The following is a 288,358-nucleotide window of genomic DNA, read 5'->3' on the forward strand; positions in this document are numbered from 1 at the left end:
TCTTGTGAGGTTCCGTGGTTTACGGGACCGGACTCCATTTTGATTTTACGCTGTTTGAGGCGCCATTTTGTGTTGCCCTCACGTAGGCCGTGGTAGCAAACGAACGAACGAAGTTGCATGGGCCTCGTTGTCCATGTAAAGTTTAACGTGGGCCTTTTCGACTTGCGAGTGAACTGCAAGATGCTGACCCCTTCACCTGGAATTGACCTGTCCACGAAGTTGGTTTCGTTAGCTGATAATAATCTGGAAATCCAATCATTGTTCAGGATATCGTTAGTTTCGAGTTCCTTGCACATATCTTATCCTACTCTACATCTGAATTGCTCTTTTCTTTATGTCTTTTCATTACATGGGTAGTGCTTTCAATTATGGGTTTGTCCGGCTTTTGGTAATTGAATTTGGGACAGTCCTAATAATTAACTTGTGGGTTGGTACAATGTAAAGTGAGCTTTTTGGAATGTGATAATGTATAGAAATGTGTTTCTATTGGTCAGAATTTGCCGCAATGGGTGTGCATTTGTAATGGGTTAAAACTGTGTATAAAGGCAAATGCCTTGCTCTACACAAATTGAGCAGGTTCCTGAGTTGTACAGCGTGTTGTATTGCTTGGTTCACTGTTACTAGCTGCAGCTAATAAATTTGATCTCTGACGCCACCTAGAAGTATTCCGTGTCTCTGTAGTCTAAGGCAGGAGAACTCGAAGACATCGGGTGTGTCCCTGGCACCGCCGGTACTGAATACGACCCGGTTCTTCACTTGTCTGGACCCATGTTTCACCCTGGTGGCTAGCTCCATTGTTATGATTCTCTCCGCTGAGGTTTTTCCCTTTTTTCTTGAATCTCAAGTTATGCTGAGGTCCGCCAGTTGGCCAAGTTCGTTTTCGGCTGCCTTTTGCAATGCCAGTATGGAATCTTTATGCCAGCTAGAAGCACCCGCCTGATGTGCTAAAGTACTAATAACTGCTTTTGGCTTCGTTCCAGATGTTATTATGAATCCCATTTTAACTAAAACTTGTAAAATTGCATACTGTTCCAATGATCTTTCCATGATTTGCTTTCAAAGTGTGGGCTTGATTTAGAGTTTGGCGGGTGAATTACTCCATGACATACATGACGATATCCCGCCTGTCTTATTACAAGTTCATTATAACCTATGGCTCTTGCAATAGGATATCCATCTTATTTGTGATGCGGTGCCCATCTGCCAAACTCTACATTAGGTACAGCATATTTCATCAGTGCAGCCGATCTACAAACTAGTCATGCACTGATCTTGATATTAATAAGCCGTAGCACCTCTGAGAATTTTTAACAGAACCAGGCACTACTTTCCTGCGTACTCTGTAGTCTGGGTTAGTCCAAAGTCTACTTAATGTACGGTTTATGTTGGGTTTTTTTTCTAACCCTGGGCGGAGTTCGCGAAGTTGCACTATGCTGGGCTATGGGAAGTGTAAAAAACACTCTGTTGCGCTACGCGGAGCTCCGCAAGCGTCGGAGTACGGTAGAAAAATGCGGGTCGCAGTGATTGCACAGTGCCGGATCCTTGTGCGCACTGGGCAATCATTGTGAACAACACCATGCACAGCGCAAGCTTTCCTTTTCTGCCGCTCGAGTAGATTTTTAGTCGAGCGGCAGCTTTCTCAAGGCGAACGGGCAGTTTCTCAACGGGAGTGGTCACGAGCATATGCGACCACTCGCAATGAGAAACCTTACCCCCCGCGTTGAGTAATCTCGCCGGGAGGTTTATTTTCCTCGCTCGTGCTCGTCAACTTGAGGAAAAATCTCGCCAACTTGACGTTGGCGAACGCGAGCGAAGAATAAAACTCCGCGTAACGCAGAGTGCAGGAAAATTCCACAAACTCCACAAGCAGAGCGGAGTTCACCGCCCAGGGTTATTTTTTTTAATTCAGCTCTTTGGTGCTGTGCAAGCACCCCTTCACTGTGGCTTTGCAGATGGTGTTTGTTGTCCGTGCCTATGTGATGTCAACAACAAGTACCATGCTATTTCCATTTGTTCTACTACTAACAGTACAACAGAAGTACTGATGCCCTTCCATGTCCACCAGTCCCATGAGTGAATGATGGTCAAAGTCCTAGGCACCCGAATAAGTCTTCTCTGTAGTTTGAAGGTGCCAGGAATTCTTCATTCTACAAATTCTCCTATGGCTTTTTCACTGTGGTTCTAATATTTCATATGGGTAAGTACACAGCCTCTGTCCTCAAAGTCCAAATCATATTATTGTGTCCACTCTTAGGCCAAAGCCTTTCTAGAATTGAACAGGCCGTCATTGTTTCGAAAATGATCTGTTTCTCAATTTTCCTTTGCTACCAAAGTGCACTTCCGAGTATTTCTTTTGCTGTCGTAAAATGTTGAACTCATTGTTCCATTTTTAAACTATCACTAGTTTTCTGTGGTCGATGGGATAACATGTTTCTGTTGTCTTGCCCACTTTTAGTCTACTTGTTACCAGATGGATCACTTGACATACATTATGCCTTTTCCTGCCTTCTTACAGATGAGCAGCATTAAAGATAAGTGGATATATAAATTTCTGATTTTCATCTTCTTCCACCAGTCCTCTTTTTCATTTTGTTTCATCCCTTGCCATACAATCTGCATGCCAGCTGCAGGAAAACAGTTTTGAAGGGTTGGCGGGATATGGGAGCAGTAGGTTTGAAACAGATATGATGACGATAAGATACTATCGAGGGATGAAAGGAATTTGCAGGTAGAAAGTGTGAGAGAACTAGACTCTTGGTGACTGAAGACAGGGAAGGAAGGAAAGAAGGAAGGGAGAGATGGATGAGGGTGGATGGAAGTACGAATGGATGGATGGATGAATGGATGGAAGGAAGGAAGGCTCAATCAGGGAGATTGATGAGTCAATAGATGAATGACGCATCTAAGTGCTTTCTGGAGCCTGAACCTCTCTTACCACCTACAAGAGCAGGGATTTCTTCCTGCTATGCTTCCTCTTGACTACGGTTAGTTCATGGTGATCTGTATGCATGGCGACCTGTATGCAGAATAATTTAGATTATGATGAGACCTATGAAGATTATACATTTTCCAGGGAACTCATCAAGGAACATGGTTTTATATACAATGCATTAAATTAACATTGACACCATAAGATGGTCGCACAGTGAACTTTTTTTCCCATTTCATGACAATAAGAAATGAGCCATTTTATGCTTGGAAATTGACTATTGGTGAAATGTAGTTTAGAGGAATACAGTTTCAAAGCCAACTATTTAAATCTGCCTTCTTACAAATCATATCACAGTTAAAACCCGGCGGTTCAATATCTAGGGCATTAACAAATACATTTAAAAGAAAAGAGTCAAGGGTACAACTTTCATGAACTGTTCTTGTATTTTCATATCTTTTGTTGGTTTCTCATCATTGTCAAAGTCAATGCAAGTGTCGAAATGGAGTAGTCAAACCAATTCTTGGAACTTAGTGCATCCAAAAGTGATGTTAACGTCAAGCAAACCTAGAAAATATCATTCTTTTTTCATGTGGAAATACTTCAAAACTATAGCCTGAAAGCTAAAAATCCTTATCAATGGTCCCATGTCAATCTAAGCCTGACATTTACCAAAATACCCCCCTCCTGTAGCTTTTGAAAGATCAATCCCCCCTCCAAAATCTTCCCACACAATTTAAAAGGTAATTCCATGGATCATAATGGGCATACATTTTATAGATAGAGATACTTTCCACCTTTTTCCAAGAGCAGGTACATTTCCTGTTTAAAGTCTCATTTTGGTTACATTGTATATAAATACCGACCAGCTCTATATTTTGCTAATGAAGAGATCCCCAACTGCCTGATCAAGACCTAGGGCCTTCTCTTTCTTAATTCAACAGTTTTTTGTATATACTTTGCCCCCTTTCATTTTAACCTGGGAAATAACTCGTTGTGCCAAGAATGAACAAAAGTAGAATACACAATTATAACTAAATAACTGAAGAATAGTTTTTTTTTTACTTTGGGGTTCTGAATAGCATCAAGTAGACAACAAGAGTGAAGGTTGAGTTGTGTATGATGTCACTCAGAACCCCAAACAGGAGCAGCGCAACCAGAAATCTCGGATCCGTGGAGACATGAGAGAAGCAGGAGCGATTGCTGCAGCTACTCATTCGCTCTATGTTTTTAATCCTACACTGTTTGAATTTGACTTGACTTGTTTTAACTGGGAATCAATATTGTTTTAAAGTTAATCTTGCACAAGCCCGTGTTAGTGTCCGATGCTAGCCACATCTCATTGGCTAAGCTCAGAAATGGGAACCAATAACGGCTTGCAGGGCGGAGCTTAGAGCAGTACACAGCAATTTAATGCCAACTGCAGCACAGGAGCAATTGATATAGTTATCGCTGCTGCCACTGGCTCGCGCTACATGTTTTAGAATCCTATACGGTTTGAATTTGACTTGACTTGTTTTAACTGGGAATCTATATTCTTTTAAATTGCATCTTGCACAAGCCAGTGTTAGTGACCGATGCTAGCCACATCTCATTGGCTAAGCCTGGAAGGGGGAACCAATCACGGCTTGCAGGCGCAGAGGTTAGAGCAGTACACAGCCATATAATGCCGGCTGTAGCATGGGAGCGCAGGGGACACGCCAAAGGCAAGCCCATCTGCACCCTTCTGCGCCAGTCCGCGGCTGTCTGGGGCTAGGAGCTAGTCACTATGCCCAAACTCTCACCTACTCCTTGTTTGAATTGTGACATTAGTACTGCACCGATTATTCACTTAATCCTACTACTGTAAACCGATTAGCTAATTTAGGGATCATAAACATCAGGGATTCTCTTGCCGAACTAAAGTCACCCCGTTCTGCTGAAGCCAACATCCCCAAGCAGGCTAACCTGAGGTTGACTCAACTAACAATCGTCTACCTGAATACAAGGTCATTGGTAAAATACCAATTAGAAATAGTCCACTTACTTAGAGTCTGCAAAACCGGATGTACTCTTATTAACAGAAACCTGGCTTTCTCCTGAGTCCCATCCCTACCTCCTTGCAGCACTCCCAAGTAACTATTATATTCTTCAGACTAATTGGGCTACGGGAAAGATAGGCAGAGTGGTTGCTGCCATAATCCACCATGATTTTAAGTTCTCCACCTTCACCGCCCAAGACATTACCTCAGTTAAAAGCTTATTCATCAAACTTGACTCTTCCCTTACCCCCCTGATCTGTGTCCTGATTTATAGGTCATCCCACCATATGCCTCATTTCCCCCACTTATTGGAGGAACAAATATCCCCTTTAGTAATCAACCATGATAAAATCCTACTGATTGGCAACTTTACCCACTGGGCCAGTGATGAGGAGGTAGCCCAAGCTCATTAGAACCTTTTGACCTATTAAAGGCGTTGAACTGTGATCAGCATGCAACATCCTCACACATATAAAAAGACATATCGTTAATCAAGTTTGGACCGCTAACTTCCCGGTGTCTACCCTGACAGTTTCTCCTGGTGCTTGGTCCGATCATTTCTTAATAAAGTTTATCCTTAGCAACTTGACCATCTCCAAACCCCCAGCTAGGCCATGTCAAATGGCTTGGAACCGGACTCACATTAATATTAATGCCTTTTGCAACTCTCTAGCGACCGCCCTGCCCATGGAACACTCTAATATCAATCTAAATGAAGAAAATATCAGATCATAGTTGGCAGATGCCAGCAACATCCATCAACCCCTTAGGAAAGTCAAAATTGCCAGGTGCCACGACTCTCACAGATGTTTCTCGGAAGATTTAAAACTTAAAAAACTAGCCCAGCGCTGCACTGAACACAATTGGAGAAGAAATTACTGTCCAGACAAAAAAGATATCTATCAGGCTCAACTTAAGCAATATAAAAATTCTATTCTACAAACTAAGGCCACTTATTTTCCAGCAATCTTCTGAATTCAACAAACAACTCTAAGACATATTTGCGATTGTTTCTGAGTTATCCAACCCTGACAGAGGGACAGAAAAACTTTCCCCAAATCAAGCTCTATGTAACATGCTTAATGTCTTTTTCAATGATAAAATCATTGCCATTAAAGCCAATAGACCCCCTCGTCTCCTTCCCAGCAATCAACAGGTTGCTCTCAGGAATTTCCACTCCCTGACTCAGCTTCCCATAATCAATTGTTGACTAAAATCAAATCCGGGTCCTCTTCTGATAGTTGTCCCCATCATGTTCTGTTGGAAGTATTTCATGCATTCCCTGATCCTGCACTTTCTCTTCTGAATGATTCATTAACACAGGGCTCAGTTACCAGAGCCTTTAATTAAGAAAACCGATGGAGATCCAATTGTTCTTACTAACTATCATCCTATTTCATTGCTTCCCTTCTTGGCTAAGGTGTTTGAAGCCCATGTGGCCAACTACCTTTGTTCTTTTGTCGAGCAATATCAATTCCTCAACTCTCATCAAGCTCACTTCCGTCCTTCTTATACCACTGAGGCAGTAGTTCTGACTCTGCTGGATGAAATGAGGGAAAAGGCAGAGAGGGTAGAGGATGTGGTCTCACGGCTAGACTGCCAACCTTGGAGCTGGGAAACCAAGGATTGAGCCTCGGGTCGACTCCACATCCTGTGATTCTGGGCAAATCACTTAATCTCCCCGTGCCTACCAAAAAAATGTATGTGTTCTTGTGTAACGTAACGGGTGCTCATGTAAAGTGCTCCAATACCTTCGGGTCATGTTCGCGCTATATAAATCTGCACAAAAAAAGGCAGAAAAGGGCACTACACAGGCATTGGTGCTCCTTGACTTATCCACGGCGTTTGACACGGTCGAACATGAACTCCTGGTGGATCACGTCAGGGCTGCTGGAGTCCAGGCATCCGCTCTTGAATGGCTCGTATCCTTCTTGGATGGACGCTTCCATTCAGTTCGACTCTCCCAATACAGTGCTCCCAAAGTTAAACTGGCCTGCTGCGGGCCGCAGGGTTCATCTCTGTCCCCGCACCTATTCAATTTGTACATTTTTCCTCTGGTACAGTCCTTCAGGAAAATAAACATGTGCACTTTCAACTATGCTGATGACATGTAATTAATTTTGCTACAATCAAAGGAGAGAGTAAGGGAGTTTGTTCACTCAGAAGTGAACTAGAGATCACTCCTATTCCCCTGGGAGGAAATGTATCAAAAACAATGAGAGTAGTATCCCCTATGAAGTTGAAGAACAGACGTATCTGGAGGGCAGGTTTTTTTGGCAAGAAGGAGGATATTCATCCTTTTGTTTAAAACTCCTCACTCACCAACCTAGTGGTGACATGCTTCATCATCGGGGTCCACCTTGGCGTCCTAGCGACACCAAGGTGTGCTACGACACCTGTACTACAGTGGAGCGGGTTGTGACTGTAGGTGTGAAAAAAATGTTAAAAATTGTCCTGGTTGTACTCAGAAATATAGTTTTAATTATAGAGCAACTGAACAATGTTTAAAAAATACGAGGGCGAGATCCTGGTAGGGAAGTTACGACCAGAGGATCTCTAAATGTGTTGAGTGGTCAACATGTTTCTACCTTAAGGGCAATTGCCCGGTATTCATCAGGACCAGAAAAACAGGTGGACAGGGGGTGTGTGCTCCCTAAAAAGCACACCCGGGCCTTGATCCCCTGTGTACCTACTGGCAAAACAGCCAGTGGTATATACTGCTCAGTAAAATAAGTGAGCAGATGAAAGAGTGAAAAAGAGACTCGATTATGAGCTCTCTGGGCTTCAACGGGCAGGGCGTAGGTTCAATGCCTTAAGCGTAACGTATTAGTTACTGGCAGGGAAGATCAAATCAGACCTACAGGCTAGCCGAGCAGAGGACGTTAGGAGTAGGTCTGATTTGATCTTCCCTGCCAGTAACTAATACGTTACGCTTAAGGCATTGAACCTACGCCCTGCCCGTTGAAGCCCAGAGAGCTCATAATCGAGTCTCTTTTTCACTCTTTCATCTGCTCACTTATTTTACTGAGCAGTATATACCACTGGCCGTTTTGCCAGTAGGTACACAGGGGATCAAGGCACGGGTGTGCTTTTTAGGGAGCACACACCCCCTGTCCACCTGTTTTTCTGGTCCTGATGAATACCGGGCAATTGCCCTTAAGGTAGAAACATGTTGACCACTCAACACATTTAGAGATCCTCTGGTCGTAACTTCCCTACCAGGATCTCGCCCTCGTATTTTTTAAACATTGTTCAGTTGCTCTATAATTAAAACTATATTTCTGAGTACAACCAGGACAATTTTTAACATTTTTTTCACACCTACAGTCACAACCCGCTCCACTGTAGTACAGGTGTCGTAGCACACCTTGGTGTCGCTAGGACGCCAAGGTGGACCCCGATGATGAAGCATGTCACCACTAGGTTGGTGAGTGAGGGGTTTTAAACAAAAGGATGAATATCCTCCTTCTTGCCAAAAAAACCTGCCCTCCAGATACGTCTGTTCTTCAACTTCATAGGGGATACTCCTCTCATTGTTTTTGATGTCATTAATTTTCACAATCGATAATACTCCTGACTCAATTTTGAACCTCCAAACAACTTTGATATTTTACACAATTGGATGAATAGTAATCATTTAAAACTAAATCCAGACAACACTGAACTTGTCTTAGTTGGTTGGTCTCAAAACCCATGGAACTCTAATTTTTGGCCCGCAGTGTTGGGCACGCCCCCCCCCGACCCTCTACCCCAGCGAAGAGCCTCGGAGTTATTATCGACAATGATCTCCTAATGAAGACCCAGATCGGGTCTGTAGTACCACCTGTTTTTTTCCAACTCCGGAAGATCAGGAACATTTGCAGATTCCTTATCTTTGAAGCTCTTGTTCGGGTTGTTCGCTCTCTAGTCATCTCCCATATGGACATTGCAAATTCTATATACTTCGGGCTCCCAAAATATCTAACAAGACGATTGCAACTGGTGCTAAACTGATTTGCCAACAGCCTAGATGGGGCCACATCACTCCCTTAATGAGAAACCTGCACTGGCTACCAGTAAACAACATAATGCATTCAAGATTTGGTGCCTCATCTTCAAATCCCTGCACAGCACTGGCCTGGAATTTATCTTTACTCTCGCCCCGAGGTATATCCCTGCTCGGCACCTGAGATCATCCCACCTTAACTTCCTGGTTATTCCCACTTTTAAAAAGAAGAGGTTAGGCGGAGCCAGATTCTCCTTTCTGGCCACTTGTCCTTGGAACTCACTTCCTCTGAATATTAGATCCTCACCATGCTATTTTCAATTGAGGAGACTTTTATAAACATGGCTGTTCTACCAAGCATATGAATGAACCAACAAACTGCATACTATTTCCTCTATTTGGCGCCAAGAAACCGTATGGTGTGTGTGCACTTCGCAAATAATCAGAACATAACATAACAAGGCAGGTGAGCCCACCAATGGCCATTCCACCTCTGCGTTTCGATGCCTGGAGATCCAGGAGAAGCAGCAGAAAATGGGGATGTGAGCGCTTCCCATAGCTATGTCACAACAGTGATTAACCAGAGTGGTTAACCTGTTTTGTGACATCATACACAGTGAATAACAGAGTTTCGATACAGTTGCTCGTGATGAGGACTTCCTATGGAAGCCATACAACAAGATAATTAACTCCAACTGTACAATATCTTCCCGAAGGTACCAAACAGTATGTAATAAATGTAATCACTAAATAAGCAATGATTAATCTGATGATTAGTGAGAAATATGAAATACCAATTTTGACATTCATTGCCTAGTTTATCTTTTTGTATCAAAATCCTTTAGTGAAGGATACCAATTATTTTTTCATTTCCTGAAGTTTGAACAATGATATTCTGTTATGATCTATTTATGACAGTGTTTATAAATCAAGGTTGCAATGTGAAAGAAAGAAAAACAGGCAAATAGGTTGGAAGACCATAAACGAAAGGTACATAGATAAAAAGAGGACAAAAGAAAGGAAGACAGTTTAGCATTGGAAAAAGGGCAAAAGAAAGAAAAGCAGGCAGTGAGATTGAAAAAGTACAATAGAAAGAAAGATATTAGAAAGGCAGAAATAGAATAAAGTAAAGAAACATGCACAAGAGGTAGAAAGAGGGCATTATAGAGCCAACATCCTGGCCTATGAGGAAAATGCTCACCGCTCACACATTCCTCACTCTGGAGGTCATAACTTTGAATCCTCGAAAAGCAAGGTCAGTCTTCAAGTTTGGTAACTTCAGTACATTAAATTGTGTATTAGCAACATGTGTTAATTACAGATCTACTTTTTACCAATTAGAAAGACCACACTTGCGGTATACAGGACTGTGTCCAAAACAAATTATTATTATTACAATAAATAGAAATAATCCTTACTACTAACACTTTAATAATAATAATTAGGAATAATAATCAGTGAAACAAGAACGACATGATATAGAGAGAGCTAAAGAAAGATGAAGGCAGGCAAAAGTAAAATAGATGCTTAAATGTGTTAAGTTGGCATTCTCTTTCTAGAACCTTTCCACCTTTCTAGAACCTTCCCAGCTTTCCCTCCCAGGACCCCGTATCCTCCTCGCACAGTTATCCATAGTGATGTCAGATGGCGTTCTAGAACGCCAGCTGAACGTTGGTCAGTTGAAGGAATGTCGTTGGGGAGTTTGCTGCGGTCTCCTCCCATTCTGGTGGGCTGCTGATTCTACAAATTAACCTTAATTCAAGGATACTGTGTCCTCGTCTTTATAAAATGAATTAAAGAGGAATTAAAAGAATCAACATCCAGATGGAGAGGAATAAAGATAACTTGTGATATATAGAAAGACAAAAGAAAGATGTGATTCCGCCATAAGCCATTGAATGGAAGTAAAGTCGTACAAAGAGAGATAAAAGGACTCAAGAAAGATGAATGAGATAGAAAAGCCAGTTTAGTAACATGCAGCACTTTTTCGGGAGTCCAAGGGCAAACAGGTGTTACATGGCTCAGATTATTAAACGGAGAGTACAGAGGCTTTACCCTACTATTGAGCCAAAAACCGAGCACAAAGTAAGCCCTTTTAGCAATAGAAACTGAGGTAGTGAATCTGAGGGGTGAAAGGCTTACTCAATGAGTTGGTTCGCTGTAGACTCTCAGAAGTGAAAGACACACATGAGGTCCAGAGTCATGAAACGATTGTCCAGCAAATGCTTGTATTTAAAAGGGAAAGTACTTTACTGTCAACACAAAATCCAGAGCCTGATGCACAAAGGTAATCTTACAGTTTTGTGTAAGATAAGTCTTAATCGGTATTCACAAACTACGAAGTAATATTAACTATACGACTGTGGAGATTCCGCAATCGGGTGAAGAACTCCACACATAAAAATTAGGCCTGTCCAAAGTTTGTCTTGGGCACTCCCATTTGTGTTTTAATGCAATATCGCCTACTTTTTTCCTTAAGTCCCTCTATGACTCTCACATCGAGCTGTCCGAAGCCCAGAACGCTCACCTGTCTGCCTGATGGTTTTCCTTATTTGTGGCCCTGCTGGGTTGGGACTCGTCCCCCAGTGTTGACTCTGACAGCGGAAGAGGGGCCAGGCGCTGATGCTACAAAAGCGTCAAGGGACTCCCGCAGTGTAGGGCTCTCACACACTAGTTCGTCTGAGGCACTCAATGCTCACCTGCCTGACTGATGCTTTTCCTTGTTTGCGGCCCTGCTGGGGTGGACTAACAACTAAAGTCTAAAATTGTATATATACCCCCAGTGGTCTTTACTGTATTTACCTTATTCTAGGGTCAGTGCAAAATAAGTCCCAGACTAGCCCAAAGATCAGTTTCGTGTCATATGCATACATATAAAACTTTGTAACATCCGAGTTTAGGGTTTTGCAAGGGTGTGTGTATGAATATTTTATAAAGGAGGCGAGAATATCGAGTCCTGGGGGACAACACAACTGAGAGCTTTGGGGTTTGATGTATTTGGAGGAAGTTGTACAACGTGGTACCTGCCATTTACATAGGAGGTCAACAAATTCAGAGTTGGGTCCAAATGATGATAGCCTTAAACCTAGAAATTATTATGGAGGGTTGATGGTGTCCAATGTGGTCCGTAGATCTAAAAGGACCAGGACCATGACCTCTTCTCTGTTGACTAGTCTTTGCAATTCATCAACCTAAAAAAAAACCATTTTGGTGCTTCACCCAACAAAAAACCCCACCTGCATAGATTTCAAAATGCCATTTGATTCTGTGTAGCTTTGGCTGCTTTAGGACTATTTTTTCTAATAGTTTGGCCCAATAAGGGAAAGAGATGTAGACCTGAAATTATTCAACTCAGAGGAGTCTCAGTTCATTTTTTAATAGAGGCTTTACTGTACGGTTTTGCAATCATTTGGGACAGAGGTTGGGATTAGCGAAATAGTAAATAGACTTGTTAGTTCATCAATTAAGAGAAAATTATGAACTTGAAACCAATTTTCAGGACTTAAATTGGTAGGGGAAGGCTGACTTTGACTAATTGAAATAGTCAGGGCTCCCTTGGTAACAGGGTCAAAAGCAGTTAAAGTGGGACTAATGGCAGTGTCTGTAATAACCAGAATATCGGATTCAGGTTCTGGAATACAATAAAATGAGATGGTGTGCCTGATATTGGAGGATTTATTTGTGGCAAATGTTTGTTATGAAGTGTGGCAGAAAGATAATTTCTTTAGACATAACTGGGAAATTGAAGCTCCTTGATTATATGGGAGAGGCCTTTAGCCAGGCTAGGGGCTTGGTCTATGCGGGAATCATACTGTAATGATTTCTTCCATTTAGATTTCTTCTCCTGTTTAAACTCCTTGGCTATTGATAGTTAGCTATCTCTAAGTTTATTCTAATAGGTTTTCTTCCAGTTTCCATACCCGTGCCAAGTTTCAAGCTTCAATTTGGTTAATTCATGGGAGAAGAATGGATTTTTTCCAGGTTTATGTGAAGTGCTCATTAAACTAACAGGGAAACAAAGTCATGTCTTGTTTCCTTATTGAGATTGACATGTTTGGAGTGCTGACTAGCGTGAGGTAAGACAGCTGCTGTAGAAGTAGTGTTTCCAGTTTCTTTTGAACTCTGGGACATTAGTGGACGTCATACAATTCTCATGGGAGAAAATTAAGCTGAATGTTATCAAAAAGTTATCCGTCCCTGCACGTGGTATCACCGCACCAAGGTGAAGATTATCATAACTGGTAAAAATAAGATCTAAGAGATGACCATTTATGTGAGTAGGTTTTTTGGAGAACAACTTTAGGTTTAAATGTATTAAAGTCTCTTTGAATGGAAAAGCTATTCTATTGGGGAGGTCTAACCACACATTTAAATAACTGACTACAACAAGCGGTTATTTCTGCTTAAGCAATGGTAATCGATTGCTTTGTCTAAAGCATCAAATTGGTCAGTAGGTAAACTAGGAGGGAATATATAAGAAGGAAATTGCACACTGTGTTTTGCATTTTACATTAAAATGCTAGATGGTAAGACAAAATGTTAGAATCAAAGCAATCTTTTTTAAGGTCAAGATCTTCCTAGAAGACGACTGCAACGTGCCTCCCGGGTTAGAGGTACGACTATCACATACCACATTAAACACGAATTGAACATTACCAAATTATAGTTCCTTGGCAAGTGGCAAAAGGATTTACTTCATGTCACAATGTCAACTCGCCTACAAAAAATGTAGTTGCGATGTAGCAAATGAACTGTGTAATATGTTGACTGATTCTGATTTGAACTGCAAAGCCAGGCCTGGCATGTGGGCAGCGGTGGTGCTAGCGAGAGATATTGGTGGTGGAAGAGAGCAATGGGAGTGGTGGCAGACTAAGGACCCTGCAGGAAGAGAACGATGCACTGCTGGTGAAGAGCAGTGGGTTAGATCCATGGCAGTTGTGATACGGTAAGTGACAGTGGTGGTGAGAAAGTAATCACAGGGGTAGAAGAGCGAGGCGAGGGAAGATAGGGTGGAGCATGATAGGGTGGAACGGATGAAGTGAAGTGTGATGGAGTGAAGCATGATGGTGTGGAGCATGATGGAGTGGAGTGTGATGGAGAGGAGTGTGATGGAGTGGAGCGTGATGGAGAGGAGCGTGATGGAGTGAAACACGATGGCGTGGAGCATGATGGAGTGGAGCGTGATGGAGAGGAGCGTGATGGAGAGGAGCATGATGAAGTGGAGCGTGATGGAGTGAAGCATGATGGTGTGGAGCATGATGGAGTGGAGCGTGATGGAGAGGAGCGTGATGGAGAGGTTGTGATGGAGAGGAGCGTGACAGAATGGTGCGTGATGAAGTGAAGCATGATGGCGTGGAGCATGATGGAGTGGAGCGTGATGGAGAGGAGCGTGATGGAGAGGAGGGTGATGGAGAGGAGCGTGATGGGGAGGAGCGTGATGGAGTGAAGCATGATGGCATGGAGCGTGATGGAGTGGAGAGTGATAGAGAGGAGCATGATGGAGTGAAGCATGATGGCGTGGAGCATGATTGAGTGGAGTGGAATGGAGAGGAGCGTGACAGAGTGGAGTGTGATGGAGAGGAGTTTGATAGAGTGAAGCATGATGGCATGGAGCATGATGGAGTGGAGCGAAATGGAGAGGAGCGGAATGGAGAGGAGCGTGATGGAGAGGAGCGTGATGGAGTGAAACACGATGGCGTGGAGCATGATGGAGTGGAGCGTGATGGAGAGGAGCGTGATGGAGAGGAGCATGATGAAGTGGAGTGTGATGGAGTGAAGCATGATGGTGTGGAGCATGATGGAGTGGAGCGTGATGGAGAGGAGCGTGATGGAGAGGAGCGTGATGGAGAGGAGCGTGACGGAATGGAGCGTGATGAAGTGAAGCATGATGGCGTGGAGCATGATGGAGTGGAGCGTGATGGAGAGGAGCGTGATGGAGAGGAGCGTGATGGAGAGGAGCGTGATGGAGAGGAGCGTGATGGGGAGGAGCGTGATGGAGTGAAGCGTGATGGCATGGAGCGTGATGGAGTGGAGAGTGATGAAGAGGAGCATGATGGAGTGAAGCATGATGGCGTGGAGCATGATTGAGTGGAGCGGAATGGAGAGGAGCGTGACAGAGTGGAGCATGATGGAGAGGAGCGTGATGGAGTGAAGCATGATGGCGTGGAGCATGATGGAGTGGAGCGGAATGGAGAGGAGCGGAATGGAGAGGAGCGTGATGGAGAGGAGCGTGATGGAGTGAAGCATGATGACGTGGAGCATGATGGGGTGGAGCGTGATGGAGATGAGCGTGATGGAGAGGAGAGATGGGGAGGATCGTGATGGAGTGAAGGAGGGTGGCTTGGAGCGTGATGGAGAGGAGCGTGATGGAGTGGGGCGTGATGGAGAGGAGCGTGATGGTAGTTGAAGAGAACAGTGGTGCCACAAATTGCTGGCGTAGGTTTTAGCGGGTCACTGTGGTGTTGGTGGAGTGTCGTGGCAGTAGAAAGCAATGTCAGTGGTGGTAAAAAAGTACTCGAAGATGTGGTTCAGTGCAATGGTAGTGACAGTGGCAGCGTTGGCAATGGCGGTAGAGAGAGTGTTTAAGGGGGTGGCAGGAAGTGACAGCGGTGGCGGTAGAGAGTGTTTGAAGCTGTAGTCGAAAGAGATAGCGGTAGTGATAGAGAGTGGTGGAGATGTTGATCATAAGTGACATTGGTAATGGTAGAGAACAAAGGAGGTGGGGGTATGAGGCGACAGCTGTGGTGATAGAGAGCGAGGAGGTGGTGGTAGAAAGTGACAGCACTGAGAAAATGGAAAATACTAGAGGGAAAAAACCATGGAAGGACACTTGAACAAATGCATGAGTGAATGAACCAATGGCCGCATGGGTGGGAACTCTTACATAACTTTTTGTACAGACGAAACCGCCTGTAGTCGAGGAAGATATAAGAAAAATGAGCCATTATAAAAAATAGCAAAGATGTTTCCCAAAAGTTTCATATTTTTGCAAACTGTCCCAAAATGCACGTGCATACACACACACTCATTCAATAAACGTCTTTTCAGAAGTGAACAGTCGTACAAAACGTTCACGCACAGACGTGCACGCGCACTTACACGCAACACGTGCGCGCGCACACGCGCTTTCTACCCCGAGATTCTTGTTTTCTAATAATTCGCCGGGCGCAGTCGTGCTTTCCTCAGCAGAGCCCTAGCAGTGCAAGACGCGGCAGCAGATTCATCTGTTCTCAGTTCTCCCCCCCAATTCCTGCCCTTGATACACCCCTTCTTAGCTGCAATATGCTAATCATATGGTGCCCATTTTCCAGAGCGTCACATTTGTGGCTTGAAACATATTTTAAATTCCCCTCACAGCATGCTAGATCCCAACACTGTCGATGACACTGATGAAATGGAAGGAACAGAACGCGGAGACTGCAAATGTTTAGTGAGAGCCTCGTTTGGAGCTCAAAGCTGTTTGTGTTTCAATGAGGCACGTGGCGATGAACGACATCAGTGCTTCTGAGGGGCAAACGAGGAAAAGAATGTGGATTGTAAAAGGAGGATTACACTGGCGGAGGGAACTTAAGGACAGAGTGGGCGTGGTCTCCTTGGAACTTTATCAGGTCGTTATGGGTGAGGCGAGTTCAGGCAGCGAGTTTGTAACGAATAGGCTTAAGACATGCGGTCTCCATTTTGACATAACACAACATATTTGTAAGCAACTTCACTATGACGCCACATAGAACAAACGAATTAAAGCGGGAGCTCAGTGACGCACATAAAATCATGATCTCACGGAGGTAAGCTTCGGCAGGGCTTTAAGTGGGCAGGGCCCTGCCGGTGCTGGGCACCAGCAGTTCTTAAAAGTAGGTGCTGAGAGGGGTCCCTATTGGGATCTCCATTTTTGTCCTCACCATCAGGGTGAAAAACAAATCTTAATTCTGCAGCAGTACCACCCTTCACTGCCTTTGACCCGTTTAGCGTGGTGCAAAATCCGCCGCGCTGTGGGCGTTCTATTGTGCGGGCGGGGCCGCGTCCGCGTCCGCCAAAGGACGTGCGCAGCACTACCAAGGTAGTGCTCGTAACGGCCGCTCGCCGACGGCAGCAGCTAATGGGTTAATGTAACCTCAAAAAGGCTTGTCATAGTACATGCACAGTCTCATAATTCCAGAACTTAAGCATTTTCAATGTTAAATACAAAAAAGCCAAAGTTGTTGCTTATTTATCTTACTCTACTAACAACCATTGACAAAGCCAACAGTCCTGGCTTGTTGTAGGTGTATTGCAGGTAGGCAACTAGAGCCAAATTTTGGGGGGGGGCTGAAAAATATTTCCGGGGGGGATAGTTCTTCCAACCAAAGACAGAGTGGCTGTAAGAAGGGGTGAACACACAGCAAAAGCCTCTTTTACAAGTAAATGGTCTTTTAAAGACCTGTTAAGTACTCGGGTGCGGCTGCAATTAGATGCTTGCCAGCCCGCAAAGCTGTCTCCGCCCGGGCTGACACACAGGACGGGAGGGCTGAAGCCCCGTGAGCCCAATGGGTGTTGCGTGCCTAATGTATTGTATTGTATTGTAATTGCATTTGTATAGAGATTACAATCCTTGACGAGGCGTAAAAGTGCTTTTTTCGGCGAGTAGCACGCTACTCCGGGACCCATGGAGGATTAGTGTTGAATTAGTATAGTGAAACATGCAAGTAAATTTGAAATGATTGATAGGTTAGTCAGTTATTAGGATTCGGAAGGATAGCAGAAGGATAGAAGAGGAAAAAAGGTTTGTATTTATATAGCGCTTGTTACCCCTGATGGGGTGTTGAAGCACGCTACTCCGAAACCCGTAAAGGATTAGTAGTGACTTAGTATGGTGAAATATGAAAGTAATTTGAGTGGTGGATATTAGTAAGATTTTTGGAGTGAGAAGGATAGCGGAGGGATAGAAGGGGAAGAAAGGTTTGCGTTCATATGGCACCTGTAACACATGATGGGTGTTGAAGCGCTTTTCTGGCAAGTAGCATGCTACTCCAGAACCCATAAAGGATTAGTGTTGAAAATTAGTATAGTGAAATATGAGGTAATTTGAGTGGGGGATATTTTATTCAGTTATTTGGATAGAGAAAGGTAGGTGGCGAGATAGCAGGGGGAAAGAGGTTTGTAATGTTACTTGTTGTATTATATATCTGGATGCATGGACAGAAGCAGTATAATACCAGTCGGGCGATACACTATGCTAGGCACAGATTTTTAGCATATGTGTTTTTAAGCTATGCCCTTCATTACATCGGCCACGCCCCTTGGGAAGACCCCCGGTATTTTCATCCCACTTTAAGCCCTGAGCTTTAGGACTAAAGGCCTTTGGTTCCTTCTTAATGGTTCCTCTTATACAGCAGTCTGGATTGGGTAGAGTTGGATGAGCCACTGAGGCTTGAGCCTGAAGGCTGTCTCTGGCTCAGTCCTGCAGAAACCTTGAGCCGACAACGAGCCGAGCTTTCATGTGGATTCTACTTGCTTCTCTCCATTGCTTTACTCAGGATGAAGCGTTAGGGACAAAGGTGTCGACTGTGGAATGGAGAACCAGGTTTGAGTCTCGGCATCAGCTCAATATCCAGTGATTCTGGGCAAATCACTTAATTTCCCCATGCCTATAAACAATGAATGTGACCTTGTGTAATGTAACTGGTGTTCGTGTAAAGCACCCCAATACCTTCAGGCTGAATTGGCGCTATATTTTAAAAACTGCAGAAAAATGCACTAAGAGGTAACAACAAATCCTTCACATAAGGAAAGGCAAATAGATACCCATTTACTGACTGTATTGTACGAAGTGAAGACAGAAAACCTGGATAATTCTCCACTACTCTGCTTAAATGGTGTGATCTTAGGCAAAAGTTTTATTTTATCAAAATGGCTTCTTCATTATCGTGAATTAAAACACTTTTAAATATGTGAGCACAGACTACCAGCTGTACAAATCTATCACTTTCAATAAGTACATCTCAGTGCAGTGCTGTAATGTGCAATATTAATGTCAAAGGCTCCACATGCTAAAGAAATGTATATATTTTTTACTTTAAAGGGACTTTATCATATTTTACGAGATGTTTATTGTATGATTTACATACCAAATATTTTCAGGGCTCAGCTCATGCAAGTGCTCTAAGATCCGAGCCAGACCCTTGGCTCAGCTCTGACTCAGCTCTCCCTGTAAATGTGCTGGTTCAGTCAACTTTAGCAGGGGGGTTGTGGGAGGGGTACAGTGGTGCAACGTAAAATGATGCCCCCGTCTGCAATGTGAATAGGGGCACCTGAGTCTCCTATAACTCACAGATATTCCTTGGATTTAAGGTGCAACGGTGCCCCCCATGAAGATTGGGGGGCCTGTGAATGTTTGGGGTGCACCTCCTCAATTGGAGCTTGAGTTACACCTCCTGTAGGACAGTACAAGCCTTCTCGCTTTGCTGATAAGATATTAAATCGGAAACATTAGACACACTAACAGGGGTTTTGCTCCACATATTGCAAATGTCATGGCCGAACTGGCTCACCATATAAAATAAGTCATTTAGAGTTTTGAGGAAGCAAGGCATATGCCAGAAAATGGTAGCTTCCCCATAGCTTGCTTCTGGGCCAACACAAATGCACGGCAAGGCAGTTGTGACCCATCTTTGGCCAATACACACCTTGAGACAGTTGCAATCCACCCTTTGTCGGTTAATACAGTCAGGCAGTTGCAGCCAACCCTGGGCTGATGCACAGGGCAACGCAAATACAGCACACATTGGGCCACTGCATATGGCAGGCAGATTGAGCTCCTAACCGGACCAATACACATGGGAAGGCAGAATCAGCATGACCTAGGCCAATACACACAGTAAGATAGATGCAGCCCACCCTGGGCTAATGCACACAGCAAGTAGCTTTATCCCTGACCCGGGCCCATACTAATGGCAAGGTAAATGCAGCCCACCTTGGGTCAATGTATAGCTGTACATAGTTTTGTACAATTCTCTTCAGGTGCTCCGGAGAAAGACCAGAAGTCCAGATGCAGCACAGATCACTCCGGGCTTTGCTCTCAGGAAATCTGGTTTCTCTGAGTGATACTCAGGCCACTAACATGCTGGACTCCTCCGTCTCAATAGTCAACTTTTGTAGGTCCAAGCAGACTCCGTCTGTCTCTCAGGAGTCAGGGAAACTTTGAAGCATTAGGCAGATCTCAGGCGATGCCCCTCACCTCTGGGAGGCTAGCTGATGGGCGGACTCCAGCCCTAATCACAAAACAGTAGTTTGAGTACTATGTGGAGCACTCACTTCCTAGGTCATGAAAGAACTTGAAATGGGAAAAAGTAGGGTTGTTTGTTTGGGTCTCACTTCTATACACATTTTTTAAAGAGGGCATATGGATTCATTGCCTCAAACCTCAGAACCAGTTTGGCTGGTTCTCTTTCAAGTGCCATTCTCAGGCTGCTTTCTGGATACAGCCTTTGTGTAAAGTGTTGCTTCTCACAGAAATGAAGACTGGTGTTGTCTTTCAGGCAGAGAATCCACGCTAGTCTTCAGGCCAAGGAGTTGCTATGCCCTGTTAGAACACCCAGAAATGGTAGAAGGATTGTTCTCCCTCTGGCTGATTCCTACATTTCAGTCAGCAATTCTGTCTTGCTGATAACGTTCCCCCTCTGAACTTTGTCAGCCTCGACTGGAAGCTGACCATAACCATCTTCACCATCATCGTTATCACGGTAAGGCAAAAAAGCAAAGAAGAAGGACAATAACTAGTCAACAAAGAGAGACCTCCCTTACCCAGAGAGAGATGAAGGGATTTGGAGACTCGGTGCACGGATTTGGACTTCTGAAAGGACAAGAGCCCCTGCATTGCACATCCATTTAGCCCTCATATCCCTGTCATGCAGTGCTTTGTTCTTTTCTATTTTGTGTAACACATAATTTATAAAGCAATCCTTTCATTTATTTACATTATCTTGTTACCCTGATGGATATCTAGAACAAGGCTGTCAATTCGCGGAAAGGAGACAGTGGCAGTGTCCCTGACCCGCTTTGCGACCCGACCTGAGTGTAAGCCATCGCGCTGCTTTAAAAAAACGTTTCTCTTTTAAATTGTTCTGAATGTATTGTACTCTTTGACTAGTGCTTTTTTAAAATTCACTTACCCCTGCACCACACGCCACTTTACTGATTGTAGGATCCGTCTCCCTGCATCGGTTCGTTGGGACACTTCCGGTCGGACAGCATGCAGAGCGGTTAGCGCTCTAGTGTACAACTTCCTGTGGCTATCTAGGCAGAACAGGGGCTGCAGCGCTTCGCGGAAAGGAGACAGTGGCAGTGTCCCTGACCCGCTTTGCGACCTGACCTGAGTGTAAGCCATCGCGCTGCTTTAAAAAAACGTTTCTCTTTTAAATTGTTCTGAATGTATTGTACTCTTTGACTAGTGCTTTTTTAAAATTCACTTACCCCTGCACCACACGCCACTTTACTGATTGTAGGATCCGTCTCCCTGCATCGGTTCGTTGGGACACTTCCGGTCGGACAGCATGCAGAGCGGTTAGCGCTCTAGTGTACAACTTCCTGTGGCTATCTAGGCAGAACAGGGGCTGCAGCGCTTCGCGGAAAGGAGACAGTGGCAGTGTCCCTGACCCGCTTTGCGACCTGACCTGAGTGTAAGCCATCGCGCTGCTTTAAAAAAACGTTTCTCTTTTAAATTGTTCTGAATGTATTGTACTCTTTGACTAGTGCTTTTTTAAAATTCACTTACCCCTGCACCACACGCCACTTTACTGATTGTAGGATCCGTCTCCCTGCATCGGTTCGTTGGGACACTTCCGGTCGGACAGCATGCAGAGCGGTTAGCGCTCTAGTGTACAACTTCCTGTGGCTATTTAGCCCTCACAACATCTTGAGCGCGCAGCGGTCGCGCGCAGCCCCGCCGAAGACCCGCCAAAGAGCTGCCCGTCTGCGCCCGTCCGCGCTAAGGTAGCGCCAGGTGCCAGGCACTCTGCTCCTCACCTGGCATTAAGGCGATAAGATGTGTTACTCCAAATCCGAGCTGCTGAGTTTTCAGCATTCCTCCTGCTCCTGCGTCAGACGCAACCCTGCTCATATACGCCATCCTCTTGTTACTCCCTCCCAATTGTGCTCTACTTCCAAATGTAAATCCAATACCCTCCCTGCCCATACCTTCAGGCTAGGACACCTTAACGTAAGATCCATGTATAAACATCATTCAGAAATTCATGATCTTCTAATTGACCATTCTCTAGATGCCCTGTTCATGACTGAGACATGGCTCCTTGACGAGATGGACTCGGTCTGCAACCTGGCAACACCTACAGGCTATTCTATCTATACTGTGAACAGGGGCACGAGAGGGGGCGGGCTAGCGCTCATAATCAAATCCCACTTTAAGTGCCAACTCGATAAAGTTGACATCAGAGGTAGCGAAAGCGCTCGCTTCTCGATTAAAGTTAACCCCCAGTTCTGTGTTACAGGCCTTCTGGTCTACAGACCTCCTGGTGCTGACGTTCCCTTCACTAACTCCCTTCTACAATACCTGAACACCAATGTTATTAACTCTGCCAACTTCACGATTATTGGCGACCTTAATTTGCATCTCGACAAGAATACTGAGTCTAAAGCGGCAACTTTTTTAGCGGATCTTGCAGCTTTCGAACTCAATCAACTTGTCTGTGGCTCTACCCATAGAGCAGGACACCTCCTTGACCCCATTTTTTCCAACATCATCGGCGGGTCCTCTGGCACACCTATTCCCATGACCTGGACTGACCACTACTTAGTGTTGTTAACCATCCCCTGCAACTCAAGTCCTGTAGTAGTATCCACTCCCTCAGTTCAGAAACGGCCATGGAGAAAACTCCGCCTTGAAGACCTACATGAGATCCTGGCATTTAATCCCCTTCTCCCGAGTAAAGACCTGGATGCAGAATACGATCAGTTCTGCCTCTGGATTACCCAGGCTCTCGACACTCTTATCCCTGCCAGATGGACCAAGGCTCGCATCCACACGGCGAGTCCATGGTACAACTTAGAACTTGCTACCTTGAAAAAGGAATGTAAGAAGGCAGAGAGACGCTGGAGAAAAAATTATGAGGCCAGCCTTAAACAAGAGTATGTCCTGCTCCAAAAAACTTACCACCGTAAGGTCTGCAGAATAAGAGCGGCATATTATGCCAGTGAAATCAACAGCAGCTCTAACACCTCAAAATCGGTTTTTAAAATTCTGAAAGACCTCACGGCAAAAAAATCTGTCAACGCCATCATTACCTCGCCCGACCTCTGCAATAACATGGCTAATTTTTTCACAGATAAAATCAAGAAGATATACGACACCTTCCCCAAAGGCCCACAGTCACCGGTCACCTTTGATCCTACCAGGCCTTCCCTCACTTCCCTTCCTACACTTGACCGTGAGACTTTCTCTAAAATCTGTAGAAAGATTAAATCCGGATCTCCGGCAGATCCCTTAAAGCCTGACCTTTTCTGTGACGCTCATGTACTCATCACAGATCACGTCCGTGACATCATCAATCGGTCACTCTCCACCGCCAGTGTTCCTACCAAATGGAAGCAGGCATGGGTGTCCCCTATTCTAAAAAAACCCACTTTGGATCCCACACTTCCGGAGAACTTTAGGCCGATCTCCCTGCTCCCTTGGCCTGCTAAAGTGGCCGAGGCACACGTCAATAACATCTTGTCCAACTTCCTCCTCACCAATAACATCCTGGATGACTCCCAACACGGGTTTAGAGCTGGTCACAGCACCGAGACAGCCTTGCTCAGTGTTTCTGAAGACCTCCGTTCCATTCTTGACGCCGGCGGTACTGCAGCACTGGTCCTATTGGACCTCAGTGCTGCCTTTGATACGGTGTCACATGAGGTCCTCCTGATGAGATTGGAGGAAATTGGAGTCACAGGGGCAGCCTTGGGGTGGTTCAGAGACTTCCTGTCTAACAGGTCTTTCAAAGTCTCCACCCCCCCTTACATCTCGAAGGAGCATAGCATTGGACAGGGAGTGCCGCAGGGCTCGTCCCTTAGCCCTACCCTGTTCAATGTCTATGTCCGTCCTTTAGCGGAGGTGACCAGAAGGAATGGAATGGCTCTGGTATCATATGCAGATGATACCCAGTTGGTGGTGGCCTTGAATAACAACAGTGGTCTGGAAGCCCATCACTTTAAACAGACACTCATTGACATCACCAACTGGATGACGGCGAATTTTCTCCAATTAAATGCCGGTAAAACCGAGATTCTCCTCTTGGGAAAAAACACCGCATCTTGGGGAGATAATTGGTGGCCTGACATTCTGGGCCCACCCCCCAAGCCAAAAGACTGTGTTAAAAACCTAGGTGTCTGGGTGGACTCGGCTCTAAAATATACCATCCACACCAAGAAAGTGGCTGCCACGTGCTTCGGCATCTTACGCAACATCAGGCCCATCCTGAAGTTCTTCGACTGCCGCACCCGCCAGCTCATCGTCCAGGCGACGATCCTTTCTAGACTGGACTATGCCAGTTCTCTCCTTTTGGGAGCGAACGTGGCCGAAACCACCAGACTGCAGAGAGTCCAGAATGCGGCTGCCAGGGCTCTGGTCGGCCTTCCTCGCCATTCTTCAGTCTCAGGAACCTTAAGAAAACTGCATTGGCTCCCGGTGGGAAAAAGGATCCAGTTCAAGGCTCTATGTTTAGCCTTCAAGATCCTCAAAACCGCCTCTCCCCCACTGCTGAGTCCCCTCTTGTCTGAGTACACACCTAGCAGATCTCTCCGCTCAGAGGGACAACATCTAGTGATCATTCCCCGCACTAGACTTGCCAGAGTTGGTGGCCGATCTTTCAGCCTCCTTGCTGCCAAGCTATGGAACAGCTTGCCTGTAACCATACGGGGGATGCATGATCTTTTAGCCTTTAGAAAGGCCATCAAAACCCATCTTTTCCAATAATCTGTTTTCTTTGTGCACCTTCATTCTGCATTCTGGTCAGTTCGTAGCGCCGGGACGCCCCTTGGCTGGGGCAGCCGTGCGCTATACAAATTCCCATAACATTAACATTCACAAAGACATGTAAGCACAAGTAAAATATTACTTTTGTAGTACTAATTCTTACTCCAATAAATACTTATTTTTTTCAATCAGCCCAATGTCTTCCTGTGATGGTAGGAGAGAGTGATCAACTGACATGCACAGGTATGATTCTTAATTCAGCTACAGTATGCTAAGATGTAAGGTGAATATGTTTTTTTGCTGTTCTGAGCCTTGTTTTGATGGATATGCTGGTAAGGGAGAGGCAAAGCAACTGCTGAAAAAGGATAGCTGTGAGTGGACTAATTATAGGAAAAGAATAGGAACCATGGGACCCATGTGGAAGACACTAGGATGTCTTGTAAGAATAATGATCCTGGTCAAGTAAGTGCCTTGGCAAAACCATTTATGTTTTCATTACCTAAAGGCCAACTACTGAGACTGGGAGTGGTGTAGTCTCTGTACATACATAGGATTTTCCGAAATAGTCCTGTCTCTTTCCTCTGATATTACACATTAAATGAAAGCTGTGACATCCTCAATAAGAATGACAGACACTGTGTAAAGTTTAAACTTAACTTAAAGAATATAGCGCAGAAATACATGATCTGGCCCATCAATCGGGATAGCATATGGACATATAAACTATAAGTTCGAAGGGGCGATTTACAAGAAACTGATGCATCTGTATAAATGCGTCAGTTTCCCTGCGCCTCCTTGCGAGACCCTAGCGCCACCATGGATGCGCCGTTTGTACACTACAGTAAATAAATTGGGAAACCCAATAAACCCATGGAGGCTTGGGCAATACAATAATAGGTAATAGGTGCCAACAAGGGAATGTATTTGCAATGGAGTTAAATAAATGTAGAATTACTTCAAGGATTAGTCCATCTGGAGCAAACCCTAATGTGTCATTAGACAACTTCAACCAATGAAACTGATAAGCAGCGTGCGTCCGACGATCAGGCCTGCATGCTGCCCTGATTGCCGGACGCACTCTGGTTATCACGCTACGCCATCTACTTTCTCCAAAGAAATTAAAGATATACTATGCATGGAAGATTGTTCTCCTGCTCAATATGAATGGTTCAGCTGACTTTAATTATATGCACGCATCATAGACGTCAGTGTTAATATTGACGTTTACGATCATTGATCCGTCTCATGGTTTCTGGCCGCATTCCAATTATTCATACAAGAGTCTTGTTCTAGCAAACACTATTGTCCTGAAGATGGTCTAAAGGACTGAAGCCACAAGACCGAAACATCGACTCAACCTTCTATTCCGGAGAAACTGTGTTAATCTCTTGCAACATACATTTTCATTAGGAGATTTGTCGTGTTATACATTGTTTTGGAATAGTTGTTGGTCATGAACTGTTAGGATAATTTGATTTTACTTCTTTTCATGATCTTTTGCTGATTTAATTCATGTGTTTGTACTCAGGATGTGCACTGATAGGGAACAAGCAAGAAGAAACATTTTACTACAGAATACATTCAAAGATTCTCTCATAATACAATCACATTAGCTTCAGTGGTTCTCAGAGTCTATTCAAGTAACATGAGTGGATACATAGTGGGCCAGATGTATAACCATTTTTGCATTCGCAAACGAATTTGTGAACCCATTTGTGCTTGCAAAAACCACATGGGGAATGTACAAACCCTATTTTGCAACTCGCAATGTTTTTGCGACTTGCAAAATAGGGTTTTGCTACTCGCTATTAGGAAGGGACGTTCCCTTCCTAATAGCAAGCGCAACCCTATGTACGAATGTTTTGTGTCCGCAATTGCGGGCGCAAAACATTTGCAAATTACCACCCTCTTCAAGAGGGTGGTAATGGGCTCGCAAAAGAGAAGGGGTCTCCAGGGGACCCCTTCCCCTTTGCAAACTCAGGGGAAAATATTTTTAAGGGCAGGCTGTGATCCCTGGAACCACTGTCTGCCCTTAAAAAATGAAACAAAAACGTTTCTTTTTTTTCTTTTTTAAGTGCATCCCATTTTCCTGGGCTGCATTAAAAAAACTGCTTTATTTAAAAGCAGTCCCGGTCCTGGTGGTCTGCTGAGCCCAGCAGGCCACCATACCTGGGAGGGCCTGCCATTCCCACTGGTGTCGCGAATTGTGAGAGGCTCAATAATATTCATGAGCCTCTCTATTTGCAACCCTATTGGGAATCGCTAACAGTGTGTTACACACGGTTGTACATCCTAAATAGCGCCTTGCAAATTGCGAGTCACAAAAGACTCGCAATTTGCGAGGCGCTATTTTGGCCGTCTTACGTCTGCCCCAGTATGAAATACAGCCCTGGTGACAGCCAGGTTGTGCTTGGTTAGGTGTACAGAGGTCGGTGTGGCTGGGAAAGCCTCGCTCTTTCAATGTAAACTCGCAATTTACAGTGAAGATAACAGTGACAATAGTAATCACGTGGTGCAGGAAGAGATCATTTCAAGATGGAAGAAAACACAATCTTGGCCTATGTTAGGGAAAGTTTGATTTCTAGTGCATTAAACACTACATTTCAATAAAAGAAATTCCACAACAGTGTGCCCAGCTAATCTGTAAAATTATTAGTTATCCTTACTATTCTTTAGCCTAACTGGACAAATCAGTGGGCAACAAAGAGGATTAACAAAAAAAAGAACGTATTTCTTTAAGAAGCCTTCCAGTGATGCTTCTATCCTATATTTTATGTCGATAAACACTGCACCTCCAACCCGTCGCACTCTTACCTCGTGTAACGGCAATGTTCTGATGTTATGACATGAGCAAAGCTTCAGACCGGAAACTTAACTTAAGAGTGTCAGAGGCAATCAGAACGCCTCACTGTCACCTCTCCTTCCTTGTAATTCCAACCAAGAGAGAAATGGTGGTCTGGAGAAAATGGCACACACAATTCCTAGGTGCACTGGCCATGTTTGTGAAGAGGGGCCATATTATGAAGCATGGGGTGAACGACTTAGATGGCAGCGGTTCATAGTATGACCCCTAAGAAAAGATTCCACGCAATGAACCGGATAGTCTGTAGAGGTTTGAAAACAATTCGGCCCTGATTAACAAAACTTTCACCCAACCCAGTGCAGCATCAAAGTTGCTTTGCTGCACTGCGTTATGTTAGAAGAAGAAGGCTGGAAAGCACTATATCTAAAAAGATTTGACACTGTCCTGCTCTTCTCCTTGCACAGGTGGGTAATCAGTTTGCTGTGCGCCACACACACACCTTTGTACCATAGTGCAAAGGTGTTTGTGTGAGTCTAGCATAAGTTTTGCACTGGAAGGGTGTCTTTCCAGAACAAAATACTATGCCTAGACTAACGTTGCCCACTTTTCCCATGTTGGTTGTGTTGTATACAGTTCAGTCACCTACATATGGGACTGAGACCAATATGCAATCTTTGTTTTGGGATTCAAGGCGTATTCTTTATATATATTTCTTTATTTCTTTTTGAATAGATACAATCAATACTGTTTGATACAGAGGACTAAGAGACACATGTATGACACAGTTGTATCCTTTGATTGATTTAGTTGCGTTTTTTCACTTTTTTATGCAGTAGCAAACGTTAAGGACTGTGGCCCTGAAGAAAGCCGCGGGATTTGTTTCCCCTGAGGCTGAAACGTGTTGGCCGTATATATGCAGTGATAGGGTCAGACTGCATCTTTGCACTGTTCCTGTTTTTAGCAAGGGAGTGATCAAGTTATATTAAAGCTTTGTATTGATCTTCTACCCTTTTTTAACTTCACCACACTATGGGGCTCATTAGGATGGCGGTTTTTCCGCATCCTCTGGGACGGCGGAATCCACCGCCGGCCCGGAGGATGCGAAAAAACCGCAGCGGACCCACCAAAGACCCACCGCCACATTAGGATGGCTGGTGGGTCCTGGTTTCCGTCCACAGCTTTTCCACCGCGGTTGGCTTACAACCGCGGCGGAAAAGCTGTAATATGGTGACGGTGTCTCTCAGACACCGTCCACCATATTAGGATGCACAGAAAGAAATGCGTTTACACGGCGGATATTCCGCCGTGTAAAAGCATACGGAGCTTCACTGCGGCGGCCCGTTGCGGGCCCCCTGGGTGAAGGGGGGGTGGGGGGTGCACATGGGGGGTACCTATGGTACCCCCCTGCATATGTATGCAGCAAGCGGCAGGCACCGCGCGGTGCCTGCTGCTTGCTGCATACATATGCAATGTATGCTTTTTTAACATTGCGGCGGGTGCAGCTTGAAGCTGCACCCGCCGCAATGTTAAATATCCAGGATGTGACCGCCAGGGTGGCGGTCACATCCTAATTTGCACGGAGGGACCGCCGCAGCCCATGCGGACGGTCCCTCCTACTCTAGGGTGGCGGACGGACGCAAGTCCGTCCGCCATCCTAATGAGCCCCTATATCTGTTTTTTGCACTGCACCGGACTCCATCACGATCTTAGTTCACATGGTCTTCACTACATCTGGAGATGTGACCCAGATAAATAATAAGGTATGGATTAGTCTCAATGATCATGGGACAACACCATCCCTGCATGGATGACCAAATGAGAATACATGATCTACATCTGACGTTGATGGACATCCAGTTCTTCTCTGTATTGGTCTATTCGACATTTGAAGTGAATTCCGATACATGGGCTGCCTAATTTGGTACTTCATGAGCTAGCTAAATGGTACATAGCTTTAGTAATATCCACTGACATGGTTAGCAGTGTGTTCTGATTCTTTGGAGCAACTTTAGGCCCAGATATAGACCCCCATTGTGTGTTTTTTGTTACTGAATTGACTATATAGGGGATTCCACCCTCGGTAGGTCTTTAAATATTATTCCCTTCGACCCTTCCTCCTCCGTTTTGTTTAGTACTAAAGAGCAGCTGATGGCTGCGGGTCGTGTGTTACACTTCACTTCACAAGGTAGATGCTAATTAGGTATCCTTTGGGACCAATTCTTCTAAATCAGCTTTCATTCTGAGAGAGTTCCCCTGGTCCTATCCCCGGTAGTTAGAGTTCCATTTTTCAGTTTCTGCATTATAATGGCAGAAATCAGTGGTATAGCGTATGATGACGCATTATATCAATCCATACTAGACAATATGCCCAGCATTTTAGACACTCTACCAGCACCTAACGTTGTCACAACTGATGACTGGACTAAGGTGATGACCTTAAAGAAATCACATTCCCGCACAACGGTACATGGCTTAATCATGGCAGAATACATGCGAGCTAGCTGTGCCCCACCCGGGTTAATAGTGACAAATGCCAGATAAAAGGTTCTTAAAAGATTGGTCACTAATTGCGTGGAGATGCACCCGTGATTGGCTAATTTTAATAATCAGTACGGCCAAACGGGTGGCCGACCAAATCTTGGTGGAGATACAGGTTCTGGAAGCAGCTATTAGAACCACGGTCATACCGACCGTTTTCAAGAAACAGCAAGATGAATAGAATAAGACCAACACCGAATTTAGAGGCCCGATCTTACAAGCTAAGATTGATAAATTAAAAAAAGATCTTGCTAAATTCAAACATGATGTAGTATATCCATACACGAGTGACTCGTATAAGGCACCCGATTTTAGACATAGTGGTAAAAGATACGGCTCAAATTACTCTGGTTCTAGTTCTGGATCTGACAGTGACCCTGACTCCACTAACCATCCACCATCTATCATGAGAGGTAGGGGTCGGTCACAAAGATTTCATAACTACAGAAGCCAACCAGCGGGTCAATTCCAACCGTGGTGGCCCTCTTCCAATTGGGGTCCTCGTGTCCAGCCACAGTACCCTTTTCAGCCACATATGGGACCATTCCCAGGCTATGACCCCAACTTTGGCAACCAGTCTTTTTTAGCTTCTGGCCAGAGACGCCCACGAGGCAAAAGAAGAAACGCTCAACCCCAAGTACACTGGGATGTATCGGAGGGGCACCACGCAGGGACCCGGAGCCAAACCAGGAGAACTCCAGCTCAAACAGGGAACGAGTAACAAGTTTGGTTGTCAATTTAAGCAGCAAAACTTTGACTGACCAGGAAGAACTCGTCCTCAATAAAGGTTTGGGTTTCGTGATTACCAACACCGGAGATCCATTTCGAACACAAGTGGAATTGGCACAATTTTTTCGTACGCTCCGGTTACGATACTTTTTCCAGGATAGGGATACCATCTTAGACTCTGCCTCTATAACCAACACTGGTCTCAAAAAGAAATCTACCTTTTGCCCTTTGACCCACCAGGTACCACCACAAGTGGCTACCTTTGAGCAGGCTGTAAGAGATGACGTAAATAAGATATGGAGTTCAACCAAAAACGAGTTCATCAACTTATCGAAGGCGGAACAACAAGCCTTACGAGCTCTAACACAAGATGTCTCTATCACGATCAAGCCCGCTGACCAAGGGGGTGCGATCGTGATACAAAACACCACTGATTACAGAGCCGAGTGGTTAAGACAATTGAGTGTCTCTACATCTTATGAACCCCTGTCATTAGATCCAACCACCAGGTTGTCCATTGAAATCAAAACCCTGGTAGAGGAAGCCCTATGTGAAGGCTGGATTACTAGTCAAGAAGCAGACTTTTTAGTGACTCCCAATCCAACCATGCCATACTTTTACACTTTACCTAAAGTGCACAAATCCCAGAGACCACCACCAGGGAGACCAATTATATCAGGTCTAGGCTCACTTTTGGAGCCGTTGCCTGCCTTTGTAGATCATTTTCTGAAGCCCCTGGTCCAAACCATGCCCACATACTTAAAAGATACTGCAGACGTGTTACGAGCCATACCAGAGATTGAATATAACATCGAAACAGACTATCTCGTTTCCTTTGACGTAGAGTCTCTGTATACATCAATACCTCAGGATGAGACTCTGGACACCATTCGTAGTATCTTGAGCCAAACTGAGTTGAATTCCATCACACCGGTTCCTTTCATCATGTCTTTGGCCAAGATGGCCATGAAAGATAACTTTTTCAAATACGAGGATACAATCTACCTCCAAACGTCTGGGACTAGTATGGGCAGCATTTTTGCCCCGAGCCTGGCAAATCTGTATGTCCATACTTTCGAGCAACAACATGTCCTGACACATACCAACCCCTTCCATCCTTACATCAAGTGGTGGAAGAGGTATATAGATGATATCTTGGTAATCTGGAGAGGAGATCGTGATTCAATCCTCTTGTTCCATCAGTGGTTGAACATGCAAAATCAGTTCTTATGGTTTACCGTAGAGATCCCCATTAACAACAAAAGAGAGCCTACAAATTGTGGATTGTTAAACGACAGTTTGTCTCAGATGAGGAAACAACAACACAGTGAAAAAATTAATTAATTTAATTTAAATGGTCAAAAAACAAGGGCCTAAGTGAGAAGAAAAAGATTATTCTCTAAAAGAACCCTCACTCACCCTAGTGGTGACATGCTTCATCATAGGATTCAGTCACAGATGGGGCCGACTAACCCCACCTGTGTGCTTCAACGCCTGCAAGTGCAGCGGAGCAGGTATGTGAAAAAGAAGTGGTGTAAGTGATCAGTGATGGAAAAATGTGTTAAAAGATCACAGCTGTGCCTCAACAAACTTTATTAAAGGCCAGTTGTTCACAATAAAAACAGTGAAGTTACTGGGATATATATTAAAATTCCAGTGACTTAATGTGGGTGGTCAACATGTTTCTGCTGGTTAACGTCATTTTGACTCAGCTTTCATCAGGACCGAAACAACAAAAACGTCCTACGGGGGTCCACACACACTAAGGCCGTAGAGATCGACAAGGACAGGATTTCCTTTTTAGATCTTTCTATCTATGCCGCCGAACAGGGCTACAAAGCGAGCTTTTCAGAAAACCCATGGCCAGGAACTCTCTCTTGTTATACCAGAGCCAACATCCAAAAGCCCTCAGAGATAACTTACCCTACGGGCAGTTTCTCTGAGTCAAACGCAATTGCTCGGAGAGAGACACTTTTTCCAAACATGCCTCGGAACTTTGTCAGCAATTATCAGACAGACAATATCCAAAGAGTTTAATCAAACGCTCGCTCAAACGTGCTTCCAATAACAATCGCTTGAGTTTACTAGATCCTCCGGTGTCTAAACCACCATTGGAACATATTACATTCGTTAGTACTTTTAACACTAAGTCCAACGCTATTCAGCGAATAGTCAGGCGACACTGGAAGCTCTTAAATGCTGGTAACAACAGTATGGAGGCCCCTTTTTTCGCCTTCAAGAGGTCAACTAGACTACGTGACAGGCTGGTCCATATGCGACCAAAAAATGCACCCATTAGACCTATTGTCACATTATGGGATCTCCCAGCAGTTACAGGGCACCATCCGTGTGGTGCGTGCTCCTTATGCTCCCAGACTACGCGTTCTCAAGAGGTAGACATAGGCACCAGTCGTCCATGGGTGCAAAAACACTTTACAAACTGCAACAGTTCAAACTTAATTTATCTTCTGACATGCCCTTGCAAAAAGCAGTATGTTGGGATGACCACGAGGAAGGTGCGTACCAGAATACTTGAGCACAAAAGTGTGTTCAGGTGTAAAAAAACTGTATCCAAACTGTCAAAACATTTCTTGGAGTGTAATCACCACGAGACAGATTTTACCTGGACAGTCTTGGAGAAACCGTATGTTGCACCACATGTTGTTGACATCTCTAGGTTTCTCTTTTTAAAAGAACAAAAATGGATATACAAATTGACCACTGACACTTGTGGGCTAAACGATGAAATTCCATGGACAGCCCTTAATTGATGCCATAGGACGCTAAAGGGGTCTATACTGCACTTATAGGTATATTAGAGGTTAATCCTTAGCAGGATTGATTCTATGATACCATTCGATCCCCAGGATCGATAGCACCCTTGGGAGACATACTGAGTGGTGCATAACGGCAGAGCCCTTGCGTCTATAGTGCGTACACACATCCTAATGACCATTCAATTGTCCAAACGGTGCACACACTCCAGTGGTTATTAATACAACCTCATAAAATTCACGAGTGGACAGCACAATAAAATCCCTTGTTGCCCTGACTGCGTGGATAGGATTTCTCTACCAGCAGTTGATTGCACCATTGCCCTCTGATTCTGTTCATGATCGGACAATGGATAGACAGGGTACGATGGGCTATATATTGTAATGGCTCTTTGTAATTAACTCGTTCCATCACCGGCTATGCGTTTCACCTACTTTTTCTGATTCAAACAACACTAAGTATGGCCAGCAGGAAGAACCGATCCTTTCTGCGTCCGTGTGGAGTTGTTATGTGGGTGCATGCTTGCTAAATCATCTTAGAACTACATTCTTTGACGCAATGACGCCTTTCTGTAGTCCACCGCCCTGCTCTTGCTAGGGAACAATTCAAGTACTACAATTGTTGACGTGATGACGCGTTTTTGAAGTCCGACGCCCTGATCCCGTGTGAGAGTATGGCGCCACTGAGCAAGAAATGGGAGAGATCAGATCGGATCCTGGGTTGCATGACAAAAAAGGTGATTTACGCATCGGAAGGGGATTTAAATAGTGCAGAACAGCGTGGCTCCTACATAAGGGGGAGGCAGTCTAATTACACTTTGATCTGCTAATCTGCAGTGAAGGCAATTGTAAGAGGCAGGCTCCGCCCCCCTTACACGTTCATAAGCAGCAATTACACTGCCCTCGTTGCCTCCCTCTGAGCTCAGTCGAAGGCTCCGAGGCAACGACGGACAGGTAAGGACCCTGCGTAGCTAGAGCAAGAGTGAGTAGGTTGGTTAGAACATACCCATGTGCTGATTTGACTGTGCCATGTGTATAATGGTTTCTTTTCCTCCTACCCTTAGGCCTTTCAAAACTTTAACTAATGTAAAACAGCACACTTTGGCTTCTGATTCATGGATGCAGAATCTTAGATGGTCCTTTGGACTGATCCGGGGAGGGGGCCTGGTTTCGCTTTTAGTTTGTAATCTGGTTGAATGCTCGAAAAGGTATTTAGAATTTTAAGGGCATCAGTAAAGAAAGTAAGGAGAGAGACCAGGTTACTTTAGCCTACAGCTTCTCTTTTCATCCCTTTCCTTACCTTTTCTAGAGCGGGGCCTCATTTTATCCTGAGCACAGGACCAGGAGAGGTGAGGTTTGCTCCCTGTACAAAGCAGGTTAGTACACATTAAGATTAAAAAGTTCAGTCACCTACATATGGGACTGAGACTAATATGCAATCTTTGTTTTGGGATTCAAGGCGTATTCTTTATATATATTTCTTTATTTCTTTGTGAATAGATACAATCGATACTGCTTGATACAGAGGACTAAGAGACACATGTATGACACAGTTGTATCCTTTGATTGATTTAGTTACGTTTTTTCACTTTTTTATGCAGTAGCAAACGTTAAGGACTGTGGCCCTGAAGAAAGCCGCGGGATTTGTTTCCCCTGAGGCTGAAACATGTTGGCCGTATATATGCAGTGATATGGTCAGACTGCATCTTTGCACTGTTCCTGTTTTTAGCAAGGGAGTGATCAAGTTATATTAAAGCTTTGTATTGATCTTCTACCCTTTTTTAACTGCACCACACTATATATGTTTTTTGCACTGCACCGGACTCCATCACGATCTTAGTTCACATGGTCTTCACTACATCTGGAGATGTGACCCAGATAAATAATAAGGTATGGATTAGTCTCAATGATCATGGGACAACACCATCCCTGCATGGATGACCAAATGAGAATACATGATCTACATCTGACGTTGATGGACATCCAGTTCTTCTCTGTATGGGTCCATTCGACATTTGAAGTGAATTCCGATACATGGGCTGCCTAATTTGGTACTTCATGAGCTAGCTAAATGGTACATAGCTTTAGTAATATCCACTGACATGGTTAGCAGTGTGTTCTGATTCTTTGGAGCAAGTTTAGGCACAGATATAGACCCCCATTGTGTGTTTTTTGTTACTGTGTTGTATACAGTGCAGCACACGTGCAAAGTGGAAAAAGTTATTACAAATAAAAGCATTTCTCCTTTTGGACACCTGCTTACAAGTGGTGTTATTTTTTAGTGGAAAAATCTCTGTCTACTATTGTTAGTAGATAGGGTTTAGTATAAAAAACCATGTGTGATTGCATGTGAACACCAATGTGCCAACCATGGAATGCTCCCTGATGAAGAGTAACGCAATGCAGCATTTTGCACTGCTTTGCGTTACTTTCAGGCAACTTTCCAGTGCAAAACAAGTTTTGGGATGGAAATTAAATCCAAAAAGAAAAACATTTTGCTCAGCTTTGTGCCACTTTTGTGATGCAAACCTATTGCAAAATGTTTGTTAATCTGGGCCTTAGTATCTTCAAAAAAGCACAATAGATGTTAGGAAAGCTCCCTGTATCTGGGAGGTTCAAACCACTCACTGATGGAAGTGCAAACATGTACTGGGGTCTTGCAATACTTTTGGTAACAGTAAAAGAGTCTTGTATTTTGACTGTTTCCTTGAAAACCTTCAACGTCTTCTAATGCTTTATGGACACCGATCGTGAATTTCTAATAATGTGCCAACATTTTCATTTTGATTCCATGCTCACTGGGTCCTTGAGGGAGTTTGCATATGTGCTCCCCTATCTTCTACTACTCCTGCCCACCCAAGACGTCCATATAGGTCATATAGGGGCAGATGTATCAACGCAATTTTTGTCGCAAACGCTGCGATTCGCAAAAAAGCAGCGTTTACCACTACAAATGTGCTAAACGGTATGTATGACGGAAATTGCATAGCAAAATTAAGGAATCGCAACATTTCCTTAAATGCTATGCATCAAGCATTCAATTATTGCGATTTCTCCTTAAGAAATCGCAAATTACCACCAACTTCAAGTTGGTGGTAATTTGCGATTTCTTTCACAAATGCAATTTTTGGCATTTGTGAAGGTGCCATATGGTGCACATACATCCCCTTAGAGCATGTATGTGCGCCATATGCGCACACATGTAAATTTCAGGGGTGCATCAGGGTGTCCTTATGACACCCTTGCACCCTTGAAATTATTCTCAATTTGCGATTCTCTAATTACGAATCGCAAATTGAGAATAACTTCACATTCATTCCTATGGGCCTCCTGGCCCATAGAAATGAATGGGAAATTATTCCTTGATTGCGATTAGCAATTTGCTAATCGCAATTAAGGAATTTTAAGAAATCGCAAAAAAAATTCGATTTTTTATATACATACCATTTTGCAATTCTCAAATAGCGATTCTCAAAAAATCGCTATTTGAGAATCGCAAATAAGTATTTTGATACATCTGCCCCATAGTGGCAAGATGATCGTTTATTAGTAGTTGGGGGATGACTAACAACTGTTCGGTGCATGTTTCTATCCAAGAATCAAAGTCCTCATGCCACTGACCTCAGGTAACTCAAATGAGAGTGCAAGCTATTAGCGACCTGGTATCCCAAATGTACATCTCGCACTCCTTTGGGCAGTATGTCTTTGTTTTGTACCGGGGCTGTACAAGTAAGTTCTCATGTTCTGGTCCAAGAGTTGTAATCATTCTCAAAAACTGTCATGTATATTTACTTTGTGTTTCCATCTGACTATTGGGAAACAGTAGCCACTTATACCATATCAAACACAATCAATCTTGTTCAGCTGCCAGGGTGCCATACCATTAGTTTATGCAAAGTTCATCATGCCACTCACCCAGCACACTGTGTCTCTGTAACCAAGCTATGCCTGTCTGATGAGCCCTCATCAGGGCAAAACTGTTCCTAGGTTGCTTGTGTTCCGGCTCAGGGAGGACCTAGCCTGGCATTCTGGGCTGGACTGTTCCCAGTTGGAGCTGGGCCAAAACTGATTTGCATATGGCAGGGCCCAGACTGAGGTGGCATGGTGTGCAAAATAACTATAGACTGGGATGCGACCCAAGTAATTACCAGTGGCTGAGTTTAATTCAAGCATATCCATCACTTTTTGTATACTTCAGGAAAGTGTAAAGCGAGCATAATCAGAAGCATAGTTAGGGGCATAAAGGTAAGAGAGAAAGCATAAGGTGGTGCAGCTTAAGCTCATGTTTTGGAGGTGTTGGCTGAAGAACAGCCATGTTTTATTTTCTGAATGTAGGTGGAGAGTTAGTCAAGAGGAGCTCAAGGAGTAGGAGTGCTAAATTCTTGGAGAAAAACCTGAGAAGGTCTGATTTAGGATGCACTGCTTTTCAAGATGTATTATCTCTGGGCACACTATGGCTAACATTGCAAGTGGCCTGATATGTGGGTGTGAGAAATACCTACCCAAAGGTGTACATTCTTCAAGTGTGATTTTGCCTCCCTATTCTGAGGCTAACAGGTCAAAATACATGTGTTCCTCCTTCAGATGCCGCAAAAATAAGCAGGTTTCCCCCAACAAATTTAGCCTGGTATTACCTGGCAAGATCTATGCAGCAAAAAACAGCAGAGTCTGTGTAAACCTGTAATCTAAAAGTGGACTCAAACACAGTTTTGTACCCAATTCAAAATTATTGGGCCGCTCTGAATTAAGGCAATAGTGTGAATAAGGGAGGGATCCCTGAACCCCACACATGGTTGGTTTATCAGCTAGGTAATAAGGGCAGTCACCATAAAGATTACAAATCAAACAGATAGGTCTGTAGATATACCCAACGTCAATGCTGAGATAATGTTGAAGACAGAGTACCGTGGCGATGTGGTCAAATGACCGAGTGGCTGAGACGAGGCACACTGCAGCTTAACATCACCCCCTTTCAAACTCCTAGCAGTAAGACATATGAATTCAATCTTAACCTTTCACCCCAAAGTAGTCCAGGTACGCACAATAACCCTACTCTTCCGAATGCCACCAGCATTGCTAATGGTTCTAACTCAATTTCATGCTTTCTAATCAATGCCAGATCTAAGGTAAAAAACAAGTTTGAACTATTCAAGTATATTGAAACTCATAAACCAAGGATGGTATTTGTCACTTAAGCGTGGTTGTAAAATTCACCTGGGCCCAATATTTGGTGCTATTCCTCCCAGCTTTTCCATCATGCATCAGGCTTGAATACACAAACCTGAGGGATGTGCTGTGATTATATTTCTAAAACGAAATAAAATTCTATTTCTAAACTGGACTCTCCTCATTGTCAAGCTCTTACTTTAACTCTTGCCATCAATACTAATACCTAATTTATGTTTGCATTATATATAGTCCTCTGTGCCCTAAAAATATTTTAATTGCTGCCTATCATCGCTTCTAGAACCCTTTATTCTCAAAGCTTCTAGTTTTACGATCCTTGGCGATTTGAATTGCCACCTGGATGATAGGACAAATTCCGACCCGATTACTCTAATTGATGCAAAGAATACCATGAGCTTCATACAACTCATTAACTTCCCTACACATAGTGTGTGGCAAATCCTTGGCCCTATCTTTGGTAATCAAAATCTTCTGGAGATATCACCACCGTTACCCTTAACCTCGTCCGATTGTCTAGCAGTCCCCCTCAACCTAACTGTCTTCGTTCTAACAAGAGGCCTAAAGAATCTTACAGTTTGCATAAAGCTCTCACTTTGACCAAAGTTCAGTGTGATAATTTCAGTGAGACCCTTCAAACAATTTTGACTTCTTTGTACCCAATTTTATTAGTTGGATTCCCAACCTTTTTTGATTCCATTGCTTTTATAAACTCAGTAAAACACAAAAGAATGACCCAACTTCACCCTTGTTTACTAATGAACTTAAAATCGCTAGACAAAATTGCAGAAATCCAGAACAAAAACGGAGGAAGTTGTTCAATAATGTAGCCACAACTAAGTATTAAAGTGCAATTCAAGACTACATACATCTCGTTTTAGCTGCTAAGGCTGCCTCCTTCACCTCCAAAATTGAAAGGTCTAATAATCAGGCACAAGGCTTCTTCATTGTAGTTAAAATGTTTCTTCCCCTATGGTGGCCAACACCATCAGTGCTCCCTCACAGTCTCTGTATGATCATCTGGGAGATGGGTCACGTTGTAAAGCCCTGCACCAGAAGTAGGTGTTCCTGCGCGGGGGGTGGAGGGGGTGTGGGGGGGGCGGAGCGTTCCGGCACAGGAACGCCTCCTAAACATGCCTGAGTGAAATCTACAAGATTTGACTCAGTCACTTTTGAGCCCATGCTGCATCAAAACCCTGCGCCTGCTTGAAGCAGGCATAAGGATTGACGCAGCATTTTAAAGATAGGGCACCCCAGAGCCTTGTTGGAGCAATACGCAGCCTTGACGGCACAGATGCGGTACGCATCTGTCCGTTTTTGCCCCATGGTGCGCCGCGTTGTAAATGCGGCGCATCCATGGTGGCGAAGTAGTGATGCACAATAACTGGCGCATCCGTGCTGATATGCAGGGATGTGCCTGTTATTGTATATATTTTTTAGAACAGAACAATCTTCTGGACGTCCCTCAGTCGGGGTTCAGAACCAGCCATAGTACTCAATATGTCCTGGCAACCATCAATAATGAAATTAGACTTACTTTAGAGAAAGATGGTCCAGGTTTTATTTGACCATTTTGTGGCCTTCAACACTGTATCTCATGCAGTACATGTAGCCTGCTAGTGTACTTAGGCGTTGGTCAGAATTCCCTGAGGCTGGTATATTACATTGTATCTGACAGAAACCAAACTGTATTTTACTAGTTTTACATATTGGAGTCTTTTAAATCTAAATTTGTAGTACCACGGTGTTCCTCGCTTTGCCCCACCTTCTTTAATATAAACATGTGTCATTTAGGTGCAATATTAAGATTGTTTGTGTTCAATATTGTATCTTACGCAGATGACACCAGGATAATGGTTACTATTATTGAAGACTTGCACACTGCCTCTGCAAATTTTAGACACTCTATGGGGAGAGTCGCTCATTGGATGAACTCAAACTGCCTTAAGCTAAATGGAGAAAAAGCTGAGGTGCTTCTGTTTGCTAAGCAAAACTCTGATTGGTCAGCATTTTGGTGGACTGAGGGGTTGGGAGCCTTCCATCATCAGTGAGCTCTGCTAAAAGTCGAGGAGTTAGTTTGATAATAATCTTTCATTCTTCACACAGATGGGCCGGGTTGCTTCAAACTGTTTTCTTATTCTGCATATGCTTAGAAAAATATGCCCACTTATTCCAGTGGCATCTCGTACAATTGTTGTCCATGTTTTAATTTCTTCTCAGTTGCATTACTGCAATTCCTTGTACCTAGGTCCTACTCAAATACTTTGCCAAAGATTGCAGGTGGCTCAGGGTGCTGCAGCTTGCATCATTCTGGACATCCCTAAACATAAATTGTTTTCTGACTCGTTGAAGACATTACTGGGGCTAACTACATACAAACGATAGATGTTCAAAGCGCTGTGTCTTGCCCACAAAGCTCTTTATGTGACAAGACATAGTTTTATCACAGATACATTTGCTTTGTATATCCCCATACGGAATTTTAGATCTGCGCACACCAATGATGCTTGCATTCCTAAGATCAGGCTTAGTAGAAAAGGAGGCAGATCACTGTCCATTCTTGCAGCCGAGCTTTGGAACTCCCTTCTCTAGACATTAAAAATATTGATAATCACCTCATAGTTAGGAAACACATTAAAACTTGGCTGTTCCAGCTCAAATACTAATTCTGTTTAGGACACACTGTTCCTTTCCCTAGGTCAGGCTACTTAGTGTTGAGACAACTTAGGGTATTAGTGCTCTTTAGAAGCTCATTTCCATTTAGTTTGTTTATTCAATTTGATACCATGGTCTACTACAAGGTGACAAGGCCAGGATTACATTGTGGATGAGGAAAAGTGTGCAGGGAAACAACATTAATGTTAGAACCCACCCAGGACTACACCAGCTTACACATGACACCCTAGAGTTTGTGTGGACACTTCCCTGGATTTATTATCCCATCTCATCACACACACACTCATGCTGGGCTTGCTTTGTCCTGTAAATGCCTTACTAAAATTGAGGAATGTCCCTTACCTTGTTGTATGACAGCTACGACCCTCCAACTGTTTGGCCAGCCAAGCAGTTGTGTGCACTTAGGGAGTGCAAACCACTCCCCCCTCCCCCCCCCCCCATGGTCTGGCCTGCCCTACCCCAAGAGCGACTGCAGTAGGAAAACTAAAATGATAATAATGATGTTATTAGCATTTCATTTTTCCTTTTGAGCAGTGGGGTGACGCTCCTCCGCCTTAGCAGAGGAGCCACCACTGACCATAACCTTTTAAACTAAAAATAAAACACCGAAATTTGGCAGTTATACTGAATTGAATTAACTATAACTAGAGCCCTGAAGAAACCATAACTTGTGCCCCTATCAAGCACAGTGTCATAAATGCTGTAATTTCAGATGTCAACTGTGAAGTTATCAATGCTGTTATTGAGTGTGTCATGAGTGATGTATTATATGAGGGTTTAAGCAGTGAATGGCAGGGGCACGAGTTATAGTATTAGCCCATGAAGGGCCTTATGGAGCACACCTTTCAGGAGCAGTAAGAATAAGTACGAAGCAGAGCCCACTAATTTATTCTTTTTTCTCGTTTTTGTACATTTGTTTGTTGTGGGTATCCCTGTCCCACCTGGGACATCCACAGCTTTCTTTCTTATTATGGGCTACCTCAGCAGCCCCACGGGCCCCATGGCCCCACCATCACCTTGCAAGCAGCCTAATTCAGTTGGCTTATGCAGGAGCCTGGAAACTTTTTTTAAAAATTGGGTACCTTGGTCCCACCCAGCCTGCCCACCCAACAAAATGTTTCATATTGGGAGTCATGGGGGAGGCCCTTGATCCCTGAAGTCCTTCTTGCACCCCTGCCAACACCCATCCTGTCGCTGCAGGAGCAGGCTCTGCATCCACCATGGAAGAGCAATCTTTGCTCCTTCCGTGTGAGCGCACGGGCAGGGAGAATCTTTTCAGCTCCCACCCAGCGGCAGCTTTTTTGCTTGCTCCTGGTGGGTGGAAGCGCTGAAGTCTTTCCTGACCCTGCTCTCATGGGCAGGGAACAGTGCCCCAGGGGGTGGGGTCCCAGGAACAATGAGATCTAGCTTTCCGCCAAATTTGGTGTAATTCTGTTCAGCTGTTTTGGCTGTAGCTGTGTCTAATTTTCTTATGGGAAATTGTATGGGGAAAATCCTCTTGGGGACCCCCCTGTTTTTCTTGCCCCCCCCACCCTCCCTCAACCCCCCTATTTACATATCACAACCAACTTTCCAGGGAGGAGATGAGGTGGATAATCCCTTTTTTCTGGAAGGTTTTGTGAAGATTCGTCAAGCGGTGCAATGTTATAAGCAAACCAAATAGTCTGTTTCCTATGGAAATGTGGCCCTAACTATAACTACCCAGTTGCTATTGGATAATCTATTTCTATATATATATATATATCTGTTGGGTGTGTGTGTCTATCTATCTGTCTATCTATCTATCTATCTATCTATCTATCTATCTATCTATCTATCTATCTATCTGTCTATCTATCTATCTGTCTATCTGTCTATCTATCTATCTATCTATCTATATATAAATAAATAAATATATATATATATATATATATATATATATATATATATATAGCTATATAGATATAGTTAATATGTGAATATGGATATACATATATATATATATACATATATATATATTCACTGAAAAAACCATAGGTTTCAGGCCTTATATAGTTAGGAATTAGCATTTTAAAAAACCTTTGAAATTCACTGAAAAAACCATAGGTTTCAGGAGTTATATAGTTAGGAATTAGCTTTTACAAAACCTTTGAAATTCACTCAAAAAACTATAAGTTTTAGTGGTGTTATAGTTAGCTGGACATTTTACTCATACAAAACCATTGAAATTGCTCATATATAGTTAGTTGTACTAAGTATATATCGCGCACCCGCAATCCACTGCTGATGATGTCACATATTAGATCATTCATGACATGGTCAGTGACATCACTGATGACATCTCAAATGACATCACTGATGACATCACTGATGACATCATCCAGTGAATGTGGTTTGCTTCGTTATTTAAATATGCATTATATATATAGCAATTTGCATTGAAGAATGATTGAATATATATAAATAAATATTTGGATGGAGGATTTAGTAGCAGTGTAATTGACTGTTTACTTGACCAATTTGTAATGTCTCACTAAATATAGTGGATAGTGACTAAACTGTGTGAATATCTGTATCACTTTGTCAGTTGTTGTGTAAACTGATTCTACAGTTGGTTACTAGCTATGTGAAAGTCTATATTAGTTATTGATTAGTTAACCGAGTATTTGTATGGGAGTGTGAAAGTGTGTGTGGTTCGGTGGAGGGTGTGTGACTGTCCAAAGATGTGTGAATAGTTTATTCAGTAGATATATGAAGTTAAAACTACATGTTCGAACAGTTTGGGTGAGGGAATCTCTTTATGGGTGTGGTGATGAGCAAATATATTTCTCAAAGGTACAGGTCCAACAAACTAGAAAAATAAAAGGCAGTGTATGTGTCAGTTGTTGTATATAAATAAGTATACATAAGACACAATGATTGTGTGAGTGACTGTGTGGATAACTGTATACTTGTAATAATGATTTTATAATTCACTAAGTATGACTTACTATCTAAATGAATAGAAGAAGTGGTGTTTGTATAAGTGTTTTGCTGAGTAAATATGTAAGTATGATCCATTGTTTGCATAAGTGAGTAGGATGACTTCATATGTGAATAGGATGCGTGCTGTTGTTTAATGTCGATATAGATGTATAAGTATTTTTGATACTGTTCTATTGTTCATTGACAGCATGTATGAGTGAATCCATAGGTAAGTGATTAGATGTGTGTATACATGTATGAATCACTGAGTGGATTTTTAGATACTTGTATTGCTGTGACAGTGGATTTAAATATGATACTCTGTATTTTACAAAGAGTGATGAAAAATTGTAATAGTGTATGAAAAGGTGTATGTGATTGTCACGTGGATGATGTCATCAGTGATGTCATCAGTGATGTCATTTGAGATGTCATCAGTGATGTCACTGACCATGTCATGAATGATCTAATATGTGACATCATCAGCAGTGGATTGCGGGTGCGCGATATATACTTAGTACAACTAACTATATAGGAGCAATTTCAATGGTTTTGTATGAGTAAAATGTCCAGCTAACTATAACACCACTAAAATTTATAGTTTTTGAGTGAATTTCAAAGGTTTTGTAAAAGCTAATTCCTAACTATATAACTCCTGAAACCTATGGTTTTTTCAGTGAATTTCAAAGTTTTTTTTAAAATGCTAATTCCTAACTATATAAGGCCTGAAACCTATGTTTTTTCAGTGAATTTCAAAGGTTTTTTTAAATGCTAATTCCTAACTATATAAGGCCTGAAACCTATGGTTTTTTCTGTGAATTTCAAAGGTTTGTTTAAATGCTAATTCCTAACTATATAAGGCCTGAAACCTATGGTTTTTTCAGTGAATTTCAAAGGTTTTTTAAATGCTAATTCTTAACTATATAAGGCCTGAAACCTATGTTTTTTTCAGTGAATTTCAAAGGTTTTTAAATGCTAATTCTATTAGCGGATAACGTTTAAATATATTAATATCCTAGTGGGACCACCTGAGCAGCCCTAGGGGGTCAGGGTGTTTCTACCCTGCCCCCTTTTTGTGTTCTACACATTTGTTTTTCTGCTTTCTTGTGCCTAATTCCTAACTATATAAGGCCTGAAACCTATGTTTTTTTCAGCGAATTTGCAAGGTTTTTTAAATGCTAATTCCTAACTATATAAGGCCTGAAACCTATGGTTTTTTCATTGAATTTGCAAGGTTTTTTGGATGCTAATTCCTAACTATATAAGGCCTGAAACCTATGGTGTTTTCAGTTAATTTGCAAGGTTTTTTTTAAATGCTAATTCCTAACTATATAAGGCCTGAAACCTATGGTTTTTTCAGTGAATTTCAAAGGTTTTTTAAATGCTAATTCCTAACTATATAAGGCCTGAAACCTATGTTTTTTTCAGTGAATTTCAAAGTTTTTTTAATGCTAATTCCTAACTATATAAGACCTGAAAGCCCACCAGGAATCTCCAGTATGCACCAGGGGACTGCATTGCAGAGAGGTGTAATTAAGCCACGGCCCTTTTTACACCTCTCTGCAACGCAGCCCCCGTGCATGTTTGAAGAGGGGGAACTCATTCCCCCTGCATACTGGGGGCCCCTGGGGGCCAACTAGCCCACCTGGAACCTCCAGTATGCGCCAGGGGGCTGCATTGCAGAGGTGTAATGAGGCTATGCCCCTTGTTACACCTCTCTGCAACGCAGCCGCCTGGTGCGTTTGCAGAGGGGGAACTAATTCCCCTTGCATAATGGAGGTCCCTGGGGGCCAACTGGCCCACCAGGAGCCTCCAGTATGCGCCAGATGGCTGCATTGCATAGAGGTGTAATGAGGCCACACCCTTTTTAACACCTCTCTGCAACGCAGCCCCCGTGCATGTTTGAAGAGGGGGAACTAATTCCCCTTGCATACTGGGTGTCCCTGGCAGCCATATTGTGCCTTGTTAGAACCAAGGCACAAGAAAGCAGTGAAACAAAGGTGTGAAACTCGCAAAGGGGCCAGAGTAGAAACACCCTAACCCCCTAGGCCTGCTCAGGGGGTCCCACAAGGACCCCCAAGGCAAAATAAATAAAAAAAATTTTTTTAAAGTCGCGGGGTACAAAAAAACAATAAAAAAAATATAAAACAACAATAAGAATAAAAAAACAGTTCTTTTCAGAACTACCTCCAATTTATATAAAAATGCTACATTTTTAAAAAACTCTGTCTTTCTTTTTTTCTCCAGGGTACGCGTACCGGTACGTGTACCGATACGTTTACCGGGGCGCGCACCCCCTCAAAAAAAAAAATAATAATGAGTGTGTGTGTGTGTGTGTGGTGTGTGTGTGGGGCGGGGTGGGTGTGGGGTGTGTGTGTGGGGGGGTATGTGTGTGGGGGTGTGTGTGGGTGTGTGTGGGGGTGAGGAATGTGTGTGTGTGTGTGTGTGTGTGAGGTGTGTGTGTGGGGTGTGTGTGTGTGTGGGGGGGTGTGTCAGAGGTGTGTGTGTGTGGGGGGGTGAGGTGTGTGTGGGGGATGTGTGGGGTGTGTCTGTGAGGTGTGTGTGTGTGTGTGGGGGGGGAGTGAGGTGTGTGTGGGTGGGGGTGTATGGGGTGTGTGGGTGTAGGTGGGGGTGTGGGGGTGTATGGTGTGTGTGTGGGTGTGGGTGTGAGGGGTGTTTGGTGTGGGTGGAGGTGTGGGTGTATGAGGTATGGTGGGGGTGTGTGTGGGGGGGTGGGTGTGGGGTGTGTGTGTGGGGGGTATGTGTGTGGGGCACCCCCTCAAAAAAAGAAAACAAATAATGAGTGTGTGTGTGTGTGTGTGTGGTGTGTGTGTGTGGGGGGGTGGGTGTGGGGTGTGGGTGTGGGGGGGGTATGTGTGTGGGGTGTGTGTGTGTAGGATGTGTGGGTGTGTGTGTGGGGTGTCTGTGTGGGTGTGTGTGTGGGGGGTATGTGGGTGTGTGTGTGTGAGAGGAGTGTGTGTGTGTGTGTGTGTGAGGTGTGTGTGTGGTGTGTGTGTGTGTGTGTGTGAGGTGTGTGTCAGAGGTGTGTGTGTGTGGGGAAGGGGTGAGGTGTGTGGGGGGATGTGTGGGGTGGCGGTGGGGGTGTGGGGGTGTAAGGTGTGTGTGTGGGTGTGGGTGTGTGGGGTGTTTGGGTGTGGGTGGAGGTGTGGGTGTATGAGGTATGTGTGGGGGATGTGTGTGGGGGGTGGGTGTGTGTGTGTGGGGGTATGTGTGTGGGGCACCCCCTCAAAAAAAGAAAAAAAATAAGTGTGTGTGTGTGTGTGTGGTGTGTGTGTGGGGGGGATGGGTGTGTGTGTGTGGGGGTGTATGTGTGTGGGGTGTGTGTGTAGGATGTGTGGGTGTGTGTGTGGGGTGTGTATGTGGGTGTGTGTGTAGGGGTGTGTGTGGGTGTGTGTTTGAGGAGTGTGTGTGTGTGTGTGAGAGAGGTGTGTGTGTGGTGTGTGTGTGTTTGTGTGTGTGGGGTGTGTGTCAGAGGTGTCTGTGTGTGGGTGAGGGGTGAGGTGTGTGTGGGGGATGTGTGGGGTGTGTCTGTGAGGTGTGTGTGTGTGGGGGGGATTGAGGTGTGTGTGGGTAGGGGTGTGTGGGTGTAGTGGGGGTGTGGGTGTATAAGGTGTGTGTGTGGGTGTGTGGGGTGTTTGGGTGTGGGTGGAGGTGTGGGTGTGTGAGGTATGTGTGGGGGGGGGTGTGGGAGGGGTGGGTGTGGGGTGTGTGTATGTGGGGATATGTGTGTGGGGTGTGTGTGTGTATGAGTAAAATGTTCAGCTAACTATAACTTGTGTCAAACCTATGGTTTTCTCAGTGAATTTAATAGGTTTTTTAAATGCTAATTCCTAACTATAACTGGTGTGAAACCTATGGTTTTTTCAGTGAATTTCAAAGGTTTTTTAAATGCTAATTCCTAACTATATAAGGCCTGAAACCTTTGTTTTTTTCAGTGAACATGCAAGGTTTTTTAAATGCTAATTTTATTAGCGGATAACATTTATATATGTTAATATCCGTATGGGACCACCTGAACAGCCCTAGGGGGGTCAGAGTGTTTCTACAAGGCCCCCAAATCTTTTTTTTTTCTTGTAAAAAAATGAGGTACGCGCACCGTGCGCGTACCGGTAAGCTCACCGTGCGCGTACCGGTAAGCGTACCCCGAGATTTTACGAATTTTCTTTTTTTTTTTTGTTGGGCCTTGGGGGTCCTTGTGCGACCCCCTGAGCAGGCCTAGGGGGTCAGGATGCTTCTACCCTGCCCCCTTTTTGAGTTCTACACGTTTGTTTTTCTGCTTTCCTGTGCCTTAGTCTACCGAGGCACAAGATGGCTGCCAACAGTTTCTGTTTTGGAGTGTTGACAGACATTGGCAGCCAATCAGAATACAGCTCGCGCACTAGAGGTACGCGTACCGTACGCGCACGTATGCATACCGTAAGCGTACCGGTAAGCTCACGGGTAAGCTGCTATAGATATATAAATTGTTTTGAACCTAAATTACTCAAAATCCACTGGAGCACATATCTTGAGACATAGCAAAGGCACATCGGGCTACCAGTCCCTACAATGTTGCCAAGTTTGGTGGAAATCCATTCAGCCGTTCGGGCTAAAAGTGAATTTGACCGCCCTATGGAAATTAACATGGGGAAAACACGTTTTGGGACCCCCCTTTTATCTCGGCCCCTGCTTGACGAATCCCCCCCCAACTTTCAGGGAAGGACCGGAGCGTCGCGAGGCAAAGTTAAGGAAAAATTCATTAAGATTCCTCAACCGGCGCCAAAGTTATTCCCAATAGAATGTTGCGATTTCCCTATGGAAAACAATCCTAACTATATATACCTACTGGCGACCGCCAGTAGGTTATATATATATACACACACTGACGAAGGCCAAGTGCTGAAACGCGTCTGTGGCGAGCTTGTAGTTAATAAACTACTGTGTGATTGAAGGTACCCCCGAGTGCTGTCATCTCTTTCCTGGGATTTTGGGATTGTGACGAGCGCAATATATATATATATATATATATATATATATATATATATATTTTTTTTTTTTTTTCTGTTGAAGAGCTAGGTACCTCCAAACAGGACTGCTCGAAATTTGTAAGTGAAGTCCATAGGATAGTGCAGAATGCAGGACAAAACGTCAGAAGGCTTGGGTAAGGGGAATTGATCCTTGAAGTTTGGGGTTTCTGTGATCAGTAAATCCGTACTAAGCAGGGATTTCAAAACTCCAGAGATGATTGATGTCTCAGTTGGTATGGACAACAACCAGTGTGAAGAAATGTATGTACTCTTCAAGCCCGATTTGTGGCTACATTTAGCATCAGTGGGGAGCCAGTGGGGAGAGATCAGGACAGTTCGGATGCTTTCTAAACACAAGGGGCCTGGGATCGGGCACATTGCAACTTAATGGCAACAGGGTCTTTTAGAAACGCTCATGGCACAAAAAAAGCTTTTGGTGTGGTCGATGCTTTTTACCTCTTCGTAATGATATGCTTTGGAGTAAACATTCCCAGTGCATTCAATGAGAAAAAATAAGTGCAGGTACTCATCAAATTGAGCGAGGGGGCGTGGCAAGGGGCGGAGCTGAGGGCGGGGCATGATTATATCAAGACACTACTACCATATGTCAAGTAATCATTTTGCCCTTCAATAACACTTATCAATAGTCTCAAATTTCCTGCAGGTGCAAATTACCTCTGTACATCTAGGCATGGCATATGTAGACAATTAATAACCTGTCTTCTACTATGCCCCTCTCAACTGTGCAAGCTGCTCATTGCATTTTAAGGGACATGTTAATTACAGCAGGTTGAGGCACACACCAAAACACATAATAAATGTAATTGTAATTCGCATTTGTAGAGCGCGTTATCACCTTCAGGTCTCTAAGCGCTATGAGAGAGAGCCCTACCCTAGCACTTGAGGAGATGAAATTGATTAGATTGTGCCCCAGGCTTCTGAAAATGTATGAACATAAAGTGGTTAACTCCTTACAAAAAATTTAATGAAGGCCAACCAATGTGCTATACTTTAGTTTCTGCATTTTTTTTATAATTGCAGCTTCAGTTCTTATTTGCTTTATTAGGTACATAATTCATACATTCTCTTGCCCATGAGCACGTGCTCACACATAGGCACAAGACAAAGTAGATACGTACACACAAAACATTCCTCACATTTTCTTTAAATACCTTCACATAATGTCCCGATGCTCTCTCTGTCGCACCACTCTCACATACAAAAGCGGACTTTCACTGGCAAAAAAGGTTCAAAACAGAATTAAAAACGCTGTTTGCAATTCCTACCTCCCACAGCTTTCTTCTTTCAGACTCCCAGACAGTTGCCTGGACTTTCAGTGCCTGCACAATTTCACACCTGTGATTTACAGTGCAGGGTCTGATCCGACCCTGTCACTCATACTGAACTTGCTACACCTGCCACACTAACAACAAGCATTGGAAATGCAATAGGTCTCGGATTTATTTGAGTTTGAGCTAATGGCATTGTAAATGCCAATGTCTTTTAGCCATGTGTTATGGTGTGTATGCATGTGGTGTGTAGTGGAATTATGCGGGTTGGATTGGAATTGTAGCAATAGTGGCATGCTGCGCTTTAGATGAATATGTTTAAAAGTAAAGTGCACCATACTGCGATTGCTACAATAGTTAATTGTGGATGCGTTAACAATTGATGTGTGCACTGATCGCTGGTGGTGTGTGTGCCTGGTGGAAGCATGCACTGCCGGCTGGAGGTGTGTGTGCCTGGTGGAAGCGTGCACTGATGGCTGGTGGTGTGTGTACCTGGTAAAAGCGTGCACTGACGGCTGGTGGTGTGTGTGCCTGGTTAAAGTGTGCACTGACGGCTGGTGGTGTGTGTGCTTGGTGAAAGTGTGCACTGACAGCTGGTGGTGTGTGTGCCTGGCGAAAGCGTGCACTGACGTCTGGTGGTGTGTGCCTGGTGGAAGCCTGCACAGACGACTTATGGTGTCTGTGTCTGGTGAAAGTTTGCACTGACGGTGTGGTTGTGTGTGTGTGTGCTTGCGTGTGTGGTTGTGTGTGTGGTTGTGTGTGGTGGTGAGTGTGTGGTGGTGAGTGTGTGTAAGTTTGCACTGAGTGTGTGGTGGTGAGTGTGTGGTGGTGAGTGTGTGGGGTCTTATGTGTGGGGTCTTATGTGTGGGGTCTTATGTGTGGGGTCTTATGTGTGTGGTCTTATGTGTGTGGTGTTATGTGTGTGTGTGTGGTGGACTTAGTTCGAGTTTTCGTACCCTGCACACTCACACACTGTCCACCCTACACACTCACCCAATGTTTACCCTGCACACTCACACACTGTTCACCCTACACACTCACACTGTTCACCGCACACTCTCACACTGCTCACCCTGCACACACTACTCACCCTGCACACTCACACACTGCTCACCCTGCACACTCACACACTGCTCACTCTACACACTCACACACTGCTCACCCTACACACTCACAATGCTCACCCTACACACTCACAATGCTCACCCTACACCCTCACACACTGTTAACCCTGCAAGCTCACACACTGCTCACCCTGCATACTCACACACTGTTCACCCTGCATGCTCACATACTGCTCAGCCTCCACGCTCACACACTGTTCACCCTGCATGCTCACACACTGCTCACCCTACGTAATGCGAAAAGACCTTGCTCTGCCCTTTGGCCTGTGCTGTAATCGTACAGTAGGTTGTGAGTAGTTGCGCTTGATTGGTTGGGGCGTCCCCTCCTTGCTGCTCCCCTCACAGAGGGCCGGCTGCCTCCATGAAGCTCCCCAGACATGTGCTCAGCTGTTCTTTGTTTTATCTCCTGTGTGTCAGTGCACCGTGTAAGCGCACAAACATACCCTGCTCTCTCTGCACTCACTCTCACTCTGCACTCACTCTGCACTGACAGTCACTCTCTGCACTCACTCTGCACTCACAGTCACTCTCGCACTCACTCTGCACTCACAGTCACTCTCGCACTCACTCTGCACTCACTCTCCACTCACTCTGCACTCACAGTCACTCTGGCACTCACTCTGCACTCACAGTCACTCTGCACTCACAGTCACTCTGGCACTCACTCTGCACTCACAGTCACTCTCGCACTCACTCTGCACTCACTGTCACTCTGCACTCACTCTGCACTCACTGTCACTCTGCACTCACTGTCACTCTGCACTCACTGTCACTCTGGCACTCACTCTGCACTCACTCTGCACTTACAGTCACTCTCGCACTCACTCTGTACTCACTGTCACTCTCGCACTCACTCTGCACTCACAGCCACTCTCGCACTCACTCTGCACTCACAGTCACTCTCGCACTCACTCTGCAATCACTCTGCACTCACAGTCACTCTCGCACTCACTCTGCACCCACTCTGCACTCACACTCACTCTCGCACTCACTCTGCACTCACTCTGCACTCACTGTCACTCTGCGCTCACTCTGCACTCACTGTCACTCTGCACTCACTGTCACTCTGGCACTCACTCTGCACTCACTGTCACTCTGGCACTCACTCTGCACTCAGTCACTCTGGCACTCACTCTGCACTCACTGTCACTCTCACACTCACTGCAGGAAGGCAAAGGCTGCTTTGCGCACCCAGCACTACCAGGACACACGCACCTATTCCTGCCGAGGCGCGCGAGCAGCCGGCCTCCGGGCGTTAGAACATACAAACGGCAATTAATAAACGATGTCATTAAAAGGGTCCCAACAACGGCTTTAGTTAGGTTCGTAATAAATAACATAACGTTATTTATTTATTTTTGCAGTGCTTATTACAGAGGGTCGACTTGTTTTTCTGAATTATCGTTAAAGCACCCCCTCGTTCTTCGGCTCAGTCTACCGGGCTATAATCATAAAACCGAACAAAGTGTGTTAAATGTATGCATTTACATTCTCACAGATGGAACCCACAGTCTGTCATAACGCGGTCCCGAGCGTCCCTCTCTCTTACGCGATGGGGAAAGCGTACACACAGAGAAGAGGCGCTGACAGGGAGAGCTCCGTGATATGGATTAAAAAAAAAAGAAACGTGCGCCCAGCATCTGTCTTCAATTACCGCGGGCCCTGACAGCCGCAATAATTAAAGAAATATGGCCTTCTGGTGCGCGTGACCGCACGCAATAAGCCATAGGCGGAGCTACTCTACCGCCTATGGCCTATTGCGTGCTCTCTTACAAAAACACACGCACGAGAAGGCCAATTGAAATGCAGCTCGCAAAAAAAAGACGAAAAATCACGAGCAGCCAGGAATTTGTTAGGTAGGTTTTCGGAGCCCCTAAGAAAAGGACTTTTTACTGTGCATAACTTGTTTGTATAATGTATTTAATTTGATTACACCAGGATTCTTAAACTGTGGTGTGACTCTGCATTAGATACCGTAATTTGGATTTGTTAGACAGTGGTTAAAATTGTAACAGAGCACACTTTTTACAAATATAGGTGTATCCATAAGGTGTACCGATGTAATATCTTCTTCATTTTATAAAAACCTTTTACAAAAAATATAAAAATAAAACTTTGAGAGTTACAAAGAATGACATTCATGTGTGGCGTACTATTGGTAATCAAAAAATGGTAATTATAACGTGACAATAATTGAAGTGTGTAGGCCGCATGGTCACCAACTGAAAGATTAATACACAGAAAGGAAATATTTTTGATATAAACCAAATGTTTACCTTCCAAGTTTAAAGATTATGTAATGAATAGGCAATGAACTAGTTCTGACCATTATTGGATTCTTTAGTTATTGAAATTATAATAGATGACTAGGATTTGCATTCAATGTTATGTCATTATTGACTGGATTATATTCTTTAAGGTACTTCTATTTAATTTGCACTTATCATTTCATGTGTACCGCACTCATAATATTTACCTCCACGATATTGTTTTTGTATTATGTTCCTAAGTATTCTTTTATTAATTTGTAGGGAGGGTGATGTGTTGGCTTTATCTATATCATTGGGAGTGGAATGCTGAGAATGGAATTTTGGGACAATGAGAATTATGGTAGTAAGGTTACAGGTTGACAGATGCTGCCTGGATCCTTATGTCACTAGTATGGTAATAAACTGTTTCCAAAACTTACCTGTTGTCCTCCTCTTCAGTATGCTTGAAAAGCTCTGAGGAAGCACATCCAGGTCTAGGGGTTGTGATCAACAACATCCACACACATGCCCAAGCGAAAGCCCTCTCAGCTAATGAAGCCATAAAACATGGCAAGAAGTGAGGCTGGAGGAAACAAAGGGCCATGGACTCCAATTCACTGCTGAAAGTCAAATGCCATTTAAGCGTATGAAAACAAAATGTGTACTGTGACATAAGCAGTGGAAGGTTAAATGTAACCAATGAAAATAAGGTAAGACACAAACTGCTCCAGGAGTCGGGCAAAGAAAAGAATAGGGAGTAAAACCAGCAAATCGGTAGCTGGGGAATGAAATAGACATGGCAGCCAGCCAATCATGTGTATATAGAAGGCCCAAAAGCCCACTCTTAATGCAAGGTAAGCATTGCTTACAATGCTGTCTGTGACAGACTCCTAATGCTATTTGTAAAGAGTTTAAGGTTCTCCACACAGATGCCACGTGGAACCAAAGCATATAAGAAATCTTCAGTTATCCCTGGTATTTTAGTCAATAGAATTCTGCATTCTAAAATTTATAGCTTCACCTGTGTAAAAAGATTGGGCCTAAATGCGTTTTTAATGTTCTTTTCTAGTTCTTCCACATTTGTATACGCTTGTCTGTTTACCTTGTGTTTTCTTGATGTACAGCGCTGTGATAACCGAAAGTGTCATGTCCACACTGCATAAAAATCTATAAATAAATAAAAATAAAATAAATAAGTGTCCCAGGACAGAAAGAGCGAGTACCTAAAAACCACCAGTAGTAGTTTAAGAAGTCTCTCATAATAAGGGACTACTTTGCAGGCATGAAGACTATAGAAGTCATGTCAAAGCCGGTTGATGGAGCGACTGGTAGACCTTGTTTTGCATCTATCAGGCAGCACGAGCATTTCTCATGCAAAGAGGAGAAAGATTTTCCAGCTTTGAGGAATTACATGGATCTATGAGCATTCCTTTTAGGTGTCCATTTGGGTCTATTAATGTGTCTCAAGAAAGCACACAGCCATGATGCACTGATGTGTTAAATTGATTTCCCGGAATGGCGCAGTGGTATATCTGGGACATGGGGTCAAATGATCATGCAATCCCTTTTTCATTTCTCAGTGGAAGTTCAGTTCCTCAAAGACAGCCATGCAGATGGCCAGATGGTCTGTTTTTGTTTTCATAGCGTGATTTTAAAGCACGTGAAAGGTGGTGGTAACTAGTTGTGTAATTCAAGGCAAAATAACTTCATGTTATTTTGTCTTGTGACTCACAAAAACAAATACTGGCTGGTGTCCGATGCTGCACGTGTGGGACCGTAAACAACCCCGGGCCCAAAAGAAAGCAGTCTAATTCTTTGCTCGCATGACGCATGTGTTTACATTCCTAGCATTCCACAGCAGCTTGTCTTATCTGGTTCTAGCATTCGTGCCCTATGCTGAGAATGTCTGTGGCATAGCTGGAAAGTAGACCATCTCTGCCTTTTTGCACGCACCCTTTGTATGAGGGAATGTTCAGTGCTTTAAATGGGCCGGTACTCACCCGTACTGAGTACCGGCACTTTTTATTTTTAACCTCCTGAGTACCGGCACTTTTTCCTTGCCAAGGAGCGTACCGGTACTCAGGCTCTATTGTACTTGTGCTGCTAAGTATGAGGGTATCTGAACAACACTCTCAGCCAAAGCGCCACTGTAGCCCTGTGCCGAGCTGCTGCTGAATCATTCAGCAGCAGCTCATTTAATTTTTAGGGCTCGGGCCTATGTCACACTGCGTAGCACACTACTCACACATCGGCGGTGTCGCCCCTAAGGACTCTGGTCAATGTAGTAAAGTGTTCGCGATGCATCATCTTTCGATCTTCTGCTATCTTCGCTGTCTTCGCCATCCCTGGACACGTGTTTCGGGGTATTACCCCTCATCAGCAGGGATAGGCCGTGTACTGGGGTTGCCGATGGCTGCCAATATCTGCCAGGTATAGTACCACTCAGGCGGGTAGGTGCGGGATCCCAGGCTCGTCAGCCCACTGCTCACGGGAGCTTTAAAGTTACAAATGGGGGTGGGGTCGCACACTACTCACACATCGGCGGTGTCGCCCCTAAGGACTCTGGTCAATGTAGTAAAGTGTTCGCGATGCATCATCTTTCGATCTTCTGCTATCTTCGCTGTCTTCGCCATCCCTGGACACGTGTTTCGGGGTATTACCCCTCATCAGCAGGGATAGGCCGTGTACTGGGGTTGCCGATGGCTGCCAATATCTGCCAGGTATAGTACCACTCAGGCGCGTAGGTGCGGGATCCCAGTCTCGTCAGCCCACTGCTCACGGGAGCTTTAAAGTTACAAATGGGGGTGGGGTCGCACACTACTCACACATCGGCGGTGTCGCCCCTAAGGACTCTGGTCAATGTAGTAAAGTGTTCGCGATGCATCATCTTTCGATCTTCTGCTATCTTCGCTGTCTTCGCCATCCCTGGACACGTGTTTCGGGGTATTACCCCTCATCAGCAGGGATACTGTACTGGGGTTGCCGATGGCTGCCAATATCTGCCAGGTATAGTACCACTCAGGCGCGTAGGTGCGGGATCCCAGGCTCGTCAGCCCACTGCTCACGGGAGCTTTAAAGTTACAAATGGGGGTGGGGTCGCACACTACTCACCCTATCCCTCATCAGCCTATCCCTGCTGATGAGGGGTAATACCCCGAAACACGTGTCCAGGGATGGCGAAGACAGCGAAGATAGCAGAAGATCGAAAGATGATGCATCGCGAACACTTTACTACATTGACCAGAGTCCTTAGGGGCGACACCGCCGGTGTGTGAGTAGTGTGCGACCCCACCCCCATTTGTAACATTTTGTGGAATTGATCTTCCAAGGGCAACCTGGATAAACAGTCAGTGGCAAAAGTTTGTATCCCAGGAGCATATTGCAGCATATATTGAGTCTCTTGTAATCGGTTTTGCCACTTGGCAATTCATGGAGTAGCCCAACCACCATACTGAATTTTGAATAAATCTACTAGTGGCTTACAATCAGTTCCCAAAAGAAATTCGTTGCCCCAGATAACATTCTTAAAGTACTGGACATTCCACCACATTGCCAAGGCCTCTATCTCTGTGGCAGAGTAAGTAAACTTAGCAACTCGTAATGCCCTTGAGGCAAATGCAATGGTTTCTTCTGCTCCATTATTTTTTTTGCAGAAGGACAGCCCCTTAGCCATAATTGTTGCTTCCGTTTTTAATAATGCACATATCAACAAATCAATCAATCAGTATTTCTAAAGTGTGACTTATCACCCTTGAGGGACTGGGGTATGGTGAGCCTCAGTCAAAGAGCCAGGTCTTGAGTCACCTCCTGAATTTGTTGATTGAGAGGGAGGTTTGAAGGTGGAGTGGGAGATTGTTCCAGGACCTGGAGGCGAGGAAGGAGAAGGAACGACCTCAGCAGTGGCTTTGTCAGATGTGGGGGACGTACGTGCGGGCAAGGGTTTCAGATTAGAATTATCTGGTCAGTTTATGGAAGGTCTGGTGGTGGTTGATATAAGAGGGTCCAGCATTGTGGAGGATTCTGTGGGCTAGGGTCAGCAGTTTGAACCGGCCCATGGGACTGAAACTGCCCTCATCACCGCCATGGATGAACTTCAGAGGCGCGCAGACAGAAATCAGGCTTCCTTTTTGATCTTGCTTGATATGTCTGCCGCCTTTGACACAGTTAATCACAAGATCTTGCTAAGGCGGTTGTTTGAAGCAGGGGTGAGAGACTCAGCTTTGAGCTGGTTCCAGTCTTTTCTGCAGGGCAGGCAGCAGGCGGTTTCAATGCCTCCTTTTCAGTCACCTTTCTCCCCGGTCTTGCATGGTGTGCCTCAGGGCTCTGCCATCAGTCCTATCCTTTTTAACATTTACCTTAGGCCACTAATTTCGCTTATTAAAGGTTTTGGCATTGGAATTGTTAATTATGCCGATGACACGCAGATGATCCTCTCCTTGGAAGGAGAGGAGTCCATCTCTGTGGAGGTCTTACACAACTGCCTCAGGAATACGGCCAGCTGGCTAAAGGCGAATTCGCTTCAGTTTAATGCCGGGAAAACTGAAGTGCTTTTTAGCGCTGGAACAAGGATCCCCCGTCCGTTTCCCAACAATTTCTGGCCCCCGGAATCCGGCTCTATTGTCCGGCCATCGGACTCTGTACGTAACCTGGGAGTTTTGTTGAATCGTGGGCTCAGTATGGATACCCATGTTCAGAAAACATCGGCCTGCTGTTTTGCCATTCTCCGCTCACTTAGGAAGGTTCTGCCCCTGTTACCATCCCACGCTCGTACCCAGGTGGTTAGATGTACCATCCTGAGCAGGTTGGACTATTGTAATGCCCTCCTGCTCGGGTCCCCTCAGTACCTACTGGACAGACTCCAAAGGGTTCAATCTGCGGCGGCGAGATTGACTGCCTAGGAGATCTCATGGTCCATCTGCCCTTGCAAAACTACATTGGCTTTCTCTTAGACAGAGGATCCAATTCAAAGCCCTTTGCATTGTGTTTAGGGCTCTTCACGGATGTGGCCCAGCTCCCCTTAGGTCCAAGTTCGTCTGGTACACTCCTTCCAGACACCTTCGTTCTTCGGATGCTAAACTGGTAGCTGTTCCCAGATTTAGGAAGGTCAGAGCTGGTGGCAGATCCTTTCAGGTGACTGCATCCAGACTCTGGAACACTCTCCCCATCGAGATTAGGGCCACTAATGAACTTTTGCAGTTTAGGAAAAAGGTAAAAACTTGGCTTTTCCCTGGCTAGCTTCGCTGGTCAGGCATACTCTGCTGTCTCTTTTCTACCTTGGTTTGGATTTTGTCAGCGGCTGGATGCCTGCAATGGTGACAGTCGCGCTCTATAAATTCTTAAAATAAATAAAATAATTGGGACGGGGAGCCAGTGGAGGCTTCTGAGGTGGTGATGCTGGTCTATATGAGGAAGTCGAGGATGAGTCTTGCTGTGGTGTTCTGTATTGTTTGTAGTTGTTTGAGGAGGTGGGTGGTGGTTCCACTATAATGTGCATTCCCATAGTCCAGTTGGCTTATGACGAGGGCTTGAGTCACTTCTTTCCTGGTGCTGACAGGGATCCACCTGAAAATCTTTTGAAGCATGTGGAGGGTGTAAAAGCAAGAGGAGGCTACTGCATTGACCAGATGCTTCAATGATAGATCGCTGTCCAGGATGATGCTGAGGTTGCAGGTGTGGTTGGTGGGAGTAGGTGTAGGCCCAAGTGCCATCAGCCACTACGTGTCACCATGTGTGGGGAGGTGTTACTTCTGAAGATGAGGTCTTCTGTCTTCTCTGTGTTACGTTTCAGGCAGCTAGATCTCATCCAGTGGGCGACATTGGTCATGGCGTTCTGGACATTGCATTGAGGGAGAGGATGAGTTGGATGTCGCCGGCGTATGAAATGATGTTGAGTCAGTGGGTGAAGACAATGTCGACCAGAAGAGTTATGTAGACATTGAAGAGGGTGCAGCTGAGGGTGATCCCTGGGGACTCCACAGATGAAACTTTAAGTTCAGAGGTAAATGGCGGAAGGCACATTTTTTGTGTTCGTCCTGAGAGAAAAGAGGTGATCCATTTAAGGGCATTTCCTCTGATGACGATGTGGTGGAGTCTGACAATGATGGTGTGGTGGGATAGGGTGTTGAAGTCCGCTGAGAGGTCAAGGAGGGTCAAGGCTGCTGTCTTGCCACAGTCAAGGATGATTCTGTTTTCATTGATTGCACCTATCAAGCCATTATCGGTGCTGCGGTAGGAGCGGAAGCTGGCTTGGGAAGCGTTGAGTAGGTTGTTTCCTTCCAGGTGGTCGGTGAGCTGGCAGTTGATGGCTTTCTACAGGACCTTGGCCAGGAAGGGGAGCAGCGAGAGGGGTCGGTAGATCTTGAGCTCAATGGGGTCAGCGGGGGGCTTCTCCAGGAGGGGTTTCACCAATGAGTATTTCCAGGCACTGGGAAGGTGGTGGTAGAGATGGATGAGTCGAGGATAGAGGTGAGAGCGCTGTTGATTTCCTTCTGTCCCAGGCTGAAGGTGTGGTGGGGCAGGGGTCTGCCAGTGCTCCAGAGTGGATGGAGGTCATGATTGCAGTGGTGATTGTTCTGGTGAGGAGAGTCCAATTGGTGAAATTGCTGTGGGAGATGTTGGTGTGTGCCAGCAGGTGGCTGAAGTTGGTTGACTGCAGATCAAGTTGCTGTAGATGTCTGCTATCTTATTGTGGGAGTGGTCTGCCATGGAATTGCAGAGGGTTTTGGAAGAGCGGATCATGGTCATGACGGCAGATGGGTGAGAGAATTCTCTGGCGATGTTGAAGAGTTCTTTTGTCTGATTGGTACTTGCCTCAATGTGGGTAGTTATGCTGTCCATTTTGGCTTCCTTGAGGCTGTGGTGGTATCTGCTGGGGGCGGCTTTGAAGGTTGTAAAGTCTGTTGGGTTTCTGCTGGAGTGCCACTGTCTCTCCAGTAATTTGCACTTGAATTTGCAGGCCCGGAGTTCAAGGTTGAACCAGCTGGCATGTTTGCTGGATCTGTTGGTGCTGCCCATATTTATGAGATGATGATGTCTGCGCAGTTGGATATCCAATTGGAGAAGTTGTGGACTTCTCACTCAAGGTTGTTGTAATGTGTGGGGTCTGTTGGCGTGGAGGGCGATGGTCCACTGGATCTCAATTATGTTGTACCATGTGTGGTGAGCGGGTGGGGGCATGGGGGTGGGTCGTGGGGCCCTCTCATCTCCCTAGTATGGGGCCATGTACCTAACAAATACTGCCCAATTTCTTGCATCACTTCATCATCCAAACATGCGTTCTTCCATTCACCAGTGTTGATAGGTTTTAGGGGACCAGCTGCAATAATTTCCTTCTTTATAGATCTAAAGGTATTATCACACTCCACATCCCACACAAATCTGGCATTTTTCAAAAGTAAACGTAGGCATGCATTTTTTTCAGCAACATTTTCAACAAACTTGAATAATATTCAATGAGCCCCAAAAATTATCTTACCTTATCTTTGTCTTTAGTTGTGAGTGCATCCTCAATGGCTTTCCAGATCGCAATCTTAGGCTCAACTCCTTTAGCAGATATGTTGTATCCTAAATAGTCTACAACAGACTGAGTAAACTTACATTTATCCCTCCTTAATGTAAGACCACATTTCCTGATTATTTGCAATACATAGTTTAGCCTCAAATCATGTTCATTTCTGATTTTTTCCATACACCAATATGTCATCGTGGGAATATGCTACACCAAGCATGGCATTAAATAAGTTCTTCGTGAATCCCTGAAATACAGATGAGGCAGAAGCTGAAGCGAATGGCATGCGCACATAATGGTAAGCTACTTCAGGTGTTACAAAAAAATGTCAAACATCTCAATTCCTTGCACAACTCTATCTGTTGGTAGGCTGCTGACATATCCAAGGATGTGAAAAATGTAACCTCTTGAAGAGTGGTTAGCATTTCATTTATATTTGGGAGAGGTTGCCAATCCATCCAAATGCTTTCATTCAAATAATGCAATTCCATGCATGGCCTCAAAGACATGTCAACTTTGCATGCTAGAACTACAAAGGAAAGCCATTCAGATTTGTGAATCTGCTCATTTATACCAAACATACATAGGGGCATAATTATGAGAGTCATGTGGCACGTTTGCACAATGCAAAGTGGTACATGTAAGCCTCTTAGTCAGATTTATGAAGCCACACAAAGCCACTATGCATGTCTTTGAATGGTTTCAAAGCCATTAATTTGTAGTAAGGCAATGCAGTGCAAATTTCTGTGTTCCAGATTTACAAGGAATTGTACACCTGGGAATGTTCCTAGATCTGATGCCTCCGCCAGGTGAGTCGTACCGAGGAGAATCATCTTTATTTCTCCCTGTTAGTTCCTCTTTCTACTTGTGCTGAACTAGAAAGAGGAAACACCTCTCAGGATTGCTTTTGTGCAAGAAGGTGCCCCTTCCTGCACAAAACAATCCTGCATGCAACAGAGATACCCTTTCACCATGGTGCAAGTGTGCCTACATTGGCTCTAGGCTGGCAAAACGGTAACAGCACATGGGTAAAGGACAGAAATGCACGTATTGGATAAGTATGGTGAATTTCTGCCCTTTCCCAGTAATGCAGGGCAGAGCAGCAAGGTGACCTGCTGCACAGCACTGCACCACTAATCTCATAAATATGTCCCATAATCTATCCAGCTCTTCTTTCAACTCTTTCCTCAAAGCCAGGGGCACCTTTCACACTTTATGAACCATGGGCAAGCATTTTTCAGCAGCACAATTCGATGTTGAAACCTTCTCAATTTTCTGAATTCATAAGTGAACACACTGGGATACTTATCAACCCATTCGCAATCATCAACCAACAACACACATTGGCACTTATTCAACTCACTGTCTTTGAATAGTCTTTTTCACAAAATCATTTGTTTAGGATGATTGGGATCAAGTACAATGTTGAGTTGCCCTTGCTCATACCATCCTAAAAGATTCACTCCAAGTTTTGTCACATATACTGTGCATTGTGTAGAGTTGTGCTCAAATGCAATATTAGCACTGAATTTACCCAAACCTTCAATTGTCTTTCCCCATAGACAATTTTATTTACTCCAGGTTACCGCCAGTTTAATATATGCAAATCTTTTAAATTCATAAATACAGACGTATAGAGAGAACCTGAATCTGCCATTACTTTGATTTTCTTGGCATTCAACAATATACCAAAATAAGGTATTTTTCTGTTCCTTGTTGACCCTCTTGAAGCAATTTCCACAAGTGTACCTTCCTCATTTTCAGGTGTTGATAATTTGAATATGAAATTGTGATCAGACTTAGTCTCCACATCATCCACTACATTTGCCGTATGACTCTTCTGATTCAAACCCGACTTACACACCAGAGCATAATGCCCTTTCTTACCATACTTAAAACAAGATCCCCCCTACAGCTGGACAATTCTTCCGTTTGCTTAAATGATTCTTGCTCCCACATCAAAAACAAGTTTGATGACTCCTTCCCCGACCAATTTTCCCACACACACCAACACTTGGGAGTAACCGATTGTTAACATTTTCTTTCTGTCATGGCTTTTATTACTTCCGTAGCATTTCAGGTTGTTTCACCAATAACGTTACTTCATGCATACTAGCATTTATATTCATCTCTTCAACACAATATTCAGAATGTTCAATACTTCTGGCAATTGTTAGCGCTTTTTCTGAATCTGGAATTTTCCTGTAGTCATTTTTGTCAATAAATTGATCGCATATAATTTCGTTTTTAAATCCCTATATTACAGATTGCTGCATGTTTTCACAATGCTGCCACAAATTCATTTGATGGCTTCACCTGGAAGTTGCGATAATTGTAATAACTTGTGCTGTTCTAAAACTGTGTTTTTCTTTGGGTTAAATCTTTTGTCCATATTTTTCATCACAGAAAGGTATTAATTGATAAGCTCATTAGAAGCCTCATCTCCATTCCCAGCCTCTGTATGATCACTTACAGTCTCTAATGGAAGAGTTTTAAATATATTTCTGCCTTCAGTCCCTAGGTTATAAATTAATAAAACCTTTTTTTTTAAGGGACATTGTCACCATCAATGGCCTCTAAATATGCCCCAAACGCCTCCTTCCATTGTTCCCAACACAATGGAGGAGTACGGGCACTGCTAAAATCAGTAGGGGTGCCGTAATTATGTTCATTGTTAACCCAAAATAACCGTAACATGGGTGAGTTGTAGCCTCCAAACATTTTGGTGTGCCGCTCACCGTTGATGCAGGCACAATGTAGGTAAGATTAAGCATTTATTTTTTCCAATGGATGTGTTCTTAGAGAACATTTATGGTGTGCTTATCACCATTGATGCAGGCACAACTGTAAATATTAATCATTCTTTCTTATTATAAGATACCACTTCTTAATCTTACTTGGAGTGCTCAATGAAAAATGTAGGACACAGGTACGTTTTGGAGCCAATTTATTATTATTCCACCAACACAAGGCTCCAGGCGGAAACTGCCAACCTAGAACCTTATCACCAACGTTCTCATTGCCCCAAAGTTCCATCCTCAAGATTCCATCCCCCAGGAAGTAGGTAAACCCAACACATATGTTTCATTCTGGTTCATAGTGGCCCAGCTACTACCTTTGGTGACTGAGGCAAATACCCAATGTATATGACTCTTTCAAAGTTATAAAGTGTTTGGCCTTGTCTATCTTTACTTGTATACTCTCCACATCTGCGAGAATGCTCATGGCTAGACTTTCCAATTCGGTAAAGCAAGCTTTGCTTCACTTTTTTAGAGATGGTGTTCATTTAATTGTGTGTCCTCAAGAGAACTCCCTAAGACTGAAGATTTGGTTCATCCTCCACCTTCCTCCTCCTTGACTTACTGTCCTTACCTAGAATCATTCTGAGAGGCATGGCCTACATCCATGCAAGTTATGTGCTGAACTATTTCAAGTTTTTTCCTTTGGATTCTGGGACTTTAATCTGGTTTTATAATGGAATAAACAAGACCACAAGTACCAGAATAAAAGAAAACCTGGAATGGAGCAGCTCTTTACGCGTGGAGCTGGGAAACCTGGCAGGGCTGTTACACCAGCCTTTCTTTTCAACTTTCACCATCATTGAAACTTTAATTCTCATAAAGAATTGGCTTGTGATGTTAGTGGCTGGATGATGGTTAAAGGTGAAAGGATGGATGATGGTTTTTAGAAGAGCAATGCATAAAGCGAGGTGGCTTTTATGTTTGTAGGGACAATAAACCAGAAATTGAATTTTCCTACATCGGTAAAACAAATGTGTTTTTCCTTTTAATATGCTACTATATCAGGGTTTCATGGCACTGGAAATTCACTTATTTTATTCCTGTTATGCTACCGTTATCTACACTGCTATCAGTAATGTGCCCAACCCTTAAGAAACTTAAGGTTTGTCACTACTAACTTCAAGAAGAAATGCAGTGAAAGTTATTGTGTATGCAAGTTAAGTTGCTTGACAAATGCAGATCTATATCATTGGATCTGATACATAAAGGTAAACTTACACTTTTGTGTAAGTTTAATATTTTGTTGGTATTCACAAACTGTGAGTTTAATTTTACTAATAGCAATTATACAACTGCATAATCACCACCCTTGTAGTGGAGAGACGACATAGATAAAGATAGTTCTGTCCTTTCTTTATATGTGCGGAGTGTTCCGCCCCGACTGCGGAGTCTCTGCAGTCTCAAAATTACTATAAGTAAAATTATACTTGTGTGAAACCAACAAAATAGTACATTACACAAAAGTTTAAGTGTGTTTTGGGGAAACAGGCTTACAGTGTCTTACCATATATGAACATTTTGAGTTTAAATCCACAGCAGTTGAAGTTTAGGGCCACATGTGTTTCAAGACTCTGCTGGGCAATGGAAGTTTCATTCATAGCAGATGGAGAGTTAGAGGCTTGTGAACTGCATACACAGCAGATGGAGTGTGAGGACCATACTAGCTTTGTCCACAGCGTATGAGGTGTGAGGGTCTTGCAAGATTCGTCCACAGTAGGTGGAGTGTGAGAGCAATGAGAGGTTCATTCATAGGAGATGGAGTGTAAGAGGCCTGCAAGCATCATCCTCAGGGCATGGAATGTCAGGGTCATTTGAGCGCCATCCATAACAGGTGGATCGCGAGGGCCTTGCGATTCTCATCCTCTACTGGTGGTGTGCTAGGACTGTGCGAGATTCATTCATAGAAGGTGGAGTGTGGCACCTGTGTTATTGTCATATAGTATCTGTTTTATTTTATTTAATGTGTTTTTATATAGCACGGACTTTACCCAAAGGTGTCAGAGCGCTTCACAATAGGTATTTTATCTGCATATCAGATCCCAAGTGTTGAAAGGCAAACCAAGCGATGCAGAAGATAGACATTGGTAAAAGTCACATGCAATATAATATCAAAATGATTGACTACTGGACGTGAATTTGAAAATGTGTTTATCAATATGGGAATCAAACTGCACCTTTAGTAAAAGGCAAAGGGACCTACAGGGACAGCATGACTCTTCACCATTGTCACGGTAACAACTACAATTTGTTGGAAATGTAATTAGCAGGGGCATACATGCACATACTTGTAGCTCGCTGTGCCACACTTCCAGGGGTGCAGCAAAGATGCCCTGCAATTAGGGCTTCTGTCGCTGCTATGGGGCTCATGTGAAAGCATCTCAAGAGATATATCAATAATTTTTATAGCATTATTACTTTTGCCTGGAGTCAGAACATGAAAGGTAAAACAGAAAATATGTGTGCCATTTTAGCTTTTGAGAGCATTTTCATCTCTGTTGTCTGGAGTATACCATTTGCCCAACCTGCTTTCTAAGGCCTAGGATTGTGAAACTTTGTGGCGTTTTATAATGTTTTTGTGCAGACCATGACAAAGCAATTTCAAGTCATTTTTCAGGCTGGCAATCCACTTGCGGAGAAAAGGACGGAAAATGAAAGGAAATCGTATGCAGAAGTGAAGTCACATGATAAATACATTTTGATGGTACCAGGAGACATAAGCCTGCACATTCAATTACTTTGAAGTGGCTGACTCTTAACCCAATTTTTAACGGAAACTGTTATTCAAAATACACAGTTTAGCCTAATGCTTTCGTACATGCTAAATCAAACACATCTCTGGTGAGTTTCAATCTTGCTTAGCATTCCATCGAAATATTTAAATATTTCATGGGTTTTGCTTCTGAGCTGCAAGTAAAACTCGTAACTATGTAGCTGACACAGTTGAAAATCGTGAAGTCAAAATCACAGTCTGGTTACATTTGTTTCAACATTTTCTTTAGGGGAAAAACTCACCCTGAATCTCCCACAATGGGGCTGTCTTCTCTCTTAGGAAGTTCATCAGACACCATTCCCTGCCTTTATGGCGAGCAGTTTTTTTTTTGCTGTAGTGGTTGAAGAGAGCTGTTCAGGTGAGCATGCATATACATTCCTATGAGTCCATCGACCTCAGGACATCAGTTGCATTGCACCCCTCTAGACTTGGAAATACTGTCAATGAAGAATCTGTAGAAATGTTCACGTCCAATAAAGCTTTGCTCACCCTTGACTGGAGAGAGTATATGCCAGGTTGGAGAAGTGTCTACAGTTTTTGTGTCAATCAGAAGAGTTCAAGCTGTCAAGGTTGTTGGAATGAAAATGTTTTGTTACCTTTGCTTGCGCATTATTCTATGTAAGTTAGCATTCGCAGCACCATTTTGTGTTTGGTCACCATTTTGAACTATGAACGAAACTGATGCCTGTCTCTGAAAACAGTTTATGCTGATGTTCAATTTTCCCAAGGACTTGCTCTGCTAATGAATACACTGTTCTTATTATTGCATACCTTTCCCACTACATAGAGGCCTTCTCTCACCAGTCTAGAGACGGGCATGGACAGAGTGACCTTGGGTGGGAGATAGTGTGTGCTCAGCCTCAGAGTCGAAACCTATCCTACTGTACTTCTTTGTTCAGCCACATCTGCCTAGAAAATTCCATTATGGGCTTGCCTTCATTGGTTCTAAAATGTACAAAATGAATTCCTATGCTTGCTGATGGCAATCCCTCTGCAGCACTCCTAATAGACTGGGCAGACCGGGCTCCACTCAATTGTATCTGAATAAACATAAACTGGTTTGTATTCTCTACTGTCTTACTGACTCTTCATTTGGTTTTGAAGGCTGAGAGGTGGTCGTGCGTGACCGTGGTGACAATAAATGGGCCGCTTCCTTCAAGGTGAGGCCTGAAATCTCCAGTCTTCTGCCCTGAAAAACACGTCCCTACATTTTTATTTTTGGTCCATAATTGTGACTTTTTAGCAAAATAGCTTTCATGTCATTCAGATGTCCCTGTTCGGTGTTAGAGAAACATATTGTTATTGTTTATGTAGACTATGCAACTCAGAACATATATGTCTATGAGATCTTAATCAAAAACAGGACAACCTGCAGAATGGTGCAAAGTTTCAACAGTCTGACCTGGGACTCATCAAGGGTCAGGTTCATAAACCTATTTTTCCCTCGACATGTTCTAGGTCATCCGCTCACCCCTGAAACTGCAGGCCTACTGAACAACAGCACAATTAACAGGCAAGTCACTAGGAAAACACAGTCTTGAGAGCTACTGCTTGATTAACAAGTTACTGGAATATGAGCTGACGGGTGTGGGCTTGCTTGAAAGAGCAAGCAAGCAGCACCAAAGATGACTTAAGTTGCCAAATGGATCTCAAGATATCAAGGAAACCCTGTAAGATCGCAACTCCTGCGAGAAGAAAAAGATCAACCATAAACACCAGTGCTCAATGAGCAAATTGTCTCTAATCTCTATATTGTTTAAGAACGGGGCACAGAATGGATGTATAGGTTGAGGCTGATAGTTGTAGCTGATTGACAGGAAGGATTCCCGGACACGAAGTAATCATCGAGGGCACCGTTAGCAAAATGATAGGCTGTCGCTGGGGCCGCTGAGGAATAGGTAACTTTTTACCCTAGGAGTAATCATATGCTTACTGAATCTGGACCCATGGCCTGACACATCTGCTTGTTAGAAGGGCTTCATGGATCGTCACCAGTTTTGTCCTTATTCTGAGGTAATTGTGAAAGCAGCCATTTTATAAGCTTGTTTGTGGCTGACAGCTGATTTCTTTTAAAATCAGAAGATGGAGAGAACTGAAAAAGATTAAACAATTCAGACTAGAGATATTTGTCTGCTGGTCTACTTGTCCAGCGTTAAAGGGCCAAGGCAGCCAGCTCACATTGAAGCAAAAGCCAATTGTTCTATAGTTTATCTGAAAGAGGGAAGAAACTAGACACCCTAAATGTGGATTTTGGGTGAGATTCTGGCTGCATTTAAAATGTTCAGAGATCATAAAAGTAATTCACGTGACTAAGAGTATATACTGCTCAAAGACAGGTATGGTCGTAACGCGCCTTCAGGAGAGAGTGTCATGGAGTAGGGGATGGGCAATTATGGAGGTTTTCCTATGTTCTTGGAGGGAAACAATTATTTGGAGCTGCTTGATTTCTTGTATATTATATAAACACTAAATAAAACAAAGGAACTCATAGTTTTATAAAGGCCTTAGAAACCCTTTAACACCCTAGTGTAAATTACAAATTACTTTACACAAAATGCAATGAATGAGCTGATCAGAGGAGTAACTCAAAATGATGGGGCTCCCATGTAGTATGTAATGAGGGGCCCGCGTCTCATAAAGCACACAGATATTCATTGATCTTGGACTCAAGGGGGGCCTCCTGAAATATTAGGGCCCACCTACGCCGTAGGGGCCTGCTTGTGAAAGGAGAGTGGCTTTCCAGAACATTTAACTATTTCTTATTCTATGCCTTTGCACGCATTTTGCAAGGCATGCAATGACATGGCTTAAGGGATAACAGAGCTTTAGCCAAAATAAAGAAGCCTGGATGCCCCTCCGCATTGATAGGGCTGCTGGTCCTACGTTAGACCTCTGCAGCCGGTACTTTAAGTGTATTATCTATTGAAGTAAGTCACCAAAACAGACAGGCTAAGCTCTTATAGTGAGGTAAGCAGGTAGTTTAAACACAATAAAATGAATCATCAGAGTGGACAATGACAGCCTAATGAGGTAACCTTAAAAATACTTACAAGTGTTGTATTTAGAGGTATAGTAGAATGCTGTAGTATGTTGGAATGTTGCCAGCATTCTAGCATCTCAGGTCCTCCGTATTCTATCTCCAACGATGCTTGGTCAATTGGTGCCTGAACTTTCGTATGTGGGGATGCTGGCCCGTGGGCTTGTAACATTTATACTGCATATGGAATAAATGCATCTGAAACTGATGTCATGGAGTTCTGCATGCAATGCTTATATGGTTATTTCAAACATTTGGTGATGATCTGGTGAAGGAGCTACGTCGTATTGAGGCCACGGCCAGGAAGGAAACCCCAGTGTCTTACTTGGTCCAGAGTTCGCAGGTGTACTTTGGCTCGGCTGAAGTGGAGATGTGGAGTGAGTTTGTGCTAAAATGTGCGTCATTGAGGCGACGATCAACAGAGCAGCGGTGATGGCAGCTGTGTAGACACCAGAGTCAGGCAAGTCTTAAGATGTAAGCTTCAACGTCAGTTCTTGGTGTGATTGCATCAGCGTCAAGCAAGCTTGTGACTGTGACTGTGCTTTTCTATAAAACGTCCTTATGTTTAGACGACCACCACATGACTAGACCGGCTATCTTGGATTGGGCACTTTACTTCATGCAACAAACGTCATGCTGTGTTTTTTCTCCGCATGAATTTGCATGAAATAGAAGTTAATTATAGTTTGTAGTAAGATTTGGTTAATTTGTACATTTTTATATATGCTTTTACTGTATCAGCTGATTTGGTGGTTTTCAGTTGATGGATTACATTCTTATATTCAAGTTTTAAAATATTTGGCAATAAAATATGTTTAGAAGTGGAAATTTTCATCAACCTCCATATTTTTTACCAAATCTAATATGGAAGGAAGCGTTAGTTTCGCACATTTGAAAATTAATTCATGGTAATTGATCATGGTAACTATGCTCCACAAAGGAAATTTGCATTATTATTCAATTGCCTGGGCAGTAAAGGTCAGAAGTTTTTGGATCATTTACCAGCTGTGCAAGGTCCAGGGGGTGATGAGGGTGGCACTGCAAGTTGAAATGTGTCTATAGAATCCCAAAGAAAACTGGCTTTACATTTCTGAGCGGAATGAAGTTTTGTTTTGGAACGTTTAATTCTTTTCCCAGAAAACAATTGGTAGGAGGAAACATAGACCAGTATGTGGCAGCACTCAGAATTTTGGCCAGCACATGCCAATTTAATAATGCTCTTGATGAGTACATTGGAGACCAAATTGTAATCTTAAAAAAGTACAAGATCATTTGTTATGTTGTACAAACCCTACACTAGAAGAAACTGTTAAAAATGCTGAATATGGAGAAAGATCAGTGAAATCAGTAAAGTTGCTTACGGGAACTACTAGACACTTCATGAAGGTCTGTAAAGGTATAAATAATGTGAGGGTTAGTTGTCTTTCCAAGGGTGAGGGACAATATGTTAATATTGTATCCTCAAAATTACAGGAGGCTACAATTCTAACACTAAATATGAATGAAAAGGCGAATGAGTCGGAGATGAATACTGATGGGTTGACTGCAGTCACTGAGGAATCCAGTATAATTGCATGCAAAAACAGTCCTTTTTGCAATTTAAGTATAGGAGAGGTCGATTTACATATCATGGCAAATTATGGTTCACCTGCAACTATGTTGTCAGAAACCACTTTTAAATCTCTCTGGAAATATAGCAATTTAAAGCAGTCCGATATCAGAGCTACTGCTTATGGAGATAAGAACATTTTTGAGTTATATCAGAGTACGTTATGTTTTTCAGGATATTTACTAAAATGTATGTTGCAGTGAACTGATGCAATATTGTGGGTTGGATTAACCAAGGTAGATTGGGAACTGTCCTGAAACCTGGTACTACAACTTCCATCATGTTAGGAAGTCAGTGTGTTGGTATGGAAGATAAGTTGTGCAAATACCCGCAAGTATTAACAGACAAGGCGGGAACAGTTAAGGGATATGAACATGAGATTATTTTAAGGAACAATGTGGTGCCAGTTGCACATATTGCGCGCGAGATACCTCTTTGTATAAGAGATGATCTCTGGAAACATTTAGATCAATTATGCAATGATAAGATCATTGAACCTGTGAATGCAGCTGAATGGGTGAGTGATGTAGTTATTGCCAAGAAGAAAAATAGACAAATCAGATTGTGTGCTCATTTAAGGTCTCTGAATAAGACTACAATGGCAGATTGTCACCCTTTGTCTAAGGTTCAAGAATTACTGAACACATTAGGCAGGGTAAAGTTTATTAGGAATATCGATCTTAGGGTAGCATACCACTGGGTTCCTTTAGTTAAGGATTCGCAAATTCTCATCACATTTATTACTCCATTCAGTGCATTTAAGAACCTGAGATTACCATTTGTGCTTGCATCGTCTGCAAGTGATTTTCAAAAATCTATGTATTGTCTTTTTAAGAACGTTCCTAGTGTACAAGCATTTCAGGACAACACATTAATTTTTGCAAGTGGAGGAACATAATTGCATTTTGAAGAAAGATTGAACATTTTGAATTAACATGATATGACTGTTGCGAAGAACAAATGTAAATGTTTTAGTGATTCTGTGGAATATCTTGCTCATACAATAACGTCTGAAGGGCTAAAATCTAAAAATGATCTTATTAAGGCCTTGAGGGAAGTACGTTGTCCGAAAAACAAGGATGAGCTGAGATCTTTCATAGGCTTAAGTGATTATTATTCGCGATTTGTAGGAAAGTATGCAATTGTCATGCAACCTTTTAAAAAGTTTTTGAGGAAAAATGAAAAATTTGTCTGGGAGACAAAAACAACTAGAGGTGTTTCTTGAGATTAAGAAAATCCTCAAGCAAGTACCAGCTTTAAAAACATATGTTTCGGCAGCAATTTTTTATCACAGCAGAAGCTAGTGCTGTAGAATTAGGTGAGGTTTTGTGCCAAATATTGATTGAGTTGAGAATACTCGCCTTTGCCTCCAGAGTTTTGTCTGAAGTGGACAGGAAGTATAGTATAGTACTATAGAGGGAGAATCCCTTGCTTGTGCATGGTCTATAGATACATTTAAAACCTATCTTTGGGGTACACATTTTATTCTTTGTATAAATCATAAGCCGCTGTTGTACTTATTGCGGTTTAAAGGGACCTAAGCTTCATCTTCTAGGTAAGGTCGATATGAATATTATGTAAATTGCAGGAATACAATTTTGGTGTAAGGTATATTCCAGAAAAATCCAACATAAGAGCGGATTGTTTTTCTAGACTTTCTATGTCTGAAGAGGCAAAATCGGTGGATGAGGAGATTTATGGTTCTGAATATGTGGTGGCAGGAATCGATATTGTTGAGACTTGTTTAGGTATCATTACAGTAAAGGAAGGGAAATTTGCAATAGATAAAGATACTTGTATGTTCAAAGCGATGGAGGATATGAGCAAAGACTGGCCACTACAAAAGTATATGAATGGAGAGATACTTTGTTTCTATCATGTTTGTTCTTAATTGTCTGTGGAGTCACGAATTTCTTTAACAGCTGGTAAGTTTGCTGCTCCTGTAGAACTTAGAGCCAAATTACGAGCCTGGCGGTCTTTGACCGCCAGACGCGTGGTGTTGCAGTGGTGGCAGTCCTACAGGTGGCGTATTCTGATGTGGACATTCGGACCACCACAGTTACACCAGCTGCACCAGGGAAATGATGTTCCCTGGTGGTGGCGCAGGAGACTGGTATACAATATGCAAGGTGGAACCGCTGCGGTACACCAAGCATATTTTGAGTTTCCCCACCGTCAGCCTTTTCTTGGCGGTAAGCCCGCCATAAAAAAGGTGTGGGGATGTATTCAGGAGGGCAGAACTTGTGCTCCCCTCTTTGCATGCACACCAAGTTCCTATATCTCTAGGAATTCTTAAACACATGAATCCAACCCACCAGCCGGGGGATAATCATTCAATGATAAAGTAACCATTTTCAAAAAGTCTCCAGATTAACTCAAATAATTATACGTAAGCCAATCAAACAATTCATATGTATGAAAGGCATAGTATGTACACACGCACATAAACACAAATGTATTTACACAATCAGTACAAAAAACAATACAAATACAGTGTATAAATGATTACATATATAAATCACACCACATTGAAATACACAAAAAAAATAATCACATATAAAAAATATTAGTTCATATAACGTCATGTTCCTTTAAGGCAGTCATGTGTCAAATATAACAGTTGAATTCCACAATCTCCTATTCAACACTGACTACGACGTTTCGTTTCTCATATACGTCGACGTTTCGACCCCTTCTTGTCTCGCAAAATATTGATTCGTCAATATGGGGTCTTCATGAGGACTATATAAAGTGTGTGTAACCTATACAAAAAGACCCAAATATATCTATATCAAAATGTGGGATTACAGTAATACAGGAGAACACTATTTACAAAAATTGAGGAATCAGTGGCTCACCATAGTGTAGCGTCTTGGACAGCTGATGAATCAATGGGCGGGGTCTCATGAATAAACTCTACCTCCAGTAAACTTTGGTATCGAAATAACATAAAAAAGCACCCTTGTTAGTAATTTAATCCTAGTTTTCCTACATTTGAATTGTTGGCAACACTATAACAAACGTAAGACTCACCTCCTACATCAATACATCAGATTTCCAATTATTCATAAACGGGCGCACTATGGGAACAAATTTCCGTTGTGTAAAAAATCACTCTCAAAGTCTGGGAAGGAACCTACAAGGATTAATTTTATACAAGGCCATTACTCCTAGTTGTGTTAAGCTTATATATATAAAGTCAGTTACTGTACTCTAAAGGACGTACCTCATTCTAGGCCTCTAATTCGAAAACACATACGTGGATCCAGTTGTCAAGTCAATTCTGGACCCACACTTCATCAAATATTCTTTGCAGATTGTGCCACCTTAACCGCTACAAAAAGTAAACTCTCATTAGCCAATTGAAAGTTTACACAAATTGCTTTCTAATGATGTCTCGGTGAAAAAGTCTCTTACCTACAGCATATGTAGGGTCTCCTCACAGCACAGGAAATTTGGGTTGATCGAATTAGTGACAGGCGCAAATATGCTGCCTCGAACGCTGTGTGAGCAAAAAGGTTATATAACCCATTATTGGAAATGTACCCGGGGTCGAGGCTATTCTCGATATTAAATAAAAAATATAAATGGTTCTTACCTCCCACCGGTGAACCACTGTCCACCAAGCCAAGGAATTATTAAGAACCGGAGTCCACATTTCCGACCCCATTAGTAGTCCCAGCACAACGTTGTTAATGACGTCAACGGCGTGTACATACGTGCACGTTGTCATAGAAACCCATACTCCACCAAAATGGCTGGGCCAAGACCATTAGTACTTCCTGGTTCCACCGTGGTTGACGTCCACGGCGTGTATGTGAAAGTTTAACTGCAACTGCAAGGGCTCAGCCGATACCTAAGCTACCTCCTAATTTGAGTTGGTTGACGTATTGTACGCCACCAACACAGCATGAATGATAGATGTTATCAACTTTACCGCGGTATCTGAAAAACATAAGGTGCATTGTAATGACTAAGCATCTGAGCTCAGTATTATTTATAGTTATAACGTATTTCACAGTAACTGTGAAATAATCGTTTTAATATTTTGGATGGCTCAGCCGAGACCATTGATATTTCCTTATTTGACTTCAGTGACGTATTAAACGCCACCACCAAAGCGTGAATGAAGGGCATTCTACCCTTTATCACGTGGTCAGGGGAACATACGTTGTAATGTAATGACTCAGCCGAGAACATTACCAAAACGCCAAACTCCGTATATAAAAAACAATTTGCACCAAATTTCTGTCATCTTTTTAAGTTAGTGCGTCTAAATTATAGCCCATCGTATTTGTACATAGTCATAGTGTAGTTCAAACAAAATATCCAGTGATTAGTTCAATACTAGGAAAGATGGAAAGCAGCAGACCATATCTGGCTACCTGAATGGCAATTACATCATGTTACATCTTATAAATGACGTTCAAACCCGGATTCAGAAAACAAAGACATATCACTGAATTCTTATAGAAAATGAGCTAATTGTAAACCTTATAAAAAGCAATAACTGCAATATACCATATATTGCTCGCATAAACCGAGCCACGATTCAGTTTTCAAGCAATATTTGAGGGATACCCCATTATAGGACACTTTCCAAAACCTTGCACAAGTTGGTAATCATGCCCCCAAATTACATCATTTGGAAGTTCACCCACAACCAGTATCACAATTAATATTGTACACATCACACAAGTCATAAAATGCATTCATCAAAATATGTCGACACTAGATATTTAACATTTTACACAACACATACAGTGTAATACTTGTAGTATTTATATTGGTCGCTGTACATCAAACTGGGTACCACAATGCAACTGTCAAGACATTTTTCTGCCAGATGATGTTTAAGGACTCAAAAATACACCAATTCTGATCTTGCAATTTACCAGAATTCACTAATGATATCTGCCTAGAGATTTCCTACTGTTCGTTAAGACCCAGGAGTGCTGAGTCCAGAAGTTGTATCCATTTACATTCCCGAAGACTCATTGTGGCTGATATAGAGCCACCTCTTGCATTGGGCACATTTTGTTCTAAAACCCACCGTCATAAGCTGTCATAAGGATGGTTCTTTTCCCCAAAGTGGTCTACTAGTGGAGCCCCTTGTGTTCTACATTGAATCCTCAAACAGTGTTGGAGTATTCTGACCTCTACTTTTTGCCTCGCCTGGCCTACATATACCATCTCGCAGGGGCACTTGATGATATATGTAACATCCGTTGAATTACAATTTGTGTGATGTTTCAGATGGTAACATTTCTGTCGGTAAGTGAATTATTTTTATTCAATAGCCAATTCACAAGCTTTACAAGTACTACACTTGTGGTGCCCCTGTAGAGGTGGCAACATCAGTTGTGTACGTGGTCAGGTGATGTGGACATCTTTAAAAATTAACTTATAACCTGATCCTTTATGTAATGACCCCTTTTGAAAGCACAGAGAGGCGGATCTTTGGTTCCTATGTCATCTGTTATCGAAGGCCAGTTCTTAGTAATGATCTTCTTTATGTCATTACTCCTGTCACTGAAAGTTGAGACACACACAATCCTTTCGTTCATTTTACTTTTATTAGGATTGGTCTCCAGAAGTGTCTCCATGTGGCAATTCTACGCTCTTTTCCTAAGTCTCCTTAAGAGACCTCGTGGATACCCTCGTTCTATAAGGCTCATAATGAGTGAATCAGATTCAAGAAAAATATCAGATCTACTGGAACAATTCCTACGCAGAAACTGCCCATAGGGAAGATTATCTCTCAAATTGCGTGGATGATGACATGCATATCCCAAAAGTGTGTTCCGTTCAAAAGGTTTTCTGTATAATGTTGTGTACAGTTTTCCTTTATCATGTTTAATAGTTAGATCTAAAAAAATCAATTTCCTCAGAGCTCTATTTCATTGTGCATTTGATATCTCTAGATCTTTCATTAAGCCAAGTACAGAATTCCTCAACTGTTTCAGAGTCTCCGGTCCAGACCATGAGAACATCATCAATATACCGCTTCCACGGCATGATGTTAGCTGTGAAAGGGTTATCGGTACTGTAAATGAATCTAGCTTCATATCCATCCATAAAAAGATTAGCTATATTTGGGGCAAACCCGTCCCCCATAGCTACTCCCTTGGTCTGATAATAAAATTGTTTTTGGATCACAAAGACATTTTTCATCATAGCTATTTACAGTAGCTCTATAATGAAGTGAGTTGGCACATAGTGTGGTCTATCTCTATATTCCAAGACTTCTCTAGCTACATCTAGTGCTTCACTCTGAGGAATGCTCGTATATAGAGAAGATACATCCATAGTTACTAAGAATTGTGTACTTTTGTCAAACGAAAAATCCTCCACCCAATTATTCACTCCCAAGGTGTCCCTTATGAATGGCCTAGTCATCAAAACCCAAGACTGTACGAAAATGTCTATATATCGACATAATGGTTTGAGAATCAAACCACAGCCGGGCACGATGGGCCTGCCGGATGGTTTGTCTCGATTCTTGTGCACTTTAGGTAAAGTCTATATGGTGGTGATACGTGGTTCCCTTTGGTTCAAGTATCCAAATTTATGGTCATTCAAATAACCTTCTTCTAGACCTTTCTTAATCAATTGATATATGAGTGTAGATATTTGTTTAGTGGGGTCATCTGAAATCTTTTGATAATTCTTAACAACATCAAGTTGGGACATAATCTCAGACACATATTTAATCCTTATTCTGAATCACAATAGAACCGCCTTCATCCGCTGGCTTGATCACCACCTCATCCATCTGTTTCAAAGCCAAAAGGCTGGCCCTTTCCTCTTTTGATATATTGTGCTTTATGTATTTAGAGGTTTCAAACAACTGTAACACATCATTTATAAGATGTAACATGATGCAATTACCATTCAGGTAGCCAGCTATGGTCTCCTGTCTTCTATCTTTCCTAGTATTGAACTAATCACTACATATCTTTTGTGAGGATTACAAATATCTGCTCACTGCATCTGAGAGTGCGTTGCTTATTTGCAGATCTCTACAATATATATATATATATATATATATATATATATATATATATATATATATATATATATATATATTTATATATATATATATATATATATATCGATATATAAATATATATATTTGATCCAATGTGCCCTGAAGCATGAAAAGCGCACTCAACACAGCCTGTAATCTGACTTAAACATGCAGCCTGCATTCCTGTTTCACTTTATTTATCTTTTGCCAACGCGTTTCAAGGTTCACTGACCTCTTCATCTTGGGCTGAACAAACGGCATCAGAAACCCCACCTTGTTAATTTCCGGCTTTTAATAATTTGCATATTGGCTTCTGCTCTCAGTGGACGTAAATTAATTTGTTATCAGTTCAAGTGCCTGATGGGAGATGGAGTTACTACCAAGGTAAGTGTTGCTTTAGTAAGTCCTTATAGGGAGCTGCACCATCGAGCAGGTGGTGGAAATACTGTCCAGCTGAGCGAGGCTGCCGGTTTGAACTTTCGAATCTGGATCAGCACACTTCCTATGCAGATCGAGCCTGCATCCTGGGACACAGCCTAATAAGGCAATAATTGAGTAAAATAAAAACGGACTATCAGGATCAGAAAGGCAAAATCTTTAAAAGACACACTCAGTACATGTTTGATAAAAGAACCTAAGAAGAGCAGTGGGATAACAGGCTTTTTTACTTGCACTAAGTGCAAAGCGTGTAAAAACAGTGAAAACTGCAACAGTATGCAATTATCATCAGATCAAGCACCATACAAAATAACAAAACACTTAAACTGCAATACGGAATACGCGATCTATGCCCTGAAGTGCCCATGCAATAAATGTTACATTGGCAGCACACTACATAATGCCAAAAAGAGTGCTTGAACATTGAAGGGCTATTAAGAATTTAGATCACCAATATCCAATTGCACGCCACTTTGCAGCTGTACATAATCAAAATCCAGACTTAGTGACATTTTATGTCCTGGACTGTATACCAGTAAAAGAGAGGGGAGGGAACAGATTGAGGGAGTTAAGAAAACTTGAGTCCAGAATTATTATTAAGTACAATACGGTGCACCCTGACGGTCTTAACCTTAATGAGGAACTTTCAATTCACTTATAAATAAGAAAGTAGGGAAACTATGTAGAAGCTGGCCTGCCAAAATGAATTCTTGATTTTAACTGTTTTTAATCACTGTAGCACTGTTTATGTTTTTCCTAAAAGTTGCACTCTTTATGTTTTACTCCAGATATGAAGAATGAATAGCATGTGTATTCTGGACTACTTATGCCCACTGGGGCAGAATTGGTTGGAAGGTTGACAATATAATAATGTCCGATATGGAGTTTTGAATTTACTTGAAAGAATGGCCGGCCCACTGGGGCTGGTGCTGGTGCTGGTGACGCTTTACACGAGACAGTGTGTTCAGTATGAACATTAGAGAGAGAGCATTTCGCTCGCGTCTTGTTGATAATTGGCCATTCAATATTTAAATATGATTTTGACATTTTACTTTAATGTTCAAGTCTTCACAGCGCAGTATCAGAATACACAGCAATCTTTATTGAATTTGATTTAACGGACAAGAGTGCAAACAAAGTATTTCATTTCTGTTTATGATCACATGCACGTTTGTAATGATACAATGTTTCTTTAAAACAAGAATGGCTACAATGTGACCTCACCCGTGAGGAAACTTTGAAATGCGTTAGGTGTTTCTCGTGCCAAATAAACACGCTGAAAACTAAATTGCGGCCACAGCTCTGGTTTTTGTTTCCCGGATCTGGAGAAGTGTGTACCAGGAGTGGTTTGGATATGTTTGGGGGCTAGCGACCCCCCTGTGTGCCCGCTGTGCCAAAAGGCTCAGACACACTAGAAATTGGAGATTGATTACATATATATATGTATATAAGATATAGATATACTGGTCGCCAGTAGGTAGTTATAGTTAGGATTGGCTACCATAGGAAATCCGCAACATTCTATTGGGAATAACTCTGGCGCCGGTTGAGGAATTTGTCTGTAATTTTCCAAAAGTTTGGCCAGCTCCGCTCCGCTCCTTCCCTAGAAGTTTCGGGGGGATTCGTGATGTGGGGGCTGAGAAAAAAGGGGGGTCCCAAAACGTGTTTTCCCCATGTTCATTTCCATAGGACGGTCTGACAAGTCTACAGCCCGAACCGCTGAACGGAATTACGCCAAACTTGGCAAAATTGTAGGGACTGGTACGCAGATGTGCCTTTGCTATATTTGGTGACCTTCTCCTTTACTTTCCTTCCTCTCTCTTCCCTTCCTTCACTCCTTCACTCTTTTCACTTCCCTTACTCCCCTTACTCCACTTCAGTAACTCCTTCTCTCACTCCCTCTGTCCTCTTACTTCTACACTCCACTTACCTCATTCTCTCTCTGTTAGCCTCATTCTCTCCGTCCCTTTAGTCTCTCACTCCTCTTCTATTACACTCACTCCCTATAACGGAGCCATACTCCCACACTCACCTTCTTTCAGACCTTCTCCTTTACTTTCCTTCCTCTCTCTTTCCTTCCTTCACTGTTTTCCCTTCCCCTACTCTCCTTGCTCCACTTCACTAATTCTTTCTGTTACTTCCTCTGTCCTCTTACTTCTACACTCCCTTTACCTCATTCTCTCTCTGTTAGCCTCATTCTCTCCGTCCCTTTAGTTTCTCACTCCTCTTCTGTTACACTCACTCCCTATAACCCAGCCATACTCCCACATTCACCTTCTTTCAGACCTTAACCTTTACTTCCCTTCCTCTCTCTTCCCATCCTTCGCTCTTTCACTCTTTTCCCTTTCCTTACTCCCCTTACTCCACTTCAGTAACTCCTTCTGTCAATCCCTCTGTCCTCTAACTTACTCACTCCCCTTCTCTCACTCTCTCTCTGTTACCCTCATTCTCTCCGTCCTCTTAGTCTCTCACTCCTCTTCTATCACGCTCACTCCCTATAACTGAGCCATACTCCCACACTCACCTTCTTTCAGACCTTCTCCTTTACTTTCCTTCCTCTCACTTCCCTTTCTTTACTCCTTCACTGTTTTCCCTTCCCTTACTCTCCTTACTCCACTTCACTAATTCCTTCTCTTACTCCCTCTGTCCTCTTAATTCTACACTCCCCTTCCCTCATTCTCTCTCTGTTAGCCTCATTCTCTACATCCCTTTAGTCTCTCACTCCTCTTTTGTCACGCTCACTCCCTATAACTCAGCCATACTCCCACACTCACCTTCTTTGAAACCTTCTCCTTTACTTCCCTTCCTCTCTCTTCCCATCCTTTGCTCCTTCGCTCTTTTCCCTTCCCTTACTCCCCTTACTCCACTTCAGTGACTCCTTCTCTCAATCCCTCTGTCCTCTAACTTACTCACTCCACTTTTCTCACTCTCTCTCTGTTACCCACATTCTCTCCGTCCTCTTAGTCTCTCACTCCTTTTCTATCACGCTCACTCCCTATAACTGAGCCATACTCCCAAACTCACCTTCTTTCAGACCTTCTCCTTTACTTTCCTTCCTCTCTCTTCCCATCCTTCGCTCCTTCACTGTTTTCCCTTCCCTTACTCTCCTTACTCCACTTCACTAATTCCTTCTCTTACTCCCTCTGTCCTCTTACTTCTACACTCACCTTCCCTCATTCTCTCTCGGTTAGCCTCATTCTCTCTGACCCCTTAGTCTGTCACTCCTCTTCTATCATGCTCACTCCCTATAACACAGTCACACTCCCTCACTTATGTTTCTTTCCTCTCTCACTCAGGGCCTCATTTATGAGAAATGACGCATCGCTGCGTGAAAGCAGATATACATCACTTCTCAGTGCGCTCTCCTTGCAACATTCCTGATGAGTCATATTTAATGTATGACGCATTATGTCGCAAGGAGTTACAGATACGTCAGTATTTCTGACGTATCTGTAAGCGCAAAAGTGATGCATTGCTGGCGTGGGTCACAAAAGTGACGCAACTCCAGCAATGCATCCTTTCACATTTGAGATGTCATCAGTGATGTCATCAGTGATGTCACTGACCATGTCATGAATGATGTAATATGTGACATCATCAGCAGTGGATTGTGGGCGCGCGAGTTATAGTGAGTCCAACTAACTATAACGTGGGAATATCAATGGTTTTGTATGAGTAAAATGTTCAGCTAACTATAACTGGTGTGAAACCTATGGTTTTTTCAGTGAATGTATATATACATATATATATCTTAGAAAAACATATTTTATCTGTTTTTGCACAATATTACTGTCCATAATGTTTTTGGGGGATATTTTTGACATTTACATTATAAGTATAGGAACACAATAGTGTGGTAACAATATTTTTGGTACAATATGTTTGTCAACTGTATCTTTTACCATGATATTTTTCATTGAACCAAGTATATATGTAAATGGAACTTACAGAAGCAGCAGAAAACAACATTAGACAACAATAGCTAAACCATTTCTCCTTCTCAACAGTAAATAAAAGGAAGCAAAGAATAATGAAGAAATGAAAAACGAAATTCCCTCCAAAGAACACTTAACCAACCTATCTGAAAAACATAATACCAAAAATGTAAGCACATAATGTGAAGCATATTTAGAAATGCAACAATGCTTTTGAAATAACTTATAATAAATGTAACAATGTCATATCTTTTAAAAATTCTGTAATCCACATGTTACAGAATTACATAACTACAACATACATCAAATATCAAAACAGTAAACAACTAATACTAAACTGAAATTCAAGTTGACAACGTCCTCCTACAGGACTGAAGAGCAGCAAGCACAAGTTCGCAAGAATCCACAGGAACAATGCAAAAAAATTAATTCTCCAAGTTCCCGAACAAGCAACTGGAAACTCCCTACCAGAGAATACTTAAAAAGTCTAATAACTAGAGCAAAGAGAATTACTAGAAAAAGACCAAGCACACCCATAACATGTGACAAATCCCCATTATTTTAGAAATAACACATACTAATCAAGATTTCTTACTGCATGACAATGAAAACACAACAGAATAGTTGTTTTTGCAACTAACAGCACTTTAGTAATCCTAACACAGTGCAACACGTGGATTATGGACAGCACATTTAAATCACGCCCACCACCACAAACAAATACACACTATACATGGGCAATACCATAACACAGTCATCTCTATAATATATACACTGCAGCCAAACATGCAAGGTGCAACCTTTAATAATCTCCTAACACTAATCATACAAAAAACCGAATAATTATAATTTCCAAAAGTCATTATGGATTTTGGACAAGGTATGATTTGTACTATCGTGAATGTTTACCCACATAGCAATACAAGGGTGCTACTACAACTCAACCAAAGTATGTGGAGGCACTAAATATAAAGTAGCCCACAAATAAAGAGCTGACATTCAAAATCAAAAAATTAATAACATTAGCCTACGTCCCTGTCACAGGTATAACCAAACACTACGGCATGCTAACAGAATCGCCATACTAACAAACAATTGTAAATAAATTCTCTCTGCTAAATGACTATAATGAATTCACTTGACTAGCTCGCCTGCACTAATCAGAACAAAGGCATCAATCCACCTTTTACACCTCCGAGTGGAATGTCCATGACAGCACCATCTCTCAAGAGGCAAAAAACCCCATCTATTTTTCCTTGTGCAAAAAAAATAAAAATGCATCCATCCACCATCCAAAATAAGAATCTTGAATTCCAACACAAATTTTGGGAAAGAAAAAACATAAAAGCCTAACAAACATACTTTAAGTAAACACTCAGGCCCTGATTACGACCTTGGTGGTCGGACCACCAGGCCTCAGCATCGGCAGTTGGGAGAACGCCATTAAGCTGGTGGCATACCGACCGTTGCATTTGGAGTTTTCCACCGGGCTGTCGGTGTACCGGCGGCAGTCTTGGGGCAGAGCAATGCCTCAGCTCACAGAGAGTGTCTGAAAGCAATGCCGAATGCACTGTCATGCACGCTTTTGCCATGCACTATGTCGTGTACGGCACACAGTGCGCACACAAAAGTGCAGGCATAGGGGGGCACAACATGTGCCCCAAACCACAGTGCCCAATGTGCTAAAATGTCCATGGGCCCTATTTTGGCCCCTTCCCTGCCTTTCCACAAATCTTAACATGGCGGAGTCCCCGCCATGAAAAGGTTGTTGTAAAGGCAGGTCATAATCAGCACGGCTGTGCCGGCATCAGCATGGCCTCAGTGGCCCGCCACTTTCCCCACCGTCCCGCTGCATTTACTATTCTCACTCCAAATGTAACCACATTAGGGAAAGTATTGAACTTAGGGGAGGTCAGATTTACTGTTGACTTTGGTGGGGGAGCAGTAATATTTACATAAACCTAACCATGGGGGTCATTCCGATTGCGGTGAGACCGCCACTGACAGGCTGTCGGTGGCAGTCTCACCGCCATTGGGACCACCTTCACCGCCCGCCACATTAGGATGGTGGGCGGTGTCTGCCACGCATCCGACGGGCTCTTTGACCCTGCTGGTGAGGCTGAGGGCCTCACAATCCCTGCATTGGTGGCGGTGCCTACCAGGCACTGCCATAGGAATTACGATGTCCCTTCCCCTCCAGCCTTTCCATGGCGGTTCATCCACCATGGGAAAGCTGGTGGAAAGGGACATTGGGGGTCCGTAGTGGGCCCCCCTTTACCCTGGCCCTATGCTGGGGGCACTGGGTCATGTCCCTACACCATGTTGCAGACACCACATGGTGACTGCCACGTAGTGAAGGGATATGTGTGGTGACCCCTTTTTGTCTTGTGGCATGTGCTGCAGCCAGCAGCACACATCGCCATACAAAAACTTGGCAATCAGTGGCAGTCGCATAATAATTCCTATACTGAGACTGCCGCCTTGTAGGCGGGCGGCCCTAAATAGGAAATGATGGTGGGCAGACTGAAGTTTGTTCGCCATTGTAATCAGGCACCATGTTAGGGAAGGTGTTGCCTTTGACCAGTTATCTTTGCTCCAAATGTAACAATATTGAGGAAAATATTAGACTGTGTGGGGATCAGATTTACTAATTTCCCTACAAATGTAATAGTATTGGGGAAAGTGTTGGACTTTGTGAAAGGGGGGTCAAATGTACTTTTCCCACTCCAAACGTAGCTACATTGGTGACAGAGTTGGAGTTAAGGAGGGTCAGATTTACTATTCTCTCTCCATTCTTAACCACATTGGGAACAGTGTTGGACTTTGTGGGGAATCAACTTTACTATTCCCATCTTAAATTATGCACATTGTTGCAAATGTTGGACTTTGGTTAAGTGTCAAATATACTGTTCTCACTCAAACCTTAACCACATTGGAGAGAGTGTTGGACTTTAGGGTGTCATGAAGGGTCAGATTTGCTATTTCCACTCCAAATTACCCACATTACGGGAAGTGTTGGACTTTGCGAGTGGGGGGCAGGGGGGTTCAAAGTTACTATTTCCGTTTCATTCTTAACCACACTGGAGAAAGTATTTGAGTTGGGGAAGGGCAGATTTTTTATGCCCACTTCAAACTTAACCACATTGAGGAAAGTGTTGAACTTTGTGGGGATCAACATTACTGTTCCATCCAAACTGAAGCCCATTGTTGCAAATGTTGGACTTTGGTGGGGGGGTCAGTTTTACTGGTCCCACCCCAAGCTTAACCACAATGGGAAAAGCGGTGGACTTTGGGGAAAGGAGGGTGCACATTTATTATTTCCACTCCAAACTTTACCATTTTAGGGAAAGTGTTGGACTCTGGGGTTTTCAGATTTACTATTCCTACTCCACACTTATCCACATTATGGAAAGTGTAGGAATTTCAGATGGAGGGGTTCAAATTTACCATTGCCACTCCAAAGTAAACCACATTGGGGAAAGTTTTGCCCATTGATGAGTCACATTTACTATTCCCACTCTAAACTAAACCACATTATGGAAAATATTGGACCCTGAGTGTATCATATTTACTATTTTCACATCCAAGTTAACCACACTGGGGAAAGTGTTGGAGTTAGGGGAGTCAGATTACCTAAACCCTCTCCAAAAGTACCTACATTGGGAAAAGTGTTGGACTTTTGGATTTACTATTCTCACTCCAAACTTAATCACATTGAGAAAAATGTTGGACATTGTGGAGGTCAGATTTACTATTCTCACTCTAATCTGAATCACATTGGGGAAAGCGTTGGACTTTGGGGGAGGGCGGTCAGATTTGCTACCCCCACTCTAGACTTGTCTCCGACTGACACCGTCACGGTCTCGGGACCGACACACCTCCGGTCGGCGGGTCCCGACACTGCAATCACAATGCAACCGGAGCTTGTGCAGCGGCTGTAAACCAGCCGTAGCACAAGCTCCCATTGAGAAATGGGAGAGTCTGTTAATCCCTGTACTGTGTGGCAGGAACCTTGAGGTGCCTGCCACGCGTTGCAGGGATTAACATGGGGGCACCATAGTTGCCCCCTCAGTCCCCAATCGGAGGCTTCAAGGAGAAGGGGCCCTGCTAGAGGGGGCTCAAACTCGCTTTCCGACAGGCTTTCCATGTCAGAAAGCCCGGCATGGAAAGCCTGTCGGAAACGGAGCATTGTAATCGCAACGGCAGAAACGCTGTCCATTGGGATTGCTTGCCGGTCTCCGAATGGCCGATGGGCTTCTAGAGTCTGCGGAAGCCAGCTGGAATGACCGTCCGGTTTCAGTTTCAACCGCACGCATTGTAATGAGGCGGTTTGAACTGAAAACGCGATGTGGCTCGGAAAGTCTCCGACCACAGGTCGGAGGCTTTCTGAGCCTCATCCTAATAAAGCCTTGTAGCATTCTCTCTTTTCTTAACTTAATGCTTTCCTCAGAATTGTTTGTGAGACTGATTGACCTATTGATTGATTGGTCTATTTAATTAAGGGTGTACTACGTAGTTCCTGAGAGAATTTAACTAAATGCATAATCCTTTGGTGTTGGGACAAACAAGTCCGACTCCATTAGCTATAATATATAAACCAAAAACTAGCTTCAAATGCCCTCTGTCGTCATTGACTAAATTGTTTGATTTCACTCAAATCATTTTACCTCACAGTATATAATTTTCCTTGATCTTCACCTTTAATAGCACCTTAAAGTAATTCGGTTAATTAAAAAAGCTTATAAAATATCTTGTATATTTGTACTCAATATTTGTTGAGTAATTTACCAATCAAATCTTTTGAGGTTTTGGCTCATTCTTTGGCTTTTAGGACCAAGCCAGAGCCCTGTCTCGGCTCTGGCTCTGCTTTCCCTTAAATTTGCTGGCTTGCCCACCTCGAAACCTGACCTGCTGCAGGACTCAGGGGAAGTCACAATGCACAGAAGGGGCACATATGCCTGTGTAGCAGCAGGGGCTCATCCAGCACGCTCATAGAAACTCTCAACACTGTTGTGCATTACTCCATTTCTACTCCAAATTCCCTGATATGGGTCAGACTTTTAGTTGTGCCCCAACAGTAATTTATGTTAAGAGCCCAATGGTTATGCCAAGACCTTCACATGGTTTACTGCAGTGCTTCAATTGTTAATAAATAAATAAATACTGGGGCCCAGAGTTTTGTTCAGAAGACTGTGGCCGGCCATCGAAGATTGGGGCGACGCATATCAAAGCTTCAGAGACTTGATTCAACCTCATACCTCTTTAATTCTCCACACCACCACACTCCATGCTTTTTTATTTCACACTTGCAGGTTTTTCGTCATCCCCGCTTTCTCCCTTTGTCACTGTTTTTCCATCTTTTTCTTCCCCCTTTATTTCCCCTTTCGTGTTTTCCTCTCTCATGGTCTTGTTCAGATTTTACTTAAGAAAAATAAGGGCTGGTCCTCCAAAACGAGTGCTCGTTGGCCCCACCTGCAACTGCCGGCTTTATTTAACCACATGAGCGCTAGCGAAATTCCGCTCCTGTGCTCATGTTTTTAAAAACCCATTATTCATGACGAGCTGGGCTCGTCATGAGCGTGCGAGGAGGCTACCTCACGTCGAAGGGGTTAAGCCCTGTTTTACAGTCAGCTGACATATATCCAGAAGACTGCTTTCAGAAAGACAAGGTGGTGAAACAGAATGATCAGAATATCTAGAAGAGGCATTTGGGGTCGAAGACACACATACGATTGTCATAAAATGTAATTTCTCACCTATCAGGCACACAAGTATTACTACTTTCAACACAGACCATTTGTTTTACTTATTGCAAAACTGCACTTTTCATATGCACCAAGCAAGATTACCCCCAGTGTGTTTTAAATGTAATTTTCATTCATTATAAGATCAACTATCCCTAAGTATTTGGAAAATATGCATGTGATTCACATCAGCTAAAATAACTTTAAACAGGTATGTTCACATTTGCTTTAGATATATATTATCTTATTAATTGTTTTGTACAGTGGTCGCTCAGTAGGTCTGCAGGGAGCTCAGTGGGTCTTCAGGGCACTAATAAAAACATAAAATGATTGCAAACCTTTGTGAGATCTGGTTGCGGTTTGTATATGTAAATTTACAAGTCCATGAAAAGTCACACAGGGTGACTTTACATGGCCTTGTAAATATAAGGGAAGTCCAATAGGCTTCTGATGCGTCAATAAAAGTGACACACCAGCGGTGCAATGGGCTTGTAAATAAGTCGCAAAGTTTTTACTTGAGCCATGACTGTAAAGGAAGGTGTGATAAGGCTGTGAGAGCCTTTCCTATGGATAAGTGACATTGTTTCACATTGTTTATTCTAATTATTCCCCCACCGGCGTTTTTTTTCTTGTTCCCTCGTTGTTCATGGGAGAGCAGCTTGGGTGTCCAGCGATTATTGGTCGGCGTTAGACAAACTGAATAAATGAGCACCTTATTCATGGTTTTGGAGTCAGGGCTGGGTTACTTCACCCCTGTGGTTTTTTCATTGATCTTCGTGCTCTTCATCAGACCTCCATGTGGGGCACGCTCAGCAGCTCATCTGAATGGAACATCTTGCCAATAGTTTGCTGAACCTAGCTCCCATTTATGCAGAGTTAGGAATGTATTGCTTTACTATTCCCTTTAGAGACCATGCAAGGAACTCTAAAAGTCACCTCTATGTGGCGGGGGCGATATCATTAGCCCACCCCTCTCCAAGAGCGTTTCTTCGGGAGGGGGGTGTTTAGGGTGGTACACTTCCCTAATACATGGATTTTCTAGTAAATATGTGGGTACAGGTGCTTTCAGTCGGGTATGGTGAAGTGTTTGTCGGATTTCCCTTACGATTTCTACATGTACACTCAGACAAAAACACACACACACTTTCTCGCTCTCTCTGTTTTAAAGTTCATAAAACTGCTAGTTCTTTTTCAAACATATTGGGACAGATTTACCAACATTTTGCACTGTGCTTCAATCACAAAAGTGACGCAAACTAGCACAAAATGCATATTTTATTATTTACTTTCCAGTGCGAAACTTGTTTGTGCTGCAAATTGCCTAAACGTAACGCAAAATAGTGTTAAGTGCTGTTATGCGTTAGTTAGTGTCAAGGGGGGGGAGGGGGGCGTTACATGGTCATTCCATACAACCACCTATGCTTTTTGATGCAAAACCCTATCTCCCAAAAATCTGAAACAGAGTTTTGTGTCATAAATTAACATCTTTTGAAAGCAGGCTTCGAGAAATGTTTTCAAATCAAGTCAAAAACGCTTTATTTATTTCAGCACTATCAGCAAAGGCCATAAAAGCACATAGTAAAAACAGTTTAGACCATATTTGAAAATACACCTAATTAAAACAATACAGATAAAATAAACAATAAAACGGTACAGCAAAACCAGTTAAGGCAGTCAACTTTTAAGGAGGATACAAATCCAGGAAACTTGCAAATGTTCAACTGATGAAGCAAAGCTTCGCATATTTTGCGGCTTGCCGAAGTCAAGAACCTCGTTTTATGTGTAATACGGTAACAAGTGTATGTTTTACTAACATTTATGTTTAGTTTGGATAAGGATCGTGAAGCTTGCACATGTGTTTTACTAAAATAATTTACTCGAGTCACCTAAAATGGCCGCTGCTTGTATTTTAGTTACTGCGCATGCGTCAGCCACACTCACGTGTCCTGACGCGTCTGCAGAAGTGGAGGGAAAGTTATGCGCATGCGTAATTCATAGCTGTGCTCATCATGTGGTACTGCTCGTGCCACTGCTCTTGTGGTCGTATCAATGTAGCTAACATTTAAATGCATAAGTCTATTTCTTGATGATGAGTTAAAAGTACAAACCCTGTGATGTGTTCTCATGATGACATTATTATGTATTAATTTGTTTTCGCTTACTTTTCATGTATCGCGGGGAATGGGGGTCTGAGTGAGAGGAGAGCCATATTGGAGGTCCCTTCTGCGCCTGCGCCACTTTCGGCAGCACAGTGGACCTTGACTGATGGAACATAGCCAGTTGGCAGCGATGGGCGAGATGCTCCTGAGAAAGTCACCTCTGCCCTGCGAGAACGGCGAATGTTGCTCCTCATATGATACAATGTTAAATTGTCATTGTGTTTCTGCACAGTTTCTCCTGGGAACCCCAAACTTACTAGGCGGTACCCTACTATGCAAATGTAGGCTTGAGTTACTATGTTGTGATTGGTGTGTTACCCAAATCCTACCTAAGGACCAATCCAAATTGAGGGATTCTGACACTTTGCAACATTGGGGGGTGGTACACTGTCCCCAAACTGTATATCTACCCTGGGTTCACCTAGGGAGCTGTCCGACTTGTCTGGTTTAGCTGACCTGTCACTGACCCAACGCACTCAATAGGTGACTGAAGATACAGAGAGCTGCGGAGCACTCTGTCCGAATTTGACCATAGACTAAGGTTCTACTGAACCTTAAAGTGCTGGCGAAGCACTTAACTGGGAGTTCGCTGACCCAATCGGGGTCTTGATCGATAGCTGCAGAGCGGGTGGAGCGCAGGCGTTGCTTCCGAACTGTGGATTCCGGTCCTGTCCTGAGCGGTCCTGTCTTGAGGGTTTGCTGTCCTGTCCTGAGGGTCCTGTCCTGATTCCTATCCCGAGGGTATCCTGTCCTGTCTTGGGAGTCCATTCTGCACCTGCTGTCCTTTGAGGGGTATCTTTCCTCGAGGGTTTCCTGTCCTTAACTGACCCGTGGCCAGGGTTTGGTTTTCCACACCAATCTAGGTAAATATTGCTCTGAAACTCTTAAAATCTTGCACCTTCTGAATTTCTAACTTTTGCTTTAATAAAGTTCATCATTGCATATGTTATATTTTCCATGCCTTTCCGCAACTACTGAAAGTCAATTACATATTTTCATAAGTTTGTTCCTATGTCTTCTCACTTGTTAGAGATTATATTTTGCATTGCAGTTTGTAATTTTCTGATATGGTCTAGAACTTCATTACCTAGACTGTTCAAAGGCTCCTTTACTTTAAGTGAAGCGTGTTACTCATTATAGGCCCTCCTATAGTTACCCATACATAGTCTGCCCATGCTTAGATATTACTGAATTGCATAGTATTTTTCTCTTACCCTATCATTATTTTTATATAGCTACATAATTTACATTTATCTTGGTCATTGATTGTCTCATTCTTGTATACTTGATGCATGAAGAGAACGAACTTTAGATAAACATTTTAAAACTTCCAGTTGTCCGTGGTCATTTAAACAGTATTTGAACATTATTGGTTGGGTTTGTATTTTGCTGCCTTTTTCTTTACAGCTAGCTCCCTGATTCATTGTGGTCATTAGGTACCCGTGTTAGTGGATGGTAAGTCGGGTACGCTGAAACAAATAGTAGGGAACACACACAAATTGGTAGAGCTCGTGAAGTCACCTGGTCAATGTGTATGGTAATTTGAAAGTATATGGGCCCTGAAGCCGGAAAACGGCGAAAACTATTGGTCGGGTGGCCTCGCGCGCTCTATCAGTTTTACTGGTAGCTAGAGGATGGTTAGGGACTAGTTGAGAATAAGGCAGGGATTAGTTGAACTAGTTGAGTCGGAAGCTGCTAGTATATTGATGCTGCTAGAAGAGCGGCTGTTCTAAGAGACCTGATCATTCTCTTGTGAATACGCTGCTGAAACTTATGAATTTTTGTATTGTTATTATTCTTGTTCTTATATTGTTATATGTACTAATCCATGCATTTGTAAACCGTATTGTTTCATGTTGTCCGAACTCCCCGGGGAATTGAAAGGGCAAGTGGTGAATAGAATCCATTGTCCTGAGGTCACAGGCTCGAGGAAAGTTAGGTGCAGGTTAGGATAACCGGGAAGCACTAACTAGGGTTTTCTGAATACATGTGTGAATAAATGACAGTAACGGGGTTCATTGGCAAAATTCCCATAGTGACGTAACCTAGTAAGGGTCACATCGGAAGAGTAGCAGGTTCCTCGGAGCTAGCGTGAAAGCAGAGGGGTCCGCTGAGAAACCTTAAATTCGGAATATATCCCGGAAAGAAGTGGATGAGTTTAGGGGAATAACAGGTTCACCGATGTTAGAGTGAAGGGTAGGCGGAAGAGATCTGCCCGCAGCGAGTGAAAAGTAAATGGAAGTAGTTTACTTGCAGTAAAACAATTCTTTTTCTGTCTAGACACTTGAGCACTGTGGCGAATGTGTATTTGTTGTAAAATAACCAAGCACTGAGCACTTTAAAAGAAAGAAAGTTTCCGTTACCTTGTGAAGGGAGGGAGTCAGTCGCGAAGCGCCTCTGACGTCACTCTGTGCCGCGCTGGGATTGGTAGAAGCAGCGGGCGGGTAACGGAGCTGGAATTGTAAAGGAGGGGTGAGCGCCAGAGCGTGGGAACTGTCTCACGAAGGGGCCGCGCACCCATTGGCGGAGCTTATTCAGAGCCGCGCACCCATTGGTCGCACGGATTTCTGAAGCGCGTTCTGATTGGAGGTAGTTTGTAAACAAAGTTTAGCGTAGAAGTCGTATGTGGCACTCGCAGACTACAGGAACTCGACCTGATCCAAGGCACCTAGGGTTTGAAAGGGATCAGTGGAAAACTAATAGATACGATATTATGTACGGAACCAAGAGAAAATTGTCCCTTGTAAGTAAGGTGAAAAATTATTTCAAAACGGACAAACCAATTAAATCTAGGGAAGGTGTTCTTGTCCCACCACCTAATACTCCTGCCTCATTCATGATGTTTGACCGAGGGTACAATACCTGTGTGTGGTTGGAGAATTGGGTGAAGTACACAAAAGATGACGGAGTATTGGCTTTTCCGTTAGATGGTACTTTCAATGGTAGGATCCTATTTAATTTAAGGACTCGGATGAACGAATTGCATCCCAGACTGAGACTAACGCAGTATGAGGCATTAGAGGAATGGGAGATTGAGGCTTTTGAAAGAGAGAGACCCCGAATGGGCAAGGGTTTGACCAAGTGGTACCCCAGGCTGAAACAGGAGTCCAGGGATAAAAGGATGAAACAGTGGAGGCAGAGCATGATTGTTGAGGGTCTGTTTCCCATGATGCCGGCATGTCATAACCCTGCAGCGGGTGAGAAAAGTACTGAAAAGTGTAAGCATTGGGGGGCCCCGGGGGAATCAGATGATGAACTGATAGATGACATCTGTACCAGAAGTCCGCCACCTTATAATGAGGGAACCCGCCCTTCCAGTGTAGGAGATGTTCCCCGACGCCACTTCCTCAAGGAAGAAGACAGATTCTTAGGACTGGGAGGGGGTGGTCAAGTATTGCCCTATCCTGAGAAACCCGAACCGGCGGAAACAAGGGATATATATCCCAAAGTGCCCGCAAGCCAGGAAGAAAAATATTCAAGTACGAAAGTTTTTTTTCCCAGACCCTTGTATGAAAGCGAAGAGAAACCATCGAATTCAGGACTGCCTTTTGTTCAACCTCCATATGGGGAAGAGCGCAGGTCCTTTAACACTGGAACTTTATTTCCGAAACCAAATTATGGTGGGGGACCAAGTGAAACGCATCCTACTGCCCCGAGTTTTACTCCTCCCTTGACCCCACAGATATTACATGACACGACTTTAAGAAGGATACTAGTGGAAAAGGAGCAAGAGGCTCTAGCTAGACAAAGGACAGAAATAATTCAGAAAATCTCCCAGTTAAATACCAGCCCTGAGGCATTGACTATTCCAGTAACTATTGGACCAGTTGTCCCGTTATACGGAAATGGTCAGGGAAATCCGATTACTCCAGTTATGACCCCAGTCATGGCACCCCGGAGACAGGAACCGATAATCATAGATGATCAGTCCAGTGAGTGCGAGTCTGAAGTTGCGTTCTTGGACTTGCCAAACAAACCGACCGGAAAGGGAATGCAGCAGAGGCATAACCCTTTTAATGCGAAAGAGATTAAATTAGAATCCGCAACAGGCACTAGGAATGTCTCTCTGGTAACTCCAGATGAAATTGAGAGTTGGAGTCGTGAATTAGAGAAACAGACTCGCAAACGAAACCTTTAGACCTCTACAAGCTGAGGGTAGAAATAGAAGAATTAATGGCAGGAAATGTGGGGTTGGATCGATTGAATACCTACTCTGAAGAAGAATTGTCGTTTATATGTAAAAGCTTTACAAGGAACACCAGAGTGCTCCACGAAAGACTGACCGAAACAGCAGTTAGTATGGGGGTAGATATCTCAAAATCCAAGCCCTTACAGAAACCGTACAGAGCAGACTTCTCAGACAAAGATATAGAGCACTTGAATGTGGCAGGAAAAAAGCTGCAGATTAAAGAATTATTGGGAGTACTGCAGAAATGGGGAGATGTGGAAAGATGGAGAAGCAGGTGGGCGAAAAAGAGGGAAGAGGCTCGCTCCCGACAAGTGACTCCTGAATTTGCTTTAAGGGAGGTGGAGAAACCTGAACAGTTATGCCCCATGCGCGAAGTACCTGGAGGGAAATATGTGCATGTCCCCTGGTCTAGACAGGATATTGTGTCCTTTACGAACGATTTTCCAAAATTACGAGAGAAACCAGTGGACTGGTACAGGCAGGTGGAGAGGTTCGTGAAGGTACAGAAATGTCTGTGGAAAGACCTGAATGGGTTTTTCGACATTGTGGTTCCGGTGGATTTATGGACCCAGTGTAAAATAGCCATAGACTGGCCCAGTGAGGAGTACCCAAGAAATAAGGAAACAGGGGAGCCATCAAAAGATGTCATGCGAAAATATGAGCAGGTGATTCAGCATTTGAAAGAAAAGGTGCCCGCAAAGGAAACTGATAGGACAAAAATAGATAGAACAACACAGGAAAGGGACGAGACAGTGCACTCCTTCTATGAGAGGTTATTGCAGGTATTTAAAACATACAGTGGTATTGATAACATCGATTTGAAGGACATGACGCATTTTATTTACAGGTTTGTAAATGGTTTAAGACCTGAAATTTGTCAGTGGATAAAAGATAATAAAATCTGCTGGCATACAAAGAAAATGGATGAGGTCCTGCGGTACGCTAAGTACTGCGAGGACGAGATGGCAGAAAAGAAAAAGGCCCTTAAGGAAAAAGTGATGTGGGCTCAGGTGAAGCTCGCAGAACAGCAGGAAAAACAATTGAGTAACATGGTTAAAAATGCTGAGAACAAAAGTCCTGGGGGAGGGGGTGGAGGAAAGCCCCGGCCAAAATTTAGCAGGGAAGAGGCTATGAAGAAATTTCCCTGCCATCAGTGCGGCGAAATTGGACACTGGCGTAACGAGTGTCCTCAATTAATAGATGATAATGCAAATACTCCTGATTTAACTCCACAGACGCAGAAAGAAAGGCCAAGAAAGACTCAACCCCAGGTAAAAACAGTTCAGGTGCCTCGAGCACCCAAGCAGGTATACAGGGGAAAGCAAGCAGAGGGTGAGGAGATAGAAGTTTGGGAAAGCGGTGAGAACAGAAATACAGCAACTTCGCAGTATCTGCTAAATGATACCTTCCTTTGTAATGATCAGGACTGACGGGGCCTGAGAGGTGAGGACGAGGAGTGCGTACTTGGCGCTTCCTTGCCGGTAGACCAGTCTGGACCATACATTGAAGGAAAGGTAGACGGAAATGATGTCACCTTCCTGTTGGACACTGGCGCTACCCGTTCTACTGTAAGAACAGTGGACGTTCCAAACCTACCCCTCTCGGGAGAAAATATCCAAGTAGTGGGTGTATCTAATCAATTGATTAGTACTCCTGTTACCGAACCAATGGAGATTTCAATTGGAAATTTTAAACAAATGCATAGATTTGTCGTCTGTGACACCAGTCCAGTGAATCTACTGGGTCGTGATTTGCTGTGCAAAATGAACTGTACCATCTTTTGCACACCAAAAGGTGTTGAAATACAGACCCCGGATGAAGATGGCATTTATAAATTATTGTTACTTAGACCTGACTCAGAAATTAAAAGATTGACCCTGCAGGACCTGCCCCAAGAACTCCAGGAAGCGGTAAAGCCAGAGGTGTGGGATTTCACTGGAAAGGATGTGGGATTAATGAAAGATGTGGACCCCATTCAGATAGCCATCAAGGACAATGCAGTATATCCTAACACTAAGCCCTACCGAATGAATGCTGAAGTGAAAGCAGGTGTCACTCTGGAAATACAAAAATTATTAGAAGGAGACATCATACAGGAAGTGATGAGCAGCCCATGCAACTCACCGATTATGGGCATCAAGAAGCCTAGTGGCAAGTATAGGGTAGTGCAAGACCTGAGAAAGGTAAACAAAATTGTAGTTCCTTGCTGCCCTATTGTCCCGAACCCTGCAGTGATTCTGTACCAGATTCCTTGGGATGCTGAGTGGTTCACTGTGATTGATTTGTGTCATGCATTCTTTTCGATACCCCTGCACCCCGACAGCAAATTTCTTTTCTCATTTGCCTTCGAAGGTCACGTGTATTGCTGGAACAGGGTCCCTCAGGGGTATACAGAGAGCCCCTCTATCTTTAATCAGATCTTGAAAAAATGTCTAGAGACTTTGACCTTACCTGGGAACTCTGTCTTAGTGCAGTACATAGACGACCTTCTACTGGCGTCTAAAAGTCATAGGGACTGTGTAGTTGACACCATTGCCCTCCTAAATCATCTGTGTGAGAAAGGGCATAAAGTGGCCCCTGACAAACTACAGTTCTGTGCAAAATCAGTGAAATATCTAGGACACCAGATAGAAAAGGGTGTTAGAAAAGTCACATCAGAAAGAGTGAGAATAATTCAAAAGATGCAGTTGCCCCGTACTCAAAAAGACGTCAGAATGTTCCTGGGTGTACTAGGCTACTGCAGGCAATGGATTCTGGGATTTGCAGCCTTAGCCAGGCCTTTGATAAAAATGACCACGAGAGGAATGCCAGACATTGTAGAATGGGACGATGAAAGCCTAATGGCTTTCACAAGACTGAAGAACTGTCTGTGTACAGCCCCTGCGCTGGGAATGCCAGATTATTCCAAAGAGTTTGCCCTATTCTGTGACACTCGCGATAATTGCGCATTGTCAGTCCTGACTCAAGAACATGGCACGACCAGAAGGCCTGTGGCCTATTTCTCTGCTACCTTGGACCCAGTAGCTGCTGGGTTACCAGGCTGTCTGAAAGCAGTAGCTGCTACCTGTGCAAGTTTGGAACAGAGTGAGTCCATAGTCATGGGACATCCTGTGACTGTGTATGTTTCACATGGAGTGGTAATTCTATTGACCAGAACTAAAACGCAGTATCTCACCCCTAGTCGGCTGACTAAATACGAGAGGATTCTTGTGGGTGCAGCAAATGTAAGCATTGTCAGGTGCGGTATTCTGAATCCTGCCACCTTACTCCCCGACTCCCTGGAAATGGAAGGTGGGGATGATGATGAACATGATTGCATTGATCTGACAGAGTTCAGCACAAAACCCCGCCCAGACATAAAAGAAACGCCATTGCCTGAGCATGATAAAGAGCTGTTTGTAGATGGTTCCTGTCTAAGACATGAACTAGGAGGCCTGAGTGCTGCCTATGCTGTAGTCTCCTTAATCAAAATTGAAGAAGCAGGTTATCTATATAACATAAAGTCTGCACAAGTAGCCAAATTGATTGCTATGATAAAAGCTTGCAAAATTGGGAAAAACATACGCATAACAGTGTATACTGACAGTCAGTACTGTTATGGAGTTGTGCATGACTTTGGCCAATTGTGGCTACAGAGGGAATTCCTGACTTCCTCAGGTACTCCCATTCGGAATGCAAAGGTTGTGCATGACCTTTTAGAGGCCATCCAGTTACCCAAGGAACTGGCAGTGGTAAAATGTGGTGCTCATAAGAAGAGCATGGACAAAGTATCACTGGGAAACGATTATGCTGACCAAGTGGCCCAATGGTGCGCCAAAGATCGGTATATCGTAAATCCAAAACGAGGGGGGCCAGGAACCAGCTGCCAACTTCAGGTGTTTGAAGAAGTGCCTACTTGGGATGAAGTGAGAGAGTGGCAGGAGTCGGCTCCTTGGCAAGAAAGAGAGAAATGGAAGGAGGATGGGTGTAGACCGAGACGTGTGGATGGTGTCATCTTGGGCCCAACTGGTATGCCTGTATTACCCCGACACTTGCTTGGCACAATGGCAAGATTAATACATGAAGGATCACACATTGGTAGGGATGCCATGATTCTGGTATTTCAACAGACTTGGTATAGTAAGAAGTTCAGGAAAGTAGCAGAGTCCCTCTGCCAGAGGTGCCTGTCATGTCAACAGATGAACCCAGGCAAGAGGACAATGGTTGAACTGAGCAAAATTGGGAGATCAGGGGGTCCCTTTGTAAGGATACAGATTGATTTCATCACCATGCCCCGTTGTGAAGGGAAGCGATATGTCCTTGTCATTGTTTGCGTATTTTCAAAATGGGTAGAAGCTTACCCTACTCCCCAAAGTGACGCACTGACAGTAGCGAAGTGTTTACTAAAAGAGCTGATACCTAGATTCGGGGTGCCATTCATTATTGAATCAGATAAGGGTGGACATTTCCAGAATGAAATACTGGCTGAACTCTGTAAGGCCTTTGGAATAAGGCAAAAACTCCATTGTGCATACCACCCAGAGGCTTCTGGAATAGTGGAACAAGTAAATGGAACTATCAAAAACAGACTAGCAAAGCTGACAGATGCTACTGGCATGACCTGGGTGAAGGCCCTGCCCCTGGTCCTGATGGGACTGAGAAGTGTTCCTGACCGCAAGACAGGCCTAAGTCCCCATGAAATCATTATGGGAAGAGTGATGAGACAAGCATGGGTGCCAGGAAGCAAACTGTTGAGTATTACTGATGATTTGGTGCTTGAATACTGCAGAAGATTGGGTGACCAAGTGCGTTCTATCTCTCGCCAGATTGGAGACGACGGCATCCTCAATCCAACGACTCCTCTCCACAGCTTGGTTCCAGGAGACTGGGTCAAAATAAAGAAGCACACTCGATCAAACTGTCTGGCACCAAGGTGGGGAAAGAAACGCCAAGTAATCCTGGTAACAACCACTGCAGTGAAGGTCGCAGGTGTTCCCCAGTGGATCCACGCTGGCCACACCCAGAAGGTATTACCAGACAAAGAATTTGCAGAAGAAGGGCAACCAGCAGAGGACTCTGCAGGAGACAGACCTGAAGTAGCTGACAACGAGCAGCCCAGCACCAGTCAGGCTACAGGAACAGCAGACGTTGGCCCAGGAGTAGTTGACTACGAACTGCCAAGAATCCAGCCTGCTGAAGAGGTCCAGGAAGCTGAGCCAGGAGTAGCTGATGACGAGCTGCCAAGCATATGGCCAGAAGAATGGATACCGATGATTGATCTGACCGAAGATCCTATCAGAACAAGAGAGCGACTTAGTGAAGGTAGAGAGTGGACTAGTCAGGAAAAGCAAGGCACAGGCGAAGAACCTCAGCCGCCTGAGATTCACATCAAAACTGAGGAAGGAGAAGGTCAGACAGGGACAGAACAGGTGTTCGATACACCTCCACTAACTCCTGATGAGGATAAGGGACAGCTTAGACATAGAGTGATAGTTCGAGCAGAAGAAAATCAAGAGATCGAAGTGCTTGAACAGGATCAGATAGGGTTAGAAGAACGGGTTCAGGAAACAGAAACAGAAACAGAGACAGAGACAATCGAAAGCCAAAAACAAAATATTCCTGAACTAGGCCAGATTAGTAACCAGGCAGAAGAAATTGATGATAGCCCTGGAACTAGCGAGATAAGGGAAGAAGAAGAAGAAAGTGAAGCAGAATTGCCACAAGCTAAGGAAGATAAGAGGATAAGAGAAGAAGGTAAAGTCCAAGTACCCACTAAGAGACTAAAGAAAAGAAACAACCTTGAGCCTAGGTTCATAAAGAGACTAAGGCTAAGGATAAAGACGGTGGAAGAGAAACGTGCAGAAGCAAGGAGAAGTGCACGGATAGCAGAGCAAGAAGAAAACTCTTCCAAAAGAAGGAGTGAACGATTAAAAAGACAAAACAAGAAATACAAGTCTCCTGAATGGACACTCGTTTTGGAAGAACTTGAAGATCTTGATATAACTGACGTAAGCGACGGAGAGCCCGTCCCTGAGTACTCTGCTGAAGAAGAAGACGAACCACCGTGAATTTGCACAAAGTAAGCTAGCTGTGTAAAGACACAAAGAGGGGTCAAGAAACTTCTTCTGAGCCGAAATGTCTGATTCAACTGTGAATGGTAGACCGAGTTGCAGTCGTTGCAAGACGTGCTGCAAGGTGTGTATATGTAGTATAGTAGTACTGATAGTAATTTGGATAGGACTAACAATCTTTATACCCTTCACTGTAAGTAAAGATACTAACATTGTCCCTACTGAAATTGTAAATACCGACAGTGAGGAGTTGACAACACAGAGTGTAGCAAGACATGAGAGAGCACTGAGACAAACAAAACGAGACTTAGAAGCATCAGATGAGGGAGGACTACATTATCATGGAATTAAGAACAGGACACACTTAAATGTTTTTGCAAACTTGTTAATACACTATGTAGAGACTATGGAAATTGAAGATTGCTATGTCTGCATGAAGCTACCTACTTCTGTGGCTGAAGGCGTGACATACCATCACTTGCCATTAACATATGGAATCTCCTGTAGCATTTTAGCTAGTTTATTTTACAAAAGAGGACCGTTACAGTACTATTACTCTAATAATGACGTAATATTTTCTGAACTTCCTATACGTGGGAACTTGAATCCTGTACATACCAAAAGCGACACCATAAGATATATGGGAGACTACTTCTTGACCATAGGTAACATTGACATAGCAGATGCACACAGAGATAACTTGACTTGTTCTTTGCGTGAACAGGAAAAGATGTTCCTGAACATGGCAGAGAAAAGAAGAATTAAAATACAAAAGAAGGCTAATGACGAAAGTCAGAAAAAGCCAAAGTGGGCAGAGAACATGGAAGGCACCTCAAATGGTGGGGCGGGACCTGCTCTGTTGCTGGATTTTGAAAAGAAAGGCAAGCTATGTCTTCACCGCGAGAAGACTAGCTATTATAATAATGTTTTCATTGGTTCCAGTGAATGCGAACATAATTACAAGGTAATTGGAGGTTGGGGTTTCAAAAATGGGTCAGAGCCTGTGTTTCCTGGAATTTATTATATTTGTGGGGACAAGGCTTATTTCAAATTGCCGGATCACTGGTATGGAAGCTGCTATTTTGGCATTGTTTTCCCGAAAATATACCATGTGAATGGAAAAGCTGGAAGCAATGAAGATACTAATGGCTTAGTGCGTAGTAAAAGAGAAAGTATAGGTGAAATTATGGGTAGTATTTTCAGTGCACTGATACCTGGAGTGGGAGTGGTTCTGAACACTCACAGAATTTGCAAATTGTCTACTATAGTAGATGTGCTGTCTACTGAAACAGCTCATGGATTTCTGCTGGTCAATACTGAAATGGTTGCGATCAGATCAATGGTTTTACAGAATCGACTTGCTCTTGACACCTTATTAGCGAAAGAGGGCGGAGTCTGCCGGATGTTGAAGGCGCAACATTGTTGCACCTATATTCCGGATAAAAGTGTACAGATCAAAAGATATGTGAAAAACATTACTAATTTGACAAAGGAACTCAAACCACTCGAGGTTGATAGTGCCTGGAAGAGACTGGTAGATGGTCTCTCAAATGTAGGTCATTGGCTTGCTAGTGTAGGTAAAAGCTTGTTGTTCAAGATACTGATGCCAATTGGTATTATAGGTCTTATTATATTTCTCATTTTTATCTGTTGTAAATGCCGCAAGCGCACCAAGAAGCACGAGGTAAATGCAAGAGGGTTGAAACGGAGTGTGGATGAAATTGAGTTGGAGGAAGTGAATGATCAGATATACAAAAAGGTGAAGACTTCTCACCCTACTAAAACTGAGAGAGAAAAGTTAGAACGATTGCTGGAAGAGATAGAGCTATATAAAGTATGAAAGAAAGTTGGCATCTGGTTCTATTTTTTTGTGATGATAGTAAATATCATCAAAGAGGGGATCGATGAAGCAAAGCTTCGCATATTTTGCGGCTTGCCGAAGTCAAGAACCTCGTTTTATGTGTAATACGGTAACAAGTGTATGTTTTACTAACATTTATGTTTAGTTTGGATAAGGATCGTGAAGCTTGCACATGTGTTTTACTAAAATAATTTACTCGAGTCACCTAAAATGGCCGCTGCTTGTATTTTAGTTACTGCGCATGCGTCAGCCACACTCACGTGTCCTGACGCGTCTGCAGAAGTGGAGGGAAAGTTATGCGCATGCGTAATTCATAGCTGTGCTCATCATGTGGTACTGCTCGTGCCACTGCTCTTGTGGTCGTATCAATGTAGCTAACATTTAAATGCATAAGTCTATTTCTTGATGATGAGTTAAAAGTACAAACCCTGTGATGTGTTCTCATGATGACATTATTATGTATTAATTTGTTTTCGCTTACTTTTCATGTATCGCGGGGAATGGGGGTCTGAGTGAGAGGAGAGCCATATTGGAGGTCCCTTCTGCGCCTGCGCCACTTTCGGCAGCACAGTGGACCTTGACTGATGGAACATAGCCAGTTGGCAGCGATGGGCGAGATGCTCCTGAGAAAGTCACCTCTGCCCTGCGAGAACGGCGAATGTTGCTCCTCATATGATACAATGTTAAATTATCATTGTGTTTCTGCACAGTTTCTCCTGGGAACCCCAAACTTACTAGGCGGTACCCTACTATGCAAATGTAGGCTTGAGTTACTATGTTGTGATTGGTGTGTTACCCAAATCCTACCTAAGGACCAATCCAAATTGAGGGATTCTGACACTTTGCAACATTGGGGGGTGGTACACTGTCCCCAAACTGTATATCTACCCTGGGTTCACCTAGGGAGCTGTCCGACTTGTCTGGTTTAGCTGACCTGTCACTGACCCAACGCACTCAATAGGTGACTGAAGATACAGAGAGCTGCGGAGCACTCTGTCCGAATTTGACCATAGACTAAGGTTCTACTGAACCTTAAAGTGCTGGCGAAGCACTTAACTGGGAGTTCGCTGACCCAATCGGGGTCTTGATCGATAGCTGCAGAGCGGGTGGAGCGCAGGCGTTGCTTCCGAACTGTGGATTCCGGTCCTGTCCTGAGCGGTCCTGTCTTGAGGGTTTGCTGTCCTGTCCTGAGGGTCCTGTCCTGATTCCTATCCCGAGGGTATCCTGTCCTGTCTTGGGAGTCCATTCTGCACCTGCTGTCCTTTGAGGGGTATCTTTCCTTGAGGGTTTCCTGTCCTTAACTGACCCGTGGCCAGGGTTTGGTTTTCCACACCAATCTAGGTAAATATTGCTCTGAAACTCTTAAAATCTTGCACCTTCTGAATTTCTAACTTTTGCTTTAATAAAGTTCATCATTGCATATGTTATATTTTCCATGCCTTTCCGCAACTACTGAAAGTCAATTACATATTTTCATAAGTTTGTTCCTATGTCTTCTCACTTGTTAGAGATTATATTTTGCATTGCAGTTTGTAATTTTCTGATATGGTCTAGAACTTCATTACCTAGACTGTTCAAAGGCTCCTTTACTTTAAGTGAAGCGTGTTACTCATTATAGGCCCTCCTATATTTACCCATACATAGTCTGCCCATGCTTAGATATTACTGAATTGCATAGTATTTTTCTCTTGCATTTTATATCAGTATTTCAATGATTACCCTATCATTATTTTTATATAGCTACATAATTTATATTATCTTAGTCATTGATTGTCTCATTCTTGTATACTTGATGCATGAAGAGAACGAACTTTAGATAAACATTTTAAAACTTCCAGTTGTCCGTGGTCATTTAAACAGTATTTGAACATTATTGGTTGGGTTTGTATTTTGCTGCCTTTTTCTTTACAGCTAGCTCCCTGATTCATTGTGGTCATTAGGTACCCGTGTTAGTGGATGGTAAGTCGGGTACGCTGAAACAAATAGTAGGGAACACACACAAATTGGTAGAGCTCGTGAAGTCACCTGGTCAATGTGTATGGTAATTTGAAAGTATATGGGCCCTGCAGCCGGAAAACGGCGAAAACTATTGGTCGGGTGGCCTCGCGCGCTCTATCACAACCACAATACAGATGAAATAAACAATAAAACGGTACCACAAAAACAGTGAAGGCGGTCAAGTTTTAAAGAGAATACAAATGTGAATTCCACCATCTTAACACCTTCTCTAATACAAATTGCTTTACAACAACTAAACAAAGCCACATCAAAACAAATGCTAATGATTCTAAGCCAAATAGAAAAATGCCAGTAGCTTTGAAATCTTTGATATTATATGAAATAAAAATTGGTTTAAAAAATTGTTTCCTTCCACTTACATAAAACTGACAGAAGAGCTTAAAATGTAAAGTGCATTGTTTTGAGTAACTAACACAATGGCATGGGGATGTTATCAGATCCCATTGATTTATTTTAGGAAACGCAATAAGGTGGTGTACATTACTCAGCTGTAGTCTAGTCAAGACATATCAGAGTTGATGATTTGTCACCCAGTTTAATTAGGGTTTACAGCCTACAGGTAAAATGTGGGACATATATGTTCCCACCGTTTGTTTCCTATCATCGACCACAGCTCTCTTCCTTGTCCTTGCGTCTGACATGGTAGCCTTTATTGCTGATTTTTCCGATGTTAGAATCTTGGTCGGATCCACAAACTTCGTAGCCCTAATACTGTTTTGAGAGTGTTTTGAGAGTGTTGTTAATAAAAGACAGCCAATGAATTCTAAGAGCATGATTCAAGGTAAGGCAGTCCTGCATAATTGCCTTTTTCAATTCCAATTCCGGTTTGGCCCATATAGAATGCTGCAAAGAGATAGGTTTAGCCGACAAAATGTTGTCCAGATGGCCATCCCCACTTCTCTATGCATTATGGTAGACTGCGCCAAAGGGGGCTACACAGGAGATGCCTTAGGAAATAATATTCCTCGGCCTACTGTGAGTTGCTAACCTCGTAACCCCAAACTCCTCCACCATAAGTTGCTGCAGATACAGCTCTCACTATGTAGATTGTGAACATCTCTTCGATGAGATGGCTGCCCAAGTTATTAGAGAATCTGAATACTCCCTCACAGACTCTTTTCATCTGCATGCTAACATTGGGTATGTGATCAGCCCAGGAGGCCTCTGCAGAGAACAGCACACCTAAGTAGCAAAAGAATTTAACCTTTGCTATCTAAGTCTCTTCAAGGTAAAAAGATCTTACAGTCTTGCTGGGTTTTCTACAGGACAATGCAAACGTTTTCGACTTATTTATTATCAGTTTCCTAGAGACCATGGTCCAGATGTATGATCATTTGAGTTCCTTCTCAGATAATTTGAATTTGCGGAGCCTCTATTTCCTTTAGCTGGCTTGCAGTGTATGACTGTGCTGCTGCACTTTGCCATATGCTGTGAATTTTATTCAGGATTCTCCAGGGACACCACTTCCTGTTTTGGGGTCCTTCTGCTCTCCCAGAAAGTGTTTTTTTTAATTTGTGCACGCTATTTGCGCTAGCAAAATGCTCTTTTCAGCCGCGTACGTTATTTGAGCATGCAAAATGCCCTTTTCAGCCGCGTACGCTATTTGTGCACGCTAAACTGGCTGTTCCACCGCGAACGCTATCTGCGTGCGCTTAGTGAGTCGCACTTTCCCACCTCGCTAAATTGCGATGTGAGTCATTTGCAAGTCGCAAATTGGGTACTAGTACATACATTGATTTTTGCGACTCGCAATTTGTGACTCGCTATTTGGTGTAAATAGCGTGTCGCAAATTCATACGGTCGTACATCTGGCCCCATGAAATGTACGAAGGAGTCCATAAGTCTCCGCAGTCCAACCGCGGTCCTTGATATAAGTACTGTGGCTTCAGCATAAAGAAGCAAAGGAACGATCGGTGCATCAGCCTGCAGGGACCATAGAGTGTCATCAACCCCATTTATAAATAAAAAAAATAAAAAGGGAGCGAACACACTTCCATGTCTTATACCCCATCTAAATCTAACAGGGGGCATCAATTCCGTATTAGGGCCATATTAACTTTTGATGAAAGATTCTGGTATAACTGTGCAAGGTGACTAACTCCTGTGGGGCCCCGTAGGAGAGCAATGTATGCCTTAATATTGAGTGGTCTACTAAGTCAAAAGCGCTAGTGAGGTCTGAACAGCACAAGTGGAGTGCTCTTGTTTTGGCTCTTGTGTACTTTCCAATCAAGAGTTCAAAGTTTAAGCATTGCTTCACCGTCCAAAGTCCTTTCCAGAATCCTTACTGGCCTTAGTCAAAATGGAATTGTCAATTGCCCAGTCCTTTAATCTCTTTAAAACAACCCTCCCCAGGAGTTTAGCCAAGGAGTCCAGGTGGGAGATGGGATGGTAGCATTTTGGATCTGCTTTATCTCCCTTTCCTATATAGGGACACTATGACAGACTTAGCCCAAGAGGACGGGACATTGTCCCTAGTAGCCATGTTAAAAATGAGTGTGAGTATTGGGACCTATAGCTCTTCCAGTCCTCTGAAGGCATCCACCAGAACCCTGTCGGGTCCAGGAGCTTTTCCTTGTGCACACTTACACATTACATCCAAATCTTTGTCCGGCGTGAATGCCAATATCAAATTATTAGAGGACTTTAAGTTAGATGTGACCCATATTAAGGGCTGTGATTCCTTATTACGCTCTGGGTCAAAATTCCTCTCAAAATTCCAAGCATGTAGAAGAACAAAAGATGTTAAAACAGGTCCAGGATCGGTCTTCAAAAGAGGGTTCTATCCAGTACTCCAGAACAATGTGGTGTAGTTGGTTTTGGCGGCCTGCGCCAAATTTAGTCATGCCCTTTACATTAACTCCTCCTTCCTAGCTTATAGAACCTCATTATACGGTTTCCTTAATTGCTTAACAAAGATTTGTTTTCTTGGGACCTGATGCAATTCAATCTTCAGCTGTTTTAACACCTGGGTGCATTCACAATTGAACCATTCCTGTCTAGGCAGTTGCCCTATAATTCCTGGTCGGACCAAAAGGGGGTCATGGGCCACAGCGATCTCCTCGAAAGCCGGCACGAAGATGTCATTACCCACATCAGAGACTAAGCATATTTCAAACTCGTTGGTTGTTTGGGACAGAAATGTTATAATTTCTCCTTTCTTTTCTGACTTTGCATGTGTGTTGCACTGTACAGCAGACATACAAAGTAGGACATGTTTTAAAACGTGTCTAGGCATAGTATTTTGCACTGGTAGGGAACCCTTTCAGTACAAACAAATGCTAGAATCAGGCACACACTCTTGCACTATGGTGCAAATGTGTTTGTTTGGCGCGTGGCAGCAACATTCTGAGCCAGCGCTAGTTGGAGGGAAGGAGATTGCCATATCTCTGTAGATATGGCACTCTCCTGCTCTCTCTTTGTCATGCAACGCAGCCCAGCCTTTTTGGCTGCTGCGATGCATTCCGTGATATGTTGATTGTTGGGAAATTTTACTGACCAACCTATACCCCTGCCTCTCTCCTACTACCCACAAAGGTCTAGAATGCCCCAGCAAAGCAGCTGGCGCCCCTCCGCAGGTTAACAATTCAGGCATGAAGGGTGTGGAGCCTGCACCGTGCACATGTCATTTCCATGACTTGAGATCTGTATGCAGGAGAAAGGTAGTCACACATCAGCGACAAACAAAATACCAAGGGGCTTATCTATGAACCCCCTGCGCCACCAGAGTGTCACTTTTTGTGAAGCTCTGGCCACACAGACTATAAAATCATATCTATGAGGCCACGCAGAGCCACTATGCATGGTGTTGGATGGCCTCATAGATATGGAGTAAGGCAAGGCAGCGCTAATTGCCTTACTCTGCGCTCGGGAGGCATTCCATGAGCACTGTAGTGGTTTTTCCTACGCAGCACCCATGAATTTTGATGCTGCCCAAAATTTGAAAGATGATGTATACCTGGGGAAGCACCAAGTCCTTCCACCTCTCATGGTAAGGTGTAACGAGGAGAAATATCTTTATTTCTCCTCGTTTTTCCTCTTTCAATGTGTGCTGCATTCTGCAGCACATAAAGAAGGAGGAAATTCCGCAGAGGATTGTTTTCATGCAGGAAGGTGCCCCTTCCTGCTAAAAAATAATCCAGCCAACAACACAGGCACCCTTGCACCATGGTGCATGGGTGCCTGCATTGGCGCTAGGCAGCCAAAATGGCACCAGCGAAACGGAAAGGGCTGGGAAAGCGTCAGATTCCTTTGCATCTCTAGGGGAAGTATAAGGGAGGCGCAACGAGGAGAAATACCTTTATTTCTCCTTGGTTTTCCTTTTTCTATGTGTGCTGCATTCTGCAGCACACTTAATAGAGGACAAGATCCCTCGTGATTGTTTTTGTGCAGAAAGGGACACCTTCTTGTATGAAAACAATCACCCCTACAACGCAGGCACCCTTGCACCATGGCAGAAGGATACTCCCTGCTAGCTCCCGGTGAAGTAAGTGACCCGTTTAGGGTCACCTGGGTCGCTAATGACAACTTCTCAGCCTTCTGTACTAAATGAAGAGTCGGTCATACAGTAGAGAATACAAACCACTAACTATTTATTCATGTGCACTCAGAGTGGAGCTCCATCTGCTACAGAGAGGACTGAAATCAACTAGCATAGAGATACATTATGTACATTTCACAACAGGGCAAAAGGCACTCCCACAATGGAATTTTCCAAGCAGATGCAGCTGAACAGTGAAATACAGAAAGAAAGGTTTCAAAGCTCATATTTCCAAGGTCGTTCCATCCCGGGCCCACCACCAGACAAGATCGAGAGGGCCTCTATCTAGTGAGAAAGCTATGCGGTGACATGAACAGTGTATTCATTACTGAAACAACATTTAATGTTGCAGAAACAAAACTCAGGAGGGGCCATTTTTCAGACTTGAACAAGGTTAGCATTGAACAGCCTAAAATGGCGCCTAAAAAGAAAATGGTGCAACAAATGCTAACTTACATAGAGCACTGTGTAAGCATAAATGTTTCCCATTCTAACACCGGTGGAACAAGAATATGAGGTTCGGGCTGCAGGGGCCCGCGGCTGCCTTCATTCTCCTGCGCCCTTGTATCCAGCCAGAGTGGGGGAATGGAGAGTGTGAAGCAGCCATCCGGTGCTGGGTCGAGCCCTCTGCCATCTGCCGCTGTCTGCTAAGTCCCTGCATACGGCCACCAGCTCTGTATCCCCTGCCCTCCCCTTCCCCACTGGGGAAGGTGCGAGTCCCCGTCCCTCTTCGGAGAAGATGGACATGAGCCGGGACAAGCTGGGGGGCAAAAGACTACTGACTCTCCAGTCTCCGGGACGCTGCGACCTGTTGTTGCAGGAAATAGTGAAATTGAGGCAGCCATGTTGGAGGTGAAAGGGCGAGATTTTGATCGATACCTTATATCTATTGATCCGAACCTCGATCTGGTCGACTGAACCTTTGTTGCCTGTCTGTGAGGAAAGAAAGTGCACCTATTTCCAAGTTAGTTCACCCAATAAAGGACTCTGCTCCCAAAGACCACAAACAACTTCTAGCTTTCAAAAGTTTATTGTAAAGATATGATAAGCTGCAAATACAGGCATCTCAGAATGAGATTCACGAGATACACAGGTCCAATTACATACATGTGCTCTCGAAAAGCCCTCAGACGAGCAACAGAAATCACTAACACAAGTTCTAAGAATAATAAAGCTATCAGCATTGACGCATATCTCTCCTTCATTTAGGTTGGAGGAAAACGCAAAGGTTAGGCTGTCCCTACCCTGCTCTAGATGGTATCCCTACTTAACCAAATCCCAACCTAACAAAGGTGTCAGCAGTGAATGACCCCCAAGGGAAGTCACCCACTCTAAGTCTCTTGGTGAAAACCTATAGTTCTCCAGTCATGACCCCTCTCTGCCTACCCATCCGCTCTCTAAAGGGTCCTCAGGTCTCTGCTCTAACTCCACCCAGGGGTGCTGTCCCTAATACAAAACAGTCAACAACATTTGAGACGCCCCTTGCGAGACGCCCCTCACGTGGTGTAGCTTCTGGCTTTTTCCATGATGCTTTGTATTGGGCCTCATACGTTAGAGTTGACCTTGCTTCTCAGACTCTTCTCCGGCCCGCTGATACCCCTTAAACATTCCAGAACCCTCCTCCATGTCTGGGCCGTCTACTGAACAGACCTCTATTCATTCATTTATAATTGGATCCCCCCTTTTCCTGTGCAGACAGATATCTGCAGCCAAGAACCCAACTCTCATAGGCTTCTAAAAAGGCTTGCAACATTTCTCAGCCCAGACATGTACGTATAAATCAATGCTAAAACATTTCAGGCCTACAATATTTCTCATTATGATTATAGCATTCAACTTCTTTATTTAATTAAAGCATGTTAATACTCTTATTCTATTATTTAGTAAACATCTCTATATATCATGGCCTATTTAATGCAATGACCAAAACATTAATACAATCTGTGTCGTGAAAAGAACCACCTTCCCTTTCCCTCCAGCTCTGGCCCTGAGGCCTACCACGTTCTGCTTTTAACCACATACCATCTTATGTTTTAGCAGCTACACGACATGGATTCAGGAATAATCACATCTAATAAAATCATATAATGTCACACATTTCTGTATTAGTTCCACTTCTACTTAAATCTCTATATTAGCTATACATTTAGAATATCATTGCAGATACTATTAGCACTCATGGCATTTCTCCTCATGATTTGTGCTTACTACAGGTAAGTGTGATGTACTCATACATTTAAGTCAGTTTGCGCTCTCTCAGTTCCCCCCTTTGATGACCTCTCGGGGTCATCACTAACATTTAAACTGCAGTTATTGCTGGCATTCTCTGCGCTTCCAGAACCCTCAGGCTCCTGTACTGATTATCTTGTATGGCAGCCAATCTCTGCAGCTGTTCTCTTTGGGCCCTTTCTGACCTTCTTGCTCTGTACCATTTGAATACCCTCACCAATCCCCACAATATAATCCCACAGATCAATATTATGATGATAGGCTTTAGGATATACCAAACAAAGCTTTTGCCTAAGGTGGAAAACCACCCTCCAACTGTACTCATTCCGTGGCCCACCTTTTCCCAGACATTTTCTCTACTCAAGTCTTCGATCTCCTTGTGAATATTAGTTATGTTCCTAATAACTTTCTCAAGGGGCTTCGAATTGTCTGGAATGTAAGTGCAGCATTCCTGGACCTTCAAAGCCTTACAGACTCCGCCCTCTTTTGCTAGTAGGACATCTAATGCAAGACGGTTTTGAAGAACCATAGCCCTTATCGATTGCATCTCTCCTTCTACCAGCATTAAGGACTGAGCAGTGCTGGCAGACAACCTGTCGACAACTGTTGCCAGTCGTCTAATTTTAACATCATTAAGGATTACTCCCAAAAGAGGGAACATAGCTCCAAAGACATCTCCAACCATTTCTGCATCTCCTACATCTCTCCTTCCCCTCGATGATGTCTTGCCCTCAATGATCACTAAGTCTTGTGCATGATATATTTTGGGGAAGACAATTGCTAAGTAACATGATCCATACCAGTTGTCAGGTAGTCTCACGTAAGCATTTCTTCCACATACAAAATACACATTTGGAATCACTTGCATTCCCTTCAGGAAATCCTTGGTATAGTACTCTAAATTGAAAGCATGTTCACAGTCTACTTCTCCAACGTATACATTTTCATAATAAGTTTTGGCTCGGTGAAGACATAGCTTTCCTCTCTGCGTTTTATCTAAAGCTATTGGACCACTACTACCCTTTCTCTTGTGTGACTTCTCTTCCTCGGTCCAATCTGTTTTCCATTGTCCTGATTTTTTCAAAATCTTTTGTCTCCTGTAACGATCATCCACCTGCCCTATGAACTTCTTCTCGACTTCTGACACCTTGCATGTCAGGTTATTTCTACGGGCATGTGAAGTATCTAAGGTAATCCAAGGAATGAAGAACTTGGCCAATCTGTCTTCACTCTTCCAGTAGTCCCATTTGTTCATCTGCTTATAATTTGGGACTTCTGGCAACACTGAATCATAATTGGAGAAATAGTATTCAAAACTATCTCTCTCATAAAATATACTAAGCAATAAGCTACATGTAATGCCATATGTCAGAGGGAGGTGATGGTATCTAATACCCTCATCTACAGATGCCGGCAACTGCATGCAGACATAACAATCCTTAACCTCCATGGCATCCACGTATTCATATAAGAGTTTAGCATAAGCATTTGACCTAAAGTCTCCTTGGGACTCATCTACGTGTAACCTGCGGGCTTCTGCAGCCAATAACGCTTTCTCTTGAGTGTTTTCCCTTTTCTCACCAGCAACAGTAGGTGTAAGCGTTTTTACAGAATTCACATCAGTTACCTTTACCTCTTCCTCATGTCCCTTTACATAAGAAATTGTTACCACTAAAGCTATTAATATTATCACTCCTACTATTAGTGTACCTATTATACATTTAGCTCTGCGGTTCTGGGTGCCGGCCTCCATTTCGTCAGACAATATGGCTCTCTCTTATCTTAGCAAAAAGTTATTTTCCTCTCGTTCTTTTACAGTCTCTTTTAATCCTTTTGTCTTTCGAATCCACACAACTGGAGGCTGACAACCTTCTTCGCAAAAGTTCTTTAACAGTTCAATAAAGACAACCCTAGCCCTTCTCCATCAACTCAAGGGAAGTTCCCTAAAATTCTCTGCTTCCTGGGCGCTAGGTAATCTTCTTTTTCTGCTTGCTCTATTTACAAAGTCCTTTAACAGTCTACTATCAGGTTTGTGGTTGCAGCTTCAATAGCATAGTTCAGTATTTCCAAACGAAGATTGTGCTCTTCATGTGCTGTTATCGTTGTACCAAAGTCGGGGAATTGCAATTCTGTAAGGAACATGTGTTTTAACTTGCTGAGGCGGGGAGGTCTAGGGAGCATGAATGTTAGTGACCCTTCTTGTTCGACACCGGGTACCAACAGTCTTATTTCCACGGTGATAATGGGCTCAGAACTGGACACCACCACCGCTCGGATCCTCCCTGTCTCCGGTTTCACAGACATTTGTCGCCAGATATGTCCACTCAGGTGTGGAGTATCTTCTGTTAGGCACACGCACTCTTCTTGACCTTCTTCGGTCCGGTGCTTCAGCGCCCTGAGCACCTTCTTCCGGGTCTGAGTCTTCTGATATCGGAGGAAGGGTTAACTCTGGAGTTGACCTCAGGCTAGAGCTCCTTCTTTGCGGCCAATTAGCTTCTCCACGTGCCCTTCTACTCCTTCTCCTTCTTGTCTGTTCTCGTTCTCTCTCAGACCTGTCAGGGTCTGACTCGTACTCCCAGCTACTTTCTCCTTCTGTAGCGTCTTCTGTTTCGCTGTTGTACTGACCGTCCTCAGCTTGGTCAGACTCGTTCCCTGCTTCCGCTGGCACCTCTACAGCTTGGCTAGCCCCCTCTATGGCTTCTCGGTCCTCTGCTGGACGTCTATCCGAGAGAGGAGCTGTTTCTTCCAGAGGTGCTGGAACCCTTCGCGTATGTGACGCGTGGATCCAATTGGGCAGGCCTCCCACCTTCACAGCTGTGTTCGTGATCAGGATGATCTGGAAGGGCCCACGCCAACGAATATCCAAGCAGCTTCTTCTCACATGTTTTTTCACCAGGACCCAGTCCCCAGGATACAGGTCATGGCAAGGGCCCTGGCACGCTGGAACCTCGGCAGCCTGCACCTGAAGGGACACAGAACGAATGGCGTCAGACAGCCCCTTACAATAGTCCAGGATCATATCATCTGTGATATTTAACAGTGCAGTAGCTGGGACAGATGGCAGCCTCATTGCTCTCCCCATTAACACCTCATGTGGTGATAACCCCGTTCTTCTGTCTGGGGTACTACGAAGGCTCATGAGAACCAATGGCAGGGCATCAGGCCAACTCAGGGTCGTTGAGGAACAAACTTTGGCTATTCTGGACTTGATCGTGCCATTGATCTGCTCCACAATTCCTGAGGCTTCTGGTCGGTAACTGCAATGCAACTTTTGGTCGATATTTAACGCTACACAGACCATCTTCACAAGCTCGCTGTTAAAATGTGTTCCCCTATCTGATTCCAAAAAGGCCGGCACCCCGAAGCGAGGAATGATTTCCCTGAGCAGTAACTTGGCCACTGTGAGGGTGTCGCACCTACGTGTAGGGTATGCCTCAACCCATCTGGAGAACACACAAACAATCACCAGGACATAACGGAGGCGGTTGCTCCTTGGCATTTCAATGAAATCTATCTGCATTCGATTGAATGGACCTCCAGACCTTCCTATGTGACTTAGTGCAACTGGTGTTCTTTTCCCTACGTTCAGCTGCTGGCAGGTCACACAACGCTGGCACACTGCTTCTGCTGCTATTCTAAACTTAGGATTGTACCAAGTTTGTCTAAACACTCTCAGCATAGCATCTCTCCCTAAATGTACGGGACCATGTATGAGTCTAGCCATTGGACTCACCATCTCATTGGGCAACACTGCTCTGCCGTCTGCTGAGACCCAAAAATGGGTCTCACCCATTACACATCCTGCCTTTTCCCATGTTTCTTTTTCAGAATCAGGAGCATTTTCTTGCATGGTTGACAGTTCATCCCAAGTATCAACAGTTTCCAGTATCATGGCTAATTCAGTTCTTACACTTATTCCACCCACTTCCACCTCTGTGAAAGAGTAACCTTGTTCCGCGCAATACCGCGCAACTTCATCAGCATATCTATTGCCTTTCGAAACAAAGTCCTCATTTCTGGTATGTGCGGTGCACTTTACAACTGCGATACTTGCTGGGCATTGCAACGCCTCTAACAACAAGCGCACAAACTCTCCATTGCGAATGGGAGAGCCTGAAGAGGTCATGAAGCCTCTTTGAGACCATAACTGCCCGTAATCATGAACTACCCCATAACCATATTGGCTGTCGGTGTATATGGTGACTCGAATTTGATTGCTTGCCAAGCAAGCACGTGTCAGGGCAATAATCTCGGCTACCTGAGCGGAGTGTACTCCTTCCAGGCACCCAGCTTCCACAACTCCAGTAATTGTACAAACAGCATAAGCTGCTCTCAACTGCCCAACTTCGTCTCTTACACATGAGCCATCGACAAAGAAAATTTCATCTGGGTCAGTCAGTGGCTCATCTACGATGTCGGGTCTGGGTTTGGTGCATAGTTCAGTCACATCAAGGCAGTCATGGTCTGTATATTCATCATCATCTTCAATATCATTTGGAAGTGGCATCAAGGTAGCAGGGTTCAAAACAGAGCATCTCTTGAGGGTCACATTCTCTGCAGCAAGAATAACTTGCTCATAGCGCGTGAGCCTGCTATTGGTCAGATGCTGTGTTTTGGTCCTGGTCATCAACAGTTCAACAGAATGGGGCACGCACACCTCTAACGGGTGCCCCATGACGATATTTTCACATCTCTCAATGCTGACACCTGTTGCAGCAACGGATTTGAGACATCCGGGCAACGCTGCGGCTACTGGGTCTAAAGTAGCCGAGAAATAAGCAACTGGTCTACGGGCATTCCCATGGATTTGGACTAACACAGACAACGCGCAACCTTCTCTCTCACAACAGTAAAGAAAAAATTGTTTATTGTAATCAGGCATTCCCAATGCCGGAGCACGACACAGGTCCTCTCGCAGCTGTAGGAACGCCATCAAACAGTCTTTGTCCCATGGTACCGGGTCACTCACCTCTTTGTGCGTCAGTTTTTGCAAGGGCTTTGCTTTCAGTGAAAAGTTCACGATCCACTGTCGGCAATAACCCACCATCCCTAGGAACATCCTGACCTCTCTCTGTGTCTTAGGCGCATTCATTTTCATGATCGCCTCTATCCTGTCTGGTGACACCTTTCGTTTGCCTTTCTCTATTCTGTGTCCCAAATACTGCACTTCTGTCAGGCAGTACTGCAATTTTCCCGGGGACACCTTGTGCCCGTTGGCAGCTAGGTGATTTAACAAAGCAATGGAGTCTTCCCTGCAAGCTTCTTCTGTTTCTGACGCCACAAGGAGGTCGTCTATGTACTGGACCAGAACTGACTTCTGGGGCAGCACTAGACTTTCAAGATTTTTCTTCAGAAGCTGGTTAAAGATCGATGGGCTCTCTGTATACCCCTGAGGGATACGACACCATGTTAAGACGCGATTTTCCAGCTTAAATGCGAAAAGAAAATGGCTTTCTTCGTCCAGAGGGATCGAAAAGAAAGCCTGACAAAGATCGATCACAGTGAACCACTCAGCTTGGAATGGAATCTGAAACAGTATCACTGATGGATTCGGTACCACTGGACAACATGAAACGACTATGTTATTAATCTTTCGAAGGTCCTGCACTATCCGAAATTTCCCATTTGGTTTCTGCAGACCCATAATCGGGGAGTTGCATGGACTACCCACGATTTCTTTCAGTATTCCCTGTTTAATCATGGACTCGATCACGGGTTTTATGCCTGCAATCGTTTCTGGAGTCAATTTATATTGGGGTGTTCTTGGGAACTCAGCATGCGGTTTCACTACAATTTTCACTGGGTCCACCCCTTTGACCAATCCAATCTCTTCCCCAGTGAAATCCCATACTTCTGGTGCCACTGTCTCTCTCAAGTCCCAGGGGAGCTCATCTACTGTTAAAGTAGGGTACAGCTCCACGCATATTCTTGAGTTTGCAACTTTGAAATCTGCGTCATCATCATTGGTCAATACCTCCACTCCCTGAGGTGTACAGTATATAGTACAATTCAATTTACACAACAGGTCTCTTCCTAGCAGACACACAGGACTTGAATCGCAAACCACAAACTGGTGCTCATCGCTGTACTTCCCTATTTTCACCTGTACCGGTTCTGTCAATTGGCTGGTTATTCTCCTGTTTGCGACCCCTACCACCTGTATGGTCTCTCCAGACATGGGCAGGTCTGGAACTGCAGCTGATCTGATCGTGGACCTAGTGGCTCCTGTGTCCACCAGAAATGTCGTAGGGCACCCTGCTACTTCTGCTTCAACATAGGGTCCCCTCTGATCCACTTCCAAGGCTGCCCCGAGGGTGCAGTCTTCTCTTTCCACTCTCTGTCCGGTTAATGGGTCCACATAATAGCACTCTTCCCCTTCTACAAACAGGGGCATTTGTCTATAGGTCTTACCCATACTCCCTACTCGAGGAGGTTGCGGGAACTGGGCTCGGGGAGGAGCCCCCCCCCCTTTGAGCACCTTTCCTTGGTATGGCGTTACCCCTCTTGTAGGCGCGCTCTGGACCTCTTCCTCCTCTATCTCTTGTTCTCCTATCTCTACATTGTAGGGGCACTCGCGTTTCCAATGCCCCACCTCGTTACACTGGTGGCACCTTGTCGTTTTCTTCAAGGCAGCTATATCTATTCTGGGTCTAAAGGTGGAACTCTCCTCATTGCCCTTGTTCTGGCTGTACTGCTTCTTTCCTCCTGTACCTGTCCCTTGCTGCTGTTGCTGTTGTCCCCCCTTTCCTGCTGCCTGCATCTGTACCACCATCAACTTTTCTTTTAGTTTCTTAGCCTTAGAGTCTATCTCATCACAGCAGTACCTGGCATATCTCAGTATTTCGTCTAGGGGTTTAGTTTGCCAACAAATCGAGTGTTGCTGAATCATTAAACTAATATCCGGTCTCAGTCCCAGGACGAACTTGGACACAAATTGCCCTATGTCTTTTGGATCCATTACATCCAAGCCGCTATACTGTTTAAACGCCTTCAGCAATCTCTCGTAATATTCGTGAACTGTCTCTTTGGGTTCCTGTCTTGTTCGGTCTATTCTGACCCAATCTATGTCTTGCATTGGCACTTTCTCTTTCAGCCAATTCATCACTCTCTCGAATTTTGCCATCACAATCTCGGACGGCCCATTAGTCTTGGCATCTCTCTCTGGCTCCGTTGTAGGCCACTCAGCGCTAACCTTGCATGCTGTCCACAGATCGCCTGGTACTACAATGTCAAACAGCGTGTTCAGATCTATCCAAAGGACCTTTGAGATTTTTACAAATCTCTCCACTTGCTTGTACCACTCCACTGGGTTTTCACGTAATTTGGGGAAAGAGGTGGTAAAAGCAGCTAAATCTCCCCTACTCCAAGGGACATGTACATAGTTCCCATTTGCGACTTCACGCAAAGGGTAAGCTTCTATTCCCTGCTGTCCTGGTGTCATACCAATCATGCTTCTCCTGCCGGTCCCTTTCTTGGACCACCTCTCTTCCCACTTATCTAGTGCCCTCCATGTCCTTATTCCAGCAATCAGTTCCCTTATGTGCGTTTTCAGCCCAATCGTTCTCCTCTCATCTAGGTCTCGATCTGTGTAATGTAGCCTGTGGTTACCCTGTAATGCTTTGGTTCTTGACAAGTCCACCATATATTTGCCTGCTAGTTCGACTAACTTCTCATGGACTGCTCTCGCTTTTCGAGTAATGTCCTTTGCCATGTACAGAATTTCATCCTGTTCATACATTTCCATTCTTTCTAAAGGCAGGGTACCATCTACCATGTCATCCAGATCTGACCTTAAGCTGGCGACATCGAGTCTCTTGGCTTTTATCTCAGCTCGCAATATGTCTTTTGAAGGGGGCTCACTGGTCTCCCTACCATCCCAACTTCGAGCTCTGCGTTTGGGCTCGGGAGAGTTAATGGGTGGTTTCCCTCGCTCCCATCTCTCCAGGTCCCATGCTCGGCCATCCGATCTAGGAAGGTGATGGAACACGGGCCTGTTACCCCCACTCTTGCTCTGCCCACTCTCTTCTTCTTCTCTCCTCTCACCACACACCTCTCTGTTATTTTCCCTCTGCTCGCTACTCTCTCTTTGCCTCGTATTGCTCAGTACCCGATACGATCCTTCCTGGTTCCCCATATTCCCTGGGCTGCGCTCATTTCCGTCATCACAGGGACTATGGTGCGACCTCTCACAACTCCCATTCAGTTCTCTGGTGCCGGGCACACAGTGTGGACATTTAAAGCTGTTTCTGTACTCTTGCGCTCTCCTCTCCCCTTCACTGAGTATTGGGCGCGCCACCCCTCCACTCCCGGGGCCCCCGTTTTCCAGGTCTGTTCTACCTCCACTCCGGGCCCAATGGGTGACTCCCCTACTCCCTCTACAGTCCCACTCCGGGCTACTCTCCCCAGCCCCGCAGTGAGTCCGTGCTCTGCTGTCCTGACTTTCCCTTTCTGCTTCTGCAGCTATGATGTTCTTTTGAGCCTTCACTGCCTCATCCCACTGCTTCATGTACTCATTTAGCTCTTGAAAGGATTTTCGTCCAGATCCCCTCAGATCCATTGGCCATCTAGGGCCCCCAGGATCTCCTCCTGGGTCCCCTGCTGTGTGCATCGGGGTGCTCCACTCTCTGGGTATCGGCATCTGGCTTGGGGAATTGATCGTATCGTTCCTTCTTGCCTTCTCTGCTCTTTCTCTGTCCTTCCGTACCCGTTCTTCCCCTCTTGCTCTCTCTTGGTCATATATCGATATTATAGGACCTATGGTAACAGGTACCTGTAGTGCATCTGGTAATGGGTAGGATGTGGCGCTTTCCGTTTCCGGCGCTCTTTGTACCACAAACCTCCCGACTACCTGTTGCACCTGACTAGGCTGGGACAGCTCTGTCTTTGGCTCAGGATCCCACTCTGAACTGGGAAGCGGTCTGTGCTCTCCTGCATTGCCCCCCTTTTCTCCTTCACTATTCTCGACCTCTCCCCCTGCTCTATTATACGGGGGTGGCCTGTCTGTCAATAATCTGTTTATCAGGCTATCCTCTGTTTCGCTCTCCTCATCTTCTTCTAGGGGGCTTTTATTTACTGGCGCCTCTAACACTGGGTACAGTTTATTTACTTCCATGTTATGCACTCTCCATCTTTTAGCATCCGCATCCCACCTGGCATCCTGCACTGCCCTTACCGATCGTTTCACCCTTTCTTGTCGTCTGTTCATATTCTTTTCATGCGCTGCCCTAATCCATGCATCAAGAGCTTCAAACTGGGTTGGTCTAGGCAAGGGTCTCATTGAGGTCATGACTGATTTTAATCGATGTAACACCTCTAATCTGAACGTCCCGTACTTCGGGAACGTCAGTTCCTCATTTCCTTCAGTAATCTTACTCCACTCTGATATCCAAAGGATCGTATGCAGCCCAACATTCACTGCCATATAACGAGCTGGCGTACCCTCCGGCGGGGCTTCTTCCCCTTCATACGATCCCCGCTTCTCTTTTTTAAACACTGCTTTCAGCCATTTAAAACACTTCATAATTATGCGCACAAAATCCAGCCTCGCTATTCTGTTTACTTCCTGATGACAATCCACCAATCCTGTCGCGGCTTTGCTAGCTTGGCCTATCGCAGCGCGGTCTTTCTCCAGTCGGCCAATCACGTCGCGACCCTGTCTGACGTCTTCGCTAGCTGGCCTATCACAGCGCGGTCTTTCTCCGGTCGGCCAATCACTGCGCGACACCACCTGACGTCACTTTTCTCCGCTTCGCAGCAGCACCCCTCCTTTCTCAACTCGTCTCCCGGTTATGCATGCGTCCCATTCATACACCGAAAAATGACTACTTCCAACCAAGCGGTCACTTCTCTCGACTGTACGTCCACAGTCTATCTGTAATTGTCAACACAACTGACGAGATGTCTATCGTCTCTCTGATAGGTTGCTTACACACACAGTAACTTCCGACCAGCGTCCGTTACTCACGCACTCACTCTTACGTTCCCCCTATCTCGGTCTCTCGGGTGATCAATGGTACCTCATGACCCCCTTCACACTAGTTGACAATTACTCTGGGTGTCCGATACACCCGAACCACTTAAGCTCTCTTTGAACTTAAGATTTCCACCGGTTGCGCGCGCTCACAACCTGTTCCACAGTCACTCTACAGACATTCAACTCCGCCAGACATTACAACATAGATACAATACAAAACACCGCAATCTAACACGCATAACCCTTTATACTCACTCTCGACCGATACTGCTGCTTTTTCTGTCTCACGTCATCCGGATCTTCTTCGGCGGGCTGTTCTTCCAATCATCGATCTCTAGGGGCCTTGGGGTAAGCTAACCTGGCCTAGGTCACCGTCCTCAAGAAGGCAACCATCCTCTATAGCTACCAACTGAAAGGGCGAGATTTTGATCGATACCTTATATCTATTGATCCGAACCTCGATCTGGTCGACTGAACCTTTGTTGCCTGTCTGTGAGGAAAGAAAGTGCACCTATTTCCAAGTTAGTTCACCCAATAAAGGACTCTGCTCCCAAAGACCACAAACAACTTCTAGCTTTCAAAAGTTTATTGTAAAGATATGATAAGCTGCAAATACAGGCATCTCAGAATGAGATTCACGAGATACACAGGTCCAATTACATACATGTGCTCTCGAAAAGCCCTCAGACGAGCAACAGAAATCACTAACACAAGTTCTAAGAATAATAAAGCTATCAGCATTGACGCATATCTCTCCTTCATTTAGGTTGGAGGAAAACGCAAAGGTTAGGCTGTCCCTACCCTGCTCTAGATGGTATCCCTACTTAACCAAATCCCAACCTAACAAAGGTGTCAGCAGTGAATGACCCCCAAGGGAAGTCACCCACTCTAAGTCTCTTGGTGAAAACCTATAGTTCTCCAGTCATGACCCCTCTCTGCCTACCCATCCGCTCTCTAAAGGGTCCTCAGGTCTCTGCTCTAACTCCACCCAGGGGTGCTGTCCCTAATACAAAACAGTCAACAACATTTGAGACGCCCCTTGCGAGACGCCCCTCACGTGGTGTAGCTTCTGGCTTTTTCCATGATGCTTTGTATTGGGCCTCATACGTTAGAGTTGACCTTGCTTCTCAGACTCTTCTCCGGCCCGCTGATACCCCTTAAACATTCCAGAACCCTCCTCCATGTCTGGGCCGTCTACTGAACAGACCTCTATTCATTCATTTATAATTGGATCCCCCCTTTTCCTGTGCAGACAGATATCTGCAGCCAAGAACCCAACTCTCATAGGCTTCTAAAAAGGCTTGCAACATTTCTCAGCCCAGACATGTACGTATAAATCAATGCTAAAACATTTCAGGCCTACAATATTTCTCATTATGATTATAGCATTCAACTTCTTTATTTAATTAAAGCATGTTAATACTCTTATTCTATTATTTAGTAAACATCTCTATATATCATGGCCTATTTAATGCAATGACCAAAACATTAATACAATCTGTGTCGTGAAAAGAACCACCTTCCCTTTCCCTCCAGCTCTGGCCCTGAGGCCTACCACGTTCTGCTTTTAACCACATACCATCTTATGTTTTAGCAGCTACACGACATGGATTCAGGAATAATCACATCTAATAAAATCATATAATGTCACACATTTCTGTATTAGTTCCACTTCTACTTAAATCTCTATATTAGCTATACATTTAGAATATCATTGCAGATACTATTAGCACTCATGGCATTTCTCCTCATGATTTGTGCTTACTACAGGTAAGTGTGATGTACTCATACATTTAAGTCAGTTTGCGCTCTCTCAGAGGTGAGGAGACCATCGCTGTGCGCCTCTGCAGCACAGCCTTCCCCAGCCCGCAGCTCTCAGCCGACCCTCAGTGAAGAGGCCAGACTGCTGCAACTCTCTGATGCCTGGTGCAGTGCTGGGGAACAACTGGGAAGGTTGTCCCACGTGGGGCACGATGACTACAGCCTGGCGTGCTCAATCCTATGTAGCATGAGCCCGTCCAGCGGGCTGTTTGCGGGGGTAGGGCTAGCGGCTGGGGCCCTTCGATACTTGGACGTATTTTCGAACTAGCCAACTAGTCGATATCATAATGCTACGCTATTTAATATCATTATACTTTGTCTATAGTTTTTGCGCTCACTTCCCGCCAATATTCTTTGTCTCACTTCCCGCCAATATTAGCAGAATTGCTAGTTTAAATTGCACATTCCCATTACACATCCTTGTAACGTTCTCTTTTTGTGTTTAGATTCATGTATCTGTTTCTTATCTTATATGTAATTCATATACTCTAAATTCCTTATGCAATGTACTTGGTTCTATTGTACAGCGTTCACCTTCGGGTAAAGTATGCGCTATATAAAAACACATAAATAAACATTCTGTTTGTTTATAACCAACAAAACCAACAACCAGCGAACTCATATCGGATCCATAAAACGACACTGAAGCAGCACGAAGACACAAATTGGTCCTTGGGAGCCCAAGACTTTAGAATACCTAACCACAGAGCCCAACCTCTTACAAACTACTAAAACCCAGTTATAGAACCTGGGCTTGATATGGAGACTACGTTGATAATGATATTGACGACAGAATAGCAGACGCTTTGGCCTTAATTTCAAAAACAGAGCGGGTTAAAGTGACCAGAAGGTGACGTGGCGCTGAACTAAAGTGGCAATAAATAAATACACATGAATAGTTCTTTAATATATGTCTCCTTTCATGGTCCACTACTGCAAATAGGAAAAAGTAGTCCTTATACTGATTGTCTACAGCCCACGCTCTGCTTATCCCATCAATATTTTTCAAGTCCAGATAGTCAATGCGTGAAATATTTTTTTTCTGTTGTTTCCTATAGAGGGAAACATTAGCCACAGTGACAACTACAGATCACAGTGTTACAAATACAACATGGCTTGAAAATGTGTGGCAAGTGCAATTAAAAAGAGTTGGAGCCAACATTAACTGGAGAGGGGGTAATGACTAGCAAGGATAATAGCCTCCCAATTAAGCCATTAATAAATTGAACCACAGGGAAATTCTTAACTTACCCAGGGTCACAGAGCGTGTCAGTGGGGATCTGAGCCTCGCAAACATGACACCTTACCCCGAGCTCAAAACTCCAGCACTGAACCACACAATCAAGATGCCAATTAGCGCCAACCATGATGATGGGTTTAATTAATGACGTTAAACATCTGGTGACTGTAAGCTGATCCGGGCCAACCATAGCATCAGAACAAAACATAGCTCCTGGAAAGCTACAGAACAGCTAGCCCAGCCAATCAACTGACAGGGATAGGTTGATGGGAAGTAAAGTTTAGAAATTTTTTCTAGGGTGCCATTCAGCCAAATTTATCTCAAGGCGCTGCAAAGCCACCTGAATTGTGCGCATTAACCAAGACCAGTGAGTAGAATCAATCCAAGCCACATGTGTTAGTGTGTAAAAATGCCAACTGGTTCTAGTCAACAAAAGAGTGACATCTTTTTCCGCACGTTCCGCTGGTTGGTAGTTTGCATTCAACTTGTAAACATGGCCCCATGCACTCTCACCAGTGCACTGCAGTTGTCTAGGGTGCCAGCAGAAATAGTGGTTTACAATTGCCTGTAAACACTACTCCTCGTTAATAAGTCTAGAATCCGTCCATGTTGCTGGTGCAGATCAGGAATCTGACGTCATGTTAGTTTGGTCAATAACATGATTCATCGTTCGTACTCCCCAACTATCTTGCATATCACTAGTTCTGAAAAAAAAATTCAAACCTTTAGTATTAAGAATGTGATGTGTTGTTATCAGTAACAAGTTGTTTAGTATGACCCGACCATCTGATTTATCCAAGTACTGACCGGTACCTTATTGTATTGTTTGCCAAGCAATCGACGGGTCAACACTCTAGATATTGTTAGTGTACTAAACAATTTGGAGTATTACCAGCTTGACTAACAATATGTTTCATTAGAAGTTGCCAACAAGCTAATGTGTTGTCACTTCTGACCAACGACCTGTAAGTATTGATGGTTTGACGAACAATGTGACCAATATTTAGTACTGGCCAACAATGTTATGTATTGTTAGTGCGAGCCAAAATTCTGGCATATGGTTAGTACTGACCAACAACAGGGGGTAGTGTTACTTCTAACCAACAATGTGAAATATTGTTAGCTTGACCAACAGACTGCTGTATCAAGAAGCGGTAACCTGGCATATCATAATTCTGACCAACAATCTAAGATATAAATATGAAGTAACACCCTGGAGCATCTGTGGAACTGGCCAACTATTTGACATTTGTTTAGCATAATCAACAAAGTAATGCATTGTTACTATTGAAGAATAATCTGGCATATCGGTAGCACAGACCAATATTTTAGGGTGGCAAGATTTTCAAAACCAAAAACAGGGACAGGCTAAAGACCTAGAGGTAGGACAACTACTATCCAGCACTAGCATAGGGCTACTTTAAATCCACTCACTAAGGTAGGGATGCAGTAACAGGCAGCTCCACGGTCATTACTATTACTAGAGCATACACTCCTCAAAGGAAACAAATATAGTCATTTTGTGGTAATTACACAGTGAGAAATAAAGGCAGTTTTTCGGCATTTTTAATTTGTGTGTTTCGGTTAGGATATAAAGCAATTAATTGCTGAGTGAAGGTAGGTTTGGAGTTATGAGTCTGCGCCATGAGGAATTGCTGAGCCTGTCATGCTCTCTGCCCTGCCCTTGTGTGTGTGACTGTGTGTACACTGCTATCCCCTTTTCACCATGGAGTGGGGCACCTACTTGAAGCAGAAAAAAAATACAACGGTGTCTTAAAACAGTACAGGACATGACTGTGTGATTAGTCACGTTTTTTTGTTGTTTGTCTGATACCACTTCTTTTCACAAGCCTATGTGTAAAAAGGCACCAATGCTGGTAAAGGGACACCTGTCTTCCGAGCACGAGACGCCTGCCCTCTGAGCACGAGACACCTGCCTTCTGAGCTCGAGACGCCTGCCTTCTGAGCACGAGACACCTGTCTTTCGAGCACCTGAACCTGTATTTCATTCAAAGAAGTGTCAGGTCGCCAGGACAGGCATCAAACAACTGGGACAGTCCGGGGAAATCCGGGACGTGGTATCACCTACCCAATAACACAAGGTACGTAGTGTTAGCACCGATCACAAATAATTGTTCACTCATTAGCAAAGTGTGCCGCAATAAGAAAGCGGATTTTCGGAGCACGGTCCCTCTGCTGTCGCCAGACACAACAGCCATTGCGTGTGGTTTAGGTTTAGGCAAACATGACGGCAGATAGTACGGAAGTCGGGCTTGCTCTGGGTCTTGTGAGCTCAAGCATGGCCGACCCTAGGGTTGTGCGACCGGAGCCACCGCACCGGGTGCTGGCTTCCGGGGTTCGGGGCCAGGAGCCGTGTTAGTAAATTTATTATGTTAAAGCACCTGCTTCCGCGTTCGTTTCCTCCAGTAATTTCCTGACAAAAAAAAATGTCAGAATAAATACTGTGCTTAATGTTCTTCCTGAAGAGACATTGGAGTTTTGTTTAATTGAGGTTTTGACTCGCTATAAAGTAGTGCAGAGGGTTAATACGCCTGTTGCAGAAAACAAGTACCGAGCAGATTACAAAGTGCATAGAATGTAAATAGCTCAGTGGGTTACTGCTGTTGTCAGAGAGATGTTTTTGTTACTTGCAGTTTATAAGTTAAAATCCTAAAATAGGATTTGAACTTATAAATTGCAAATAAAAAAATGATGCCTCTTTTAACAGCAGTAACCCACTGACCTATTTACATTCTATGCACTTAGTAATTGTACTGAACTATTACCTTTTATCAAAGAACTGCATGTAGGCTGCAAAGTATAGATTTGAGCAAAGATTAATTTTGCAAAAAGGATTAATTTGGGCAGATATCTATTCTCATTATTAAATAGAACCCCCAACTATGGTGTTCCTTTTTTCAATTCTGAGTCTGTGCTTCTCTAGACCAAGCACTATTAAACTATACTGCCTACCAGTAGTGATGACATGTGACTCCTACACCTTGTAGTCCTCTGTCTTATGTAACATTTCCTATATGCTGAGTTACACACGTATGATTGATTGTCTCTGTGCAATGTGTGTGTGTGATGCAAACTGCTCGGACACCCTACACTGGTATGAGTGGCACTATATATGCATCTGAGACAGAGTGGTTATGGATACTTGGGCACTGTTAAAGGGTAGTGGTGATGGAATCCATGGTGAAGGTGGTCATTGGGGGGGTGCCAACAAACATTGTCGCACCATGCGCTACCAGCTCTAAATCCGGCCCTGACTGGAAGGACGGCAGTGGATCACCTGCTCCTTGTCTCCCTTGGGTGCCGTGCATTGCACAAGAGTTCAACGTGTGCCTGAGCATGTGGCGGGCTGCCACACTAATAGGCACCCACAGCACCCCGGGGAGCATTGCATCAGCTGTCTCTTTCCAATCACCGACTCCTCCCGCAGAGTCTATTACTTGGAACTCACTAGTTCCAGTCAATAACAGTGCGCCAAAAATTGGTCTGTTGACAACTCTAGGAACCTGTTGTACATCACTGTTCACACACTCTGTACTCCACTGTATGCCACTGTATGTTACTGAATACCACTTCGCACTACGATCCACCACAGTATACCACTCAATGCAACTGATTACCACTTCACCCTGCTGTACTCAGCTGTATGATACATTATGTTAACAGAATTCATATATTGCACAGTCAGCTTTTGATTTGATCTCACCATACTCACAGGGCTTTGCCAATTGCTTTATCATATTCCAGGTTGATTGATACATCCATGGTCTGGCCTATGAAGATTTATGTGTGCATATGTGGTACATGTGTGGTAATACCCCTCATTATGAGTGATCTTAATTTTGGAGAGGGGGTTCATCTGAGTTTTATATAGCGCGAGCTTGACCCGAAGGTATCAGGTATCAGAGCGCTTTACATGAGCACCAGTTGCGTTACACGAGGACACATTCATTTTTGTTAGGCATGGGATTAAGTGATTTGACAAAAATCACAGCATATTGAGCATCATTGCCAAGACTCAAACCCAGTTCCCCAGATTTGAGATCGACCGCCCTAGCCGTTAGGCCACATCCTCTCCCTGGTCAGTGGTAATGGGCCAGATTTTCCCCACTCCAGTTATCGATACCGAAGGTACTGGTTACTCGAGGTGGGGATAATCTGGCCCATTATAAATTGGACCTTGAGGGACCACTTAGAAATGAAGGGTTGCCAGAGGAATTGGTAATTGTGGCTCCTATTACTATAGAAATACCTCAAAGTTCACCGCTTAGCCGCACCCTCTTCAAAATATATATGATCCTACTGGTCAACATCATTGGTGCACACAACACTAGAGCAGCTACATTTTGGCCCCACCTTTACACATCGCATATTTACGTTGATTTCTGCAGATTTGCACTTTTCATATTCTGTGTGGTTTAACATTTTCAACAAACAATGGAGTTTCAAATGTATTTCTGAAATATTCAATGATAGAACCATAATAGAATTATTTAATATGTGCATACTAATGTTGAAGATTTCTCTTAAACTTGGTTCACATAGCTATAGGAATGTTTTAATATGATACACACAATTATATGTAATCCTGATTTTATTCCATGTAATATTCATTATATGTACTAACTGTGAATGTGTGTGCACCCAAATTCAAATGTCAAATGCATTTTAACTGCTAAGCTAACCTAGCATAATAAGAGGCAAAAGGTTTCTGAGTATCAATGTTTAATTTTCACGTGAGAATTGTGTAGCTTGTATGTTCTCTCCTCTGCAGGTGCAGATACAAGGCTTCATTAGTTAATGAAAAGGCATTGTTTATTTGTAACAATAGTAAGGTACGGGAAGAAACTTTTGGAAAGAAGAAGATGAGCTAACAAAGATGGGGATGAGTTCTCATGGTGGAGTAAGGATGCTCAAGGTCAATCGGATGTACGAAGTTGAAGGTGTGAAGAAGAGCCTAATGTTGCCAATTTCAACCAAGGAAGATGGAAATGCACTGGAGATTATGACAGTGGTTAGGTTCAATTCTTTGGACCTCTTTTATGAAAAGTGTCACATCGCCGGGTAAAATCAGCGATGCAACACATTTAATTGCAGCAACCTTGCGACACCATGGATGCGCCGTATTTACTCTACAGTGCTCCATGTCGCAAGGATTGCACAGATACATCAGAAATCCTAACGTATCTGATGGTGCAGTAAGAATGCATTGCTGGAGTGTGTTAGTAAACTGACACACCTCCAGCAATGCCATTACACATTGGGCGAGTCCCATTTAAAAGGCCCTGCTTCACTTCTTATGGCTACTTGCAGTAGGCGTAAGGATTGTGACGGAGTCAAGTCGTAGGAGTGGCGCAGTGAAATCTCTTAATTGTCACCGTGCCACTTCTCCAAGGCTTTTTCACGTGGGAACACTCACTATATACAAAGGTATAATGTAGCACAGGGCTGTACAAAGTGATGCATCTGCCTAGATGCGTCACTTTGTAAATAGGGAGCAGTGTGGCGCAGTGCTTATTCCGCCGCAGCTCACAGAAAGTGACGCAACAGTGGTGCAAGCCCTCATAAATAAGGGCCTTTATTTATTAATAGGTGTTGCATTTTTAGTTAGAGAGCAGAAACTCTTATTATTTCACGAGGTGCAGACCACTTTTGCTATTCCTCTCACTGTGTGACTTCATGCTATACATTCTACAGACTTGGTGTACTTTACGAAAGACTCCATAATGCTGACACCTATTCATTGGTTACCCTAGGTTATTCAGGATTTTCCCATTTTAGAATAGAGTGGGATAAGTTAGATTTCTTTAGATCTACTAATGACTAAGCAGGATGATTAAAATTTGCAGTTTAATCTTCAGATCCTGTTTCTCATCTTTTGCAAAGAGTTTCTGGTATGCTTTTTATTGTTTAGGCTGAATTTCATCAGGAGATTTATATTTATTCTTGTGATACTACATTTTTATAACATACGTCTGAGACTCATCTATATCAGTTTGTTTCTGAGTTTGTTATGAAACCCTTTAACTTCATTTAGTATTCCTGGCTTTATTGCATGACTACCTTTGTTAATTTGTTATGGTAACTGAAGTGATGCTAACTCCCTATTACCTCTCTGGCAACTAATAAAAGGCCCACTGACAGAACAGAGGAGAAAACAACAGGCTCAGAGCTTTCTAAGCAATAACATCCTCTCACATGCAACTCATACTCTCCCTCTTGGACAAGACCCCAAACACAAGAAAAAGGTCACCGCCTGCATGACTGATGGAAGCAAACTTTCTCAAGCTCAACACCGGCAAGACAGAAGTAATGATCTTTGGCATGAACACCTCAACATGGGACTCTAGCTGGTGTCCGGATGAACTCAGACCGTCACCAGGAACCTCAGAATAATCATCCACAGCAAACTGGACATGACCACACAAGTCAACCCCATCACTACATCCTGCTTCCGCATCCTGAAGATGCAGAGCAAAATCTTCAAATGGCTCCCAAGAAACACTAGAAAATTGACACTCATGTCCTAGACAACAGCAAGTTGGACTAGGGAAACACCCTCTATGCTGGGATAATCAAGTAATTCACTATATGCCTACAAACTATTCAGAATTCAGCAGCCAGACTCATCCTCAGTCTTCCACACAGAGCTAATAACATCACACCCCACCTCAGGGAGCCCCTCCAGCTACTGATACACAAACATGCTCATTTCAAAATCCTCACACACATATTCAAGGCACTACACAACTTAGGCCCCACTTACATGAACAGTCTCAAATCCTTCCATCAACCACCCAGACATCCCCACTCTACAGGACTGCTATCACAAGCATCCCACGCATACACAGAACCATATCAGGATGAAGGGCATTGTTTTACATCACTCCTAAAAGATGGAACGGCCTCCCACTCCACATCTGAGCCTCCTCTTCTCGTCCTGAATTCTGCAAGAAGGTGAATTTTCAATTAACCAACCGACTATAGAAATGGCTAGGCACACACACCTGCTCGGCCCCAGGATACCCTTGCGAGTGGTAGTGTGCTTGACACACACATAACATAATATTTTGGCCAGACTTTCACCCTAAAGCAGCCAAAATCTAAGGGTGAAAGTTCACAGCAGATCTCATAATTCCAATTGGGAATTACGAGTATTGGATTTAAGAGGCCGTTCATAATGAGGGTTTATACAGTGTGTCTGGGCTGTGTACTGTTGATGTTATGTTACAGTGTGGCATGCTTTGGTAGGAAGCACTGTTAACTTAGGGGCTAACCAATGTTATGGCCTATTTGTTCTATGCTGGATGTTTACAACGCGCTCAGTCTAATGCGCCCTCTTGGAAGTTTGTTGCTTCCTGTGCCATATCAATCATTACAACTAGCTGTCAGGCCTTTGGGTTATGCTTATACGCATCTACATATCACAAACGTGACCATAAGGGTGGAGGAGATCTATGTATGTTTACGCGAAAAGATCATAATCACAGTATGCCTAGTGATCCCGAATGGGACACGGGAAAAATCTATGCAAACCTTTATGCAGACTGCACTACTACCGACTGCTGCTCATTCATTCCAAATGAGCAGTATAATAATTGCAAACACAATCAAGTTGGAGTGTTAAGGCCATGCAACCATGCTTCCCAAACACCTCTTAGATTCATGAAACATTCAAATGCAGGCACCATGATGCAAGGTGGCGTGCCTGTAAGGAGAATTGTTTTTGTGCAGGAATGGACAGCTACTTGCACAAAAACAATCCCGAGGCATGTTCTTCTTTCTATGTGTGCTGCAGAACGCAGTACACATAGAAAGAGGAAAAAACGGGGGGAAATACAAATATTTCTCCTTGTTGCACCTCACCTGTAGAGGTGTAGCATTTTAGCGTATTCCTAGGTCTACCACTTTTGGTAAATCTGGGAATGCATCAAAATCCATGGGTGTTGCGTGGGAACAGCCACGCAACACCCATGGAATGCCTCCTTGACTCAGAGTAATGAAACGTAATGAATTCTGGATTCATGAAACCACTCAGGGTCACGCAAGGTGGCCTTGCATGGCTTCATAAATTGCATTTTGGGTTAGCGTCACTCATGCACCATGTTGCATGCTGCAAGTGCGACGCAACCCCACTCATAAATATGCCCCACAATCGTAACTGGTACGGTGCTTTGGAGAGACAGGGAGTGTTTTCTTAGATTTGTTTGGAAAGGTGCTTTAACACAATTTATGTCAAATCTTTTTGGGTATCCCGGTAGAGGAAATGGGATATGGAATGCAGAGCTGTAGGTTTTGAGAATGGCGTGTGAAAAGGAATACAAATGTCATGCATGACACCTCGAGTTAAGTTTTTGCAACATTTGCATTTGACATAGCCTCATACTACTGAAGAGTGAAGTTAAAGAAGACGCTGGTGGCATGGCAGCCATGTGGAGATCAAGAGCTACTCTAATGTCTTGTGTACAAAATAGAGCAGGTACCTGACAACGTTGCTCCATGTTGTTTCCAAATTGTCCTCATGTAGATAGAAAAAAAGTGTATAATGTCATATGGTCTTTCCTACACTGTATAACCAAAAGACGGTGAACTCTTTTACTCTTCCGAGCAGGCGAAGTGAGGGGTAGGTTCCTGGTGATTGGGCAACGGCTGGACTGACGTCAATACTATTGACGTAGTCGACGGCCGATTTTCAAAGGAGCTAAGTAATCACCCGCAGTGGGTTGATCCACCAATACGGTACCCCATTGTTAGGTTTTCGAGTGCTTGGTTCACATCTAAGACTAACACTGAACCAACCACTGTGTGGATAGTGCAGATACACTTATGGTCCTGATGAATCGCCACATGATCCTTCAGACACATGGGGCAAGAAACATGTTGATCACCTCTTTGCAGCCACCACTGACCATTATTTCAGTGGTGGCAGACTGTTGCTGTTTTTAATTGAGACCAGTGGGCTCACTGATTAAATTAAACTTGGAAGGTTCACTGTGCCTCATTTTATTCATCCCTTCACACATTCCATTCACAGCTACACCACGAGGCCCTACACCTGCACTACACCGAACGGCTTGGGATAAACAGATCTCCGACAAAGAGCCCCTCGAAGGGTGCCCGTCAGGCATTGCAGCGTCAGCCTGACGAGGAGCATACCCTATGATGAAGCATGACACCCACCAGTGTGTGTGAGGGCCCCACTTCCCAAATTGGGAGACACCCTGTCTCCACTCAAGGGATAGGGTGTTAAGGTCAACTTAGCCTCTCTCTCTCTCTCCCTCATCCCCCACAGGAACTGCACACCACTACTGCTTGCACTTTCCTACACTGTGACAGATGCAAAGTAAAATACCACATCATGTAGTTTATATTATTTGAAAAGTTTTAAAAACCGCAAACATGACCCAGACGGGTATCAGAGTGTTGTATATAGTAGTGGAAGCAAGAGTAAAACAACACAATGGAACAAATGAGGTAGTAAAACAACCACAAGGACAAACAAGCATTGGCATAGCCAATAGGTCTCACTTTGGGACCTTCTAGGTATTTAGTTATGCAGCACAATATCCTTGGTGCAACCACATCAACTGTTGCGTGGCTAAACACTTATAAGGTCCCAAAGGTGAGACCTATTGGCTATGCCAATGCTTGTTATATTTTGTTCTTGGGAGAAACCGGGCTAGTGCCAGGAGGGTCAAGGGTGAGTGGCAGGGAGGTGAGGAGTGAATGCCAGGAGGGACAAGGGTGACTGTCAGGCCATGGGGGTGAAGGATGAGTGCAAGAGAGGTGAGGAGTGAGTGCCAGGGAGATGAGACGTAGGAGTCAGGAGGGTCAAGGGTGAGTGCCACGGAAGGGAAGGGTGAGTGCTGAGAAGGGGGAAGTATGAGTGCCATGGGTGAGGGGTAGCTGCCAGGCCAGGGGGGTGAAGGGCTAGTGCCACGGAGGTGAAGGTTGAGTGCCAGGTCAGGGGATGAAGGGTGAGTGCCATGGAGGTGAGACGTAAGAGTCAGGAGGGTCAAGGGTAAATGCCAGGGAGGGGAAGGGTGAGTGCAAGGGGTGAAGGGTAGCTGCCAGGCCAAGGGGATGAAGAATCGTGCCATGGAGGTGAAGGGTGAGTGCCAAGGGGGCGAGTAGTGAATGCCAGGAGGGACATGGGGGAGTGTCAGGGAGGTGACAGTTGAGTGTCCCGCAGAGTGAATGCTGAGTGCCAGAGAGGGAGAAGGCTGAGTGCCAGGTGCGAGGAGTGACTGCCAGGCCTGAGGGGTGAAGGGTGAGTGCCAGGGAGGTGAGCGGTGAGTGATAGACTGCAAACAGTAGTGAGCTGTGGTCTAGAAGGAGGTGCGGAGATCATCACCCGGTGTGTGCCAGGCTGGGACGCACCAGTGCCAGGCCAGACTTGGGTGGATGGAAGAACCTCTGAAAGGTGGGTGCCAGGTCACTCGTAAACTTAGTACAGGACTGGGGTGCACAGGAGAGAGTATTTCTTCAAACAAGAGACTATTCAAAATCCTGAATACTCCACTTTATGGTTTTGCAACCTTATGTGGAAAATAATGAGTAAATGAATGGGCTTCTGTAGCGGACTTGCAGCTTGTTAGAGCAACTTTTTGAGATAAAGTTTGCATTGCAAATAAGCTAAAGCTAACACAATTTTAATTAGTAAGGGTAAGATTCTCAATGAACTAGAGACAAGTTTAAAAAGCACCCCAGAATTGAACCGATTATACAGAATAATAAAAATGGGGGCAACATTGGTCTCCTTTATATAGCTGACAGCCAAAAAAACAGGGCATTGTGGAGGACTCTGATTCTAGTGGAATCAGAATTTTTAAAAGAGTCAACTACCATTCCTATTTGATTTTAGAGTTTATCCATTTGTATCTCTTCCTTGAGTGACTTTACAACTTGTACATTTGCAATTTTTTCTGTTTGTATCTCTTCCTTGAGTAACTTTACAACTTGTACATTTGAAATGTTTTCGGGTTGTATCTCTTATTGTGATTCATGTAATCCAAAGTCCTTATGTAACGCAACTGGTTCTTTTGTAAAGCACTCTGACACCTTTGGGTAATGTTCGCACTATATAAAATCACATTAAATAAAAATAAAATAAATAATACACTTTTTGATAAAACTTTTGTTGCGGTTGTGTGTGTGGTTGTGTGGTTTGTGGGTGGTTGTGTGTTTGTGTGTGTGTGGTTGTGTGTGGTTGTGTGTGTGGTTGTGGGAGTGGTTGGGTGTGGGTGTGGTTGGGTGTGGTTGTGGGTGTGGTTGTGGGTGTTGTGGGCGTGGGTGTGGTTGTGTGTGTGTGTGGTTGTGATTGTCTGTGCAGTTGTGTGTGTGGTTGTGTGTGTGTGGTTGTGTGTGTACAGATGTGTGTGTGTGGTTGTGTGTGCGTGGTTGTGTGTGTGGTTGTGTGTGTGGTTGTGTGTGGTTCTGGTTGTGTGTGTGCGGTGTGTGTGGTTGTGTGTGGGGTTGTGTGTGTGGTTGTGTGTGTGGTTGTGGTCGTATGTGTGTGTGTGGTTGTGTGTGTGGTTGTGGTTTTGTGTGGTTGTGTGTGGGTGTGATTGTGTGTGTGTGGTTGTGGGTGTAGTTGTGTGTGTGTGGTTGTGTGTGTGGTCGTGTGTGTGTTGTGTGTGGTTGTTTGTGTGTGGTTGTGGTTTGTGTGTGTGGTTGTGTGTGTGGGTGGGTGTGTGTGTGGTTGTGTGTGTGGTTTGTGTGTGTGGTTGTGTGTGGTTGTGTGTGCGGTTGTGTGTGGTTGTGGTTGTGTCTGGTTGTGTGTGTGTGGTTGTGTGTGTGTGTGGTTGTGTGTGTGGTTGTGTGTGTGGTTGTGCGTGTGTGTGGTTGTGTGGGTGTGTGTGGTTGTGTGTGTGTGGTTGTGTGTGGCTGTGTATGTGTGGTTGTGCGAGTGGGTGTGTGTGTGGTTGGGTGTGGTTGTGTGTGTGGTTGTGTTTGTGTATGGTTGTGTGTGTGGTTGTGTGTGTGGTTGGGTGTGGTTGTGTGGGTGTGTGGTTGTGTGTGTGTGTAGTTGGGTGTGTGGTTGTGTGTGTGGTTGTGTGTGTGGTTGTGTGCGTGCGGTTGTGTGTGTGGTTGCGTGTGGCTGTGTGTGTGGTTGAGTGCATGGTTGTGTGTGGTTGTGCTTGTGTGTGTGGTTGTGGGTGTGTGCGTACTGTAATCCATGCAAGTTGCGTGTTGGGAGCAATTAAATTAGGCCTGATACCAATTTGTATAGTTGGTAGGCATTGACAAGCAGAGTAAATACGTGGTCGTGCACGGAAGAGACTACAAAGTTTGAGACCAATAAGTTTATTCATAAGACTAATAATATTAAGACTATTTTGATGCTACTCAAAAAAGTTTGCACACCATGGTAATTTAGATTTGGACTCAAACAAAAGTGAAAGTGATTGGACGGAGGCAGAGGGGAAAGCACAGGAAATAAAAACAAGCAACTTAATGACCTGTGACGGAGGAGGCGGATGGTGGCTGCTCGCGTGAACGCAAGCGAGTAACCAGCCAGTAGCACTTTGAAAACTCACCTACTAAATGTCTCGGCCAGGTCAGCGCATGCATGGATCAGGCGAGACCTAAAAAGGGGGGAGCACTCAAGGTCAAAGGGGCACAGAGAGTCAGCCAGTATGGAGGGATCAGTACAGTTTCAACAGGTGAATAGAGCAAGATAACAAGTGAACAGAAAAACATATAATTTGAACAAACGTTATAAAAGAGTATCAAAACAGGCGAAAGAGGAGGTTTGAGAAGGTAACAAGGTTAATGCTGTTGATGATCATTCAAGATTAGCCATTATCCCACCTCACCTCACTGCAGCAGTCAATGAAGCACTACAATGAAAAAAGCAACTATTGAGCAGTCTGGGAAATTGGCTGGAGGTACTAGTAACTTTGTGGGGTGAGGAACGTCTGGCTATTACTAGCTGGACCCTAGGGGTCCACTAAGAAACGAGGAACTACAAGGGGCGAAAAACAACTACTGGGACCTTAATATGAGCAGAATAGGAAATGGACCATGAGGTACCTGTAACTTCATTGTGAGGAAAATCCGGCCTATCTGGCTAAGTAGGACTCTGAGAATCCACAGAGAAATAAGGAGTCAGTAATTTCGGGTCTGATTTCCCCGGTAATTCCTTATTTGAACCCCATATTTTCTCATGGAGATTTCAGCTGTGTTCGGCAGCTGAAATCTCTACCTGAAAGTTGAGATATCTGGTGTTCACGTAGGTCAAATAATTCCAATGGGGTTGGCAGAGGTCGCTGAGAATGAGGGCCTTAGCGCTTCAGGCAGCCAACTGTCATTATCACCACCCTGGCCAGACTTCCACCCATCGTATTTTGAGATCTACACTGGCCCAGCGGAGATCTCTGTGCCTTTTTTGAAGGCACTGAGAGCTTGCTGAGGAGCCGCCATGTTTCAGGCAGCCTCTCTGCAAACATTTTTGTTTTCCAAAAACATACTTCCATAGTGCTGATGAAAAATAAATGACTGACATGCCCTCGAGTTTTGGCCGAGAGTGTGGGCGTCATGTTTCTATTTTTTCAGTTCGGGCTGCCAGGGTTTCCCTAGCGGTTCTGGACTCAAAGAATATATATCAGAAATCTACTCTAAATAGGGTAGACAGTGTACTCTAAATAGAGTGGACAGTGTTATTTACCTACGCCAATGGCCCCAGTTCCTTCGGGTCACTGGTGTAGGGTTTCTGATGTCATCGACAGAGGGGTCACCGCCCGTTAGAAACATGATGATCTGCCTTACACATAGTAGAGTTGGCGGACTGCCGCCTGTCTTCAAAACTCTATATCAGCCCCTCCTCAGTGTCAATACCTTTCACAGACAGTGCTTTCATTTCAAGATCTCAGGTCTCGGATGGTTTGTATCTAAAACTGTTGCAACTGTGTTTTTAAGGTGGATTTCCAGAAACAATAAATGTTACAATTACACATACCATGCACGTATACCCACAGCTCCCTGTTGGGGCTGTGTGTATACTTACATGACAAGTCTACACACAGCTCCATGGTGGAGCTGTGTGTATACTTGCATGAACAATATGTGTATGTGCGAACACACACATGTGCATGTGTGGATCTGAAATGTGATGCAAGCCATCATTATATCATACGGCCAATGTAATGCAGGTACCCAGCCTTTCAGCAGCAAAGATATAAATCCTTTCAGACAGGCATGGGAAGACATTATGTGTTGCACGATCTTACACATGTTTATGTGAGAATGTTGTCCATAGAAGGCCCCCATACAACTATGGATTGCTTATCTTAAAGGTGTGGGTCCTTCGTCTCCATCAACTTGCAACTCTCCCTGCAGCTCCCTCGGTGATACCCTATGATAAAGCATGCCACCTTCGGGTGGGTGAGGGAAATCGTTGTTTAAAAGGGCATTCCACTAGCACTCTTTCCTGTTTGCTCTGTTGTAGACCCATGGATTCATATGTGGTTTTGGTATTTGATGTGATTCCTACACCTGTAATCCTCATTTCTTATGTAATATATCATATAGATTGATTTACACATGCATTATTCATTGGCTCTGTATCATTTGTGTGATGTAAAGTGCTCAGACACACTACACTGCTATGAGTAGCACTATAAAAAATGAAAGCATGTAAAAGAGAGGCTATAAAGAGATGAGGAGCGCTGTTGGAGAGTAATAGTGAGCGAAAAGGGGGAGGGGTGCCCAGGGGCGGATTGGCAAGGCGGGCATTCGGGCATGGGCCGAAGGGCCGGTGCCTCAGTGCCCTCTGTGGGCCGTTTTTTTCTCCCCTGTCCCAGTCCACAGAGAGTGGACTAGGAAAGGGGAGAAAAAAAAACGGCCCACAGAGGGCACTGAGGCAGAGACAGAGAAAATGAAAGCATCCTCGTTGTGCGGCCAGACAGCGATTGTCAGCTGTGGCCTCTCCTTCACCCCCTGCCCTGCCAAGCAATCAAGCTGAGGCTGGGCTGGGGAGGGGTGATTGTTTGCCAGAATCGGCCTCCCAGGGGGCCAGGTGTTTCTCAGGCCTTTGAGCCATTTGCACCTCGGCCCCCTTGCGCCCATGCAGCCCAGAAACGGTGTTAGTCTTAACACCTCGCCCACAGCCCTACAAATTCAGGGCATAGTGGGCGAGGAAGAATGGGTTTTGCTGTGGGGGCCAGGTGATGTTTTGAATTTTTTTATTTTATTTATTTATTTATGCGATTTTATATAGCGCGGACTTTACCCGAAGGTGGCGGAGCGCTTCACACTAGGAACAGCAATAATACATGAGGAGAAAAATTACAAGTGGACAAATTACAAAAGCAAACGTTAAGTTACATGAATCAAAAGTGACAATAGTGAGCAACCAAAATACATGAGGTAGCAATCTGTACATTACAGGAGGAAAAAGTGACATGTGTGCAGGTTACAAAAGCGTACAAAATACAAGTAGAGGTATAATACTGCAATAAATGGCAGACACTCCAGCACAAGAACAAACGTTACGTAGGCAATGGTGGCACTTGTGCAAGTATCTAAAGCAAACAAAAGTGAGAGGTAGCATACAGTGTGATACCAGAGAAAAGTGACGTGTGCAAGTTACAAAAGGGTACCATACACAGGTACAAGGGTAATACTACAGTAAATGATAAACACTCAAACTGCCAGAACACACTGGGAAGGCACTTCCCATGCACCAGCTTCACCTCAGCCTCCCCCCTGGCTACCTGGCTACCTTGGATGACCCAGAAAGCTGTGTTTTGTGCTCCACTGCCAGGACATTTTCCCGAGGCCTGGAGGGCTGATTAATTTACTAATTGCAGGGGCCTTACCTCTGTTCATGTGCTCCTGAGCTGAAGGTCTGGGGAGGGCTAAGTAGGTTAGTAATAGCAGGGGCTTTGCTGCTTTTCAGGTGCTCCTGTGATGGAGGGCTGGAATAATTTTGTAACAGAAAGGGGCCTTGCTATTTTTTTTAGTTGCTCAGCATGTAGGCCATTGTCACCTTGGCCCTGTGTCCTGTGCACGAACAGTATCCTCCCACTTTCATTCCTTGTCTGTGCAAATGGTGTTTCATGAAAGGGCACGCCCCTTGAATGTGGGCCACGCCCCTTAAATATGGGCCACGCCTCTTGGATGTGGGCCACTTTTTTCGTCAGTGCCCGGGCCGAATTGTGATCCCAATCCGACCCTGGCCCGGTGCCCCAAAACATTGTCGCACCGGAGGCCACTAGCTCTACAGCCGGCCCTGTGAAGGTGGTGTTGGGGTGGTGGGAAGGCAGTCTTTCTTTCACCTCAGCTGGGGCAAGCTTGTTCTGCTCTGCTCATTCGTGGATGCCCACTTATATACCAAAAACAACAATTGTTCGTCTTTGAACATAAAAACAGCACTGTTTGGGATGCTAGAAGGTTCCAATCCATGACTGCTGTGATTGTAGATATTCTCGTAGTATATGCCCGTCACTTGTTGTGCAAAAAGCATATGTCAGTCACAAAGTGCTATTTTGTGGGGCCACATCACCTTATTAATAGGGCTGTAAGAAGTAAATGCAAAAAAGAACAATTGTTGGACAGAATGATGAACAATGTCATACAGTCACCTCAGTACAGGTTTTTATACATTTGTATGTTTTATATTGTGAGTTTTTATTAACTGTACAATAAACCTTACCTTACCTTACCTCAGTACAGAGATCTGGGTCTAAATCCATTGTTTTTTGTTCCCCATGCCATTACAGTTTAGACCCAGCCATTTGCAAATCAGCCTTGACCCTGTGCCTCATGGGAGCAGTCCAGCCCGAACTGCCAGGCCAGGTCTTCTCTGGACTGGAAACAAGCATCCTAGGACCGGTTTCAAGGTGAAGTGAATGTGCATGAGATAGTGACCGTAGGTTCAGTATGAAAGAAAGCACTGTTAATCTCCTGTTGGGTACTTCATGAAATAGTGATAAGGATTCTTATAGGATGGGGGAATGTGCACCAGTAGTGGCATTAAATGTTGTAGGATTATCATTTGGATCTCGTGATATGGAAAGTTTTTTTAGGCACTTCTGGGTGCTGTTTGGGAGTTTGTGAGTATGTGGCTAATGTTTACAGTCATGTTCTGCAATTGGGGGCTTGTAGCAGGTGGCGGAATTCATCATGTCTTCTAGACATGCATCTGCCCCACCAGCATTGAGCCTTTATGGGTGTTACAGTTGCCCTTATCATCATCTGTCTGTGTACTTTCTTCCAGATTGGGACAGTTTAGTGAACAACAACAACAGAAGATAAATAACATAACTTAACAGAACAGAACAGAAGATAAATATACAGTGCAGCATTGCTCGTATCACTACTATTTACTCTGGGGTCTGCTGCATTGTGCCTGCAGTTTGAGGTGGACATCAGCATGTGTTTTGAGTAGCGCAAATGTTCATTCTCTACAATTTTGTTTACATTTCACACATTCTCTTTGTGCTGCTCAGTGCAGCACACAAGGAATCAGTGAAATGTTTGGAGAAATGAAAACATTTCCCTAACTTTGCGCCTGCCTCAGAGAGTTCTACTGAATGTTTAATGGCAGAAATGAGTGTCTTCGGTTTGAGAGATGTGGAATTGTTTTGTTCGCAATAAACATTTGCCTTATGTTAGACCTGTTAGCCTTAGGGTGGTCTTCCCCAAAACGTTTTGCCTCTCCTCCTCCATTTTGCTGAACTTATTTTTGTTGGCTTCTGAACTATGTGCACTTTACCATTGCTTGTGCTCATTCCCCTAAAACATGGTTCTGTTAGCTTATACCCACTGCCATATTTAATTTATCTCTAAGTCCCCCTGTAGAGTGGTATACCATATACCCAGGGACTGTAAATTAAATGTTACTACTGGGCCTATACCACTTACTGTGCCACCCAATTACGTAGTACCTTAAAACACATACCAGGCCTGCTATTGCAGCCTGAATGCAGTTTTAACCTATGTAAATTTGCATTAAAATCTCCTAGCCAAGCCTTAAACTCCCCTATTAATAATTATAAGTCACCCCTAAGGTCGGCCATAGGGTGCTGTGTGATTAAAAGGTTGGACATGTACTTTCAGGTTTTGCATCAAGTTTTGCATGTCCTAGTAGTAAAAAAACTCCAAAATTTGTTTTGTACTACTGTGATGCCTACCACTCCCGTAGGATACATTTTGAGATTCCTTATTACATTTAATAAACTGTAATTTCCAAATGGGCACAGGTGGCTATATCAAGTTTGATGGCTATGATATTGTAATGATAAACCCTCTTTAATGGCAGAGTCAGATTTTTCATTACAATTCTGAAAATATCAATTTTAGAAAGGTGGCATTTTCCTATTCTTAGCCCTTGTGTGCTTGTAGCCTGGCCTGGGTCACATGACTGGGTGTAATTGACATTTAGATTTTTTGAATTCCTCCAAGAAAGTCACACAAAAGAGGGATTAGGAGTGCCTGAATTGGCTAGCTGCTGGTAGGATGGGGGGGCAGAGCTGAGGACAGCCCCACTTGCAACTGAATAGCCTGTGATCTGCCTTCACACAAAGAGCTTAACGACCTCACAAAGTCACTGTAGCCACCTAGGAGCCTGGGCAGGTGAGTCAGGAAATTCCATGCACTTCAAAGCCACTGTTTAAAAGCGTCTCCCATCTTCTAGAACCAAGGCACCAGGGTATAAAAAGAGGACCTAAAACAGCAACTTTTCGGTACACTTCAGTACACTTCTGCACCTGTGGATACTCTGCCAGGAATAAGGTCTGATGTCCTTCTGAAAGGAGGGCCACTCTGCTGCTCCGAATGAGCTGCTGTCCTGCTGTGCTGGCCTGCTGCTCTCTTGCCCGTGTGAGAAGAGAACTGGACCTGCAACTTCATCTTGAACCCAGGGCTATCAGAGTGACTCCAAGGGCTACACTGCTTGGGCTCCTGATCTGAGCCTCAGGGACAAAAAAGGCTCCCTAACATCCTGCACCAGTGCCTAAACCTGGTGCAGTGTGTCCCTGACTCACAAGTTGCAGTGAGACTTTACTGCTCGTTCCACGATTCAATGCGAAGCTCCGGCAGCTGCCTCTTCACACCGCTCACTCGACCGCCTGCAGTAGCCTGCCAATGTGAAGCTCCAGCAATGCCCAACCGGCACGCCTGGCCTGCTCTTCGAACTACACCTGTAGTCTCCTATGATATTCTACCTGCTCCTTGTGTCCCTCTCCATTGCTAACGGGACTCTTATCACGGTTTTGAGAAGGTAAAAATTCAGCTGGCCTAACCGGGTGGTTGTAGCCAAGCTGCATTTTGTTGCAGTCGGCCTGAGCTTTGAACTTTGACTCAGTCCAGCTTGACCTGATTTCCATAGTTGGCACTTTGTGCTTTTTGGCTGTATTTTCAGTAAAATCTTTAAAGATTCATAACTATGGTCTACTGATTGGATTTTTGTTGTATTGGTGTCAAATAATTCATTAAAATGTACTCTATTTTTCTAAGTATGCTTGGGTTCTTTCTTGTGTTGTGTTTTCCCTTTATTACGGGTTGTCCCTCCAAATTTACCCTGACTGCTTTTATTTACCAGGTTATCTAGGATTGAGCACAGGTTAGATTTATGATTTTTTGTGGTTCACCCTGCAAGAGCTTGTGGCTGTTCCCTGACCAGGGCTCCCACTCCAGTCAACAAAAAACACAATTTCTAACGCTTTAGTATTCTAAATCAGGATTTTGTTTGTTTTTTAATTTTTAAATGTTCAATTCATTTGAATTTCCTCCAAACATTTTAATTTGTTTAGGCCTGCTGTTAGCGAAGATCTTTGGATTTTTACTAAAATTAGATATATACATATAGACTTACTCATAAGGGCTTTCAGTCGTTCCTCTTTATCCATTGATGCATTGTTTTGCCAATCACAGTTTTACTCCACCCACTCCAGCTTACAGCATGGGGAAGTGGGTCAGCCTTATTTCCATCTTTGGCTGTGACTCTGCTCTTTCACAAAGAGAACAACAACGCACAAAGTAGTTATTTTCCGTGCCAAGAACTTCTAGGGCAATGCGTACTTTTTTAAAACAAAAAGATATTTTTTACTTTTAGCTTTTTTAGGTCAAGCATTCGAGACCTCTTGTATATACTTTAGTATATACTTATATGTGTATGTACTTTGTGGGCTCTGGAGATCAGCCCTTGGACTTGTCTGCCTCCGCTTAGTGACTTTTTTGTCTGTTCAACTGCCTCTATTTAACTGTCTTGATAGAAAACTACGAGTCGAGGTCAGTAAAATACAAGAATTTCATTCTGTTTGTTCAACTGCCTCTATTTAACTGTCTTGATCGAAAACGACCAGTAGAGGTCAGTAAAATACAAGAATTGCATTCTGTTTGTTCAACTGCCTCTATTTAACTGTCTTGATAGAAAACGACCAGTAGAGGTCAGTAAAATACCAGAATTGCTTCCTGCTGAGGGACTTTCTTTTTTAAACTTTTCTGGTAACTGCCTCTATTTAACTGTCTTGATAGAAAACGACCAGCAGAGGTCAGTAAAATATCAGAACCACTTTAGCATTCTCTAGATTCCAGTCCATAGAAATTGTCTTCCACGAGCACCGTAGACAATAATCTTGTATTTTCATTGATATGACCACAGAAGGCCCTGATTTCATATTACAAACAGAGCTTTGGACTATACCATTTCCAGTTGAAAGGTAATTTTTCTCTCCGTGTGTTCCCATACCTGGCGTGTCACGCAGTTTGGTGCTTACTTTCCCTCCATGTTAAAGAACAGTAGATGTTTCAGCACCCAGGCTAATGTGCTGCATAGGTAAATACATATAAGGTACCAAAGGCGAGACTGATTGCATTGCAAATGCTTGTTTTAAATATTGCCTATGAACTGGCAGCTCACCCAATAATAAAGTTTTACATAACAAAAAAAAACACTGAAAAAGCTAAAAGGTGGACAGTCAACGCCAGACTTACTAGCATTACAAGTAGTAGTTTGTATATGGAATTTCGTGCTTCATCAGCAGACATGCCTTAGAGATGGACAATTGTGCCATATTTTGCGTAAACACTTGCACTCCTTCTACTCATTGTTTGGTTTTCTTGCCACGTCTTTTGTCTCCCCGTAACAATTATCAGGGAAGAAAATGCAAAATGCATTTTTTGTTAGCAACCAATATGCCATTGCCCTAATATGAGTGACCCAGCCTGATCTGTGCCTCGGAAAAGCTGTTCCTTCCGGCCGTTAGTGCTATGCACCATTACAGGTGTGTCCTCGCTGGACTTCACCCGGGGTGTGCAGTCACCAATTCAAGGGCTTTTAAGGCGAGCTGGACATTCAGCTGATTGTGGCAACTTAGTTGTAATTTTTTTTAAAATGCTATATTTTAAGTCTGGCTATTTTCACTTGCACCATTGTCCTTCTTTGCACCACAATATAGAAAAAAAGTCCTAAAATATATAATCGGATGAGAAATAAAATGGGGTATTTTCAAATGTTTACAGAACTGACAATTCCAACTAGTCCTTAAAACTCCTTGGTATGCTGGCGAATATTGTACAGTTAGTTCTTTCCAACACTCGTTCCGCGGGAATGCCTTCTTAGACATTCTTTCGAAAATCACATTTCCGTTCCAAAGTAGTTTTATTTTGCTCTGCAAACCTCAAACGGTCATTGAACCTTCCGCTGCTCTATTAGCTTGATCTTCGGCTCCATGCTGCACACATTTTTATAGTGGCTCCTGCTCTCCGTGCACACAAGCAATCAATTTTTTATAATTATCTAGCGTGCTGTCCCTGGTCAAACAGGATTACTTTAGAAGCCATCCCAGACTCATTGTATGATCATTCAACTACACTAGAAGTCATTTTCACATCATCAGACATCATCAAGCTCTTGAAGTCATCAGCAGAACTGAGAAAAGTGAGCCTGATGATTTGAGGATGACTTGAAAATGAGTATCTGATGACGCCACAAGATGTGATTATTCCTGATGAACAGAGGATAAGCAGTTGATGACTTCTCAAGATGAGATGGTTCCTGATGATTTGAGGATGCTTTAAAGATGATTTTCTCTTTACTTCAGGCACTCAGAAAATTAAACTGGCCCTGTTTTTTTTTAGGAAGGCTTACTTATTACTTTCTCTGTATTGGTTTAATTTTTGTTACAAAAAATAAAGCCTTATAGATAATTTCAGATTATTTGTTTATTAGTGAACAACGAACACTGTTTAGATATTTCACAAGTATTCATTTACATACAATTAAATGGTGCTTCATACTAATAGGTTCTTCACACACCAGTAAGTAGAGTGTAGCATGCTGCCTTATTGAAAGTGGTTATTTAATATTAACATTGAACATTTATGACAAGTCACTAACGGGCAGTCTCACTACCCTAACTTTCACTCTGTCTTCTTTCTTTGCTTATCTCTGCTCTTTTTTCTGTTTTATTCCGCAGCTTCATTGCTGAGTTCATTTATCATCACACAATGTTTTCTCTTCTGAAATGCGGTCTTTTGAAGCTTCAAATGGAATGAAAGTGTGATAAGCATCTGGCCTCACAGCGCTATTTCTTTAGTCAAAATGCTGTACTTTTGCACGGTATTACACAGTCTATGGCAGTTTGTTTGCAAAACTTTCTATAAGAAATAGGTGCAAATACCTAGAATGTTTTTTTCCTGAGCAGGTGCTGGAGAGCGCGGGGTCTTGCCTCGAATTTCTCACCTTTTGGAACAGTATTGGTGTATTCCAGATTTATCCTTTGCATTCTGGGACTCGTAGTCCAGTGAATAAAATACTGGCTTATAAGTACCAGAATACAAAAACAAATCTTAACTAAATAAATGTCAAAATCCTGTTTATGGGATCTGAAGATCTCGGAGCTTCGCGCGCATTTCTCTGTAATAAGGCAGACGTAGTGCACTGCTTCTTTTTGGTTTGACTCCCGCGCAGAGCAAATGAGGGGTTTCTTTGGTTTGTTCCCAGTGAAGAAGCTGGCTCAGAAAGATCCAATTATGCTACAGAGGGACCCCAATGCTGTGGGCTAGCACCGCCTTACCCCATTGGATCAATACTTTGTTTTCCCTTAACTGTGGGAAAAGAGAGCTCTGTGGCTTAGAGGGACACACATATCTGATTGTCATGGTGCATTAGACTGCTGCAGGCAATTGGTAGGCTGGAGCAGCAGGTTACTCATAGCACACTTCGATACATCGGAAAATTGCCTGTCACTGCAGCCCCATGAAAAGGAGGCACAGGCTGCACCTTGGCTGCATTGAATTCCTTTCCTCAGTCCTTGCCAATGAGGCACTCCACGCCCCACATGTAACCCTATACTGACTCAAGGCACGCTTAGGATACCAGACTGATAACTAATTGCCCGCCAGCAGCAGAATCTCAAAGTCGGATGTTTACAATCAATCAGCAGGCAAGTGATTAGGCTCGAAATCGGAAGGGCTGGCATAAATGTATTTCCACTCAAGTAAAGAGCCCCAATATCTTTGGGACAAGTTTACGCTATATAAATAACTGGAAACGCAGGGATATTGACCTCTACCTGCCTTTTGGTACAGAAATGTCATCAGAGCGAGGCCAGAATTGTTAATCGGTCTGTTTTAAAACTTTCACTTTTAAAAGATAATAAATAATAAGTTTCACTAAGGTAAATCGATTCAGCCTCTAAAAAAATACATTCACTTGAACTATATGACACCATATTTTATTGTAATATGATATTTCTTGTCTGCTAACATACAATTAAAGCTAGCAGAGAAGCACTGCTGAAGAGGCCAGAGGTGAGGCGCTCTTTACAGCCTGCCAGCACTCTGCTACATGAATGAATCCTGTCACAGCCTCAGCAGTGTGTGTGTGCAGACCGTGCAGCAAGCGAAGGTCGATGCCGGTAAGTACTACTAGTACTGTTTGCTGACCGCGTGTGTAGGCACAGTAAGTTTCATTCATAACTCTAATTTCAAACTGATTGACATGTCTGGTTACTCATCCTAAGACTCATGCCGTGGTGTGCTGGGCTCAGCTGACTGCACTAGCAGCTGAGACCCTGCCACACCGGCTGCCTCCATCTGTGACTGACCTAGTCAGTGGGCTGCAGACTCCCGTGCACTGACTGTTGGGGGGGACGCACCTTCCACTTTTATTCATTTTAGGGCACCTTCCGTCATAGCATCGCACTGTGCGCCAGTTTCTGTCTCACCTCACTGGACCGATCTGTGCAGTTTCAGAAGTGTTCTTCAGTGGGGCGTGGCTTGGATGGCAGCGCAGGCGGTTGCCTAAGTTCGCGAGCTCCGTGACCCTGGGCAAAAAACCAGCGAAAAAAGCGGCGAAACGGATCGAACTCCCGCACAAAGCGGCAGGAAGTGTGTAGGAACACACAGCACAGAAGAAGAGGAAGACGAGCGTGTCTGAAGCATAGCGCCTGAAGCAGAAAAAGCCTGAATCCTACGAGGCTGGAGGTAGAGAGTGGCTGTCCAAGATGGCGGAGCCATAAAACCGAGCAAACAGCGCCACAGCAACAGCCATACCGACATCAAGCCTGGTCGAGGCAGCGCTGACACTGAATAGCCAAAACGCAAGGTGCGGCGCCCGGAAGACGACTGACGGAGCCTGGCCGAGGAGGGTCAAAATAGAGACTAAGGAGCGGGGAAGTCAAGAGAAGGGCGGCCATCTTGGGTGCCCAAACGACAACAACAACAGCGACGGTCCGTGAGCGCTGCTCAAGAGGCACCGGAGAATCAAGCAAGTAAGCCGCAGCGTCCTTCTCTCCCTGAAGGGGGTAATCTGCAGCGCTGAGCGTAGCGGCAGAGACAGACAGTGCGAGCAGTCGTCTGAGGTTCGCCGGCGGCCATCTTGGGAGGGGCAGAAACGGAAAGCAGGCCCCGGAGTACAGTGCGCCATTGCAGAGCGCGAGCAAGGACCAAATAGAAGGCAAATAGAAGCCGAGAGAGACGGACGCAGAGACAGCACGGAGTAACTACCCAGCATAGTAACCCTCAACACCTAAATGAGAGGGTAGTGTAAACGGCGGCCATCTTGAGAGGGGCAGGAACGGAATTGGCACCGAGGCAGAGCGAACGCAAGGAGAGTGCGAAGCAGGGCCAAGAGAGGCCAAGGAAACAGGTGCAGGCACAGCACCAAGTAGCTACCCAGCACAGTAACCCTCATCGTCTAAAAAAGAGAAGGCGACTCAAACGGCAGCCATCTTGTGAGGGGAACCAAGGGAGGAACTACCTCGAGTGCAAGTATAGCGGTGCAGAACACAAGGGGGCAGAGCGCTTGTAGCAACCCCAAGGACTACCAGGCTGAGTGCAGTGGCGAACCTCTACAAGGGCAGCCAAGGGTAGCACGCACAGCAGCCGCGGATCCTAGCCCACAGGTATCAAGGCACTGACCATCCACGGTGGCAATCTTGGGGGTGGAGGCACCACACAAACAAGAGCGGCACAGAAACGAAGAAACAACCGCTTGTAACTGGCACCCACAGCCATCCTGCGCGAGTGAAGCGAATTCAGGGCGGCCACCAAGATATATTGAAGCGAAGGAGGGGACAGCGACCACGGGGGAGCAGCCCTGGCGGAAGGAAGAACCAGAACGAGGACAATAAAGTGGCCCAGTAGGTTCTCGTTTGGGAACACAACAAAGACAGAGGACGCCAGGTCCCACGGCAAACACAACCCCAAACAGAAGACACAACAAGCAGATCAGCACAAGAAGGGGTGGACGCACGCACATCAAAGGGTAAAAGGGGTGGACGGGATGACTACCAACGAAATCAAAAAGATCAAAACAAATCAAGAGTCACCAATCAAGCTGAAGACACTACAGAGCACGGAGACAGCGATGGACCTGCTCCTAAAGAAAATAACAGAAGCCAATGACTTGGCAAAGGCCACAAAGATCTCCATGGACAATGTGCAACTAGAGCTCACAGCAATACGTGCCGACCAAAGTAAAATAGCAGGCAGAGTAGGCGAAACGGAGAGAAGAATCAGCGACATGGAGGATAAATCGGAGAACATAGAAAAGGACGTTCGGTACATTTCAAAGGTATCCAGCGACCTACAAAGAACGCTAGCAGAACAAGAAGACAAAAACAGGAAAGGGAACATCAGACTCCTGGGCATACCGGAAGGAGAAGAGGAAGAAGCGGGCTCGTGCGCGGCACTACTCGAAGTATTAATACCAAAACTGACCGGGCTAAACTTCGAAAGAACATTCGAAATTGATAAAGCTTACAGAGTGCCGGCCATAAGACAACCACACATGAAGGGCCCGAGAACAATCATCTGCAAACCGCTGAGAGCCAACCACACCAAAACCATTTTTGCCCTCGCACGTAAAGGCCAGCCCCTCAACTGGAAGGGCAAAAAGATTGTCATCACACAGGACTTCTCTAAGAGCACAGTAGAGACAAGGAAGGCATTCCTAGCCCTAAGGGAGGCCATGAAAAGAGCCAGGATAACCTGCAGCTTCGTAGGGCCAGCAAGAATGAAGATAACAGATAGCAAGGGCACACGAACTTTTGACAACCCGGCAGAGCTACGCAAATACCTACGGGAACCAGACCAAGAGGTGATGGATCAGAGAAGTCCGGGAACAGCAAAAAGGAGAGCGTCCTCAGACGGCTCGGAGGCAGGCGACAATGGCACAGCAGAACGTGGCTAGGGTCAAGAGACCGGGATGATAAGACATTTACCAAATCGAACATTGCTACCTCAATCAAAAGAAACACACCTACCTCAAGATAAAGGAAGACAGAACTTAGCTAAGACAAGGAAGCCAGCCCAGGAAGGGGCATGTGACCTAACCAGGAACAACAACCACACCCAGAACTTTTGAACTTTGAGCCGGATTAGGAACAAGACTGACAAGATATCCTTTATCAGCGCTTGACAATGAAGGATGCGGGGGGGGGATCTATTCATCCGGGGGGGCGGAGGGCGGAGAACCGCTGCTGTCGCACGTTTACAGTACTTTGACAGGGGGGAGGGGGGAGGGGGGTAGGGGGGGGAGGGGTTGGTGGGAGGCGGAGCGGGCAGCGCGGACAACCCTTGATTGGTGGGGCTATGTACTCTTTTCTTTTTTCCTACTTTTCCGTCACCTATTGACACACACTTCCCTATCCCAACCCAGACCCCGGGGGGGGCCCGATGACAGGAGGGAGGAGGTGAGACAACACTGGAAGCAGAGAGCACACAGAGGTCACAACCCTGAAAGCAGCGATCCCATAGGGTCACCATGAATACCCACAACACCCAGGGCCTAGCACAGACCACATCTGACATCAAGATTGTGTCACTGAACGTCAAAGGCCTCAACCACCCCGTCAAGCGACGGAAAACACTAGACTACCTGAATAGGCTCAAAGCAGACGTGTACGTGCTCCAAGAGACTAGAGTAACCACAGAGGACGCTAACAAACTTAAGGCAAACTGGATAAGCGAAGTAGCTTGCTCACCAGCAATCAACAAGAAAGGAGGGGTGATAACCATTATAAGCAAGAAGGGGAAATTCAAGACTCTGGGCAGTACAGCAGACACGGAGGGCAGGAGACTAGTCACAAGCATCAAAAGAGGAGAGGAAGTAATGCACATAGCGAACATCTATGGGCCAAATGCCTCAAAAAAAAAGTTCTGGGAGGAGGTAGAAAGCGAGCTCAGCAGGCTACCACTGGGAGAACTGGTGATAGTGGCAGGTGACATGAATGAGGCAATGGACAATGCTACAGACAGGCACCCACACAGAACAAGCCACGCCACACAAGAACAGAACATACTCAAAAACCTCTGCACCAAGCTTGCGCTAGCGGACCCATGGAGACTACAACACCCCAGCGCCAGGGAGTACACATTCTATTCAACGCCACACAATTCATACAGCAGAATAGACTATATCCTCATGTCAAGCTCACACACACACTTGACAGACAGAACGGAAATAGGACCGATAACAGTCTCAGATCATGCCCACATCTCCCTCTCCATCAGCGGGAAACACAATGAGCTACCATGTAGGGGGTGGCGCCTCAATAGCGACATACTTGAAGACCCCACCAACATCGGTGAGATTGAGGAGGCGATCAGAGAATATCTCCTATTCAATGATACAAAAGACACAGAGGAGGGGACGCTGTGGGACGCACTCAAAGCCACAATAAGGGGGAAACTTATAAGCATTAAGGCAAGAATGAAAAAAAAAGAAGCAAACACATTAAAGAACTGGAAGAGCAGATAAAGGAGCTAGAGAACAACCACATAGCAAACACAAGAGACAGGAACACACTCACGGCCCTAACGAAGAAGAAGTATGAACTCAACAGGTTGTTAAGCGAAAGAGCAACAACATGGATAAACAAATACAAATCCATAAACTTATGCTCAGCCAACAAAGCAGGGAGGGCACTTGCAGGCTACCTAAAAGCCAAACAGAGACAACACTCAGTCGCAGCGATCACGGACACAGACAAATTAACGCACACAGGGAACAAACAAATCCTCGAAACATTTAGGAGGTTCTACAAAGACCTCTACACCGCAGACACAGCACTAAAGGCGGATGGGGGGGCGAACCTTCTCGAGAAACTTGACCTACCCAAACTAAGCCGCGAACAAAGTGAGGCGCTAGACCAGAACATAACAAGAGAAGAGGTAGGGATGGCCATAGACGCACTAAAACCCAACAAAGCCCCAGGCCCGGACGGTTTTACAGTGACCTTCTACAAAAAGTTCCAAATGCAGCTTAAGGATATATTAGTGAGAGTATTCCGAGGGTGCGCAGAGAAAGGAAGCATGACAGACTCAATGGCAGAAGCAAACATTATTGTCATCCCCAAAGAGGGGAAGGACCCACAATTCCCACAAAATTACAGGCCGATATCCCTAATAAACGTAGACTGTAAAATCTACGCGAAAGTAATGGCCGCCAGAATAAACGCACACCTACCCACCCTCATACACAAAACACAAGTGGGATACCTGAGAAATAGGCTCTCACAGGACAACACGAGACTGCTCTGCCACCTAATAAACCGCACGGCGAACAGCACAGAGAAGGCAGTAATGATTGCGCTAGACGCAGAAAAAGCCTTCGACAGAGTCTCATGGCCATTCCTAAATGAGTGCATGCGCAAATTCGGGTTTGGAGACAAATATAGAGGAATGATAATGTCCTTATACAAAAACCCCCGAGCTCGTGTTGTGGTGAATGCAGCCACATCAGAAACATTCACCCTAAGTAGAGGGACGAGACAAGGCTGCCCCCTGTCGCCAGGACTATTCCTCCTGGCAATAGAACCCCTTCTCCACATGATCAGAACTAACACGCAAATCGCAGGGGTGGAAGTGGAGGGTCATGCCTTCAAACTCGCAGCCTATGCGGACGACATACTGATCACCACAAGCAACCCGCAGGAGTCAATTGAGGCACTGGTAAAAACAATAGAGGAATATGCGAACGTCTCAGGGTATAAACTCAACAGAGACAAGTCAGAATGCAAGCCCATGAATTGCCACACTACCAGAGCAGTACTAGGCAACTCAGGCCTGGCGTGGCAAACGAAGCCCCTAAAATATCTGGGACTCCTCTTTGGGAAAGACCTTAGATCAACACTAGAGCACAACGAGGAAGCAATGCTGAAAAAGATCAAAACGAAGCTAGACACATGGGGACCCAAATTCGTCAGCTGGTGGGGGAGAGTAGAGACAATTAAGATGATGATCACCCCAATGCTCAACTACCTACTGTCCATGCTACCGCTATCACTAACGACGGACTTCCACAAACAAATCGACAAAGCCATTAACCTGTTCCTATGGGGGGGTAAAAAACCTAGAATAAGTCTAGCAAAACTCAGGCTAAAAAAAGAACAAGGGGGGTTGAACCTCACAAACTATAAGCTCTTCCAGTCGGCATGTCTCGCCAAACAAGGGCTACACTGGTTAGCGCCAACACCAGATTACGTGCCAGTATGGCTCGAGCTAGAGAGGAGCATTTTAGGGGGGGCTGACCCAATAATGGCCCTCACGGCAAACAAACACCCAGAAGCCAAAAACTCAATAATACGGAACACAAAGATAGCCCTACTGAGACTAGATAAAGAACTAGAAGTGAGCATCAGAAGCACCAAATGGGAGTCATTATGGTACAACTCCAAAATCACATACAAAGGGAAAACGCTAGGCAGCAAAGAATGGCTAAGCAGAGGCATAACCACACCGGCACAACTAGAGGCAAGGAACAACCCACTCACCTACAAGATGATCCAACACACAACGGGCCTACCAGACAGGGAATTCTACGAGTTCCTAAGAATCAAAGCAGCCATCACCAAAGCAAACCTTTCCAAACACAAACCAACCATCATACAATACGCACAGAACCTCAACGCAACAGGGCACCAAACAGCGCAGATCTACAAAATAATCACACCACGCACCACCACCCTTAATGACAAAACGATAGCGTTCTGGGAAGGAACCATCCGCAGACCACTGAGTGAAGAAGAGAAGGCCAAACTATGGACATCAGCGTCCAAAAACAAGATCACACCACAGCTAGCACAAACAAAATTCTGGATACTACACAGACTACACTGGACACCGGCGAAACTAGAGAGAGTAGGGGCCACCGACAACAGCGAGTGCTGGAATTGCCACACAGCAAGGGGAGACCTGGCCCACATGCTATATGAGTGCCCCAAAATCAAAGCGTTCTGGGGCAAGGTATACAACCTAATAGACTCGATCACAGGCTGCCAGATACAAAGAGGGCTTGCAGGGATAGTCACCGGCTTCCTAGAGCCACAACTCCAAACCAAAGAAATGCGAGATTTGGTAGACTTGCTCCTAGCGGCAGCCGTTAAAAATATTCTGGGGTACTGGAAGGACTCCAGCAAAGCCACTTTCAAGCGCTGGTTCAATTGGGTAACATTCCTCCGAGCAGCAGACAACATTACCGCCAAACACAAGGCGGCGAACCACACAGCCAAAGAGGATATGTGGGCAGCCCTAGACGAATATCTAAAACGATAACCCCCCCCCCTCCCCCCCCTCTCTCCCTCTTTCCTCTCTCTTTCTTTCTCTCTCTCGTGCTTGCTACCACCGAGCACTTCACATGTAAAGCCCAAGTAATACTAATGTATACAATGTATATGCGAAACTTACTTTATTCAATTCAATAAAAAAATTTGAAATAAAAAAAAAAAAAAAAAAAGAAGTGTTCTTCAGTGTATGTTGCTATGACTCGCCCCACTCTCTAAGATGCTCCGTACCCTTTGGGGTCGCGCGCTTCTGCCCCCCCCCCCGCTATTACTCCCCGGGAGACGGCTCTATAAACTAACACCATTAAAACATTATCGTGACTAATGAGAATCAATTGGGTAGCAGAAGCTGCGCCTCGGATTGGTCTGGGGACAGTGTGGCTGTCGGCGCTGATAAGTTTCATTTTAGCGCATCGCAGCTCAGGGATATTTAGAATGTGCACTGCCAGGACGATGGAATCTGTCTGTCTCGCGGCCTATCTATTGTTCTATCAATGTCTCTGTCTGTAAATCAGTCTCTGTCCATGTTTCCTCATTAATCCATCTCTGCCCATTATAACATTATTGCCCGTTGATCTATCAGTCCCGATTGTGTACTACAAGTCCCAGAGTGCAACGTTGAAGTGCTTTGTTATGCACTTCCGTTGGCGCCGGAACTGACGTCATGTCAGAGCGTCAGGGCAATCGTTAGGTCAACACGCCTGGGTCAGCAAGATATTCACAAAGTGGACATGGCGCCTTTTCAACCTCTTCCTCTAGACTAGAGTATTGTAGATGCCTTCAGGAGAAACCTTAATCGGGACAGGAGTAAGAGATCGAATAACTGCTTCACAGGTAATTGAGGGACATGTGTTTTTGATGGTTCACGAAGGTTTCGCTTTGTTTAAATCAGCTCTCTAATGAACAAGAATTGGCATAGCCCATAGGTCTCGCCTTTGGGACCATATAAGTATTTATTTATGGCTAAACTCTTATAAGGTCCCAAAGGCGAGACCTATTGGCTATGCCAATGCTTCTTTTAATTCAGGGTGTGTTTTTATTGTGAATGGTTGCCATCATTTTAATTGATCGTGGAAATTGAAATAAACTTAAACTTCTGAGCGAGGTATTTTTTTTTTGTTTTGATCTCACGTTCATTTTTCCCAATTACATTCTATTTCATCTCCATGTGTGGAATTGTTCTGGTAATACATTATTTTTCATATTGTAAGCAATGAGCCAGGTGCCATTTAGAGCAGAGGGACTGTATGATGTGTTGTTGCGAATTCCCATTACAGTTTGACCTGAGAATGGGCTTAGTGGCCTCTGAATTAATGGGACCCTTAATTTGTATAAATGTAATTGATGAGTAATCCAGTGAATGCTTGCTTTTACGATTAGGAGGAGCAGAGTGGGTTGTTAGGGCGGGGGATAATGCAGGACTCTCCTCTGGGAAGGGGTTAAGGGTGCATCAAAGGTAGTGAGTTCGATGGGATACCACTCCCCGATATCAGCAGTCTATGAGGGTCCCTCTCAGGCCCTTGCAGCACCTGGAGTAGCAAGAAGGACTGCTGTGATGCCCCCTTTGTACCTCAAACTGTGAAAGCTTCTGTGTATTTAAGGTTGTGCACGTTCTAAAAATGTACAAAAGTAGTGAACTGGATTACTTTTTAAATACACACAACCCTAACACTACAGCAAACAACGAAGTATCCTTTGTAGCTCAAACCGGATTGGAATATATCCTAAAAGACCTGGCAGCACTGCATGTGAACACGAGGCTTGATTGCCTTCGCTTTGGAAAACTGCAGCCCAGGGACCTCTTAGGCACGCTGGTTTCAGACTTTGTCCTATGAAGATGCAAAGCACATCCCTCCAGAGGAAGCTTGGCCTCATTGTAACAGGTGTATTTTCAATGCACTGCATGGATTGTACCAAAGCTCACAAGAGCTGAAACTAGTTGTAGCACAAAATATACAGAGGCATAAATTATCGGTGGTGCACATGGTGCATCGGCACCAGGGCCTAGAGGTTGTGGGGGGGAGGGCTGCCTATCGTGCACTGGTTGCTACATAGTCAAATGTCTCCAGTGCTACTGATGACACAGAGGACAAGGGTGTAGCTACCAGTTGTGCAGACTGCGCTGTGGTACCAAGGCCTAGCGGGGTGTGTGTGTGTGGGGAGGGGGGGCGGGGGGGGCTACCCAGTACTTGTTGCAGATAGACTACAGGCCACTTGCTCTGAATGACAAACACTTGACCTGCACTATATTCAGTCTTGGGGTGGAAAAGTGAAAGGGTTAGGGAGGACAAAACCGAGGATAATCAAGAAATAGACCGATTCAAAGAGAAAGGAAAACATGAAAGGAAAGGAAATGGTGAAAGAAAAAAAGGAGGGCAATAAGTAACAGAAAGGGAGGACAAAAGGGTTAGCAAAAAAGGAGAAGGAAGAGAAAGGGCCCAAAAATAATGAGGTCAGAGAGAGAGCAAGAGGAAGAAGATGGAAAATGGAGAGCGAAGCAAATAAAAGATAGATAAAAAAGTACCAAAATACACATACAACAATAGGTGAGTAGGAGAATGAGAACTGGTAGATTAAGAGGAAGTTGGCGCGAGAAAGGTATGATGCACGTTGAAGACTGAGAATATAGGCGGCTTAGGGTGGAGAGTAAAAGGAAAAAGAAAAGAATGGATTTAAGGGGAGCGAGGAAAGAAAAAGTGAGAGAAGGCAATAAGGATAAATGTGAAACTGGAGAAAAATAGAGGAATGCATAGGCAGCTGAAAGGGTGAAAAGATAATGCGAGAGGACTGAAGATAGGAAAGAGGAAATGACAAACAGAATTACTTGGAGACTCGACCCTAACATTAGTGCAGCAGGTACAGTGACACCAGGGTCCAAGGATGTGATGGGCCTTTTGCACCCAAATTATGTCACACAGCTCTACCTATGGACCTCAGTCCTGGCCTGCAGCAACCACCCCCACACACAGCTCTACCGATGCACCTCAGTCCTGGCCTGCAGCACTCTATCTATCTATCGCCCCTCACTCTATCTATCTATCGCCCCATACTCTATCTATCTATCGCCCCTCACTCTATCTATCTATCGCCCCTCACTCTATCGCCCTCACTCTATCTATCGCCCCTCACTCTATTTATCTATCGCCCTCACTCTGTCTGTCGCCCCTCACTCTATCTATCGCTCTCACTCTATCACCCTCACTCTATCTATGACCCTCACTCTATCTATCTATCGCCCTCACTTATCTATCGCCCTCTCTCTATCGCCATCACTCTATGTATCGATTGCCCTCACTCTATCTATCTGTCTATATGTATATCGCCCTCACTCGATCTATCTATCTATCCCCCTCACTCGATCTATCTATCTATCACCCTCACTCGATCTATCTATCTATCACCCTCACTCGATCTATCTATCTATCACCCTCACTCGATCTATCTATCTATCACCCTCACTCGATCTATCTATCACCCTCACTCGATCTATCTATCTATCACCCTCACTCGATCTATCTATCACCCTCACTCGATCTATCTATCTATCACCCTCACTCGATCTATCTATCACCCTCACTCGATCTATCTATCACCCTCACTCGATCTATCTATCACCCTCACTCGATCTATCTATCGCCCTCACTCGATCTATCTTTCGCCCTCACTCGATCTATCTATCGCATCACTCAGCACCACCAGAGCATCACTCAGGGGCACCACAACATCACTTTTATTGATCTGCTTTAAAAACAACACATAAATAAAAGGCATTTTCATTTACAATGCCAATAGCTCTAACTCTCGTAAATATGAGATCTATTGCATTGCAAATGCTTGTTAATACATCCAGTCTTCTTCAGCCTCGCCTCTTCTCCCTTTCTATGCTTCTCATACCCTTTCCGTTCATCTCCCAATTTTGCTTACTTCATCTACTTGACTGCTGTGACAAACCCCAGCAAAATCGACACAATGGTTATCATCGATGGTTTTGGGAAATCCTGCAATATATTTCTACATAATGTAAATCATTTGTATATTTTTTATAAAGTGTTTGTTTTTTATTTCGTATGGTTAATAAATATGCATTTTTGGTTGGGCTTTGGCAGCGCGCAAGCGTTGCTGCAAGCAAGACCTTCTGTAATCTGCTTTATTCCTGGCTACAATTGGTTTATTCCAGCGTTTAACTTCTTTGCTGACTCCTGTCTTGTGTTCACAGTCAATGCCTCACCTCCTTTCCTCTTTATATCCAGCCCGTGTTAAATAAGGGAAACAAAAGAATAACAGTAGTTTTTCCACTCTCTGTGGATCAGATAAATCAGATAAGTAACTGTCCTCCTAACCATATATAACATCATCATCCTACCATATATCTGACAGATGAGGATTCTGTGGTTAAATATATCTTTCTTCTCTCATTGTATTCTGTACAGGATGAGAGGCTGAAGAAACTCTGGCGTGAAGAAACAGAGCTAAACAAGCAGGTACCTCCAGCGAGTGAACATGGATGCGGACAGGAACTCGGAAGAAGAGATCAACGACCTGTAAAAGGAAGACCCGCGTGAAGGAGCCGTAACATGTCAGAGACGTCCAATCAAGGTACCATGAATTCCCGACTGCGGGACAACAGGAACCAAGGGGGTAAGTTGACAACACAAAGGGAGTGCGGGAAATGCTAAGCAGATCTGTGACTGAACGTGAACCACGTTCTTGTCACTGACTGACCAATTTATCCACACTTGACTCCACCCAGCTCCCTGTCTGCAATAGGAGCTGGCTTGACTGACAATGCCTGCACCCTGCTCTCCTTGAGCCTTGTTCTGTCTAATGCTGGGTGTTTAGGGCCTTGGTTTTTGTGAACCAGCTTTTGCGTCATAGATTATGGTCATCTTAAGTATTACCTGTTTTAGATGTTGAAAGGAGGATGTAGAATGGCTCCTTGTTCAACGAATTTGAAATGCTTTGATAGTTATGGAACAGAGAGATCACTGGTATCCTGGAAAAGCTATCAATCTGCCCTGATAGTATTTCCAGAGGCATATTTGTTTGAATGAGTGTTGAAGGGGCTTGGTGCCACAGCCATGCAACTGTAAAGGGACAACATTGAATCAGTCAACTGTTAAATGCCAAACTTGTCACTTCCCCAAGCTGGAAAAGAACACATAGGATATCTCTCTCCTGTCTGGATGTCTTGGACGTCTATTTCTGACCTGCACCATCACTTGGCTATGTGAAAGCCACTGCAACCGTGGTTGTGCATTGAGATTCAGTCTTACAAAAATGTTTGAACCCTTGCAGCGATATTACCTTTTTTATGCTACCTTAGCAAAAATAATAAAGTATGTCCATGTGCTAATCTATAGTGAACTCCTAGTTTTTCCAGGTTTTTCTCAGCCAGTAAGACTAAGCAACTTACAACCTGAAAAAAGAAATGGCAACTGGTGACCTGACATTATATATCCATTGTCCATGGTCTGGAACACAGAGCTGTGCCCTGTTCCTTACGATCATGAGTCCATTAAGTTATGTGGTGAGTGCCCCATTCCGCATGGCGGTGAACAATGCCATGGGGCAAACTTGCCTTGTTTTGCTCTTACTAAGCATGGCCTCATGGCTCTGTTTGCACTTGTCAACTGGTATTGGAGGATTCTGTTGCCCAAGCATAACCACACTCATCCACTACTGGCACTATTTCCACTCTGATTGATTTAGGACTATGAAAATGCATGAATATACATACAGTGTTAAAATGTATGTTTGCATATGTGGTCCTTGTTCATATTATTGTACACGGGCTCCTTCACACTTAACAGCCATCTGCAAAAGAGCAATGGGGGAGGAGTTGTAACTCATTGAGAATTTGCGCAACAAATTACATGCAAATCTGGCGCTTAGCCTTGAGTTGGGATTTAATTTCAGCTCTCCCAATAATTTGATCAGTTGCCCATTTCCTAGCATTAGGTTGTAAGCGACTATTTGGATTTCTGGTCAGTATGGTAATTTTTTAGACTGCTTTCCAAATAAGAATACTGTAATAAGTAGAGTTCCGGCTCTACATGGCTGCCTCCATGATGGTTTTGTAAATTAAATCTGGTATTGATTGCTTTCTGTTTGCAGATGAAGCGTGACAGCGTCTGGTGAACAGCGTCAGTTTCTTCACTTGGACAGGTGAGTCTTCTTTCTTTACCTCCTTCCCACCTCTTCATCAATGCCTTGCTCTCACCATTACCTCTTTGACCAAGTAACTGTAATGTTAAACTTAGGAACCCTTGAAACCATATCTCATCGGGCACACTATATGAAATAAAAGGATTGGAACATTTTATTGGCAGCCCTGTCCTATTAAAAACCTAAAATAGTGGTGTTAACATGATACTTATGTATTTTAATTTCTTTTTCCTCCAGACTCTATGAAGTCTATGTGCAGGGATGAAGGCTGGCCATCACTGGACAACAGAACTATGAGAAGGAAGCTGGCTATAATGATTTGCAATACTGGAAGAGGACTAAAGAAAACTCCGAATCTAAAAACAAAAATTGAAGTTGCTGGCTTTCATTAAGCCTTTTTGTTCTTTTTTGTATTATTCTGGCATTTTTCCCCTCTTGAACAGTGTCCTGGACTTTCTCTATGTTCTCTTGTTCAGTATCCTGGCTCCTATGAGGCCAAAGGTGTGTTTTAGATCAATAAAATTACATCTTAACACATCCCCTTTGATGCTTTTTCATTTAACCATTACTTTTTTCAGTCTTTTGCCACTGGTCACCACATTAAACAGCTTCAGCTATGCTCTGTACCTCAAAGTAAGGCAAGTCCCAGTGAGTCAGGAGTATGGGAGTAGCTGCACAAGTTGTTAATCTTATCTGAATGCAAAATATAACATTGTTGAAGCCACAACTATTGTATGCATATGGTCTTGCTACAGCACAAAGCTAGCCAGAAGGAATCTTTCTAAGATTTATTTTGTACAGTGCACCCATCTCACAGTAGAGTTTAAAAAATAATCTTTCCAGAGTAGGAGAATATTGATGTTATAATTGGGACCAGATTTATGGAAGTATTGTTTTTGGTTTGCTTAAGCTTTATAATGCGGACTTGACACACAATCTTTTCAGGATTTATAAACCAGAGAAAATTGGTATTTGTTACAACACTCATCCACATGGGAAAAGTTTTCAGGTTTTTCTAGGCATAGTATTTTTTGTACTGCAAGGGGGCCCTTCCAGTAAAAAACCTAAGCTAGACACCTTTGCACCATAGTGCAAACACATGTGCATGGTGCTCGACTGCCTAATGGTGCAGTGGTGCAAGGGAGAGGGGTAGACATGGCACTTTCCTGCTCTCTCCCTGTGATGCAACGCAGCAAATTTGGGTGTTGTGCTGCGTTAAGTGACACTTTTGTAAATCTAGGCCTTACTTTAGAACTCCAGGCATTGCAAATAATTCATGGTATTGTATAAAGAGGGCATATTGCATCCAAGAGGCCTGTTTTTGACAGGAAGGTTCATTGAGGAGGTGATCCTCTAAATATTTCCCTACCACCAAATCCATATTCCTAAACTAATAGTGGGACCCTGCAAGGGAATACTGGCAGTCGGCTAATGTGCTTGTAACATGGAATTTTTAAGGTGTAATCCAGCCCGTAATGATGTATTAGGGATCCACAGCCACTCTAAGTTATTCATTAAATCACCTGGGAGCTATCTACACTTGGCCTGCCGTTGGTATAAAAACCTGCAAGAGTTTTTCATAGCCATCTTAAAGCCCTTATGTAGTCATTGTCTAGTAATCCACGCTCATTCTGTAGTTGTCCTAATATAATCCTAAAGAATCTATGCTCATTTTTGAGTTATCATTACATTTTATCCTTGAGTAATCCACATTCATCCTGAAATTATCATGGGGTAATTCCAGAGTAATCCACTTCCATCCTAAAGCGGTAATAGGATCATCCAGGAATAATCCACAATCATCCTTAAATTGTCTGGGGCCCATCCTGGAGTAATTCACACTCATCCTAAAGTTGTCAATTAGTATTCGTGGAGTTGTAAAAGGTAATCACTCCCTGCCAGTGGAAGTCATCAGAACACCATCCTAGGATAGTTTTTGTGATTACAGTAAGAGAGTCATCAGAACACCATCCTAGAATAGTTTTTGTGATTACAGTAAGAGTCATCACGTTTACATTTTTTCCCCTGTGGGCAGACTTCAGGATGGTTTGGGATGACGTCCCCAGATAATTGCAGGAGAAGTCATCCAATGACTTCAGAATCACTCCAGGATGATCTTCCTTTTTGACCAGGGGTATTAAGTTTTCCAATCTCATGTTAACATGGGCCAGACTTTCGGCCCAGCTTTCAGCTCCTTGTGTGTGCTCAAAGACCATTGATTATTTCTGTGGCAGCACAAGCAGCCAGTCAGGGAGAAATCAGGCGGCTTGGCACATCGACTGGTAGCCGGGGGCAGTCGGATCCCAGAAGGCTTCTGGAGGGAAGAGGCGCCATCTTTAGAGCAGCATTTCCTATCTGAAGGTCAGCTGCAGCAGATAGTGGGCCTAGGTTGGTCCATTGGCGTAACGAAACTTGAGGGCCCCCCTGCAAGGTACATCGAGGGCTCCCCCCCCCCCCCCGGACTCACTCAGTAGCTCTCAGGCCTGGGTACTGTGCTGAGAGGGCCCCCCTTGAGCTCGGGGGCTCCCCCGCACTGCAGGGGCTGCAGGGGGCCTTTGTTACGCCACTGAGTAGGTCACATCCGTTTTAACCTCTTCCGTGCTCGTGACGGAACCACTCCGTCACGAGCCACGGACGCGCTGTGCTGGTGACGGAGTGGTTCCGTCACGGCACGGCCGCCCCGCCCACGCTACAGGAATTCCGTGCCTGCGCGGACGTTCTATTGAGCGGGCGGGGCCGTGACGGAACCACTCCGTCACAAGCACAGCGCGCCCGTGGCTCGTGACGGAGTGGTTCCATCACGAGCATGGCGGCGCCGCGTGGACCCCCCTCCCCCCCAGCGCCGCGGCGGAATTACCACCGCGGCCAAGGGGTTAAAAGCCATTCTCCCTTAGTAGTTGCCAGGGGCGCAACTAGACCAGACCTCTGGAGGTTGCTGGCGCACAGAGCAATAGAGGCGAAGCGAATACGTCAGACAAATGGGAGAGGACTGATCCTCAGAGCACAATGCAACAAAATAGAAACAAACTGTGTATTTTACACATATTGGACAAATCCCAATAGTATTAGAACAAACATGATTGTGTGGACTTGACATTTATAGACTACTTGCACAGAACTTTAAAGGAAGGGTTGAGAGAAAGTACGTAACAAGCAGGTTGAACTGATGTCAGCACAAAGCACATCACGTTTCTGAAAAGTTATTTCAAACTGTTGGTCCTTTTTACCGATTTTCAGACAATTCCTTCCTGGCAGGATAAAGTGCTTGTTACGTATTTATTATTGCATGTATAGAAAGGTGCTCTTCCCCGATTGTTAGCCAAAGGTATATTTACAGTCTGCTCTTCAAGATGTTGCAACATATGCTTGTTAGAAGTTGCACTCATGCACAGGTCTAAAAAAACTGAGCTTAGTGGGCAAACACACCTGGCTGGTGTGCATGACTAGCAAGTGACAGGTGTTATTCCTGATTCATCGTTCATTCCTCCTGTAATACACAGAATACTGCTCAGTTGGCAATATTATAACATGTTATTTACTCTGTCATGAATCTGCACTATCTTAAACATAACATAATTGTTGTTAGTTTCCCACATTGAGCAGTTCTCATGTGCAATGCATGATTGAACTTCATCCATCCACTAAGCCACCAAGCTGGGGCTTTGTCCTGTGTCTGCGTCACTCCAACAAGAATAAAAAGTGTGTCTTATAATAACCTGCATTAGACTTACAGCACATACAGTATCAAAACCACTAAATTAGTGGTAAATCTTGAATGGACAATGTGCTTGATAAAATGTGTAGTTTTTAACTAAGTTCTTTAGAACGCCTTCTGGGAAAATAACTACAGTCTCTGTTGAAGGTGGTTCTTAAATGTCTTTTAATAATTACAGGAAAATGTGTGATGTACACATTGAAACGTTGGAACGTGTTGCAGACAAAGTAGTGTGTTTTCCTTGTGTAATGCTTTTGTATTGGTAACCTATTATGCTCAGAGTTATGCTGCATTTGACCGCAGTTAGGGTTCACAAGTACTTTGCTGCCGAACTACACTAATTAGAAAGCCACAACACAGTGATGCAATAGCTTTATAAGGACAGTGCTGCTGTTGCAATGTACTGCCTCTCTGTAGATACCCTTTTAGCAAATTCTACATCTGTTTGCACTATGGGAAGCTGATCGTAGTGGTTCTTGCTTTAGGCAGCAGAGGTGTGCTTTAGGTTACACATACAGTTTATTTACAGCATTCACATAGCCAAGCTTTCTCTCAGTATATCCAGAGTTTCTGCTCCAAACACCTGAGCTATCCCTCATGGGGCAATGCTTCTTCACCAAAAGACAAGAACCACAAAACACTATTCCTGCTTCATTTATTTCAAACTTGTCACCAGCCCTGTACTTAGCTACTGTAGGCAGCCACTGAACCCAATGACAACCTTTGCATGCCGCACATCACCACAAAGGACAGCAGCACAGAAAGAGCATTCATCGGCGCTACAGATGACATACGTATGACCCTGGACAGAGAAGGTATGACGGGCGTCATTTTCCTGGACCTCCCTGCAGCATTTGACACTGTTTGCCATACCATCCATGCAGGAAACTGGCATCCAAGGACCTGCTCTCCACTAAATCTGCTCCTTCCTGACAGGCAGAACATTACTTGTCAGCTTGGCCCCATACATCGGAAACTTACAAACTTCTCTGTGGAGTGCCACAAGGCTTGTCCCTCAGCCCCATCCTCTTCATTGTTTTCATGCTCTCTCTAGCCAGGGTCCACCACAACCACAAAATCAACATCCTCTCCTATGCCAATGACATGGAGATCAAAAGCTCCCTCTCAGACAAAAACCATAATGCATAAAAACAGTTCACAGACTGCATGACCAAAGTCGTTAACTGAATGAAGACAATTATCTCAAGCTAAACACCGACAAGACAGAAGTAGTGATTTTCAGCAAGAACACCTTACCATTGGACTCCATGTGGTGGCCAGCCAACCTTAGACCCACACAAGGGACCTCTGGATCATCATTGACATAAAACTGGACATGACTGCACAAATCGTCATCAACACTGCATCCTACTGCCAAGCTATCGTTGTGTTGAGGGGACTCACTTTCCCAGGCTGCGACTGCCCCAAGGAGGAGGGGCCAACATTGGTTCCAGCGCTTTTGAGCACCCGTCATCTCTTGCGACGTGGGACGACCTGCAGACTACTGCTGTGTTGTGTTAGAGGGATTCACTGTCCCAGGCTGCCACTGCTCCAAGGAGGAGAGGCCAACATTTTTCCAGCACTTTTAAGTGCTGTCATCTCCTGTGAGGAGAGGTGCGCCTGGGCCATGGGCAGGCCTGTCCTGAACCAATTGGCGACAGGAGGAGGCGGGTTGGGGCCACCTCCCTCGGCTGTGGAACCTAAGTATCTGGCTTTGTTTCGGTTTCAGCTTGGCTCTCCCCTACAATAAAGGTACTTTTAATTTCCTATGTGATACTGCATCTCTGATGCTCTGTTTTGGAACTAACAGCCTCTAGCTACATGTCACAAAACAAGGGGACGAACATTAAATAGTGGTGAGGCTGGTGACGTTGGTCGCAACCTGCCCTTTGGGGTGAATAGCTCCTAGGATTATCTCAGAGTATCTTGGGACATATCTGACATATCTGAAACACAGGGTGACCCTCTCGCCAAGCGAATACCCTCTGGCTCCGTAAGTACCAATGCTGTGGATAGGGAGGTTTTATTAACAGAATGTGAAGTAATTACCCATTGCCCTTCTCCCTTCGCCAATTCTGCCACTCTCCACCCAGCATCATTAGAGATTTCTCCTACTCCTCCTCCTGCAAAGAAAGTCACTAAATGAATTCCACAGATCTTTAGTAAACCCCATAGGAGCAGTGGGAAAGGCATAGGAGATAGGATTATGGTGCAACCAGCTTGCACTCTCGAGCAACATCCTGACCCCGTGTTGTAGACCAGATAGATCAAGTTGAATGTCACAATAGATATGCTACACTTTCAATGGTAGACATTACAGAAGAGGGGTGTGCAAATTTGGGTTTGGACACTATAAGCAATGAAGGACTGTCCCTATTCCATGGCCAAAGGACATTATTGAGTGTCTTAGGGAGGAGGTAGTAGCATTAAGAAAGGCAGTTGGTGATTTGGAGAGGAGGGCGAGCAATGAATGGGCCCAGAAAGCAACAATCCAGGTAAAAGTGCTAGTAAAAGATCACAAGGACCCCTTACCAGTAAATGCTAGCGCAATGTTTTTTTGTGGTTCCATAATGTCAAACAACTACAATATAGCAGTCTCCAATAGTCAGCAGATCTACCCATTTTCCACCCAGCAATATAGTCAGATATTCCTTGGTCACATAGAAGGCCCCATTGACTACAGTGGTAGACCAGTTGTATATTGAGGACCACACCAGGGCACAGGAATGGGGGAGATCCCAATAGAGGAGAGGTGGTGCTCGACGAAGGACATTCCCCTACCCCTAGTTTCCCTTGACCCTTTACAATGGGGTTGGTAAAAGATGGTTTCTATACCAGAACTCATGTTCAGAGGGATGAAGCTGCAATCTATCTTGTACAAGTTCCAAAACTCCCTAGTGGCAAACAAGAGGATCCTGATTCGCTACAAAATAAGGTAATCCATTGGCTTAAGGATACACAACATTGATACTCTATTATAAGGGAAGACATCAAGCAGGTGGAAAGGATAACTCCACGAGGGGCATCAAATGATGCAGTGAAAGTCTGTTTTTTCCACAGAGCCAGAGTAGATGGCCTGATGGCGATTGACTCTAGTACTATCCCATCTGCTAACACGTCCATTATTATTACATATAGATTGGTTTTGGATGAGTGCCCTTGACCAAGCGGTCCTGCTCGGAAAGGTGGGGAAACAGAGAAAAGGGGCACAGTCAGTGACCAGGGATGACTTTAGGAAGGTGGATTGCCATGTTTATAGGGTGACAAAATGACTCCTCGCCCTGTCCAAGGGGAATTATTATCTAGGTGACTTCCATTACTTTGGTTTCATGCTAAATATCAGGCTGTTTGAGCCCCCAAAACTCCTGGTTTGGTAGGCTTAGTAGGTGATGTTGATAGTAGTGTTACCCAATGAGGAGGAAGGGGGCGCAATTTTGGAGTATAGCTCAGAACCAAACTCTATTGTTGTACCACATAAGCAGCTAACCATCCTGGTATGGAACATTGCAGGGATCGCTAGGATGCTTATAGATCCCGAATGGGGTAAATTTATGGATTCTCAAAATTTCATCTTATTTCAAGAAACCTGGAGCATGACTACCCCTATAGGTGTGGGTATTTGTCTTATGGTATTAATGCAACCAGGAAAGGGAGACCCTCGGTTGGCTTAGTGATTTGGGTGAAAATTGCACTTCAGTGCAAAATTAAAATAGTTTCTCTTGATTGCTTGGATATTCTGTCAATAGATCTTGCTCTACACACAGGGCTAAAAATCAGAATTTTTAATGTATACAATAGGGCACAGAGGAAACTATTACCATAGGAACTTTAGACTATGCCCTTACTGAATGCACAGGATACAAACATCTATTGGTAGCTGGGGATTTTAATTGTATATTTGAGCCCTTGCCTCCAAACCATTTGAATTGACTGAGGAGTTGGAAAACTTTTGATAAATGCCTCAGCTAGAACTCCCAACTGTTAGATGGACAAAGAGAGGAGGACAAGTGTTGGCCCTTATGCTACCGCATGACCTGAGGGCCACAAATGGCAGGACTAAATCAGATCAAATGTTGGAATGACCTTCAAAAGACCAGTCCATGCTAGTAGAATTGATTATTGCCTAGATGACGTTAGTCTGTGGCCCACTGTGTCTGGCATGAAAGTAGTAAAAAGATCTGACAGTGACCAAAATGCTTTGAGCCTTTCATTAATCAATGATGGAGAGTGCGAACCTAATATCAGGGGTAGGAGTGACCTAGGCAAGCTATCCCATAGCAATAATCTGAGAACGATTAGACAGGATTGGGTGGAACAAAATCCTGGGGCTCTGTAAGCTGTTAAGTGTAAAGTGTGTAACAAGGTGTTTGTGTTGTCCAAACCCACCAGAGTGTATATAATAGAGAAGTTGGGTAATCAGCACAAGATAATCTATATGCAGATTAGGGAAACATTGGGTCAAACAAAAAAAAAGGAGGAAATGTCTTGTTAATCAAGGAGCGAAACACATGGCTGACTAACACAACCAACTAACACTGACTAACACTATGGCTGACTAACACAACCAGGAATGCAGGAAGGCTAAGGGAGAGCTCCTACAGGCAGTGAAATCTAAGTTCCGCCCGGATACGGTAGAACCTAGAACCAGATATAGGAAGGCATTAGATCATGCCAAGAAACAGTGGGAAGGTGCATAGTGTCCTGGTCACCAAGGACAATAAGTTCTTTTGGAAGAAAGCCTCCCTTTGCCTGAATGGACCTAAGTCTTCCTTAGAGTTTACTGTACAGCCGGAAGAATGGGTATCTTTAGGGGCCTTTTTTCTCTTGTCAGTAAGGAGAACGTAGCCCTGCAGTTAATTGGTTCACTTGGCACTGTTGAATGTTGAAGTGGTTGAATTTTCATTATCAGAAACTCAGGTAGCTATTAGTTCCTACACCCAGCCAGAGCTCCTGGCCCAGATCGAATTCCCAATGATTTAACCACTGAAGAAATAGAAATCTGGGGTTCTTATATCAATATGTTTTCCAATGCCATCCTCTCAGGCATGGAAATCATCCCCTCGTGAAACTTAACTGACATTATGCCAATCTTTAAGAAAAGGTATAGGGCCAATACGGGAAGATATAGACCCATTAGCTTAATCGACTCTGTGTAGAATTTCTTTTGCAAGCAGCTATTGGCCTGTATCTAGGATTGGATCTCGGAAGAAATTATTATGCCTAACTTCCATATGAGTTTTCGTGCCAATGTCAGTGCCATGGATCAGGTTTTTTGTTTCCTTTGTATTTACCGGAAAGAAGTTCTCATTAAAGGGGGGAAGTTGTACGTAGCCTTTGTGGATCTACGTACGGCTTTTGATCTAGTCCCCGATGTAAACTTTGGAAGGTGGTGGCAGAGATAGTTATCTCTCCAAATTTATTGGATATTCTTATCCTGCTACACTCAGCAAACAAAGCTCAAACTAGGTGGGGACAGGAGGGACAACTATCTCAGCCCTTTTTGATAAATCGCAGAGTTAGGCAGGGGTGCGTTTTAGCACCCACCCTGTTTACACTATTTAATAGTGGAGTAGTGGATTTTCTTCACAGAGATCGATGTGAAAGTGGAAGAGATTAGTGCTCCTGTCCTTTTCTTTGCCGACGAAATGCTATTAATATGAAAGTCTCCCCAAGGGCTACAACAGTTATTAAAATATTTTTTTTTAATTGTGATGAGCGTGGTCAGGAGCTCAATGATTTAAAAACAAAATATATGGTATTTTCTAAGGACACCACAAAGACACCCAAGAGATGTATGTATGTTGAGGATAACACAATTGAATTGGTCCTTGCATTTGATTATTTAGGGATCCGGTTAACCCCTAATTTGTGTTGGACCCCCCCCGTATGGAGAAAGCACATTTGCCCCAAAGTCGCAGACTGACCATATAACTAAGATCCATAGAAGTACAGTGTCTAAAGAAGTGGCTCCAGCACTAGAAATGTATAACAAAAAAGCCTTATGAGCCGCTATTTATGGTGCAGAAATTTGGGGGAGTGGGAATAATGATTGTCTCTCTGTGACTTCACATCATTTTTATAAAATCACTACTCAACCTACCAGTTAGCACTCCATTGATCCCTATCTTCCTTGACTTGGCCCAAAGAAAAAATGCCCACAAATGGATTGTAAGCACTTCTTTTTCGCACACCGCCTCTGGACGACTGAGGATCTTGCCCCCAATCGAGTGGTCGTCAGGGTCCATATGATACAACCCAGCATAAGTAGAACTCCCTGTTTTTTTTCTCTTAGGAAACTGTTGGGTAAATTGGGGCTGGGGGAATATTGGATACATTCAGAGGAGTTGAACCCGATTTCAAAAAGTAGGATAAACGCCATTTATTGAGAATTCATCCTGGTGAAGGATGCATTAAATCCCATGTGCTCACTCACTTGAGAGTTTGTAGATTTTAAAACGTTCCAGCTCTTTGAGAATACTATTGATAACATCATTCCCCTACTTGCAAGGAAATTGTTACTCCAATTTAGATATAAGATTCTTCCCACTAAATTGTTGTGCAGCAAGTGGTTTTGCAATGCACTCTTTAGATGCTTTATGCTCGGCTTCCAAAGTAAGCCCTGAATTCTTAGTCCATTTGCTACTTTTTTTGCCCGTACTATTAGAATTTAAGGGCAAAGTCGAGTATCCCCCTGTACAGGCTTAATGGAGCTGGACATTATCTAGAGGTGCTTAGAATCCTTAGCACTGATACTAGCGGAGTAGTGGTTTTTGGCCTAGCTAGATTCTTGCTGGCTTTATGGATTAGACGATCAAGGTGCCTGGTGTAATATATCTAGATTCTAATAATATATATTTCATATTAATTATATGTATTTTTAAATGGTTTTAATGTTCAGATGGTAGTTTTGTGTCCTTTTAATAGACTGCTATATTGTTTGCCATTTTATAATCACTCTGGCGTATGAAATGTAAGTATTTGGTTGTGATATACTTTTAAAGCTCTTTGTGATCGAAAATAAAGTTATGATGACGGCAACAACTGAAAGAATCTCGTACATGCCATAGTCACCATCAAACTGGACAACAAGAACACCCACCATACAGGAATCATCAAACAGGTTACTGGAGGACTTCAAAATATCCAGGGCGTGGCAATTAGACTCAACTTAAACCCTCAACACAGTACCCACATCACACCATACTTCATAGATCTACACTGGCTCCCGATACCCAAAGTCCTTACTCACTCTTTCAAGGCACTATACAACATCGGCCCCACCTACACATCTCCTTCCTCAAACCCTCCAGAACTCTCTGCTTGGCTGCACTCCTACTCGGACACATCCCGCAAAGACACAGAAATGGAGCCGGAGGACAGACGTTCTCCTAGAGCCTGCTCCTTTTTTTGAGTTCCGCAAGAATCTGAAAACCTGGCTCTTCAAATAGCCCCACCCTAAGTGGGCTAGACTCAGTCGCGCCTCAAAATACTCGCGGGTGGGTCGGTAGCGCGGGTGTTCGTGCGAGGGTGGTAGGGGGATTAAAAGAAGAAAAAAAAACATACCTGACTGGGCCCGCACCGCCTCTCCTGGGCCGGGTCCCGCGTTTGGCATTTTCCTGGAACAGGCATACTCCCTCCCCTCCCGTAAGCCATTCACAATGCTGCAATGGCAGTGTTGTGATTGGTGTGGACAGCGTCCTGCCGGGTGCCTGTAGGGAGGCCATTTTCTCGCTCACATAGAGAAAATGTAGAGTGCGCATGACTGGATCGGTTCGGCCCCAGAGGGCTGACCAAAGAGTCAGGGTACTCCGAAAGGTGCAAGCCACTCCTCTCTGAACCCCCCCAACCAGGCATACCCTGCCTTCTGCTTTCTCGCAGTGCGAGAAGCAGAAACATAACATGGTATTAAAAATACCATATTATGTTTCTGCCTCTTTGCACCACGAGAAAGCAGTGGGGTGACGCTCCTCCGCCCTAATGGAGGAGCCGCCCCTGAGTAGACCATTGCCCTGTTGATAATGAGCTCTACAAATCCACATAACATAACACAACAAAGGAGAAACAGGGGAACACAGATGTATGTTGGCCTTTACCACAGACATACTCCTGTGTTAAAGGGGACTATAGGGTAGCGTCACCATTTTAACAATTCTAAAAATGTCCATTTCTGCACATTCTTTCCGGCAATAATCAGGGTTAAGGGCCTCTGTTACTTTCTAATCAACTCCTCAGAGTATGCCAAATATAGACATTTATGGTTTAGTAACATTTCTTCAGAGTTCATGGGCTCCAGTACTCTGCTTTCAACCTATACTAGTGCATATCCCCGTGATATCGTCATCAAGGGATATGAGCTGCAAGACTGCACTTGTGCTCAACTTTCTTCTGAAATTATTCACCTGTACTGCAAACAGCGGGTGCTAATGAGCACTATAAAGCCAGTGAAACCACCTTCACTGGCTTGTTCCCTTGTGAGAGACCTAGAACATACATGCCACCTTTTTCTAAATCAGCATTTCATGTATTTTATTTTACAGGGTTTTGTATAGCGCGAACTTGACTTGAATCGGATATCAGAGCGCATTACATAGCACCAGTTGCATTACATGAGAACACAATCATTTTTAGGTCTCGTAGAGAGACCTATTCCAATCAAACCACAAAGCTGACTTTTACTATCCGGATTTGTAGAAGTGCACGTCCTCGTGACCGCGCTTCTATCCCCCTGCCTTGCTCTTCAAAGGCTCCCCTTACCATTTGCTCCTGCCTCCACGCCCACTGGTTCACACCTCATGGCCTGACTCGCATTTCTGCCCAGCAGCTTCAAAGGGATCTGGTTCCCCGCCCACTGCTTCACACTTCACATCCTGGCGGCCGTGACTCGCATTTCTCCTTCCCCCTCCCCATAGCTCCTCTAGTTTAATAATAATAACGCAGAGTTGTAAACGGTATCGTTTCAAATGTATTCAATGCACACTTTTGTGAACAGCTCTCTTCCTCTTGCGTTTTAAAAGCTTGTTTCCCTACCCTATTACTCTTCCCCCACTGTCTCCACCTCGTCTCACACTTCACTCTTCTCACCCGTACCTCGGCCTCCCTGCCTTTGCTTTTTTTCTCACTCGATCCCAGTCACCCTCCTTTCCCCTGCCTTCCCTCCTTTTCTCTCACCTCTTTCCATCCCTTCCCCCTATAATCTTTGCCCTCGCCCTCCTCCCCTTCCCTCTGTCTCTTCCCTGACTCCGTTCATAGTCTCTCCCTTTCCATTCGATCTTCCTCGCTCCCTCCTCCCCTTCCACTCTTCGCCCCCCCCGCCTGCACCACTCTATTAGTTCTCCTCCCACCTCCCACGGCCGTCCTTTCTGCCCGGCTTGCACAAACATCACCCAGAGCACTTCAGTTCGTTCCTCATTACCAGCCCCCCTCCCAGCGCTGCCTTGAAGGCTTTTGTACCTGGGCTCCCCTGCCTCACTTCTTTGTTTAGAGAGAGGTGTTAAGTGACTGCGAAAGCCGTGCCATTAGAAACCCCAACCCTACCACCCACCTGCCCCTCCTCTTTGCCACAGCCTCACCCCCTTGGTTACCCCTCCAGCTCACAGATGAAGACCTCTGCTCCACAGGCACATTCCTTTGGGTCGGGCATCCACAAGTGTCAGACATCCACAAACATCAGGCATCAGACATCCACAAACATCAGGCATCCACAAGCATCAGACATCCAAAGGCATCAGGCATCCTCAAGCGTCAGGCATCCACAAGCGTCAGGCATGCACAAGCGTCAGGCATGCACAAGCGTCAAGCATTCACAAGCATCAGACATCCACACGCATCAGACATCCACAAGCGTCAGGCATCCACATGCATCAGACATCCACACGCATCAGACATCCACAAGCAACAGACATCCACAAGCCACAGACATCCACAAGCCACAGACATCCACAAGCAACAGACATCCACAAGCAACAGACATCCACAAGCAACAGACATCCACACGCAACAGACATCCACACGCATCAGACATCCACACGCATCAGACATCCACACGCATCAGACATCCACACGCGTCAGACATCCACACGCGTCAGGCATCCACACGCGTCAGGCATCCACATGCCACTGAAGTCATCTGCGGCGTGCCACAAGGATCTTCACTCAGCCCCACCCTCTTCAACGTATACATGAGCCCCCTCGCGACCATCGCACGCCAACACAACCTCAACATCATCTCCTACGCTGATGACACTCAACTCATCCTCTCACTCACCAAAGACCCTAACACCGCCAAAACCAACCTACATGAAGGAATGAAAGAAGTGGCAGAGTGGATGAAGCACAGCCGTCTGAAACTGAACTCAGACAAAACAGAAGTCATTATCTTAGGTTCCTCCCCTTCCGCCTGGGACGACTCTTGGTGGCCTACAGCCCTTGGAAAAGCACCCATCCCGACGGACCACGCACGGAACCTGGGCGTCATCCTGGACTCCTCACTCTCGATGACCAGACAAGTCAACGCCGTCTCATCATCTTGCTTCAACATTCTTCGCATGCTCAAAAAAACATTTCGCTGGATCCCCACCGAAACCAGAAAAACGGTCACCCATGCACTGGTTACAAGCCGCCTGGACTACGGAAACACCTTATACGCCGGTACCACCGCAAAACTTTAAAAAAAACTCCAACGCATCCAGAACGCATCAGCCAGACTCATACTAGACATCCCGCGTAATGACCACATTTCTGGTCACCTGAAAAACCTCCACTGGCTCCCTGTCAATAAGAGGATAACATTCCGCCTCCTCACCCACGCACACAAAGCACTTTACGAACTTGGACCCGAATGCCTCAACACGCGACTTTCCTTCTACACCCCCTCCCGCCAGCTACGCTCTTCCAACCAAGCCCTTGCTGCTGTTCCTCACATCAACAAAACCACCATGGGAGGTAGATCCTTCTCCTACCTGGCGGCTAAAACCTGGAACTCACTCCCCATTCACCTTCGCCTCACTCAAAACCACCTAGCATTCAGAAAGCAACTTAAAACCTGGATATTCGACAAATAATTCCCCACCCTCTTCCAAGCGCCTTGAGACCCTCTGAGTATGTAGCGCGCGATATAAATCACTTGACTTGACTTGACACGCGTCAGGCATCCATATGCGTCAGGCATCCACACGCGTCAGGCATCCACAAGCGTCAGGCATCCACAAGGGTCAGGCATCCACAAGCGTCAGGCATCCACAAGCGACAGGCATCCACAAGCGTCAGGCATCCACAAGCGTCAAGTATGCACAAGCGTCAGGTATGCACAAGCGTCGGGCATGCACAAGCTTCAAGCATTCACAAACGTCAGACATCCACAAGCGTCAGACATCCACAAGCGTCAGACATCCACAAGCGTCAGACATCCACAAGCGGCGTCAGACATCCACAAGCGGCGTCAGACATCCACAAGCGTCAGACATCCACAAGCGTCAGACATCCACACGCGTCAGACATCCACAAGTGTCAGACATCCACAAGCATCAGACATCCACAAGCATCAGACATCCACAAGCATCAGACATCCACAAGCATCAGACATCACCAAGCGTCAGACATCCGCAAGCATCAGACATTCGCAAGCATCAGGCATCCGCAAGCATCAGGCATTCACAAGCATCAGGCGTCAGACATCCACAAGCGTCAGGCATCCACAAGCGTCAGACATCCACAAACATCAGGCATCAGACTTTTATTTAAGTATTAATTATTAAAAACATTAAAAACCATTGTTATTTGTAATATCAATACATGTAAGTCACGTAAATACAATACATATTGCATTACAAATGCTATAGGTGTCACATTTGCGAAAGTTTTAACTATTGGCATGGTAAATGACAAAGCTATTAATTTCGCTATTTTCAAAAACAAAACCTAAATAAAAAATTTGTCATTTACAATACCAATAGCTCAAACTTTCCTAATACGAGACCTATTGCATTGCAAATGCTTGTTTTGTTAGGCACGGGGAGATTGAGTGATTTGCCCAGAATCACAGGATGTTCAGTGTCATTGCAGAGACACAAACTCAGTTCCCCAGATTCGAAGTCGACCGCCCTAGCGCTCATAGAGTTTGAATATGATAATTACATCATCTGATGCACTTAATTCCCTCAGCCACACGTTTTGTGAAGTAAAGTGTTTGCACGAAGTTGCAATGCAGATTCTGATCTAATAGAGTTCTCTACCTCCATTTTTCTTCAAACCCATGACCATTCACAGTATGGTCCATTTATATCATATATGAAGTAACAGACTGTTCCTCTCCAATACATAATGTTCAATGCACTAATAGCCTATGCCCATTCTTGAAACAAATAAACACAGTGTTCTGTGATGGTGGGCATAATGCCCTAGTGCTCCATCCTAAATATGTATTGAACCAAAGGATTCCAAATCTTATAAAATTACCTATTTGTCTGTGCCAAAGTGTGTGTACTTTTTTTCTAGAACAGCTTCAGTCATAGTTTGTGAAACTAGTACATAATGTTCATATATTAGTGTTAAAAAAAATGAACCAAACCCAGGATGCAAAGGACTGTAAGTTAAAATCACAGTGAAGACGATGCTTGTCTATAAGAAAGTGGTTAAAATCTATTCCAGCTCTCATGAGTTTTTAATTTTAAAAAGGAAAAACTATATCCATTTGGGTTTGGCATGGCACGTTTCATGCTGGTTCATCAACTAAGGACAAAATAAATGGTAAAAATCAATCATACAATCATATGCTGCTTATAAAGCGCTGCTTGTCATCCAAAACGGTATCCAGGTGCTGTGCTGCGGCGTCGGTTGAAGAGCAAGGCCTTGAGTCCCTTCCTGAAATGGATCAGCAAGGGTGAAGTGCGGAGGTGGAGGGGAAAGGTATTTTGGGACTTGGAGGCAAGGAGGGAGAAGGAGCGTCCTCCAGTGTGGTAGCGGTGGATGCATGGTACCTGTGCGAGGGCTAGGTGAGCAAAGTGGAGGTTCCTTTGGAGGTAGGCGGAAGTTCAGGTGATGGTTCATGTAGGTGGGTCCTTGGTCGGGGACAGGCTGTGTAGACGTGGGTCAGGAGCTTGAATTGGCATCTTCTCTGGATAGGGAGCCAGTGGAGGTCTTTCAGGTGCTGGGTGATGTAGGTTCTCTTTGTCTGGTAGAGGATCAGTCAGGCTGCTGTGTTCTGGATTGTCTGGAGTCTCCTCATAAGTTTGGTGGTGGTGCCTGCATAGAGTGTGTTGATGTAGTCCAGCCGGCTGATGAGAGCCTGCGTCACAGTGTTCCTGGTGCTGATGGGGAGCAACTTGAACACTTTGCAGAGCATACGGAGAGTGTGGAAGCAGGCTGAGGAGACAGCGTTGACTTGACGTTTCATGGAGAGTTCCCTGTCCAGGATGATGCTGAGGTTGAGGGTGTGTTCTTTCAGAATGGGAGTGGGTCCGAGTACCGATGGCCACCAGGAGTCATTCCAGAGGGAGGTGTATCTGCAGAAGATCAGTACTTTAGTTGTGTCCATGTTTAGCTTCAGGCAGTTGTTCTTCATCCAGGCTGAGACATTCTTCATACAGTTGAGGAAGTTGGTCTTCGTCGTGGTGGGGTCCACTAAGAGCAAGAAGATGAGCTGGGTGTCATTGACGTAGGAGACAATGTTGATGTTGTGGGTACTGACGATATCCGTGAGTGGTGTCAGTTGAAGAGGGTTAGACTGAGGGATGAGCATTGAGGGACTCCACAGATGGTGAGCTCTGGTTGAGAGGTGAAAGGAAGGAGACGGATTCTCTAGGTGCACCCTGTGAGAAAGGAAGCCATCTATTTCAGTGCATCGCCTGTGAGTTCTATCTGGTGCAGTTGATCGGTGGGTGTATGGTGGGAGATGGTGTTGAAGACTGCAGTGAGGTTGAATGGGGTCAGGGCTGCTGATTCTACTCTGTTGAGTAGGGTGCAGATTTCATCTGTTGTGACGATCATGGCTGTCTCAGTGCTGTGGTTGGCTCTGAATGCAGATTGGGAAGAGTCCAGCAGGTCGTTTCTCTCCAGGTTTTCGGTGAGTTACAGGTTGATGGCCTTCTCCAAGACTTTCGTTGGAAACAGCCATAGTGGGATGGAATGGTAGATCTGGAGCTCGCTGGGGTCTTCAGAGGGTTCCTTGAGGAGCAGTCTGACTTCTGCGTGATTCCAGGCATCGAGGAAGGTAGCTGTGGTGATAGAGGTGTTAAGGATGGTGGTGAGCTGGCAGCTGATCTCATCTCTTCCAAGGTTGAAAACGTAGTGGGGGCATAGGTTGGTGGGTGCTCCAGAGTGAATGGAGTTCATCAGAGTGTGTACAGTACGCTGAGCTGTTCCCATATGTTGAGCGGGTAGTCGGTGGCAGTGGTGGATGGGATGTTAAGGTGGGTTGGGGATTGAAGTTTCTGTAGATTGTCGATATCTTGTTGTGGAAGTGGACGGCAAGGGTTTCGCAGAGTTCCTGTGAGGAAGGAATTGAGTTTTCAGTGGCTGATGGGCAGGTGAGCTCGCTGACGATGGTGAAGAATTCCTTGGTTTGTTTGGCACTGGTCTCTATCCGGTGTGCCAGTGCCTCCTTTTTCACGGCTTTGAGCTGGTGGTGGGAGTTGTTGAGGCCCAACTTGAAGATGACTCAGTCAGTGTTGTTCCTGCATGGTTCAACACTTTCTTTCCAGTTGTTTGCATCTGCGTTTGAACGTGCAATGTCCACGGGTGTACCAACTGGCTTGGTTGGTGGATCTGTGCATTCTGGCTGGTTTGATGGGAGCGACTCGGTCAGCGCCGCTCGTGATCCAGGTGTTGAAGTTCTCTACTGCCTGATTCAGGTTCATGGTAACAATGGGCTGGACGATGCTGAGGGCATCAATCTATTGGTGCCAAGTGACCTCGGCCCAACTGCAGAAGGGCCTTCTGTGGCGGCTGGGGTGGTGCGGGGAGGTTGGCAATAGTGAAGTGAATGATGGAATGGTCCGACCAGGTGAGTTCTGTGGTGTGGCTGTACTTGATTGTGTTGCTGAACATGAAGTCCAGCATGGGTCCTGCTTTGTGTGTGGGGTCTGTGATTAGCTACTTGAGGCCGATCTTGTCCAATCGTTCCAGGAGGTCGGTGGAGTTAGTGTTGGTGGGGTCATCCAGGTGGAAGTTGAAGTCTCCAAGGAATAAAAAGTGTTCGGATTCAAAGGCGAGCACGGTGATGAATACAGCGATGGCATAGCTAAGACCAGTTTGTGGCTCTGCAGGTCTCTAGGCCTTTGATGGGGGTTTTGTCATTGGTGCAGAGCTGGAAGTTCATGTGTTCCATGATCAGCGTGGTCTCATCATTGGTTGTGGTGCAAGTTATTGATTCTTTGTGCATGATGGTAAAGTCGCCCTGTGCCGGTTTGCACAGTCACTGTGTTTCATTTTGTAGCAGATGGGTGTTGCTGTGGCGATGTCCGGGACAAATACGAGGATGAGCCTGGTCTATGTGATGAAGTTCATGTCGGGGCGAGGGTTGAGATGGCGTCTCAGACTTTGGCAGCGTGTTTGCAGGGTGACATGGCATTGATCAGGAGGCAGCTGAGGTCTTGGCCGCTGGAGCTGGTGTGGGGTTGGTTGCTGCGATGATGGTTGGAGCTGGGTGGCGGTGAACCGGCAGCGGCTGCAAGTGAAAGGTCCCACTGTTGAGTGAGGCAATGCGAGGCAGCAGTTGTTGTTTCAGCCATATTCCAGGGCCCTGAGATCTACGGCAGAGTACCTGTGGGACTGCAGAGGGCCAGGGTTCCTGGTGCTGAGCGCTGTCCAGGCGCAGATGGACGCAGACCGGCCTGCCCCTGGCACACCATCAATGTGCTGGCAGCCTGGCCGCGCAGTGGCCTCCATAATTAGCCCTGGGAGGTGGGAGGGGCTGGCTGGGAGGTGGGAAGGTAGAAGGTGGGAAACGGCACGGGAGACAAAATTACCAAAAATGCACAGCAACAAAAAAATACAACGAGGGGGTAAAGAAATACTGCAGAGCAGTACTTACAATGCGGGTACGAAAATTACCAAGAGAAAATAGTTACAAGTGAAGACAAAACCAACAATGTATGAGAAACCGTCACTCGAACAGCGGATCAAGGTGAGCATGAGGACCGAGATGGTACCTCTAGGTTATGAGGAGCAGCAGCGGGGGAGGGTAAGCAGCCATGAGAACGCGGGCATTACCCCGCGCTGCCATTACGACGCTGCTTTTACAACGCTGTTGGAAAAGGAATAGTTTAATTTTCTATTCCAACACCTTCCCTACTGTAACGTGGGCTGGAGAAAATTAAACTATTCCACTATCCAGCGTCTACAGCGCAAGTCGTTGTAACGACTTGCGTTGTAAAAGCAGCGTCGTAATGGCAGCGCGGGGTAAAAGCCTGCGTTGTCATGTCATACATCCGCGGGGGTTTGCAAGACATAGAATGCTGAGGGCTACACCTTGATGATGTTTCTCATTTTAATTCTTACATGAAGCTGTTGACGGAGATAAAAAAAACGAAATTAAAGAATTACACTAAACTTGGCATGAAAGTGTGGGGTTTGGGATAAGTCATAGAGATGAGGTAGCTGATAGATTGAGACAGGTATAGGGAGAGATATAGGGTTGTGCATTGGAGATGCTGAGTTAGAAGCAAAGTAATAAATATAAAATGATACATAGGTACATGGAAGGCATATATGTATAAGCAATGTAATGTATATAGATGTTTGTTGTATTTAATAAACTCAGACTTTCAAGTGTTGCTGTACTTTAAGTTATTATTTTTTTGTAGTAGTAATTCAATAGAGAAGCAATTCTAGATAAATAGTCATGCTGTCCGGACAGCCTGCCTCATCTACGGATGCATGTCAAGGCTATTGGCATCAACTGAGGGCAGTCAGGAGCTTTCCTTTGCAAGCCCTGGCACAGCCCTGGTGTTTTGGGCAATGGAGGCATGGGCATAAAGTAAGTTGGGCTCTTAGAGGCCCCTTTACTTTCTGTCGTTTCCAATACTTGTCCTCTTTCACTTAACAGCAGATAGGAGGTCGCTGAGGGGAGTTGGGTGGAAGACAGAGTCAGCCCTGTGATGTCATTGAGGCATAAAGGGCAAGTGATTTCACTTCCGCTAATTGGTGTCTCACTTTCCATTCTCAAGCCTGGCGTTTGCATACTGTACGGTTTGGTGAGGGCGCTAGGCCCTCATTACGCAGGTGAGTAAATGAGACACAGACACCATGGTATGGGGGTTAGGTAATGGACCTCGAGCACGTGCGCTCGGCCCTTTTATTGACCAGGGTCATGTGCTCTATGACGCCTGGTGGTGGGTGGGTGTTAGGTGTATTGTTACAGCAGGAACTCAGACACTAGACCGTGTCTTACGTCAGTACATCCCTCCCAACCTTAGTTAATAAAATTACACTAACTAAAGTCCAACCTGTGGGAATGAAAATAGAGTTCACACAAAACCCATAACTCAAATCACGACGACTCCCACGTAGTCTTCTTTACCGCCGGTCACTTCAATTGCTGGCGATGATGTCTCTTCTTGCCATGGCAGACTTGCAGCTTGTAAGTGGGCTTTACAGTCTCTCTCGCTCTGTTCCACATCCTGTGAACGTGCAGAAGTATCTATAGCCGGTCCCAAGTGTGTTGCTTTTCGCAGGACCGTCCTGTTCAAAGTACTTGGTTCAAACTGGTGTCTGTCCTTGACGGGATCTTCAGTTGCAGGTTATCCCTCTCACGGACACCCCTCTCTCGTGGGTGTCCCCTCTCACTGGACGACCCGGAGGCCCTTCTGCCAGGCTTCCACTGGACTGGTGGACGTGCCGCCTTGTCGCTCCAAAGTGTTGAAGGACGTCGCTACGGGCTCTCTTCTCCGTGTCCGAGTTCCACCTGAAAGGGTGCTGTTGGCGCTGGTTCCGTCTTGTGCGACCTTCGGTCTTCCAGGATCTTCAGCGCGAGCTTCAACAGTCCGTCTCTCGTTGGGGACCCGCTGCCACCGGTGTCCCTGAGGCCTCTGCCCCTGGATTTCCACGGCCCTTGTGTCCGTTCCATCCCAGAGGTGGGTGTTGCCAACAGACCGGCCTGCTCGCTTCCGTCATTCCTGGATTACTGTAGGGTTCGCACGTGGATGCTCGCTTCCAGTGATGTTACTTATCCCGGTCGTGCGTGTGGACTGTTGTGCACCTCTCATGTTCTCCTCGGTGTTTCCCCCTTTTGTGTGTCGTAGTGTCTTGGTCCACACTCCTCTTTGCTCTACGCCATTCTCATTGTCTTCCTGTCGTCGTGCTTCTCAGACCTCTTCTCCTTTCCTTCTTTTTCGGTGGTGGCAGACGTGCCAACCAGACCTCTTCTCCTTTCTTCTTCTTTGGTGGTGGCAGACGTGCCACTTAGACCTTCTCCTTTTTCTTCTCTTCTCCTTTGTGGCGTCGTGCCACTCATGCTTCCTCACCTTCCTTTTCGCAACGCGGTCTGGTCACCTTGCTGTATTCCTCTTCCTGGCCAGACTTCTCCAGGCAGCATGCACTCCGCCTGCTTCCATCCGGTCTTGTCCTGGTTCACGGACACTGTCTCTTCTCCTCTGTGACTGGACCGGGCGTTGCGATCTTCTCTCTCTTAGACTTGGAATGTTGCATTGTGGTTGTTAAAGTTTGTTAGTCGCTAATCGTGGACTGTGTCTTGGTGTTCGAACTTCTTGGACCTCTGGCCGGTCCACTCTGCCGATGCTGGCAGGCTATTTTCAGTCTTCTTGCAGGATACTTGCTGTGTTACGGTTTGTTGACCCTTGCTTCGGTCACCTCCTTTCGCGACCCCCTGGTGAGTCGGCTTCTTGGTGCGGCCATCTGGCTGGCCGGCTTCTTGGGTGTGTCACGTCATGTGACCGTCCAGTTTCTTCGTGCGACCATCTGGTTGGTCGGCTTTTGGTGCGGCCATCTGGCTGGCCGGCTTCTTGGGTACGTCACGTCATGTGACCGTCCGGGTTCTTCGTGCGACCGTCTGAGGGGTCGGCTTTCTTGGGTGACCAGCGGGGTGGTCTTCTGCGTGAGTCCTCACGCTTTGCTGACTTCGGTTTGTTCGCTGTTCGCTCCGTTCTGGTGCTTTAGCGTTGGCGCGCTTTTGTCCGCGCTCTTCTTATGCGTCATTAGGTGCGGAGGGTTACGTCACCACTCCGAGCTTCTTCGTGTCGAGGTTGTTCCCGTTACGTCACGGGGTGTGCTTGCTTTCTTCTGGGATCTTGGAGCAGTGTCGGCGGTCGTCGCGCTTCTTCACTGTGTCGCACTTGCCTGGTGGGGAGTCTCGTGGTGGTGTTCCTTTCTCTTCTTCCGGCAGCGGTGACACCCTGTGGTCACTAGGCGTCACCGTGCTTTCCGTTGGTGTGGCGTCAGTGCTTCTGGCGGACTGCGCTTCTGCTCCGTCGTGCTTCTGGCGTGTGGAGTTCCTTCACTCCTTGCTCTATCCTGCGCATCGCAGTGCTGTCCTGGTGGGGCTTGCTTGTCGCAGTGTGGCGTTCCTGCGCCAGTCTTGTGCGCGTGACGCGTTCTTTGCTGTCCTTGCCTGTGTGCCTTGTGACACTAGTGTACCTTCCTGACCGCGTCTGTGCTTGTCTCGCACTCTGTCTCTGTTGGTGTCGTGGCTTGGGGCCACTAAGAGTATTGCTCTTCTCTTGTGCAGTTCTTTTTTTTTTCTTGGCACACTGTTGCCTACTCGCTCATGTGATTTGGTGCAGTCTTTACTGTGCACTCTCGTTCTTTCTGTCTCACAGTCTTCTATTTAGGGGGCGTCCTGCTGCTGTTTGGCCACTAGATGGCGGTGCTATGCTTTTCCCTGCGGTTGGTAGCCTTGCTTTCTATACCAATACCGGGACAGGTCTGTGAGGCTGTTTGGAGCACATGTGCGCAGCAGGGGCCTCAACACTCTCCCCCTGTGCCTTTCCTCGTGCACTGTGCATCTCATCCGCATGCTGTGTTACCGCAGGCGGGACCTTGACACCGTGTGCAGCCTCTAGCCTACACACCACAGCGGCACCTCGCGTCTCGCGGTAAGTCACTTTTATTGTCTCTGTCAGTTGGTGCTGGGGAGGGAGCACGCCGGCTGCCTTCATGCCGCTTCTGTCTTCGCGGCCGCGGGCCGCACACCAACACTCCACACGGCCCCCCCTCGCAGCAGTGTCTCTGGCCTCACTCGCTGCGCGGGAGAAGGGGGGCGGGCTTCATTCGGGTTCACTGCAGGTGGGCTCCGCTTTACCATACTCATGCCCGGCAGCTCTCACCGCGCTGCGGGTGCTTCTTTAGCTTATTCACCCCCCGCTGCCGCAGCTTCTCACACGCGGCGGGGGACGCTGTAGGCAGGCCGCGGGTGGGCTCCGCTGGTGCTGCTTTACTCAGTGTTCATTGTGGGCCGCAGTTGATTGTGGGTGGGCTCCGCTTAGTTCACAGTCAATGGGGGGGGGTCGCTTCAGGCTTGTGCGGCCCCCCAGGCATTTCAGAGCACGCGGGCTCACCTTCGGCCCACGGGCCTATTCTTTGGTGGCGGCCGTGGCGGGTGGGCTCCGCTGGCTTTCCTCGGGTCCGGCCACCGGTGCGGCCGGCGCAGGTGGGCACTGCCCGGTCCGCTTCTCTTCGGTGGGGTCTTGTCGTCGCGGCTGGCGCAGGTGGGCACTGCCCGGTCCGCTTCTCCAGCGCTGGGGCTCACTTTCGGCCGGCGGGCCTGTTCTACCACGCAGGTGGGCTCTGCGGTGGTCGCCTCTCAGCGCAGCCGACTCGGGTGGGCACCGGTCAGTCTGCTTATCATCCGGCAGACGTGAGGTGCGGGGTGAGCTCCCGGTCACCTCGTGTGGCATCCAGGCCCGGGGCACGGCACACGCCCCGCGGGCCTCACTGCAGGCCGTCGCCGATCCTGTGGGGGGAGGGTGGGGCGCGCACGACGTCGCCTCTCAGCTCTCTCCTCTTCCCCCACGATGTTTTCCTGTCAGCTGGCACGCATGGCATTGCGTTACCGCCTCATCGCCATTGTAAGGTTTAGTGAGGGCGCTAGGCCCTCATTACGCAGGTGAGTAAATGAGACACAGACACCATGGTATGGGGGTTCGGTAATGGGCCTCGAGCACGTGCGCTCGGCCCTTTTATTGACCAGGGTCATGTGCTCTATGACGCCTGGTGGTGGGTGGGTGTTAGGTGTATTGTTACAGCAGGAACTCAGACACTAGACCGTGTCTTACGTCAGTACATCTACCTAAACATGTAAAACGAAGAGCTGCAGTTCCTCGACAGCCAAGAAGTGGGCATGGTGGAGAACAGCTTCTTGAGATGGATTGTTCCATAGAGGCCTCTGCAGGGGCCGCACTTTGCATAGATGCTTTATTTATTTTATTTTAGTTAATGCAGTTTTATAAAGCGCGGACTTTACTTGAAGGTGTCAGAGCGCTGTACAATAGAACCAGTTACGTTACATGAGAGAAATGTTACAAAATAGAAGGTTACAAAAATAAACAGGAGACTAGAAGAGGTAGGGTAAAACCATGGAAGACAAGAACACAATATCAAACACAGCAAGCAAGGGTGAGGAATGTACAAGAAAACATTACAAATTTACAATGATGAACGAACTACCTAGGGGGGTCTGAGAATGAAGGTATTAGTTCTCAAAGTGTCTTTTGAAGACAAGAGATTTGATTTGATCTAATAAAGAGCTTGTGTGTTGTCTGCTCTTCTGAGAGCTGAGTGAGGGCTATGCTGAATGCTCCTACTATCACAGGTGACTGCTGTCTGTGAAGAGAAGGGGTACGAAAACTATAGGTAACTAGCCTTTTGAGATGAGAATGGGTCAGGCACTCCTGCAGCAAGAACTGCAGGTAATCGTGGTGTAAACAGTGCATTTAAAAGCACTCTATGATAGTAAAATTGACTTCAGTGATTGTCTTAGTTTTAGTGTCAGTCCTAACACCTTCTCTGTGTGATATGGAAGCAACTTCATACCTGAATTTTAAACACTCCCTTGACACTGGGAGGTGCTTATATATTACTTATGTTTCGACCACAGATGTGTCCTCGAACTACCATGGTTAAACTGGAATTTTGGACCTCCATATGATCCTTGTATTTCCTCATAACCATGGCATTCCTCAGAGAGCCTGAGTAACTCTGTGGCCATCACAGCGAGTGGTATTTCTGTATGGTACACCTGTCAGTAGGGCTTTAAGTGGGCCGTGTCTCACCGGTGCTGAGCACTGGCAGTTTTTTTAAGGGGGCCTCCTGCCCCGTCACTTCTCCTGCCCGCTCACTGCTCCTGCCCTTTGACTGCCCCTGTCCAGTCAGTACTCCTGCTCATGCTCGATCACCGCTCCTGCCTCATCACTTCTGCTTCCCTGTCACTTCTGCTGCCCCGTCACTTCTGCTGCCCCGTTCACCACCCCTGTCTGTTCAATGCTCCTGTCCGTTCACAGCCTGTCACCTCTCCTGTCCTGTCACTTCTCTTGCCCCGTCACTTCTCCTGCCCCATCACGTCACCTGCCCGTCACGTCACCTAACCGGTCACCTCTCCTGCCCGGTCACCTCTCCTTTCCCGCCACTTTTCCTGCTCAGTCACCGCTCCTGCCCTGCTGATCACTTCTCCTGTCGCATCACTTCTCCTGCCCCGTTCACTGCTCCTATCCGTTCACGGCTCCTGTCCGTTCACTGCTCGTGCACATTTGCCACTCCTGCTCATGCCTAATCACTGCACCTGCCCCATCACTTCTCCTGCCCGGTCACCTCTCCTGCCCCATCACACCTCCTTTCCTGTCGCCTCTTCTGTCCCGTTACTGCTCCTGCCTTGTTCACTCTGTGAACATTGACAAATTACACAAGGGTTCAAGTTCCCCACAGTACTCTGTTTGGAGAAAGCTCCTCTAAAATCACTACCTAGATCTCCCTGGCACATGATATGCTAAAGGCAGACGGTGGGTGCATTGTCATTCAAAAGGGGATAATCAGCCTCAGTCGGAATGACAATGGGCCTGCCCACAGTCAGTGAGAGCTCAGGGTGGGGCTGCTGCAGCCTCTGGAGTTCAACACGGAGAAGTGCGAGCTGCCCCTGAGACCTTTTATTCTCTTGGGGCTTCCCACAGGTAACGCTGTAAATAATGTACAAATTACGGACAAAAGGCATCTGTAAAAGGAATGATTATGGAAAATGGACATCACACCAAAATGACAGACGGTCTGCGAAATTTACAGACGGTAGGTCACCCTAGCATCTGGGTTGAAACAATCCATGCGCGTCTATCTCTTACTCCGCTTCACTCACCACACCTCTAAGCGTTGCATCTCATAACATGAATACTGCACCTCAGAGGTCACTCAGGCGCGGCCGCCACAGGTAAGAGTGGTGGGATAGGGCGGGGTGAAAGGTAGTCAACAGAGGACGGATAGGTCAAATAAAATGTTTAACAAATAAAACCACTTAAGTCAACTCAGCGATGCGGCCAGCCCAAGGTGAGTGGTTTTTATTTCATTTTGTCTATCTTGTCGTCTGTCGACTCCCCGCCCCACCCCCAGCCCACCGCTCTTACCTGTGCCGGTGGGCCTGGCTACTGAAATACTGCAGTGCCATGCAATACAAGTGAAATGGAAGCCTTCCCCTGTGGACATCCATATTAATTGCATCCAAAAATAGGGCGGGGCTCGTCAATACACAAATTGTAAAATCCGGTCAGGCCTGCCGGATACCTGCTCTGAATATGCATGAGCAAAATTTGCATATGATGAATGTCAGCAGAGCTTGTTTGCATACTTGCTTGTCATCCCAGACACCTGATTAGATTTCACTTTTCGAGACCCACGGCCAGCAATAACCAAAATTCCCCAATTTTGTTCTTCTCTACTTGATAAGCATATTATACCGGTTTAATTCGTCACTCCAGCTTCCGATAAGGAGAGATCTGCATTCACGCGCCAGAGTTATTTTAGATGCGCAGATCAGCTTTGCTTGACACCCTCACATTACCGACTATCAGCAGAAACTTCTGATATTATAATTTCAAATTCATGTTAATCACCAGGTATTTTTGGCAGCGTAAGCGGCTTAAACACCAGTTATAAAGCATGGCTTACAATTTAATGCACTACAGATCAGAATAGGAGGGAGTGTTTTTCTCTGCCTGACTAGCATTCCTTTGGGTGCCTTAGATCTGTGCAGAAAAGGCCTGTGCAAAAGCCACAATCGCCATTTGAGCGACATGTTTAATGTGGTGAATAATTTGAAAATGGCACAGCCAGGGTCTTTTATCTGTGTTAAACACTATTGTGCAGAGGATCACACAGATAGGCTGCCTCGACTCACCAAGCAGATATTCAGCCAGAGCACGAGAAGTAGCTGCTAATATCAGGCAATTAGAAACGGTCTCAGCAAAACTATCAGCTACAATTCTTCTTCTTATACAATCATTTCCTTTAATTCTTTAGCTAGATGGATAACTGTGCGTCCACATGGGGTTCTAGACTTGTGGTGTTCAGAAGCTAATAGACAGTGCCCAGATGTGGCAGGAGACTGGAACAAAATGGCTGGATGAGAGGCAGTCAGAAGCCTTAAGGGAGAGGCTGGGTGCCCCAAGCCTGGCTGAAGTTCTTTGAAACTACAGAAAACACACAATACCAAAAGGATGACATCAACAAGCGGGCGGTACAAATTCTCAGAAGCATGGCAGCTGTGGCACTGGATGTGGTCAGGTCATTGGCACGTACCAGGAGAACACATTGAGTGGGTTGACAAACTGAGTAAGCATCTAAAAGAGTCCATCAAACAGGGAATGAGTAGGCAGGGTGGGTAAGTGTGGTTTTTTTCAGTGATGTCTCCTTAATCCTATTAACCTGCTTTCATCACTAACCAGAAGGCATCAGTCTGGTGGTCACGTGTCAAGATTCCCCGAAAAATAATTTCCAATTGAACCTTATAAGAGAAAGTTTGCTTCCGACATAAATCTGGCTTGACCTGGTGATGCGATATTATTAAAAACTGATGAGCACACAATTGCCCCAAGAAGAGTTGTGACCCAAACATCTCATATGGAAGATGCTTGTTTTTCTGCTGATATTTCCACCCCGGTGACTAACAGTGATAAGCGTGGCTAATTCCACCCGAGTGACTTACCTCACTCACCTATAGTTACCCAAGAATAAGTCAGCCGGACAGTGGAGAAGAATAACCAAAGCAAGTTTATTAGGCCACAAACTCCCATATGAGAGGGCCCTATATCGACCTCGCCCCTAAGAGTGTGTCGAGAAGGACTGACTCACATCATCATGGTGATACATTATAATAAGAGAAGGCAGAGTAAAACACGCCCATAATGGAAAAGTACTGGTCCCACAAGAGTGTAGACAATGGCCTCATACAAGAGGCATCTGCACCTGCAATAGCAACACTTGTTATCATCTCCCAAGGACACAGAGCCAGGCCGCTACATCTCCAACACATGAGAACGGCCTGATAAGGAGTTTCGTTAGCAGGAGTTTCAGCTACAGTAAACCAAGAAATGAAAATATGCTGACATGAGGAATTATTCCTATTCCTACGGGAGGGGGAATGAGCGAGTGCAGTTTGCACGCACATAGAGAAATGATTCAAAATGGTGGCACACAAGCTAAGCTAAGAACACCCAATGATGTCACACGCATAAGTGAATAACTGAATAATGAGAACATAAATGTAAATGCGTAAACACAAGTAATTAGTTAGACACATTCCGCTAACTCATAAGCATAATGCACAAAGGGGCGGGACTTGAAATTGACGCCTATCAGACCCTCCTTTTAGCGGACTGTGGCTAACACGTTTGTTTCCATTTATTAACCAAAAGGAGGGCCTTTACAGCAAAATCTATGGGCTGGAAAGTCGTACCTAAACTAGAGCATCATCATGAATAAACATCAGCCAATTAGCATCAGCAAGCTCAACATCATTGGATACCGGATACTGTGTCGTTGGTCTCTTAGACTTTTTTATATTGCTGGCACACATAGAGCAACAAGGGGGAAGACAGTAAACACAGAGGCAGCATGACAGTAGGAAACCTATTACACCTACAATGACCATGAATATTTTCCAACCCCAGGAAGAGAAAAGACCCCACAACCATGACTGTAAGGACCAAGTACCAGTATCTTGATGAAGTTCGGCGGCTAACCTATGGAGTTTCTGCACAGCCAAATTAACTGTCGGGGCGGAGTCAGGAATATACACGCAACAAGACGTCCCAATGACACGACAGGCTCCACCCCTATCCGCCAGGATGACGTCAAGCACCATTCTATTCTGGATCGTAAATAATCTCATAGCCTGCATCTCCAGGGACATATTTGCTGCAATGTCAGCTTTAGTATTCACTACCCTTTCCATTACCCTCGAAAGGCGTCTGATGGCCCTATTATTAAAGATAGGACCCCAGAATGGCAACAGGCCCTTAGAGAAATCCGTAAACTGCTGTCCAGCGGTGTCTGTTTGATCTACGTCATCAACTTGAATTTCCCTCCTTTTCCGCTGTCCTTGTACCATGTCAAACCTCCTATGTGTCTTATGGTAATCCGAAGGTGCCACGTAAACGGGAGGAAGTAGATACGCCAAGTAGCATGTCCCGCCCCAACCCTCAGGCAACCACAAATACCCATTATTTCCACATACAAAATAGACATTTGGGGGAGTGACGAGCGAAGGACTAAGGGTCAGGCGAATCGAGGCAGTTACATTACAAAGACTGTCACCCACCTTTATCGGACCTCTACCCCGAATACAAAAATAAGGCGAAGGCCCCACTACTGCTAGGGGCACCAGGGAATGACCACTACTATTTGTTGCAGGAGGGCGTCTGTATACTAGAGAAGAGTTCAACTGTAAGAAACTCTCTCGTACTTTGTCAGTGTCATTGGGTATCAGAAACCTGTCCACTTTCTTCGAACAAGTTTCTAAGAATGTTTGGTCAAAACGTCCATCAGTAAATAATCGTTCAAGGAATGAGGGGGGCAAAGGGCGTACTCGCATGGTCAGTGTTGACTTACTGCTGGGGAATCGCGGGGTGAGAGAGTCTGGCTGCTGAAAGAACTTTACCATACCTAACAGGGTGTACCAGCCCACGCAGCTATTCACAGGAGTCAATTGCAGTGCCAATAACCTATCCTTCTTATATGCTGCAGAAGGAAGCAACCCACAGACCCAGCAATCTGTCACATTATATACGGCATGTGCATGATGCAGTGTTTTTATGAAAACATTATCACGATAGCCTTTTCTTATACATTGTTCACCATAATCAACAGTAACCATATTGTGTTCCGGTAAGGGAGAAGGGGTAGGAACCAGTTTGTGGACGGGGTAAGCTTCATCCAGAAAAAAACAGTATTCCAAGCATTATCAAGAACACAATAATGAGCACCACAATAACCACTATTTTACTTTTACGTGATAGGGCACGCCATGGTGAATCTTGTTCTGGTCTGCGAGGAGCAGCAAAAGGCTGTTCCTCCTCTGGGATCGGACGGCCAAAAGGGTACATGTCTCCTACAGAGAGGGGCAAGGGATATCCTAAAAGTTCAAAAACTAGGGGCACTACTAAAAGTTCAGACACTCCAAAACCGGCCAGAGGGGTTCTTCACCCTTCAAATGGGCTCTTCTCCCTATGTCCGTTAAAGCCTCATAGGCAGGCTTTCAATCTCGTAAACCCTAATCCCTCGACGGAGTCACACAACTGCAGCGACTCAGGAGCACAGAACTTGGGCTCGCATACAACTCTAATGTTCCATTCAGCAATGTCTCAGAAGTGCACCAGGGCTCCTTTTAGCAGTCCATCCCTATTGCTATGCTAACCTATCGAATATAGTCCACTCCTAGTCCCTACCTCAGCCCTTCTTCCAGTGCTCAGTTCATTTGCCTCCCTTTCCTGGGCCGCAAGTTATAGCGAGTGCTCCCTCGCACTTCGGGGTCTGAGAACAGAATTGGTGGGTCGTTTTGGAAAGAGGTGGCTTCGGTCGTTTGGGCACTGTGACCAAAGGAAGCCTCGTTACTCGTACTCAGGGCTGGCTTCTGTGCGTTCTCGTCGTGCTCCTCCCCGATCAGCAAAGCATCAGAGAAGGGGAGATACTGAGGCACTGACTCTGTTTCGTGATCTGCAATGCCACCTCTCACCCATGCATCATAGGGTAAAGGTAGTGGAACCTTCTTGACGTGGGAAGCATGTGTCCACGCCTTTCGACCCTCTACTCGAAGTGCGGTGCGGGTGGTGAGCAGCACCAACCGTGGCTCAGACCATCTAGGCTCCAAACAGGACTTCCGCTGGTACTTCTTGACGACTACCCAGTCCCCTGGGTTGATGCCGTGGCCGGGCCCCTCAGGCAGCGGCTTCAGTGTGTCTGCTACCTGCTGGTGAACAGAATGGAGATCTTTAGTCAAAGCATACAAGTAGTCTGTCAACATAGGATATTCTATCTCTGAGAAACATTTAGGTCTAGGAACACCCCACACATTGGCGGGCCTGCCAAATACAACTTCGTGGGGAGAGACACCTGTCTTAGAATTCACTGTGACTCGTGTGGACAGTAAGGCAAGGGGGAGAGCGTCTGGCCAGTGTAGCCCTGTACTTTCCCGTATCTTGGCCATTTTCAGTTTCAATGTACCGTTAAATCTTTCAACTAAACCCGCAGCCTGTGGATGTAGGGCTGCGTGGAATTTTTGAGAGACTTGCAATCCCTTACATATTTGTTTCATCAGCTCAGCATTGAAGGATGTAGCGTTATCACTCCAGATCACTCTAGGTAACCCGTACCTACTGAAATATTCCTTAATCAACATCTTAGCTGTCGACATGGCTGTACAGTCTTTTGTTGGAAAAGCCTCCACCCATCTACTGAATGCGCACACCACCACGAGTACGTATTTAAGGTTGTTCACTCTTTCCATTTCAATGTAATCCATCTGTATTACTTCAAAGGGATATGTTGGGGGTGCGAAATTGCCCACAGGGACGGGTGTTCCCTTCCCAGGATTGTGTCGTAAGCAAATCATGCACTGTTGTACCAAACGTGTGGCCACCCTGGAAATGTTCTTATTACTCCACACTGGATCTAATAATTTACATATTCCCTTGGCACTTATGTGAGCTGGTCCGTGAGCCATTGTCACCACTGGGAGAACATATGCATTTGGGAGCAACCATCGTCTTTTGTCCGTTACATCCGTCCAACATTCATCCGAGTCCAACTGCCCCTTTCCATTCTTCCATTCTTTCAGCTCCTCCTCAGTCACTTTCTCTTGTATGTTCCGCACACTCTGTACAGTGTCTGCAAACATGTTAGGGTCCGGTACCCATCTAGCTGGTCCAGCCACAAACATTCGTGGGAGTCTTGTCCTAGCAGTTTCCTTAGCTGTTTGGTCTGCAAACGCGTTTCCCCGCCCTACGTCATCCACCACCGCTTTATGTGCACTACACTTTATTACTGCTAACCATTTGGGAAGCGTTAGGGCTGTCAGCAGTCGTAATATCAATGGGCCATGTTGAATTCGTTGTCCATGGGATGTCAAAAATCCCCTCTCCGCCCACAGTCTCCCATAACTATGAGCCACGCCAAAAGCGTATTGGCTGTCAGTGTAAATGTTCACGTCCAACCCTTCACTCAATTCACATGCACGCATCAACGCTATTATCTCTGCAGCTTGAGCTGAGTTGTACGGGACTCTAGAAGTCTCCACCACTGTTTGTAAGGTCGTGACTGCATATGCTGCTGTTGTGGTACTGTCTGCTAATTTAAAACAAGACCCATCAACATACAGCTCCCCGTCAGGGTCATCTAAGGGCTTATCCGTCAAATCTACTCTTCCTTTTGTTTCCTCTTCTGTTCGGAACAGGCAATCAAGCACTTCATCATCTTTCTCATCCGAAGGGAGAGGCAGTAGCGTGGCTGGGTTCAGGGCAGCACATCTTTTTATCGTTACATGTGGGGCAAATAGTGTCATCTCATAACCAGTCAGGCGAGCACTAGTTAAATGCTGCGTCTGTGTTCTATTTAGCAAAATGTCCACCGCATGTGGTACCATTACCGTAAGAGCTGAACCCAGTACGAGCCCTGCCGATTGTCTTATCGAGACTGCAGCAGCCGCTGTAGCCTTTAGACAACTCGGGAGCGCTCTTGCCACGTTGTCAAGCATTGCGGAGAAGTAAGCACACGGTCTCTGTTTCCCTCCAAAATCCTGTGTTAAAACAGACAACGCGCAACCTTCCGCCTCGTGCACATAGACTACAAAAGGCTTCTGGTAATTAGGTGTTCCCAAAACAGGTGCAGAACATAGAGCAGTTTTCAGTAACTCAAATGCTTCTTGACATGCAGGGGTCCAAGGTAGGGGCTCGCGCACTTCTTTGGTAGTCAGATACAGAAGGGGTTTTGTTAGTAAAACATAATTAGGTATCCACTGGCGACAGTACGATGTTATGCCCAGAAATGCGCGCACCTCACGCTGTGTGTTAGGTACTGCCATGTTAGTTATCGCCCTGACGCGCTCCGGTGTCAGCCTTCTCCCGTCCTTCGATAGGAGATGACCGAGGTAGGTGACCTCCTGTCGACAATATTGGAATTTAGGGAGAGACACCTTGTGTCCCTTACAAGCCAAATGGTGTAACAATTTAACAGTAGACTCACTGCATCCTTCCTCATTGTCGGATGCAATGAGAATATCATCCACATATTGCAACAAGACATTGCCCTGCGGGAGCTCCAAGTCATCCAATTGTGCTTTTAATGCTTGGCTGTAAATACTGGGACTCTCTGTATAACCTTGAGGAATTCTACAAAATCTAAAACTTCGTCCAGCCAATGAGAATCCGAAGAGGTAATGGCTATCCGGATGCACAGGTATACTAAAGAACGCATTCTTAAGGTCCAGCACAGAAAAATATTTAGCTGAGGGAGGTATCATAGTCAAAATGGTAGTAATATCAGAAACCACTGGGTACTGGGGCTCAACAACCTTGTTAATGTGACGTAAATCAATCACAAAGCGATAGACATCCGGTGTACCCTCACCTATCTCACCTGAGGCACCGGAGGGTCTTTTAAGTATTGGAAGAATTGGACTATTACAAGTATTTGAGTCCGTTTCCTCTACTACCCCTGACCCAATCAAATCCTGTATTATCTGCAACAAAGCCTTCTCTCCATCCCGGGATATCTTGTATTGGGGTATGCGAGGTAGCTTCGCCCCCACCTTAACATTTATGGACACCGGTGCAATGTCCATTTTTCCCACATCGGTATCGCTGCTGGCCCACAGACTCGCAGGGACATCCCTGAACTCAACCGGGAGGGGCTCTTCCTTCGAAAAAAATTGCTGCGCACGCGCCACGGAAGGGCCCAACGTGAGATACACACCATCTGGGGAACAGTAAATCGTAGCATTCAGCCTTTTCAACAAGTCCAAACCCAGTAAATTCTCACCACAATTCGAAGTCAAAAGGAAGGAGGAGTCAATAGTGAAGGGGCCAATCGTAAGTGCTAGGGGCTTAGAGATGGGGCTAACCACTGGGGTACCAGAGAACCCCACTGAAATATTAGTCTTGCCAGACAGAGCCGCCCCTGGAACCTGGGAACGTGCTACAGAACTTTTCGTAGCACCTGTATCCAATAAAAATTTCTGATGGGATCCCGACAAGTCTGCCGTTACATAAGGCCCACGTTGGTCAACATCCACAGAAACAGGTCCCACACTCTGCCCTACGCTGTCCTAGTTATAGGAAAATCCTGTCAAATCATCCATAGCGTATGCATCGCTGTAGAACTGTCGATCCCTGCAGTCATCGCCTTCCCTCTGAAAATGCTGTCTATCCTTTCCCCCGTCAAAATAATTTCCTCCCGGTCTCCTGCCCTCCTCGGACTGTCTAGTATCCTTATTCACATCTCCCCGACCCCGTCCTCTGCCAGGTCCAGCATGGGACCGTAGCAGTGGACAGTCTTTCCACCAGTGCCCTTCCTGTTTACAGTTAGCGCACTGATTGGGTCCCAAACGCTCTCTCCTCTCTCCCCTTCCGTAGCTACTTCCTCGACCAACCGACACGGGCGGGGCACCCCGTCCTCTGCCCTTTGCCACCTGCTGCAACAAAACCTTTGTCTTTAAATCTTTCGCCTTCTTTTCTTGCCTGTCCTTATTCTCATTTTCTCTATGTTCATAATACTGGGCCATGCTCAAAATCCCTGAGGGGGTAGATGTCGTCCATGTACTCTCTGATGCTTGCAGTCGGGCCGATATTTCTGGCAGCAGATTCGTAACAAATCTGGTAACAAAAAGACGTAGCCCTCCATCTTGAGATATATCTTGTCCGCTAAAATCCATAAACGTTTCTTCAAAACGGGTGAAGAAATCTGAAACTGCCTCATCCTTCTTCTGTCTGCAAGCCGTTAACTTATCCCAATCTACCTTTTTAGGAGGGATGAGTGAGTGCATATATTTAATTATGCGCCCTGGTAACGCTAATATCTCAGCCAGTCGGCTTCTCACCTGGCTTTCGTTCCTTATCCCAATCCGTAAATTCTTCCCAAGTACCGCCCAACTCCTCTCTATGTTCTGAACCCTTCACCTGTCTCCACACGTCCACAGGAACCAATAATCCAAAAAATAATTCAATATCTGCTAAAGTCATTACTGTTGAGGAAGCTGCCTCAGTTAGTTCTTTGTAATAAGCCGTTGGATTTTTTCTCGAGTCGGGTAACTGCGCCTTCAAAGCTAACACCTCGCTCCTTTTCCAGGGCGTATACACCCATTTTCCTTGAAAATGAGCATCTATACGAGCTCTAGTCACTACCTGTGTTGTCGGGTCTACTATTTCAGGTACCTCAGGGTGAAATATAGGGTGCACTTCACGCATCGGATGTATCCTAGGGAAATGGGTCTCACCTGCCGCTGTTAACTCATTCCTGTACTCCAACAAGTACCTCAAACTACGGAGCACCTCTGTTACTCCAGTGTTAGCCCTATAAGCATGAGTCTTAATATCACGAAGAATCGCTGGTGCCTCCCCACCATATCCCTGCTCCTACAACGCTATTAGTGTCGTTGACATGTGCCACAAAGCATGCTGTTGCATCAAAGGCTCATAATCTTTCATAGTAGACCAAATATCCTCTAGTGAATAAATATTATTCCTGGCCCATTGACAAGCTTGATTAGCTACCATAGTCTTCTCATCCAATCCAACATTAGCACGCGTAAGTAACTTCCGTACCTGAGTAAATAGTCCGCCTCCCGCTCCTCTAATGGGTGTTAGCAACGTGATCTGGGGGGTGGCACTGGCAGAAACAGTGGGGATAGCGGGACCAGCGGAGAGCACCGGGGATAGCGCAGCAGACGCAGGGCTCGTCACCGAGAAAGGGAGCAAGGGTGCAGTGGTAGAGGGGGAAGTTTGTCCCGCTGCAGCGGAAGCAGGTGCACCGGACAAGGGAGGGGCACTTACTTGGGGAACTGAAACCACCACTTGTGAGGCGGAATCTCCGAGCACGGGGTACAGGGGTGGTGGAGCATATGGGGGAGGGGGTCGGGTGTTCAAAATATCCTCCATCTCATCTATGTCCTCTTCCTTCACCACATAACACTTGTTATCCAATAGCCTAAGACGCCTATCTGTGCGCTCAATCCGCAGCTCGTTCTCTTTCTTAGTATGTTCCCTAGCCTTCTGCGCCATGGTCTGTGCCGATCTCTTCAGAGTCACCTTCTCCTCCCTCATCTGCCGTTCTCGTGCCTCCTTCTGCCACATCCGCAAAGAATCAAACATACTCTGACGGCTGCGCCTAGCAAACAATTTGTCTTGTAAATAATCTAATTTTGCTCCGTCAAAAGAGCCCAGTAAAGGCCACTGTAAATCCATATTATCCTTTGTATACTTATGCCACAAAGTGGAAAACAAATGGGAGGTAAGCCATGTTTGACATACATGTCGAAACTCGGAGAGCCCTCCTTCGGAGCGGGTTGGCTCTCAGCCAATCTAACATCTGAAACCTCATCGCAACACCCGAAACACCGCAATTTACTAAAACACGGCATCTTGTTCTCCTACAATCACACAACGGCACAAAGACCCACACTCATATACTCAGTTACCGACAGGTCACACTCACAGTTTCGATATACATATATTTATTACATAGAATCCTGCACCAAAACACGTGTTACCAAAATGGGACAAGGCCCGTCGACCAAGTCCTGGGGAACCTGGACCCTACCGCAGACCGAACAGCGCACACCCGCTGTTCCGAGACTGGGGAACCAATCCGTCACCTGGGCAGCACTACAAATCGGCACGCACCACACCACGCGGGACCCGGCACTCTCCCGCAAACCACCGTCTTAGGTGTTCGGGTGAGCCCAAAATCCTCACGTAGCAAGTCGCTCACCAACCTGCAGTATTATCCAGTCGGATTTTTACAAACCAACGTTCCCCAATCTCCATCAAGTCTGTCAGAGCGCCATTGGCACTCTGAGTTCCCCGGAGCACACTAGCCCCAGGAGCACACCGGCTCCTCCAATCACCAGAGACACACCGGTCTCACGGAGCTCTCCGGCTCCTCCAATCACCAGTCGGACCACTTACCTTCTGTGCGCGATACCGACCTCTACCGTTCTCCACTTCCGGCTGCCTGGACCAACACGGTCAGCTCCAAAGTTCCGCCTTCTGGACTCCGGCGTAGGATCATGGACCGAGACCTCCTCCGATCAGCAGGGCGGGGCAGCGCTGCGAGAACCAAGCTCGGCATCAAGTGGGTACCCGGGCCCACCGTGCCAACCAGAGGGTCTCCGGCCTTCTGCTACCCGCTTATGGGTGAGAAAGGTCCTAATCGCGGAATCCCTGTTCGGGCGCCATCTGATAAGCGTGGCTAATTCCACCCGAGTGACTTACCTCACTCACCTATAGTTACCTAAGAATAAGTCAGCCGGACAGTGGAGAAGAATAACCAAAGCAAGTTTATTAGGCCACAAACTCCCATATGAGAGGGCCCTATATCGACCTCACCCCTAAGAGTGTGTCGAGAAGGACTGACTCACATCATCATGGTGATACATTATAATAAGAGAAGGCAGAGTAAAACACGCCCATAATGGAAAAGTACTGGTCCCACAAGAGTGTAGACAATGGCCTCATACAAGAGGCATCTGCATCTGCAATAGCAACACTTGTTATCATCTCCCAAGGACACAGAGCCAGGCCGCTACATCTCCAACACATGAGAACGGCCTGATAAGGAGTTTCGTTAGCAGGAGTTTCAGCTACAGTAAACCAAGAAATGAAAATATGCTGACATGAGGAATTATTCCTATTCCTACGGGAGGGGGAATGAGCGAGTGCAGTTTGCACGCACATAGAGAAATTATTCAAAATGGTGGCACACAAGCTAAGCTAAGAACACCCAATGATGTCACACGCATAAGTGAATAACTGAATAATGAGAACATAAATGTAAATGCGTAAACACAAGTAATTAGTTAGACACATTCCGCTAACTCATAAGCATAATGCACAAAGGGGCGGGACTTGAAATTGACGCCTATCAACAGCAATGTATTTGAAATTCCACTGCATCCTTGGCTTTACTGTTTCCAGAGCTTGTTCTAAGTATATCATCGGATTTTCTGCTTCACACATGGGGTCATTTCCACTTGTAGCTCAGGTATCTCTTTTTGAACCTTACTGAACACCTCCTGACAAGAAACAAGTTCTTCCATTCCATAAAAAGGAATGAAGTCAGTGCCTGCTACTGGAATAATAGAACTCAACATTTTATGTCTACAAGTCAACTTTCACTATATCTGATTAAAGGCTGTTTTGAAGCAAGGCAACTCTGCCAAAAGGATTTGGTGTTTGTCAAATATTACCACCAGTTAGCTAATCTATCCCCCCCAAGTCTGTCAATGAGTTAATTACTTGAGATTCAAGTGGAATTAGGATTTGTCTTGATAATCAGCATACTAGTTAACATTTACAATCTAGATATTTGGAAGCTAATACAAGCGTTCGACAAGAATAACTGTCTTGACACTGAGCCCAAGGGTGACCCCAAAGAAGGTCAGGCCACATTAAAAGTACATCTATATGTGATCTGTAAAGCCTCCCTTTATATTCTCTTCCACACACATTCCTGAATACTTGGCACCAAAGAAGGTTACATCAAAAAACTGGCATGCTGATGAAATTCTTGATGAGTTGGTTCTTTCTGGTAACCTGTTACCCATCTTTCGTCAGTGGAAGAGTCTTGATTGCTAGGTGACCTCTTTCTGTTGCAACATTGAATTGAATTTGACGCATGGGAGAAAACGGTTGTTGCCACTTCTTGGTCTCATTTAGGCCAAAACGTTGGTGTTTTCTCCAAAACGTCCATATAGAAATGGAAACTTGACGAATGTAAATTCCGTCAACTTTACACATTTCACCCGGTTTGTTTCTTTTGGGAATTCTGGTTAATATGCAGGTGTTAGTCTACAGCTGAAGTAAAAAAAAAATCAGCCTCAGCATCTCTGTAAAAGACCTATGTCTTCACCCTTCATACAATCCAAGCTACTGTAGCTCTGAAGGTTCACTAGGTTATCGCAAAGACCAAATAAATAGCTCATTCCTTGTAAACCAGTGGTGTAATTAGAGGAGAGCAAGCCGTACTACTGAGAGGTTACTTACGAAAAATGTGGTACATGATTAGCCATCCATACAATAATAATTGCATCTCAGTTATGATAAATTGATTTAACATCAAAAATAAATCCTAAATATCATTTTGTGTAAATCAAATCAAATCTGTGGTCACATTTAAGCTACCCATTTTACATTTGGTATTTTTCGAATACAGGATATTGTATCTAATCTGCTGTACGAGTCTAACGAGATGCACACTTGTAGTTGAGGCATTTTCACTTCTCACATATCTTGCTAGAAGGCTCAGATCGATCGCACACTTTTTGATGCTGTTGCTCAAAGGCGTATGCTTTAAAGGATTCAAAGGGTATACACACCATAGCCAAGAAAGGGGAGTGGAGTTGATCTGAGAACCTTTCTTGGACTATTATAAATTGTCACTGAATAGATGTGAATACAATTGATTCATTTCATGAGAAGGCCTCTGGTGATACATCATGGTCTCCACCGCCCACCAAGATATCCAGGGTAAGTGTTGCTAGAGTGCTGAGAACCTTTTGAAATGGACTGTGTTGAACTGGTTAGTGGTACGTGGAGCTGCGGAATGAGCAGGAGTGCCTTAGTTCCAAAACTGTCTTCAACCATCTTTGATTTGACATGTCCAGATGATCATGGGAGATACTGGGTGCCTTGAGACACAAGCCCTACATCACCCTGAGGTGGAAGTGGGATATGTGGAACCTTTTGCCCTGATGGCATCACAAAAAGGACTTTAGGAAGGAAAAGCAGCAGATTTTTGTCTTTCCACTGTAATGCCAGAAGACAACATTCCTAAGGGTTAAATAGAGGTGTCTAACAGGAACACATCCTGATGGGGGCTTCAGACGGCGGACTAGTGGTGTCTGAGACTGGTCTGGGGGTGTCTTAAGGGAGAGTGAGGATCTTTAGTGGCTGGTTGACGGTTTTCCAAAGACCTGTCCAGAATGTCTCCAGGCAGGCTAAGGGTCTTTGAGAGACATCTGGTGTGATCTGATAACCAGCTAGAGTGACTGAAGTTTGGTCCAGGGTTAGCCAAAGTAGCTAATGGTAACATAGCCCTCTCTAAAGGCTGGGTCTGAGGGTATGCCAAGGATCTTAATGGCCAGTACATGGAATTTGAGGATGTGCTAGAGTTATTTGAGAGTGGAGATTTCTCAGTGTCCATCAAAGAATCCTTTGGCCTGGCTGTGAGTCTCTGAGTGCATGCCAATAGTGTCTGATGGGATGTAAGTCCAGTGAGGGGTGGGCATTGATTGTAAGCCGTAGACCACTGAGGTTGGGACGGCCCTGTAGCTAAGGGTGATCAAGGGTCATTTGACATTCTCTGAACACATATTAGGCAGTCTGAGGGTGTCAATAGACCAAACCAAGGTCTAGCATGGCTCTAAGAGCTATAATGTGAGCTGAGCCTTCAACTTTTTTTTACATTAAAATCATGCAACATAAAAATATAACAAGGAGTCTTCAAAATTATAAAAACAATATTTATTTAATTTAAGGATGCATTTCACTTTAGAGCATTTGACTATAGCACTGCACTGAATAGCATTTTTTAGAAGTGATAGTTTCTAAACACGAACTTAGAAATATTAATGCCTCCAGTACCTACAATAAAGATGATGCCAAGAGGCAAATCAGTTCTCATGCGTACCCTGTTGGTGGCCAGGTTGTTATTGTAGATGAAGTGACATTAAAGTCTATTGAAACATTTAGAAGATAGGTTTTTATAATTTGTATACCCTTGACTGATGTATTTCAAGGTGTTCTCAAATGTGATGATAAAAGGAAAAAGTGCCATCAGGCCAAGAGCAGTGTGAGTTCAAGCCAAGTGTGCTTAAGTAACAGCTGTGGATAACTGAAAAGAAGTTGAGTGACTCTGGTGAGGCTTATTTGCCATTGAAGGTCAATTGTATCTAAATGTAGTAGGCAGAGAGTCTCACAGGTGCGAACAAGTGTCTGATGGGGGTCTAAAGAAGATCAACAGCCTATGAATGACTTACTGGTGCTATGTATCAATTAGTCAGTCAGTCAGTCAAAAATTCTTTATGCTGCTAAACGTCATAAAGGATATTACATCACAGGTAAAATTTATCAATCATACTGAGCAAGAATAAAGATAAAACTATACAATCTAAAATAATAGTAACAATATAAATGCAAAACATAATACCAATACTAAAATGTCCTAATTAAAAACAGACAATCGGCTTTCAATCTTTTACTGGGTCTTAAAGCTTGAAATACAAAGCTTATTACAACAAGGCAACACTGCTCGTTGGCTAAGAGTTTGAGATAATACGAACAATCTTTACAAGGTCTGACTCCAATTGTGCGTATAAATGGTGATAAGTGCTTTTGTCTAGGAGGGTCTTGAATTTACAAAAAAATACAAAATGTCCCATTGATTGTTTATAGATGTTATTACAGGCACAGGGGTATCAATTAGTCAATATATTGGGCTGTCAGTATGCCATCGGAGCATCTCTGAAAGCCTGTTGGTAGTGTCTGAAGGTATTCTGAGAGTTTTGAAGGTCATCTGTGAGGTCTAATCACTAACTGAGGGGTGTTTGATTGCCTTTACTGTTCGCCGTCCCATTCTTTGTTGGTTAAGCTATTTGGTCTGTGTTGAGCATGTTAAGTCAGAATTATCATGGACACCTGTAGATGCACTTCCGATTTAAGAAATTCATCATAATCATGTATATCGGCTCACGTGGTGCGGCGTACTGAGTCCCACTATTCTGCATAATTAAATAGATTATTTATTGTTTTCCTTCTAGTTACTCCTAATGAAGGGTTCTCTATACCCGAAATGCATTGGGTCATTTGCGATACTGAATTCCATTAAAGCAATTAAACACATTATAGAAGGTGTATGATAAAGTAACAATTATCTTTTTATTGGATATTATCACATGGTTCTGGCTGGATTTAACATTCAAGCATTAAAAATTAAAAATTGTGTAGAACTTGGTCTCCAGCCAATTTGTTCACTGTCACCTGGATTGAGCCAATGTGCCTAATTGAATCTGTGCGCCTTGGGACTGGCTAGCAGGCTTGCTGCAGAAATTTTACATTACCATGGGTGCTCTTCTAGACAGAGAATGTACCAAGACAGCACGTCATTAGCTGTATTCTTTGGATTAAATTGTACATTTGATTGAGCGCATCCTCTGGTTGTCCATTCTACTAGATTCTATGTACAGCGTGGGGTGATGTAACTCTGTGTACAAACTCAAACCAGGTAAAATGGAAAGAGGTGATGGTGAAACCTCTATTAAAAAAGCCTAGGGGCAGACTTTTTCCTTCCTCCACCAATACCATTTTGAGAGGTACTGCCAGCAATATGTCAAGATTTTTAGAAGACCAACCGCTGCTAGCCACTTCCCAGATGGGTTTTAGTTGTGACCTAGCAATAGAACCGGCACTAGTTACTGCTATTAACGAGCAAAGATAGACCATATATGAAAACCTTCCTGCTGCCTCCTTCTGCTGGATCTTTCAGTAGCATTTGATACTCTAGAACATCTCAGCAAATTTGCGTTGTGGGAATATGTGGGTCTGTCAAACTATCATGGACGCTTTAATTTTGGCCACTACTCAATCCTAATTACTCCATCTTTTTTCGATCAAGGACTTTGCTGGTTGAATAAGAAATCCTGCAGGGATCCTCTCTTTCCCATTTTCATTTTTAATATCTTTTTCTTATCTCACTCTAGCCTCAATTATTCAGATATTTGATTTCAAAGTGATACTTTACGCTGACGATAATCAGATCACTCTGAGATTGATAACCCGGCCAAAGAAATATATTTTCACTTCAACTCCTGTCTCTACGCACACTACTTAAGATGAATAAAAACTTCCTCAAGCTTAAATCTGCCAAGACTGAGTACCTATTGTTTGGAAATAATTCCTCATGGTGCAGACTTGTAGCCGGCATGCATGGAAAATGCTCCCTCAACATCTGAGAAGGTTAACCGCTTAACCGCGGCGGCGATTACGCCGTGGTTTAGCTGAGTGCGCGGGGCCGTGTCGGCCAACGGACGTGCGCAGCACTGTGGAGGTAGTGCTCACAACGGTGGTTGGCCGACGAACGCAGTGAAGGGGTTAGAAGTCTAGGTTTTTGCCTGAATAAGGTTCTCAAGCTAATCCCTCAGGCTAGTTTGTTAGTATCATCTTGTTATATTCAGATGAGGGTACTGAAAAAGATCCTCCCCTTTATCCCTGCCCAGCAGTTCTGTGCCAGTCCTGACTGTGGTACGAATGCTGAATGGAAAACAAACTCATCACATTCTCCCTAACCCAGAAAATAACCGTGGGGCTTATTTACTAGCAAAGTGGAAGAGAGTGGCGTAAAGCCACGAAGGACAATGACGCGGCCCCTCACTTTTGAAACACAGGGATGTGCTGTATTTACAAAAATGTGGCGCACCTCTGCATTTCCCCTAGTGATGGTGCTAAAGAAGCGAAGATGAGCGAACATTTCCTCCAACAGAATCATACGCCCAATGATCTATGCTGGACAGTCATCGAACAAATCACCACGGAAAGAAACACTGCCAGCATCCTTTTTGAGAAAGAACAACGCTGGGTATACAGATTGGGAACCCATAACAATGGGTTGAATGACCAAATACCCTCGTCTTCAGTGCTCAAACGATAATGACCCTGTAACAGAGCTCTGCCCAGTACCTCCCGTCTCACTAACTGTAACTCCCAATTCCTACTTCCATTACTTTGGCCCGGATGTGCTCATCTTAATCACATCAATACTCTATATATATTGTTTATCTACTCCCTCCTAAAAAAAGAATATATAATTTTCCTGCTCTTTTGCCATTACTCATTAATAGTCCACCGTGTCCCACTTTTTTTCTGCACAACCGATGACAGAACAATGGCTCACGGTTTATCCTGGCCCTCGCTGTGTAGAGTTTACAATACAGCCTCTGTTCATGCCTTATCCGCGCTAGAGCATCGCGGTTTCCCTGGCTACCAAACGAGGGCTTGTATTCCAAGCCTCGCTTTCAACTCAGTCGGTGATTGGAGGCTAACACGCAAGCGTCATTTCACGCTTGCTCTGCCTTGTCTCCACCGATTGGCCGCACCCTTTCAACTCAGTCGGTTATTGGAGGCTAACACGCAAACGTCATTTCACGCTTGCTCTGCCTCGTCTCCACCGATTGGCCGCACCCACGGCCTAGCCATGCCCGTACCCTCGCCGACACTCCTCATTACCGCTACTCTGTTTCCAGGACCTTATCCACGGGGTCTGGTGGCAGGAGTCGCTAGGTGCCGAGCGGGTGTTTGGCGTTGCGGGCGTAAGACCATATCTCTTAGACCATCATTCAGCTAAGTAACCGATAACCTGTGTCTTTATTCTTCTTCTTGCATCTAACCTCCATGTCCCTTTCAGGGTGTGCCATTGTCGCCACAACCCCCCTCCCGAGACCCATGGGGTGTGGATCTTTTAAGTAACAAGTGAGAATCTTTCTCCCTATTTTAATCTGTATAGTCTTTGATTACAGTTAAGTCATTATTACATTACTATGAGCCCCGCATTTGGGCACATTGATCGCTGAACCACGAGTGATGTTTGATTAACCACTTTGTCAAACGGCGATTTCTCGATGCCATAGTGCATGCCCCATTACTGCCTGCATCCCAGGACAGTGTTCCAGGCACTAAGTTAGCAGTTGATGGCACCACGGGCACGCATATTGACTAGCCAAAGCAGTGTTGAGACACAAATTGTGCAAAAAAAATCTCGAACTGATCTTACTAACTTTACGTTGTTGTTTTCTCTGTGTGTTTGTCATTTCCCTTTCAGACCACAGGTTCCTCAAATTCGAGGGAACTTTCATTTCTTCTGGTTTGTTCTTTTTGTACCTATTTTTACACCTGATTTTAACTTTCACGTCCTCTGGTAAGGGTGGGCCTTAGCGCGCCCACACCACCGAGGTACATTACTAAACGGTCCTGATGAAGCCCAGTAAAATTTACACATAGATGGGCAGAAACATGTCGACCCCACTCTAAGTGGAAATACCCAACACATTAGTTGGTAAATTTCCCGACACATATATTTTAATCAATGTCTGGCTGACCACAGAATAAAGTTTTTATGTTTGGTACAGCTTGTTGACATTTTGTAATCCACACTACTTTTCACACAATTGTCACAAAAAAACCCGCTCCGCAGTAATCTGGCATTGTAGCACACCAGGGAGGCATTCGGCTTCTTCTGGTGGGCCCGATGATGAAGCATGTCACCACCCAGGGTGGTGAGTGAGGGCTTCAAAAAGAAATCCCTTAAATGACGTCTAATGCGAACTAATAGGTCGATCTCGTCATTCTCTAGCACTGTGCTTAATAACCTTTTCTCTTACAACACTCTTTTGTTGTTTGACCTACATTAAACTGGGGGATTGAGAGTGTCCTGTCTCTTCCCTCTCTCTCAAGTTGTTGAATCGGTGCTAAAGAAGCCACATAGTTCCAGTGTAGGCACCCTTGTGCCATGTTGCAAGGGTGCCTGCACTGCAGTGGGGATTGTTTATCTACACGAAGAGACACATTACTGCTCATAAACAATCTTTACAGCCAGTTTGCTGTTTCTATGTGTGCTGAAGAATGCAGCACACATGGAAAGAGCAAAATACAAGGAGAAATTAAACATTTCTCCTTTTATCACCTGTTTAAAACCAGGTATTTCCTGGTCTTATCTTTGACGCTGCCCCATACCTTGTAAATATTGGGCAGCATCAAAGTACAATGGGTGTTGCTCCGGAACGTCCATTGCAACACCCATTGCCTGCCCCTTTCATGCTAAGTATAGCATGAAAAGGTGCCTTATTTACAAGGTGCGTTACGCCACATTAAGTGGCTTAATGCTGCCTTGTAAATGAGGCAAGGCCCCTATCGCCACAGGAACATCAAAAAAAGTGACATTCCTGTGGTGATAGGGGCTTGTAAATATACCCCCAAGTCTTTATTGTCTCTCAGCTCATGGATGATCCAGCTTCCTAAATATTGCAATAGTTTAGGCAGGCACATGCCTACCTTTAGCAGATTGTGTTCCTCACAGCGAGCAAGATTCTATTTGTAGGGGGAGATCGGTGAAAACTGGACCAATTAGTTCAGAGGCCCAACTGTTTTCAAAAATCGTCCAGGGTCTGTGACACCAGTGGTATAGCATTCTCAGGATTTTTCAAATACATACGTGTTTCACTTGCATGCAACCCTACAATGTGTGTTATATCCCTTATCTAGATCTTCCATTCTGACATCCCCCTCAAAACCCTTGCAGAATCCTTGAGGAATGCTTGCAATTCATCTAACCACTGGCAATCACTCAAGATAGCATCCTAACCGATCATTGTTTTGCTCTCCATGTCACTTCAGTTTGGACCGAGCCATGTAATGATCAGTCTTGACCCTGCCCTCATGGGAACAGTCTACAACCCCAAACTATTGCCAGTGTCAGACTTATTGCAAAAGAGCCTCCCATCACCTTTTGTGTTATGTACCGCCCTAAGTGGCATGGGTATGCCCAGATGTGGGTCCTGTGCCCTCTGTGTCACTAGAACCAAGCTGTACCTGGCTGATGAGTCCATAACTAGGGCAAAACCGGTCCTGGGTTGCTTGTGTTCCAGCTCAGGAAGGACCTGGATTGGCAGTTCTGGTTGGACTGTTCTCATGAGGAGCAGAGTAAACGGTTATGCGTATGGCTGAGTCCCAATTGAGGTGGCACGGTGAGCAAAAGAACAATGGTTTGAAGTGCTGCCCCAAGCTATTGCTGGTGGCTAGACTTATTGTAAGCAGTTTCTCATCACTTTCTGTGTGTTTCAAGTATATTCATTCCTACAGGAGTAGAAAAACACCCACACATTACACCCAAGAGCAGGCCTACTGCCACCCTTAAATATACAGAAAAGTGGTGGATAGAATGCTTGAATTAAACTCAGTCACTGGTAATTAATTTGGCCGATTCCTAACCCATTATAATTTGCACACCATGCCATCTCAGTTTTGACCCAACCATATATAAACAGTCTTGACCTTGTTCCACTAAAAACAGTCTAGCCCAAACTGGCAGGCCCGGTCCTCCATGAACCAGAACACAATCAGTCCAGGACTGGTGTACCTTGGCACAATGAACACAGGACTTAAGTCTGGGCATACCCTTGGAGACTTAGGGCCACGAACTGAAGGGTACGCTCAGACATGGGTCCTATGGTCACTGGGCCCCAGGACTCACACTATGCCTCAGTTAGGACACCCAAATGACAAACTGGTCCAGGGATTGCTTCTGGTTCCTTCTGGAGGCACCCTCGCCTGACAGTTTGGTGTGGACTGTTTATATGAGGAGCTGTCAGTGCTTAATTTGAGGCAGGGATTTCCAGTGCTCAGCACCTGCACCTTATTCATTAACACTGGCTTTTTTCATGAGCACCAGATGAGGACTCATTCAATTATGGTAGGCATGGTTGAGATAAAGTGATTTGCCAGGAATCACAGGATGTTGAGCCGACGAGTTGCTTCCCCAGCTCCAAAGTCGGAGGTCTGGCCATTAGGCCACATCCTCTCCCCACTCTAATGGTTAATGGTTGGTTCTGTTTAAGGCGTTGCTAACTGGAGAAATCGGCTGGTGCAAGCTGCCTCCTGACAAGATCCCTAACACTTATATTTTTTATACAAATTAACCATTGGAAGAGCAGGGTGGGGACTAGATCAGGTTTGTGTGCTGTTCCACCCTCGTACTGTGGTAAATAAATAATTAATTACCGGTACTATTTTTGAATACAGTGAATAAAACAGATAGCTCAATAAATAAGAGACAGGATTCGAGGTATCTGAGTCTAACAGGCTTTAATCAGGCATAAGGGAAGGGACAGGAACGGGATAGCCTGCACGGAAATAGAATGGATGGCAGCTGCAATGCTTCATCGACATTGCAGCATATATATAGTATAATACATTTCATTACATTGCATACAATAGGCGTAGCAGTAGGCGTAACTCGTAGCAGTCGCGAAAGATAAGAACAAAATGGGTGTAACAAGAAGGCGTGTACATAGACATGTGATGTAGACGTCACAGAAGTGTCATAAATGGGGCGGAAACATAGAGGGGGCTACCTGAGCAGCTGGGACCTTTAACCTAGTGGTGCGCGCAAACGGGCAATGACGTGTTACCAGGAAAAACTGGGGGCTATGACTTCTGCGCTAGAAGAGGAGACTAAAGTCTGCGGTGTCAGCACGACATGTACCTATAGCATATCTGGTATCTTGTGTTTGGAGTACATGTTGATAGAATCCAAAAGTTATCAGGGCAAAGGCTACTTGACACTAAGACTGGTGCATGCATAATTCTACATGTATTGCGTGTGCTAGGAATATTCTATGAATATTAATACAGTATTTCTCTTACATGGAGACAGAAAGACTAGACCATGGCTGAAACTGTTGATGCGATTCAGTAGCTTAGGAATGCAGAGGAGAAAAGCTGAACTGATAACTAGAAGCATAACATACTCTTGGCAGACAGGCAGGCAGAGCCAGGCCGGGCCGGGCACTGCGAGGCAGGAAGTAAGTGAAGGGTCAGGGATGCAGGTGGGGGCTGCATCGCTCCTCGGAGTCGGTTCAGGAGACTGGAGCTGAATCTGATGTCCGGGCCCTTTTGAGGCCTAGGAACGGGGACAACTCAATGAATTAACGTGCACACTGTAAAATGTGGCAACATAGGCCTAATACTCGTTGCTTTCACGAGAACTGGAAACTGGCGTACTAGAGATGGACACAACTATAATTGCGTCTTTAATCGATCATAGGGGGATACATGCATATCGATCATGCACATATAGCATAAGATGGGGAACACGTAGGCACATATAACATGGCAAAATTTACTTTTCCACATTCCCTCCTTGTGCCCTACGTTTCCATCAGGAAACATCAATATTCATGATACCATCTATCTGTTCATATAGCATCATTTGCTCGTCTCGAATTGTCTTGGAACGGGATTTAGGACTAGGAATACAAGAGGTAGCACACATGCCGCAAATCGCAGGGCCACATTGTAAACAGAGGCAGCAACTGAATACGATCATTACTGCAATACCCAGGAATGACAATACTTTCCATCCCCAGGCAGATATGATACTCCAGAGCCAACCGGACCATGTCCAGGTGCCTGGATTCTGGTGTAACTGATGGGCAATTTTATGAAGTCTGGTTATAGCTGAATAAACAGACGGCGCGTTATTAGGAATGAAAATGCAGCAACTAGATCCGATGACTCTACAAGCTCCTCCTCTATCGGCCAGTATGACGTCAAGAACGAGACGATTTTGGAGCACAACAAAACGCATTGCAGATTGTTCTTCGGTTAAATTACCTAGAGCGGAAGTAGTCTCATTCACTACTGCTTCAAGGGTTCTGGTTAACCTACGTATTAACTTACTATTCTGGACAGGACCTATAAAGAAAAAGAAACCTTTATTGAAGTCTTGATATTGTTCTAGAGCAGTTTCAGTTTGATCGACAATTGGGGACTCAGTCTCTCTTCTAGGTCTAACGTGTACTAGATGTGTGTTTCTGTGATAATCGGATGGGGCTAGAAAAACTGGTGGCAGTAGGAAGGCAATGTAACATGTTCCATCCCAATCGAGGGGCAGACGAACATATGCGGTCTGACCACAAACAAAATAAGAATGACGTGAGGCTTTGAAAATAGAGTTCCCACTGTCACTATACTCGACAATAGTAGTACAATCACTATGTCCTACATGTGCGGAACCATTCTTTCTGACACATAATTCGCCTTTGACTGGTAGTACTGAAATAGCAGGCAAATCTGGAGTAGTATCGGACTGAACATTCAGGACCATGAAATTCGAGGAATAATTACCTAAATCATATACTTCATTTTCTAGATCTAACCCTGTTCTATGGGAAAGACCTTGCTTGTCTGGGAAACATGTTCGATTCAGAAGGGACATATCAGTGGAGGATGATGTTAACGTGGACCATGCTCCACACGAACCATTATGTGAAAACGGATAGGGAAAAAGTGGCAGAACTCCCTTCGGTGTCTGGAAAGGGGGAAGTCGACCACACACCCAACAATTAGTGGCATTGCTGGTCTGGTGTGAATAGTGCAACATTCGGATAAATGTGTTGTTACGCATAGCAAGACGATAGGATAGCTCGTGAGGAGGCAGATCACTAAATGTGTGCTCTACTGTAACATTAGAAAACATATGTACATGTGAAATTGGAAAACATAAATGTAAAGCATAACTTGTGCATGTAATCATAAGACTCAAAAATAATAAAAAGAATAGAACGATAATACATCTTTTAGAGTTTTGGCTAACTCTCTCACTGTGTGGGTCTGTCTCATACATGTCAGGAACCTGTCTAACCGTTTCACCCGAGAGGGACTTAGACAATTAAACTGGCTGACTTATTTTACTAGACCGGAGTTTGGCTTTATACTCCTGCTGCGGAGTTTTCTCTAACAGGGGAAGTTTGAATTCAGAGTCTGTCTTTGGGCAGTCCTTAAGAATAGGGCAGTCTTTGATAAATGTCTTTTGTCGCAATCCATGGAATTTCTTGATGTGACTGGTATGCACCCAGCCTTTACGACCCTCGAGCTTGACGGCGGTCCTTGTTGTCAATAACACCAGCTGGGGCTCCTTCCAACGGGGCTCCAACGGACTTGAACGATCAAAATTGCGCACCAGGACGAATTCTCCCGGAACGACTTCATGCGGTTTCACCTCAGTGTTGTCTGGAAATGCAGCGGCAACCTGTGAACGACAAGAGTGTAGGGCAGACATCAAGGAAGCTAGGTAATCTGTCAGCATATTACTGGAAACGTCTGTAATGCTACGGGGTCTAGGTGTACCCCACATGTTTGGAGGGCGGCCGAATACGACCTCGTAAGGGGACAGACCTGATCTGGAATGTGCAACCATTCTCATATAAAAAAGAGCAACTGGCAGGGCTACTAACCAATCTACACCTTTTTCTGTACACACTTTAGCAATGTGGATTTTCAAAGTCTGGTTATGTCTCTCTACGAGACCGGCTGCTTCAGGATGGCGTACACAATGGAACTTCCACTGGTACCCTAACAGAAGGGAAACTTGTTTCATGAGCTCGGATGAGAATGGCTGGCCGTTATCTGAATACACGACCCTAGGTAATCCATAGCGGGGAAAATACTCACGAACCAACTGCCTGGCAGTGGTCGCAGCTGTGTAATCTGGAACTGGATATGCTTCTGTCCACCTGGACAAAGCGCATACAACTACGAGGACATACTTGAAACCTCGACATCGCTCCATCTGAATATAATCCATCTGGAGGACTTCAAAAGGGTGGTCAGGAGGTTGGAATCCACCTTGTTCCACCGGGACACTTTTACCTGGATTGAACTGACAACATATCATACAGGTACATACTTTCTGCTTGGCTGCTGCTCGTAAATGCTTGTTGAACCAAAGGTTCTGAATACTGTCTAACATAGCTTTTTCTCCTAGATGTGCTGGACTATGTGCGGTATTAATAATGACTTGAACCATAGAGTCGGGGAGAAACCATGTGGCTTTTCCCTTCGTCAACCATCCTTGATCTGTCTGGACCCCTCCTTGTTCGGACCATTTCTTGATTTCTTCGGAAGTAGCATGTGACTGTATGTCTATGACATCTTGTGTAGGGTCCTTAACTGTCATACAAGTAGTCTGATCTGGAGTGAGTGTCTGTGTCGTGTTAACTGGAATGTCTGGAGTCTGAGCTGTGAGCTTGGCTGTTCGATCTGCTAGATCGTTACCTTGGGAAATAATGTCAGTGACTTTCGTATGTGCCTTGCACTTCATGATAGCAATAGCTGTCGGTAAATGTATTGCATCTAACAGAGCTTGGATGAGGAGACCATGCTGGATCTTGGTTCCATGAGAGGTCATGAAACCTCGTTCCTGCCAGAGCACTCCAAAGTCGTGTACGACTCCGAATGCATAACGTGAATCTGTGTATATGTTTACTTTCAGGTTCTTGGCACGTATGCAGGCTTGGGTCAGAGCGATTAGCTCTGCTGCTTGAGCAGACAGGGTGTCAATACGATGTGTTTCTATAACTTCGGTGTCAGTAGTCACTGCATACGCGGCTACTAGTTCTCCTGTACCTGTTCTCATACATGAACCATCCACATAAAGTGTCAGGTCGGGATCAGGTAATGCAATATCTGTCAGATCTTGTCTTGGCTTTGTCATAGTGTTAACAACTTCCACACAGTCATGTGTGGCAGGATTTGAAGTAACTGACGGTAACAGTGTAGCAGGATTTAGAATGTTGCAGCGTCTGATTTCTATGTGTGGCTGAAACAGTGTCAGTTCATAACCTGTTAAACGTGCAATTGTCAAGTGCTGAGTCTGTGTTCGGTTTAAAAGAACTTCCACGGAGTGTGGAACTTGTACTGTTAGGGAGTGTCCTAACACTATGGAATCACTTTGTCTGATAGCTAGAGCTGTGGCTGCAACTGACTTGAGGCACGCAGGCAGAGCCTGGGCCACTGGATCTAATGTGCTCGAAAAATAAGCACAGGGCTTGTATTGTCCTGCTTGATCTTGTGTAAGAACAGATAATGCAGTACCATCACGTTCAGTGACAAAAAGTGTAAAAGGCTTACTGTAGTTTGGTGTTGCTAGAACAGGTGCTTGGCATAAGGCTTTCTTTAACTCATTAAAAACAAGTGTATGTTCCTGGGTCCAAGGGAGGACAGTCGATGTGGCTGCCTCCTGTGTCGTTAACTGTATCAGTGGCTTGGCTAGAAATGCGTACTGAGGAATCCATTGTCTGCAGTAAGAAGTGAGGCCGATAAAAGCTCGCACCTCCTTCTGTGTCTTGGGCTGTGGAAGACGTGCTATTAACTGGATACGGTCAGGTGTCAACTGCCTACCCCTCTTGGACAGTAAGTGTCCCAAGTAGACCACTTGCTGGACACAGAATTGCAATTTGGAGGGGGACACCTTGTGCCCCATCTCGGCCAGAAAATACAAAACTGTAAGTGACGCTCGCTCGCAGTCACGTTCAGAACGGGCTGTGATCAGTAGATCATCGACATACTGGAGCAGGGCAGTGTCAGTTGGCATGTGAATATTGTCTAGTTGTCTCTTAAGTGCTTGACTGTAAATACTAGGGCTTTCTGTAAAACCTTGAGGAGCTCGTGTGAATTTATAGCTTCTTCCATTTAAACAGAAACCGAAAAGGAACTGGCTGTCTGGATGAATGGGGACACTGAAGAATGCGTTCTTGAGATCGATAACTGTGAAGAACGTAGCTTCAGAATCAATGGCTGTCAAGAGGGATGAAATATCTGGGACTACTGGGTACTGGGGTATGATACATTTATTAAGTTCTCGAAGGTCAATCACTAATCGATATACTGGAGGTGCATTTGGATCAGTACGTTTCAGGACTGGAATGATAGGAGAATTACATACGTTGGAGTCAGTTTCTACAACCACTCCTTGGGCAATAAGTTCGTCAATAATTTTGGATAAGGCTGCTACAGCCTCAGGTGGCAATTTGTACTGTCTGATTCGTGGTAAAACAACACCTTGCTTTAGAGTCACACGATGGGGTGTGATATGCATACAACCTACATCAGTTGGACCTTGCGCCCATAAATGCTGTGGTACATTCAATAATCTTGGATCAAAATCACGTAATACATAATGACCTTTAAAATCTCGCAAGAACAGGCGGACCCCTTCTGGGGAGCAACAAATGACTGCTCCTAATTCTTTCAATGTCTTAATGCCTAACAAATTTTCTGGACAAGATTTCGTGAGTAACAAATCAGTAGTTCGGGACAATGGACCGACTTCTAGAGTAACTGGTTTCGATATTTCATTAACAATAGGCTTTCCTGAAAATCCAAGGGAAACATTTCTAGAGCCTGAGAGCGGAGCCCCTGGAACCTCGTCATGACTGATGGTAGTCCTACTTGCCCCTGTATCAATCAGAAACTTTCTGTCTTTCCCTAATACTTGACTGTGTACATAGGGACCCTCTTGATCTACAGGTATCTCGATGAGAGGCAAGCCTACCTCCCTCTCTAGGCTGTTTCATGAATACGGCTGATAATCTGGATACTCTGTCTGGGCATACTGGTACATCTGCTGTGTAACATGCTGTGTTGCAGCGATAGGCTGCGGTGCTGTAACTGTCTGTTGTGCATTCTGTGGTGGCTGAGAAGTCTGTGAAACTTGTTCTTGTCTAGGCGGACGTGGTCTCTCTTTAGTTTTACCAGTAGCTATGTTGTGTTTCAGAACTGCACACTCGTTTATAAAATGACCTGGCTGTTTACAGTAATTGCAGGTCCCTTTAACGGGAGCTGCAGGATGACTGGCTTGATTCGGACCCCTCTTCAGACTGTCTTGTGGAACAGATTGTGCAACTAATACTTTCATTTTCGTGTCTTTCATACGTCTCCTTTCGTGTTCCTGCTCTTCCCTGATTCTGTTCTGGTGATACTGGAGCATTTGAAGCATCTGTGACGGAGTATTAGCTTGCCAGGTGCTTTCGACTTTCAATACTCGATTTTTAACTTGTGGACTTGAATTCTCGACTAGTTTGGTAACAAAAAGATGAGGGTACGATTCACTATTTGTTTTCAGACCACTGTTAATAATAAAACATTTTTCAAATCTAGAATAAAAATCACTAGTGTCTTCATCTTGTTTCTGTTTACAAGCTGAAATGGCATCCCAATCTTCCTTTTTCGTGGCTAGTAATCTTGGTAAAACTTGTATCAATAACTCGGGCAATTCTTTAGCTTTCCCCCCAAGACCGGTACCTGGTACTCGTGAATTATCTTCAGCTTCTAGAGCTGTCCAATCTATCTTTTTCTCTCCCACCTCCCATTCTTTTTCCTTGAGTTTTTCATATACGCCGGCGGGCAACAGGACCTTTAACATTTTAATGATATCAGGATACGTGTATTCTCCCATACGGAGCATGTCTTTTAATTCACGGTGGAACCCTGCTGGATCTTTATCGTGACAGGGAATTAGCTTTTTCATCTCTAAGAGTTCCATTTTTGCGATGGGGGTGTAAACAAATACTCGTTCTAGATCACCACCCGCTGTCCTAACTGGGTGTACTTCTCGTAACGGATTCTGTCTATCTATGTAAAATGATTTACCTTCTGGAGATGAGACGTGAACAAAATGTGGATTCAGAAACGTTCGATATTTGTGGCGCTGTTCTAGAATGACACTAATTAAATCAGTACCTAGACCTCTCCATCTGTACTGGAGTAACTCGTTCAAAACATCATGTAGTGGACCTGGATCAGAATGCTGTTCCTCATACAGTGTAATGAGGTGCTGGATCATATACATACCCACCAGTCGCTGCTCGGCTGGGGGCAGTTTCAGAAACATTTGTGCCACTATTTCGTCTGGAAAAGTGGTAGAATCAGTAGTCCACCGGACTGCTGATCGGGCTAGTTCTTGTTCATGCATTGTACTGAGCTCACTGTAGCCTATTCGTGATTTCAGAATGTGATCGGTAGCCTGGAATACTTGCTCAAGAGAACCCTGTTCTGGTGCTGGAGGAGGGAAAACTTTCTTGTGATCTAGGCGTGAAAGTCTAGTTCTACCTACATACGCTATTCTGGAGGGATTCTCGTCGTCTACCTCTTCAGTAGAAGAGTCGTCTTCTTTCTCGGTTGCTTGTGTTGCTTCTCGTTTCTCGTGTAACTTTATTATTTCCCTACGAATTTTCTTGTACATACTCTCTATACAATTTTGTGTCTTGTGTTTTCCCTCGGCTATATTGTCACTCCACCTGGTCAGAACTTTCATTTCTTCTTGATCTTTTTCCGGACAATCTTGTTCTCTTATTAAACAGTTAATTAAAAACTTTAAAAGCATGAGCTGGGTCTCGACTTTTCTTTGAGCCATGGCTTCGTGAACACTTTCTGGATTCACTCCTGTACGGATAAAGCGATATATTCTGTCTAGATGTTCTCTCATATCGGGCAGGGTGTCCAAATAGTCGGTCACCCGTCTTAAACGTAATGAATATATGATCATGGTACCATCGCCTGGAACTGGATCATAACGACATTCGGTAAGTGCTCGCTTGATATCTACGTATGTATTCACTTTTGGCGTACGCTGTAACGCTAGTTCATGTAGCGTCATACGTCTGTGTTGAGGCGGGGTACCAGGAGAATCTCCCCCCGCGGCTCCTAAACTAGAATCGTCAGTGTGTACTGTACGTGCTGGGAGAGTGACTGATGTAGCGGGTACATGCACTGTGGGCTGGGCCGGGGGTGCTGTAACAGATGCTGCAACAGGTGCTGTAACGTGAACTGTACCCACGGCCCCGGTGGCTGGAGGAGCAGGAATTACATTATTTACGGGAGCAGGCGGACCAGGATTTGCATATTCTGGGACTGTATTGTCCAAATAGGACGAGAGAAAAATATCAGCTGCGGTCGGTTTGTGATGTAGCTTAATCGGGACCAATGGCGGCGGAAAATTACATGGTGCTTCCGGGGTTGCTTTTGGCAAGCCCTCGGCAAGAAGAGGATACATACCCTTAATAAGGGCATTTCTCTGTCTGTCTGACTGTTCTGCTTTAACACGTTCACCTACTTCGATTAATTCCCTTTCTTGGGCTCTTTCTGAGGATTCCCTACTTAATTCTGTTTTTCTGATTTCTTTTTCGGTTCTTTTATGAGATTCTTTGCGCCATAACTCGATGGCATCTTTCTGGGACTGTCTGGCTTTCTTTTTCCATAATGCTTCTTCTACTCGCATGATGCACTCGGCATCCCATGTACCTGATATGGGCCATCTATATTTCTCTTCCAACTCCTTGGTATAGTCCACCCATAAATCTAGATATAATATGGCACCTAAGCCATGCTTATGATACATAAAATGTCCGGGACTGTCCCTAGGCGGGACAGGAACTGCTTCCTCGAGTAACCCTTTTCTGGTCTTTAACTGGCGTAACTTGGAAAACAGAGGCATTCTAGACTTGAATCCGAACACAATACAATACACGATAAACACAGTAATGAATAGAAAAACAAATCACTCATACCACGACATTGAAAACACATTAAATAACATTTAGAACAACAGTTCGGACAGAATATTACCTGGTATACTGAAAACAGAACACATGAATTTCTCGAGAACGAAACTTACTAGAATTACTGGATGCACTGCTAAAACAGTACGAAACATACCGGTCCCATAAAGAGACACGTCAGGACCCGTGTCCACCTAGGTGAACACTTCGGACTGGATCTGTGTACCCAAACCCACTGGACCAGAGACAAATTAATTGACCCTGTCTAGATACCACCCCAGCAACGGTACTCACCGGGCAGCAAGAACGGAAGGCCTCGGACTGGACTGGACTGCTACGATGTCGGACTACGAACTTCGGACTTCAGTTACAGGTGGGCCTCCGGATACCTCGGACCTTGTACTCTCGGCTTGGGCTCTGGTCGGGACTCGCCGCGTTCCTCACCGCCTCGTCTGGATGCTGGACCGCAACCTCCGTCTCCTCCGTGGGCCTGAGGGATACTTGAAGCAGAAATATCTGCACGTGCACGGTATGGTTCCGTCACGGCTGCAGAGGGTCAGGGGGCCTGCGTGGCTTCGCCGGCGCGTGGGGAAAGGGCAAGTCCCTATTCGGGCGCCATTATGTGGTAAATAAATAATTAATTACCGGTACTATTTTTGAATACAGTGAATAAAACAGATAGCTCAATAAATAAGAGACAGGATTCGAGGTATCTGAGTCTAACAGGCTTTAATCAGGCATAAGGGAAGGGACAGGAACGGGATAGCCTGCACGGAAATAGAATGGATGGCAGCTGCAATGCTTCATCGACATTGCAGCATATATATAGTATAATACATTTCATTACATTGCATACAATAGGCGTAGCAGTAGGCGTAACTCGTAGCAGTCGCGAAAGATAAGAACAAAATGGGTGTAACAAGAAGGCGTGTACATAGACATGTGATGTAGACGTCACAGAAGTGTCATAAATGGGGCGGAAACATGGAGGGGGCTACCTGAGCAGCTGGGACCTTTAACCTAGTGGTGCGCGCAAACGGGCAATGACGTGTTACCAGGAAAAACTGGGGGCTATGACTTCTGCGCTAGAAGAGGAGACTAAAGTCTGCGGTGTCAGCACGACATGTACCTATAGCATATCTGGTATCTTGTGTTTGGAGTACATGTTGATAGAATCCAAAAGTTATCAGGGCAAAGGCTACTTGACACTAAGACTGGTGCATGCATAATTCTACATGTATTGCGTGTGCTAGGAATATTCTATGAATATTAATACAGTATTTCTCTTACATGGAGACAGAAAGACTAGACCATGGCTGAAACTGTTGATGCGATTCAGTAGCTTAGGAATGCAGAGGAGAAAAGCTGAACTGATAACTAGAAGCATAACATACTCTTGGCAGACAGGCAGGCAGAGCCAGGCCGGGCCGGGCACTGCGAGGCAGGAAGTAAGTGAAGGGTCAGGGATGCAGGTGGGGGTGCATCGCTCCTCGGAGTCGGTTCAGGAGACTGGAGCTGAATCTGATGTCCGGGCCCTTTTGAGGCCTAGGAACGGGGACAACTCAATGAATTAACGTGCACACTGTAAAATGTGGCAACATAGGCCTAATACTTGTTGCTTTCACGAGAACTGGAAACTGGCGTACTAGAGATGGACACTACTATAATTGCGTCTTTAATCGATCATAGGGGGATACATGCATATCGATCATGCACATATAGCATAAGATGGGGAACACGTAGGCACATATAACATGGCAAAATTTACTTTTCCACAGTACAACCAGCCATGCCCCCTCTGACACCGGATCACATCACATTAGTCAAGCTCCATCAGAGAACATGAAATGCCTACCTCCACACAGACTACCAACAGGTAGTTATGGTTCCAGCCCAAGAAATCATATTCCCAATATGGTACACCAGCCCTTTAATAAGCCTCTGTTGTCTAGGCTTGTTCTTCCAAAATATTCTCTCGACCTGGTGAAATCCTTGCTGCTCCCCCTCCACCAGGCCATCAAACCTAGTTAACCACTAAACTGACAGAATTAATTCGGATCAGATTATGAAGGCAGGGAGCCCGGTTCTTTCCGGCAAGCATCTGCCACAGAAGAGCGCTCCACGCGCAAGTACTGTTTTATGACCCAATTATTATTCAATATTGTGATGGATGAACGCATAAGCACAGCTCCGAGCCCTTCCAGAATAATGGCTGCATTATTTGACTGCGTTGTCTGGAAAATGCATAAATATAATTCAGCAGTTTTCCTTGAAAGTTAAAAGTTGGGGCCCAAAGGAAGAATAGGAAGGGGTGGGTCTTTCAATAAATCAGCTGCGGCTCGTCGGAAAAAGGAAATGATATCTGATGAAATTCAGATTAGGTGCCATTATTCGCCACTCTGCTGCCCGCAGGAGAGGTCCCAGAGTTTGCATAGCGAGGTATGTGGTAGACGAGGAGCCGGGCGGGAAAAGGCATTACTGCCTCACTTAAACAGGAGTCAAACGTCCATAAATCTCTTAAACTGCCTTTCTGCTACTTCTGTCGCTAAAGTGCGGGGTTTTATTGCACATTTTCTTGGAAAGAAAAAATGACAGCGTTTTCATTTTATCCTCCGTCATTTTTATTTGAACAGTTTCTTAAGTGGGCCAGGCAGCCGGGAGTCATGTGACGCAGCTTCTGGGGAACCCTGCAAGCGCGCGCCAGAAAGGAAGGTGTGTTTGATGGGATTACTTCCCTTCACGCCAACATCTCTGAACTGACTGAGGGGCAAATTTATTAAGGTTTTGCGTCGCCCTTAAGCCGCTAAAGGTGACGCAAAACCTAAGAGAGATTTATAAAGCCACTCCAGGCCACCTTTCCTGGCCCTAAGTAAAGCAAGCCATCGCTAATTGCTACCTTGCATTACTCTGCCCCAGGGAGACGTTCAATGGATGGAGCGTGGGTGGAGCCAAGCATCCACGCATGGATTTTGGCGTTCCCAGATTTACAATTATTGGTAGACCTGGGAATGCGTCAAAATGCTACGCCGCCCCCAAATGAAGCGCTACAAGGAGAAATATGTTAATTTCTCCTAGTTGTTTCCTTTTTCTAGGTGTGATGGATTCTGCAGCACACTTAGAAAGAGACAAATGCCTTTGAGGATTTTTTTTGTTCAGGTAGGTGCACGTTCCTGCACAAAAATAATCATGCCTACAACGCAGGCACCTTTGCACCATAGTAAAGGGTGTCTGTATTGCCGTAATGTAGCAGATGGTGCACCAGCGTAGGCAGCGAGCAGTAATGCACCACATAATGTTAAATACAGCGCATTTCTGCCCTCTCCCTTTCACGCAGTACAGCCCAACAAAGTGGCTTGCTGCGTTGAGTGAATTTCGTGAAAATTTGCCCTGAGTCCATAGGACTCAGAGGGTGCACAGACATAATATCGACTCCAAAATATCGTCTGGACAGAATATCGAGTTTTAAATATCGTTTGGAGAAAATATCGACTAGACAGAATATCGACAGCCAAAATATCGTTTTTAAGGTAAGTGAAGTAATATCGACTGTAAATAATATAGACAGTGAAAATATCCAAGTATATAATCTAGATAGTAAAAAATATAGTTTTTTAAATAATATTTAATTATTTATAGTGTGTTTATGTTATAATATGTGTGAAAAGTGTCAATTTATTTTATTATTTTTTTTAATTAATTATTTTTTTAATTATTGTGTAATTTAATTCTGTAGCGGGTTGTGGGTTTATAGGGGAATAGGGTGGGAAGTAATTTAATTATAATTAATTAAATATGTAAATTTATTAATTGGTAGTAATAATTAATTAATTGGTAATTAAATAATATATGTTAATTATTTAAAATTTAATTGGTAATTAATTTTATTTATTTGATTAATTGCTAATTATGTCAATTAAAATAATTTATTTTCTCTAGCGGGTTGTGGGTTTATAGGGGAATAGGGTGGGAAGTAATTTAATTATAATTATTTAAATATGTTAATTTAATAATTGGTAGTAATATTTAATTAATTGTTAATTAAAAAATGTTTGTTAATTAATTAAAATGTAATTGGTAATTAATTTTATTTAATTGATTAATTGCTAATTATGTTAAATGAAAGGGGTATTTTTAGGGTTCAGGGTCAGTTTTTAGTTTTTGGGTAAAGGGGTATTTTTAGGGTTCAGGGTCAGTTTTCAGTTTTTGGGTAAAGGGGTATTTTTAGGGTTCAGGGTCAGTTTTCAGTTTTTGGGTAAAGGGGTATTTTTAGGGTTCAGGGTCAGTTTTTAGTTTTTGGGTAAAGGGGTATTTTTAGGGTTCAGGGTCAGTTTTCAGTTTTTGGGTAAAGGGGTATTTTTAGGGTTCAGGGTCAGTTTTCAGTTTTTGGGTAAAGGGGTATTTTTAGGGTTCAGGGTCAGTTTTTAGTTTTTGGGTAAAGGGGTATTTTTAGGGTTCAGGGTCAGTTTTCAGTTTTTGGGTAAAGGGGTATTTTTAGGGTTCAGGGTCAGTTTTCAGTTTTTGGGTAAAGGGGTATTTTTAGGGTTCAGGGTCAGTTTTCAGTTTTTGGGTCAAGGGGTATTTTTAGGGTTCAGGGTCAGTTTTCAGTTTTTGGGTAAAGGGGTATTTTTAGGGTTCAGGGTCAGTTTTCAGTTTTTGGGTAAAGGGTTATTTTTAGGGTTCAGGGTCAGTTTTTAGTTTTTGGGTAAAGGGGTATTTTTAGGGTTCAGGGTCAGTTTTGGGTTTTTGGGGTACATATACAATATTGCCTATTATTTAATTAAATGTTGTTACTATATATATATGTTTTAAGAAATATGATTAAAAATATTTTTTTTTTTTTACTTTCATTAAATATTTAATTATTAAAAGTTATTTTAAGTATTGTTAATTATATTTTAGTAATTAATTTTTTATATTAATTTAATTAAACATTGTTTTTAGTAAAGTCGATATTTTTTACAACGATATTTTTGTAAACGATATTTTGTAGTCGATATTTTTGTACTTAGCTGTTTGTACATACAAACTCGATATTTTTGTACTAGATATTTTCACCTCGATATTTTGGGTACTCGATATTGTGGTAGTCGATATTCTTTCAGTGATCCGACTCAGAGAAATTTTAAGGAATGTGCAAGTGAGCAATTGTCCTGGGCCCCCACCTTCCAGGGGGGCCCCTATGAAATTAAACGTTTGCTCTGTGTAATGTTCCTGTGTTCATCTCCTTCTTCTATTTCTATCTTCCTCTTGTTCTCTTTCATTCTAGAATCCAGGCTGGATTCATTCTGTCCTTGGTTTCATAATGAGCAGCTGCTCCGTTGTGGGCCCGTTATCCCTCTCTCTTTCAAAGACTCAATAAAGTCTTAATTATATTGAGAGCATCAGACTTTATGGCAATTCTTTCCTCCAGTACATAATTTGGTACCAGGAGTGGGGTAAGAAGAAAGAGGTATCCCCGCCTCGCCTTCTTTGTACTTCGAGGATTTCCTGCTCAGCCGAAGTTGGAAAGCCGTCAGGAAGGATAGTCACTCCAAACGCTTTCAGACGCATTCATGAAAATACCTTCTTGTGCTTCTGACAAGCTGTCTACTGATACATTGTTACATCGGACCCACAACGTAAAATCCTGCTCACTGGCAATTTATCTTCGGAGCAGGTCTGTTCTGCAGATTTATTTTTGCGGCGCTTTATTATTTTATTAGCGCGTTATGTTGAGCGCTTCAATTTTGAGCTGTTGTTTGCCTTTTGACAGCGCGAGCAAGTCAGCTGTTAACGGAAAGTACTAGCGCGAGTCAGCGCGAGCCGCATTTCTGCTTTTCACGCGCTATTTAAACGCCTCATTATAACTTCTCTCTAGCTAGCGCTTCACATTGTTGTCTTCAGTTTACTTGCGCCTAGCAACCACAGCGCGTTCCACAGAGTGTTTTATACACGCTTAGCTTCCAAGCAGCCTGGCTATTCTAATGACATCATTGAGCTCTGCAGATTGTTCTACACGCTCACAAGTTTTTTAACATTCCAGCAATTGAGTGACAGCTTTGAGCTTCTTTGTATTCTTTTTGGAACTTGACACTCATATTCCAGAATCTGGACTCCGATGAAGAACTTTGCTTCTGTTTTCAAACAAAGGGAATTACTCTTAAAACTTTTCACCTACATTCCATCAGTTTCAGGAACTTTTTGTTCCACCACTTGCCATCATGGAGTAAACAAGAACTAAGTCCAACTTTAAATATCTTATAAGGAGAAGAGAAATCAGATTCTCCTTTTTTGACAAAAGAGGGTTTTTTGATAAGTACATATGAACCAGGATTGAATTCTGTCGATTGAACATGTTTACGATTATCAAAATGATATTTTTGTTTATTCTTTGCTAAGGTAACAGATTGACGTAAAACAGCATCAATGTCAGTATTAGTAACAAATCTTGAAGAGGAAATAGAAGAATGTCGCTCTAACCAAGAAGGGAGAAGTAAAGAGCGACATTTCCTACCCCTTAACAACTCAAAAGGAGTGAAATTGGTCGTAGAATGAGGTGAATTATGATATGCATTGACTTTATCTTTTAGAAAAAGATTAAAATCTAATCCAGAAGATAGAGCAGTCTGAATACCTTCTTTGAGAAAGCGATTCGCTCTCTCAACAAATCCGTTGGCAGCAGGACTGTATAAAGCCACCTGAACATGTTTGATGTCCATGGATTAAAGAAAATCTTGCATGGCAATTGATACAAAATAAGTACCATTGTTGGTAACAAGTTCTCTTGGAGGACCTTCAAAAGAAAAAACATTTTTAAGGAATTGCAAAACAGAATTGGTTGAGGCTGATTCAACAAAAGAAAAATATATCTATTTGGAAAAATAATCAATCAAGACCAATAAAAATTTTGACGAAGTGGGTAAGAGATTGAAAGGTCCAGCAAAATCCAAGGCAACATTCATCCATGGACTTTCAGGTAAAGGAACTGGACGTAGGGGATTTTGTGTTATCTTCCAATGTTTATCAGAGACAATACATCGGGGACATAAGTCAACAAAAGAAGAGACTTGAGCATTCAAGGAAGGCTACCAGTAATTTTCCCTGAGTTTCTTACAAGTAGCAGTGATCCCTAAATGTCCCGTATGTGCAATCAATATGAGTTTATTCCTAAGAGAAACCGGAGGAATAACACAACCATTCCTCATACAAATGTCATTTTCCAGGGATAACTCTGAAGATTTCTGAGCATAAGGAACATTGCGAATGGGAGAATCCAGGCTGGATTCATTCTGTCCTTGGTTTCATAACGAGCAGCCGCTCCGTTGTGGGTCCGTTATCTCTCTCTCTTTCAAAGACTCAATAAAGTCTTATTTATATTGAGAGCATCAGACTTTATGGCAATTCTTTCCTCCAGTACACTCTGTCTTCTCTCTATTTCTCTGTCTCAACCCTTAACGTATAAATCAATATTGCTTGGCATCACCGGGCTTAGATTGGCAGAATACAGTTCTTAAAATTCAAAGTTGCTCTGAACAGGGGCTCCCAAAATATTTCTTGCCCAGGGTCCCCATATCCCTGAGATGGCACAGAGGACCAGGGTTCAGCAGATAGAGGCTAGCTCAGGGACCGGGTATAAGTGCTACAGGGAGTCTCATTTACTTCCCCTTCCCAGTCTGGCTCTGGAGCTGGTCTCAAAGACCCTGGACTCTGCAAGCGCCTAGGAGGAATTTACTTCCACAGCCTGTGTTCTCTCTATTCGTGTTCTGTAAACTGATGTAGGGTGGTCAGGATAAAACCAGGTGCTGATAGGTCAAGAGATAGCTGTTAGTGCAAAGAATTAGGGAGATTTATTTACCATTCCTCCGCTCTGGCTTCCTTGAACTGGTGCCCCCGTGCCTTGCTTCATCCGGTGCAGTGCTGAGTAGCAAAAGGGTATGGGTGCTAGATATACTTGTTTACTCCCCTCCTCGCCTCCACTCTTGTTCCCAGAATTGCCTCAAAACGGCAGGGACTCTGCAGATACAGACAAGCTATAGGTTGAGTGGGCAAGGAGCCTATAAAGGCAATTTACTTCCACAATCCATGTTTTTTCTAATCCTGTGTCAGGATGCACTAACTTGTGCTCAGAATCCAAGAGGAACGATGCACTCTTCACTCTCTCACTGCCTCCACCAATGACCATGTACACAAGAATAACAGGACCTGTGATAGAAATGAGGAAAGGAAATGGTATAAGAGAGAAAACCGAGACACTGGACTTTACCATTCTGAGGCATCACTTCTGTTGGTTAAGGATGTACGAGATAACTAAATTCCAAGAGATATCTTTAGTGACTTGCCATAAAAAAGGTTCTACGCTTAACTGGAATAGTGAATGGATATATTTTAATGATATCTCATAGTAACCAACTCTCTATACTTTAACGTGGAACTGGTGTTCCCATAAAACTAACCATACAAATGAGTACCTTGGATATATGTTCACTAACTCATCTCCCTATGACTTCAGTAACTACCTTAACCTTTGTCTCTATGCGCTTTTCTGTGGAAGGTAAGTTATAACTTCTACTTCACTCATGTAGCAGTGAAAGATGTTAATATTTTACTGTTTCCCTATTTAGCAATTTGTATAGACATGCTTGAACTCACATACCTTTTACAGTGACATTCACACATAGCATTGGAAACATAGTAGAAGCTAAGAATCCTTCCTGTTTCGCTCCAGCTTAACCCTTAGTAAAGAGTAATAACCCATGACCTAAATAAAGAGGTCCTATAAGTTGTTTGAAGTTAATTTCTTCCAAAAACACAAGTCTGAGAAATATTTTGTTACCAATGTTCATCAAATCTACGGGAAATAAGTGGCTCTTGGCAAAATAAATCTGAGAGCCAGGTAAGAAGGTCCTGGTTGTGGCAACATTGTATTCTGATTGCCTAGTAAAGATGCTGTTTTTCCAGACTACCCAAGTTATGCAGTGCAATCTTAAGGATTTCTTGAGTCCTGTGCAATGCATACTTTGGGGCCATCGTTCAGGACAACTTAAAATGTATGGCCTGTTATCAAATCATTTAAGTACTTATGAAGTCAAGCAATATTGAATCATACATTAAACTTCAGAAACAGGGCATGCCACATAGTTGAAAGTTCATGCTGGCCTACTTGGGAGAGAGGTGAAAAGAAAGGAGTAGGCAATGGCTCTTCAGGTGCAGGCAGGCTCAGAGGCTGTTATAGGCAAAAAGAACAATTGATGGACAGAATGCAGAACTACGTCATACATTCACCCCAGTACAGAGGTCTGGGCTAAATCAATCGTATTTTTGCTTACCATGCCATTTCAGTTTGGACCCAGCCATATGCAAATCAGTCTTGACCCTGCGCCCAATGGGAACAGTCCAGCCTGAACTGCCATGCCAGGTTCTCCCTGGACTGCAAACAAGCAACCTAGGACCGGTTTCGGCCCTCATCAGCCAGGATAGCTTGACTCCAGTGGCATGGAGCGCACGGGACCCACGTCTGGGCATACCCGTCCCACTCGGGGTGAAAAATGCAAAAAGAACAATTGATGGACAGAATAGAGAATAATGTCATACATTCACTCTAGAGTTTATCCTCTGCTGTGACTTGCCAGAACTGATATCAAATGGACAGGACTCTAGAGGTGCACCCCATCTCTGGACAAGGTATGGGTGATAGTCAATGGGTGGCTTGTCTATATCTTCTTCATGTGGATCACTGACATAATATCGAGGTAAACAATATTGTGTAACAGAAATATAATTTAGCAAAATACTGTGTCCCTATACCTATAATGGTAAGTACAAAACTTGGAAAAAAATATATTTGGCATATGCCCTGCTTAAAGCGGACTCCCCCAAGGTCTGTGACAATACCGAGCTGGGCTACGAGAAATTCTGCACCTGGCTTACCCAGGCTTTGGACTCCCTGATCCCGGCTGACTGGATCAGGGCTCGCTCCCAGGAATCCAGCCCCTGGTATAATGAGGTGCTTACCATCCTTAGGAAAGTGTGCAAAATAACTGAACGTCAATGGAGGAAATCGTATGACCCAGTAATAAAGATCCAATACCTAGACGCACAAAAAAATTATCATAGAAATATCTGTAAGACGCGAGCCGCCTACTATGCCAATGAGATCAGACTAAGCCAGAACCCCTCTAAAACTATTTTTAAGATCCTGAAGGATCTCAGCGCCAAAAAAGCTGTTGTCGCGACGGTTGCTTGTTACATACACCGTGAAAAACTGGCCTCCTTTTTCATAGATAAAGTACGGGCAATTTATGGTTCCTTTCCAGCCACACCCTGTCCTATTCCCTCAAATACCGAGCCAACTAACAAACTTATGATTATCCCTGACTTAAATCAGGATGAATTCCTTAGACTCTGTGGCAGAATCAAACTTGGCTCTCCTGCGGATCCTCTAAAACCCGCCCAATTTAGAGAAGCATCCATGCTTGTACTCAACCCTCTTCGTCAGATTATTAATTCTTCATTTAAATCTGCCACTATACCCACAAGATGGAAACAGGCATGGGTATCCCCCATTATTAAAAAGCCTATGTTAGACCCTACTAGGCCAGAGAACTTTAGGCCTATTTCACTGCTCCCCTGGCCAGCAAAGGTGGCGGAGTCACACGTCAATAATATTCTGACGAAATTTCTCTGCTCCAATAACATTCTGGACCCCTCCCAGCATGGCTTGCGTGCGGGCCACAGCACCGAAACAGCGCTCCTGAGCGTGATGGAACATCTTCGGACCATTATGGATTCCGGCCAGACGGCAGCGCTGATCCTATTAGACCGTAACGCTGCCTTCGATACTGTGTCGCACGAGGTGCTGCTGTATCGACTGGAGGAGGCAGGGATTAGTGGATAGGCACTGGACTGGTTCAGGGCGTTCCTGACTGGAAGATCTTTTCAAGTTTCCACCCCCCGTTCCTATCTAAGGAACGACTAATTGGGCAGGGAGTCCCCCAGGGGTCGGCACTCAGTCCGACGTTATTCAATCTTTACGCCCAGCCACTAGCTGAGGTTGCCAAACAGTGGGAGCTATCTATAGTCTCATACACGGACGACACTCAGTTGGTGGTGATGCTGAGTGACGACTCCGGGCTGAGCTCATCCAATTTTAAACATGGCCTAACAGCAGTAACAAACTGGATGACCTCAAACTACCTACAGCTCAATGCCAGCAAGACCGAGGTCTTGCTGGTAGGAAAAGACGCCTCTGCCTGGGGAGATAAATGGTGGCCTGAGATCCTAGGTAATCCTCCCGAGCCAAAAGGTGAGGTAAAAAACTTAGGAGTTTGGGTAGACTCCTCCCTTAATTTTATCACACCAAAAAGGTTGCCGCCACGGGTTTTTGGTATCCTTCGGAATCTTAAACCAATTTTAACATTTTTTGATCCACCCACCCGTCAGCTCATAGTGCAATCTTCCATCCTCTCTCGCCTGGACTATGCGAGCTCTCTACTTCTAGGGGCTAACCAGGCAGAGGTGGGAAAACTGCAACAAGTGCAAAACGCGGCAGCTAGAGCCTTGCTAGGGCTCCCCCGCTTCCACTCGGCTGCAGGCACCCTGACGAAACTCCATTGGCTTCCCGTGGATAATAGGATTCAATTCAAGGCTCTCTGCCTGTCATTTAAAATCCTGAAAGCTGCATCTCCACCTATGCTCTGTCCCCTTCTGACCCCATATGCCCCTCGGCGAACCCTGCGATCGGAAGGCCAGCACCTGGTAGTGGTTCCTCGACTAAAGCGCTCTCGAATGGGAGGACGCTCCTTCCGCTATCTAGCGGCAAAACTATGGAATGCCCTGCCGCTCCAGATACGCGGCCTAAATGATCTTCTGATGTTCAGAAAGGCCATTAAGACCCATCTTTTCCTCTGGACTGCTTTGTTATGTTAGAGCCGCAATTCCACACTAGTGGCGGCCGTCTTCTTTCTTACTTTTCTGAAAGCACCGGGACGCCCCTTAGCTGGGGCAGCTGTGCGCTATATAAGAACATGTAACATAACATAACATAATAGCATAAAAAATACAAAAATATTGATTTTTTTTATTATACATACAATTTAAAGTAGTACATGCTAAATATTTTATTATATACATTTTAATACAATGTAAATAACATAAATTCCACTAACATTTAATAGTATATATAAAATTGCTTTAATGATTCCAGTAGTACACAGTCTAAATCAGGCTAATGCCTGCCATACACACACATATATATATATATCTTACTATAAGTAGATTGACAAAGGCTGCTGCGCATCCGAAACGCAGTCGCAGGGTCGAGGGAGACCCAAGAAAATAAATATTGTCACATCTTGACAGCCTTGTGTACGTGCCTTCTTCATATGGAGTTGAATTTGGTGTTCATATATATATATATATATATATATATATATATATATATATATATATATATATATATAACAGTAAATGTGAGTGTTTGGGTGTATAATTGACTGTACATGAGAGAGAGTGATTGCAACAGTGTCTACATACACAAATGTGTACTTGTATAGGAGAGTAAATGTGATAGTATCTATATAACTAAGGGAAGTGGTGTGTGTATAAATAAGTAAGGTGGTGTGTATATATCTGCATAGGTGCGTACATGTGTGTGATTGATTTTTGGCATGACTGAGTAGATGTGTGAGTAATTATGCATCAGTAGCACTGTGTGAATGTATGTATAGGTGTATGAGTGGATATTATACTAATGTAATGATGAGTGACAGCATGTATGAGTGACTGTATCAGTGTATGTCTGGTTCACAATATATAGATAGGAATCAGTGGATGGTATCTACTATCTGGTATTGATGTGTCTATGGTTTCGAAAATGGTAGTCTGTATTTTAGAGTGCGTGAATCAAAGGTTATATTAGATAGTGAAGAGGTGTGTCAGACTATCACATGGATGATGTCATCAGTGATGTCATCAGGGATGTCATGAGCGATGTCACTGACCATGTCATAAGTGATGCAATATGTGACATCATCAGCAGTGCATTACCGGCCCACGAGTTATAGTTAGCTCAACTAACTATAACAGGAGAATTTCTCTGGTTTTATATGAGTCAAGTGTCCAACTAACTATAACGTCTCTGAAACCTATGTTTTTTTCAGTGAATTTCTAAGGTTTTTTTAAATGCTAATTTCTAACTAAAACGTCCCTGAAACCTATGCTTTTTTCAGTAAATTTCTAAGGTTTTTTAAATGCCAATTCCCAACTATAACGCCTGTAAAACCTATGGTTTTATTTCAGTGAATTTCAAAGGTTTTGTAAATATCGAACTACTATTGTGTATTTGTCATTAGTACTGTTTTTTCTAACTTTTGAACTACATAAAGTAAACTGCAAAAGTGCTATGTATTATAATACATTTAACAAATTACAATGAGTTTTTAAATAATACAAAATAATTTAACATTCAGATAACAATTGTTCTCCCTTTTTTTGCTGTCATAAGCTACTACTTAATATCACTATTCACAGTGATGTCAGAGTAGTTTCATCATAAAGAGCAGGGGAAAAAAACAATCAACTAGATTTTTTTTAAAAACAAATCACTAATTCTAACAAATATAATACAAAATCAACACAAATAACACATCCAATTCTATTTCCAATCTTCAAATCTTACCTTTACTTCGTAGTTTCTGTGCATATTTTCCCAATACGCCAAATAATGTATCAAAAACTTTTCTTTAAAAGCATCCAGTATGAATTCCTTAAAGTATTTTTACACCTTCCTACCAAGCCGAATGGTGTATCTAAAATCTTTGTTTCAGAAATATCAAGTATGAGTTGGGTAATTCATAAGGCAATCTCAGTTTCATTTCCAAGTGTGTATCATTGCAGTGACTTAAACCATTAATACACTTTAAATAAACTGTATAACGTCCACTTGTAGTAGTACTTCCAGCATGGAAAACAATAGCAACTGTTGCAAAAGTTCTTCCAGAAATAGATACTTGACTAGCAACAACATTTTTAATTTTGGTTTCCACTATTCTTCCATTTGGTCTACAGCGTTGCAGCATTATAATCAAATATTTTCCATATCATTGTAGGCATAATGTAGATAGCATTGTTGATTTACAACGAGAACACATCATCTCGTGATCAGCTTCTTTTACTAATTTAGAAAATGGTAGAGATTTGCAGGTAGGTATTTTTAAATATAGAAATTGTTCTCTGTCAACTATAGTGCTTGAAGTTAAAGAATACTGTTTACATTTATGTTCCCATTTGTAACTGAGTCCAAATAAAGTCTCAATCTGAATTTCTTCATCTTCTAGTACTCCAAGCATAACCATCAGAAATTCTTGTGCATCTTATTGTATATTAGCACTAAACGTTAAAGATCCAGTACATGTATACAATAGTTGGCGAAAACCAGAAGCAGAATGGATCTTACTTCTATCAGTTCTCAATTCTTGAAATAAAGTATAAGGTGGCGAACATAATCTTTTTTCCTGTCTTTCCATAATTTCACCATAAACATCTTCAAGATAAAATATAACATTTAGAATAACATTACCATAACAGTTGACACCAGAAGCATTTTCTAATTGGTATCCGACAACATCATCACTTGTTTGTATTTTCTGCTTCTTTACATTTTTTCTTTTCTCTTAATTTTCTTTCTGCTTTTCAAACGTAGTTGATTCTTCAACATGTTTGCATTTTGAACACACAACACGTTTCTCATAAATAGGATATTCACCTAAACTTGGAGCATAAAGCCTTCTCAAACGATTATATTCTCTTACACAATTAACATCAGCACTAACCTTGTTCTCATCAAAATTAAATACAAACCAGACAATGTTCTAACACGAGATAATGCAACATATACCATTTCTTCTTTAAACACAGTTCTTCCAACATTTACCAAAGAATTCTCTACACTTACACCTTGAGATTTATGAATGGTTATTGCATATGCTAAAAAGAAGGGAAACTGTTTTCTACGAACATACAAGTCATTTACAAGCAAAAAGTGTCCAGCAGAACGCACAATCTGTCTTACCTCTGTAATCTGATCAAATTTAACTTTCAAGAATTCAATTCCATTTATATTGTGATATTTCACAAGATCAACAACTTTCCCCGTTGTATAATTCACTAAACCTTCTTCTATATTCAGATTACGCTTCAAAATTACCCGACAGTTTACAGATACATCTACATTTTTTTCTAAGTCAGCAGTTTTTGATACAGACTTTTCCAAAGAATCAAATTTAGTCTGTAGTTTTTCTAAAAGAACAATTGTTATTCCTTGATGCTCGATTTTATCAATAGCTTCAATGTGAACTATTTCTTGATTTTCCAATTTCATAAACTCTCTATTAAATATCTAACACTCTTCCACTGTATGCATTAAGCAAACTATAAACTTTTTTTCTTTCATTTTCTTGTACATTACTTCTGCTGGTGTGTTTTCATTTGTAAACAAGTTCTTTAGTAGAAGACTTTAAAAAGCTTGTTTACCATGTTTGCTTAGAACACCAATTCTTACATCTTTTAAAATATTTGCATAATCTTCATCTCTTGCTTGTCGCATATTCCGAGTCAGTTCTTTATATTTAAAATGTAACCACAGATTTACATTAAAATACTTCCCAAAGATTTCTTAGAGTCTTCATGTAGAAGAGTTTTAAACAGTGGTTCTCCTTTTACAGGGGTTAGTTGTAGCAGATCTCCAAATACAATTAAATGTTTTCCTCCGAAGAGAACGTCGTAATCTTTTTCTAATACCTGTTGCATTCTTAAGTGTACAAAAGCAAGCATTACATTTGAGACCATGCTCACCTCATCAATAATTAAAAGTTTCATTTTCTTCAGCACTCTTGACACTTCATAAGAAGCTTCTCCAGACAACTTCTGATATTCTAATTTATTATCATGCTCAACTGGTAACATCAATAATCTATGCAAAGTAACTCCTTTAACATTGTGTGCAGCTAATCAAGTTGGAGCTGTTATCACACAACATAAATGTAAACCAGTAGTTTTTTTAAGATAACTGGTCAAAACTTTAATTAAAAACGTTTACCTGTCCCAGCTTGACCACTGATGTACTTTAGAAGAGGTTTAAAAGATGAACACACACATTCTTTTTTTTCATGCAACAAACCATGTTCTATCCATTCTCTCTCTTGCACATATATTTCTTCCTGTTCAACATGTACTTGTTCTTCTAAGTTTTCCAATGTAATATTCTCCTTGTGTGCTTGTTACATTGCAATTTCGACTTCATGCACAGCAATTGCTGCCTCATTTTCCAGCATTGGTTGTCCAAAAGGATCTTGACTACATGGACCACTACTTTGACTATCTTGAGAACTTTCATGAACTATTTCAGCTGTAATAGTCGTTTCCTGTTCAACTTCATCATTCAACATTTTCAAATAGGGAAAATTGAAAATCCAATGCTATCTCTACATGCATTAAAAGAATCTTCGTAGCAGTCAAAGTCTCCAAGTAATTCACTTTCGCTACGCCATGGTTTATACAGTTGCAGAAGTGCTAAATAGTAAAATTCTTGCTTATCTGGAATTTCACAACTAAGTTTCTTGTGGTTTATAAGATTACCCTTTGCATGTTTTTACTAAACAACCATTACATCCAACTTCTGCAAATTTTCCTTCTTTTAAATTCTGTTTAACATTTCTTTTGAAGCTGTAATGTTGAAGTACTTCATACAGACATAGCTGTTCCAGATGTCGACTCCTTTTCGGATAGTATGTGTCCACATATTCATTTTAAGAATGTCTGTTCTGTCTGGTTCATTTGCTGCTAATTGTTCAATTTCTTCCAATGACTTCAACACTCTATTTCATTTGCAGGCAAGACCTAAACTTACCCAAATGATTCCTCGTGACTTTGAATATAAACTTGAAGAGCACAAGCGGTCTGAACATTCATAGGATCCAATTTCTCGGTGGGAAAGCTTTTTCAAAGTAAAGCTGTACAATTTTTTTTGCTAAGGCTTTTCTCTTGTGCAATTTTTTACCACATTTGTTTCATCTCTATTTTTTTCTGATTTTGTTATGTACGATGTAACATAACGTGCAACAGCAATTAGTTATCTGCAACATACTGTATGTCCATGTTCGCATTGCACATTTTTAAAATTACTGGATTGTAGTCATTGATATACTTTGACACTTCTGTTCTTTTTAAGTTGTAGGTATTCTTTGGAGATTTCCGACATTTGGTGTAAAAATTTTCTTTAGACTTGTATTTTCTTCTGCAATACTTTGCACACCGATGACTTTGGAAACGTAAAACTTGCTGTCTCAAGCTTCTATCTCCTTCTATTGGAATCTCACATGTCACATACTGTTTGATGAAAGACAATACTATTTCATCAGAATCATATCCAAATTTAGGTGCATCCTTGATCCATAGTAGCATATGTATAGAAGGTGCACCTCTTGCTTGATACTACTTCCTCCACAAGAAATCAGTAACTTCTCCAAGAGGTGGATTCTTTTTATTGCAGATAAAAGACATCATAGCTTGAAACCTATGATTAAAATATCTGCACACATTTACAGGATCCAATGAACACAGTTCACCAGGAGTCTTTATTTCAACATTTTTTATATTGGAATTCGCTTCTCTTAGAAACTCAAGTAAATCTTCCCAGGCATACTCTGCTGCACAGCTAAGTGTGACAAATCATGTTGGTGTACCTAAGTTTCGTAACATACACTTGAGTTCTCCATGACAACGATACCAATACTCATTTGTTCCACGTTGACATGCCATCAAATTGAGTAACTGTGCTGCTAAATTTTCATCTGTTTCTTGAACTTTCTCCACAAATTCTTTCGCAGAAAGAAGTGATTGATGAACTCCAGTTTTAAGTATGTGGTTCACTGCATGCAACAGAAAAGACAGATCAGATCACTTTCAAACAAAAGGTGAAATATGTATGGAATGCACTATCGAAATCTAGGATCTTCAGAATATAATCTTGTTGACCGATATTCTGAAGCTGGAATCCGTACAGGTCAGTCATCATATCGTCCACCTTCTCCAGTAGGAAACAGCTGGGGAAAACGAGCTTCCAAGCTTTTCTCCCATACACTCATTGGAGTTCCCTGTGCTTTTTTCATTTGAAATAACTCAATGTTGCTTCCTATTACTTCTTTTGAAAGCAAAGGACATATTGTGTAATGTTCATAAATCTCTTCAGTCCTTGACTTGTCCACTTTCTCTATTTGACCACTTGAAATTTCAGATTCATCTTCTAAACTTATTACCTGTTCATCCAAATTTACATTTTTGTAATAAATATTGTTCTCTATAAGATATAAGGTAGCCTTTTCAGCTTTATTAACATCCCCAAATTCTTGCCATATTTTCCGACTCTTAATTGGTACACCATTTACTAAAATAGCTACTGCCTCATTTTCCTCTTTCTCTCCAGCAATAGTTTCAATATTTTTCTTAAAATCCAAAAGTAAGTACACCACTCTTACTTTCAGCCCTCTTTGCAAGTCTGTTGGTGGCAATTACCTGTTTTAGGCTCCACCCAAATTATAGTTTGAAAAGGATGAACAGATTGAATTAGAACCGACTCATATGTATTCAATTTGGCCAGTTCCTCCGGAATAGCTACTAATTCTAAGTTATTATGTACTGCTCTAGCAGGCATTTTGTTCTCTTCTAATTTGTTGTAACAATATTTACATATACATTGATCACTACCTAACTCAAATCAACCTTCCACAAACAAGTAAGTTGCTAATTCTTCCGACTTACCATTGTTTTTCTTTTCAGTTTTCAAATACAAATCAACATTCCTACTTTGACTTTTATAATGAGTACATCGACAACAAACACAAACAAAGGGGCCGATTAGGATGGCGGACGGATTGCCCCTGCCGGGCTGGCAGTAGCCACCGCCGGCCCGGCGGGGGCAATCCGTCCGCCATCCTCACTGAAATGACCCCCACCACATTAGGATGGCTGGGGGTCCGTGGCGGACGGGAAGACCGTCCGCCGCTTTTCCGCCGCGGTCGCCTTGCGACCGTGGCGGAAAAGGTCTAATATGGTGGCGGTGTCTATCAGACACCACCAGCCATAATATGATGGGCTTTGGTGAATGCCTTACCTGCCACAAAAAGGCATACGGTCTTTGTTTTGGGGGCCCGTTGTGGGCCCCAAGGGTGAAGGGGGTGGGGGGTGCACATGGGGTATACCTATGGTACCCCCCTGTGTTTCAAAGTACAACATGGCAGGTACCGCGCGCTGCCTGTCACGTTGTGTTTGAAAGGCACAACATGCATTTTTAGCATTGCGTCGGGCGGTGCTGTTAAATATGCGGGATGCACCCGCCACTGTGGCGTGTGCATCCTAATTCGACGCTTGGGACCTCCACCATTATGGCTGACGGTCCCTTGCCACGGCAGGTTGTCCGTCCGCCATCCTAATCGGCCCCATAGTTTGGTATTTCAGAGCACACTACATTAAACTTTCCAATTTCTTCTTCAAACTGATCATTACTAATCACTTAACCATCTCATCCAACATCTGTATTTGTCAAACTTTCACTTTCTATGGACTGCTCTTCTGAACCAAAATATCGCATTTCAATATCATCACACTTTTTTTGAACATCTGATAAAGAACCATATAAAAGACATGCATTCAGTTCACTTAAACATAATGCAGGACTTTTTGCATAGTACAGTTTCCTTACAAACATCCGCATTACTGAATGGTGTACTGCTAACATCCTCAAGTGTCTTGAAAGACAAGGCAGAGAATGCCCATACTTCTCAGCACATGTTCTTACATTACATGGATCTAGTCCTTGTAACATCTTAATCTTCTGTTTAATACTTTTCTGTGTATATTCTCGTAGCAAATTTTGCATTATATCAATAGATTCCTGTTGAATACTACAAATACAAGTACAACTCCACTTATACAAATGAGCTTGTTGACATTTCCCTTGCACTTCTTCAGCTATTAACTCTTCTGCACTTTTACCAATCATTTCCTCCTTTGGAAGGGGGCAACCATCCTGAACTTCGGAGCAACAACCTCCAGTATCAACTGCAAATAGTAAACTATTTTCCTGGAAGTAATTTTCCTAATTAAAAAAAAGGCTCACTAGTAGAAGTATGTTTCCAATATCCAACTAAAGATTTTGCAAAAGTTGGTTCTGATCACAAGTCTCTTTTTTCTACTTTTGTCTTTCAACACTTTGACTATTTTATCCAACAGTTTGATTCTCTTCAAAATCTGAATGAATAACTTCTGTTATAATTTGAAAGCAGTATCCACTATACTTTCATTACGCTGCTTCTCTTTGAATTGCAACACTTTCCTTTTATATTTGAAGCATGTTTTCATTAAATTCAGAATCACTCTAGATCGAAAAAGTCTCTGATGAATTTCTTGAAATTGCTTTTGTCTCCGAGTAACAGATACTGTTTCTTTATCATGTTTCCTTTTCCTGGTATTTGAAATTGAAGTCTACTTCACCTTACTTGAAAAATTCTTCTTTTTGCTTTGTGTGATGTTTTTTCATTAATGTTCGTAATATTTTTTTCACAAATTGTCTAGTTCTTTTACTAGAACAAACTGTTTCTGTACTACTCACCTTTTTCTCTAATTGAAGATCCTTCCTTTTGGTCAAATATATATTTTTCTTCTCTTTTCTTTTTTTTTTTACATCTTTTAGGCATTTGCAAATTTTAATTCAAATGAAATAATTTTCAGAAAAACAAAAAATAGATTCAATTATTTTTTACATCTGTTCACTATGTTAAAATAATAACATACAATTACAAAACTTCTACTAACAACTTCCAGACCCAGTGCTGCAACGTGATGGAGTACGATAGGTGAGCAATAGGATGACAAGTAGTGCCATAAAACATACAGCAATTATTTATTTAATTATTTACATACAACTTTACAATTTATATGTAACTGCACTACCTCCTACTTTTCACCTGTCCGTCGCACTCCTCCACCCCACAGCACTCTCTATGCAACCCACCGCAGACAACTTTATAGATAGTATTTTTAAAAATGGTAATCTATGTACTTAGGATGATATTATCAACCAAACGGCACACACAAAAATTACCATTATTAGCCTAACACTTTTATCTACAACTTCGCAAAGATAACACTGCACCCAAGGCTTTAATTGGAGGGGTGTCTGTGGGGGTCTGAGTACCAGCACTTTATTTTTGGGGGCCTCAAAACAGGTCTTTATGGGGTTCTATTTTCGGGCCTCGCAAAGGTAGTCCTTTTTTTTTATTGCAATGCAGTGAGACTGTGAGAGCATGCACTTTACTCACTACTGAGAAGTGCAGACATCATGGGCAGGTGAGTTGCATTGTAGGAGAAGGGAAACCCTTTAAAGAGAGCCATTGTCTCTCAGGATTTCCCTTCTCTTTTTGCAATGCACGAACTTCATCATCGTAGGTTGATTAGCAGACAGACCACCAGGCGCGCAACGCCCATTGCCCTGGTCTCTCTGAGTTAGTGAGTTAGCTTCTAGGGCGCACACACAGAGCCGCACCCGAGTACTTCACAGGTCTTCAAAAGACAATTTTTTTTGTAAATGAGACTCTGTTCTTTTTCACCCCTTTTTAGAGCTCCTACATCCCCACTCTGCCTATTGCTGAAAGAATTAGGCTCTCCTGAAATTTTGCTCTAGTTGCGCCTCTGCAGACGACCACAAGCAGGCCACTCCAGCTTGACCCTGCTCTGACCTTACACAGAGTCTTGTTTTAGTGCTACGAAAACACACACTTTGCCTGACTCACTTAGTTCTCACCCCCCCTCTTTAATATGAAGATAAAAGCTTTGCAATTCCTTTGATATTCCTATACTGTGCTTCACATGGAAATATAAAACTGCAGGTTCTCACCATCCCAAATTAGCTCTTTGGTATACTCTTTCAAATGTAAGAAGTACAGGTATTCAGTATCGGTGAGTCACGGCCACTCTAAAGCAGTGTTCCTATATACAACTGGACAAAACGTTATGTTTCTAAATTAACGTCTTACACTGAAAACCTCCTTTACATTTCTTTCGCTAGATGAACCTTTGTTTAAAACACCACCAGAGAAGGGTGGTGAACTATGCTCCACAAAGAGAAACGGAAAGCTTTGTTTTTCTTTATTAGAAACATCTGCCTGTCAATGCTTATCGCCAGCCTTTTCGACCCCTTAAGAGGCTGGGTGGAAGAGTATAATACTCCGTATTTAGGATCGGGGGTGGAGGGTGCACGGAAATAAGGACGGATAGTTGAATAAAGGGCGAGTGGATGCATGGCCAGATGGATGAATGGATAGGTAGATGGATGGATGTATCAATGTATGGATGGAAGGATAAATGAATGCATGGACCAGTACTGAGGATAGACGGGTGGGCTGATAGATGTTAGGATTGGTTCTGGGACAGATGTATCTATGGATATATAGGCGCATGGCTGCATGGATGGCACAGTGCTTACCATAGGCGACTGGGCTGATAGATCCTTAAGATAATTGCTGGAACAAATGTATGTATGTATATAAGTAGGAATGTATGCATCAATTAAAAGATGGTTGGATGGCGCAGTGCTTAGGATGGATGGATGTTAGGCTTTAATTGGGCCGGGTCTGAGGACCGGCAGTTATTTTCAGGGAGTCTCCAAACGGGTCTCTATCGGGCTCTATTTTCGGCCCTCGCAAAGATAGTCAATTTTTTTTATTGTACTGTAGTGACAGCATGCACATCGATGTACGCATGCTAATGTTGCTCACTACTGAGAACTGGAGACAGCATGCTCGGTGACCCACGTTGTAGATGGAAAGGAAATCCTTTAAAGAATGGTTTTTTCGAACGTAGGATAATTGGAGGGGATTTTCTAATGCACACAATGCTACTTTTATCCTGATTTAGACCACGCCCTACTTGCATAGCCCAAACCCCTTTAAGAGGTTTGCCCCCCCCTTTTAGAGCACCCCAGTTTATTTTTTCTCCACTTAACCCATTGGCTGCTGCCGTCGGACAACGGTCGTTGCGAGTACTACCTCGGTAGTGCTGTGCACGTCCGTTGGCCGACACGGCCCCACCCGTTTTTTGAACATTCAGCACTGGCGCAAAACTTTCGAAGCAGCCAACGGGTTAAAACCCTGACTACAACATAGTAACAAAAAAAGTCTAAGCTTCCATTGAAATCTACAATGGCGCCAAGTTTCATAATTGCCATCAATGCTGGCAGCCTTCTACCACAGTGCAAGAGTGTCTATCAGCACGAAGATTTGTTATCCACAGAAATGTTGTGTGATTTGTGTAGCTGTCTGCTTGAACTCTCATCACCAAAAGGTATTAAAACATGGGAATTTGCCAGAAAACATATACCATACCATAAAGCGATTCATCAATGGGCCCACTGCCACTACACCACCCTCTTCCCATCCTTCCTTAATCTTAAAAAATCAAAGAAAGACCCCCAGCAAACCTAGTAGAGCCACTATAGCAATACAGGAACTTAATTTCAACAACTGTCTGCCGGAACGCTCATCAGCAAAGCGTATTAAAACATGCACATGTGCGAGTAAAACATATGCCATGCCATAGGGCACATTATATGTGCTCCCAGTGGTACTACATCACCTTTAGTAGCTCGACATCTGCACGTTACTAAATTCTGTGTTTTAATCACCAACATACCCACTTCCCCCACACCCGCCCCCGCCCTTGCTTAACTAGACGAATACCCATAGACGGGGTTAATTTTAACTGGTGTCTGCCGGAACACTTATCAGCAAAAAGTATTTAAACATGCAAATTGGCGGGTAAAGCATAAATCATCCCATAGCACTGTTTATAAATGGGCCCAGTGGAACTACACCACCTTTACTAGCTAGACATCTATATGTTACTAAAGTCGTTTAAACACTCTGTAGAGTGTATAGCAGGGGATGGGAAGAGTAAACTAAGTTGAAATTCCCAAACTTTTGATATACCGTCCCTTTCCTGTATCTATATTAAAGACATTAATGGAATGAAAAAATTGACGAGTGTCTCAAAAGGGATAGTGAAGCTGAGCACCGGTAAAACCCGGACCACTTCAACACCTGCGTATGTCCAGCACAGGGACACAGCCTGACAAATAGTATCACTTATAATCACATGTACTTTACTAATGTCAACAAAGTCATGCAGAAAATATACCGCACATTTTCATTTCTTTTTTTATCTCTCACACATTTATAAAACATCTCTTCTAAAGAAGCACTCCCCAACCACTTCTATTTCATAAGAACAATCATTAATATGTTTACTACCATATATTTTAGCATATTTACCTTTTTATTATTCACTTGTCAGAAACTACTAAAACTATTAATTATACCCAAATGCAAACCAGAAACCATGTTCATATTATATCTCAACCTATGATCAAATGATTCAAACTATGCGTACATATAAAAGGAACTTATTACTTGTACTATCTCCATCTCCTCTCCATATAATCTCAAAACACTATAGATGGCCTCACAGTACAACAACCTACTTCGCCTTATATTCAAATCTACCTCTCAGTGTCAGAAATGAGACCACAACCTGCCCATATAACATTTTTGGGTTTCATTTTATCGCTTTTAATTTAATAACACATATATCTCCTACCCCCCACCTCACTATTTCCACAAAAAGTATAATTTGCAAACGTGGCGCATTTTGTTTATCTTGCCCGAATACATTAGCAAACCCAAATTAAAGCTGTACATCATTTTCAAAACTATACAGTCCTTTAAAGATGACAAACTACACTTCTTCTTTGTGAAAAATTCCTAAACATAAATAAAGTACTTATTTACCAACAGGTCAAACTTTATGCATATTTTATAACCAATATAAAACACCACACTTTATTAACACTATATTATTTTGAAATTAAAAATACTTTCAAACTTAAAAACATCACCTCAAATACTTAATCACTACTACAGAACACATAACACACCTTGTTCATTTCTACCTCACCTTTGTAGTTGTTATGCAGATTGCAAATATCACACACGCATGGAATTCTTTCTTTGTCACACACTACATGTAAAGCACCGCCTTCATCAAGAATGGAACCAGTAATGGTACAATTTCTCTGTCACTCCACACATTAATACATGTAAAGAACAAATCAGAATACTTCATTCCTACACCAACATTCCAAAACTTATCTCCATTGGTTAATTTTGAGTCTTCCATACGAAAAGCTACTTAATATTCCACACCACATACAGGTCAGAAGTTCAACCTATTTTATCACCACACTTTCTGGAACATTCTACGACACCTGCAGATTAAAAGTTCATCAATTCTTTTTTAACCTAATGATATAGTTTTGCAACATTTTATCAAACCTTTAACAGCACGTGCAGGTTAAAAGTTCACAATAGGGGTCAGTAGTTCATCAGCTTTATCCTCAACTCCAGCAGCACCTCAGCTTACGCCCCCAGTGCCATCAGACCCGTAGGAGTCAGTGCTTTCCACTTTACAAATACCAAATTCATTTGATACGCGCAAATGTACCTTCGCACTCCCTATATAACACCCCCTAAGCACCATACACAAGTTACATTGTTCGAAACAAAAGTTCCTCCGAGTAGGTATAACTACATGCTGACACTACTTGAACAGATGTGGCACAGCTGCCAGAGCACATGACTTCACAGCATATGACACACAGTTTGGGCTCAAGCTTTCATCCCCGAGTCCGCAGCAGCTCAGCTTAGCAGCATGAGACACTAGACAGTACCTCACATATTTTCCGTACCCCAGGACTTTCAGACAAGTAGGGGTCAGTAGTTCGTCCTAGTAGGTATAAACACATGCTGACACTACTTCAACAGGTGTAGTACAGTGGCCACGGCACATGACTTCACAGCATAAGACACGCAATTTGGGCTCACGCTCGTGCACCAGCTCACCTTACCAGCATCAGACTCTATGCAATACCTCACTAGATTTCCGTAGCCCAGCACTTTCACACTGTTAGGGGTGAGCACTTTGCTTCGCACCCCCTCTATAGTACACCCTAAACACTACACAAAGGTTACAGTGCTCCTCCCCTCCTCTTTCCTACTTTTTTGCCCTTTTTTCCCCCTTACTCACTTCAGTGGAATTACAAAATGGCGGCCAACACTTCCTAGTTGCAAACGCTCGCAGCCAATAAGCATTAAGCTTGTACTCATAACGCCTCAGCCAATCAGATGGCAGAATTTCCAAATATTGATATCTGTAAATTTCTATATTTCACCAAAACTACTGAACGAATTTACACCAAATAAACAAAAGTGTGCTTTCTAGACCAAGACCCCTCTCCCTGCCAAATTTGGGATAATTCCGTTCACCCGTTCGACCTGTAGCCTTGTCTAAAATTTCCTATGGAAATTAACATGGCGAAAACACTATTTGGGACCCCCTTTTTTCTCTGCCCCCCTTGATGAATCGCCTCCAAACTTTCAACATAGGTGCTGATATGAACAAAGAATTAGTTTAGAAAATATCATGAAGCTCCATCAAACAAAGCCAAAGTTATAAGCAAAACAAAAAAAGCTCTTCCTATGAAAACTAGGTTCTAACTATAACTACCTACTGGCGACCGCCAGTAGGTCATTATAGTTAGGACCTTGTTTCTATTCAAAAAGCTTTTTTTCCTTTTCCCAATAACTTTGGCACCGGTTGACAAATCTTCGTGAAATTTTCAAAACCAGTGAGGCGCTCCGGTCCGCTCCTATCTTGTAAGTTTCAGGGTGATTCGGTAAGCGGGGGCTGAGAAAAAAGGGGGGTCCCAAAACTTGTTTTCTCCATTTCAATTCCCATAGGAAACTTTAGACACGGCTACAGCCCGAACTGCTGAACGGAATTACACCAGATTTGGCAAAAAGGTAGCACTTATTTCAGAAAGAACTCTTTTTGTAAATGGTGTAAATTTGTTTAGTAGTTCCTGAGAAACTAAAAGAAAAGGGGTCATAAAATGCATTTCCCATAGCAAACTTTAGACACGGCTACAACTCGAACTGCTGAACGGAATTACACAAATTTGGGATGAAGGTAGCCCTTGCCTCAGACAGAATATTTTTCTTAAATGGTGTAAAACCGTTCAATAGTTGCTGGGAAAATAAAAAAATAAATTTTTCGATATTTAGAGGCCCGGTGGATCCGCGCACCCAGCCGATCACAAACTGCATTCTAATTGGCTGTCAACACTCCAAACCAGTTAGTGTTGGCAGCCATCTTGTGCCTCGGTAACCGAGGCGCAAGAAAAATGAAAAACAAAGGCGTAAAACAAGAAAAGGGGACAGGTTAGAATCACCCTGCCCCCCTTGGCCTGCTCCGGGGTCCCACAAGGAACCTCGGGGCCAAAAAAAGCATTTTTTAAAAATAAAAAACAGAGGAATGCATGCTGGGTGCGCAGATCCGAACGCAAAAACAAAAAAAACATGAAGTGAGGGCTTCCTCACTTCATTATTTTTAACCCCCGGGTGGGCCAGGACCCGGGGGCATGTAGAAATGTAATAGCTGGGGCCCAGGGAGGCCCCCACATGTCCCGGGGACCGCCACCTCCCCGGGGCACTAGAATTCAAATTCCGGGGGCTGTAGCGGACCCCCAGCCATGGGTACCTACACTTCCAGGGCTTTGTAATTGTTGGGCAGAGGCTGCGAACCCCCTCCTGGAGCCTTTGATGGCCCTGGGGACAGCCACCCTCCAGGGCCGGTTCCTGCAGTGTCCCAAAGTGCCCACCCCCGGTACACTGCTGTTTTCTACGATAGGGCTGGAGCACGTCTCCCGCCCTACCGTAACACATTCTGGTTTGGATTTTGGAAGAACGAGCAGGGAAACCTGCTCTCTCTTCCAAAATCCAAAGCAGAATTGGTTTTCCACATGGGGAGCTGCATGTTAGCAGCTCCCCATGTGGAAAAGCAATGCCGGCTCTCGCAGGACGCGGGGAGCCGGCAGGACTGTGGGGGCATTGGGGCTTCCCCCACGGTCTCCATCTAAGTAGATAGGCCCCGTTTTTTTAATGTAAAATATGGAGTCGTGACCCTAGCGCGATGCACAGCCCAGCTCCCTGGTGTGAACACACTGGGTAGCGAAAAATATAAAAACACAAAGTGAAGGATTCCTTGCTTCGTTATTTTTAACCCCCAGGTGGTCCAGGTCCCGGGGGCATGTAGAAATGTAATAGAGGGGGCCCAGGGAGGCCCCTGCAGCCCTGGGGACCGCCACCCCGGGGTTTTATTTTTTAAATTATACCTGTCTGGAGGGTTCAAGCCCCTCCACACGCCCCGGGGATTGTCACCGCCCCGGGGCACTAAAATTCAAAGTTGGGGGTCCGTAGCGGACCCCCGGCCCTGGGGAACACCTCCTCCCTGGGGCTTTGTAATTGTTGGAAGGGGGGCTGCGGAGCCCCCTTCTGGAGCCTTTGATGGCCCTGGGGACCACCACCCCCCAGGGCCAGCTCCAGCAGTGTCCCAGGGTGCCCACCCCCGGGACACTGCTGTTTGCTACGGTAGGGCGGGAGCACGTCTCTTCCAAAATCCAAAGCAGAATTTCTTTTCCACATGGGGAGCTGCATGTTAGCAGCTCCCCATGTGAAAAAGCAATGCTGGCTCTCGCAGGACGCGGGGAGCCGGCGGGACCATGGGGGCATTGGGGCTCCCCCCACGGTCTCCAGCTAAGTAGATCGGCCCCGGGGAATGGGGTCCCGGGGCAAATAGAAATTAGTGATAGGAGCCGGGTTTTTTTAATGAAAATGTTTGAGTCACGACCCTAGTGCAACGCTCAGCGCGGCCCCTTGGTGTGAACGCGCTGGGTGCGCGGATGCAAGTGTGCGGATCCAAGTATATGACTTCAAGTGGGGCCTGCCATCGCGCAAGCATCGGGTACCGTAATGCGCATGTATCGCAAATACGTGGGAGCAGGAGTCGCGGACCGGTCGCGCACACCACGTAACATTATACATATATTACGTAACTGAAAAACATGTACCCGTCACACATCGTACGCGGATCCTTCATGACTTTTCCAAAATGGCGGCTAGAATACGCGCACCCACCATGGTAGGTACGCTTTGGGAGCGCGACTCCCAAAAAATTCTGGAAAAAAGAAAATAATATAAATATATTAAAATAAAATAAAAAATCAACAATATTTCAGTTTAATTTTTTTGTGCAATTTTCAGAAAAATATATAATGTTGTTTAATAAATAAAATATTTATAAATACACAGTTAAAACACTGTAGACATGCAGTACATAAATATAGGTATAACTACTATTATACTTAAAAATTACCATTTAAAATAAACTTTGAAATTCACTGAAAAAACTATAGGTTTCAGGGACAATATAGTTAGAAATTAGCATTTAAAAAACCTTTGAAATTCATTGAAAAAACCATTGGTTTCGGGGACGTTATAGTTAAAAATTAGCATTTAAAAAACCTTTGCAATTCACTGAAAAAACCATAGGTTTCGGGGGTGTTATCGTTAGGTGGACATTTCACTCGCACAAAACCATAGAAATTCCTCAGTTATAGTTAGTTCAGCTAACTATAACTCGCGCGCCCGCAATGCACTGCTGATGACATCACATATTACATCACTCATGACATGGTCAGTGACATCACTCATGACATCACTGATGAAGGTTTTTTAAATGCTTATTCCTAACTATAACGTGCCTAAAACCCATGTTTTTTCTGTGAATTTCAAAGGTTTTTAAATGCTTATTTCTAACTATGCCTACAGAGATAGGGCATGTGAAGAAAGTAGAGAAAACGCACAGAAAAAAAAAGAAATGCAGAAAGAAGCAACAGAAGTCCTCAAAGACGAAGAAAAGTGCAGGAAGAAGGAAAACGTGCAGAAAGAACAAACAGAAGAGCAGAAAGAAGCCTTGCTTCCAAATCATCCTGTACCCTCAGCTTTTTCAGACAGATACTGGTGGTAACGGAGTCTGACTAACCAGTGCTTGAGCCAGTGCTATCTTAAAAGACACTTAGAATACAGTGAAAACACCTACATACTGTGATTAGCATGACCTCCTCTGTAAGCCCCTAGTATATAATAGGGCAGGGGGATTAAAACTACCTCTTAAAACGCGCCACAGGGCGTGTTTGCACCCGTCACCTCAGGCCCCGTCCCCTCCCTTCACCACAGTGCAAACATGCTCTGTGACCGTTTTAAGTTAGGAGATTAAGTTTCCTTGAATCCGGAGGGTTCCTAGGGTCCAACTAGCCCACTAGGTATCTCCAGTAAGCGCCACAGAGATGCGTTGAATAGAGGTGTAAAAAGGGGCACGGCCTAGTCCACCTCTCTGCAACGCAGTGCAGTGGCGCTTACTGGAAGCACCTGGTGGGCTAGTTGGCCCCCAGGTGCCCTCAGGTTTGAAGGGGAATTATTTCTCCAACTTAAAATGTGCCACAGGGAGTGTTTGCACACGTCACCTCGGGCCCCTCCCTTTCCCACTTTGTAAACGCGCCCTGTGTCCGTTTTAAGTTGGGAGATTAGGTCCCCTTGAATCCTGACGGTCCCTAGGGTCCAACTAGCCCACTAGGTACCTCCAGTAAGCTCCAAATAGCTGCTTTGCATGGAGGTGTAAAAAGTGGCACGGCCTGGACCACCTCTCTACAACGCAGTGCAGTAGCGCTTACTGGAATCACTTGGTGTGCTAGTTAGCCCCCATGGGCATTCAGGATTCAAGGGGAACTATTTGCCCAACTTAAAACGTGCCACAGGGCGTGTTTGCACACGTCACCTCAAGCCCCGCCCCCTCCCTTCACCACTGTGTAAACGCGCCCTATGGCCGTTCTAAGTTGAGAGATTAAGTCCCCTTGAATCCTAAGGGTCCCTAGGCTCAAACTAGCCCACTAGGTACCTACAGTAAGCGCCACAGAGCTGCATTGCAGAGAGCTGTAAAAAGGGGCGTGGCCTCTGAACATCTGTCTGCAATGCAGCTCCCTGGCGCATACTGGAGATACCTGTTGGGCTAGTTGGCCCTCTGAGACCCTCAGTATTGAAAGAGAATTAAATCCCCAACTTACATCTCGCCACGGGGCGCTTTTGCACAATGGTGAAGGAAGGGGGCGTGGCCTGAGGTGACATGTCTGCAAACACGCCCTGTGGCGTGTTTTAAGTTGTAGAATTAATTCCTCCTCAATCCTGAGGGTCCCTGGGGCCAACTAGCCCACCAGGTACCTCTAGTGTGCGTATCCCTTGTGGGACCCCCTGAGCAGGCCTAGGGAGCGTAGGGTGTCTCTACCCTGACCCCTTTGCGTGTTTTTCACTTTTTTTTCACTGCTTTCTTGTGCCTCGATTCTACCGAGGCACAAGATGCCTGCCAACACTTCCTGGTTTGGAGTGTTGACAGCCAATTAGCATGCAGCTCGTGCTCTGCAGGGTGGGCGGATACTCCGTGGCCATAGATATATATCTGATTTTACTTTTGATTTTCTCAAGAACTACTGAACGGATTTACACAATTTAACCAAACGCACGACCCTGAACCAAAGGCTACCTCTTTGCCCAATTTGGTGTAATTCCATTCAGCAGTTCGGGCTGTAGCTGCGAATAAATGTGTCTATGGGAAATTGCATAGGGAAAACAGGTTTTGGCACCCCCCTTTTTTCTCGTCCCCTGCTTGACGAATCACCCCGAGACTTTCGACAACCAACCGGCGCCAAAGTTATTCCAAATAGAATGTTGCGGATTTCCTATGGAAAATAGGTCCTAATTATAACTATAGCTATACTGGCGACCGCCAGTAGGTAATATATATATATATATATATATATATATATATATATATATATATATATATATATATAGATATGGCTTGGCTGAGCCAGCCAAGATGGCGGTCACAAGCCTATGAAGCTCGATTAGCCAGCCCGCATAATTGTCAATCATCCTTCCCTGGGGCCTTGCTCACTGGCCACGGGGCGGTTCCTGTGACAACCAGGCCCCCTAAAGTGGTCTGCAACCCTCACTGTTGGTCCAGCACAGCCCATGCAGACAACAAAGATGCCCCTGCAGACGGTGGGCCACCCATGATCATGATGAGTGGGTCGAGGCTGATAGACTACTGACCAGATCTGTGAGGGGACATCGTCCTGCAGCTGTGACCCCGACAGGTGGGGTCACTCGTTGGCCCCCTATGTGGAACTGGGCCCTGGGGCTGCGGGCTCTGATGCGGGGACGCCAGAGGCCTGTGCTTTGCCTGTGTGACACACGTGAGCTACTTCGGCAATGCCTTTGTGCGCGAGTGGGCCCCAACATCCTCCTGCTTGCCCACAGGCTACGGAACTGGCCTTCTTGGACCCCCTGCTCCTTGGGGGTCCCTCCCACCCATTACATTTTCCACCACCCACCACTACTGGCTACGTCTCCAGCGTTTCGCACCAAGTAGCAATCCCCGAAGGGCTAGCCTATGCTAACTCCCTCCAGCTCTTTCGCCCAGGCGTGAAACCTGGCACCCAACACTGTGATCCCACTGCAACCGCAGCTTCTGAGGCTTCTCACTCCCTGACTGCACTCACAGAACGAATATTACATACTCGCTGGTCGCAGGGATTTCTGTTCTCCCTGTCGCTCTCTCCTCGCTGGGGTTGCATCTCCTCATTGCTCCATGCAACACAGTGCATAATGCGTGGGAAGCAGAATTGTGTCTTTGCCTCTGGAGCCGTCCTGCCTGCTGTAACCAGGGTTTGCCCCACGGGGTTGTGCTTGGAGCCTCTTGCTCATAGCTTGGGCCGACGATACTGGTGCAAACCCTTGCTTGCCCACCAGACCATATGCCCTTGAAGCAAACATCATCTACGTCGCATGACATGAGCGGACTTCAGTCAGCTGCGGAAGCTGCGCCAGCAAGTGGCTCTTCCGCTATGGCTGGGGAGCATCGCCCCACCATGCCAGCAGCCTCAAAACCTGAAAAAAAACGATAATAAAACAGGTTGATTATCATTTTCTTTTTTCAAGTTCTAAGGGCCGGGAACGTAACCTTCCTGGGACCGCAGATATCACGTCGCTACATCTTCATTTAATTTCAGGACCTCAACAAGATTCTCTTGCCTTGAAAAACCCCTTGACCGGCTGGCCAATCGGGTGAAACACATGTCCACTGTTCTTTTTGTTATTGTACTGTTGGATTGAACAATTAAAACAGCATACTGTGCATGAAAAGTACAAAAGAACTTTGGATCTTGGAAATTATTATCCTATTTATTACAACTGATTAAGAGGCACAGACCTCTATTCACTTCTCAAACAATTGTCTACAACTAATGGCTCTTGGATGTACCCATTTGTGAGGCAAGTGCCAATCACAACTTTTGGACCTGACCACTTTAGCGTGAATTCCAGAACTATCCACCCATTTGCAAAAATCATCTCAGACCTAGCCCCTCTTCATACTACACTCAACGAGTTTGCAACAGTTGCCGGTCTCTAGGTCAATTGGGATAAATCTGCAATTACTTAATAATAATAAACTTCCGACCATATAACCCTGCAAACCCGGCAGCCCACACCTAAAATTTAACTGAAATATATCATTCTTGCACAATATCTATACTTATCAATCAATTTAAATAGCAATAGAAATTATTAACAAATTATATTTAATTGTTAATTAAATATTTTCTCGCCCTATACCCCTACATACCTAGCAACCGGTACCTAAAATAAAACTGAAATAAATCAATATGACATACTGTACAAAATCAATATTAATTACATACTTACTTACATTTTTTTATTAATTAATTTTTGCATAATTAACTTCCCACCCTATCCCCCTTCAAACCGAATAACTCACTATGACCCTATAAATTACTATTAACAATTACATTTAAAAATCGAAATCACTTAAAATTACAAACTATAGCAAAAAATTAATAACAATTTCACAAGCAATGATAACAAAATTAATAGATTGCACTAAATAAAAATATATATATATTTTCAATAACTTTATTACTAAATACGATATTATAAAACAATGATATTCTTAATAATGATATTACTTACCTAAAAACCTTTATTTTTTACATCGATATTTCTGCTTCACGATATTTTTGTACCTCAATTTTTTCCCTGATATTTCTGTCTCTTTATGCTTCTTCATGCTGGCCCCTCTGAGCTGGATACTAATAATAAAACAAAGGGCAACCGTGTATAACAATTGAACAAGGATTGAACATTCAGTAACAAAATCAATGGGGCAAGCCCCTTGCGCCATTGGTACGCCACTTTATGTGCATTTTGCTGCCCTGCATTTACAAGGACACAAAAAGCCACCTTGCGTGGCTTTTCGTGTCCTTGTAAATGCGGACCCTTTTCACGCAGCACTTTGCGTGAAAAGGGAGTATCATGGGTGTTGCTGTGAGTGTTTCCAGCAACACCCATGGCTTCTGCCAGATTCCCAGATTTACAACCTTTTGTAAACCTAAGAATGCGTCAGAATGCTACACCTCACCCTGTTGAGGTGTAGGGAGGTGCAACAAGGAGAAATGTTTTCATTTCTCCTCGTTTTTTCCTTTTTCTATGTATGCTGCATTCTGCAGCACACACAAAAAGAGGAAAACACCTCTCATGATTGTTTTTGCGCAAGAAGGTATCTCTTCCTTCACAAAAACAATCATCCCCGCAATGCAGGCACCCTTGCATCATGGTGCAAGGATGCCTGTGTTGGCACATGGCAGCCAATTGTGCACCAGTGCATGGGAGAGCTCGGGGATACATCATATTGCTGCAAACATGACACATCCCTTTGCTTCCAGAGTAACGCAGCATGGCGCAGCCAAATGGCTTCCTGCACCATGATGTTTCTTATGGTTTCATTCAGATTTTCTCACTAACTGGTCCTTTATGAATGCTTTCCCCAAAAATAATCAAAACATGTTCAATTCTCACAGTTATAATTAAGACAAAGAGGGTTATATCAAATATTTGTACGATCAAGAAACACTGAGTAAGAAAATGAAGCACGTCAAGTGAAAAAAAGGCCCAGAACAAGTGAGTTAAGGCAATAGTGACAATCTAAGTGTGAAATCACTCAAAAAATTGTAGCGAACATTGACTGGTACAATATCACATTAACCAGAGCAATGGTCTAGTAATTCATCATGCCCATTTTATACAGTCCATTTTAAGAGCAAACCAAAGCTCAGAGGTGTTTACATGTCAACTTTCCAATTAATCAGAAAGAGGGTCTTCATCAAGACAAGTGGGATGCACCTCTATCCAAACCTGACAGACCAGCCTTACACAACTAAATGATGATGAAAACCAAAAAGGACTTAAGTACTTTATTCAAAATAAGAGTTGATAACCAATCCCCAAAGCTCGCAACTTTGAAGTGTTGTAGAAGCCTAAGGGCGTTATTTTGAGTTTGGCCACCCCGCTCCTGCACCACCAAACCCATGTTTGGACCACCCACCTGATTAGGAGTTTTCTCCTGTCTCGCAGGTAGTTGCCATGGCTGTGCCTATGAAACGTGGGAACGTCAAAATCAGTACCTGCACGGCATGGACTGCTGCAGTCGATGCTGTGCTGGTACTGGGGTGCATGCACCCAGGCATGAACCCCATGGCACAGAGAACGAAGGGGGCCCTCTAGGGCCCCCTTTGTTTGCTCACTGCCACATTTTTCATGGCATTTGCGCCACCATGAAAAGTGTGACTGTGATGAAGCTGGTAATATGCTTGGCGAGGCAGCAGCGGTCCGCCAAGCTTATTGTGGCCTCATGACCGCCATGCAGTGGCCCCAAGGCAGAGCGACTGCCCTCGACATAATAGGGCGGTCTGAAGACCGCCACTGCCGCAGCCCCCACGAGTCTGGTGGTGCGTGGACCATAAGACTCGTAATAAGGCCCAAAGACAATTAGGCATGTTAGTCAAAGAGAGCAGGGTTTATAATATCCATGGCTTAGTGCTTCTACTTCTGTTACTAAACAAATCACATATAGGCGGTATTTACCAGAACATGCAGATTTTAATGCAGTAAGCACCAAAATCTACATGTTATTCACAAAAAACATGTAATTGACTGGTAATTATGGCACTCAACAAAGGCTGACTCAGAAGTCAGATTTTATTGGATGTGATAAATATCACTCCACTTACTGGGCCACTAATAATGAGAGCCTATGTGTTTTAACCTCTTAAAGACTGTGTGCATGTGCAAGTTCATGTGAAAATGTATTTGATGCTTAGGTTTTCCAAGTTTGTGCCAGTGTCTACAAATGACCATGAGTTGGTGGGTGTGTTGTAGGTGTGTCCACTCACCTATCTGAATGTCCATGTATGTTCAAATGGGTGCATATTAGTGGCGTAGCAATGGCTCCAATGTTAGGGTAATGGGCCCACTGATCACTGGTTGGGTAATACAGTGCAGCAATAGTCAGGACATAGCGGCCGCTCACGCCAGTGGTGGCTCCTCCGCTAAGGCAGAGGAGCCTCGCCCCACTGCACTCGGAACAGTGTAAAAGCAAAGATAAAAATGATAATAACAGAAATTATTTCTGTTAATATCATTTTATTTTTAGTACCAGCCAGGTTGGGCAGGCGGGGCTGAGCTCCAGTGATGTCCAGGAGGAGGAGTTGTTGCTGCACTACAAAGCGGCCATGCCTGCTTGGCTCGCCGGAAAGTGCCGGCCAAACAGTCATGCACACTTTGCATGTTCCCCACCAGGCCGAGCCAAGGCGCTCAGACTACTCAGACCACCCATTGTGATAGAAGAAGAAATGTTTAATTTCTACTCATTTTTTGCTCTGTCCATGTGTGCTGCATTCTGCAACACACATAGAAAGAGCAAATCGCCATTATTGAAAGTTTATGTGCAGGAAGGTGTCCTTTAATGGACAGACACAATCGCCCCTGCAGCATCGGCACCCTTGGAACATGGCGGCAGGGTGTCTGCACTGGTGCTAGGCAGCTTTTGTAGTGCATGGGTAAACACATGGGTGCGCCGTATTCTTGTGAATATAGCGCATCCCTGCATTTAAAAAATGTTAAAGCATGGCACTGCCAAATTTGGAACACCTCCGCACTCCAATTTTTTTTTGTTAGTATGCCCCATTGTTTGACACAGACATGCATGAACACTGCCAATGAGGTGCTTCCAGAAGGTGCAGTTGAATGCTGTTTGCTTCCTCTGGCACTTTAGTCCATCTCTGTTGCTGCTGACTTTGCCAAAAGGGAAACTCCGGCCAGCCCAAGCAGTCTAGAGATGCAAACAAAGGGGCATGTTATCAAGACAGGCGATAAAATAATCGCCGCTTTAGCGGCAGGAAACTGCCGCTAAGACGGCGATAATGGGCTTGATAATATGCTCTATGGAATTCCAATTAAAGCCCAGGTTAGATGTGAAGGACATCTAACCTGAGCTTCAATTGGAATACCATAACGCATATTATCAAGCCCATTATCGCCGTTTTAGCTGCAGTTTTCTGCCGCTAAAACGGCGATAGTTTTATCGCCTGTCTTGATAATATGCCCCAAAGTGTTTTGAAAGCCACCAACTGCTCCAATTGGAGGTGAGTTGGGTGTTGACTCTGTGCTTGTGATGTTCATTAGATACAGCGTTGTGTGTAGAGGTTGAGCATGTAGTTGAGCTGCACCCAATTTTGATCATAAAAGTCCTATGTGATATTTACGAGCAGTAGGTGACACACCATTGTCCTTGTGAGTCACACTCAGTGCACACTCTTTATTCATCAAGCTAGGTCTCCCCTGAGCTGCTGATCCAAAATCACTCAGACTCACAGGACATAAGTTTTAAATGAGAGACAACCGATAAAACCCACCCCAGGAGATATGCAGGAAATAGCAGTGGCATAGCAGGCATTAAATCCACCCGATCTGACTTTGCTGCTTTTCAATGACACCTTGCATCCTAGTAAAAATGCTTGGATGACTTAGAAACCTCCTTTAGCAACATGTCTGATCGGAGCAGGAAATCTGGAATTCCACAACAAAATGAAAGAACTGGAAGACATGATGATTGTGAGGAAAGCGGTTTATTTGATGGTGTGATTGTGCGACTTCACCGTGTAAAAAAATCACAAACGTATCTTGGGTCCAATTAGGAAAAACCTTAACTCAATCCTGGGTAGCTGTGACTTTGAGCAGTTAGACTTTGTCAGAGGAACAAGCGTAAAGCACTCAGAAGTACCAAAGGATTTGAATGAGAAAGAAACACGACACAAAGACAATCCGACGCAAATTTAAAAAATAGCTCTTATTTTTATGTATTTTTAGACACCAAAGTGAACAAAATCTATTGGAGGGTTCAGGAGATATTAATTATTAAGCAAATAATTAATCTCTGCTTCTCATTCAAATCACAAGCCAGCATTGGCAACTACAGCAAATAGCAGTTACTTGGAAAATGTTTGACAAATAATGTTGTGTTCGACTAATTTGACCCTCTCTGGGCGACCGACTCCAGCAGGGAGCATACCATAAGGGCCAATAAGGCTTAGCAGGACAGTTACCTTGCAATCAAAGCAAAGGAGTGGTCCTGATGCAAGGGATACTATGTTGAAGATGATGAGAATTCTGATCTGGTGATAAGTTTCTTCCTGGGGCCACCACTCGGTCAACAAACAAAGTGGGGTGACTTTGGCTATGGGGAATGATGTCCCTCAAGGTCCGGTTGAAGTGCAGACAAAAGATAGTTGCCATTGGTCTACAGGTCTCCAGTTACAGCAAAATCAGTAGTTCCCTTTCACCAAGGCTGGTGTCCGTCTTGGGTTATCAAACTGCACCCTAATTACTCCAAGATCCAGCAGACTTGGGTGCAACTTTTGAACATCAAGACTCTGTCTCCCAGGCTAAGCTTCAGTGGTCAGTGGCGGTTAAGCAATTGTGGCTACCACCTCGCCAAGGCAGGCTTCTTCAGCTTTTGTGACCCTGGAGCTGTAACGGGAAGCCATTCAACTGACTCATGGAGTCACATCTTCTGTCTGGGGCTTAGGGACCACTTTTCCTTGAGCACGGCACCACAGTTCTCACTTTGCTAGCCCAAGGATCACCAGGTGCACTCTGTTCTTTGGTGCAACCTCTCTTTGCTTGATCCAGGAAATAGACTGGCAGTCCTTCTTTGGTCCTCTCTCCAGTGCAGACGTGAGCGGTCGTCTGGGTGCCACTTTTATGCACAGAATTTACCCTCGGGATACAGTGATTCGTAGCCAATGGGATACCCAGTGCCCTCCCGGCTGATGACAGCTTCCTGTCAAGTATGGCATCTAGCTGTATTATAATGCAATATTTTGCCCGATCTCAACAAGGCAGAACACTTCTATTGCTGTGTGGAGCTCCCCAGCTCATCCCAGAGGTGTGACTACATGGGGGAATTCATTACCCTTGAAAAAAACACTTTGGCAATGGCTTTTCCCTCCCTGCCCAAGAAGGCAGCCTGTCTGCAAAAACAAAAGAACAGCTTCTCCTCTGTGTGATTGCTGTTTGCCCTTCAAAGCGGCTTCTCCTTTGAAGTTAGCCTTTTGGGCTCACACCTTGTTTGGCCTTCCTGCCATTGGGAGGTCACATGCCTACCTTGGCAGATCATTTGTGTTCCTTCCTAAGAGTCATTCACACCACTCCCCAGGAGGGGGAGAAGGCTGTCTCAAGCGCAGCAGCTTGTGTGCAACCGTAAACTGTTACTGGAAAACTTGGGCAACAAAGTGGCAACATTCTAAAGTTATTTGTGCAAAAGTTACATTAAATTTAAATTGACCAAAATATCAGGCCTAATGGAACCTATCTATTGATACCTTGTAGTACCAACTTTAGTAGTCCCATTCAGAAGTTGGCACAGCTGAGTTGTCAGCATGTAACCCTGTATCCCTAATGAGGCTGCTAGCCTTTCTACAGCAAACACAACAGTGTGGGGTTTTTACTGTCAGAAAATGTAAAACCACACATCCTACTTTTTAATATACAGCACCCTGTCTTTGTGCTCATTAGGCCTGCCGTAGGGGTGGCTTACATATATTAAAAGGTAAGATAAGACCTTGTCATTAGTTTAAGTGGCAAAGTCAAGTTACCAGTTTCAAACTGCTCTAGCAGTCTGCATTGGCAGGCTGGGACACATGCCTTACGTTGTCACACTTGTGGTGACACAATAAGTGGTGTGGTCCATGAGGGTCGCTTTAACTTATGGTCTCTGGGTACCCCTGGAACCCTATACTAGGGACCTATAAGTAAGTTAACCTATGCTCTATGCCAATTGGGTAAAGACCAATTAAACATGCACTTTTACGGGTCTGAGCACATGTAATTAGGCCTAGTTAGCAGAACCCAGTGCATCACAGGGCCATCACATCAGGAACTAATAGTCAATAAGTGGGGTAAAAAATGGGGCTGAACCTGCAAAAAAATCTTTTTCTCAGAATGATATAGGGCAATGTACACTTTTATCGCATCCCGAAAAACATAGGAAATACAGTATTGAAACATTTCTGTCAACCTTGCTGTATCGTCTCCTAAAAATTTAATTTTCCGTGGCACTCTAATTATTCCAAGGGCTCACCGCATCAGACTGAGGCACCTAGACAAAACAAATCACAACATCCAGTCGTTGCTTGCTTTTTGCACCAACAACAAGCCAGACAAGTCATCAAAGCTTTCTAAAAAATACATGGCCCCTACTCTTATTAAGAACATTTATTTCATATCTCAGCCGTCTTCTATGTCAACAGTAAGTTAAAAAGAAAGGGATTTCTCTAGCTACAACCTAGGCAATGAAAGAGTAACATGATGCATCCTTGAGCCTACATTAGTGCTCATTACCTTTGACTGCTTAACAATGGAAGTTGCAGGCCCAGATGACTGTAATGCAATCGAAAGATCCCTGAGCCTGCTGACAGGGACATACAGACCAAAGGATATTCCCATGCTAGGATGGAAGCATCTTTCTCATTACAGCATCCCACTGTCACCAAGTAATCCCCTACCTGCAACATCAGCACACAGAAAAAACCCATCTAAATGTCCGTGGCTGGACATGGTGCTGGAGCCATTGATCTATACCTCGCCTGACCCAATAGGGGAAATGACCCCCAGCACCCACTCATGCTCCATGCTTAGAAAGGCGTGTTAAGAGCTGGTGTCTCAGGAACGAATCCCAAGTACGAGGAAAAGACCTCAAAGCCACAAAAAACCTCCAGCGGTCTTGACAAGGACCCACGGTTGTGAAGCAGAATTTCCAGAAAGAAGGCTAGTGTTCACTAAAAAAGCTGTGCCTAAGGCTCAAAAATGAATGGCACAAATAGTACTGACCAATGAAACTGGGCAGAACTGAAAACAAGAAATGGCAAACATAAACAAGACACATAGATGCCATGATGCACAGGAAAGGTCCAATAATAGATGTCTTCAGATGGTCATCTTGGACAGGGAAAGAAGGTTCTAGATGAAGTGCCTTTGAAAAGCTATTCAACACCTTTTTAAAGGAGCCTTCAAGTAATCACCGCCCGTGTCTTGTTGGATAACGTTCTACGGAAGAGCTCAACACAGAAGAGCACCTGCCACAATTAAGCGGAAAAAAGAGTTAGGTGGCTACACAAGGTAGAAAAGGGGCATCAGCCAGTTTAAGCGGCAACTGGGATTGTTCTCTGCCAGGTGGACACGGCTGTCAGCCTTCGTCCCTTTACAGGAAGAGCAATGTCTATCTGCTTGGCACATGAAGGCATAAGGCTGTCTTGCTTGGTTGCGAATCTGTTTCTCTAGATTCTCTGTTTCAAAGTTGCAGAGACCCATGCGCATGCCAGGAGAAAAAAACCAAGGCCATATTTAAAAGTGTCTGGTGACACAGCAGCCTAAAGAGACAACACTTAAAGACAGGTGTATGCTGTATAAATACCAACACATACCTACATACATAAATACATAGATAGACTTTCATGAGTCTAACACAATGCAACTTTTCCTACTGATTAATACACTTGTGCAGCTTTGGTTTGTGAGAGATTGGGTAGGTAGATTTTGCCCCCTCTTTCCTGTGATGATCAAACAGGACGGACCGTATTTGTTCATTTTATTGTTTATTATTTCATCCCACTTGGAACCTACCTTGCTTGGGCTACTCCACTTCTCCCGGAGGAGTGATTCTCTTCCCCTGCAACCGGGGCATCCCAATCCTGAAGATCCCTCTTCACAGGACCCCTGGCAGATAATATTGTATTACTCTATTCTCTCCTACAACGTGTCCCACGATCTATTCCTTGAGCATCCCCATAGATATTAACATCTGGTTCTCTGATGTTGGCATCTCAGGGATTCCATTTTAGCTACCCCGCTTAAGTAGTAGTGTTTCTTCCTAAAGAAGCATAAGAAGTCCCAGGTTTGTGAACTTCACAGTTCCAGAATTTCAACATTCTCTGAAACATAATTAATAGCCACGAGCCCAGGACTAAGCCACGTTTGACTCCTCCCCACTACCATTTCCAGGACCACCCTTCTCCCCTTTTTCGTAGTACATTAATCCACAATACCCCATTGGACCAAGCAATGGGGGACCACTTGACCTAGCACTGCCTTCCATATTGAGGTAGCCTGTGGTCAATGAGTCCTAAATTCTACTGTTTTGCAAACACTTCACCATCTCACCTTCATAAGTTCAATATCTATCCAAAGGGTTTCATCTGCGATATACACCCCTTTGCTGACAACTCAATTAGGGAGACTAATCGTCAAGCCTGTTGGTGCCAAGACCAGATTGATCATTTGTACTACCTTACTAAAAACTTACGGCTGGCTCCCGTTCCTCCTTGGATCTAAACCAGAGAAAGTGCAGATGCTAACTCTGATCAGGACTAGAATGCTCAACATAACCTCTCTGAAGGTTCATGCTCAATCACACTATGTTAAGAGAAATAAATGACTGTCCTATCTATCTACAAAATATACTGGCATTGCCCTATTACAAGAAACCCACCTTTTCCTCTACAGAGACTGGCACGTAGAAACATGACTGGGTAGGGTGGTAGAACTTCAAGCTCCACCAATCATTCAAAATATGTGTAGTTACGATACTCCTTAGGAAATCCCTGTTGTACAAAATACTTAAATGAGGTAAAAATAGGGTTGGTGTTACATATTTGTGAAGTTAAAGCTTTCGAGGAAACATTTATAAAAGAATAATTATACTCCCCTAATCAGTCTAAATCCTTGTTCTTCACTTACTAGACTGTTAGTGGAATTCAGCTCTACCCGCACACTGGCAAGTGTGGACAGGGCCGGAGCTGTTTGCGCCCAGAGCGACAATGATTTTTGGGGCCCTACACCCCATGACTGCCTCCTCGGATTCTCTAACTACCACTGGGCATCAGTGCCCCTTATCTCTCCAATCATAAGTTATTGCTAAACACAGCGCCCCCCCTGAGGTCGGCGCCCACTCAACAGTTCAGCACCCAGTGCGGTTGCACCAGTCGCACTGAACTAAAGCCAGCCCTGGGTGTGGATGGGGAAATAGCTGTGGATCCAATAGTCGACAAGTCTGGAACACCAGACAAGGCTAACTCCCAGGAGAGAGCAATCATGAGGGACAATGTTCTGGCAGACACATAGAAGTTCACCCCTTGAATGAAATATTTGAATGAAATATTTTCTATAGCGCATGGCTACTCGAAAGAATGTCCAGATGCTTTTAGGCATCCAAAAAGGAGATACAACAGAAGCTCGTCTGCCCCCATTCAACGCTAGAGTCTAAATAAGAATGTTTTCAGTTCCTTTTTGAAGTTAACTTCCTCAGGGATTAATCTCAAATAACACCAACCTATGTTAACAGTGAGTCTACACAAACAAAGTACCCAAATATACAATCTAATGGGGAAGAGTTTAACAAAAACGAGTTCCCATCAGTCCACCATCGAGACCGCCCTTCATCATCTGGGATCTCTTAGACGCATATAGCTATTGCTGTTAGAGGTGAAAAAACCTGTACTGGCTGATGACAAACCATGCACCAGGAAAAACCACAGCAATTATGTAGATGTGAAAAAAAGGCGTGTCTAGTGGAGAACTGAATAGCAGTGCATAGAAAAAAGTGTGTTGTGAAAAGAAAAAAGAAAAAGGTTCTAAAATTAGGTCGTGATCAGGGACAACAATTTTAATATACACCCTCACACTCCTAAATAAATAAAAACAGTGCAAATTAGTGGCATAACAAATAACCACTTATTAAAGATGTAAGGTCGACATGTTTCTGCAGTCGAATGGAGTCTGGAGATCTCCTGCTGCTTCCTCAGGACCATTAGTGCTACTGCTAAATAAGATCAAAAATAAACCATATCACCTGGATAGTGTATGTTACTGTACAATCATCTTCTCATCCTGGATATAAGAAGAAAAGTGTATATATAAGAAAAATATAAATGGGTACAATGTAAGGCATTAAATTATCAACTATAACATGCAGTATTATGCATACTATATTATGTTGTGCCAGTCATATGTAGTTGTTGACCGACAACTAGACCGTCTAAATCAGTCACAAATCACCAATTCGTAAATATGCTCATTTGAATTCACTCACCCACTCGATGGGAAGGAAAAGCCCCACCTCACCTGGCACGCGCTCAGGTAGTGGATGCACCGCACTACAAAGAAAATGACAAACAAAATAGATGTAAGCTACACCTATATGTATTCCTAGACAAACCAGTATCAGCCTGCGCCACACATGGCGCCACAATCGCATGCCAGTATCAGAAACACCACGACCTGGTCGCGTTCATCTCTCGTTACGGAGAGTATTGACGCATGTTAGCGAGCTATCAACTTAAAAACCCACTCATTAGTAATCCCAGCGGCTACATACACACTGGTACCATTCTTTGGTGGTGAAAAAATACAGCTCACCTCTCCGTCGGTACACCGGTCATCTCTCTAAGCTCAATCGTGGGGAGGAACCGACTCGGTGTACCGGAGGGGAATAAATCCGAAGCCTGCTTCCGCGTCAGGCGTAGGGTGTGTACAAACGTGCCCAACGCGCGATGACGTTTACAGAGCGCGTAGCACGCGCTGTTGCAGTTGGGAAATGTAGTTTTACATGATCGTTCGCAGGCTAAGTTGGAGGTTCGAGTCCCCAACGGGTGGTATCAGCAGAGATGATACATTAATCATAATAAACGGTAAAAAAATATAATTAAAAAAATATATATATAACTCAAACGTTATATTTGATCAATCCCCGTCATAATGGAGCAGCCTTGATCCTAGCTCGAACTCGTTCAGATACAATGCTGAGAATTGCCGGAAAAGTGTTATCTCAAGCTCTCACACACTGATTCGACCAACAAAGGTACTCCACTCGATATGGTACATATCACACTCTACCTGTATCGCTTGTAGATGGTGTATGCGTGAGTAAGCTACATGACCTCAACCAAAACAATCATAACAATCAAACCATTTGCTATGAGGATATTAGATCATGTTTAAGGGAATCGGAACCATAGTGAAACGATGTAATTCATGAAAAGTTGCCTTTGAGAGACCAGTTGGTCCATGCGAGACCAAAAACCTCGATTCCCCGGGCGGTTGGTACTCTATGGGACTTACCCGCGGTTGAGATAACACTTTTCCGGCAATTCTCAGCATTGTATCTGAACGAGTTCGAGCTAGGATCAAGGCTGCTCCATTGTGACGGTGATTGATCAAATATAACGTTTGAGTTATATATATATATTTTTTTATTATATTTTTTTACCGTTTATTATGATTAATGTATCATCTCTGCTGATACCACCCGTTGGGGACTCGAACCTCCAACTTAGCCTGCGAACGATCATGTAAAACTACATTTCCCAACTGCAACAGCGCGTGCTACGCGCTCTGTAAACGTCATCGCGCGTTGGGCACGTTTGTACACACCCTATGCCTGACGCGGAAGCAGGCTTCGGATTTATTCCCCTCCGGTACACCGAGTCGGTTCCTCCCCACGATTGAGCTTAGAGGGACGACCGGTGTACCGACGGAGAGGTGAGCTGTATTTTTTCACCACCAAAGAATGGTACCAGTGTGTATGTAGCCGCTGGGATTACTAATGAGTGGGTTTTTAAGTTGATAGCTCGCTAACATGCGTCAATACTCTCCGTAACGAGAGATGAACGCGACCAGGTCGTGGTGTTTCTGATACTGGCATGCGATTGTGGCGCCATTTGTGGCGCAGGCTGATACTGGTTTGTCTAGGAATACATATAGGTGTAGCTTACATCTATTTTGTTTGTCATTTTCTTTGTAGTGCGGTGCATCCACTACCTGAGCTCGTGCCAGGTGAGGTGGGGCTTTTCCTTCCCATCGAGTGGGTGAGTGAATTCAAATGAGCATATTTACGAATTGGTGATTTGTGACTGATTTAGACGGTCTAGTTGTCGGTCAACAACTACATATGACTGGCACAACATAATATAGTATGCATAATACTGCATGTTATAGTTGATAATTTAATGCCTTACATTGTACCCATTTATATTTTTCTTATATATACACTTTTCTTCTTATATCCAGGATGAGAAGATGATTGTACAGTAACATACACTATCCAGGTGATATGGTTTATTTTTGATCTTATTTAGCAGTAGCACTAATGGTCCTGAGGAAGCAGCAGGAGATCTCGAGACTCCATTCGACTGCAGAAACATGTCGACCTTACATCTTTAATAAGTGGTTATTTGTTATGCCACTAATTTGCACTGTTTTTATTTATTTAGGAGTGTGAGGGTGTATATTAAAATTGTTGTCCCTGATCACGACCTAATTTTAGAACCTTTTTCTTTTTTCTTTTCACAACACACTTTTTTCTATGCACTGCTATTCAGTTCTCCACTAGACACGCCTTTTTTTCACATCTACATAATTGCTGTGGTTTTTCCTGGTGCATGGTTTGTCATCAGCCAGTACAGGTTTTTTCACCTCTAACAGCAATAGCTATATGCGTCTAAGAGATCCCAGATGATGAAGGGCGGTCTCGATGGTGGACTGATGGGAACTCGTTTTTGTTAAACTCTTCCCCATTAGATTGTATATTTGGGTACTTTGTTTGTGTAGACTCACTGTTAACATAGGTTGGTGTCATTTCTGTTCAGGGGATTTAACAGGAAGGGTCTTTAAATACACCCCTGGGACCTTTTTCTTGTGTGTAGTAATTAATCTCAAATATTCAGGAACTTTATTCCACAAGCTTGCTTCTTTAACAGTGAGGGAGGCGTCTCCCCTCAACTGTTTCTATCGTCAGTAGACATGGTCTATACTTTTCTCTCTTGTCAACAGTTGGTTTTACTAAACTGATTTGTTTTTATGACTAGTTTGTCACTTCTGATGGTCATCTTATGTTATATATTCGAAAGCAATAGTTTTGAACCATGCACCAATAACAGTCGACCTACATATGAGCCGAGTATGAACCCTATAAAACCACTGTATGTTAACACCTGCAGGCTCAATCTCTCTTGCGAAATCCAAGCTTATATCCCATCTTAAAACATTGAAAATGAAAATGAGATTTCAGTGATATTGACACAGATTTCATGGACAGCAGGCAAGGCAGGTGGAGAACTGTGCTGAGGACAGAAAGTGACTTTGCCCAGTGAGAAAACAAAGACATGTAAATGATCAATTAGGGATTTGGAAATCAGCTACAACTTACATCCATTGGAACCCAAACCAGGGAGGTCAAAGACTTGCAGGATATCACAGAAAGCCAGGAATTGACAAGGTGAAAATCATTAAGATGCCGAGGTAACAAAGCACTCATAAAGCCCTAAGTGAGCCGAGTGGTACTTGTACTCAAGCTGGAAAAACAATGTTTTCCAGTCAAGAGGCTGGTGTCACAAACCTATTTGAAGCAGTGTGAGAGGAGAGAGACCTTATGCTAGGCCATCACTCTCCACCATGTAGGAACAGTAATCAGAGGAATAGGAATCTCCAACCTGCTAGATCGTAACTGGGGAAAATTGAGGTAGGGAGAAAAGAGAAACCCACTGGAGTCGATGTCATGTGGCATAACGGCTAGAGCGGTCGACCCCGAAGCTGGGGAACTGGGTTCGAGTCTCGGCAGGAAAGCTCAACATCCTGTTATTCTGGGTAAATCACTTAATCTCCCCGTGCCTACAAAAATAAAGGGTCTGTCTGTAACATAACTGGTGCTCTGATACCTTCGGGTTGAGTTCGCGCTATATAAAACTCCCCAGGCACCTAGATATTTTACTGCTGGGGCTTGCATGCTCTCCCATGGAGGTCTTGGAAGGAATCACACACACCACTGGTACAGCCAGTCTGACTATAACAAAAAAGGTAGATGATAAGTGCAGTAATTCCGGCATACAAGTGCCATAGCACTCCCCATCGAATGTATGACGTTACAACGCATACATTTACAATGCATGCCTTTACAGCACAGTTTTTACATCGCAACATCCTTTACAATGCATTCTTTTACATAGCATGCCATTACATCGCATTTTCAGAAACTACCTTTACAACGCATTCCATTACATTGCATTATACCTTGACAACGCATACCATTACAATGCCGCATATCATTACATTGCATTTAACCCCTTCGCTGCGGCGGCTATTCCGCCGCAGCGCTAAGGGGATGGCGGGGTCGCGCGGCGCTCCCATACTCGTGACGGAACCGCTCCGTCACGGCCCTCGGGTGAACTGTGCTTCTGACAGAACGGTTCCGTCACGGCCCCGCCCGCTCTTTAGAACGTCAGTGCAGGCGCGGAATTCGCGCCGCGCAGGAGCGGCGAGCGGGCCGTGACGAAACCGTTCCATCACCAGCACAGCCCACCCGAGGCTCGTGACGGAACGGTTCCGTCACGAGCATGGAAGGGGTTAAGGTATGTATGGATAGTAAAGGGGTAATAATTACTATTCTAACTCCAGTGAGTGCAACAGTATGGTAAGTGTTGGATAGTGTAGGGGTAAAAATTACTATTTTAACTCCAGTGAGTGCAACAGTAGGGTAAGTGTTGGACAGTGTAGGGCTAGAAATTGCTAGTCTAACTCCAGTGAGTGCAACAGTAGGGTAAGTGTTGGATAGTGTAGGGGTAAAAAATACTATTCTAACTCCAGTGAGTGCAACAGTAGGGTAAATGTTGGATAGTGTAGGGGTAAAAATTACTATTCTAACTCCAGTGAGTGCAACAATAGGGTAAGTGTTGGACAGTGTAGGGTTAGAAATTACTATTCTAACTCCAGTGAGTGCTACAGTAGGGTAAGTGTTGGATAGTGTAGGGGTAGAAATTACTATTCTAACTCCAGTGAGTGCAACAGTAGGGTAAATGTTGGATAGTGTAGGGGTAAAAATTACTATTCTAACTCCAGTGGGTGCAACAGTAGGGTAAGTGTCGGATAATGTAAGGGTACTATGCATTGTAATGACTTGCGATGTAATGCCTGCGTTGTAGTGACTTGCATTGTAATGACATGCGTTGTAGTGACATGCAATGTAACGGCTGTGTTGTAATGACATGCGATGTAAAGGATGTTGCGATGTAATGACTGCTATGTAAAGGTAGTGCGATGTAATGATTGCGTTGTAAAGGTTGTTTCCCCTCCCCATCCCTTTGCTCTTACTTGATGCTCCTTAAGCGAATGCTGACAATGAACCCAGGAAGTACCTGGCAACCTTCATGAAGCTCAGGAGCACAAGGAGACGCCGAGAAGTGGTCATCAAATTGATTATCAAACAACTGTTGTAAGTCAGTCAGTCAAATACACTTTATTCGATTTGTTAAAAATCATAAAAGACATAAAAACATATATATAAACATATAAAAATCACATCATTCATAAAATTTAAGAAATCCATGCAAAACATTATATACAATATTAGGACTCAGATGCAACCAATAATTGAGTGGTAACTCTACAGAGCCCCCTGGTGTCGCCATTTTTATTTTAGTTCTATGAGCTGCCACTAAAAAACTGGCCACACCGAAAATGATGGGGGTACTACACAAGGACTGTAGGTAAACTAGAGCCGGCCTAACTTGGACAAATCCGGCTTCTTTTAAGATTGGTACCAGGTATTTTTTCCTACAGTCCAAATATAAACCACAAAACATAATAAAATGCATGGTGTCCTGGGGGGAGAATTCATCACATTTACAAGGGGGATCACCTTCTGGTTTACTCCAGGAATGATAGCTGCCTAGGAGATGATGGATTAAATTAAATCTAAATTTTGTTAACAAATATCTGTGGAAGGGCTTGGTTAAAATTCTGCGATAAGGCTCAAGCGAAGGAGAAGTTAGTAACATGTAATGTGATCTGACAGTTGGTTTAATCAGTTCTTGCGAGCCAATCTAGCCTTGTCCATAAAGTGCATTTTAGTCCAATGAATGTCCTCCCTCCTGATACAGGATGGGAGATTAAATAGTTCCGGTCGTCCTAGCTGTAAAAAGGTGCATCTCCCATACTCCAGCCAAGGTATTCTCTTTGCATGGTCCAGGGACATAACATCATACAGAATGGCATGGTTAACTGTTAGTTCATCATTGAGCCATGTCTTCAGCCAGAATATTAGAGGGGCCAATCTAAGTTTGTCAGTTACATAGTCTAAGCCCACCTCCCCGTGAATCGAGAAGGTGGGGGTAGACTGGGGGATGGAAAGAAGCAATCTCAGGAACTTGTTTTCCATTGTCTGGAATTTTTCCTGTGGCACATACCCCCACAATGAGGACCCATACATAACTATTGAAATGCACTTGGAATTGTACATTTTTAAAAGGGCCTCCATGGGCCTGGCCCCTAACCTGTTCGCAAACCCCATAAGGGCAGATGTAGCTCTCACCAAAGATAAACTCTTTATTTTAATTTGGGGTCGCCACAAGCCTTTCTCATCAAAGGTAACCCCGAGGTAGGGAAAAACTGTCACCCTAGACACTGCCTCTCCCTTGCAGAAAAAGGATGGGGGTTTACCCTTGTTTCTGTGGCGACCCACCACCATCGTGTGAGATTTCTTAACGTTGATTTTTAGATTCAATTGGTCCATAAATGCACCAAAAGAGTCCAGTAAACGCTGGAGACCCAAACCGGTACGTACTATCAGGACTGCATCGTCCGCGTATAGGAGAGCTGGGATACTAACTTCTCCTATACGCGGGACGTCCCCCTCCACTGCCTCGAGATGTTTACCCAGACCGTTTATGTAGATGGTAAAAAGGAGGGGGGCCAGGATGCAGCCCTGTCGTACTCCTCTCTCTGACTTAAAACGGGTGGTGCACCTGCCCTCCTTGGTGACCCGCACTGAAGCAAACAGTTCCCGGTGCAGCGATGCCATAAAGTTCACAAGCGGTTTGTCAACCCCAAACTCCAATAAAACTCCCCACAGCTTCGGCCTATTCACTAGGTCGAAGGCCGAGGAGAGGTCCATGAAAGCCAGAAACAAAGACTGTTGTAAGTCAATTCGAATGCTGGTCTTCCCAGAAATTAAAAGTCACAACAAGGAGGAAACAATGGGGAAAGGTTATAACAAAACAAAAGTGCAGGTAGCTGCCAAAACGGTGATCTAATTGAGTGGGAACTATAGAACTACACGGTAGGCAGACAAAATATCGAGTTTTAAATATCGACGTACAATAATGTCGATGTTTAAATATCGAAGGGACATAATATAGAAGGTAAGTTATATTGATATGTTTAATTTCGATGTTAGTAATATCTATGTTACTAATATCGATGTTAGTAATATCTATGTTACTAATCTCGATGTTACTAATATCGATGTTAGTAATATCGATGTTACTAATATCGATTTTTGTATGATTTTTATGTATATTATTATGTATTCATTATGTATTTAATTTTTATTTATGTAATTTAAGTACATTTTGTATTTTAGTACCGTAGCGGGTTCTGGGTTTATAGGGGAATAGGGTGGGAAGTAATGTAATTATAGTAATTTAATTATTTATTATTAGGAATTATAAATTAATTTTAATTAATTGGTAATTAATTTTTAATAATTGGTAATTAATTTTAATTAATTGATTAATTGATAATTATGTTCTGTAGCGAGTTATGGGTTTATAGAGGAATAGGGTGGGAAGTAATTTGATTATAATAAATTAATTATTAATTATTAGGAATTATAAATTAATTTTAAGTAATTGGTAATTGATTTTATTGATAGGTAATTAATTTTAATTAATTGATTAATTGAAAATTATGTTCTGTAGTGGGTTATGGGTTCATAGGGGAATAGGGTGGGAAGTAATTTAATTATAGTAAATTAATTATTAATTGTTAGGAATTATAAATTAATTTTAATTAATTAGTAAATAATTTTTATTAATTGATTAATTGATAATTATGTTCTGTAGCAGGTTATGGGTTTATAGGGGAATAGGGTGGGAAGTAATTTAAATGTAATTAAGTAATATTTATTTTAATTCATTGTTTTGTAAATTATATTAATGTTAATTAATTATTAATTTGTAATTTATTATTATGAATTCATTTTTACTTAATTATTTATTGCTAATCATGTTTTTAATAATTTTGTATTGGTATTTGTAAATAGTTTATATTTATTTAATAATTAATTTGTGTATTATTTTAAATTATTAATTTATTTATAAGTATGTTATTTTTACCTTCTACGCTATCCAACACTTTCCCTACTGTTGCACTCTCTGGAGTTGGAATAGTAATTTTTACCCCTACGCTATCCAACACTTTCCCTACTGTTGCACTCTCTGGAGTGGAAATAGTAATTTTTACCCCTACGCTATCCAACACTTTCCCTACTGTTGCACTAACTGGAGGTGGAATAGTAATTTTTACCCCTACGCTATTCAACACTTTCCCTACTGTTGCACTCTCTGGAGTTGGAATAGTAATTTTTACCCCTACGCTATCCAACACTTTCCCTACTGTTGCACTCCCTGGAGTGGTAATAGTAATTTTTACCTTTACGCTATCAACACTTTCCCTACTGTTGCACTCTCTGGAGTTGGAATAGTAATTGTTACCCCTACGCTATCCAACACTTTCCCTACTATTGCACTTTCTGGAGTTGGAATAGTAATTGTTACCCCTACGCTATCCAACACTTTCCCTACTTTTGCACTCTCTGGAGTTGGAATAGTAATTGTTACCCCTACGCTATCCAACACTTTCCCTACTGTTGCACTAACTGGAGTTGGAATAGTAATTTTTACCCCTACGCTATCCAACACTTTCCCTACTGTTGCACTAACTGGAGTTGGAATAGTAATTTTTACCCCTATGCTATCCAACACTTTCCCTACTGCTGCACTCTCTGGAGTGAGAATAGTAATTTTTACCCCTCCGCTATCCAACATTTTCCTTACTGTTGTTTTTTTGGAGTTGGAATAGTATTTTATTCTCTGTGTTACTTAATATTTTTTGTATTGTTTTAGTTAATGTAGTATATAATTAATTTATAAAATATTTAAAATAAATTTATTTATTTTAATTTGTTTTGCATAATTATTTAATTTGTATTTATGTTATTATTTTATGTGTATAGATGCATTTGTAATATATAATATTTTTAATTATGTATAAGTTATTACAATAAATATTACAACTAATTATTAAGTATATATATTATATATTATATTTATATGTTTAATTATTTTTGTTATTACACTATGTATATTACCTATTAGTTTTAAATAATATAATATATTTTGTACTATGTTTTTTATATTTTTAAGTATTTTTTTATTAATTTTACATATTGTTTTATTAAAAAAAACGATATTTTTGACATCGATATTTTTTTTCCGAAAGTTTTGTACTTACCTTTTTGTAGATAGGATGTCGATATTGTTGACATCGATATTAGTGCTCCGATATTTTTGTAGGTCGATATTTTGTCTTTCTATATTTTGTCATAGATCCGAACTACACAGCAGCGAGGCAATTTGTTACTGTCACGAGGCAGCTTAAATTACATAGAAGGCAGTCTTACAGCAAATCTTTTTGGCTTCCTTTTCTGTCTGGCCTGGAAGGCCCAGCTATTATCTCACAGCTACAGGCTCCAATAGACCAGCCTCAACAGTCTCCACATCTTGAGTTATATTTCTATGCAGCTCTCATGTTCTTCTTCACAGAGTATCCAAACTTTGCATGATATTCCAGGAAGTCATGACATTTGGCCAGTTCAGGATCATGCCCTTTGTGCTAGAGAATATACTTCCTACCTTACAGAGATTAGTAAAGTACATCCTGAGTGTCCAACATGCACTCTGTGTCATCTTCTAGACTGCTACACAAAACTGTGTTGTGCATCACATGAGGAGATCACCTTGTTCACCTCATGAAGATATTGCCGTCACTGAAGAAAACAAAACTCCCTGTGAAGGCACCCAAGTGCGAGATTAGGCAAATCTCACAACTCCCCCTTGGACAAAAAGTCCAAGGGGGTGGTGAAAAGGTGAACTCTCTCAGGGCCAGGATTTGGGTTGTCTATGATTGGGAGACTCCTCTCACCGAGACCCTTGTGCTGGTATTTTTGATCCTGCTACCCCGCAGGACTATTGTGGCGAATTGTGGTTTGTCTGCATCCATGTTCACTCTCCTGAATTTCTGGATGCACTACGAGATATTTCATTGAACTGTGGACCTGTCAATAGGTCTTTGAAAAACTCAATAAAGCTTTTGCGAGGCACCGGTCTTAAAGATGCCAGCCTCTGCTAGCCCTTCATTGTACACACTGAATCCTGTCATGGTGTTGGGGCAAATCTATGCCAACTCCAAGAGAAGAGTCGAGGACACACACTGACTTTTATTGCCCATCGATTTCCACTCAGAGAGCAGAACAGTGCAGTGATTCAGAAGGATTTCATTGCCATCGGGTGGGGATCAAAAGGGTTCCACCCATACATGTTTGGGACACCCTTTAACTTCCTGCAGATCAAGAGGCTCCTATCCATAATCCCAAGTAGCTCTAGTGAGCCATAGCTTAGTGCGAATCGGTTGTCACTGTTGAACAAAACTTCCAGATCTTCCTATGGCAAGGCAGATGGTCTTTCAACAAAGTTCAAAAGTTAGATGAACAAGACTCTCCCTGTGGTGAGCAGTTTCTCAATTCAGTCAAATCTGGGAATAGTGAGTTGTAAGAAAAAAGGCCCTGGTCATTAGTGTAGCCGTGCTGGCCTCACCATTTTTCATCCCGGCAAGTTCCACTGAATTTGTATTTTTTTGTCGACAGTTTGTGAAACCCTTCATCATGAGGAACCCCTCAAACTGCACATCCTGTTCACCTGAGTGGAACTGGTCTGCCCTGAACTATGGAGAGTCTCCGTTGGTCTTCTAGCTCCAACTTGATGAAGTAGCCCCCTTCAGCCTGTTATGTGCAGTCCCTGGCTGGTTGCAACATTAATAGTGTTTGGGCTACAGTAGCGGTCCCCAAATGTAATCCCCTTTGGCTTCTCTTCAAACTATAGTCCTTCTCAATCAGAACTAGGTCCCTATCTGTTTTTTTTTTGTGTGTGAACATGTTTCTGAACATTATGTGCATAGGTTTAGCAAAAATGTTTGAGAGCATCGTATTGTGTATCGATGGAGCGTAGTGGTCAAATACTTGCAGGGTACTGGTTTTTGGGATTGTTCTTAACTGATTGCAAACATCTTAATGTTTGTGACCATTTCATTTAAAAGATGCAGTCCACAGAAAACAATGGCACCACAATTCCACACTTCTTCTTCGGCACTCGTTCGGTTTGTCTCAGGATCTCTCTTGGGGAAAAGCACTCGTTTTCTGGTCAGAGCAGGCACGTGGATGATGTCTGTAGGCAGTGGCCACCACGGGTATTCTGGGAAGAAGGCAATAGGTATCATTCGTAAAATGATGGATGAGGAGGGAAACTCTGCCCAACATGGTTGGTTGAATATTTGAACTACAAAGGGTGCACTCTTCCTGATTGACAGAAGGCTGCTGCCTAACTACAGGGACTTGGAAATGAAATCTGAAGCTATGCTTCACCTTGAGGAGCATCCTCTTTTACACAGGTCCAAGTGGACACTTCTTTTGTGTTTTTTTCAGAAGGTGGAGCTGAATGCTTCATATTCCTCAAGCCCTGCTGCAGCACAGCTGACTTGCCTTACTGAGCTGACCTTGCAGCATAGGAGACTCCAGCTGGACAGAAGACTCCATAGAGGTAGACACAGAAAAGAGAAGCCCTTTCTACCACACACAAGAAAGAGATGGGTAGGGCTACATCAACAATAAACTGTTACAAATTCAATTAAGATGAGTGGTGACTCTGCCTGAGAAGCAACCTCCCATCCTGTACCACCTCGTGTTGCTTCTATGCGCATTTGACTTTCATGCATTCTATCCAGACCATGGAGGAGTTAAGTGGCCTAGTGTCCCCCTCGGTATTGTGGTCTGTACACCGACCCTAAGACGACCCTCAGAGGCACCCTCGTCTACAGACCCCCGGGACCACGCACAAAATTCAGCGAAGACATCACAGACTACATCAGCCCGCACGCCCTCCCCTCCACCGACTACATCCTCCTCGCGGACCTCAACTTCCACCTGGAGAACAACAAGGACCGCAACACCACCGCCCTGCTGGAAAACCTCGCCAACCTCGGACTCAAGCAACTGGTCAACACCCCCACCCACTACGCCGGCCACACGCTTGATCCCGTCGTCTCTTCCAGCAAGTACATCACCTTCAGCCACGCCCCCGGACTCCACTGGACCGACCACAGCTGCGTCCACTTCAGCTTCAAAAGATCCACGACCCACCACCACCCGCAACAGGTACCTCACAGGAATTGGAGCAAGATCACCGCAGACCAGCTCACCACCTCCCTCAGCCAGAGCCCACCCGCCAACACAACGGACCCCAACGAAGCAGCCTGCAACTTCACACAGTGGCTGACCGCCTGCGCCGACGACCTCGCGCCACTAAAGAACCCTCCCAGCAGACCCAGAAGCAAGAAGGCATCCTGGTTCACCGACGACCTCAAGGACTCCAAGAAGACCTGCTGCACCCTCGAGAAAGCCTGGCTCCTCGACCGGACCACCGACAACATGACCGCCCTCAAATACGCTACCCGCAAGCACCACCAGCTCATCCGCACCACCAAGAAGAAATCCCTGAAGGAACGACTGGACAACAACGCCCACAACAGCAAAGAGCTCTTCACTATCGTCAAGGAGTTCTCCAACCCCAGCACCGGCACCAACGACATCACTCCGTCACAAGACCTCTGCGACTCCCTCGCCTTGTTCTTCCACCGCAAGATCGCCGACATCCACAACAGCTTCGGCGCCCAACCCACGCACCCAACCGTCGAACCAACGCCCCCCACCGCCACCCTTCGCACCTGGACCACGGTGACCACCGAAGACACAGCCCGCACGATGAACACCATCCACTCCGGATCACCGACCGACCCCTGCCCACACCACGTCTTCAACAAGGCCGACTTCACCATCGCACCCCAACTCCGGAACATCATCAACGCCTCCTTCAACACCGCCACCTTCCCGGAGAGCTGGAAGCACGCCGAGATCAGCGCCCTCCTGAAGAAACCTACAGCGGACCCCACCGATCTCAAAAACTTCCGCCCCATCTCGCTCCTCCCTTTTCCTGCTAAAGTCATCGAGAAGATCGTCAACAGACAGCTGACCGCCTTCCTCGAGACGAACGGATCCCTCAACCCCTCGCAGTCCGGCTTCAGAGCCAACCACAGCACCGAGACCGCCCTCATCGCAGCCACCGACGACATCCGGACCCTGCTCGACAAGGGGGAAACAGTGGCCCTCATCCTCCTGGACCTCTCCGCTGCGTTCGACACGGTCTGCCACCGCACCCTAGTCCAGCGCCTCAGCAACATCGGTATCCAAGAGAAGGCACTGGAGTGGATCATCTCGTTCCTCGCCGGAAGAACACAAAGAGTCCGCCTCCCCCCGTTTCGCTCCGAGGCCACCGAAGTCATCTGCAGCGTCCCGCAAGGATCTTCACTCAGCCCCACCCTCTTCAACATCTACATGAAACCTCTCGCAGCCATCGCACGCCAGCACAACCTCAACATCATCTCTTACGCCGACGACACCCAGCTGATCCTCTCCCTCACCAGAGACCCCGACACCGCCAGAACCTGCCTACACGAAGGGATGAAAGACGTCGCCGAGTGGATGAAGGACAGCCGCCTGAAACTGAACTCGGACAAGACGGAAGTCCTCATCCTGGGATCTTCGCCCTCCGCCTGGGACGACTCCTGGTGGCCCCCAGCCCTGGGCACCGCACCCAAGCCAACCGACCACGCACGCAACCTGGGCTTCATCTTGGACCCCTCCCTCTCGATGACCAGACAAGTCAACGCCGTCTCCTCATCTTGCTTCAACACCCTGCGTATGCTTCGCAAGATCTTCCGCTGGATCCCGACCGAGACCAGGAAGACTGTCACCCAGGCACTCGTCACCAGCCGACTGGACTACGGAAACGCCCTCTACGCCGGAACCACAGCCAAGCTACAGAAAAGACTCCAGCGCATCCAGAACGCCTCCGCCCGACTCATCCTGGATGTCCCCCGACGCAGCCACATCTCCAGCCACCTGAGGAACCTGCACTGGCTCCCCGTCGACAAGAGGATCACGTTCCGGCTCCTCACCCACGCACACAAGTCTCTCCACGACCTGGGCCCCAAGTACCTCAACGACCGCCTGACCTTCTACACGCCCACCCGCCAGCTACGGTCCACCAGCCTCGCCCTCGCAGCCGTACCACGCATCCGAAGAGCCACCGCCGGAGGAAGATCCTTCTCTTACCTGGCTGCCAAGACTTGGAACTCCCTCCCCATCCACCTTCGGCTGACCCAGGACCATCTCGCCTTCAGGAAACAACTCAAGACCTGGCTCCCGTGTGAGTAGTGCGCTATACAAATGGCATGATTGATTGATTGATTGTACACTACTGTGGGTTAAACTACAATCAGCCTCTTTGATTTGTGTACTTTTTATGATTTGACCATTGTTTTTTCAGCAAATATATTTAAATGTGTTTTGAGGCATTATTGAAGTGTTGAGCCTTTACTAACACTCACAGACCAGGCTGCATATCCAGAGCTTTACTGCATCTTGGACACACTGTATCTAGAACCAGCACCACAACACTTCTTGTCAGCTAGGCCTCGACTGCTCGACTGCCTCTATCCGAGAGTCGCGCAGAGGCGAAACACAGGCCACTACAGCCACTGCGCCACAGGGGGATCCGCACCCCTCATGGTCCCATAGACCCTTGTAAGGGACCCCATTCTGCCCAAGAGCAACAAATATTTGTGAGATATGGGAGACTCAGGGGCCCCTATTCACATTATGCGACGTATGGGGGCATCATTTTACGCTACGCCACTGGAGTCAAGGGATGCTTGGGAGGCAAGCTGTCCATGTCAGACTCTCCAGTGTCCTGATTGGACGGGAGCACCAGCAGTGTGTAACCTAAGATAATGCTTAGTTGTCCCTGTAACTAAATGTATCTGGGAAAAACTTAAAGTGGTAGATGGTATCTGAAAACATTTTTTGGATCACGTAACTCATCTCGCCAAAAATTCTAAGAAATGCTAGATGGTCGGAACAGCCTCATTACTGGCGATTACTGCTAATGCTTTCAGAAGGAAGAGGAAGGGATGTTATTTCTTCCAACTGTCATCAGCTCAACAGATGGCTCCCTCTGGGTAAGAAGAGGAAAATTGACCTCCCTAACTCGCAAACAGCATCCAACTGTTGTATTTAAAGAGCACATGATTCTGAACATCTTGACGCATTATAGCAGCAGTTGTCTTTTAATGTACTTAATTAATATGTTTAGGTTTTTGTGAAGTGTGGACCTTGCCAAAAATGCTGATAGAGCGCTGAGGCGCGTATCCAGATACTGCACAAAAAACAGTTTGAGCTGTTAAAATATAACACATATGTAGACCGACAACAGATACCATTGGTGATTTGAAATTGATATCTGCATCTTAATTATTGCTTTAGTGTGGTGGAAGGATACACTAGCTCTTTTAGGATTGGCTACTGTAAATAATTCTGAGAATATTATAGCACTTTCTTAGTGCCCACCATCAAGTTCTGGCATCATATTTCTTTACCTTGCATCTATTTTCTAACTCTGGGCGATTGTATTGTCCTAATAGATTGCTGTATCACACCCATCCAGGATATTTTCTCTTTTTTCCCTTTTTGCTGATGATTCTCATAATTTGATTGTGAACAAGGACCTAACTGTCACTGTTGCAGTAGGTGCAGTGTCACCAGGGCTGTGAGGCGACCACTGACCCCTGCTAATGGTTGCCGTTTACTACCCAACCTGGAAGCAGGGGTCTGTTTAACATGCTCCCATGACAGCCTATAGCACCCTTGCTACAACACTCACCATGGAAGATCAACATTTCTCAGACATTGTCAGCACCATCGTTAATGTCACTCTGTCAAGCCAATTAAGAAACGGTAGAATTTTTTTGTGATAGCCTCAGCTGGAAATGGCAACTCTGGTACTGCATCTACTTGACGGTCACACAAAAGCTTATGATCACAGTAATTTCTCAAAATATTGAGTGCTGACTTGGAAAGCAGATGGGAATGCTGCTAACACTTCCGGCCATGAGAAAGAGATTTGGAGGACACTAAGAAACATAGTAGTAGCACCACTGTTTTGGTAAAATGAAAGAAATAATTTGGTCTCTCTCATTTGCCTGAGAGGGCCAGTGACTGAGTTATCTATAATCCCATTATCCCAACTTTCCTCAATTTTGTAAATGTTAGATCCATGCCATTTAATTTGTAAATGTGGTTATAACAAATTTCCCAAATCACAAGTACTGGTAAACGTTATTAATGTAGAGAACCTGGCGACTAAGAATTGCTAATTATGAAATGCCTTGCATTACATTCTTACAGTAGAAATCTCAGAAGACCGGCTGTAAGTGTAGAGGAATAAAATCCATATATCCAGATGTTCCTTAAAAGATGGTTTTAAACCAAAAGCAACATTACTTCTTCACAGAAAAAGAATTTAAATGAAAGACTTCAAAACATGTTTGCCACAGAAGTGAGAACGTAAAAACTAGAACACAGTTTGAGTAGAGAAGCAGCCATTTTAACTTCAACTTGTTTATTTACTTACTTGGGACAGAGTTTGACGACTAAATCACTCTCTTTGTTTCAGACCCTGATTTTCATTTATTCCTGAATTGCACACTTCCCTTGTTCCTGATGCGCGTCTTTAGACCATTTGAAAAATGTATCCTTGCTAAAGGTGAAACAGCTTTATAAAGAAGCTCTATGTGCATCAACAGCTGGTTGCCATCAGTGAACACAAGGAAATGTCTGCTACAACTGCAAGTTAACCCTGTTAATGGTAGTCAACAAATGAAGAGAAGCAATAGGACGACAACTGAGCCCGGTGGTGAGCAATCCAAGTAAGTGTCCTAGACTGCAGGAAACATTGTTCTTGTTTGACTTATTGGGAATAATCTCTTTACCCCGTGGCCCTGAGCCATTCGATTTTGGAGAATCTGGTGATTCACTGACTCAGAGTCTCTTGAGAGAGCAAACAAAATTTGTACTACTGGCTATCCCTAATCTCTAATCTAGAGCTGTTTTTCCCTTCTGTCAATATGGCCGACTCTGTACCATGGACAAGCGCCTGTTTGGCCATCAGACATACCACATGCTCGGGACACTTCTTTTTGCAGCAGATCCTTAAGGCATTTACAGCACTGCTGCCACAAAAGAAGGCGCTGATCCAGGCTCGCCTTGCTGTAAAGAAATGTTGGGGAGTTCGGTCTGATGCCCTGCAGGCGTCACATCATGAGTCCTGTGGTTCTCACACTGCACTGGGGCACAGTAAAATTTGGGGCACTATCAGATCCATGGGGGCTCATTCTAAATACGGCTCGGTGATAATACAAACCCGAGATAATACTGATTCCCCCATAGTCCACTACTCAGCACCCCCCATTCAGCCCACAAGTGCTGACAAACACTAAAAAATAATGTAAGGAAAAAGAGTCCAATGCTACAAGAATATTTGCCCAAGGCAGGGATAAAGTACATAAAATATAGAAAGAACTCAGACAACTAATTATTAATGTAACAAGATAAGAGGCACATATTAAGACAGATAGAGAGACAAAAAGGTGCAACAATTTGAAAAATATATTCTTATTTATTATTATGATAAAATGAAAATATCAATGTAGCTATAATATATTCTGTTTACACAAATACATAACCATTATATATGATTTCCGAAAAGATAGATATAATTCATACTTCAGTCATACTCTCACAACCTCACACATTCATACATTTTCACATCTCTCTTACACACTAATGAAAACAACATCCATTTTAGTTATATATTATACAGTGGACCGATTATTCTGATATTGAAGTAATGGTTACACAGTTGTGGCCTAATCAATATAAATAGTGTTAATCATTCTATGCGCATTTCGGCTAGTCGTCTTCCTCAGGAAGCCACGAAATAAACAATCAAGTGTAATATCTGTAGGTATATCAGACTCACAGTGCTGAAAATGGGGAAAGTCCTTCTTCTGATTGTCAATGTCCCCCATTAGGGTGTGAATGTTTCACAACTGCTGTTCTAATTTGTTTACGTGCGTTTCGGCTGGTGGCCTTCCTCAGGAGGTCACAAAAAAGACAATCCAGTGTAATATCTGTGAACAATGAAACAAACAGTAACATTTTCTCATTATTCCAATTCCATCCTCACACTCTGAACCTCCCTCTCTCACTTTTAGTGACACGTCTAGTCTCCCATAAACAGGGGCTTGGGTGAGTGCTAGCACTTTCTGAAGTTTAGCGTTGTGCCTTTCACAGAGTAGAGGAATGGAGCAATCAAATTCAGGCCAAGGACAGCGAGGAAGGCTCTGTTTTATGCCCATAGCACTGCCCTCAGGTTTTTACTCCTCAGGCTTTTTTTCCCATAATGGGAATTATTAACTGACTACTTCCGCCCGCCCCTGTCTAGGAGCTTCTTCCTGCAGTTGGGCCAGTTCCTTCCAGCCTTCACCTTCATCACGCTGCGACAGCTCTGGCTGCAAACTGTATATTTTACTCACTCGCGTTGCCAAAACGAGCTCACCGTGGGCTTAGCAATTAGTGGAGGCACAGAATTATAAGGGAATATACTAGAAAAAAATATTGCTAATGAGCTGACACATTAAACAATGAGTCACACTTCCATCCGCGAGGATCCTAAATCAAGCTCTAACCCCGAATAAACAAGCTGTGAGAAACAGTTTACAAAATATGAATGCGTTTCTTATTAGAGCAGCTGAGAGGTGAACCCTGGGACGGATGCTCGCGTCTGACGCGCGCGCGTTCTGTGAAGAGCGCGGCTCCTCGTGGCTAATGAAGGAAGCTGTGGGAGGGGAGTGCTTGACCGTGTGAAGGGCCTGACGTTCCCAGAAGCCCTCGCAAGGGAGGCGGCGCGGCTGTTCTCCAAGCCGCGCTGTGCGTGCCAGCCCGCTGGCAGGCTGGCAGCTTTCTTCGTCTGTGTAGCTTGTACATTCCTTCATCTGGTGTCTTGAAAGACTGAGTCTTGAACATGAAAAGCTCGGCATGGAAAACAGAGAAAGGAGAACAAAAAAGGTAGATGGTGAGGACCAGGGCTTTAAGTGGGATGAAAAAACTGGTGGGGGGGGTCTCTCAAAGGGTCGTGGCCAAAGTGATTAAGGGTGTGGCTTGAAAACACATAAGCTAGAAATCTGTGCTTAGCATAGTGTGCCGCTCCACTTGTATTTTTCTGTTTCTGTCATTGCATCCAGATATATGATGCAACAAGTAACATAATACCTGCAACTAGGCAGGACTATAGGCTCTGTCAATGGTTGTTAGTTGCAGAAGAGAAATAAGCAGCAATTATGGCTTGTTGTATATAATCTCGAAAAAGCTTCCACTTAAAGCCCTGCTGACATCACAACGATGTTGCTGCTCCTGGGTTTCAAAAAGAGAAGGGACATCCAGAGAGAAAATGACTCTTTCAAGGATTTCCCTTCTCCTACAACACTCACCTGGCATGATGTCATGCCGTAACTTCTCCACTAGTGAGAAGAGCAGTGTGAGCAGGCGCACATCGCTGTTCATGATGTGCGCCTGCTGTCTCTTCAGTCCGGAAAAAAACGGACCGCCTGTGACAGGGCACAAAACAGAACTCGATCGAAACCCGTTTCGAGGCCCCCTTAAAACTGCCAGTGCTCAGACCTGGTGAGGCCCGGCCCACTTAAAGCCATGGTGAGGACAGAATTAAAAAGCAGAGGGAGAGGCCCACTTTGTAGGCCTCAGCGTTCCTTAAAGTTCTCAGACTTTGCGAAGCTGCCACATTCTTGTCGCAGTCGCAATAAATATAAAGAAAAGATACCTGCATGCGCTTAGAGGTGGAATCCTTTGTAAGGATAGCAGAAGACAAGCCAAACTTCTAAAAGGCAGGTTTGGCAAGGACAGAGAAGGTCACAAGCGTGACCAAGGTATTATTCCCCGGCCACACACCCTACACGGTGTAGCCTGCCATCCACTTGGCAAGCTCTTCGGCATCCGTGTTAGGGGTAGTAAGCGCTATACAAAGGCAACAATATAAAGAAATACAATTCACAGAGTCGGAATGATTATGTAATGAATAGCATAATTGTCCTTTCTCTATTACTAAGTCAAGGGTTGTTCTCCAGATTGTGCATGTAAACTTTTGGCATACAGTTGTCCACCGTTGGGAAGGTGTGCACACATGGATAGTGTTCAAGGACAGGTAGTGGTACTGCAAGAATGTGTTTTGCTAACTGCAGTGTGATGGTGATCTACAAACATGTTTTTGGAGCACTTGGTGACAATGTATTTCTTCTCGACTAAATTTATGATTAAAAAAGCAATTTTAATTGTCCCTAACAGGGCAAATTGACAGTTTTCTCTAAAAACGTTGTTCTATCATTTGTGAGAAAAGTTCTGTGCTTGGGCAGCACAGCACAGCAACAAAGCAAGCCACGAGTTGCTGAGAACTGTACAAGGTAGGCACTTTTTCTTTTCTGTAGAATGTATAGAAAGTCCACCTTAGGATCTGGTTACTCCATTATATTGCAGTGCAGTAGTGTGCTTCCAATCATCAACTGGTATTTTCTTCTCTCTAGAACAGCGTTAAATCAAAGCAAATTCTGTGGACGTGTTCAATGCCTCTCTCTGTTTAATCTGTTGTACAGCCTGATTACCCATTGCATAGGCCATCTTTCATGCTTTAAGTAGCCAGGGCCTTGGCAACCTACAGACACCATTATCGGTATTATCCCTTATTATTTGTTGTCATCCATTTTACCGCCTTTCCCAGTGTTGACGGAAGGGTGCACAAGCAAACACTCTGAAGGCGGTAAAACGGATGACAGCAAATAATAAGGGATAATACTGCCACGATTGGGAGAGAATAACTAACGAAGACAAGGAACTATTTGGGGAAACCGACACGGAATTACAACCAGTTAAAAGATAGCACTAAGCATACCAACGAAAGAGCCATGAGGAAGTCGCGGCCACATGCAATGGGCGACAAAACATGTGTTGGCTAGAAAGAGGCTAACAAAAAGAACTAAACAAGAACATATGAGAATAAACCTAACAAATACAAAGAAAGACAAGAATTGTTGATATCTGTTATTTATGTAACACATGTTGATAATAGCGTGTGCTGGGGAAGCCATGTTTTGTATAAACTTTGTGATTTTGTTCGTCCAACTGGGGAGTGGGTGATCTCTTCACCTGAAAGCACTGCACATAATTGAGTTCACAACAACTTTCAAGTGTACTTCTGTAGACCGTCCCAGAACCTTCTGCAAACCTCACCCGTGCTAGCGTATCTACTCAGTAAATTTATTAAGCTCTTAACAGCATTAATTAATCTCCTTTAGCTTGCTTATCTATGCTTTATGTACATTCCTTGGAGGTTTCCACTTAGCTTGTGCACGTTTCATCCAATAGTAAACCACAAGAGAATGCTCCAAGAGTGATCTAACATCACAGTACGATACCTGGTTTCAGTTTCTCTTGATCGTTGCCATATCAGGGGGTAACTCATGCCTCCACGGTGCAGGTGTGGGGTGGGCCCAGCTGCGGTGGACCCCGTCAGTAGAGTACTCACATCTGAGCGCTCTGGATAAAATCCAGAGCAGGAGCCCTCTGTTTACAGTACAGTGGGGCCCTTTAAACGTTCGTTACGCCGCTGTGGAGGCATTGAATAATTTGAATCCTAAAAATGAAACTTTGCCTGATTTTCTTGTATTTCATCCCCACAAAAAGGCTCACAAGTGAAATTCATAGATTTAAAATTAATTGTGGCTGCAACAGTAAGTGACTGTAGCTTCCTATAGGTAGGGGAGTTGTGTTATCTGTTCATTTCATTTTAATCATCTTTGTGCCCTAGTTCTGCATAACCTGGTGGTTGTAAGCAATTTCGTGCATTGCCAAGTAACAGCACGTTGCGGTAATCTAATTGCGTGACAATAATAGCCTTAGTAACAGTGGGTCTGCACTTTCAGGGCTAAAAGAAGAGAAATCCTATTTACTCATCTCGGTGTGTGTGTATAAGGAAGTACATTCAGTAGCTATGTTTTGCTCCGGGAAAGATAAAAGTGTAAAAATAACCTTTGGGTGAACTGCATGCATGTGATATGACACCTCTTACTACAGTTGGTGTAGAAGATGAAAATGAATACTGAGATATGTGAGTGGAGTTGGGGAGGAGGTGGTCAAGAATATTCAAGATAAGACCAGTAGCATTATCTAAGGACAGGGACAGTAGCAATATTCAAGAACAATATCAATGGAATCAACAAAGCAGCACAACATTTATCCCAAATATACACAATTGATGACTGTGTATTAAGTGTGTTAGTTTTGATTCTCTAGGTCTGAAGCCTGACTGTCATTTATATGGGAAAGGGCCTAGTTTATGAGAAATTATTGTAAAACACCAATTTAAAAGGACAGGAATACAGTGCATTCCCGTCCTTCCCTCTGCATTGGAGCACAATTGGCTGACTAGCGCCACTGTAGGTTCCCTTGCACAGGGGTGCAAGGATGCCTCCATTGCAGGCGGGATTTCTTTTTGGCAGGAACAGGGGCGTAACACAGGCCCCCACAGAATTAAATGGTGCACAAGTTCAACTGTTAGTGCACATGGCGGGCCCCAGCCGGGCCTCTGAGGCAGACCTCGCATTAAATAAATGGGGGAGGGTGCGCGCCCGACGGATTCTCTTTCACTTGCCTTTTGGAACCTAGGTAGTTGCACTTTAGTTTATCGAACATCATAAAGGGAAAGGTTACCTGTGATGAGCTGCACAGGTGGGGAGGCATGCAGTGGGAGGAGAGACTGCCAACTCTGACTACCATTAACCATACTTGAGTACTGTTTAA

General features: G+C 44.2%; 1 long non-coding RNA gene across 1 annotated transcript; it reads left to right on the forward strand.

Moving 5' to 3' along the window:
- Window positions 1–160,642: 160,642 nt before the first annotated feature.
- LOC144824935 (uncharacterized) lies at window positions 160,643–162,892 on the forward strand. Its single transcript, XR_013609190.1, has 3 exons — window positions 160,643–160,838; window positions 162,315–162,365; window positions 162,603–162,892. It is a non-coding gene; the product is annotated as an uncharacterized LOC144824935 (long non-coding RNA).
- Window positions 162,893–288,358: the final 125,466 nt, after the last annotated feature.

Source organism: Lissotriton helveticus, chromosome 3_1 (assembly GCF_964261635.1).
Source record: "Lissotriton helveticus chromosome 3_1, aLisHel1.1, whole genome shotgun sequence".
Classification (NCBI taxonomy): Eukaryota; Metazoa; Chordata; class Amphibia; order Caudata; family Salamandridae; genus Lissotriton; species Lissotriton helveticus.